General features: G+C 35.4%; 4 protein-coding genes across 8 annotated transcripts; 2 read left to right on the forward strand and 2 right to left on the reverse strand.

The window, feature by feature from the left end:
- Positions 1–24,033: 24,033 nt before the first annotated feature.
- Positions 24,034–60,854, reverse strand: CB4H12orf50 (chromosome B4 C12orf50 homolog). Of its 2 annotated transcripts, XM_030323342.1 has the most exons (12): positions 60,828–60,854; positions 60,143–60,263; positions 36,719–36,877; positions 36,192–36,269; positions 36,000–36,110; positions 33,987–34,097; positions 32,677–32,784; positions 31,203–31,319; positions 29,574–29,678; positions 29,116–29,319; positions 27,167–27,259; positions 24,034–24,059 (listed from the first exon to the last, which is right to left on the reverse strand). In XM_030323342.1, the coding sequence occupies exons 1-12, from the start codon at positions 60,837–60,839 to the stop codon at positions 24,034–24,036; spliced, it is 1,245 nt and encodes a 414-aa protein (XP_030179202.1). In that variant the 5' UTR covers positions 60,840–60,854. The 2 variants fall into 2 exon arrangements, with proteins under 2 accessions (XP_030179202.1, XP_030179203.1); XM_030323343.1 differs by lacking the exon at positions 31,203–31,319 and having other exon boundaries at positions 60,828–60,839.
- Positions 60,855–66,572: 5,718 nt separating this feature from the next.
- On the forward strand, positions 66,573–78,629 carry CB4H12orf29 (chromosome B4 C12orf29 homolog). Of its 2 annotated transcripts, none has more exons than XM_030323344.1 (7): positions 66,573–66,849; positions 69,481–69,598; positions 72,566–72,661; positions 73,395–73,511; positions 74,936–75,133; positions 76,457–76,626; positions 77,880–78,629. In XM_030323344.1, the coding sequence occupies exons 1-7, from the start codon at positions 66,691–66,693 to the stop codon at positions 78,066–78,068; spliced, it is 1,047 nt and encodes a 348-aa protein (XP_030179204.1). In that variant the 5' UTR covers positions 66,573–66,690; the 3' UTR covers positions 78,069–78,629. The 2 variants fall into 2 exon arrangements, with proteins under 2 accessions (XP_030179204.1, XP_030179205.1); XM_030323345.1 differs by having other exon boundaries at positions 66,573–66,780.
- On the reverse strand, positions 78,224–171,218 carry CEP290 (centrosomal protein 290). The gene is given in 57 exon segments (XM_030323337.1): positions 78,224–79,015; positions 79,018–79,099; positions 80,102–80,181; positions 83,498–83,592; positions 84,104–84,177; positions 85,345–85,400; positions 85,403–85,433; positions 85,435–85,486; positions 88,084–88,256; positions 89,715–89,837; positions 90,842–91,006; positions 92,677–92,763; positions 94,142–94,276; positions 98,506–98,629; positions 101,302–101,457; positions 101,823–101,968; positions 105,560–105,682; positions 106,009–106,088; positions 106,091–106,229; positions 108,198–108,335; positions 109,753–109,966; positions 112,138–112,337; positions 113,596–113,703; positions 114,344–114,610; positions 115,795–115,929; positions 116,140–116,247; positions 117,564–117,728; positions 118,502–118,957; positions 119,590–119,701; positions 122,666–122,817; positions 123,718–123,923; positions 126,007–126,118; positions 130,890–131,063; positions 135,539–135,769; positions 135,860–135,962; positions 137,220–137,335; positions 139,860–140,009; positions 140,375–140,539; positions 144,651–144,790; positions 145,346–145,430; positions 146,984–147,096; positions 148,339–148,426; positions 148,498–148,598; positions 150,059–150,221; positions 150,983–151,155; positions 155,228–155,351; positions 156,415–156,537; positions 159,258–159,347; positions 160,028–160,210; positions 160,628–160,780; positions 161,520–161,573; positions 166,070–166,213; positions 168,654–168,700; positions 168,965–169,034; positions 170,004–170,081; positions 170,238–170,367; positions 170,935–171,218. Coding segments are annotated over 56 exon segments (7,410 nt in total). The 5' UTR covers positions 170,340–170,367; positions 170,935–171,218; the 3' UTR covers positions 78,224–78,869.
- Positions 171,219–171,324: 106 nt separating this feature from the next.
- Positions 171,325–230,961, forward strand: TMTC3 (transmembrane O-mannosyltransferase targeting cadherins 3). 3 transcript variants are annotated; one of them, XR_004343892.1, is made up of 15 exons: positions 171,325–171,526; positions 180,650–180,866; positions 192,134–192,352; positions 194,261–194,360; positions 198,072–198,187; positions 198,635–198,807; positions 204,552–204,804; positions 209,840–209,988; positions 212,014–212,134; positions 214,596–214,707; positions 219,086–219,189; positions 221,140–221,309; positions 222,982–223,208; positions 224,913–225,895; positions 230,640–230,961. XR_004343892.1 is itself a non-coding variant. In XM_030323339.2 (14 exons), exons 2-14 carry the CDS (start codon positions 180,678–180,680, stop codon positions 225,725–225,727), a joined length of 2,748 nt encoding a protein of 915 aa, XP_030179199.1. In that variant the 5' UTR covers positions 171,325–171,526; positions 180,650–180,677; the 3' UTR covers positions 225,728–230,956. The 3 variants fall into 3 exon arrangements, 2 of the variants coding, with proteins under 2 accessions (XP_030179199.1, XP_030179201.1); XM_030323339.2 differs by having other exon boundaries at positions 224,913–230,956; XM_030323341.1 differs by lacking the exon at positions 171,325–171,526 and adding an exon at positions 171,548–171,776 and having other exon boundaries at positions 224,913–230,956.
- The last annotated feature ends 57,397 nt before the right edge of the window (positions 230,962–288,358 follow it).

A 288,358-nucleotide genomic window follows, 5' to 3' on the forward strand; every position in this document is an offset into this window, starting at 1 on the left:
AGGTCATGCTCTCCTGTTTTGTGAGTTCAAGCCCCACATGGGGCTCTGTGCTGAAAGCTCGGAGCCTGCTTGGGATTCTCCCTCTCTCTCTGCCCTTCCCCCAGTTGTACTCTCTCTCTGTCTCTCTCTCTGTCTCTCTCTCTCAAAAATAAACATTAAAAAAATGTTTTAAATACTTTACTTGGGTCATCTTATTGACTCCTCTCAACTCTGTAAGGTTGTATTATTAATGTCCTCATTTACATGCCAAGAGTCATATACCAGTAAGTGACAGGATCAGGACAATTACAAAAATCAGGTGAAGACAGTGGATAAATTATCATATAAAAATTGTATAGCTACTAGATAAGAGAATAAATAGTAATTAGTATACAAAATGCATAATTACCCTGTTTTCCACCAAAGGCCCTAAAATACCTATCTAAAGGGAAATGGATCATTAATATCCATTCACAGCTTGCCAGTGGATTCCCAAGACCCTTAAGAAGATTATTTATGACTCTCTTCTTTTGTAACCTATAATGAACTCATTCAAATCCTGTGGCCAATTTGAAACATTTTGCAGAGACCCTATTGCCAATGGTAGAGCATCTTTTATTTTAAAAAATAATCCTAACTGCTGGTCTGCAGCTGCAGATTGTAAAACATAAAAATTAAAATATGAATGCTCCAAGACCATTTTGAAACAACAAAGAGGGAAAGTTGCATTAACCTGAATAGAAGGTAAGAACATAGCATCTAGAATCAAAAAGTCTTAGGTTTAAAATGGAACCTGACACTTAGTGGATGTTGACTTGAGCAACTTACTGAACTATTTGGAACTGAGGTTTTCTCATAAAGTAAGAAGGTAAAATTGGTGCATATTTCAAAGAATATTATGAGAATTAAATTCAATAAGACATGTAATTCACTGAGCATATGCCTATCATGGAATGAGTACCCTGTAAGTTACTGTTATTCCTCGCATTATTGCTGCTATTTTTTGCACAATCAACATATAGCACTTCAATAAAATATAATTTTTATGAGAGATATAAATTATTATTATTTTTGTTAATGTTTATTTATCTTAGAGAGTGCAAGAGTGCAAGCAGGCTCCAGGCTCTGAGGTGTCAGCACAGAGCTGCATGGGGTACTTGAACTCACTGACCACGAGATCATGATCTGAGCCGAAGTAAGATGCTTAACCGACTGAGCCACCCAGGCGCCCCTATAAATTATTATTAACTATAGTATTATAGAATTTATTAGAAGTTAATTTTCAACTTTAGAAAAATATTAAAACTTATTATAATATGCTCTTATTTGGTTTTATTCTTTTTTTGTTTCCTTTTCTGATAGAATGTAATCTCATTGAAGACAGAGATTGAGTCTCCTTCATTTGATTCAAAAAATCTTTATTTATTGCCTGCTGTTTGTCAGCCATCATTCTAGGCTCAGAGAAATCAATAATTAACTAAAAAGAAAAATTTCTTACCTTCATGAAGCTTATCTTAGGGTAAAATCTGACAATAAACAAATAAGCATACTGTATGTAATATATAGTTAAAGGGATGTTCCCAATATCTAAATAGGAACTGGTTCATATAGACACTCAATCTGAATTAAATTCAATTTTATTATTTTAAATAATGTCTTCAGAACATGGAAAATATGTAGAGGGATACCGGAGTGAGCTCTTTCCAGCTAGGAGATCCCATTGTAAACATTTCTTCCGAATTCTGCGTTCAATGACTTAACTTTTGCAGCTTTAAATTAGTCTATTAGGTGTTTTTATGCTACAAATCCCACCAATGAAACAAATTGCAGATAATTTTCCTGAGAACAAGTTGTTAAACATTTATCAGCACACCACCTGATCAAGGGTGACCAAGTGTGGAATCTGAACTTTATGTACTTCTGAAAATAAGTAACCCTTAGTATATCACATTAATATATTAATGTATTTCAGATAATAAAATTTACAAATTAGGTAACAATGTTACTCTGAAGATGATTCAAAAAATATATGCTATATATAAATAGAATTATTTTTTCCCAAAAATAGGACCCATGGAAGAAGCAGGTCATGGATAACCCATAAAATCAACAAACTAACAAATGCTTCCTATTTAATTTTAAATATATCTTTCTGATAAACAATTTGTGTTTTGAATAAGAATTTACTTAGTGTGATGTTAAACATTTTATGTACTTAAAAATATAATAATCTGCTATTTATAAAGGGAATAGATAAGTTCTGGGTGTCAGAAATCAGCATATTTGAAATTATTTTCCTGTGTAAAAATCATTTAGTAAACTTTATGAAGATCTGTGATGTCCTAGCCCAGGGCTAGAAATTTCCCAGGACCACATGCCTGGGGAGCATAAATGATTAAATCACAATTTTAAAAAGAAAAATGAAAGCACTTTAAATTTTTCTACAATCTGTGACTTATTTTTTTTTAATTTTTTAAACATTTATTTATTTTTGAGAGGTAGAGAGAGACAGCATGAACCAGGGAGGGGCAGAGAGAGGGAGACACAGAATCCAAAGCAGGCTCTAGGCTCCGAGCTGTCACTACAGAGCCCAATGCAGGGCCCGAACTCACAGACCGCAAGATCATTACCTGAGCTGAAGTCAGACACTCAACCGACTGAGCCACCCAGGCACTCCAAATCTGTGATTTATTTTTTAAATTTTAGTGGTATAACTTATAAAATGTATCTTGTTATTATGTTTTGGATATATATTCCTATTAAATATTAGACATAGATTTGTTTCTGAATCAAACATTTAAAAAAGGAAAACATTTGTGTATCCTTAGCCACCAGGAGATCTCATAGAAGAGGAATAAGTGAATCTGAGAATTATCAATCTGTTCTCAAAAACAACTTCAAACTGTATTTCTAGCCTATGCCCCAGCTGAAACATCCAGACCTTATTATATTTAGCTCAATAGTAATAAACAGTTATCATTTATGAAAAAACACCCCTATCCCAGAAAAAACTCTTGGCACTTCATATATTATCTCTAATGTGCATAACAATCTGTCAGGAAACCCTAACATTACAAATGAGGAAATTTGTATGCAGAGATTAAGTATTTTCTCTTAGGTCAAACAACTAGCAAATGATAAACCCAGGAGCCTAAAAAATCCCCTTTTGGCTCCAAAGCTTATGTGAGTTTATTGAACTTATTGGTAATTACCTACTTTTCCTGCTTAATCAGTCTTAATTTGTTCTATGGCAGTCTTTTCTCCTGGGGGTGGGGGGGGGGAGAAAATAAACATCAATTTGGCAATGGGGCAATTATCTCCATAAACACTACCATCCAAAACCAACTCAAACAGATTGAATTGGAACCAAAAGTTCTCCCAGCTTTACTGTGGATGATCTGTTTTGATTAGCTTACAAATGGTACAAATTGTCCTTTTGAGTTTATGCCAGGAGCAAAGTAGAAGTTGTGGCTTTTTTTATTTTTTATTTTTATTTATTTATTTATTTATTTATTTATTTATTTATTTATTTTTCTGGCCAAGCAGTTTATACTCCAATTTGTGACAAAATAGTTGTAAGTAAAGAGAAACTCTAGCTAGGACTTTCACTTCCAGGTCAAATGACAGCCTCTAGTAAAAGCAGCCGAAAATCATTTTCAAAGGAAAGACTGTCTACGGTAAACGTTTCTTAAAGGTAGCATACACATACCCTAAGATTAGAGTTGAAAACAAGTTATTTGGGTCCCTCAAGTCAACCTAAGAAAAAAGAATTTAGGTAAAAATAGTCATACTGAGATAAGTTATATGCAATCCAGGAATAATGAATTAAATAAAAAGAGAGATACTATGAAACACACAGCCCCATAAATCATAAATATCAGAGGACTAGTGCCTAATTTCTTATAAATCCAAGCGAGTTAACATATAGTGTAATAATGGTCTCAGGGGTAGAATTTAATGATTCATCACTTACATATAACACCCAGTGCTCATCCCAATGTCTGCCCTCCTTAATGCCCATCACCCATTTAGCCCATCCCCCCACTTAATACCCTGCCAGCAACCCTGAGTTTGTTTTTTGTATTTAAGAGCTTATGGTTTGCCTCCCTTTGTGTTTTTATTTCATTTTTCTTCCCTTTCCCCTATGATCATCTGTTTGGCTTCTTAAATTCCATATGAATGAAGTCAATATGATACTTATCTTTCTCTGACTTACTTTGTTTTGCATAATACATTCTAGTTCCATTCATGTTATTGCAAATGGCAAGATAACATTCTTTTAGGTCGCCAAGTAATATTTCATTGTATGTGCATATACCACATCTTTATCTATTCATCTGTCAATGGACATTTGGGCTCTTTCAATAATTGGGCTATTGTTAATAGTGCATGTGCCCCATATAATCAGCATTATTTTATTCTATGAATAAATACCTAGTAGTGCAATTTCAGAGTCGTAGGGAGGCTCTATTTTTATTTTTGGGGGGATTTCCATGCTGTTTTCCAGAGTGGCTTTACCAGTTTGCATTCAAACCAGCAGTGCAAAAGTATTCTCCTTTCTTTGCATCCTCACCAGCATCTGTTATTTTCCTCAGTTGTTAATTTTAGCAGTTCTAACAGGTGTAAGTTGATATCCCATTGCAGTTTCAATTTGTAATTCCCTGATGATGAGTGATTTTGAGCATCTGTTCATGTCTATTAGCCATCTGAATGTCTTTTTTCAAAACTGTCCATGTCTTTTGCCCATTGCTTCATTGGATTATTTGGGTTTTGGGGGTATTGAGTTTGATAAGTTCCTTATAGATTTTGGACACTAACCATTTATCTGACATGTCATTTGAAAATATCTTCTCCCATTTCGTTGGCTGTCTTTTCATTTTGTGGATTTGTTTCCCTCATTGTGCAGCAGGTTTTTATCTTGATGAGGTCCCAATAGTTTGTTTTTGCTTTTGTTTCCCGTGACTGAGAGACAGTCTGGTAAGAAGTTGCTGCAGCTGAGGTCAAAGAGGTTGTTGCCTGTTTTCTCCTCTAGGATTTTGATGGCTTCCTGTCTCACATTTAGGTATTTCACCCAATTTGAGTTTACTTTTGTGTGTGGTGTAAGAAAGTGGTTCAGGGTCATTCTTGTGCATGTCACTATCCAGTTTTCCCAACAGCATTTGCTGAAGAGGCTGTCTTTTTTCCACTAAGTATTCTTTCCTGCTTTGTTGAAGATTAGTTGGCCATATGTTTGTGGGTATGTTTCTGGGTTCTGTATTCTGTTCCACTGATCTAAGTGTCTGTTTTTGTGCTAGTACCATACTGTCTTATGATTACAGCTTTATAGTATAGCTTGATGTCCAGAATTGTAATGTCTCCAGGTTTTTCTTTTTCAACATTACTTTGGCTATTCTGGATCTTTTCTGGTTCCATACAAATTTTAGAATTGTTTGTTCTAGCTCTGTGAAGAATGCTGGTGTCATTTAATGGGGATTGCACTGAATGTGTGGATTGCTTTGGGTAGTGTAGACGTTTTAACAGTTGTTCTTCCAATTCATGCGCATGGAAGGTTTTTTCATTTCTTTGTGACCTCTTCAGTTATTTCCATAAGTTTTCTATAGTTTTCAGCATACAAATCTTTCACTTCTTTGGTTAAGTTTATTTCTAGGTATTTTATGGTATTTGGTACAATTGTAAATGGTATCAATTCTTTTATTTCTCTTTCTCCTGCTTCATTATTGGTGTATAAAAATGTTACTGACTTCTGTATGTTGCTTTGGTATCCTGTGACTTTGCTGAATTCATGTATCAGTTCTAGAAGTTTTTTGGTGGGTCCTTCAGGTTTTCCATGTACAGTATCATGTTATCTGTGACGACTGAAAGTTTGACTGTTTCCTTGCCAATTTGGATTGCTTTTATTTCATTTTGTTGTCTGATTGCTGAGGCTAGGACTTCCGACACTATGTTGAACAACAGTGGGGAGAGTGGACATCCTTATCGTGTTCCTGACCTTAGGGGGAAAGCTCTCAGTTTTTCCCCATTGAAGATGATATTAGCTGAGGATCTTTTGTATATGGCCTTTATGATGTTGAGATATGTTCATTCTATCCCTACATTCTTAAGGGTTTGATGCTGTATTTTGTCAAATGCTTTTTCTATTGAGAGGATCATGTGATTCTTACCCTTTCTTTTATTAATGTGATGTATCACATTGATTGATTTGTGGATATTGAACCACCCCTACAGTCCAGTAGTAAATCCCTCTGATCATGGTGAATAATTCTTTTAATGTGTTGTTGGATTGGGTTTGCTAGTATCTTGTTGAGAATTTTTGAAACCATGTACATCAGGGAAATTGGTCTATAGTTCTCCTTTTTGGCGGGGTCTTTGTCCAGTTTTGGAATCCAGGTGATGCTGGCCTCATGGAATGAGTTTGAAAGTTTTCCTTCCATTTCTATTTTTTGGAACAGCTTCAAAAGAATCTTCTTGGTAGATAGACCCCTTAATTATGATATAATGCCCTTCTTCATCTCTTATTACAGTCTTTGTTTTAAAATATAGTTTGTCTGATATAAATATGGCTTCTCTGGCTTTTTTTTGACATTCATTAGCATGATAGATGGTTCTCCATGCTCTTACTTTGAATCTTCAGGTGTCTTTAAGTCTAAAATGAGTCTCTTGTAGGTAGCATATAGATGAGTATTATTTTTTTATCCATTCTGATACCCTGTGTCTTTTGATTAGAACATTTAGTCCATTTACATTTAGAGTGAAAGATATGAGTTTAGTGCCATTGTGTTGCCTATGGAGTTGGTGTTTCTGGTGATGTTCTTTGGTCCTTTCTAATCTTTGTTGCTCTTGGTCTTCTTTGTTTTGTTTTGTTTTGTTTCTCCATTCAAAGAGTCCCCCTTAAAATTACTTGCAGGGCTGGTTTAGCAGTCATGAACTCGTTAAATTTTATTTGTCTGGGAAACTCTTTATCTCTCCTATTTTGAATGACAGCTTTGGTGGATAAATAATTCTTGGCTGCATATTTTTCTTATTCATCACGTTAAATATATCCTGCCATTCCTTTCTGGCCTGCCAAGTTTCTGTGGTCATATCTACTGCAAATCTGATCTGTCTTCCCTTGTAAAAGTCCTTGTATGTTTCCTTCTTCCCTTGTAAAAGTCCTTGTTAAGGACTTTTTTCTCTTGCTGCTTTCATGATTCTTTCCTTCTCTGTATATTTTGTGAGTTTGACTATGATATTTCTTGGTGATGGTCGTTTTTTGTTGAATGTAATGGGTGTTCTCTGTGCTTCTTGGTATTTTGATGTCTGTTCTTTCCTCAGATTAGGAAATTTTTCATCTATAATTTGCTCACATAAACTGTCTGTCCTTTTTTTCTCTCTCTTCATCTTCTGGGATTCCTATGATTCAAATGCTATTCTTTTTTAATAAGTCACTGAGTTATTAAAGTCTTATATCATAATCTTTTGCCTTTGTTCCCCTTTTTTTTCTGCTTCATTATTTTCCATAATTTTATCTTCTATATCACTGATTCACTGCTCTGCTTCATCCATCCTTGCCATCATGGCATCCATTGGAGATTGCACCTCAGTTATACCATTTTTAATTTCACCCTGACTAGATTTAATTCTTTTGTCTCCCCCAGAAAGGGATTCTCTGTGGTCATCTGTGCTTTTTTCAACCCCAGCTAGTATTCTCATAGTTATGGTTTTAAATTCTAGGTCATACATATTACTTATATCTGTGTTGATTAAATCCCTGACCATCATTTTTTCCTGTTCTTTCTTTCCAGGTGTGAGAAAGCTTTTTATTTTGATGTAGTCCCAATACTTTATTTTTGCTTTTGTTTCCCTTGCCCCGGGAGATATGTCTAGAAAAACATCACCACAACTGATGTGTTCTCTTGTAGAATTTTTATGATTTCATGTCTCACATTTAGATCGTTAATCCATTTTGAGTTTATTTTTGTTTATGGTGTAATAAAGTGATCTAGTTTCATTCTTTTGCATGAAGATGTTCAATTTTCCCAACACCTTTTACTGAAGAGACTTTTCATCATGTTCTTGCATCATTTGCCAAAGATTCGTTGATTATATAAGTGTGCATTTATTTCTGGGGTGTCTATTCTGTTCCATTGATCTATGTATCTGTTTTTGTGCCAGTACCATGCTGTTTTGATTACTATAGCTTTGTAGTATATCATGAAATCTAGGATTGTGATACTTCCAGTTTTGTTCTTCTTTTACAAGATTGCTTTGGCTATTTATGGTCTTTTGTGGTTCCATACAAATTATTTTATTTTATTTTATTTTATTTTATTTTATTTTATTTTATTTTATTTTATGTTATTTTATGTTATTTTATGTTATTTTTTAATGTTTATTTCTTTTTGAGAGAGAGAGAGAGAGAGAGAGAGAGAGAAACAGAGCACAGGCAGAGTAGGGGTAGAGAGAGAAGGAGACACAGAATCCAAAGCAGGCTCCAGGCTCCTAGCTGTCAGTATGGAGACAACACGAGGCTAGAACTCACAAACTGCAAAATCTTGACCTGAGCTGAAGTTGATGCTCAACCGACTAAGCCATCCAGGAGCCTCATTCCCTAAAAAGTTTTAAATTATTTGTTCTAATTCTGTAAAAAATACTGTTGGCATTTTGATAGGGATTTCATTAGGTTTTTATATTTCTTTGGGTCTTATGGGCATTTTAACAATATTTGTTCTTCCAATCTATGAGCATGGAATATCTTTTCTATTTCTTTGTGTCATCTTCAATTTCTGTCATCAATATTTTATAGTTTTTCAGAGTACAGGCCTTTAACTTCTTTGGTTATTTCTAGGTATTATATTATTTTTGGTGTAATTATAAGTGGGATTGTCTTCTCAATTTCTCTTTCTGCTACATCATTATTATATATAGAAATGCAATGGATTTCTGTATATTGATTTTGTATCCTGTGACTTTACTGAATTCATTAATCAGTTTTAGTAGTTTTTTGGTAGTGTCTTTAGGGTTTTCTATATATAGCATATTGTCATCTGATAATAGTGAAAGTTTCACTTATTCCTTACCAATTTAGATGTCTTTTATTTACTTTTCTTGTCTGATTTCTCTAGCTAAGACTTCTAATACTATGTTGAATAAGAATGGTGAGAATGGACATTCTTGTCTTGCTTCTGATCTTTGGGGGAAATCTCTCAATTTTTCACATTGATATAATGTTAGTTGGAAGTTTTTCACATATTCCCTTTATTATGTTGATGTATGTATCCTGTAAACGTACTTTGTTAAGGGTTTTTATCATGAGTGGATATTGTATTTTATCAAATGTTTTTTCTGCATCTATTGAAATGATCATATGGTTTTTCTTTATCTTGTATATGTAATCTATCACATTGATTGATTTGTGAATATTGAACCACAGTTGTATTCCGAGAATAAATCCTATTTGATTGTGGTGAATGACTTTTTTAGTGTATTGTTGGATTCAATCTGTTAATATTTTGTTGAAGATTTTTGCATCTATATTTGTTAGAGATATTGTCCTGTAGTTGTCCTTTTTTTTTTTTTGTAGTGTCTTTATCAGAGTAATGCTGGCCTTATAGAATGAATTTGGAACTGTCCCTTCCTCTTTTATTTTTTTAAAATAGTTTGAGAATAGGTATTAACTCTTCTTTAAATGGTAGAATTTAACTGTGAAGTCATCTGATCTTGGAGTTTTGTTTCTTGGCAGTTTTTTGATTACCAATTCAGTTTCATTGTTGGTAATTGGTTTGTTTAAAATTTTTATTTGTTTCTGATTCAGTTTGGGGAGGTTATATGTTTCTAGAAATTTACCCATTTCTTCTACGTTTTCCAATTTGTTGGCATATAATTTTTCATAATATTCTGTTATAATTCTTTGTAATTCTGTAGTGTTAATTGTTATTTCTCTTCTTTCATTTCTAACTTTGTTTATTTGAGTTCTCTCTCTCTCTCTCTCTCTTTCTCTCTCCTTTGGTGGGTCTGACTAAAGACTTTTTTTTCTTTTCAAAGAACCAGCTCCTGGTTTTATTGATCTGTTGTTATTATTATTATTATTATTAATAATAGTTTCTATTTCATTTATTTCAATTCTAATCTTTATTATGTTCTTCCTTGTACTAGTTTAGGGTTTTGTTTGTTCTTTTTTTCTAGTTCCTTTACTATAAGTTTAGGTTGTTTGTTTGATATTTTTCTTACTTCTTGAGGTAGGTCTATATTGCTATAAAACTTATTTTTAGAACAGCTTTTACTGCATCCCAAAGATTTTGGACTGTTGTGTTTTCATTTTCATTTGTCTCCATTAACTTTTTAATTTTATCTTTAATTTTTTATTATTTTTGTTCTTAGTGTTTATTTATTATTGAGAGACAAAGACAGATTTTGAGCATGGGAGGGGAAGAGAGAAAGGGAGACACAGACTCTGAAGCAGGCTCCAGGCTCCAAGCTGCCAGCACAGAGCCTGACATGGGGCTCGAACCCACTGACTGAAATCATGACCTGAGCTGAAGTCCGATACCTATCTGACTGAGCCACCCAGGCGGCCCTATTTTCTCTTTGATTTTTTTGGTTGATTCATTCATTGTTTAGTAACATGTTATTTAGTCTCCATGTATTTGTGTTTTTTCCAGATTTCTTCTTATAGTAAATTTCTAGTTTCATAGCTTTGTGGTCAGAAAAGATGCATGGGATGACTTCAATCTTTTTGAATTTGTTGAGAATTGTTTTGTGGCCTAATATGTGATCTATTCTGAAGAATGTTCCATGTGCGCTTGAAAAGAAAGTGTATTCTGCTGGTTTAGGATGAAATGTTCCAAACTTATGTGAGATCCATCTGCTACAATGTGTCATTCAAAGCTTCTGTTTCCTTGTTGATCTTCTGTTTGGATGATTTATCCATTGAAGTAAGTGGGGTGCTAAAATCTCCTGTTATTATTGCATTCCCATTGGTTACTTCCTTTGTGCTCATTACTAACTGCTTTGTGTATTTGGGTGCCTCCATGTTGAATGCATAAATATTTATGAATTTTATATGTTCTTTTCAGATTGTCCCCCTTATTATTAGTGTCCTTCTTTGCCTCTTGTTACAGTCTTTGTTTTAAAGTCTATTTGCTTATATAAGTATTGCTACCCTGACTTTCTTTTCACTTCCATTTGCATGAAAAATGCTTCTCCATCCCTTTCCTTTCAAGCTGCATGTGTCTTTAGGTCTGACATGAGTCCCTTGTAGGCAGCAGATAGATTGGTCTTGCTATTTTATCCATTCTGTCACCCTGTGTCTTTTGATTGGAGCATTTAGTCCATTTGCATTCAAAGTAATTATTGATAGTTATGTACTTGTTAACCTTTTTTACTTATTTTATTATTGTTTTGTACTCGGTTCCTTCTTTCACAGTTTGCTGGCTTACTTTGGTGATACATTTTGATTACTTTCTGTTTATTTTTTGCGTATCTATTACTCATTTTTGATTTGTGGTTACCATTTGATTTGTATACAGTATATTATGCATATAGCAATCTATATTAAGTTGATGGTCACTTAAGTTTGAAACCGTCCTTTTTTAAAAATTATTTTTAATGTTTTATTTATTTTTGAGAGAGCGAGAGCAAGCGAGCAAGTGAGAGAGAGAGAGAAAGAGAGAATGGGAGCAGGGAAGGGGCAAAAAGATGAGGAGACACAGAATCTGAAGAAACTCCAGGCTCCAAGCTTTCAGTACAGAGCCCAACACAGGGTTCGAACCCATGAATTATGAGATCATGACCTGAGCCAAAGTTGGACGCTCAACCGACTGAGCTACCCAGGTGCCCCAGTTTGGACCCATTCTTTACTCCTCCCTGCATCATGTTTTAGGTTTATTATGTCATACTTTACATCCTTTTATTTTGTGAATTTCTTGGCTGATTTTTACAGATATACTTATTTTTGTACCTTTTGTGCTTTCTACTTTTTCTTTCTGCTACTTATATTCTTTCCTTTCCACTCTAAGAGTCATATTTAATATTTTCTGTAGGGATGGCTTAGTGGTCATGAATTCCTTTAACTTTTGTTTGTCTGGGAAACTCTTTGTCTCTCCTTCTTTTCTGAATGATAATGTTGATGGATAGGGTATTCTTGGCTGCAGGATTTTTTCTTTACCATTTTGGATATATTATGCCATACCCTCTGGCCTGAAGTTTCTTCTGAAAAATCTGCTCATAGTTTTATTGTGGTTTCCTTATATGTAACTGTTACTTTTTCTCTTTCTGCTTTTAAAGTTCTCTGTTACTACTTTTTGCCATTTTAGTTACCATATGTCTTGGTATTTACCTCTTTGTCTTGATTTTGTTGGGGTCTCACTGTGCCTCTTGGATCTGGATGTCTGTTTCCTTGTCCAGATTTGTAAGTCTTCAGTTGTTATTTCTTCAAGTAAACTCTCTGCCCCCTTTTCTCTCTCTTATCTTCTGGAATCCCTATAATGTGAATGTTATTATGCTTCATGGTGTAACTGAATTCCCTAAGTCTATTTTTATTTTTTTTCCTCTCTCCTGTTCAGCTTGATTCTGTTCCATTACTCCATCCTCCAGGTCTTTGATCCATTCTTTTGCTTCCTCTAGTCTATTATTTATTCTATTTAGTGTATTTTTAGTTTCATTTATTGAGTTCTTCATCTCTAATTATTTCTTATTTATGTCTTCTGTCCTTTTGTCAATGATCTCACTGAGGTTCTCCACTCTTTCATCAAGTCCAATGAGTATCTTTATGATCCTTACTTCAAATTCTCTATCAGTCATATTACTTACCTCCGTTTCATTTAGCTCTCTTGTGATTTTGTCCTGTAATTTCACCTGGGACATATTCTTCTGTTTTCTCATTTAGTCTAACTCTCTGTGTCTGTTTCTGTCTGTTAGGAAATTCAGCTATGTATCCTGCTTTTGAAAGTAGTGACCTTATGAAGAAGAGGTCCTGTAGTGCCATGCAGTGCAATGTCCCATGTTCATCAGAAAGTGGCTGAGCCACTTTTGCCTTCAGTCTAACCATCTGCAATGGTTCTCTTTGCCTATTGCAGCCAGGATTTGGTCCCTGTGTTTTTACTGGTCCAGTCTGGGGATGCCTTGGGCTTGAATTGAGTCAGACCATCTGTTTGCCAGAAATGTAACAGCACTGAACAGTAGGGCACTTTCCCTGTGTTGTGCCCTGAGAAGCTTTCATTGTTGGTTAGGGCCTGCAGTCAGACCAGATGTCTGCCCTCAGACCACTGCAAGGGCCACAGTGAGACTGGTGTGTGTAATTATCTTTCTCTCACTCCTGGGCAGGAGTCAGTTTAGAGTGGTGGTTTCCCTGTTGGGGCTGCTTGCACATCGCCATGCTTCTGGCTCCACTTTGGATGGGCTCTGGCCAAGGGCATATTGGAGGGGGCAGGTCCACAACATAATAAGAGGTAAGGGCACACTGTGTTAGCAAGGTATATGTGGGTCTGCTGTGGGAGAGGACCTGAAGCCACTTTAGGAAACTCCTGCCTTGAATGGTTGGAGGGGGTGGATCTTCAGTAGAATACAGAAGTGGGGCTCACTTTTAGCAACTTAGGTGGAGAATGTTTGCCCCATGCTTGTTCCACAGGTGTCAGTGTACCTAGGCTGGGAGTAGGGGAGGGGGAGGGAAATAGCACCAGTTCTTTGTTCCTGAAAAACTCTCCCAAAAGATTCCTGCCCCTCCAGCACTTTCTGAGATTAGTAAATAAATTTTCCCATATACGACTGGCATTTTTCAAGCTGCTGCTTCCATGCTGTATCTTCACTGAGCTGTTTGTTGTGCTATTTCTCTGAGGGTGGAGATTCAGTTTCCTGTCATCCTCCTGGTTCTCTCAAAGTTGAGGCCACTGATTTTTAAAGTTCCAGGTGTTAAGCCCTGCTGATTGTAAAAACTCATGAAATTATGCCCCTGTGGTTTTCAAAGCCAAATGTTATGAGAATTTATCTTCTCTCTGTAGGTTCCTCGTGCCTGGGATACCTGGTGTGGTGTCAGTTTCTTTCTGTTCTTCATGACTGTGGTTTCCCTCCCTTCCATGGATAGTCCTGGAGATCTGATTAGCTCTGGACTATGTTTCCACCCTTTCTACCTTCTTCCAATGTGGTCTCTTCTCTACATTTAGCTGAGGAGAGTCTGTTCTGCCAGTCTTCAGGTCATTTTCAGGGTTATTTACACTGATGTGGGTGTTTTCTAGTTGTATCTATGGAATGAGGTCAGCTTAGGATCCTCCTACCCTGTCATCTCACCCTTTGTGTTCTGAAGTTTTAAGTGGATATGTTTGAAATATTATACAGCTGGATAATATTTACAGCTTATAAAAATACTAATCAATTAGAATTCTCTGCACTTACATTGTGATTGCTGATATGTTTGAATTTATTTTTGCTGATTTATTTTGTGCTTTTTGTAGAACTTCTCTCTCACGTGCATGCTTTTCACTTTAAAAAATTTTTCTTATTCCCTTTAATTCTCTCCACCAATTAGTCAATAATATGGTTTCTCTTTTCTTGCAGTTATTCTACAAATTTTTAGCATGCATAGTGTCTAAGATTATACCATTTCTTACTCTTTTATACAAGTACAGTATATTTGTACTTGGATTATGATTTGCATGGTGCCCCCTTCAACGTATAAAGTATATTCCACACAATCTTATATGTTAAACTCAGTTGAACATATAAGATTATGTTCTTATATATAAGTTATATGTTCTTATATGTTCAACTCAGTTTCCCTTAAATCTGGTTATAATCTATTCTTATAACCCATTCTTATAACCTATGTATACTTATTGTCTAAGATTTTAGTTCTATCATGATTTTTTTGAACTTACAAATTAGAAAACATTGTTATTGCCTATACAGTCATCGTTTTATTAAATTAAGCCATAAATTAATGTTCTTTGTTAGCAATTCTTTTTGGTCGTCAAGATTATTTTGTAAATCACTTTCCTTCATGAAGAATTTCCTTCAGATGTACATTTAGTAACTTGGCAAAGATTTCAGTTTTGATTTGTCTAAAAGAGTTTTATTTCTTTCATATTCTTTTTTTTTTTTTTTTAACATTTATTTATTTTTGAGACAGAGAGAGACAGAGCATGAACGGGGGAGGGGCAGAGAGAGAGGGAGACACAGAATCCGAAGCAGGCTCCAGGCTCTGAGCCGTCAGCCCAGAGCCCGACGCGGGGCTCGAACTCACGGACCGCGAGATTGTGACCTGAGCTGAAGTCGGACGCTCAACCGACTGAGCCACCCAGGCGCCCCTATTTCTTTCATATTCTTGAAAAGTGGCAGCACATTCTTGTCTAGATTATTATCTTTCAATGCATTGATTTTTTCATTATTGTATGGATCTGCTGATATGTAGAATTCTAATATGGACATAATATTTCTTTTTTTGTTGGCAAATTGTCTTTTCTTTCAATTTGAATTAAGATGTTATTTTTGATATACTACAGTCCCAGGCAGAGGGTACAGATATGAGATTCTTTTTGTCATTCTCTTTTGACCCAGTGGGCTTGCTTTATCTAAGGGTGGTGTTTTTTAGCCATTCTGAAAAATCCAATCATTATCTTGTCTTTCTATAATTTTCTGTATTGTCTTCTCTGAACTCCAATTATGCTTTATCTCTTTACCTTTCGTTTTTCTCTATTTACCTTTCTTTTACATTTTACATTTTTTAGTCTCTCTGTGATCTATTATGAATAACTTACCTCAAATATATCCTTCAGTTTATACTTTCTTCAGCAATTTCTAATCTCTATCCTTTATTTTTTCCACCTTCTTTTCAATATTTCTGGTCAATATTGATAGTTTTTTGTCATTCTTCATATTTTCAATGCATTATTTTATTTTTTAATTATTAAAAACACTTTTCATATTTTTTGCAGGTCTGATTTAATATATTGTTGCTACAGTTGACCAATGGTTGTTTCTATGTGTTTAATTTTTTAATTACAAATTTGCATTACTTGGAACTTTTTCTTTGGCAATTCATCAGTATCTGAATTTAGAGACCAGAAACCAGAAATGATTTACTTTTACTTCATCCAAGTGCCTGGGGCACTTACCAATTTGACAACACTTTGTACTATATTTTGCATTTGAAGTGTATTGGGACATTTTGATAATGTTGATTCAAATCCAATATTCACCTGAAAAAAAAGTTAGGTCTTTAGAAATTTTAAGAGAAGAGGTTATATATTCACACTGTCTCTGTCTGCAAGGTAATTGTTCTTTTTCTAGTTTCCTCTCTGAACATTATCATCTTTAATGGGTCCTGGATTTTTGTGAAGTTTTTCATCCTGTCCCCAACTCTGTTTATGCCTTAGACATTGTTTCTCATTCTCCAGTTGTGGACCATTAAAGTTCAAACTCTGTGGCACCAAGATTCTGCAGATACCCCAAGGCAAACATCAGTTCTCATGCTTCCTTATTCTTCTGGACTCCCCTCTTGTCATTCTGGTTTCTGAGGACATTTTTTTCTTTCCTTACTGCAGACATGCACTGAAAGAGATGTTTTTGTTTTACAGTGTGTTATTTCTAAATGTGGCATATTTTGGTATGTTCTTCCAAAAAGGGATGTTATTCTTTGAATAAATATTTTACCATACTGCTAGAAACTGAGTATTCATGTTTCATTGTTTACAATTAATTATGTTTTCATAGAAGTTACAATTTACTGGGTAGTTACTATGTTGCAGGCACTATACTAAGTTCAATCTATTACCTTATTATTACAACAATTAATAATGTAATACTAGAGCAAAGTAGCATGGAAATGCTTGAGAAAATATGACCACTTAAGACATTCTAGTACTGTCTTTAATTATGAAGCTATTCTAAATCTTGGGCTTACTTTGCTTTAGAGTCTTAATATTAAAGATTAGAAGAAGGACTAAACAAGATCAAATGACTTTCCCTAATCACTCTTTGGTTAATAGCAAAGAACAATGATATGCATTACTTTTCACAGAATAGTTTATAGAACTTCTGGTTTTGCCTAAGGCTTTCTTAATATCCACAACAGCTCCACACAACAACAAGCCTCTGAATTACCTAGGCAGTATAGAATCAAGGAATTAGAAATTATTTAGGAATCACATACTTGTCCAATACATTCCCCACCTGAAATATATTTTAAAAATGTAATTAACACTGACCCTTCTGCTCAGCCTAACTCCTTCACTGTGATGACAAATCTCTGGAAAAATCTAGATTCCTGTTACAGTTAATACAGACTTTCTTGTTCTGTCCACAGTTTGCACAAAAGAAACAATTAGTGTTCAGATCCCACCTGCTACAGAATTAATAGGAAAAGATGGAAAATAGATAGAAACTGTTTCTCTTTGGCATGTGGGTGCTAAGACTATCCCTAATATTTGCTGAGCCTAGAGGAAGAGTAGATATGAAGATTCACATACCATATATTTAAATATTTAAAAATTATAAATCAAGCTGACAAATAACCCTGCACAGTAGCTAGAAGACTTGGGTTTGTATTTAGAATTCTGGGAAAATTCAGAGTTCTGCACTAGCAACTAGAAGCATGAAGAACCTCAATCTCCTGGAACAAGGTACACCTTCTTTTCTTCCTATTCCCTGCTGTGTTCCATATACACCTTGTATATGTGTATCTGTATGTGTATATATATATGCGTGTGTGTGTGTGTGTATACAAATATACATATGTATATGTATAGACACGACAACCCACACTTTCCTCCTCCGTTAACACCTTGAAAATAGGTTTGCTTCTCCAACTCTTTAATAGGTTCATCCTTTGGAGGAATGTCTTAGGGGAGAGACTCATACAGTCCAAGAAATGGGCTCAAGATGATTTGAACAGTGAAATCTGACTTCTGTGATACTAGAGCATACTCTAGAGGGAGGAGCATGTCTCCATATAGATATGTTTCCATGGCCTGTGGAGTTCTTGCCTAGGATAAGTCTCTCAAAACACAAAAATCTTGGCAATGGTGCTACATTCCTTTGTTAAAATTTGTACTGGTTGAGGCAGGAAAAAGGATTCTCAGAGGTAGGCATTAGAGCATTCATCAAATATTAAGTGACTATTATATTCCAGATGGAAGGGATATAAAGAAGGAAAGAGACTGTTCTTTCCTTATAAACACTCATTACCTAATAGAAGAAATAAGCTAATCACTATACATAATATAACTGCATAACAGAAAGTAGGTGTGTCCAAGAAAAAAAGTTCTCTGTAAAACCCGTATTCTCACCAACACCTCTCTGGAGAGCACAAAGAATGTCTCTCCAACCTAAAGTAGAAGGTAACTGCTCCTGCAAAGTTAACAGTTCATCATTTATCCCATAGTGGTGTCAGAATGGGGTGCAGGCCAATACCTCATGCCATGCTATAAATTGGCACTCCTGCTCATAAAAAGGAATGCTAGCAGCAAGGAAATTTTTGAGAGATCCTGTGACCAGTCAATGCCAAGCTAGATTTTCACTTAAAATATCTGTGAAGCATGCCTTTTCCATATTCCCATAGTACCTATTCTATACCTCTACTTTGGCACACATATTATATAAATCACTCTTTGCATGACACATTAGAAACGTTTAGAGGGAAAGACTTGGCTTATTTTTGTATCCATAGCATCTAGCAGGTGGCTTAACCTCAGAGGGTGTTCTTTCAACATTTATTGAATGAATTGCTGCTATAGACAGAATATTTGTGTCCCCCCACTTCTTATGTGGAGATCCTAACCACCCCCCCATGTAGTGCCTTTGGGAGCCAAAAAGGTCATGAGGGTGGAGCCTTCGTAAATGGAATTAGTATCCTTGAAACAGAGACCTCAGAATGTTCCCTCTTCCCTTCCACCATAAGAGGCCATAGCAAGAAGTCATTTATGACTCAGGAAGTGGACCCGCACCAGACACCAAATCTGCAGTACCTGGATCTTGGACTTCCCAGCCTACAAAATTATGATAAATATTTGTTGTTTAATACCACCTAGTCTATGGTATTTTGTTATAGCAGCCCAAACGAACTAATACAGTTACAGTATGCTCACATAAAATGAATTGCATTTAGAATATAGTACTGTGAAAAAATAATTTGAGGGGGGCACTAGTATTGTTTTCTGATATAGCTGTGTTTTCTTCTTGCCTTGATTGTCAGAAAACTCAAATGTAATACAATACACATGTTCTGATATTTGCTTTTTCCTTATTTTATGAGGAAAAGACATAGCTATGAACAACATATCGACACCACTATTTTTTTTTTAATTTTTTTTTCAACGTTTATTTATTTTTGGGACAGAGAGAGACAGAGCATGAACGGGGGAGGGGCAGAGAGAGAGGGAGACACAGAATCGGAAACAGGCTCCAGGCTCTGAGCCATCAGCCCAGAGCCTGACGCGGGGCTCAAACTCACGGACCGCGAGATCGCGACCTGGCTGAAGTCGGACGCTTAACCGACTGCGCCACCCAGGCGCCCCTTTTTTTCTTTTTTTTTTTTTTTTTTAAATTTTTTTTTTCGACACCACTATTAAGGGAGGACAAAAGGGAGGTAATAGGGAAGAAACCTTGACTATGAGTTTTACTGTCATGACTCCAAAGTTTTTATCACTGTCCCAGAGTGGTCCAGTATGGCTTTAGAGTAAATTGGGCCCTGAGGAAAGGAAGTATAATCAGATATGCAACAGGTCTAGTGGAGTGTAGAGAATAGGCTAGAGTCACAGGCACACATGGTACCATCCTGCTTCTGCCAATTACAAATGAGCTAACTACTCAGTGTCTAATTTTCTCATTAACGGGGGCAATAATAATCCCTAGCTCATAGTTTATTTTTATGGGATGGAGTACTAATGTTTAAATGAGTTATTTCATGTAGTATAGTGCCTGTGATGTAGTAACAACTATTAGTTTTATTGTGCATAAGAAAGGTAGTTGTGGTAGGCAGAAAAGCTCCCCAAAGATGCCCACACCTGGATCCCTAGAACCTGTGAATATGTTAGAGTATATAGCAAAGGGGAATTAAGGTTGTTAATCATCTGACCTTAAAATAGTGGGACCATCTGGGTTATCCTGGTAGATTGATTTTATGTGTCACTTTGGTTAGGCCACATTACCCAGATATTTAGTCATACATTATTCTAGAAGTTTCTGCAAGGATATTTTTAGATGAGATTTACATTTAAATTGGTGGACTTTGAGTATAACAGATTGCTCTCCATAATATGGATGGGCCTCATCCTGAATAGCACAAAAGGCTGACCTTCTCAAGTAAGAAGGAATTCTCTATCAGACTGTCTTTAAACTCCAGTAAGTCTCCAGTCTGCTGGCCTCCCCCATCAGATTTTAGACTTGCAAAGTCTCAAAAATTGTGTAATTCAAGTCTTTAAAATTATTCTCTCTATATAAATTATAAATTATAAATTATAAATTATATATAGATCTCCTCTCTTGATTCTGTTTCTCTGGAGAACCCTAATGCAGATTTTGGTGCTGAGAGTGGTCTACAGGAACATAATATTAGAGGTGAGTTTTCTGAGTTGGTTCTGGGAATTCTGAAATTGACTCTCTAATATGATTAGATTTAAAGACACTAATGACTCTAATTTTAGTAGTAAAGAGAGCACTGATCATGCACGGTGTGATATAGCAACAGAAATACAGAAAATATCACCATTGTATACTCACAGCCAAACACGTATGAGAAGCAAGGATCTTGAATTCCTAGCTCACACATCACATAAACAATCTGAAAGCTGCCCTGATAAAAAGACCCCTTTCTCTCATAGACACAGGGCTGGGATTTCTGAAAAACAAATCTATAATCTCATCCTGTGAGTGACTGAATTGAAATGCAAATTAAACTCCCAAACTCACAGGTTATTTACTGTTACAGTGAGGGTATTGATTGGGAAAGAGCATTGTCCTGAAAGTTGGAATGGAGACATGTTGGAAGACCCTCATGAAGCTGAGGACACGTTAGCCTCTAAACTCTGATGAGTCTTTGCCAGTAGAATTAGCCTCTCCGTTCCCAACAGAAGCAGCCACACCACCCACATCTGAGATTAACTGAGGCAGTTGCCATGTAAACTAATGCTGATTCCCCTCAGGACTGGCCCTGACCACTACTCTTTGCTAGTAGACCTATAATTAGACTAAAGTTCCACCAGGCCTCACCAACTATGAGGTAAAAAGTGTGACCCATGGAGACGTATAATACATTCTAAAAAAACTATTTGAGTTTGCTAATTTATACAAAGAAAAATCCTGGGACTATGTGTGGGAATGGATATTACAGATGTGGAATAATAGTGAAAGTAGCATGAAGTTGAATTCCAATGAATTTGTTGGTATGGCACACTAAGCAGTGGTTCTACTTTTAATGTCACAACTCGGGGAATTATAAAGGGTTCCAACAGTTTGGTTGGTTGGTTGGCTTAAGTATGGGCTAAAAAGGGCCCAGAGTGAGTGAGCTAGAAATGCCATATCTGCCTTGGTTTACTTGTAAAGGAAGGAATTCAAAGGCTTAGAGAGATGGAAATGTTAGAGTTGATTTGTCATTTAAGACCTACCTCCCCATGCTGGGAAGATCCAGGAGACATCGTTATGTGCCCCCCACAAATTAATATGCTGAAGTGCTTACCACCAGTACCTCAGAAGTTGACCTTCTATGGAAATTGGATCTTTACAGAGGTAATCAAGTTAATGTGAGGTCATTAGAGTGGTTTCTAATATGATTCATGTCTTTATAAAAGAGAAAATTTGAATAAACACACACACACACACACACATACACACACACATACACACACACACAAGGGAGAGTGGTATGAAGAGACACAGGAGAAGATAGAATCTAAAATGCCAATGAGATGGGCCAGGAACAGATTCTCCCTTACACCCGTCAGAAGGAATCAATGCTGCCAACACCTTGATTTATAGCCCCAGAACTATGAGACAATAAATTTCTATTGTTTGAGCCACCACCCGGTTTATGGTGCTGTGTTGTGACAGCCCTAGAAAACGAATATACTAAACATTGAATAAATGTTATTTTATTATTTTTATTACTGATGCATTTTGAAAAGAATAGAATCATAGTACATCCATCAAATTCATTGAAAGCTTTTGTATGTGCCAGAAGAGCAACTGCCTTCTGCTGGCTCCATAAACTTAGGCTTAAATGCAGTGCTTTTGTGTGTAGGAGTCAGCAGGCATAACTTCTCACTGGCTTAGTACATTTCTGGATGGTCCACTTATCTTTGGTATCCTCTATCCTTATTTGGGGGGCTTGCTGTCTTCTTTCTTGGCTAATAGTTTACTGCATTAAAGTCATGCCTTTTCCCTAAATCACAAATATAAAAACAGGGTTGGTTTATGTATCCACTTGGTCCTCTTAGACAAAGTTTATCGTAACAAAAATGTCCACTTGTTTGGGAATAATGCACATACACATTCAAGAGAATGACATTCAAGTCTTCTTTCAGATTTTTCTCTTTCCTCATCCAGTCTTCAGCATTTTGCATGTAATAAAGGTACACACTGAGAATCTGTATGTTGAGAAAGAACACTTGAACTTCCTTCTTAGAATGCTTCCTTCTTTAGCACTAGATGAAGTTTTAGAAGGACATGAGGATCTGTTAAGTGGAATTATGGATGTTTCCTATCAGCCTCCGTCTAGACAGGCTTTCAACTCTGCTCTCTTGCATCCTGTCTCTCTCACCAAGATATTTTACTGGCACAGTTTTCATTTCTGTCCACACTATTTGTGAAAACAAAATGACTATACCCCCATGTTTTTGAAAGTGGGTAGACAGAGCACCATTAGAAGCTAGAAACGAGGACTTATTACTCCACATGCTGGAATTGTATCTTATAGAATGTTTTAAAATATTTCTAAGCTTAAACTCTGATGAACTCCACAATAGATATTGAACAAGAGTCTACTAATATCCACAAGATGCATGCAAATATAAATACAGGGTGTCCCAAAGTCTTAGAGAAGTTCTGAGCTTTAATAAACTCAGAAGTATAAATGCTACAAACTTACAAAAACACCCTTTGAAAGGTTAATTACGTATATTGCTCTCATCCTGATCTTTAAATTTGAAGAATAAATTCTTAATTTTAAGTTCTGGTTTTAGTTACTCTGCAGTTGAATTTTTTAAGTTAATTAATAACTTATTCTTGTGAACAAGTGCAGAAGAAATGGAAATAAGTTTTCAAGTGATGTCTTTCATTTGTAAGCATTTATATTTCTAGAGTTATTTAAATCCTTAAAATCTCACTAATACTTTTGAGACATCGCTTCAGTAATTCACTTTTTTTTCCTTTAACAAGTCCTTTTCTTTAATATTATTGTATGATTTTTGTTTTCTCAGTAGAAAAATGTTTATTTTTCATTTCTGAATCTAGCCCATCTCGGCAGATAGATTTTGTAGTTGCCAATTAAAAGACATTGTACAGCACTGCCCTGCCTAAAAAAACAATCTTCTTTTTCCCTTTCTACAACACATCAAAGTGCATTTCTATTGGAATTCCTCTAACATACTCATCACCAAACTGTAACCCTGGGACTTCACTGAATTTGTTTACATTTTATCTGTTACTGTCACTGAGGGCCCAGCTTAAAATCTAAGTAAAGAAAGAAAATGTGAGGTTTCTTCTGTAAAGAATATTGCAAAACAGAGATCAAAGGCACAATTTCACTTCTCAATGTGTGCAATCTAACTTAGTTTATTTACAATTAAAGAATGATTTTAATTGTCAAACTTTTAAATTTTATTAAATGTTTGTGGCAATACATAGAATGAATTCCAGACCTATATAAATACAAAGGCAGCTGTTTGTAATTTGCATTTTTATCAGTTTTGAAAGAGCACAATGTACTTCCTGCATCTTATTTTCAGAATTTGCATTTTATCATCTTTGGCTACCCAGTATATAGTATGGAGTACTTGAATATCTCATTCTTTGAATTTTCACTTTTGATTGTAAATCAGATGATATCTGGCACTTTTCTCTTTTCTCATTTTTCTCTTCTCTCAACCTCCAGATTTACTTGCTCCCATTTCTTCTTGGCTCTAATAATAAAACACAGAAAATTCTTCAATTATTTTTTTTTGTTCAGCATTCTTCAGGGCACCATCATTCTGCATTTCTTTGGCTAATTACTTACCATAAATCTTAAGGCAAAACAAAAACTAACCTCATTGTCTTAATTCATAAATTTTCAAAACACCATACAAACTAATTCCATTTCTTTCCAAAGCTTTTGCATTTGGATGGAGGGATGAAAAGGAATGGAAACAATACTACATATAAGGTTGTACCTTGGTACAGCCAGAATGAACAGAATGGATGTTCTATCCTACAGAGACAGGCACCTCCAGTCACACCAGCTCTATCCTGATCAGAAAGGACATGCAGCCTCAAGGGAGGGCTGACATCTCTAATCGCCTTTTGCTCCTCTCCTTAGTTCCCACACATTTTTCTCTCCTACTGCATTATCTTCATAGCATCAGACAGCATTTTCCCAAAAGGCTCCTCTCGCCCATTTACACTTCTGTAGCCTTGGCTCTGAGATATTCCTTAGTGGAATAGACTAGTGGCAGCTTGTGCTTTCTGCCTCCTCTCTCCAGCAGCCCATCTGTCCACTGGGAAATGCTGAAATCGCTCCTCTGTGCCCTAGCAGGAAGTGCAGGGGAAGAAACACAAGCTAGTCTTTCTCTAGTCTGAGAATCACAACAACAATTGGAAAGGATAGGAGTTTAGGGGTTACAAATTTCCCAGTCAAAAGCTCAGGTAAATAAGAAAACTTTATTTTTATAATTCTATTTAATTTCTTGCCTCTATGTCCCCATTCTGCCCAATGTAGAAAACTTATCTAGTCCTTTTCACATAAACTTAGTCAATTTCAGTGATTTCTTAGTCATTTCACATTTATATTTCAACCACATTCGATTTGAAATTCTTTCTCAGGATTTTTTTCCCTCCCTCCCTCACCTCTCTGCTGCTTATCCTCATTTTTAGGGTTGGAACAGGGGAGAATGTTTGCTTCATTATGACAGCTTGGAAGAGAATATTATTTCAGCAATCTTGGGTCTCCACAAGGCCTGGGTCCTGTGCTGGTGAATGGTGGTCCAGACAACATAGCCTATGGTTTCTCAAACTTTAATGTGCCTCTTAATCACCTGGGGAACTTGTTAATGTGCAGATTCTAATCCAGGATGTCTGATATGGAGATACTACATTTCTAACGAATTCCCAGGTGGTATCATTGCTGGTTGCCCTCAGACAATATTTCAATCACAAGTTACAAGTGGATAATTTGGTTTATAATCCACTCCCTGGCAGAACAATCTTTTGAGATTCTCGTAATAATTTGAGATTGGAGTCCACTCCTCTAATAGGGCCTGACCACAAAGTCATCTTTGATGCTATGCTTCCAGTGCTAGCCAGGAGACTTTGTGTAGCCCTCTGGCCCTCTCCTGGGGAACTCACTTTCACTTGAAACTCACAAGAATACATGATGCCCTCCCAAGCAAACTTGGAGCTTGGGAATCTCCAGAGGCTGTCTCCAGCCCTGTCTCATGTTAGACACTCCCACCACCAGATGGCATTGATAAATTCTCTCCAAAGCTTTTCTCCCTGGGTTGCATCTGGGACGTACAATGCAGATCCTGTTTATGTTCAGATTCTTATAAACTTCAAAGGGAAATCCATCACTGACTTTCTGTCCCTGAGCCCTGGCATAGCTGGAGGTGACGGGAGAAGAGCAGAAGGGGACTTGTATGTAATAAGTGGCCCCCCACTGTACCTGGTTCCTTGCTGCCTCTCCATACCCTCCTCCTTGCTCTACAGATTGAATGGGAAAAAGTTTCATAAGCTTACATCCCCTGCACTTCCCTTTTCCTGTGCCATACACGGATGGTACATGTTTCTTGCTCTGATGTGATCCCTCCACCCCCCAAATCCTTCTGTAATTCATGTTTAACTACCTAGGATGGGAGAGGAGAAGGCTGCCGGGAAACAAAACAGTCACTGGGATAGGGACAGGGGATGAGGAGCATGCCCTTTAATACTCCAAATAATATCGCACCCACAAGGAAACCACAGGAGAAAAAGATGTGGCTCAACAATGTGTAGTTTTATCCAGGATTTTTACCAGCTTTTCACGTCCTTTCCCCCAAAAGTAAATGCAATTACATGTGAAAACCCACAGAAATCTAAGAGAAAATATAGCCGATTAAATAGCACTACAGCAGAGTTCTCTTGGAGTATAATATGATTTGAAAGATCTGGGCCAAAAAAGAAAAACAATTGACTGCACAGTTGAAGTCAAGAGTTTTGAGAGATACTACTTAAGATCTCAGCTGTTTTTTGTTTTTGTTTTTGTTTTTGTTTTTGTTTTTGTTTTGTTTTTTTTGTTTGTTTTTTTTGGGAAAGTGGACAGTTTCTAACCTGGATATGTTCAGTTTTCATTCTGGGAAGCTCTTGTAAAAGAGTTTATGGATTTCAGATGATTCTGAAAGTTCTAGGCTAATGATTTAGGTAGGAACTCTCTATTTTTTTCTGAAAGATTCACATTTCTGAAAAGTAACTGCAACTGTTTTATCCTGTGTGGTTTTCCAAAGCTGCTGTGCCAGTCCCAGATCAGCTCGGAGAAGCCACTAAGCTTTTTAGAAAAACAATCACCTGAGGTTGGGTCTGCCTCAAACTTCATCCTGGGGAGGTTCCTAGGATCCCCACACTCTTCCAGAGAGCAGAGCACAAGGGGGACACCACAGTCACTCAGAGCATCCTGGCCTGGAAACTTCATCTTAGGTGCCCTGTCAGACTGCATCAGCTAATATTTGTGTATGGTGGATAATAGTAGGGCTTTGATATTTTGTGTTAAGATATGGTTTTATATATTCACTTTGTAGTTCAACAAAGAATACATTTTAACACATAATTGCTACAACTGCTAAGCTTGTATCTAAGGAGAGAGGTTTTTCAGAAGATTTCTGATAACACAAAGGAGAACACAATAAAAAAAGGAAATTAAATTGCTACTACATGATCTCTACTAAACTCCAATATCATGGAAATTTTCTAAATTTTTCTAAAATATGTTTCCTGACCTTAGAAACTTGTCATTCATTTTTTAGAATTGTATGATACATTAAAATCACTAGTAAATATTTACCTGTATATATCTTTTCAGTTTTTGAATATGTTTTTGAAAAAGGAATCCTTTTTCGCCAGGCTGAACCATTATATGATGTTGACATATATTTATCTGAGAAAAAAAGAAGACCAGAATTAAATATTTTCTTACTTTAAAATCATATTCCAAAAGTGTCTCAAAGTTATAAACATCTCAGAGGTGAAGCTATTCTCTGAGTAATTTATTTTAGTATTTCAAAGCTAAGGCATTAGGAACCCAAGTGAGTTTATTAAGACCATATATGTTATCAATGAACATGGTTATGTCCCTATTATTTGGCTGCCCAATTCTTCAAATAAGGCTCTCCCCATGAGGCTAAGCTAAAGGGGACTGTGATATCTGGATGTGATCAAAATATTTCATTGCCTTGCTTTACCATGATTTTACATACAATTCTGCTAATACTTGTAGAAGAAAGAAAAGATCTAGAAGGCACCGCCAATTCCCTTTACCTTCCATAAAGTGACTCCCATGATGGCAGTGATTGCTCTACCGTACTACCAACTCACTGTCCCAAGGAAACCAAAGCCTTTATATACTGACTCGGTCTATAAATAACTCATTTCCTCTGGCAACTTTATATCTGAATGATTATCTAACAATGTTCTATTTGTGTTTTTAAGTATTACTATGCAGCTATGATTCTAAAAGCATGGTTCATAATAATACCAGGAATTTCTTTGCTTTTTTTCCTGTGTTGACATTTGCACCAATGGCCCAAAAGCAATAGTGAACATAACTGTGACCACCTTAACACAGATCTAGACAGCCATCCACTCACAGTAAAATAATAAATTTAACAATAAAACAATAGTAATAAATAAAATTAAGACTGTTTCACCTAAGAATATTCTTATTTTACATATAAACCCATATATCATTTACTTCTAAGACAAATAGAAGAAAAACAATTTAATAAAGCTAACTTCTATTTAAATTATAAAAGTAAGGACCTAAGAGAGACACTGAATTTTTATATATGTTTCAGAAAGTACACAACATCCAGAACTCCAGTAACTAGACTGTGAACACAGGAAAATACAAACACAAAATTAGAGGGAATTAAGTGGCCTTTTGTTAAGTTGAGAAAACTGAAACCCGACTTCAAAAGAGCAAAATTCATCTGAGACAGGAAGAAAAGATATGGTTCCTTCCTCCCTTGTGGCCTTGTACTTACTGATATATACTATGACTTTGCCTATTACATGATAAAATGATTTAGAAGCAATCTGCGCATGGTGGGAGAGATGAGAGGTTGTCAAAAATATTGCAGTTAACCCCCAAACTAACCCTTTCAGAAAGCAATCATGAAGGCTTAAAGAAAAGCCAAGGCACTACCTGAAAGTGGTGACTGAACAATGCGGTTAGTGGAACAAGAAAATGTCAACCATTTGAAAACAATCCTCAAGAGTGAAATAAAGCTTATCCAGGGGGAACAAAGTGTGATGGTGTGAGACAAAACACTAGAGAGGTTCAATGTCTAGTCATCTGCACCCAACACATTTTTTAACATATCCTTCTTTTAAATTTTTTTTTAATGTTATTTTTGAGAGAGAGGGGGAGAGAGAAACTCTGGGGAGGGGCAGAAAGAGATGGAGACAGAATCTGAAGCAGGCTCCAGACTCCAAGCTCTCAGCAGAGTCTGACATGGGGCTCAAACCCACGAGACATGGGATCATGACCTGAGCTGAAGTCGGAAGCTTAACTGACTGAGACACCCAGGTGCCCCCTAACATATCCTTTAAACCGTGTGCACTCCTGCTTGTGGAAGAAATCTTCCCACTAGTTCTCTAAGACATCATGGTGGTAGTGATGGGCTGGAAACAGAACACCGGTTGGATAGAGATGAAGATTACTTGGACCATCAGGTGATTCCATGGGATTGCAAACCACGTGCATGAGTAAATCATGTAAGGAAAGAGCCTCACCTGGACAAAGGTTGAGTTTGGGTTCCTTGTTAACATCGACTTTATTGTAGGACCTATTTGTGGGCCTGCTGCGGGGAGGTGCACTCAGTGAGACAGTCCTGATAGCATCTCTCTGAACGTGGATATAGGATGCATTCTCAGCACTTCTGTTTTTATTATTGCGATGGTAACTCATTTTATTTTTGGGATTTGGGGCCTGTACTGCTGTAAAAGAAAGCAGGAGGGGAGTGAGGGATAAAACAAGCTGGTTTCATACCCATAAATAACATACTGCATGGTAAATGTTTGCACTATGGAAGACAATGTGTGCTAAGAGAATTACATCTATAGGATTTGGGTTGACATGTAAAATAACATGTTGCACAACAGTAATTTGTTTTTCAGGTAGAAAATATTATTTTATATTTAATTTTGTTTCAAATTATAATTTAGAAATATCAAATACATAGATCCTTTACCTCTCTGCATTCCTGGGCCAGGAAAATTCTTTGGTTCATCGTAAATCCATTTTCTTTTCTTCACACCTTTAAAGTGAGGCTTCCTCACTGGCTGGACATCATTCACTTGAAGAAGATACAAATTTTTACAGGTTTTTAAGAGATGCTTTCATCTGAAAATTACTATAGGTGATAATTACATATCTGTGCATACACATGTCAAGCAAGAGAAAAAAATAAATGCACTACACTAATATTTCACTTTCTAGAACAAAGTGTGACTTATTTTTTAAAGCACCCCGCCCTCAAGAGAAAGGATATCCTGAAAATTGATTGATGAGAAAACTTTTGATACGTAGCATTCCTCAGAGGAAATGTTTCCCCCAAAAAAGAATTTGTGGATTGTTTAAAAGAATACAAAATTATATTCCAAATATAATTATATATCTCATTATAATGTTATTTTTAAGTAGTTTTAGAATTGTTATTTTGAACACAAATCTACTTCTTAAGAAGGTGGATTAATGTAAAATACTTTTAGTGAATATTACTTTATTCTTTTAAGCTTTGAGAATTTGAGTATAAGGTTAGTTTGGTGAAACAAGACTAAGTAGTCAGAATTGTAAGTGCTAATAGTACTAAATTATTCACTTTTTGCTGGCATATTTTTACACTGAAAAATTTATATACAAGCTCAATCTTCTAGGAATTTCTAAGGTACATTTCTCCAGAGACTCTTAAAACAATTTAGTATACAGGCCATTCTTTGTTATTTCTCTGTGTGGAGGTCCTGAACATTCACTATTGAACAGAGAAAATGAACATCAAGTTCACTATGTAGATTACATTAGCTCTCTGTAGTGGGCTACTAAATCTGTCTTTGCCCTAGCTCTCAAATTCAGCTTAAGCATTAAGTTTGAATTCTGATTCACCACCTCCTCTCCAAATATCATGCTCCACCCTTACCCTCAAGCTCCCATTCCTAAGATTTGAAAACCATATTTTTAACAAATGTCACTAAACTGAGCTTCTTAGGAGTAAGCCATCATGTTTCTCAAGCTCCCACTCCTAGGATTTGGAAACCATATTTTTAACAAATGTTACTAAGCTTCTTAGGAGTAAAACCATCTTGGTTCCCTTCAATGCCTGGCTGGGATCCAAGAACATTATAGTTTCAGTAAATGAAATAAATGAAAGAAGGAAGGAAGGAAGGAAGGAAGGAAGGAAGGAAGGAAACAGGAAGGAAGATTCATGAGTCTTAATTGTATCAAGAGAAGTAGCTCAGAATACAGAATGGCATGGTAAAGCCAAATCATGAAAAATAATCCAACACATAATAAAAATTTGTCAATGTATCCCACTATGGGTTAAATTTAAAAGGGTGTACTAATGAATCTTCCAAGAAGGTAGTATATCATTAATTTTAATACCTAAATTAAACTAGTGGGTATGTATATAATTTACTAGGACCTACATCACAATTCATTGTCCGAGTTAGTAGAAGAATATTGTTTTTAATTCTTAATCCTGAATAATTTTCAAAACATCCTTTTTTCTTTCATTTTAAAAATTCTATTTCAAATAAGCAAAACAAATCCATGATAAGACAAATATATCTAAGGCCAAAAAGTGATAGAGCTAATGTCTCACTTGAAGAGGGGTCCTCTCTGCACTTCATACTGATATTCTCAGTAGAATTTAATACATGCGTTGTAGGTACTAGTCGGGTAGTTAGGGAACGCTTTGGATGAGGGCTGTCCTTGTTATCTTTTAAAGCAAATTAAAAAAATAAAATATGAATATTAGTAAAAGAAGGTTTCAGTTGGCATTTTACTTTTCAAACATTATATGATGGGTATACCTCTTTAAAATATATATATTAATTTTTACAACACTGAAATTCCCTAACCACTACATTGAGTCCCCAAAATTTGTCACTAACAAAACATTAAATATCTGATATACAGACATTATCTTCAATATATAAATAATATATTTGTGGCAATATTTTTAATAATTTCATAAGAAACAATCAGAAGGTTATCAATTTTAAATCAAATGTGCTGATTTAAAAATAGTTTCCAGAAATAATTTAAGTGGAACAACTTTCGTGTGTTCTATGCTTTGGAGCAGGACTGTCTAACAGAGCCTTATACAATGATGGAAATTTTCTCAGTCTGTACTGTACAAAATGATAGCCACTAGTCATATGTAGATACTGAGCACTTGGAATATGGCTAATGCAACTGAAGAGCTGAATTTTTAAAAATTTCATTTTAGTTTAAATTTAAACAGCCACATGTGAAGAGTGGCAACGGTTATTACTGTAGTTAGAATTTTTTTGTTTTTTTGATCGATTCAGCAAAAGGTTTCCATCTTTGAGTGAGAAGAAAAGATTTATATATCATTTCCCATAAGAATTATTTAATCACAAGTGCCTTAACCTATTCTTGAAAATGTTTATTTAAGGGTGGGCAAAACAGTAGATGAAATTGTTTAACATTTGGATGCAGAATATGTAAAGCCCTCTAATTACAGGACAGCTAAACTTTTAGTCTGTGACTAAGAGAGCTGCCCAGCAGAGAGGTACTAGCTGGGGCTGCTAACCATGGTAAGGGGAGTACAAAACTATGAAGTACAAACTATGATTTTATTATATCTCTTGATTATTCACAGACTATAGTTGGTAATAATTACAAAATGAGGAAGTCATAGAAGTCATAATGAAATTAATACTCTTCACAGTGTTCACAAACAAAGCTTTTTAAGAAAATTCAATCACACGGAGTATTTGAAGTTGGAAAAAGAAACTAAAAAGGACTTGGTTTTACCATTTAAAAGAACCAATAACTGTAGATCTAGCAAGACTCCTAGAAATTATGTAGTCCAACAGGCCAATATTTCAGATAAGGAGACTGAAGCTAAAAGAGATGAAGTCTCGTGGTCAAACACTTAGGGACAGACCAGGACTGAAACCTTAGGGCTCTTGACTCCGAATCACTGGATTTAGTGTATATTTTAATTTATGACCTTGCCTCTTATATTGGTTTCAAGTGTCAAACTTTATATTTACATTTCTCAATCCAAATTATGAACGGATTAAAAATATAGGATGGTTCATTACCTTTAGTATTTGAACATTTTGACACAGTAATTTCTTTCTCTTCAGTTACAGCTTCTTTTTCATCTACTCCAAGGAATATGATCCTCTGTGGAACATAACAGTCACCTCCTATGACAATACCTTACTGTCAGTGGCTATGATGGCAGAAAGTTGTAAAACACTATCTTCCAATACAGGATTATCCTCTACAATATACCTTTGCCAGTTTTGTTTAAACACTTCTTAGTGATACCACCCACATCTCTATATATATCATATATGTTTAAATTAATACATGTGCATATATATGTATATGAATATACAGTATATACACTTACATACAGATAATTGCAAAAAAATTCACATAGTCAACAAAATTAATTTTCCTTTAACATACGGAAATCTTTATTTCTACCCTGTACCACCCTTTAGAGGTACTCAGAATAAATATAATTTATCTTCAATATAACATCTTCAGATATACAAAAGCAATTTTTATGTTCCTTAAAGTTCCTCCATTTTCCAAGATAAACATCCATAATTGTTTTAAATGTTATACACTTAATTTCCAGATTCCTCACCATACAAGTTACACTTTTGTAACATAAAATATTTGTTTCAAGTAGCCTTTTTTAAAAATGACACACAAATGTGGACTACCCTGTACAGAAATCAGTGGAACTGGTATAATAATAATTGACATTTATGCAGCATTCTTCTATGTATCAGACACTCCACTGGGTACTTTAAATGATTTATCACATTTAATGATCTTCCTATACTACTCCTAATAATTCAATGTGAGTTTACCTGAGCTATTTGGTAGCAATCACCAATTACTGAATAATTTTTAAACCCTGTGGACAACATAAACACTTATTTTTTTCTTCACAATCTGTATCATGTCGAGTCTTTCCCGACTTGAAGAAAATCTACCATTAATGTCTTGAACTTAAATGCAAGACTATGTTTATCACAGCTTGACTTTACCTTGTTTAAATTTGGCTCATTGATCCAGCATATTAACTTCTAGACATCTGTCAATTTTATAAACATGTCTCATTCATCTAGCCATTCAATTGTTTAAACATAAAATTGTTTATTCTACAAATATTCACAGAGTGCATCTCATGTGTCAGACATTCTACTAATAAGGATTCATATATAGCAATTAATTATATACATTTCCAGGCCTCAAGTGTCTTACCCAAAGCCAACAATAGAAATGTCAAAAAGATTTTGAAAAAACAAAATTAGTTATGAGAGAGGAAATTTGACTCATTTATTATATGGTGATATATTCAGAATCAACCAGTTATAAATTAACTCACCTCCATTTTCAAAAGCAGCAATGTCAGTCCTTGGTTTCCTATCCAATGATGCTTTTATCTCACCTTGCCTTTCAAATAGGCTAAATTTTGTTGGAACTGTAAGACCATCCCCTAAAAAATTAAGTAAAAATAAGAAAAAAAAAAAAAAGAAAATCACCCCAGGAGCCATTAGGTACTTACATAAAATTCATGATGATAGTAAAAAGCCTAAAAGTTAGTGCAATTATTGTTTGCATAGTGATATGATGAACAATAAATTTATAAATGTATGAATTTTAAGCATATTTTATAATTATCAAGAAAATAGCAAGCAAGTTTGTTTTCCTATATGTATTATTTATTAAATGGCAATTTAAAAATTTAAACAATCTAACATTACTATGTATGTATAATATATTTAACTTATTTGCTATGTTCTTCATATAGTGAATTTTATATTTCTTTTGATTATACCTATTCATCATGAACAAATTGAGTAAAAAGCATTAGAGTCTACCACTGACAAATGGTAATTATACTGTGATAATTAAATAATACTTAGAATTTTTCTTATACATCTCTAGATAATTTTTTACTAAAATAAGCTATTAAAAGCAGAATAAAGAGAAACATGATAATCTAATGCACCATGTGATTCTGGATTGGATTCTAAACCAGAAAAAAAAAAAGTTCATTTTACCATAAAGGACATGGATGGCACAGCGGGTTGTTTAAAATTCTGTAAATAATATCAGATCAGTGGTAATTTCCTGCTTTTGATGGTTATAGTAAAGTTATGTAAGAGTTATGCAGGAGCATCATATCTTCAGCCTACTCTCACACTAACAGTTTAGAAAAAATAACAATGTATATATTTAGAGAAAGGAAGAGTGAAAAATCAAATGTGTAAAACGCTAATATTTGGGAAAATCTGGTGAAGGTTATCATGAATTAACTGAAATTATTTAAATATAAAAGGCTTTTAAAACCATAATTTAAGGCAAAAGTACATGTAATTATCCTTAATCCCTAATGGTAATCTACTGTTTTTATATTAATTGCTGACTTGTATTATTGGTTTTGCTTTCTTGTCCCAGTAATGCGGGCAATGTGCCCTTCTCTAGATGTGGTGCTCGCCTATCAGTTAAGTCTTTCCTATCATTTTAACATCTAACATCTAATGGTATGTTGCTGCCACCTACTGCCATATGTTTAAATAGTTTACCACATATGTACTTGACTGGCAGGCATTTTACTCTTTATCCTCTACTTTATCCTACCCTTGTCTTGATCCTGGGAGATTTTCCCAATTATCATTTTTTACTTTTAGTGAGAGGAGAGGATTCAAATCTCCTACTTCAGCAAAACTTGCCTTTCATCTCATCCTCATGGCAGGAAAACCATATAAACTCGTAACACCCATGGATTTTCTCTGAGCTTCTGGTTTTACATCCAGAAAATAATGTTCTTCTTATCTTGCCTTTAAGGGCAAATTGTTTACCAACACTGAAATCAGATTCACCAAAGCATAAGATCCATGAAAGGTCCAGCCTTGGAATAATCCAGCTGCATTGCCTCTGAAATTGCCTGGTACACATAAGGCACTCATTCAATGCACAAATGTATCCTTGTTCTGCCACTAACGTCATCCTGTGATCTCCCTTTTGTCCTTCTAGGGCTAGGTTGTCCTTTCTATTCACAGAGGAAAATCGCGCCTACTTCACAGGGAGAGTGATTTGCAAAGAAAAAAAAGATGGTAAAAGCAAGTTATTTATAGAATTACTGCATCGAGGGTGTAATGCCCCCATGTGTTTATGTAGTCTTTTCATTCTGCACCTCTTCTGGGAAAGCATAATTAATAGCAGCTTTTCATATTAAATTTAGGTCATCTGATAAAAGCATTTCCTTCTCTCTCTCAATTCTGATGTATTATTTATCATTAGCTCTAGTGTACATCTTACTAAATAATTCACAGCCTATCACACCAAGTATCTCTTATACATCACCTTGAAATGCTGCCTTTTCATGCCTTACCTTCTTGCAATTCACTGCCATTTTCCAAAGGCTTTTCTAACTCTTTGTCTGCTGTAGAGGCTATGCTTTTTGATGATGAAATATCTGGAGTATGAAATCTGTAGTATTCACCTAATCTCCCATGAGAAAGCTAGTGGTTAGTATATTTGTCACATCAAACATTAGAAAATCCACAAATGTTTGATTTCTTACCAGATTTATAACACATCTCCTTTATTGCTCTTTTTTCTTCAATTTCTTCAGGAGTCTTTGTCCATAAACTAGATGCATCTATAGGATATATGTACATGTTTTTTAATTAAATTGTCCCAAAGCCAAATGGTATGAAAATATACAAATCAGAATTAAGAATCCCAAATATTGCTCTCACAGGTGGGACTTTTTGAAATTTTTAAAATCAGTAATTTGCATACTAGTAAATGTCTCAAATTGCCATACTTCACATATTAGAAAAATCAGTGTAAGCAACTGTCCCTATTTAAATGAGGTCTATCTCCCAGCCATCATACAACAAAAACTCTCCAATCCAAATGATCATATATAGATATAGAACAAATTAGAACATAACGAATTAAATATACTTAATAAAATTGAAGCTATTTTCTTACCAAATTCTGCCCTATTTATTACATTATAAACCTCTAACAGTTAAAAAATAAATTAAAAAACATGATAGGGTTTTGAATGTTCATTGTAAATCTGAGAAAAGCCTTACTAACCATTTTGTTCATCTCCTTCCTCCTCTTCTTCCTCAAAGTTAGTTTTTAAAACTAAAGGATGATGAATGGGTCGTGATATATTCTCCTGAGGTTTCAGGGGTTCCTGACTCTGGGTCAGGGGTGGAATTCCTTCCTGAGTTTCTTTCTGTGGTGTGATATCTACAGAGAAAATACAAAATTTCTGTCCTTTTAAGATCTATATTATATACATGTCTAATGATCAACAGTTACCTCCTGATTTATTATGCATTTTGTTAAGAGGTATCTCGTCTTATTTCTGGAAAGGTTATCAAACTAAAAAAGATCAATATTTTGCCTGTAAAGTGCAGAAAATATGTCAATTCATAGATTTTAGATAGGAATTATAACCATGACTTGGTATATCACACTTTTGGTATAAATGCATAGTAATCATAAGTATCACTGTATTCTTACACTATCTATGTGAATAAGAATAACTTAACTAATTACAACAAATTAATGAAAGCAGATTCAAATATGGTATAGCTTATAATGGCAGAGTATATACAGCAAAACAGAAATAATCCAATTGTTCTAGTTTTCGGTGGCTGCATGATTACTTGGAAGTGAGAAAGAGTGAAACTTTCACATTCCTCTATTGGCTACACATTGGTCAGACTGTCCAAAGTTCTAGGTCATATTTAAATGTTCTATAACCTTCAAAACTAACAAGCAATTACTAGAAAAAGCTAGTGAACATATGAATCTTCTTTCATCATCAATTCAACCCCCTTTGTTTTCTAAATGAGTAGTTATCAAATTTGGCTAATTACCAGAATCAACTAAAGAAATTATTCAAAACATCTTTTAAGTCTCTGCTTTCTGAACTTCTGATTTAGCAGGTCTAGATCAAAGCCTGGAAATCTAATTTTATTTTTTAAAAGTCTCGGGTAATTATGAAATCAGCCAAATATGGAAACCACTGCCCCAAATGAATGATCATCTAACTAGGGTTCTAGATTATAGAAAGTCTTTAGGTGGGTATGCCATATCCCAATTATTTGAAAGCAAGGAATACAATTCCAGATCCTCAATTTCCATATTTATCTTTCCCCTAAAGTTGGTTTGCCTAAGAACAGGCTTAAGTTCACAATATCCTTTCCTCCACTGTACAAGATAAAGACCTACCCTTCACTCATGCCAGAATTTACATGCTCAAAAGAGAAATCCTCCGTTAGTGATAAACCAAACTACCATAAACCCATAGGACTTTCTCCATTACCTTAATTTATATACATTTCTACTAGGAGAAAATCATGATGTGGTAGGCAAAATAATACCCCCCCCAAGATGTCCATGTCCTAATCCCTAGACCTTGTGTATGTATTAAGTTATATGAGAAAGAGGTATTGAGGCTGCAGGTAGAATTAAGACATAATCAGGTGACCTTAAAATTGGCAGATTTTTTGCCCTGAATTATCCAGGTGGGCTCAAAGTAATCAAAAGGATCTTTACAAATGGAAGAGAGATGCAGAGAAAGAGAGCCAGGAAAAGAGATGTGACAATGGAAACTATGTCAAGTGATGCAGTGTCAGAAGGACTTGACTTTCATCGAAGATGGAAGAAGGAGGACATGAACCATGGAATACAGGAGGCCTATAGAAACTGGAAAAGGCAAGGAAAGAGGTTCTCTCCCAGAGTCTTTAGAAGAAAAATGCTTCCCTGGAGACAGCTTAATTTTAATCAGAAAGTCTTCGTGGAATTTCTAGAGTATAGATCTACAAGATATCAAATGGGTTGTTAAAGCCACTTGGTTGATGGTAATTTGTTACAGCAGTAACAGAAAATGAATACACAAAGTATTAGAAAAAGTGCTACTAGTGTCCATTTTGGAACATTATAAATTCAAATGCATGGTAGAGTATGGCAGCAGTTAAGAATTTTTGTTGAAAAATTCTGCCTCTCCCATTTCTGGACTAATGTTATATAATACATAACTCTTGAAGGGAAAGTCTCTTGACATCAATGGAAGGAAAGCACTGGTAAAAACTCTGAAGGAAAAACATGGCTTTAAATAAAGCTTTTTAGCTATTCTCAATATATATTCCCAAGACTTGTCATTAGCTGCAAAGAAAAGCTTCACTGAACATTCTAAACAGTAAATTTTAGAGCCACATTTTTAGAAGTTTCATTGAGATCTAATTCATATACCATACAAGTCACCAATATAAATATACAGTTCAATAGTTTTTAGTATATTTACAGAGTTGTGCAACCATTGCCCTAATTTTAGGACATCACTCCAAAGAAGAAACCTATTCCCATTAGCAGTTACTCTTCATGTCTTTCAAACACCCATACCTCTACACAAGCACTGACATACCTTGTTTCTATGAATTTGCCTATTCTACATATTTCATGTGAGTGGAATCATACAATATGTGGTCTTTTGTACATGACGTCTTCCACTTACCATAGTGTTTTCAAGGTTTAGTCATGCTGTCACCTGTAATAATACTGTATTCCTTTTTTATACAAATAATATTCCACTGTAGACATATACCACAATTTACCCATTCATCTGAAGGTGGATACATGGGTTATTTCCACTGCTTTGGCTGTTATAATGTAGGTATGAACATTTGTGTACAAGTTTTCATGTGGACATATGTTTTCACATCTCTTGGATATACACCTAGAAGTGGAATCACTGGGAAACATGCTGACTCTGTTTAATATTTTGAGTAGCTGCCAGAATGTTTTCCAAAACAATTGTACCATTTTACATGCCTTCCTGCAATGTATGAAGATTCCAAATTCTTCACATCCTTGTTAACACTCTATGTTTTTAAAATTTTTTTTTCAACGTTTATTTATTTTTGGGACAGAGAGAGACAGAGCATGAACGGGGGAGGGGCAGAGAGAGAGGGAGACACAGAATCAGAAACAGGCTCCAGGCTCCGAGCCATCAGCCCAGAGCCTGATGCGGGGCTCGAACTCACGGACCGCGAGATCGTGACCTGGCTGAAGTCGGACGCCTAACCGACTGCGCCACCCAGGCGCCCCAACACTATATGTTTTTGATTAAACCATCTTGATGGGTATGAAGTGGTAGCTCATTGTGGTTTCAATTTACGTTTATCTAATGGTTGATGATACATGATGAACATCTTTCATGAGTTTATTGGCCGTTTGTAAATCTCTGAGAAATGTCTTCAGATTCCTTGCCCATATTTTTCATAGGATTATGTTTATATTATTGGGTTACAAGAGTTCTTTATATACTCTGGATACAAGCCCCTTGTCAGATATAGGATTTGCAGATATTTCTCCCATGCTGTGGGTTGTCTTATCATTTTCTTCATGGTATTCTTTGAAACACAAAAGTTTCTAATTTTGATAAAATCTAATCCGTTTCTCATTTGGTTTCTTGCCCTTCTGGTGTCTCTCAGAAGGCTTTGCATAACCTAAGGTTCCTTATAAGAGTTTTATAACATTAGCTCTTTAGGTTTTTTTTTTATCTATTTTGAGTTAATTTGTTTGTGTAAGGTGTGAGGAAGAAGTACAAAATAACTTTATGTGGCTGTCCAGTTGCCCTAACACCCTTTGTTGAAAATACTCTTTCTCCCCATTGAATGATCTATGTATCCTTGTCAAAAACCAATTGACCCTAGGTTGATTGATATAAAGGTTTATTTCTGGTCTCTCAGTTCTATCCCATTGATCTATATCTATATACCTATTTTTATGCCAGTATCAGGTGGTTTTGGTTACTATAGCTTTGAAATAATGTCTAGATTTTGAAATTATTAACACTGAGCTCTATAGCTTTGTTCTTCATTTTCAAGATTTTTTTTTGCTATCTTGGTCCTTTGAATTTCCATATACATTTTAGAATCAGCTTGTCAATTCTTCAAAGTCATTCGGGATTTTGACAAGGGTGACATTGAAACTATAGATCAATTTGAGAAGAATTACTATGATAACAACATAGCCAATGTATGAACATGAGCTATTCTTTCTATTTTTTTAAAGTTTCTTTAATTTCTTGCAACAATATTTTATAGTTTTGAGTGTAATATTTGTACTTCTTGTGCTAAATTAATTCCTAAATATTTTATTCTTTTTGATGCTATTATGTGTAATTGCTTTTTTCCTTTAATTTTTTCCTTTAATTTTCCTTTAATTATGTGTTCTTTGCTAATAAATAGAAATCTAACCAATTATCATATATTAGTCTTTTACCCTGTAACCTTGGTGAATTTATTAGTTCTAATAGTTTTTTAATGATTTCTAGAATTTTTAAAATAAAAGATAATGCCATATGTATAGAGATGATTTCATTTCTTTTTTTCCCAAGCTAATTGCCTTTTATTTGTTACCATTGCCCAATTCCTCTGGCTTGAATACAAGTGACAAGGATGAACATCCTTGGCTTAAATGTAAGTGCCAAGAATGAACGTGATTGTTCTTGATCTTAGGGGAAATGCTTTCAGTCTTTCACCATTAAGTATGATGTTAGTTGGAGATTTTTCATATATCCTTTAGCAAGTTGAGTAAGTACCCGTCTATTCCTAGTTTGGCTAGTGTTTCATTTCTTTATTTTTTAGTCACAAAAGAGTTTTGGGTTTTTTTAAATGCACTTTCTTCATTATGATCATGTTTTTTCCTCTTTATTCTATCAATGTGGTGTATTACAGTAATTGATTTTTAAAAGTTAAACCAACCTTGAACTTCTGGGATGAATCTCATTTGGTCATGGAATATAATCCTTTTTTAAATGTTGGTGGATTTCATTTTCTATAATTTTATTAAATATTTTTGTGTCTCTATTCACCAGGAACATTGGTCTGTAATTTACCTGTGATGTCTTAGTCTGGTTTTAAAATCAGAGTAAATACCAGCCTCATAAAATGAGTTGGAAAATACTCCCCCATCTTCTATATTTTAGGAAGAGTGTGAAGAGTTGGTTATTAATTTTTCTTCAATTTTTTGGTATAATTCAATAGTAAAGCCATATGAACCTGAGTTTTTATTTGTAGGAAGATTTTTAAGTGCTTATTCCATCTCCTTATTATAGGTCTGTTCAGATTTCAAATTTTTATTTTCTGGAGTCAGTTTTGGTAGTTTGTATCTTCCTAGAAAGTTGTCCATTTCATTAGTTGTAAAATAATATTTGTTCATAGTATTCCCTTCTAATCTTTATTATTTCTGTAAGATTGGTAGTATGTCCCCTCTTTCATTTCAGTCTTTAGTCATTTCAGTCTTACTTTTTTTTTTTTTTCTTGGTTAGTCTAGCTAGAGTTTCAATTTCCTTGATCTTATCACTGCTTTCATTGATGTTCTCTGTCAGTTTTTACTCTCTATTTCATTATTTCTGCTTTACTCTGTATTATTTTCTTCCTTCTGTTTGCTTTAGGTTTACTTTGCTCCTTTTTCCAGAGTCTTAAAATGTAAAATCAAGTTATTAATTTGAGATCATATTTTCCTTTTTTTACTAAAATTTTTATATTTATTTTTGAGAAAGAGAGAGTGCACACACAAGTAGGGGAGTGGCAGAGAGAAAATAGAATGTGAAGCAGGCTCAGGCTCTGCATTATCAGTGCAGGGCCTCACGCAGGACTCAGACTCACTAACCATGAGATCATGACCTGAACCAATGTTGGACACTCAACCAACTGAGCCACCCAGGCACCCCTGAGATCATATTGTTAAATGTAGGCATTACAACTGTAACATTTCTTCTAAGTACTGCTTTAGGTGCATCTCGTGAATTTTAGTATGCTGTTTCTTCATTTTCATTCATTTCAAAGCATTGGCTAATTTTCCTTGTAATTCTCTTATAATTTTCCATGTAATTTCTTGGTTGTTTGCAGGTGTGTTAATTTCTACATATTTGTGAGTTTACCATTATTTTTTTTCTCCTATTAATTTCTAATTTCATTGTTTGGAGAACAGACATTGTATGATTTCTACAATTTCAAATTTATTGAGCTTTGTTTTATGGCCTAATATATACTTTATCCTGGAGATTGTTCCATTTGCATTTGAGAAATATATGTATTCTGCTATTGTTGCAAAGAATGTTCTAAAGATATATTCAGTTGTGTTGTTTTATAGTTGTTCAAGTCTTCTATTTCCTTGTTGTTTATAATTGTTTGCATAGTACATCTTTTTCATCCTCTCACTTTCAACTTGAGTTTTTGAACCTAAAATGTGTCTCCTGTAGATAACATATAGTTGAATATTTATTTTTAATCTGACAGTGTCTGCTGTTTTTCTGTATTTTTACCCAATCATATTCAATGCTATTAATGATATATTGGATATTTATCTGTCATTTTACTTCCTGTTTGCTTTTTTATTCCTCTCTTCCTCCACTGCTTTCTTTTGCAGTGAGTGAATATTTTTTAGTGAAATATTTTGATTATTTTTATGAGTTTTCCCTATTTTTAAAGGTATCTTCTTGGGAGTTGCTCTAGAGCTTACCATATACTTCCTAACTTACCATAATCACCTGTGTATAAATCACAGATTTATATTATTTAATTTCAGCTAAAACTAATAAGGTTATTCCTATATAGCTCTATTCCTTTTTCCCCCTTCCCAATTTGTGCTATTGTTGTTATATTACATCTATATGTGTTACAAACCCAAAAATACATTGTTATAATTATTTACTTTGCTTAAATTTGTATCTTTTAAAAGGTTTTTTATTTGTTATTTATTTTTGAGGAAGACAGAGAGTTCAATCAGGAGAGGGACAGAGGGAGAGGGAGAATCCCAGGCTAACAGCACAGAGCCTGATGTCGGGCTTGAACTCATGAAACTGGTGAGATCATGACCTGAGCCAAAATCAAGAATCAGATGCTCAACTGACTGAGCTACCCAGGGACCCCTAAGTTGGTATCTTTTAAAGGAGCTTCAAGGAAAAGGAAGAGAAAATATATATCTATAGGATTTGTCATATTAACTTTTTTATTTCTCATTTCTTTTTTATATAATTTTTTTAATGTTTATTTTTTTGAGGGAGAGTGTGTGCAAGCAGGGGAGGGTCAGAGAGAGGGGGAGAAATACAGAATCCCAAACAGGCTCCATGCTGTCAGCACGCAGCCTGATGCAGGGCTCAAACTCATGAATCATGAGCTTAAGAGTTGAACATTTAACCAATTCAGCCACCCAGGTGCCCCTTATTTATAATTTCTGATTCTCTTCATTTATTTCTATGTATTTGAGTTACCACCTGGTATCATTTCCATACTATTAAATAGATTTTCTCCCACCTGCCTCCGTTATGCTCTTATTGACAAATATATTACATTTCTAAATGTTATGGGCTCAAAAATACAATTATATACATATGCATATATATTTTTTCTTCTTTTAGTACTTTGTGTCCTTCTACTGCCTTATGGACTACAGTGTGTCTGAATCTTACTGAGGTTATTTTACATGTGACAAATTATGTTTACTTTGTTGTTTTCAAAAATTTTGTTTTTGTTTTTGACATTTAACATTTTAACTGCAGTGTGTCTGGATGCAGATATCCTTGGGTTTATTCTATTTAGAATTTGTTGAGCTTCTTGAATATGTAGATTAATATTTCTCATTAAATTTGAGGAGTTTTCAACCATTATTTCTGTTTTCTCTCTCTTTTTCAGACTGTATAATCTCTTTAAGTTTCCTTATTGTTCTGTCAGCTAAAATATGTTGAGCCCTTCTAATATTTTTTTTTCATTTCAATTGTTATACTATGCAACTCTAGAATTTCAATTTCATTTCTATTCATAGTTTGCATCTATTTATTGATATTCTCTATTGAGACATTATCATTATACCTACCTTAATATCTTTAAGCACAATATCTATTTTCCGTAGAATTTTGAAAATATTATAACTGCTTAAATTATACCTACTAACTCTAACATCTTAGCCCTCTCAAGGCATTTTGTTGCCTACATTTTTTTCCTATGTGTGAGTTACACTTTCCTGCATCTTTCCATGTCTTTTACATTTTTTATAGTTTTCTTAAAACTGGACAGTTTGGACAATATATTGTAGCAACTCTGGATCTTGATTTCTCAACCCTAGCCCAAGGGTTTGTTGTTGTTTGATTTTTAATATTTTAGTGATTCGGTCAAACTATTTTAGCAAAACCTATTTTCTCCCACTCTATATAGCCCCTGATGTCACTCCTCAGAGGATGCAGCCTTGACATATCCACAGTGATCCGGGAATGACAATGGTTTTATCAGGACTCTGTTTGTCTCTTTCCTTGGTTTCTCTGTTAAGCTATCTACCTCTGTTGGTATCTCTGACAGCTGTCAGACTCCATTCCTTGCTGGTTGATTGCTCTATTATTTTCACTAGTGCACTCAGGCATAATCTGCTTCACCATTCGATTCACTTAAGTTCTGATCCCTTTGCAGAGGTAGTCTTTGAATTCAGTCTTTCAAGTTTGTTCCAATCCCAGGAGAGCTCTTCTTAACTCTTTCCTTGGTTGTCTTTGGTCAAATCTGGTTTACAGTTTAGCTTGTTGCTCTCATAGAGCTACCAGTCTCTTCATCATTTCTTACCCCCAAACTCGCCATTGTTTTCCAGAGTGTCATAATTATAAACTTTCCCATGCTCTGTTCTGTTCCAGATAAATTCAGATCTCTTTTGGAGAGCCTCAGAGCTCTCTGCTCTTACAGCCTACCTCTCCTGCCTAAGCAAAACCTTAGTGCCACTATTGGGAACAGGGACAGGCACTCACTTCTCTTGGAATGACACCCCTACTTTATAAGCAGGCACTAGGTAGGGGGATAGCCTCTGATATTTTTGGTTTGTCCCTTCTTGCAATTGGGTAATTTGGGGCTTCTTATTCTAAGCCTGCTACCTCTGTAATAGAACTGCCCCATGAGTGGGGCTGGATAGGAGAAGACCCAGAACTCTCAGCCTGAAAAATAGAGCTCTTTCAACATGAAGCTGTGAGTGAGGGAGTATGAGAAATGGTAGCAGCCTGCGCCTCCTAGGAAGATACCATAGTCCTCAGCAGGGAGCTGGAGGCAGAGTACCCCCTGTGTTCTTGGTAGAACCACCTGGTGTAGAACTTTTGCCACAGTGAACTGAGGAATGGAAAGAGGAGTGGGTGGTGATTTGAATACCAGACTTGCTGTTCTTACTGATGTTTAACAGATTTCTTGAATAAATAAACTCGCTATATGTCCTTAGGACAATTTCCAGACACTTTACTTTTTGTTTAATATAATTTTCATCAACTATTGTTGCCTTACTAGGGAGTAGATCCATGGAACCCTTTACGATGCATTTTTGAAAGTTACCTTAGAATCACAATTTTTTTTTAATTCAGGTGTAATTATTTACAGGGTTGCCAAATTACTCATGATATCTTAGATAAAACCAATGGGTAAAAAATATTTTGAAATGACTTTCTTCTGAGTGTTGTTCCATGAGGTAGTTAAGACCCATTTTATCAAATAATATTATGAATTGTTCTTATTAAAATCAGTCCTCACTTTATTTCAGCTTATAAAATATTAACTATCTCCTAATTCTCTTGGTAGAATTAGAATAACATGCTAGTGCTGGATATTGGCTTTTAGCTATATGCCTTTTTATTTCATAAACAGATGAGAATAATTTTGATCATTATCTCATTAATAGATAATTTTCCAATAAAAGTCTATTTTTATGTGCAATAATAATTTATCAACGTGTGCAATGTAATTATGCTGTTTACAAATTATGTATTAATAATAATTGTAATAATAACAACCCTAAAGAAATTTATTTTAAAAATGTGTTAATGATTATGAGGATCCATAGTGTAGAGACTTGCTGTCATAGAAAATAAAACAAAAATTTAGATTTCAATTTATATATACATTTTTATTATACTTAAATTTCATAGGTGCTCAATAAAACTCAAGCATACAAATATTAGATTTGGATAAAAATGTGAAGGAAGAAAATGAAAATAATAGTTTTAGGAGAAGGAAAGATTTTTTTTTAATTTTTGAAGAAATTTTTGAAGTATTTATCACCTTTTGAAAACTGTCAAATATAACACATATCCAGAACAGTGCACAAATCATAAAATGTGTAATGTAATAAACATCACAAAGCCAATGCTTAAGTCAAGAAATAACAGCCCCCTCTGTGTCCTCTCCAGTTCATATCACTTTCCTTCTCCATTACCCACACTAGGTATGTTCATCGTGATTTATAATAATCACTTTGTGATTTTTCTTATAGTTTCACTACTAAGTATGTATTTCTAAAAATAAAGTTTAATTTTATAAATGTTCCATTTTATCAATGGAATTCAAGAGTATGCACTCTTTTTTCTGTCTTCCCACCACTCAACATTATAACTGTGAGATGTATCCTTGCTTGAATATTTCTTTTATTAATTTTCATAACTGTATGGTATCCATTGAATGAATGTACCACAATCTCTTTATATATCCCACTATTATTGAACATTTATGTTATTTCTAGCCTTCAGGCATTACAAAAAAATACTGCCGTGAACATTCTTTTACATATATCTGGATGCACATGGGAATTAATATTTTTAGGATATATGCTCCGAAAGTGGAGTTACTTGGACTAAGTTATGTATAACTTTTCCTCGAGATCATTCTAGACTGTTTCCAAAGTGCTTGTTTCAGTTTATACTAACTACAGTGCCCAAGAATTCCCAGTGCTCTTTGTTTTACCAACAGTTGGTAGATTTAAAATTTTTTGCCAATACAATGAGTGTAACCTGATATCTCAAAGTGATTTCCTTTTTCATTTCCTTGATTACTAATAAATTGATCACATTTTCATTTGTTGGTTGACATTCGGATTTCCTATTTTTTTCAAAATCTTGTTTATGCTTTCTGCTAATTCTTCTACCACAGTGGTTCTCGGCTGGGGATGATTTTATTCCTTCCCCTAGGGAACATCTGGCAATGGCTGAGTGTACTTTTTGTTGGCATCTCATGGGTATGAGCCAAAAATGCTGCTAATCCCATAATGCATAGCATAGTCCCTACCCCCACGCCCCCAACCTCACCTCACCCCCACCACACCAAAGAACCATCTAGGCCAGAATGTCAATAATGCCTACAGAGAAACCTGTTCCATCAGGTTCTCTGTCTTGATTTTTCTTCAAACAATTGAGTTAAAGTCTTTTATTGAAGTCATGTAACAACATATGCTGCACATATTTTCTCCCATTCTATGGCTTATCTTTTCATTCTTTTATGGTGTTTTTGGTGAATACAGATTTTAATTTTAATGCATCCAAATTTATTCATCATTTCTTTAATAGCTAATACTTTCTGTGTGTTTATTACTTTCTGAAACCTTTAAAGATTGGCCTTTTACATTTTGGTCTATAATTTACCTAGAGTTAATTTTTATGTATGGTGTCAGAGTAGTCCACCCTTAAGTCATTAACTGAAAAGATCATCCTTTACCCATTGATCAGCCATGCCACCTGTTACAAATCAAGTATCCATCTCTGCAGGGATCTCCAGCTTCTTATTCTATCCCATTTGTCAGTTTGGTTAGCCCTTGGCTAATACAACACTAATTCTAATCTGTATCACTTTATAGGCCTTGAAATATGGTTGAACAAGGGCTATCATTTTGTTGTTCTTCAAGCAGTCTTCACTGTTCTTGGTCTCTTTGCAGTTCTACATAAATTTTAGGACTCGTTTGAATTTTGATTGAGATTATTGTTCTTATATTTTTAAAGTATATGATGAGTATCAAATCATATGGCAATTCAAATGTCATCTGATGTATTTACAAGAGTATATCGATTTTCATTTTTTTTTTAATCGAATATGAAGTTTTTTATTTTTTTTTCAACGTTTATTTATTTTTGGGACAGAGAGAGACAGAGCATGAACGGGGGAGGGGCAGAGAGAGAGGGAGACACAGAATCAGAAACAGGCTCCAGGCTCCGAGCCATCAGCCCAGAGCCCGACGCGGGGCTCGAACTCACGGACCGCGAGATCGTGACCTGGCTGAAGTCGGACGCTTAACCGACTGCGCCACCCAGGCGCCCCTCGATTTTCATTTTTAAATGTCAGTATTGATAAAATGTTGGAACTTTTGCAACTATTTAAATTTATGATGAGTTTAATCAAAATGTTTTAAGGAATAGTTCATCAAAATAAAGACCAATGTTCATGATAACCTTGCCATTGAGTGTATTAAAACATACATCAGAAGGAGAAAGTTACAGTATAGGAAAAACAGCAATTTTGGTGACAAGAAACTACCCAGTTAAATTATGGAATAAAATAATTCAGGTGAATTAGTTGGTAATCAAGTAATGCAAAAACAAAAAAATTCCATTTAGACAGTTAAATTTTCCCTCTTTATAGTGGTTAAAACAATGGTGTACTAACAGTTTTGATACATATTAGTATATCTTTGTTGTTTTACAGTAACTTTCCCATGGGATTTGCATTTTAAAGAAGTACTGTAATGTACTTTCCATGAATTTACACAAATAGATCATTTTCATCACCTTGATTTTTCTACCTATAGCATGGTTTCATACTACTAAAATCAATTTTGGTGTGATCAGATCGATTTCATCTAACTCTTTGGAAAAAGACATACTTTTTTTATATCATGTAGTAACATCACTGTTTTTGTAGTCACTCCTTCCCTCATTTTAAATTTTTTTTTTCAACGTTTATTTATTTTTGGGACAGAGAGAGGCAGAGCATGAACGGGGGAGGGGCAGAGAGAGAGGGAGACACAGAATCGGAAACAGGCTCCAGGCTCCGAGCCATCAGCCCAGAGCCCGACGCGGGGCTCGAACTCACGGACCGCGAGATCGTGACCTGGCTGAAGTTGGACGCTTAACCGACTGCGCCACCCAGGCGCCCCACTCCTTCCCTCATTTTAGGCAAAAGACGTTAGTTTTCCTTCAGGGAATCACCTTTTCCCCATCTTCAATTCCTTTAATTTGAGTGACAATGACATCCTAGACCCAAGGATTAGCTATTCCCTTGGCCTGAACAATTACCAGGGATGAATATGTTTCCCACATCATTAGATGAGGCTCAATGTTAAAGCTTTAACTTGAAAAAGATTTCTTCCTTCAGAGTTTACTTTGGAATGACAATGGTAATGATGACAATAATGAGTGTTTACTCATTGCCAGAGATTCTTCTGAACTATTAGGTATTAATTCATTAAATATCTAAACCAACCCCATGATATAGGTATTATTACTATCTCTACTATACAGATGAAGAAACTAGGCCACAGAGATATTAAGCTGCCCAAGGTTATGGTGGGAAGTATGTGGCAAAATGAGATTTTAATCCAGTCTGACTCAGGGTTCTCCGTCTTTGGGCTTCTGGGGGCAACTCTAGTATGCGGAGAATGGCAACAAGCCCAGAGCCAAGGGTTGGCAAAGGAAGCCCTAGATACATCTGGGTCTAAGTTCAGCTCTGTCCTTAATCTCTTCAGGTACAGGAGCCAATAATTTCCAGTTTTCCCTCAAATCTGATGAAGGTGGGTTTGTCTTTTTAAAATCAGTGGTGTACTGGAGTAGACTCAGATCAGCAAATGAGAACTGATTGTTATTTTGCAAGCTGATAGATGTTACATTGGTAACTTGAAATCATCGATGGTAAGAATATTTGCTCTATGGAAATAAGCAAATTCTGCCTTTTGTTTTGCTTTTGTTTTTATTTTTGGCAGAGTGGGGACAGGGAGGAGAATAAGTTTTTAAACATTTAACAGGACATCAGTGCTTTTCAACCAACAGAATCTCGTTTAGTATATATGATAGACCACTGTGTCATGGCCAGACATTTCAAAAATGAACAACTACTTTCTGTGCTTAATCTATTTTCAAAACAAATTCAATTCCTTTCACTCAGATGTCATGCATGCTGTCATCATAATGCAATATTCCCTGCTATAAATTCCTTCCATAACTAGAACACAAATACAAAGGCAAAACAGGTAGATTATAAGAATCTTTTGCTTGGATAATTCAGTTATTTTTAGACAAATAAGTTGTTTTTATTCATATTCTTTGGGAATTGGGTACTATCCTTCCCTTTTCTTGAAAGAGTAAAAAAGATGATTATTTTTTTGCATAACTCCCCGAGTAGAGGCTTTTCAATTTTTTTCTTTACTTTTCATAATTCTTTAGGAAAAACCTCATGGAATGATTTGATTAGGGCATTAGAAACATCTGTATAGTTTTTAAAATACATTGATTCATCTTCTTTGCAGTATTCTTGCCAAAAATGTTTAATCTAAATCTAAGTAGGATAAAACAAACAAACAAATTCCCATTTAAAATATATTCTGGGGGTGTCTGGGTGTCTCAGTCGGTTAAACGTCCAACTTCAGCTCAGGTCATGATCTCATGGTTGGTTCGTGAGTTCAAGCCCCACATGGGACTCTCTGCTCTCAGCACAGAGTCTGCTTTGGATCCTCTGTCTCCCTCTCTCTCTGCCCCTCCTTTGCTCGCACTCTCTCTCTCTGTCTTTCAAAAATAAATAAACATTTAAAAATTTTTAAACAAAAATAAATAAATAAATAAATAGATAGATAGATATTCTGCAAAGCAACCAGCCTGAACTCTTTAAAATGTCAAATGAAAGAAAAAAAAATCATGTAGATATTAAAAAGACATGACAACTAATTGCAATAAATGGTGCCTAATTGGATCCTGGATTGAAAAAAACAAAAACAACTATAAGGCTATACTATTCAACACATAGTCCTGGGAACCTGACAGCTTGTTAGAAATGCTGACCCAGGTCCCAGCCTAGACACACTGAATCAAACTGCAGTTTCATTAGATCTCCAAGTAATTGAATGGTTCTTAAAAAGGGGGATAAATAAGTATAGGTACATTATATGCATATAGGTAAATATTATACTTACATATATGTAAGTACAATAGAGGGAAAAGAGTAATTTGACAAAATGTTTATTTGTGTATCTGTTGAAGAGTACATGGATGGCTGTTCATGAACTATTTTGCAGCTTTTCTGTTGAAAATGTTTCAAGTGAAATGTTGGAGGAAAAACATACAGTGAAGGCTGGACTCAACACTTACCAGTTAATGGTGGTCTAGGTGGTGACTAGGAAATATTTTATTGTCATTGTTGGTTATTAATTTTTAAGCTCCTCCAGTAATTCTAAATTTTTTAAGTGTTTTATTTATTTTGAGAGAGGAGGGAGACACAGAGTGTGAGTGGCGGAGGAGCAGAGAAAGAGGGAGACACAGAATCTGAAGCAGACTCCAGGCTCTGAGCTGTCAGCACAGAGCCCAATGCAGGGTTTGAACCCAGGAACTGTGAGATCATGACCTGAGCTGAAGTCGGACACTTAACCAACTGAGCCACCCAGACGCCCCTAAACTCCCCCGGTAATTCTAATTGGGAGCTAGAGTTGAGGACCTCTGGATTAGGTGAACACCAGATGGGGTACCTTCACTTCTGGGCTTCAGATGATTAAAGGGAAGAAATTTCACTGATGTGTTGCCATAAATAAATGGAAAAAATAAACTTAGAGAAAGAGGAAACCTTATTTAATGGAAATATACATAACTCAGAAATGCTAGATGTAGTTCACTGTTTACTGTAAATTAAAAGAAAAAAAGGGAGTTTTCTATTAAAGTAAATGATCTTATTAGTTTTAAAAGGAACGCTACGGGGTAGGGAAGTGTAGGGTAGAATTAGCCTCTCAAAAGGATGAAGCCGGGTTAGAAGTCTTGTGGGTGAGTCCACTCAAATGACCAAAAGAACTGGAGCATTCTTGAAATGCCATCTCTGGTTTTCTTGTTGTTTTGTTTTTGTAAGACAGTCTTAGAGTCTAACAGAACCAGGTATCCTGCCTAAGATGTTTAGCTTTCCTAGGCCTCAGTTTCCTCATCTATAATGGGGATGTTGATAGTATCTATTTAGCAGGTTTTTGTGAAGAGGCATGCAAGGTGCCCAACATAGTGCTGCCACCAGAAATACTTAATTTTAGAAATTATGTGAAAGCACTGAATATGAGATTTTTCTGGTTTCTCGTCACCTGACTTCATTTTTTTTTAAATCATAATTAAAGTTTCAGTTTACATAATCCTAAAGAACAAATCGGTGGAGGGTCTCAAATGCAAAGGTAACTAACAAATGTTAGGCCTAGAAAACTCCTATTTGAGTACATGCCTTTATTTTGTTGCACTTTTACAAACACTTTGGACCAAAGATGAGAACATAAACAGTGTCCAGTCAGGATGAAGAGTCCCCATCCAACCACAATTGTTCCAGGCATCACCACTGTGTGGGTTAGGGCATTTACACTACCCATCCCCTCTTCCCAAAAGAGGAAAGAATGGAGTTGAACATGTTTCTTTTCTTCTTATAACCATTAACAACTGTTCCTCCCCTCAACCCACACACAAAATTAGTCTGTTTTGCCAAGTCAAATATTCAAGTCAAAGTGTTTATTAAACTATTTAAGAACCATATAAATTACAATGGTTTGCCAATGCTTAGAATAAAAAGGTCATGTACACATATAGAATAGGCTAGACTTTCTAATTTTTTTTTACATTTATTCATTTTTGAGAGACAGAGAGAGACAGAGCACAAGTGGGGGAGAGGCAGAGAGAGAGGGAGACACAGAATCCGAAGCAGGCTCCAGGCTCTGAATTGTCACACAGAGCCTGACGCTGGGCTTGTACTCACAAATTGCGAGATCATGACCAAACCAAAGTCAGACGCTAACCGACTGAGCCACCAAGGTGCCCCTAAGCTAGATTTTCTGAAGTGAGCTGATCTAAAGTTCATTTCAACTGGTCAGATAGTCAGCTGTCTAAGGCACTCTAAGACACTGACTTAGAAAAATAAGAATCAAATTATTCTATTCAATTATCTATCATAGAATAATGTGCATTTAGCCAAGGAGGTGGCAGGTGCTTCAGTGTTTTGAGCCACTGTGTTTTTGAGCAAATTATCCCTTAACTAAGAGAATTTCTTAAGGGGAAGGGTTTGTCTGAATACGCTCACCTCTGATGTATACCATGGAAGAAAGAGCACATACATACCATGCTTGCAAAGAAAATATAATATGTACTCAGAAATGCCTAGAAAATTCTTATAATTATAGCAAATATCAACTGAATTATGTTTTCTTAGCATTATGATTTAGTTTATTAGCTATTTGCTTTTAAATTTGAGGATGGTAACCAGAGGGATTAGACCTCTTTTTTAAATGTCTGGTTTAGCAACATTTAAATGAAGTCTCTTTCAAAAGAGTCCAAAACGTTTTTTAATTTGCTAGCAGGTTAAATTTTAAATTGCAAAAGACTAACTGGCAGTTTTATATTCTCAGACAAAATATGTAGAACTTTTGATAATTGCACTTAGTGCTTAAAGATATACAGTGGCAAATCACATATTGAAAAATTGCTTTTGGCAAGCAGCTCATTCTGGAAGAGCACAGCTGGTGACTCAGATAGCATGGCTGTGGCTCCAGCCCATGATGGGTCTCAATTTCTCAAGCAGAAGCCCTAGAAAGTTTTACAGTTTGCACATTTAATATCTAAATTTGGGGGGCACCAGGGTGGCTCAGTCGGTTAAGTGCCCAACTCTTGATTTTGGCTCAGGTCATGACCTCACAGTTCCTTAGATCAAGTGCCATGTGTGCTGGGCAAGGAGCCTGCTTAAGATTCTTTCTCTCCCTCCTCTCCCTCTGCCCCTCCCCTGCTTGCGCTAGCTTTCTCTCTCTCTCTCGCTCCTAAAAATAAATATCTAAATTTTCCCTTATTTTAACCTAAGAGACAACATTATACATAAACTCCACAGTGCTATGTGTGAGCAGATACTTACATTTTACTATAAAAAGTTGTCATAATCCCACCCTGAATTTATAATCATATGCCCTTACTGAAACATAAAAAGGTGGATTGTAATAAAGGTATAACCTTGTAAATTTGTGTAATGTAAGAAGATTATTGTCCTAGTTTGGTTAATGTGAACCTTGGTAGATCAGTGTCCTGGAAATACTGTAGGAAAGATTAGGTTTACAGAAAATCAAATTATTCTTATTGAGGAGTTGAAATATTTTTTAAATGAACAGATGATATGGTAGTTCAATACATAACTCAAACAAGTATGTTAATTCCTTAAATTTGTTAATTCAGTTCTGGAAATTAAATCTTCTTTCCTATAGAACAGAAATGTGTCTGGGCAGAGGGAAAATAGTTGCCTACTTAACACAAATCCATACTGCTCAGGACATCCTAGGGTGGAATTGGCAACTGTGTGAAGGGTAATATTATGTTCCTTCTTTAAGTGCTTGGGATTCATCGTGAACAAAATAAAGAGTCCTGCTGTTATGGAACTTTCACTCTATAGGGCAGAGTCAGACAAGAAACAATAGATGTAGTAAACAAGGAACTTCTACTGTATCTGAAACGTGTGTGTGTGTGTGTGTGTGTGTGTGTATCTCAAAAAGAATGGAGAGCAAGGCCAGGAATATTGGAAATGTGTAGGGAGGAAGTGATAAGGCTGACTACATTCCAAGAAGAGTGTTTAGATTAGACCTCATTAATAGGTCATTTTTGTGGAAAGCCTTGAAGAGGTAAAGGAATTAGCCATAAAGATATTAACAGAAGAGAATTTCATGCAAAGCCCCTAAAGCAGGGAAAAGCAAGGGAACTAGTGTGGTTGGAGAGAGTGAGCAAGTAAAAGAGTTATGTAAGATAAACTCAGAATCAACAGGCATCAAATCAACTAGGGTCATGTAAGCCTCTGTAAGGACTCTGCTTGTACTCTGAATTAAATGAAAAGCCACTGGAAGTATGACATCTGAGCGTATCACTCTGGCAACTGTGCTTAGAACAGACATAGAAGGACAAGAGTTGAAGAGTTAAGAGGCTGTTGCGATAATTCAGGCATCAGATGATGGTAGTGGCATGGCCCAGGGTGGGAGTAGCAGGAATGATGAGAAAAGGCAGACTCTGGATATATTAAGAAAGTAAACAGGATTTTTGTATGGATTGGATGTGAGATATGAGATTACCAAGGGAATAGACAGAAAAGAGAACTAAGGACTATCTCCTAGAACATTCCACATGTAAGAAGTTGAGGAAAAATCAACAAGGGAGAGTGAAAATAGAGCACTAGGTACACAAGCATTAGAAAAAAAATTTTTTTAAGTATAGCATCGCATCAAATATTGCTAATGGTTCAAGTTATGTAAAGACTGAGAATTGACCACTGGATTTAACAATTTGTATAACACTGGTGAAAGGGCTGAAAAGCCTTTTTAGGATTAAGAGACAATGGGAGGGGAGGATCTGATAACAGCAGGAATAGATAACCGTTTTGAGGAGAACTGCTACAAAGGGAAAGAAAAATATGGGGTTGTAGCTTGTGAGAGAATGAATCAAGAGAATGGAGTATTTTTTCTAATAATTAGAGAAATAAATATATACTTGTATGCTGATAGGAATGATCCAATAAAAATGAAAAAAAAATGATATAGAAGACAGAGGAAAGACTTGTTGCATCAGTGTTCTTGAGTAGACCAGAGTAGATAAGATGTAGTTAATAAATGGAAAGATAGCCTTTGGCTAGGTGTTCATCTTTGGTAAGAGTAGGGAAAAGGCAAGTACACATTCTAATAGATGAGTATAGTGATGGAAATCTGTGGAGGCTATCCTCATTACTTAAAGTTTCTCAGTTCAGTCAGATGTAAGGTCATCACCTAAGGTGGGTGGGGGGATAGGAGGTTTAAGGAAGGAGGAAGGTATGAAACGAAGGTCTAGGAGAATGTAGAAGAACTGGGGAAGTATTGTGTAGTATGACTGGCAGTCAGCATTAAGGTCTCATTTGAGGTCTGTGGTCATGAATTTAATTCAATAAGCACACCTACATATTTTACCAAAGCTATGTTCAGCTGTGATAGATTCAGGAACTGAGTAGGTGGCAAGTTGTGTTTATGGTTGCTAAGCAAGTACAGTGAAGGCAGAAAGTAGCAAGAGAGTAGAAGTTGTATGCAAGGGACAGATTACTAGATTGAGGTTCGAGAAGATATCTGGGGGGTAAGGGATTGTGAAAAGATGGTACAAACAATGAATTGAAGGTCCCAGTGGACTTGAAGCATTGTTTACCTCAAGATTCTGGAGGGACTGAAATAGAAAATAAGTCATAGGGTGAAATGCATGTAATCGAGATCATGGGGTACGTGGTGGTAATTAGCATTTGGTTATGACTAAGAGAGAGTGACTTAGATGGGGAAGAAAAGATCAGTGGAGGAATTGAGTTCAAGGAACTGAGAGGCTAGGGTGATGTACATATCATATTTTTATATATTGAAATCACCAAGAATTGACACAGGAGTACAATGTGAGGACAATGAGCCAGGAGTTCAGACTTCTGAAAAACAAGGAGAGACCTGGATGGATGTAAACAGAGGCAAAAAAAAAAAAAAAAAAAAAAAAAAAAAAAAACAAACCAGCAACACTGTTGGCTGTTAATAATCTGTTGGCATGAAATACAAGCTGGATGGCTTTAGGGAGAAGGGACAGAGAGCAATTTGAAGTTGGCAGTAAGGACCAAGGAAACCTTCTACCTCACCTCCAGGTCAAATGCTACTTGAGAGCTGGGAGAAAAAAACAGCCACCATTTGGCAAAGTGCTGCAGGAGAAGTAGGGTCTGGAGAAGAAAATTATGCTTACGTTAGATATGAAGATGAAAGGAAAGTTCAGAGAGGAAGTTGAGGAAGAATCCTGCTGATAATGGAAAGTTGGGGAGGCATGGATGCAAGGGACCAAATAAGGATAGACATGAGTCAATTGAGAGATGGGCTTTCTGGTATTCACTGATATTAAATAATAGAAAACATATATATTGGTCTCTATCCCCAGTTCCTGGAACAGAGCTCCTAAACTCCTTGTAATTTCATAAATAACAACAGTATGGGGGGAGCATCTTTTGTTCTAATATTTGGCGTTTGACCTTGCTTCCTGACATAGAACTCAAATCTCAGAAATTTCCTGGGTGATAGGAGAGTCCTTTGCTCTAAAGAGATGACTCTGGGTGGTTTCCTAATACCTTCAGGAAAGGGAGTTGTCACCAGAAAGGTCAAGCCATAATTAGAGGCTTAGAACTTTCAGCCCTCTCCTCCCCATCCTCTAGGAAGGGGAGAGGGGCTGGATATTGAGTTAATAATCATGTCTGCACAATAAAAGCCTCCACAAAAATTCCAAAAATATGGGATTAGAAGAGCTTCCAAATTGGTGAACACATCTGCATATGGACAGCACACCCCAATTCCACAAAAGAAGTTCCTGTGCTCTGGATCCTTCCAGACCTCACTCTATGTACTTCTTCATCTGACTGTTCATCTGTATCCTTTATGATTTCCTATAGTATAAAATAAACTGGTCAACACAAGTAATTAGCTCCCTGAGTTCTGTGAACTATTCTAGCAGATGATGGAAGCTGAGGAGGGAGATCATGGAAACCTCCAATTTGTAGCCCAGTTAGGAGTTTGAGTAGCCTGGGGATCTACTACTTTTGATTGACATCTGAAGTAGTTTTTTGGGTGGGGGAGTCTTTTGGGAGCCCTCAACCCATGGGCTCTGTGTTAACTCCTAGTAGTGTTAGAACTGAATTGTAGGACACCAGATGGTGGTGTAGAGTGTTGCTTGGAAAAAAATCATTGATGTGGGAAACATCCACAACATCTAAAGTGTTGTATGGTAGTGGTATGAGAGCAAATAATAAACACAGGAGTGTTTTTATTGTTCAAAAATAAACTCAGATAAATGGAAATAAAGGGCAGAATGAAATTGGTCCTGGTGAATTCAAAACAGATAAGGGTTGTGTGTGAGGGTGTGTGGAGAGTGTTATGGGTGTATGGGGCTCCCTCTTGTGCCTATAGAGGAAGGAGGTATGAGAAAGCAGGGTATTAGCAGCCTATGAAACTCACTTATCCCTCTTACAATGAAGGTATAATGCCTAGGCTTTGGTCCCAGTGCATGGATCTGGTCTTGATTCTATTGAGAGAGAGGAAAGCTTACTCTAAGAGTCAGACTCAGTCTTGATACCTGTTGAAGAAATTAAGACTTCCAAAAAAGCCAGAAGTTACCTTTAGCCACCAGATTCTATGTCTAAAAATTAGAGTAAAAAACATGTAATCCCTACAGAATTTAGCTCAGGGCATTTCTAACAATGAGGAGCCCAATAATTGTCAGTTGTACCCTTCTTTTGTACAGAGACACAGTCTGTTTTCCTCTAGTCCTGAAAGAACTGGTTTGAAAAATAGTAATTTTATCATAGACCACTAAGAAGCAGAGTATTAACTATGTAGAAGGAATTTAGTACAACATTCCTAGTGAAATAAAATCATACTCTATGTAAACCAATGAAGCGAAGTTGATCACTTAGTAGGTACAATAACTTTCACTACAGTAGGTACCCAGTAGTTTCCAGTCATTTGTCCATCCCCCATCCATCTATCTATACATCCAATTTTACTGAATATCTGTGCTCCAGACACTGCAGAGAGCACTGGTGAGGAAACTAGTTATGATCTCCATCCTTATGATGTTTGCAGTCTAGTGAGGAAGAGAATTGTTGATCAAGGTATTGTATATATGATTAATGCCATGAGGTCAGAGTTTTCCAAAAGAAGGTAGAGGACCTAATTTTTACCATTTGCCAAGGATTATCTGAAGCCAATTTTTCAAATCCTAAAGGACTGATAACCTATAAGCTCATTTCTAAAATGATTCCATTGGCCATAGCAGGAGACTTGTGTAGAGCTATAGCACTAGGAAAACCTGACTATCCCAACTCCTTAAGCAAGCTTCTTGCCACTAACTGTTTTGGGGTATCATGTCCTCTGTATCCCCTTCCCAGAACTTAGGTTGACATTCACCACAAAGCAGTCTCAGTATCATCTATATAGATTGAATTGTGCCACAGCTTTTGCAGCAATGGGATTGCGTTTTCTCCACAACTGAAGCTTAAGAAGAACCACATGTACAGCTGTTCTTTTAGAAGCTGAAGTGTGCATCCCAGAGCATGCCCCCTTATAAGATAGGTTTCTGCACATTCACAGGGAGCAACAGTGAGGCATGATAGCCAAGCTTGGCTCCAGTTGAAAGATGCTTTGCTGAGACACAATTTCCTTCTGCCTAGTGAGGTCAGTAGTCATTTCACTTTCAGGTGAATCCAGTCCACTTTAGCCGTGCACCGAGAAAGTTTAACTTGCTCTTTGTTCACTTCATCTTGGCAGTTACTTGATGGTTCATTCTAAGCCTTATCTCGTGATTCTAGAGTCATCCCAAATTATCCATTGGCTATTAAATCACATTCATTTTGCCATACTTAATTTAATCTGTCATTCTACACTGCTAATCCAAAACCAGATTATAGGTATATGTCCATGTTATTAAAAAAATATACTCACTGCTACTTGGTGGCAAAAATAATCCATTGATATTTCGAGGTTTGCTGTGATAAAAGATACAACTGATCTTCACACAACCAAGAGGTTGAGTTTCCCAGAAGCATGAAATGCTGCAGTTTTGCTAGACAAAGGAGGTGGGGGAAATGTAATGATCAGGTGCCATACTCAAAATAAATACAACGTGCTACATGTGACAAAACTATCACGATTACTGATTTAGGATCATGTGTGTTTTCTGGCTTTCAGTGTTTCTAAACTCTGCTATTTAAAAGATGCAATGGAGGGGCGCCTGGGTGGCGCAGTCGGTTAAGCGTCCGACTTCAGCCAGGTCACGATCTCACGGTCCGTGAGTTCGAGCCCCGCGTCGGGCTCTGGGCTGATGATGGCCCAGAGCCTGGAGCCTGCTTCCGATTCTGTGTCTCCCTCTCTCTCTGACCCTCCCCCGTTCATGCTCTGCCTCCCTCTGTCCAAAATAAATAAACGTTAAAAAAAAAAAAGATGCAATGGATATTTCTAAAATATAGTCCTCCATTTTTATAAGAATTTAAATTGAGCAACATGCAAAGTGCCTAAAATTAAGTAGTGGAAGAAAGAATCATTTTTTCTCTATTGTGTTGTAAGAGTGTACATTTCAATATTATTGAAGGGAGATCCTTTTAATAAACATGATGGTGCGTAATTCTACCTGCATTTCCATGTGTCTAAATCTGCAAAGTGGATCTAAACATTTTCCCTCTCTCCATAATGAGCACACAGTGTCACTGCCAAGGGCCTCTTCACAGTGTCGGAATCGGCACTGGGAACCCTAAAAGAAACAAGCAAACAGTATAGCAAACTCAACATACTGGCGTTAGTGTTCAACAACAGTAGGTTGCTAATTAATTAAAGAAAATATGACTAGATCAAATTAGAATCACAAAAAATACTACAAAACAAAGTCATAGGTCTAAATTTTAGCAAATGTGTTTAATTTTAGTGAGAGACTGATAATATAACGATTAAATAGTACAACATGCCACAAGTCACTGATAAATTGCTACTTTTTGTTATCTGTTAGTCCATATTATTCACTAAGAGTAGATATATGAAAGCAGTGATAGTTTTAATCACAATCCAATGACAGAACAATTTAATTTCTCTTTCTGGAAAAAGCCAGTTCTTTGTTTGTCTTGTTTTTAAGAAACACCAGTCATATTCTAATTGTGAAGATGATCTCCATTAATCAATCCCTTTATTAGATAATGTTTTCTTAGTCTATGGAGATACTGTTAAGTGTGTTTCTACAGGGGAAGTGAATGGAGCTTAAACTTTATATTATTGTGGAATTTTAGGGAATTACCACATTATGCTACAATAAATCTCTGCGCTTTATGCCCTTGGTCTACAGAGATGAACAATTGCGCCAATACATATATAAACATCTTTATATACCAACAAAAGCAAATGTGGATCATTTTAATGGGATGCTACTGCTTTTTTTTTTTTTTTAGTCTGCATCTTTTACACATAGGTCCACAGTTGGAGAAACTGCAGGGCCATTATCTTTTTGACAGAGAGGTATGTCACATACAACAAAAATATTCCATTGAATTCTCTTTTGGCACATGTTCCATGTTTTTTTCTTATCTTTTATTACCCTCTTACTCCTGTCTTCACTATTTCCCCTTTTTAAAAGTGGACTTGTGGATCTCGTAGTATAGGATAGTGGACAGGGGCTAGATAAACCAGTATTTGAACTCTTGGTTCCATTACTTGTCCATAGTTACAAAGTTAATACATTACTCATTCTTTCTGTGCCTCAGTTTCCTTATCTGTATGAAAGGAATAAAATGCCCTCTTCACAGATTGTAAAAATTACGTGAGGAAGGTATTGTGGTTGCTATTATTATTGTTATTTAATAATTTAATTATTTAGTAAGAATTTACCACCCATAAATTACTGTGCTAAGTACTTGAGGATACAGCAGTAAAACAGACAAAATTCTGCACATATGGAATAGAAATTCTATTATTATTTATCATGTCTATGTTTAATTATAAGGGGACAGGCAATTGAAGTGGATTTAATTCTTAGGGTCAAAGAGGTTGAACCCATTCAGTTTTCCTAGCAGAGATGAAACACTTTAAATCACATTCATTGTGTCTTTCATTTTGGCATGAACATGAAGCTCCAAGTTTCTACATTTATTTGGTTTCAGTGAGATCCATTAATTCTAATCTCTTAAATATTTTTCCCCTTTAGCCTTAAAAACTTGAATTCATATTTAGCTAATTTGTTTATATTACTTCTTTTCCTTTTTCCACGTTATCATATGCTGTTAAATGTCAACAGGGAAAAATTCAGTAATTGGGTTAATAAATTTCAAATAGGAAATCAATTAGATTTATTAAACTAAGTTTGATAGTAAGGTGAATTTAACTTTTTGAATTTATATGATTGGAATCACACTAACCGTAACAATATGATGTATCATACAATGTTTCAATATGTTTCAGTATTAAAAATCTGATGTCTCAATGAGCCATTATATAGGCAAAACGAGACATGAAGACAAAAAATCCATAGGCATTTAACAATTGTAAACAAATAATAATTTTAATTTCCTTAGAGAAATTCAATATGTCAAAAATACATGATAAGCTTTTACTTCAGATTGAAAATATGTATAATATTTTGCAGGAAAATAATAAATTTGACTCAGCAATACAAATTATTGCCTTATCTTCCTTCATTCTACTAAAAAGCTTAAGCATGTGAAGTACCATAAATTGTACAATATTTACCTTTATGCATGTTGAATTAAAAAAGAAATAGCAGTCATTCCCAACTTCTGCCATTTTCAACTCTCTTGCTGCTAATCCAATGTTTTTTAATATAAGAATTGCAGGAATGCAAATATGAGAACTATCAGTGTGTAAGGGGGGAAAATTTCTTTTCCACAGTCTTTCAGGCTATCAGTAGTATTCCTTTAAAACTGACCTCCTGTTGACAGTATATTACACAATAGATAATTCTTAAAGAAATTTAAATTAGAAGATACCTTCTCTAGCTTTGCAGAAATGTTGAATGTGGTTGCTAGTAAGCACACAAACTGAAACTTCCAGAATTTTCCTCATTGTTACCTAATCCATTGTTTGCTCATCATAACTGACCTCACGCGTAACTGCAGGCCAGCCTATCTTAGTGAATTCTGTATGGTCTTTCTTTCTCAATTCTAGTATATTAACCAAATAGGCTAGTAAAAATAAAATATTTATCTTTTAATGTTCTGATTGAATATGGGACTTAAACTAGTTCCTAATTTCATAGTCAAAAATATTAAGTATTTCACAAGTAAATAGCTGTTTTCTAAATTCTCATTTCTATATATGGTTTAGAAAAAAAACACATTTTTAAAATATGTAAATATACTATCTATACTCCAAGATAATAAATAAAATTATTTAAATATATACTTACTGCTATCCAATGAATTGGGAAAAAATCATTCAGATTGTGTTATTTTAATAGGTACCTGGAAATAAGCTGGACTATTTATTCATCTTGTAGCTATATTCATTCATTTTTCATCCATCATAAAAGGAGGAATAACTTCTTCCTATAGCAGAAAGGTTCCAGAGTGTCTGTAAATTTTGAGAATTTGTTGAAGACAAGGTGAAGTACTCTGATTCCCAGAATGAGACATTTCAATCAGCAGTTAGAGATCTTTCTTCATCTTAGTTTTTTTACTAAAAGAACTAAAATGTAGCAAAATTTAATAAAATTATTCATAGTAGGTGATGTAGAAGATGCCATAGAGATGACAGTTTAGTAGATCAAAATGTATTTTTAAAATGTAAGGTACTTTGAATTGGAAATTAATAATATAAAGATACATGGATTCCCATTTTCGTTAAGTAAAACAGACTAATTGGTATGAACTCTCTGAATCTAATACTTTAAGGTAAAATCTAAGAAATAAAATAAAATTTAGAAAAGAGTTGTGTGCCTATAACTGTAAATAGAAAAAAGTAAAAATAATGGGTAGTATTTAAGTGAAGAAGTAGAGAATAAAGACTTGGCTAAACCCTTGAAAATATTAGCAAAGATATATATTTAAAAAAAACCTTAATATCTTGCTTTCTGTTTTGCTCTATTTTCTAACTCTAGAACAACAAAGTATTCATTTTAAGCACCTAAATTACTGAGAGCAGCATCTCTAAGAAATATCTTTCAGTGGTCTTTTCCTCCAGATAAATTCTCTCTCTGCCTATGGGCTTTTAGCTGCATGGATTATTTCCAAATACTGTTACCAAACACCATTATTGCATGATTACATGCAACATCATGGTTAACATAGGGGAAAGGATAAAAAAAAAAGGTTTTTACCTTTTAGAGTTTGTTGGGGACAATTACATTTCCATTAGACACAGCAAAAACAGGTCAAACCATGATGGGAATTTTTGTTTTGTTATTGCAAAGAACAGTAAATAGATCTGTATATTTTGGTAGTCTTTAGCATGGAGCTTTAATTTCTTCTTTTTTTTTTTTTAAACAAAACTCTCTTTTCTTTTCTTCTTTTTTTTTTTCCCCCCCTTATTCACTTCTTTCCTGATGTGAAATTCACTCTAGTCTTTCAGGAAAAGCTGTGACCATACTCAAGAGAATTTTTACTCCCTGTAATGAAGAGTGATGGGAAATTTGTCTCCACCACTGGGAGTAGGCCTGAAAATTCTGTAAGTATTTTGTGTTGGCCAAGGTAGACTCACATTGAGTGTCTTTCATCTTTGGTCACTAACACATCAGTCAGAGAAGAAAGTCTTTCAGTTTGTGATCCAATAATACCACTCTAAGTACAGGGGCTGGTAGTAACTCCTTGCTGGCTCTTCAGGTTTATGAGAATCAGGCAAAGCTATTGGCTGCTACCCATTAGAATAGGAGCCCCATTTGTAACTGTGAATTGGAACTGTGTCTCTCCCCTAACCTGGGCTCCTCTGTCTCAGCCAAAGGCTTTGCTCCAAGCACTGATAAAATCAAAGCAGTGGAAATAGAGTGTTTCCTGAGGAATGGTTAGCCTTGCTGCCACTATTCAAACAGCAAGTAGAATGTTTTAGAAGATGATCCCTCTCAGAAATGACGTAATGTTGGATCTAGAAGATTCTGTGGCAGTTTGGGAAATGGCAGTTGATAGTTGTGAGGGTTATTTAATTGTTGTTCCCTTGAGACCAATGAAACAAGCTGCTTGTTAGGATTCCTCTGGAAGAACAGAAAATCACTGATGCTTAACTATACAATACTAAGTGTCTGGTCCCAATAGCTCACGGCCAGCATCAGGTGTTCTATTCGCCCCTGTCCCTTATATATTTGGCCATTTTGTGTTTTCCTAGGAGAAAAAGATAGAAGAGGAAGTAAATACTTTGAAATGGCAAATCTCTTTTCTCTTCCTCTGTGAATCCAGTAATTAAAAAAAGCGCTTTTTTTGGGGGGGGGGTGGATATTTTATTCTTTGGAAACCCTCTTTTATATATAGATATTTTTTTCCAAGGGCTAAGTCAGGAAAATGCTGGACTCTACGGTTCTTGCCGATAACACAATTATAGAAATGAGACGTGGGTCTTGTCCAAGCAAATAAAAATGGCAGTAGTCAAAATTTCACTGGTAAGACTACTAGCCTCAACAAGACAGAAAGGCTACTATTACTAAATATTTAATATTTTATTCAATCATTAATTTATCACTTACCCTCCAATATTCTTTTAAGCACTAAGTCAAATAAAGCTGTTTTTAGCTCTGCAGCTGACTGACTCCCAACAACTCAAGCCATTTGGATTCTTTTGGAGCTCATACTGAAGATAAATGAGATTCCTATGAAAAAAATTGACAATGAAATCGGGTTTTGGATTAGTCTAATGCTAAACTTTGCATTCAGGAAAGAACATCAGAACCAATTTCGACCATACTATGCTGCACAATGAGGCGTAATCCAAACTGTATTACTATGAGGGGTGGTTTCCCAGGTGTTTTAATTGTAGCGTTTTCTAGCACTCCTCTTGGGAAATATGTTTCCATTAGGACTTGAAATGTCTCTGGATATTTCTAAACTTCTATAATGCTTCAATGAGGAACTTATTAAAGAAAACAAGCAATTAGCTTTCACCAGAATGGTGTTAAATCGCCATCTGAAATGATTCTTTACTTATAACTTGATATCATTTAATTTTCATAAATATCATCAGTTACATCAGTTATCATCAGTGTGGTTAAGTACACACAACACAGAAAACGGATCTCGTTCATGGTAACACCGGACCAACGCTCGCGGGAGTGCATACGGAGGTACTTTGGGTTTCGCACTACAAGTCCCAGAAGGCGCCGCGGTCAGGTGGCCGCTTCTACGCGTGCGTCTCCGCCACACGCTTGGCGTTGGGGGACGTGGGGGCGTTGCCGCCGTGCTTGGGCGCGCAGTGTGCGTGGCTTGAGCACGGCGGCTGTTTGCAGGGGACGCTCTCCTGGCCGGGGTGCTGTTTTGGAAACGAGCTCAGCATTCGCACTGTCTTTTGGGCCTACCATGAGGCGCCTAGGTTCGGTGCAGCGGAAAATGCCATGTGTGTTTGTGACGGAGGTGAAAGAGGAGCCCTCCACCAAAAGGGAGCATCAGGTACCGAGGTGTGCGGCCCCGTGGAGCGGCCGCGCAGGGGCTGCCGGGCGCTATAGAGCCGCCCTGCAGGTCGGGAGCTTTTTTGCAATTTTCGCTGGGGAGGTCTGGGATACGGGTCTCTACTCCCCGAGCTCCAGGTTCTCGTACCTTGTTAGCTGCAAGGGAGGGAATCTACGAGAGAAGTTTTCTGATGAGGCGATTCAAACTTGCCGTCTTATGGAAATTGAAAGCCCACATCTTAAATAGTGTTCCTTTTCTCAGGTTACCACCTTTTTGGGGAAGACCCTTTAAGATTCGCATAATCACCGCAGTCCAAACTTCTACTTTCAAGAATGTGGTGACAAAGTGGAGATTGTAGAAGACTTGCTTTGCCAGTTCTAACCTAGGAACCATGGTGGTGTTGACAACTAGCCTAATTAGGTCACTAAAGATCAGATCTCACGTATTGTTACCAGTAATTACCTGCTTGATTCTAACTAGTGTTCCCATCTCTGGGTGTTTCTCTCAGCACTGGGTTTTACACATCGAGGGACCTTAGTAAGTACTGGTGAATGATTAGTAGCCAGTATCAGGGTAATTCTTTAATATGTAGGAAAGTCCTTGATGGCAGAATCCCCAGATATTGAGTACTTTGAACTCATCATACAAAATTCATCATGTGCATTTGGCATAGGCTCCCACCCCCCTTTACATCGTTTGCACATGTGTTTTTGTTTTGAGACTGCCTTGTTTCTAGTCCCGATTTTTAGGACCTGACGTGTAGTAGGCACTGGGTGAATATTTGTTGAATTAAAGAATGAACCTTGGAACCTTTTTGTGCCAATTTTCCATTCACCTTGACACTTTTTACCTTATAACATTCTTTTTAGTGCCATTGCTGTTATAGTTCTTAATAGTTTATGCACAGTTTATGGCACTGCCTAATCGTTCTTTATTGCCATCCAGAATGATCATTGTTAGGGTCTTCCCTAGTCAAAACCCTGCAGTTAACTAGTAAATGTCTGTAGCAGTAGTTGCCAAACTTGTATTTTTTTAGTCATAACAAACCAAGTAGTGATTCACTCTAGCTGCGATTCTCAACTTTGTACGTTGGGGGTGGAGGCATGTAGTTTGTAAAAGGACCCTACACCCGGAAAAATAAGCCCCTGTTCATGTCCCTCTGTAGTTAAGATTAGCTTACACTATTATTTATAGCATAGTATCCAAATCCTTAACTGTAATTCAAGGCTTCCCATTAATCAGGTCCATTCTACTCTTGAAGTGCCTGTTGGACCTACCATGAGGTGCCTGGGCTCAGTGCAGCAGAAAATGCCATGTGTGTTTGTGACAGACTTGCTTCCTTAAAGGGAAGTCTCTATTTGAATAAAGTGTTTCATCCTGTGAACACTCCGGGCACAGTCTTGTCTATTTTTGCTCAGGCTGTGCACTTTGCCTGGATTACTTTCAGGATTTTCGAATCAGACCTTCTCTGAAATCTTTGATCATCTTAGTTATCCCAGTGAGTTCTTCCACCCAGAAGTTGTAGAGGATCACTCAGTTGACATTTACTATTACTTTTTAAACATACATGCCTTGTTTTTCCAGTCACAGTTTAAAGACTTCAATGAGACGGGGAACTTTGTGTACCCTTTGGTATCTTACATTGTCTTTTGGACATGTTGCTAGCAAAGAGTGGTTGAAAATTGATTCTTATGGAAGGAATATTTGGGGACTCAACAAGAGCTCCATCAGAGTAATCTCCTCCGTAGGATCGTTGGTAAATTTGAAAACACACAAACATTGCTGTTGGGCCAAACCTCCTCTCTTCTGTTACCACAGGTTAAATTGATATCGTCTGCTACTAATTGCAGAAGTTAGTGATAAATCCCCGATCATTGTTTTATCTTGAAAGTACTGAGTCAGGAACAGAATGGTGCTAATTTCCTAAGTCTACCTGACTCTGAAATAGTACTTCCACATACTAGTTTTAAACCTGTACACACCAGTATTGTGCAGTATTTATCACATGAAAGTTGAATGTTAATTTATACTGTAAAATGGCGGCTTAAGTCTTTCTCAGTAATAAAAATAAGTTACAGATAAAAAGTTGGTAGGAATCGCAGAAACTGTCTTTTCCTCCATTCTTGTTGGTCTTGGCGGCTCTTCCTGACAGTAGGAAAACCGTAAGTTTTGCAATTTACTGCTAAAGCTGAAAGAGTCCCATTTGTTTTTCTTCTTAGCATCAATTATAAATACCTGACATTGTATTACACATTCTGTTACTATTTTCCCACTCATTCAAATGAAAGTTCTACCAAAGGCAGGTATTCTTTTTTTATTAACCTCTATATATCCTAGTGTGGAGGACAATGCTTACTTGACCCATAGAAGGCATTTAGCAAATAATTGTCAAGTTGTCAAGTGGATGACAGTCTGTGCTAGGGATACAGTGCTGCATAGGACACGGTTCCTGGTCAGCTCATTATGGTGGATAAAGAAACATGAGTAATTGCAAATCTGTGTGAGAAAACAGGTATTGCTGTGATAGAAAGGAAGGTGATTCATGAGAATTTCACGGGACAAATGTTTTTAAATTGTCTTGAAAGGTAAGCAAGAGATTATACTTTAGAAATAGTGAAATTAGGAACATTTCAGGTGGGAGTATGTGTGAAGGTGTAGAGACTGTTGATCTTAAACCAGTTTTCTTTCTCTCTTTTTAAGCCATTTAAAGTTTTGGCAACTGAAACTATAAGTCACAAGGCATTAGATGCAGATATATACAGTGCAATTCCAACAGAAAAAGTGGATGGAACATGTTGTTATATTACTAACTATAAAGGTAAAATAAAACTACTACAAATATTATTGTTATTAATGTTTGTTTTTGAGAGAGACAGACAGTGCGAGTAGGGGAGGGGCAAAGAGAGAGGGAGACACAGAATCCGAAGCAGGTTCCAGGCTCTAAGCCCGATGAGGGGCTCAAACCCACGAAACGCGAGATCGTGACCTGAGCCAAAGTTGGACGCTTAACTGACCACGCCACCCACGCACCCCTACAAATATCTTTAATCACTTTGCAAACTATATATATCTGAAATGGGGCATTTACCCTTCATAAACCCTTCGCACTCTAACTATAATAGCACAATAATAAAGTCACAAATGTTACACTTATCTTTCTCTTGAGGGAGGAAAAGGTAATTAACATTTAATACTCATTAAAGGCAGACAATGTGATAAATGCTTTATACATGTTATCTCTAATTTGCACAGTAACCTCTCCATTTCACAGATACGGAAACCGATCTTCAGAGAACTTAAATAATTTGTCCAAGACCATATAATTAATGAATGACTGAATAGGTGATGGAACCTATGTTTAATCCTAAACCTTGTTCTTATGCCACTGATTCTGCTGCCAACTCCTTAGTTTTTATTACTATTGGCAATATCTAATTGATTTCAATTTAATGCCTTTTAAGAGCTAGAAACTAAAATAGAAATTGTCAGTTAAGGAAAAAAAATGCATTGAAAGGAGAAATGATCTTTGTGATTTCCTGAGGATAGTGAAATGGCCTCTTAATTCCAGCAAGAGAAACAGAACAGTTAAATGTAAACTAGACACATTCCTGTTATCAGGAAATCTTTTCTGAAGTGCATATTTTTCCATTTTTAATTGTGATTAAAATACACATAACACAATTTACTATCTTAACACATTTTAGTGTACAGTTCATCGTTATGCTACTCTCACCTCCATCTATCTGCAGAACTCTTCATCTTGCAAAATTGAAACTCAGTACCCATTAAATAATTCACCGTTCCTCCTCATCTAGTCCTTGACAACCACCATTCTACTTTGTCTCTATGGTTTTGACTGTTCTAGATACCTCATACATCTGGAATCATACAGTATTTGTCTTTTTTTGACAAGCTGATTTCAGTGTTCATCCGCGGTGTAATTCCTGTCAGAATTCCCTTCCTTGTTAAGGCTGAGTAACATTTCACTGTGTGTATATACTACATCATGTTTGTATTACCACATAATTTTATGTGTGTGCCACATAGTTTCATGTATGTGGCATTCATCCCTCATTGTACACTTGGGCTGCTTTCACATTTTGGCTGTTATAAACAATGCTGCTGTGAACATGGTGGGCAAATCTCCTTGAGACCTGCTTTCAATTCTTTTGGGTATATATTCAAAGAAATTGAATTGCTAGCTCATATAGTAATTCTGTTTTTAATTTTTTGAGGAACTGCCGTACTGTTTTCCATAGTAGCTGCATGATTTATGTTCCTATCCACAGTGCACAAAGGTTGCAGTTTCTCCACATCCTCACCAACACAAATGTTTGTTTGGTTAGTAGCCATTTTAATGGGTATGAGTGAAATGAGTTTTTTATATTTAGTAGTAAAAAGGACAAAAGGTCCGTTCAACCAGAAATGACAATAAATTTTAATCTGGTTCTTCATATTATTTACTGGGATAGTTAATAGGTAATACATAATGTCTGAAACAAACTATAATCAATAATTTCAAAGTATATTTGAAGAAACTAAAAGATTTTTCAGGCTTTCATATTTACATTAAAAAACTTAAATATGCATCATTATGTATGATGTATAATAGTGGCAGTTAAGCATGAATGGATTATTAAAGAAAACTTACAGGACAGGACCCCAAATGACAGTGATTGCAAATCCTCAGTTTATTGCAGGTAAAGGGTACACAGCATTATCAAGGGCATGAAAAGTAAGGATGTACATCACAGCAAAGGGTCTGGGAAGACCAGGTGAAAGCACCTGTTGGTACCCTCCCCACCGACCCTCCTCTCCATTGCTCCCAGCCCCCAAGGTCCTAATGGGACACACTTTCTCAAATCAGGAACCACTGATGTATGAAGAGAACACACTTCGGTAATGGAATCCAAATGGAGTCTCAGCTGGGGATTTTTATTGTTTTTAGTTTATTTATTATTTTGAGAGAGAAAGGCAGAGAGAAGGGAGAGAGAATCCTAAGCAGGCTCCACACTGTCAGTGCAGAGCCTGAAGTGGGGCTTAAACTGAGATCATGACCTGAGCTGAAATCAAGAGTTGTACGGTTGGTTAACTGACTGAGCCACTCAGGCACCCCTCAGCTGAGGAATTTTACATTCTGCTGGTCACAGAGGCATGCATCTTCCTGCTAAGTAACCAGCCTCAACCGCAGAGCCCTCCAGGAGTCTTACTAAAACCAGGTAGAAGACTCATTAATGTCTCACTGCTGTAAGTAAAGAATGCAGGCACACTGCCTGAAACTTCTAGGTCCATGATTACAAATCACTAATAATCACTGTTTCATGCCTTGACCAGGGATCAGAGCCATGCAAAACAGCTCAGCCTAATTACAGATTTTTGGGAACTAACCCTTAGAGCACACAGTTACGTTTCAGGAAAAGTGTGAATATGATAATCTGGATATGTTTCCATTTAGTATAGAAGTAGCTTGCTCACAAATTCTAGTTGCTAATAAAATATGGCAGTGGAATGTCCTTATGACAGCGTTACATATTTACTTTTATCTCAGGTTTACCATTCTTCAACCAAAGACTTCAGTCTTATTACATCAGGTACTGCTGGTAAGAATACATCACATACGGTGTCTGTTAGAATACATATTTACCTTTGTTATCTAGGATTGCTGCTTTTAGGGAAGGTCACCCTACTGTTTATTGAAAAACTTTATACTGAAATGTCTTCCAAGATAAGTCTTATTGTTTGCCTCTTATACTTTTCCCTTTTATTATTAATATCATTTTTTTAGGTCAGCCATACCTTTGGGCTCGACTAGATAGAAAACCTAACAAATTAGCTGAGAAAAGATTTAAAAATTTTCTACATTCAAAACAAAACTCAAAAGGTTAGTGAGCCTTTTTCTTTTCCTTTTTTTTTTTCATTTTTTCTGATTTAAATCTATAGTTTTTGGCTTATTTCTTGCTGTGGTATTCTACACATTATATCCTTCTTAAAATTTAAGCACTTAGGGAAAAGAAGAAAATTGTAATTGAGTATCTTTATATGTAAGGTTGTTATTGAAAAATATTTTAAATTGTTTTCCTAACATTTTTATGACTCATTAGAGTATGTTGATATTAAAACTACATATTTCTATATATATATGTTATAAAGAGTAACACATTTTGGTTTTGTTATCTAAGAGAGAAGTCCATAATTTTATGAATCAGGCACAAATCTCAAAGGATTATCAGTATTTTTAATTATTATGTTAAAGTGCCTCTAAGTATTTTATAAGTAGATACATACATTAATCATTATATATCCACTCTTTCATGTATATATTTATATATACACACTTATAGTGTATTAAAAATTTATCATAAATCTACACATACTGGAACATTGGCTACTTTAGAGTTTTATGCACTATTTACTTATGGTGGTGGGTTCAAAATTGAAAATTTAAAGCGCTAGTATACTCTAACCCTGAGAAGTGCAGTCACATGGTGTTGATGATGGAGCATAATTATGATACCTGAATGGGGTTTACTACCTGTTCCCACGTTGAATTTATTCAGTCTTTTTAATTTTTTTTTTAAAGCATCACCACATATAAAATTATTGAACTATTTTAGAATTTTTTTGGAATGTTGAGGAGGACTTCAAACCTGTTCCAGAGTGCTGGATACCAGCGAAGGAAATAGAACAATTAAATGGGAATCCGATGCCTGATGAAAATGGACACATTCCTGGTATCATGAAAACTTTTCTAAAATGTGCTTTTGTTTTTACTTGTAAAAAGAACAAAAGATCCAGAAATTGCATAATTTAATTTTAATCTGGTTCTTTATAGTATTTATCTGTATAACACAAAATTTCTGAATCTAATTTATATTAATAATATAAAGATGTTTTATATTAAAAATGTCCTCACAGGTTTAGAATCTTCTCTGAGTTAGTTTGCTACCTATAGTTTCTGGGGATGCGAAAATTTTTGCAAAAGTGTGCTGAATGGAAAGATACCCCAGATTAAGGTTTAGTTCAGCAGGCATGTCTTGAGTACCTATAATGTGCAGAATACTCAGGTTCTAGTAATACAAAAATGAAGATCAGAACCTTGATCTTTTAGACACGAGAGGAAATGCAATATTGGTCTGATTTAAGAACTAAAAGGAAAGCATCCACAGGGTATAGTCAGAGAAAACAGGAAGAACTCTAGATCAGCCTGTGGTGTTCAGAGGAGGCTTCTAAGGGGAGAGGACATCTGTACTGAAGCTTAGGAACCAGGAAGTTAGCTGGCAGGGAAGAGAGAAGGTCAGCTTAGGCAAACTCCCATGAAGAGCAGAGATTTGGAGTCTTGGAAGTTTTATGTAATGCTTCTCTGTGGCTGGAATGTTTAGGGTGTATGACCCTGGAGGACATTATAAAAGTTGAGGCTGGAGATGTGGAATGGGCTCAGATCTTAAAGGGGTTTATATTTCATTTAAAGGAGTTTGAAGTTCATCCTGAAGTTGATTGTTAAGCAGGGGTGCAGCAGAACTAAATTTAAATTTTTAAAGCAGGATTATGATAAAAGTAGGTTGGGTTTCCCTGGAGACTAATGGACCAGTAAATTATTATAGTCACCTGAATGATTACTGAAGGCCAAAGATAGGACGGTCACAATGGCATATGTAGCCTAGTGATTGTTTGATAAAGAATTGTCCACAATGAAGGATCCTATTCTGGTAACAGGAGTTGGGTGAGGAATAGCAATAACGTTCAATACATGTGGAATCAATACATTATCAGTAAATATTGGAACAGTGCAGTGAATTGTGGAACACTTAATACATGGTCTGTTGTCCTTGAAACTGGAGATAAAGTGGAGAGAAATCTTAAAAAATAAATAAGTTTCAGTTCTTGAAAAGGTAAATTTTCTGGTAAAGGAATGCTGAGTGCTCTGTACTGAATCACCAAACAGGTTAATTCCTCAACAGAATAAAAAATAACCTTATTATTAAAAAATGATTGTGATTGAGTAGCAAAACTGTTAACATTATCACTGATTAAAAAATGATAATCTGTGTGTGATAAACATTCAAAAAACATTGAGAATTTACAACAAAAGTAAAATTACCTCACGTCTAAATCCAAAGAACAGCAATGTAGTAATAGTGTTTTCTTTGCCTGATAGGTTGGGTACCAGTGGAGAAAAACAACAAACAGTATTGCTGGCATTCCTCTGTAGTTAATTATGAATTTGAAGTTGCCCTGGTACTGAAGCATCATCCTGATGATCCTGGTCTTTTGGAAATTAGTGCAGTGCCGCTATCAGATCTCCTAGAACAAACACTGGAGCTTATCGGAACAAATATTAATGGAAACCCATATGGTGAGTGAAGCCTTTTCCTATTTAGTTACAGTAACTGTCACTTGTAAAGAACTTCCTGGGTTCAACTTAAAACACACACACTAAAGAAATGACTAATAAGAGTTAAATAGCCTTGAGAATTATAGCCATTTCTATTTATGTCCATGGAGAAATTTATTCATGACTCTAACCATTAATTCAAAAGGTTGAATTAACTTCTCATTCTTTCCTATGATAACATTATAGAGCTATTTATGAAAGGTAATTATTCAAGTGTAACTTTTTGTTTTTTAAAATTTATGTGAACTGAGTTGAATGAAAACTATGTGTTTTCATGGCTAGGTAATTAGTTTAGTATTAATAGCTAAGAATAAATTAAAGAATTGACACTGAATAGTATAATGAGCATTAGAATCTGTACTATGACGAATGGAGTCGAAGTCCAGAGGGCACTGGGGAGTACACTGTTGATAGGCAGATGAAGCTGGATTCAAGGACATTAAAGCTGGAATAGGAAAATCCTGTATAGAGATCAGAAGCTGACTGATTGGCAGGTATAAAGAAGTTACGATAGTAATTATACAAGTTATCAGAGATCCAGTGTGTCTGTTTGGCAAACATTGAATGATAAGTGAACTTGGCTAATGGTATAGAGAAGGGGTTGGCAGACGTCTGTAAAAGTACAGATAATAAATACTTAGGTTCTGTAGGCTATACCTCTGAAACAAGGCCATAAACAGTACTTAAAAGAATGGGTATAGGGGCGCCTGGGTGGCTCAGTCGGTTAAGCGGCCGACTTCGGCTCAGGTCATGATCTCATGGTCCGTGAGTTCGAGCCCCGCGTCGGGCTCTGTGCTGACAGCTCAGAGCCTGGAGCCTGTTTCAAATTCTGTGTCCCTCTCTGACCCTCCCCCGTTGATGCTCTGTCTCTCTCTGTCTCAAAATAAATAAACGTTAAAAAAATTAAAAAAAAACCAAAACAACAAATGGAATTATGTTAATAAATATAATGCTTAAAAAAAAAAAAAAAAAAGAATGGGTATAACTGTGTTCCACTGAAACTATGAAAACAGGTGTTCGGTTGGATTTGGCCCACAGGTCATAGCTTGCTGACCCCTAGTGTAGAGTATATGAAGGTGAAATTTAGATTTAATGAGGTAAGGTGACACTTCTGAATGAGATCACTTGTGGTATATCTCTCTTCCAGGAAACCAACTAAACTTTTTGGTAAATTTATTCCTAAATGTTTTAAAAGGCTTTAAAGGGCTTTTTTATTTGGAGAAGTAAATGTTCTCATTTCTTTTTGAAACCTTTATGTGCCTAATGGAAATTTTTACCATTTAGGGTTAGGAAGCAAGAAGCATCCATTACATCTTCTTATACCACATGGGGCATTTCAAATAAGAAATCTACCAACCTTGAAGCACAATGATCTATTATCCTGGTTTGAAGGTTGCAGAGAGGGTAAAATTGAAGGAATAGTATGGCATTGCAATGATGGCTGTTTAATCAAGGTAATGGCAAAAATAGCTTGTGGGATTATTTCGTCTTGTTCCTAAAACAAAGTAGAAGTGGCACGAGAATACTCTGTACAAATTGCAGTTAATTCTAATGTGTTGTAAAGAAATTTAATTTCCTCATCTCACATGCCACCATTCTTTATATGATAAAATAATGTTTCCCAATGTGCATTCATTCTCTGGGGCTTTGGTTGTCCTACATGGCCTTCAGAATTAAGGTGATGAAAATGTCTGGAAAAACTGCACATTACATATTCCCTTCTTGTGGATGTTGCACATGAATGCTCTCTGAGATAATCAGCATAGTTTAACTCCACACTTCCCAAACTTGATTATAGAATTTGAGTTAAAAGTGCCAGGGTGACAGTTAATATTTACAGAATCAATTTGTTTATACTTTGTGCCCTTTCTGTCTCTTGGATTTGTCTACTCGATTTCGGACAGGTTCCTGAAATTAGTAATGTTCAAAATTGGACCTTTGTCATACCAACCCCAACTCCCAGCAATTCAAAACATTAGATAGCATTTTTAACCCCTCTCTCCATTACATACAATTATTTCTTAAAGATTCTGATCTATTGAATATATACTTCTCCCCAACCAGTTGGCATTTAATTTTAAGTTAAGCCAAAATTCATGCTTGATTTACTATATCACCCTCCTAAATGTTACCTTTCAGTCTTCTCCCTTTTCTGTCCATTCTTCACAGTAAGTGAAAATGTTACTTTGCTACATAAAACTGCTTAGTGGCATAAAGATTATTCATGACAGGACCCTTGCTTCACTTTCTGGAACTGCTGTACATCCCCAGCTGCTAAGCATACCCATACTGTATATGTCCTAACCATACTTAAGTAACTGCAGTCAGAGCAAAAAGCACCATTCTATCCCATGATATCTAGAATGCCTCTCCGCCCATATTTTTCAATTGGCTAGCTTCTGCACTCAGCAACAGACTCCATTATATTTTTATGGAGCCCCTGATTATGTTCCTGGCAGGTTTCCAGGTGCTGGAAATACAGAGTCAACAAAACAATGTCTGTGCCTTCATGAAGCTCACAGTCTAATGGGGAAGATAGACAGTAACACGTAAATAAATAATATGTCAGGAGAAGAACAGCTATGAAAAAAAAAGGGTAAGAAAGTGGAGCCTTAAATAGTGCCTGGCAGATGGTGGGCACTCAAATATTTGGAAGTGAATGAAGGTAATAAATTCTAAAATCTAAATACCCTTTTTCTCTTTTTAGGTTCATCGACATCATCTTGGTTTATGCTGGCCAATTCCAGATACTTACATGAATTCAAAACCCGTTATTATCAACATGAACCTGAACAAGTATGACCATGCCTTTGATACTAAGAGTTTGTTTAATCTTCTTTCAAAAATAGATAATCAGAAATTTGGCAGACTCAGAGATATCATACTTGATGTATAAACTAGAAATGCAATTAAAAAACAGCTTTATTATATTTAAACCTTGAATATTCTGCCATGTGGGGAAGGTAAAAAATCTCAAGGTTCAGTGTCTAATATAGCAATACATCTTCTAGCATTTCAGGAAATGAATTTCCCAGTTGCAAATGTCTATTCAAGATTTTATTTAGAAGCAGCAAATGAATTTCAACCACTAAACTTAAAAAAATGTAATAGTAATCTCCCACCTTGTACAAAGGTTGGATTCTACCATTACTGGGTAGTAATTTAAAAACAGCAGTTAAACAATTCTGGATCATTAATTTTGAGGATTAAAGAATTTAAAAAACAATTTAATCTTACTAGACACTTAACAAAACATATAGCTGTAACCTCATAACATGTTTATATACATGTACATATATAAAATTAGTCTTAACACACATAAGTATGTAAGTATATGTAAAAGTCCAATTTTAAATGTTAAAATTATTAAAGTTCACCCTCATACTCTTTAAAAAACTTAAATATTATGAATGTACAGAAATTCATCATAGCTCATTTGACAGACATAATTTAAAAATCTTCAAAATATACTTTTCTAATGTTTAAAATTTCATATTTTAAATTACTAAATTTAAAATTCACTAAATTTTAGTAAATTTCCAATTTAATTTTAAATTGGATATCTAGTACATTTTACTAAAACTTCCAAGGTACAGGATATGGAGATGGAAATCATGTAGGTCAGAGACTTGATTTCCTGATGGAGTTTTAACTTACAAAGTTAATAAATAAATAAAACTACAGTTATAGGTGGTCCTTAATAAATGGGGAAATTAGCAGGACTTTCCTCTTCATCTTCAGACTGTTCAGAAGCAGCAACGGGACTGCTTAATTCAACTCCAAATTGTTCAGAAAGTTTTTTTAACTTCTCTTCTAAGAGAATATTCTTTTTCACTTCTTCTTATAATTATACTTCAGATCTTCAATTTCTTCAAAAAATGAAGGATCAAAGTTTTCCAGTTCTTTTTTCAGCTTTTTTATTTCCTCCTAATAGAAACATGATAACTTTAAAAGGTATAGGTAGGAATAAAATACATTCTTTAGGTTTGAAATAAAGAGATGTAATTGCAAACATAAAATCCAAAGTAACTTGAATAATCAAATAGAAACTATATAGGCAGAAGTATTTTCTTAGGATTCTGTTAATAAGGTATCACTGTACAAGGTTTTAAGTAACAAACTTGTTAACTGGCAAATCAAACTGTTCTGTAAATTATGTCCTAGTCTTTGGAATTTATCAGTTCTTAAATTGTGTGTGTAGGGGGTGGATATTTAATCTTTATCCAGAAGCATATCAGATACTCTCACTGAGGTAATCAAAGACTTGGCTATTCACTACACAAGTTATGTTGGTTAAGATTCTTTGGTTTAGGCTTCATTTATATTTTTACAAATACCTATTTTTTTAATAGTCGACTTCATATATATGTGTATGTGTGTGTTTATATATATTTAGGATTAGGAAACTCTAGAACTTCTACCTGGATAATAGCCTCTGGTAAGGGACCATTTGAACTTTAGTGACCATTTTAGAATAGGCCAGTGATTACTAGTTAATTCTCCAATTCATGCTCTCTCGTTCTGTTTATAGATTCTTTAAGAGATAAAGCATAGCAAGTATCTTCTTTAAGGGAGCTATTCTTGAAAAGAATTTCAAAAGTGAAATAAAAGGCACTGTTCCCAGTGTGACCCAAAACTTAAGAAAATATATTAAAATAATGAGCTATATTTGTGAAAATTAAAAATAAATTTACTCTTAATCCTATTTGTTTTGTCTGTTTTTTTTTTTTTTTTTTTTTTGTAGCTCTTCAGTATTTTTAACATCGATAAATATAATGAACTCTGAAATGTTAAGGTCAAAATATTAAGTATATTATGTAACCCCAGGAGTTTTTAGGATGCATACTTAAAACTCATAGTGTTCATAAAAATTGTTTTTAACAGCTTTTTTCACAAAACATTTATAATATAATTGATAAAATTAATTACCTTCAAATACTGCTTTTCTATATCTGAGGTTTTGAGCTGTGTCTCTAACTCTTTACCTTTTTCTGTTAGTTGATCAAGATCTGCCAAAAAAATTATAAAAATTAGACTCACTTTCCCCAGTCTGACAACAGGATTTATTTTAGAGAACATAAGTAGAAAACTGATGAAACCAGAACCTGGAAAAATATGGCGTTTTATGACTGGAACACTTTTCAGGATGTGAATACTGTAATGATACCTCTCAGGTAATTCTGTAGCAGACCAAGAGAAAAGGAATATGCTAGGTATTAACTGTGTAGAATCAGTTAATTTTTACATGGGAGAAATTATTTTCCAGAGAAAAAATATAGAGCAGGAAAATGTTAGGTACTCAAAGTACAGCCAAAGAGTAAGTAGACTGTTGTTAGGGAAGGGGCTCTAACCCAAGTTGGGTATCGGCCAAGGCTCCCGATATCCAACAGTACTGGCTGTTCCGTATCGGTCAATACACATTTACTGTGTAATTACTACGTGAAAAACTTGGTAGGCAGTGTGGAATAATACACCCTAAATACCGTGGTTGGAAAACATTAAGTACACAAATAGAGCACAAAGGCTTTAATTTATTAGATTCTTACACCCCCCTCACCTGAGTTAACATATCTCTAATTTTATAGTGAGAATCAGTGGACATGTAGGATTTACTTAATTGCCCTCTTTGCTAGAACCATTTTCTTTAAACACTACATAGGTCATATTTTGCAGCCATTGAAGGGTTAAAATTTTAAAAGTAATGCTCAAGTTGAAATATAATGGGCAGTTGACATTTTCATGAATGAGATAGGAAGCATATTCTATTAAGGATCATTTGGAATGGTCCCCTAATCATAAGTTGAAGACAGGAAATATTTTCCTCATCCTTTCCTTTGGGAATAGAGTTAGCAGAACCATATTAATTGGAAAGCAGAGCAAAATATTTTTCAAAATTTCACTCACCTTTGTAGAAAGTGCTAATGATTTTTTTTAGAGTTGGTTCTTAATCACTGGGATGCTATATGTTACAAAGATTAGTAATAGTGCAGCAAAAGTGATTATATGTATAGCACTTCCTGAAAGTTAGCTTAATGATATTTGATAGCTTGATAGAAATGGTGAATTCTGTTCTAAAGGATATACCAATTAATAACAATACTTGACTATTTCATACAACTTTTTCACTATTCTCCCACATATTTCTGTTGCTACTTTGTATTTAAATAGTGCTTTAGGATTGCCAAGACAGTTTTGGTTTGATTTTGAACCTTAACAGTCTTTGAAATATAACAGGTATCCTTCTCTATCTTCTTTAAATAGATGAAGAATATAGGGTTCAGAAATTTCCTCTCAGGAAAGTGAGGTTTAGAGAGAACTAGCCTAATGTCAACAGTATTAACAAGTCTTTGGTACTGTGCTAGTCTAGTACACTAAGCTGGCTGCGATAAGAGATCCTGTTGTGGGGAACCTGGGTGGCTTGTCGGGTAAATGTCCAGCTTCGGCTCAGGTCACGATCCTACAGCTTGTGGGTTTGAGCCCCACACTGGGCTCTGTGCTGACCGCTCAGCCTACAGCCCTGCTTCAGATTCTGGTGTCTCCTCTCTCAGCCCTTCTTCCTGCTCATGCTCTTTCTCAAAAATAAACATTAAAAAAAAATTTAAGAGATCCTGTTGAGAGAGACTGACTTGACTATTTTTAGTTGCTTCTTGGCAGTAATACAGTTTCTGTCATCAATAGCAGAGAATAGTGAGGGGCTTTGGAGTTTCAGATTTAGGTTTCATCCTACTTCTCTCACTTTCTAGCTGTTGTGACCGTGTAGCCTCTTAAGGTAAAGATCACAGGTGAAATGAAGACAATGGTACCCACCACACAGGGTTATCAAAGTTATGAAATCCTTGTTAAAGCACTTAGCATAGTGTCTGGTACAACTCCTACATGATAGCTCATACACAGTAGTAACAAGAATATGTGGTGGAATACTGAAAAGCTGTATGAAATAACCCAAGATTGTTCAGATATAAATTGGTATAATCCTTTGGAACAGAATTTGCCATTTCCATCAGGCTATCAAATATACATAATGAACAAATGATTCTTGTTTACAGTGATGTTCTAAAAAGTCAACGTGAACAATGAATTAGTGAATATTAAACTGTTACTCCTAGGGAAAACGTACATACATATACATACTCCGATCTCACGTAGATTAAAATTTTAAATCCTGGAAACAACTCATCCTGGTCAATTTTTTTTTTTTTTTAATGTTTATTTTTGAGAGAGAGAGACAGAGTGCTAGTGGGGGAGGTGCAGAGAGAGAGGGAGACAAAGAATCCAAACAGACACCAGGCTCTTAGCTGTCAAGCCCAAAGCCCGATGCGGGGCTCAAATCACGGACCGCGAGATCATGACCTGAGCTGAAGTCAGATGCTCAACTGAGCCACCCAGTGGCTGACTGAGCGCCCCTGGTCAATTCTGTTGTGTTTTAAAAAAAATTGTTCAGAAAAAAATTCAGAAGTATCAAGTGATTCTTCTGAGGCTGCCCCATAGTGTCAGAATTGGGATTTAAACCCTGTCCAACTGGCTCCAGAACCAGTTTATCACCCTATGCTGTACTGTCTCATACTGTCTCCATAACCTCGTACTGTCTCTCATCTATATGAGAGCTGAAATAAGAATGCAGAGCTTTCATTTTGTTGCATCTCATCTGAAAAACACGGGTCAAAGTTAAATTTTTCAGTGCTGTGTATCTGCAAAAGCACCAGGAGTACTGGTTTTGGGGGTTACAAGTAAATTTTAGTGAGTGGCTGAATTCACAAATACAGAATCTGAAAATAATGAGGATCAACCATTAATTGTGTGTGTATGTATACATAATGCACATATGCATATATGTATACATATGCACACAGCAGTAAATGATTAATCACTTCTGAATAGAAGCATGTAGAAGGCTAGACTTTGTTTTACTTTGTAAAAGGATAAAAAAATATAGGCAATGTTTACTATATGTAGTTAATTTAAGTTAATAAGATGACAACATTTAGAAGATAACGTTCAGAGGGTTTAAAAGGGCCTATACTTAGAAAATGGAATCAAGGAGACCTAGTATTCATTGCTTAGCATTGTATCATGATTAAATGTTAACACCATATGGAACACAAAGAGGAAAAACACTTGAGCACCTGCTACTCAATATTATAAACAACTTAAAGGACTCAATAGGAAACATTATTGTTGCAAGAAGCAAAGAGCTCTAAAAACCTGTTCAGCGATTTGACTTTATACGAGACAGTCATCAAAAATCTGAATAAATAAAAAAGACAAACCCTAATTAAAACACTTGGGTTAGCACACATGCTATAAGTATGTTATAAAATACTTTACCAGATATGGTGCTTTCAGCTCCACTTTGGTCTTTGTTAACTTCTAACTGATGGATTAATTCTGCCTTTTCTTTTTCCAGCTGTCTATTAGCTAATCTAGAACACAATGATTATGTATTAAAACAATAACAAAAACCAGGACATTGCTTCATAAAATACAAGTATTTCTTATAAACTGTGTGATGTGCATTGCTTAAACTTGCTGATAGTTATAAAGGTAAACATTATTCATTTACTCTCACTACTGTATGAGGTCAGAAAATGAAAATTCTTTATGTTTTGTAAAGTCTGATCTGATATCATTTTTAAGAGTTTTCCTGTTGGAGGAACCTCATGGGAGTATTCCACACAGAATCGGAAAGTAAATCATTTTTTTTTCATTAATTAATATTTGCCTCTGGGCAAATTAGGATCTGGTTGACCCTGTTTTTTTTTTTTTTTCAGCATCTATTATGTAAAAGAGTAATTGGCATTAGAAGGATGAAATAAGACTGATAAGCCTGTTAGGCATCAAGTTTGAAAAATCCTAATCTCTAGATATAGCAAACCTGGTTATATCAAAAGATTTTTTTTTTTTTAATGGTAGTCATATGAACACATAATGTACCTTAGAACTTGAAGCGTCCGTTGAAGGCTCTGCTCTGTCTCAGCATCTTCAGGAACATGTTTGAGAATCTCAATCTTTGGGCACAATAAAAAGAGAGCAAAGTTTGATGTGGAACTAGAGTTTTAGAACGATACATATTTTCAGTAAAGCATCTTGAATGTGGGGCTTTCCAAAAGCACATATGAGCACTTATCTATGGGGTTCTATTCACTAATCATTCGATAATTACTGAGTACTGCTTGCCCAGGTACTGAGGATACAGTAATGTGCCAGAGGAAGGAAGGACTATCAAGAAGAATAACTCAGGGTAAGAGGATGGAGAGCCATGGAAGGTAGATGAAGGGCTAAGGAAGGTCTGAGGAGCCTCTGTTTTATCAGAGATCTAGGGGGCTATGAAATATTTCGGTACAGAGGCAAACAAGTGCAAGATCCCAAAGCTTGAGTTTGGCCAATTCAAAGGACTTGAAGGTCAGTGTGAATGAGGGAAAGCAAAGATGAGGCTAGAAAGGAAACCAGGTGCCGGACCACATAGGTCCTTATAGGCTATGCAGAGTACTTTAGAATTTTACTCTGGGGTAATGGGGAACCACCAGAAGACTCTGAGGACAGGGTGCTAGGATTTTCTTTATACTTAAACGGCTGACTCTTCAGCTATGTGGAGAAGAGATCAGGAATAGGGACAAAGTGAAACAAGGCAAGAGTGGAAGCAGGGAGGCCAGTTAGGAAATTGTAACAGTTCACATGTGAGAGAATAGCTTAGACTGACAGTGTTGGAGGTGTGGAGACGTCAAATTTGAGATCTATTTTGAAAATAAGAGCTGATGTTATTTAATGACAAAGATGGGGTGCGAAAGAAGGAATTGATAATGTAAGGCTTTTGGCTTAAACAAATGGTTTGAGTGATGGTGCCATTCACTTAAGAGGGGCCTTCTAGGGGAGGAATTAAGAGTTCCATTAAAAAAATTTTTTTTTAAATGCTTATTTTTGAGAGAGCTTGAGCAGGCGAGGGGCAGGGAGAAGGGGGAACAGAGGATCTGAAGCCGGGCTCTGCACCGACAGCAGAAGCTCCATGCAGGGCTTGAATTCACGAACTGCAAGACCATGACCTGAGATGAAGTCAGGCACTTAACCAACTGAGCCACCCAGTTGCCCCAAGAGTTCATTTTTTATATACATAAGATAATGCCAAGAAGTGGCTTGAGATGAAATGCATTATTTTCTCATAAAGAAAAATTACTTGCTTGTTGCTCAAGGTCTTCAGTGTATTTCTTAGCTTTTTGTTCCCTCTCTGTTGCTGTTTTACAAGCTGTTTAAGATCAGTAAGGTTTTGCGTTTTTTTTGGCAATGTCAGTTTCCAATTCTTTCAGCTTGGTTTCATACATTCTAAAAGTAAAGAAAAAATAGTGTAGACATGGAAATAATTCATTGATTTAAAAGCCAGTTCAAGTCATTGCACTAAAAATAACAGAGTATCTTACACTGCTTCTTCTATTCAAATCTTTTACTGCTGCATATTTACTTAGCATTAGGTGACAACAAGGGATAAGTACCCCTAATTAACAAGCCAATTAAATAGAGGATTTAGGTGTTTTCCCGAGGTTATAAACAAGGATGGAGCCTGTTTGATCACTAGCAAAGAGATTACAATTAGTTTTTTTTTTTTTCAGTCACAAACCAAAAAACTGCAATTCATCAGATTATCAAATTCTGTATTATTGGGTAGTCTCAGAAATATACTTAAAGATCACAAACTAAGCAGTTCATACATCTATATGTATACCTGCATAGAAGCATACAAAAAAAGGTACCCAGGTAGAGCAAAACCAAAAGGACACTATTGGGAGAGGAAAAATACGCAAAAGCATGGGTGAGAAAATGGCATATGACAAAATCTGAATAGATCTGTAACCTTTAAAGAAATGACCAATAATTTAAAAAAATCTAGACTCCAAAAGGAAATTTTAAAACATTGAGCCAAAATGATTTTAAAAACATATCATACCACCTTAAAGGGAGACAATGCTTATAATATTCAAAGTTTCCCACAGAAAGAAAAAGAATGCTTTGGCAACAAAATCAGGTAAGGACATTACAAGGAACAGAAATTATTATTTCAATACATTCAAATGGTTTTGTTTTTGTTTTTTACATTTATTTATTTTTGAGAGACAGAGCACAAGTTGGGAGGGGCAGAGAGAATAAGACACAGAATCTGAAGCAAGCTCCAGGCTCTGAGCTGTCAGCACAGAGCCCGACGCGAGGCTTGAACTCACTAACCGTGAGATCATGACCTGAGCCAAAGTCAGACGCTTAACCGACTGAGCCACCCAGGCGCCCCTCAAATAGTTTTTGGTAAATCTGAGAAACCATGATCAGAGAGGAGTGTTCTTAACCTGACAGACTCCACAGAAGGGATGAAATACCAGAAACTTACTCCTTCTCTTCATTCAATTCTCTGCTCAAGTGCCACCCAATCTCTGATCACCCCATATATAATAGCTGTGGCATCACCCGGCCTGTCTGAGCAGTCAGTATAAAGACTGATGACAACAGATGGCATTGGTCTGTTGAGTAAATAGAACATCTATGAAGACTGCAGCATGGAAGAGATCTAATGTGTCAAGGGTCCCAGAAGAGATCTCTAAACACTTTACTGAGGTGGGTGTATAATCCCAGCTGCAGATCTTTTTTTTTTTTTTTTTTAATTTTTTTTTTCAACGTTATTTATTTTTGGGACAGAGAGAGACAGAGCATGAACAGGGGAGGGGCAGAGAGAGAGAGGGAGACACAGAATGGGAAACAGGCTCCAGGCTCTGAGCCATCAGCCCAGAGCCTGACGCGGGGCTCGAACCCATGGACCGCGAGATCGTGACCTGGCTGAAGTCGGACGCTTAACCGACTGCGCCACCCAGGCGCCCCGCAGCTGCAGATCTTAAACAAGTTTTGTTTTTTTTTTTTTTTCTTTTGCATTAGGGAGGTTCTTGAGGTCAAGGATCAGACAGGATTAGCCTTCACTCTGTCAAGTGGATTCTACATAATTTACATAACTTTTTCAGGAGTTTACTGAAGGCCTCACCCAGTGCTCAGTTACCTGTACAGTGCACAGATTAAAAACACACGAATTATGTATAAGGCAAAGTCCTCTTCAATTATGGTTAAGTATCACCCCTCTCAAATGCTTATAAACCCTTTTCACATTAATAATCTTTTCTGTAGCTTCACAGAACCCTTTTCAGAAAAGGAAAGACAGACGACCATCTCTATAGATCAAAAAAAACAACAACAAAACTTGAACTCACAGAAGAGATGTAATTTATTTACGGTCACAGTGAGAATTAGGTATTCCAAAGTCATGGAAACCACCTGGTTCCACAGGAACCAGACAAAGTCGGCCTTTTAGAGATCCATCTAACGTAAAGCAGAGTGTGTGGCATGTAGTATGTACTGAGTATATTATCTGCTTAAAAAATCTCAAAGTAACTCAAAATCCCTTCTGAGTCTACGTGTGATTGTAGAAGGAAATAAAGGACCAACCAAGAACTCTACTGGATAGAGTCGGTGGTTGAGCACCTCAGCTGGGGTCCAAGCAGACAAAAGAGACCCCTTTATTATTTCCTTTTACCCCCTCACACTAGCCTACTCACAGAGTTAAGAGAGAACTGGGAAGTGGGGGAGTGGATTCTGAGCGCTCTCAGTACTGTGTTAGGAACCAAGGACCCAGCTCCAACACCCTCAGCCCAGCCCCAGCCCCAGTGTGTCCATATCCTGCCACCCACATTCATTAAATGTTTGAAGGAAGAAAAAACACTTTTTTTTTTTCTGTCCTAGCACTGCCAAAAGTATCCTATTAAAGCAAACAACCAAATAGTTCATCAGGAAAGAACTAAATTAATCAGAGTGGTGTCCTATTCTTTTGAAACAATAAAGGCAGCATTGGAACTGATTAAACTTTGTGCAAATGATAAATTATTTGTTCCTACCTTGTAACAACAATTGATTTCCAGCTCTTGCTGTCAGCACCTTCAAGCTGTGGACCTCTACTTTCTGCCAACTGTAATCTCTTGCCAGTCTCTTCTAGTTGAACTGTCATCTTCTCATTTAATATCTCTAAATTATTCTTAGCTATCCGCAATTTCTCTGCAGCTTCAGTCTCCTATCATTAAAGGCTAATTAGTACATGATGACAAAACAATACTGTTCTCATAGATGCAATATATTCAAAATTACCACCACAAATTAGAAAACAAAAGTAACCTGGAGCTCTAAACGCTGATTAAAATTCTAATAAAAATCCAATGTTTCCTTTACTCTAAAACAGCAGTATGATCATAATAATTAGAACAACAGATGATGTAAACCAGGTTAGAAAAATACATTTGTGGGCACATGGGGTAGCTCAGTCACTTAAGCGTCCAACTCTTGATTTTGGCTCAGGTCACGAGCTCACGATTTGTTAAGATCGAGCCCCACTTTCAGTGCAAAGCCTGCTTGTGATTCTCTCCCTCTCTCTCTCTGCCCCTCCCGCACTCATGCACCTGTACTCTTTCTCACAATAAATAAATAAACATTAAAAAAATATATTTGCAAGTGTTTTACTCTAGCGGTTGCTTTAAGTTTGTCATTTTTGGTGTGTCTGTGTGGCTCAGTCAGTTAAGCATCGACTTTGGCTCAGGTCATGATCTCATGTTTTGTGAGTTGAGCCCCAAATCAGGCTCTGGGCTGATGGCTCAGAGCCTGGACCTGCTTCAGATTCTGTGTCTCCCTCGCTCTTGGCTCCTCCCCACTCGTGCTTTTTCTCTCTCTCTCTCTCTCTCTCAAAATAAAAAAAAACATTAAAAAAAATAAAAACAATAAATTTGTCGTTTGGTTACTTTACATTTGTCATAGTATTTATAGAATAATGGGATAATGTCTTAACACACTTAAAAGAGGTTTTGTTTTGACCAATATTTGAGAGACCTAGCTATGAGCACAAACTATGTGTAAGTATCATAAATTATTTCCACTAGTAAACATCCATGCAAAGCACACTACCACTACGGCCTCACAATATATTCAGATACTATTGTAACCAGTTTAAAAATCTCAATTTCAGTTTATTCACTGAATCATCCATATAAATAACAACACCTAGTTGTCTGGGGCAAGGAATATATTTTACGACTTAAATAGAAAGGGATCTTACTATTTAACATAACCGTTTCATATATTCCTTACTCTATACCAATCATTATTCTAGGCCATGTGCACAAATATTAACTCACTTAAGTCCCACAGCAGCTCTGTGAAAGAGATATTTATGATTCCCAACTTCATAGACGAGGAAATTGAGCATTAGAGAGGGGGTGGTAGCTTGTCCTTGTTTCCACAGCCAGTTAGTAATAGAGCTAGGATTTGACTCCCAGACATGTGGCATCTACATTATACTGCTTCTTAATTTTTGTATTTTCAATGTTCCTCATAGTGAAAGGATGGCAGCCAAAAAGATACAATTCCTAAGTCTCTGAATATCTACTTTGAATAGACATTCTCATCAAATTTTTCATTCACTTTTTCAAAGATATATTACTTAAGATAAAAAAGTAATTATAATCAGTAAAGAAAGTCATACTTTTTTAAGTTCTTTACGAAGTCTTTCATTTTCAGCAACAATTTTCTCTGTGCCTTTGGTCTTGGATTCATAGTGCATGCTCAACTGACGTCCAAGATGAACTTTAAGTTTTTCTAATTCAGCCTAGTAAAAGATAAATTACACATTATCGGAACAAGGAAATAAAAGACGATCCTATAAACTCGTAAAATTTAATCCATAACAGTTTTAGAGATTATTTTTGATAGAATTAAAGTTTTCCCTTTCATACTGGTCATCTAGAGCAGAGGTTCCCAACCTTGGCTACACATTAGAATGAGCTGATGACTTAAAATCACAACACCTATGGTAGGACCCACCCCAAAAGAATCTAATCAATGTCAGGCTTGGGGGCTTAGGCACCTGCATATTTGAAAATAGACACTAGTGAGTGAGAATGCCAGAGTGAGAACCATTGGTCTTGAAATAATAAAATGCCCGAGTGGAGCTACTCTAATTCTCTTGGCCTTGTCTCCGACAGGTTTTTCTGTATATGTAAAACAGTTACTGCATCTCTTAAAACCGTTTTAAACAGCAGGAATATATTTAAAAATTTTCTTTAAAACATGGAAATTATGTTGGGGTGCCTGAGTGGCTCAGTCAGTTGGGCGTCTGACTTCGGCTCAGGTCATGATCTCGGGGTCTGTGAGTTCAAGCCCCGCGTCGGGCTCTGTGCTGACAGCTCAGAGCCTGGAGCCTGCTTTGGATTCTGTGTCTTCCTCCCTCTCAGCCCCTCCCCTGCTCCCCCCCCTACTCCCAAGAATGAATAAACATTTAAAAAATTTAAAAGAAAATGGAAATTATAATGGTGAAAACATTCCATGCAAATTATCACACTGAGAAACTTAACAGAAGACCATGGTGGAAGGGAAGTAAAAAAACAGTTACAGAGAGGGAGGGAGGCAACCATAAGAGACTCTTAAATACAGAGAACAAATGGTTGATGGGAGGGGGAAGAGGGGGAGAGGGGAAAATGGGTGATGAGCACTGAGGAAGGCACTTGTGGGGATAAGCACTGGGTGTTGTGTAAGCGATGAATCATGGGAATCTACCACAAAACAAGAGCACACTGTATACACTGTATTTTAGCCAACTTGACAATATATTACCTTCAACTTTTCATTTTCCAGCTCAATATTAGCCATTTTTTCACTGGTCAGTACTCCTGATGCTTTTTTCAAATGTTCATTTTCCCTTTGGACTTTTTCAACTACTTTTTTCATTAAACCAATGGTTTTTTCTAGTTCTGGAATTGTCTTTCCACTTCTACCAGACTACAAAAGAATATATTAACTTTTTATTCAATCAAATATCTGAAAGAGTATGATATCAAACACCAACAACATAACACACTCATTATTACATTCATTTCTGATTCCTAACATTTGAAGCCAAAACTTGTATTCAATTTATCATTACAATAACCCTATGCAATAGGAATTATAATTCTTACTTTACATACAAGCAAATCAAGACTCAGAGAATTTGATATTCCTAGTCATGTAGCTAATGAGTAACAGCTTAAATACTCTAAATTTGATGTCTGTTCCAAATGAATAAAGCTAAGAACCTAAATACTCGATTTAGCTAATGTTCTTTCCAGTATACCAGAATTCTTTTTACATGGGAAAAAAAAAAAAAAAACCCACAAAAGAAGAGTTGTGTCATTAAAGAGCTCATGAGTTACCAAATTTGAATTGCAGAATAGAGGTGATTTTCTAACAATGGCCACTGATTAAGAAATTCAGTTTCTGTCCAGTATAAATACAAGAGACATCTGCAATTAAAAAAACCTAGTGTAGAGTTATCAACAGAGATAGGTCACCAATTAGGAAGTTCAACTGCTTATGCTTTAAAATAAAATAAATAGTTGAGTAAAATAATCTGCTTTTTTTTTTTGCATTTTAGTCAGTATTCACACTATATAATGAATAACCTTATAATACATAATTTTAATACATACTATCATAATTAAAATCAAATTAACCCATTTAAAAAATTATTAATGTTTATTTACTTTTGGGAAGAGAGAAAGAGAGAGAGAGATAGAGAGAGAGCGTATGCTCAAGCAGGATAGGGGCAGAGAGAGAGGGAGACACAGAATCTGAAGCAGGCTCCAGGCTCTGAGCTGTCAGCACAGAGCCGGACAGGGGGCTCAAACTCATAAATTGTGAGATCATGGCCTGAGTGGAAGTCGGATTCTTAACCAACTGAGCCACCCAGGTACCCCAGGTTTTTATTTATGAAATGAATGTTCCTGTCAAGCTAGATATTTGTTCTGAATACTTTTTTCTAATAACAACTCAGTATTTTCACCAAATCTGTCACATATTTAATGTTATTACTTGAATAAGTTTTAAAATTGATTGCTTCTATCTGTGTCCCTTGCTAACATGAAAACAACAGGGGTTTTAAATCTTTGGCCTGGGCCTCAAAAACAGCATTTATTCATTGTAAAAAATGAATACAAAATAACATTAGAAGAAAACCATAAGAATAAAAAAACCTAGGAAACATTTACAGAGCATTATACTAAGAAGTTGCTATGGAAATCATAAAAAAAATAGTCACAAAATGTTAGAATTGGACCAAGGAGCAGTGAGTAGTTACCTTAATGAACAGAAGGAAGATTCCTAGAAGTTAAAGGTTTTCAAGGTGTGAAGGGAAATGCAATGAAAAAAGATGATGTGGTGTCCAGTTGAAATAAAATGCTTGTTATATGTGACATGTTACAGCTTGTTAATGTTAAAATACATTAATTTGAAACACAAAGAAAAGCTTAATGATGTTTTACATTGTAGATCTGCAGAATAAAAACCAAGACTACAGGTAAGTAAAGGTATATCACTACTGTTTTGATGTATCCAAACTTTTTTTGTTTTTCATTTCCAGCTTATCACTGCTGAAATCAACACAAATATATGTCATATTCTCACACACTCACCCCTCTAACATGGCCAAGTTTCCGCTCAACTTCTGCTTTTTCTTTCTTAAGAAATTCACACATTTCCTTCAAATCTCTTACTTGATTCTGAAAGATTAAAGCAAACACATTAACAGTTTAACATAGCTATAGCCACTGAAAAGGAAAACAATTCATTTGAACTATCAATTTCTTCAACTATATAGCCTAATTGAACAAGGTCTCTACAGCAATAAGGACTTTGAACTAAGACATATGTTGAAGTGCAGTGATACAAGAATATTTTATATGTAAATTTCAAGAAATATTTTCCACATTACTGCCTTTATATAAATGTAGTTTTTTTTGTAAATGTTTATTTATTTTGAGAGAGAGTGTATGTGCATGTGCATGCAAGTGGAGGAGAGGCAGAGAGAGAGGGAGAGAAAGAATCCCAAGCAGGCTCCCCGTGGTCAGTGCAGAACCCACGCGGGGCTCAAACTCACAAACCGTGAGATCATGACCTGAGCCAAAATCAAGAGTAGGACACTTAACTGACTGAGCCACCCAGGCACCCTTCCAGTTTTAGAACTCTGATTTTAACCACCCCATAAATGACATATATAGATCCTTATCCAGATGGTAGAGAGCAACAGCTGATCTAATAGTATGGGTTCTAATAATGTAAAAATAAGTGTTCTAAAAGCAGGACATAACTTAATTATATCATTACCAGTGGAATTAACAGACTGCTAATATTCCAGTTTAGAAAACAGAACTGAAACAATTAGCCAGCAAAAAGAAAAAGAGATTCCCATAAATAGGATGAGATTTGGAAAACCGAAGATAAACTTCTTATAAACATCAAAACAAAATTCCTAAAAGAGATAATTATCCTAATTTTTTAAGCTTAAAGACTTAATTTTTTTAAAGAAATATCCTAATTAAGAGTGATAATTGTTTTTTAAATATACCAACCATCCACTTGGCCTCAGGACTTTGAACTTGCTATTTCTGTTGTCTGGAACTCTCTTTCCAGTATTTGTATGACCCACTTCCTAACCTCCCGCCCTAGCTCTCTGATAAAATATTTTATTAAGAAAGCCTTCTTAATTACCCTATTTTAAATAGCAATTCCATACAGTCCCAACCAACCCTCCCCCCACCACACACACCTTTCACATCAACCATGCTTTTCTCCTTACCACTTAACATCAACTTAACATCAGCTGACATATTGCATATTACTTATTATCAGCCTTTCCCACTAGAATATAAATTCTATGTGTGCAAGAAATATTTTGATTGCTGTTTCCCAGCACCTAGAAGAGTACCTGACAACAAAGTAGGCTTTCAATAAATAATTGTTACATGAACAAATGTAGAAAATATACCACTACCATAATATTTTATGAATATGAGTTTCTGGCATCTTCATAAACTAATACAAAGAGGGAGAAAAGGTGTTCAGGTATTAGATTTCTTAACTAAAGAACATTAAATTTACCTTTAATCTTGGCAAATCTTTATTTGCTTGTTCAAGCTGAAATTTTAGTTCAATATTTTCAGATGACAGCTTTAAGTTTTCCCTCTGAAGCTCTTGTTCTCTTTGACAGTGTTCATCTGACTCTATTCCTGAAGTCTTCAGGAAAATAAAGTTAGGAATATTTTTAAATGTTAGTAATAAAGTTATATAGGACATATTGGATAAGAAAACCTAAAACGGTTATACTTTCCCTCAAAAAATATGAAAAATTAGAGAACTCTAAAAAAAAAAAATGACCCTAAAGAAGTCAGAATATAAAAATTGCAGGAGAGAAGGTAATACAGTTTAATATAGACAGCACAGTGAAGTATGTCTAAAAACATCCACACATATAATGTCTACATGTATGCTCTTCTAAGACTAATTTGTGCTAATTTTTCCTGTCCAAAAGTAAAATATGACTATTATTTGTTATGGTTTATATTATGCCCTAAATCCTACCCCACCCCAAAATTCATACGTTGAAGTCCTAATCCCAGTACCTCAGAATGTGACCTTGTTTGGATATAGGGCTTTTCCAGAGGTACTCAAGTTAGGGTCATTAGGGTTGGCCCTAACCCGGTATGAGTAGTGTTCTTATGAAAAAGGGAAATTTTGATACAGAGATAAGCATAGAAAGAAGATAATGTAAAGAGGGCACAACTGGCTATCTACAAGCCAAGGAGAATGGCCTGGAACAGATTCTTCCCTCACAGGTTAAAGGAGTCATCAACCCTGCCAATACCTTGATTTTGGACTCATGGCTTCCAGAACTGTGAGAATAAATTTTTCAGGTCACCAAATCTGTGGTGCTTTGTTACAATAGCCCTAGCAAACTAACAAACCTCCAAAAAGAAGTGCCTTAATTCTTTCCTCTTTCGGAAAGCTCTTCTTCGTTCCTTAAGTGCAAGTAATAACTTCCTCCTCTGAAATCCAGTAACACTATATTGCATTTCTCTTGGCACGAATCTACCTTGGGCTATTATTTATGTCCATTCTTACTTCTCATTCTAAACTACAGGTCATTTGAAAGAGAAATATGTGCTTGATTTCTTTTTTTCTATAAAGGGGGTAGAAAACCACCCACCTCCTATGATTGTTATGAGCATCATATGAAACATTTTGTGCAAGTACTCAGCATAGCTTTAGTTTTTCCTCCCCCATCCCATTCTCTCTCTGTGGTTTGATGGGCTATCAAGTCAATAACTCCAAAGACATTATAGTTTAAAAAATGCAATGTTATACAAATATATCCATGACTCTATAATAGCTTTTAAATTAGCAGTAGGTTAAATACTTCATATTCCGATATATTTACCCTTGGGTAATAAAAGCAAAAGAAATTAAAGACATTAAAACATAGAATATAGAAAAGTAAAGAAATTCTAGGCTATTTGATTCTGACCTGAGGGTGCAGAACCCTGGCAGAAACACTGCCTGTGTCCAACCTGACTTGTCTTTGTTCAAAGGAATGTGTGTGCATCTCTTTGTGTGCAAAAGACAGACATATTTGTTAATGTCTGTACCACAGGAATATGTCCATGCTTATGCTCATTCTCTGTCAAATAACCCAAGTATCCATTCTGATTCTGCTACTATTAAGCTAACACTAGGCAAAGCATGCCACCTGCAAGGTCCTCAGTTTCTGCATCTTACAATGAAGGCACAAGATGGGGTAATTTTTAAGGCCTCTTCAGACATGGAAATCTGTAATGAATGCCCTGTCCCTGAATTCTTCTGTCACCCTCACTTCATCTCTTCTGTCTGTGGTAGCGATTTAACAAGTGATAAACACTTATGGGTACCACTGATTGACAGACATAATATTTGCTAATTATCAACCACAGAAGAGAGTAATTCTATCAGATGATCTCACATGAGGATTTTTTTTTTTAACACATTCTCCTAAAACATGGATGCAATTATGTAAGTACATACAGATTGTTTTTTTCCCCACAATTCTCAAAAACAAAAAGTATTAGTTGAAATCGTCCAATTTCTGGAAAACAAATTCTAATGAAACTCTGTATTGTGTAAAAGTAATATAAGTAAAATTCTTGCATAATGAATTTTATGAGATTTCCAATTCTTTTATGGAAGAGGAATCCTGTTGAAAGGAATACAGTGCTAGAAACCAAATTCTTAGTGGATGGGAGTTAAGAAACACAGTGGGAGCCTCAATTTTACAGTTACTTATCAAGGGAAAAAAGAGAAGCATTATGAACTTGGATAAAGATATGAAATAAGAATTAAGTCACTTTCATCCATGTTTTCTTAACCTTTATTTTTATTTTTTTAAATGTTTATTTATTTTGAGAGAGTGGGGGAGGGGCAGAGAGAGAGGGAGAGAGAGAATCCCAAACAGGCTCCACACTGTTAGTGTGGAGCCTGATGCAGGGCTTGATCCCATGAAACATGAGATCATGACCTAAGCAGAAATCAAGAGTCGGATGCTTAACCAACTGAGCCACCCAGGCACCAGCCCCCCCCTCCCCCATTTTCTCTTAAGATTTAAATGTTTGTTTTTATTGATGTGTTTAGGACTTAGGTGACTGGCATATCTAGGTGGAAAGGATAAGGGGAAAAAAAAAGATATATTCTATTTGATTTCAAGTGGAGACAAACATGTCTTAGTCTGTACTGCATTGTAAACTGACCAAAAGTAGTGTGTACATGGAGAGATCATCAACTGTGAAGTTAGACCTGTGTTTAGATCCTGGTTCTGCATCACTAGAGATGATACTCATGCTCCAAGCTTCCCATGTAAAACTGAAACAATACTCTGCAAATATGTGAAAATTATACCTCAGCATCGAGCCTAATACAACATAGACAGCAACACATGCAAACTCCCTTTATTCATTATAAAAAGTATGTTATAAATATGTGGCAAAAAGATGACCAAATAATGTCACACAGTATCCTAACACATTTTACTGATATTATTCACTGTAATAAAAGTTTGTGATGAGATTTCAGAGCACCTTGAGTTAGAAATTTCTAAGGCAAAATGCACACCTCTAAAGAGCCTGGTTTTTGTTATCCTGTTACCTAACACTTTTTAAGTGAGTACCAGTGGTAAAACAGTGAGTACTAAAATCAATAAGAAATGCATAACCATTAATTTTTATAGGAACTCGTCAATTAGAGCTTAATACACACTTCATGAATAGTTAATATTTTTTTACAAATCCTACGCAACTGATTTCCATTTGCACCACATACTGTATACCACTTGCTATAAGAAACAAACACAGGACTGCCATGGACTCAAACCTGGGACACTTCATTTCTTGGCTGGACTGGTACATCGGTTTCAGAATTTGCCTGTGCTTCCTCCTCAGCACTCTCAGTCAGTGCAGCAGCAACTGTGGCACAATCACGGTCTTCTCCGGCAGATCCTTCTGGATCCATGTGGTGGTCGTGACTCACATCTTCAGCTGTGTGTCCCTTTCCTTTCACATTCTTGCCTAGCTCATTCTCTTCCTTGTTTTCATGTTCCTGTTTATTATTTTCATGATAGTCTTGATTAATTTTCTCAATTTCAGGATCTGGTTCATTTTCAAAATTGGACTTAACATCTGCCATGGTACCATTAGTTGACCTAAACGGACTTGATTTATTTTTTGGTCTTGCCTCAGATTTATTTAACTCCGCAGAATCTACAATATCTTCTGTTGTGTGTCTTTCTTCATTACTGTAATGCCGTAGAATACTTTTAGGTACCTGATGATGTAAGTTGTTACTGGCATCTATTCCCTTCCCATTTTTAATTCTGAACACCATTATGGGGTTTTTTTTGTTCTTGTGGAAAGTGCTCTTTTTGTGATAAATATTATGCCTATATTTATTAACACTGGTAGCAAGGGTAGAAAGCGTAGTTGTGTCACATAACAGATTCTGCTTGAAGCAGAAGAAAGAGAAGAAACATGAAAAGAAGAAAAAATAACAAAAATATACACACTATTGCTTTAAGGTAATATACAACAAACAATTCTACATTAATGTTTTTTTATAAAGGAAAACTAGAAATATATCACACGTTTGAATGGAAACAATGCTGTATTTTTCTAATTTACTTAATTGTATGTTCTTGCCACAGCAAAATTCAAAATAATAACTTCTTTAAAATCTCTGGAATACAGTTTTATGCAAAGTCTAAGAATCTTAGGTCTACTTATGTAAGAAGGATTAAAGAAGTTAATATACATCAGTACCTGGCAAAATAAAAGTTGGATTTAGTACATTAATATTAATAAGAAGAAGCTTAAGGTTTTGGGCCAGATAAAGGTAAAAGTTTATATCACTTTTATTAAAAACAGAAAAATAAAAAGATGTACACTTACTGAAGGTCTAGAATATGCATCCTTTGAAAACTGTTTTTCTAAAACATGTAGTTTTTCTTGGAGGTATCTATTTTGTAAATGTAAATCTTCTATGACAGAATCTCGAGGAAGAGCCTGATGGGTCCTATGATAAAAAACAAGAGACTCTTTACTATTCAAACGCCAACTTTCCACAGCTTTATTGTATTAAAATACAGAAAAGAAAATATATAATGTATTTGTTAACATTGTATTATTTTAATTTCTATAAAACTTGTAAATTTTATAGAAATTAGGACATGACTATTTAGATTATAAATAGCCTAATTATATATATATTACATATATATATTATATATATATAGTCTAATTATATAGTCTAATTATATATATATTACAGAGGATTCACTGTAGGGCTCTTTTGAATTATGAGTTAAAAAGTGTATTTAGATTTATAGAAATACATTAACATCTTTAAAGAACATGCATCTATTTATATGTGTAAGATGAATCAAAATACTGTTTTTAAAACACTATATAATAATTTCATGACATACTTCTCAAAAAGCTCAACAATATAAAAAAGGCTCTTAGTGGTGCCAGATAACAATCTATTACTCCAAGTCTCACATGTGTCGCCTAAGGCCCTTCATAATCTGGCCCCACAATACCTATTCAACCTAATTGTCCAGGAGTCCACCTTTAGTAAGGCAAAAAAATCTGCCCTTACCCAACATGAAAGTTTCACCCCTGCCACCATGTCTCTGCTAGGGTTCTGCTTTCTTGGAATGTCCTTCCTCCCTTTAATATCTAGATTTGATTCATAAAATTTAGAAATTCACAGTTGAACTGAGACAGAAGGCCAGTTCAATCTCTTCTATCAAATCTTCTCCAATTATTTCAGCCCATACAGGTTCACGTTATTTGAAAAAACAAATTTAACCTCTTAAAGTATTAGGTTTCAAAACGAAAATATTTGATCCTATGAAAACTGCAAAGGAGAAAAAAAGGGTTTAACATTGTTTTGAACACATGTTTAGATCAAGAAAAACAAAGAAGAGAAGGAGCCACTACTGGGATCAGACAGTAACTACAAAATAGATGTTGCAAGAAAGAATTCTTAATCACTTTTTTCTTCTCCATCAAGGAAAATTCTGACGGATTTAAGAAACAATGACTTAGAAAAAAAAGGGAATCGAATGTAGGCTAGAAAACTCATGGGTACTTCTTTAAAGAAGTTCAAAGTACATTAATACAGACATGATCACAGGCATTAATAAAGAAACACTAATGGTAATTTTTGAAGATCAATGGAGAGGAAAAACATGATAAATTTAAGAACATGGAAACCAATGTGACAAATTTCATATTAAAAAAAAATTAAGAACAGTAAGTATCCCCATGTCCAAATATAACAGGCAGGTACCACACTTAGAAAATAATCATTAATATGATTCTGGGCTGCTTGTAAGTACTTAGAAGGAGAAGTAAACAATTTTGTAAAACTAATCTAAGTTCATCTAAGAAGAAATGAGTTAAGCAGAAAATACAGTTTTGGGTGTTAAGACATGATTTTATCAGAAGACATAGCTTGGAAGAGATGATGAAACCAATTTCAAAGCTTTGCTAAAGAAATGACACTGGGGGCAGGGAGGGGGTCTGGTTCTAGATAGAGTGGAGTAAACACACCCAATCTTGTCTCTCCCAAATGCATGGAACAGCTATTTGAGAACTCTGAAAAGTAAATATTTACAGAGTGGGACACTATACCAGAATCTGAAGGCACAGCAAACGGCAGCAATTTACCTTTCCATTGCTTCTAGTGTGTCTTGGGCTGAACACAACACTGCTTGAAACCTGAAGGTGAGTGTTAGCACTGAGGGAGAAAGCTCTAGGAGGTGAGTGTTAGCACTGAGGGAGAAAGCTCCAGGGAAGCCTTAGAGTTCTAGCTCCAGCAAGGAGAGAGGGCACTTATGATACTCTCCAGAAAAAATCCCACCCCCCCAACATTTTTTGTTCTCTCCGTTCTCTCTCATACTCCAACCCTCAAGCAATCCCATGCTACTGGTGGCATAGGCTGCATGGGAACCCACAGGAGTCAAATATTTAGAAAATTGGTAGAGTTGTGATTACTAAAGGGGTAGACGGGAAGTAGCCCCCTCCCTCCCCATTCCCCTTTCTGCCCTCCAATTGCTTGGCTCCAGACATACACAAAATTGCTAAAGTAAACAGTAGAACAGGGTAACCAGAGCCCCAGATTTCATCTGAAATACAAAAAGGGGGAGCCCTGGGGAAACAGAGAATGTCAGGGACATGGCAGAAAGGGAGGAACTCAAGGAAGGGATCCTATAATGTCGTTCATGAACTTCTGGCCTCAACGTTGAGCTGTGTGTGCATGAATCTGATCTTACAGTAGCAAAGACTCACAGAACTGAACTAATGGATGGAAGGCAGCCCGTATACCAGACTTCCAACAGGGAGGTGCACAGGCAGGACGGATCCAAAGAGACGATAAAGGCTTTGAAAACAAAACTGGTATTAGAACCACAGCCCATAGAAAGCAGGTGGGAACTCGGGGCCTGAACCTATCCAAGACTGCCTGCCTGTGAAAACAAAAATACTACATTTTCCATATTCAGAAGTTCAAGAATACAATCCAAATTATGTGGCATACAAAGAACCTATCTTAATTCCCACGGGAAAAGAGAACAGAACCCAAGCCTAAATAAAATAATACACATTCATTACATCAGTTTTTATGGGTCAGCCAGTATTTCTTCATTGTAATAGGTCCCACATTTTCACATAACAGCTTACCTCATATATGATATGTCATTTTCTAAGTCAAGATTTCTCTTTTTCAATTCTTCCAACTCTTTTTCTGACTCCAAAGCTCGCACTCCCATAACCTGATCAACAGTAATGCCAGTTGTTTTTAGTTTCCTCTGCAAAGTAAGTTTCTCTTTGTCAGCCCTGTGGGATTCAATATAGCATCATGAAAATATAAAATTCACTGTTTTACTTGTTCAATTCATTAAACTGAAGCTTACTACTAATTAAACAACATCATAAAAAAAAACCCAAAAGCTAGATCTTGCTGTATTTGCTATGAGCTAACATTTCAAAATTGTAGGAAACTTCATTTACAAATTGTTAAAATAATTTTAAACACATTTTAAAGAAAATAAAGTGAATCACAGATAATAAATCATAATTAAAACTATGAAATTTCTCAAATATAACATCAAATATGTACTATCAAATACAATAAAACTATGTAACTTCCAGATCAATTAAAGACTTCACAAATAATTAACTAGGGTTAAATTTAAACTCACTTGGCAAAAAGATCCTTCAAAGTATTCAACTGCTTTGTTAGAATATACACTTCCCCCTCTTTCTCTTTTAACTTGTTTCTAATTCCTTCTATTTTGGTTTGCCATTTTTTACCTTCTTCCCACCTAATTAATTCTTCTTTGGTACTCTGTAAACAATAACGAGGGAGAAAATTACCAATATTTTAATTTCAAGATTTATTAATTACAATTTACTGGAACAATGGTAAACCAATACTTCCTAGGGAATATGTGAATACATTCATTTTGCTATATAATGTCTAGAATCTTTAGAGATGCCAAGCTACTAACAAAAATGCCCTTCAGTTTAAAGGTTCTGTATTCTATTATTGACGGGTAAAATTCTAGGGAACAGTTTGGACTAATGTCAACAGACTTAAAAGTCTTTAAGTAAAGATTCTAATAAAGATGATCATGACCAACGTAAGCTTCTAACAAAAATATGTACGTACAAATGACCAACCCATTTTTGACCAAAATAGCAATCTCCTAGCATCACAGCCTCTTCAAATCTTATCCAACAGATGGCTATATACTGCTAATCATCTGCCATACCACTCTCGGCATTAAGTGTAGAAGCACTCTCTGATCAGAGAAAAATCAGAGAAAAAGCATTATAGTCTAATTTATGTTGGTTGGGTAGATCAGGGAAGGGGAGCAAAATACAGAAAAAAAGCAAGAAAAAAAATATTTTGTAGTATGTTAGCTGCTGGTAAGTGCTGAGCACGGAAGAGAAATAGTTAATGGCATTAGTAATGCCACTGAATACATTTCCATCAGTCTGCACTTGTAGCTCTGAATTCACCTTAATGCTATAAGTCTATTTCATTATGTTTTCTAGTGTAGTATGCCAGAGCATCTTCATGTTGAAACATGACAGATGTACAAACATATTATTTTTGTGAATTATTTTGTTTCTCCTTTATATTCAATTAGGGCATTTATAATAATATTTAAAAAATTCTTTTGTGTGTTTATTCATTTTTGAAAGACAGAGAGAGACAGAGCACAAGCAGGGGTGGGGCAGAGAGAGAGGGGTACACAGACTCTGAAGCAGCTCCAAGCTCCGAGCTGTCAGCACAGAGCCCGACACCGGGCTCGAACTCACGAACCGTGAGATTATGACCTGAGCCGAAGTCAGACGCTTACCCGACTGAGCCACCCAGGAGCCCCTATAATGATATTTTTGAAATTACACATGTAGGTAATTTGTATTAACCATAAATTTCATGTGGATATTATAAAACACTGTTTATTACAAAAGGCAATGTCAGGGCTGAGTTAAGAGTTAAAAGCCATAGTTTAAAGTCAAATGCCATCTAAGATACGTTGCCCTATCAAAACTATCTTCTTTGATACTGGCCAATTTTTTACCTTATTTATTAATTCAGTTAGCAACTATCCTTTAAAAAAACATAAAAACTTTGGTAAATGTTTAATAATTATAACTTTTTTTCTGAAATATATACAAGAAATTTGTGTACTTCCAGGAATGTAAATATTAGCTTGGGCATAATGGTATATAAATAAATAATTCTGCAGCATGGAATTGGGCATTTACCCTCTGATACCAGCCTCTGAAGTAAGACTGAGGGAAACAAGGCTGGAATTATTTAAAAATGAACCACAAGAAAAAAATAACAAAGGCAAACATCACCATAGATCTGTTCTTGACTGGGGGAGAAGAGAAGATGCAGGGAGAAGTTCTTTTTTCATGGTTTGTGTACCAAGAGCCACGTAGGATGGATTTCAGAATAATGTGACTGCATTTAAAATTTTTCATTCATTTAACAAATACTGAGCATCTAATACATGCTAGGGACTAGGGACTGTTGTAGGTGGTGGTTATACAACAATAAACAGGTAGAATTCCTGCCATTAAAGCTTATAGTCCAAAAGATAAACACATAGATAAACTGGTAAATCTCTAGTATGTCAGATAATAATAAATGCTATGGAGAAAAGTGTAACAGCATAAAAAACACAGGAATGTAAGGCATGGGGGTGCGTTGACAGAGAAAAATGTACAGAAATTTCAGCATGAAATCATTGAGTATTAAAACATCCATAAATTAGAAACGCCCAATACTGTGGAATTTGAAATAATACTCTTGCTAGATTCCTGGATAGAAAATTTAATATTAGTGTTGCTCTATGTGTTGTCCTCTTTTTCTAACTAGTAATATCATACAGTGGTATGGACTTGATGGCTTACAAAAGACTTGCACATATTGTCTCATTTGACTGCCAAAATAATCTTGGGAAATTGGCAATGCAAATAGTATCATTTCTATTTTAAGGAGAAATAAACTGAAACAGAGATTAGGAGTCTAGGCAAAGTCACAAGGCTTTCTGACAGGAATCAGGTTAGGAACTGGTATCTGAGGATTAGACCTTCGTCCAAGTGGGGAGGCAGCAAAGAAAGCAAACTGTAAGAATAAGGACATTTTTATCTTGCAATTTTTACCAGAAAAGCTTCAGACAGCAAGTATTGTGGTTCAATGTATATAAATGAAAATATTTTAATAAAATTATACTAACACTGGTGAATTTTCATAGCACAAAAATTTTGGGAATATACTCTATTAAGACATTTTAATCCCATTACTATTTTCTATTCAGTGGCATTAAAATTCCTTAATTTTCTTTTTATGTCCATGTTATTGAAATTATTTTACAGATATTGAATATTTTCTGCACAAATTTTACAATAAAAATTTTTCCTAACCTTAGCTTCTCTGTTGTGATTTTTTGCAGGGGCAAACATTACTACTAACACCAATATTTCTCAGGTCTCTATTGATATTTTCAGTGCTACTAAGTCTTCATTTTATTATTTGTAACAAATTTAATTATATGCACTTTAGCCAATTGAAGGGATTTGGAGGATTGATAATTTCTATCAGTAATATTTATTATAAAATAGTTGACTAGTTAACCTGTTAGAAAATTTTAAGCAACTTTTCTCACATTACAGAATCAATTTATGAGTGGTTTCGTTATTGATTACTACCAATACTGAATTCCACATCACTTTGTTTACCCTGAACTAACAGTCCATTCTACTGGATGATAAAAAGGACACATTTGGGTCAAGGTAGTAGACTAAAAACGCCGAACTTTCTTTCCCAAAGGTCAAAAGCACCTACCTGCATAAACAACTATATTGGGGAAAAGCTGGATATGTAAGGTGTGAGGGGATTTTAGAGGTACTTTGTCAGGAAGAGGACATAATGATGTTGTAGTCACTTCTGAGCAGGAATTACATTATAGGGGCACCAGCGTGGCTCAGTTGGTTAGTGTCTGAATCTTGATTTTGGTTCAGGTCATGATCTAGGGTCACTAAATTTCTAAAAGACAGAAACTCATCTTAGACTTCTCTATATTATTTATATTACGTGTTAGGTCCTCAAATTAATACAGTATTTTTTTGAGAGAGAGAGAGAGAGAGAGAGAGAGAGCGCACGCACAAGCCGGGGGGAGGGGCAGGCAGAGGGAGGGAGAGACAGAATCTGAAGCAGGCTCCATGCGCATGGAGCCGAATTAGGGCTCAATCCCACGACCCTGGGATCATGACCTGAGCCAAAATCAAGAGTTAGACTCTCAACCAAATGAGCAGCCCAGGAGCCTCTAGCGTATATTACCTATTCATCAATTATATAATTTAAGTTAGGCTATCATTACGTTAAACATATTAATCAGTATGTTTCTTCACATACCTTTTCTTTCATAGGCTTTATTTCTGCCTCATCCACCTTTCTTTCCAGTTGGCTTTCTAGCTTTTTAATTTTCTTTTGGAGTTCTTCAATTAAACTTTGTTTATTATCTAACAGAGATTTTCCCTAAAATATAAGATGTATTTTTACATTTTAGAAGTAAAAAAGTATCAAACAAAATACACAATAAATAGTCCAATTATAGAAACTTTTGAGGCTATCACTAACCACATTTTCTAAATGCACTACTGACGCACTATGGATGCTTCTGCATTTTAAAGATAGGCTACTCTAAAACAACAAATACAACAGAGGTCACTGAAGGAATTAGCCACATTAATCAAAGTGATCTGAAAGTTCTTTCAGCAAATAGGTGAAATTAAAAAGTGAGAATAAACTACTACCTACATATTTTAAATAAAAGACATTATCACAATTAAACATAAAATTACCTGTAATCCACTGGTCAGTCTTTTAATTTGCCTTTTCAGTTCATCATTCTCTTGATCAATTCCATCTTTCTCTCTAAGCATTTATTATAAGCTTTTTGTTTTTTTTGCAGTTCATTGGTTAAGTCATTCAAATTATCAGTTAATGAGTTTTCTCTGTTTTTACTTGTTTTAAGAGCTTCTTTCAATTTTAAAAGATTTTCACTTAAGTCTTCAATTTGTGACTAAAACAAAGAGGCTTAATTCATGAATCTTCATCAAGTACCAACAATAAAATATAATACATCTATTACTTATTAAAAAGAAAGTGGATCTAAATTTTATTGAAACAAATTATTTTTAATAATACTTATTAAAAAAGGTTTAGTTAATGCTTATAAAATTAAAACTTACTAAAAGTAAAGTTTCAATCTGAATTTTTAAGGTCGCAGGGAAAAAAGCCCCACTAACTACATATATTTTTCTGTCTTCGTTTCAAATGAACCAAGTCTCTTTTGAGAAAAACAAAATATGAAGAAACAGTCTAAGGCAATTCAGCTTCAGCAAACACCCAGAAACAAAATTTTATCAAATAAGCAAAGGTTTTATTACAGTGGAACTGATTTAAAGGAACAAGGACATATGAATGTACATGGCATTTAAAATGCCAGTATAAAACAAAACTCTAACTTGTAGTACTAACCCACTTTGTAAAGACAGGACATGAAAGGGTAACTTGCAGTGCTTGACAGTATGTTGAAGCCACCCACTATACAGGAGTTCCCAGCTGTCCCATACAGTAACAGCGATAAAAATACTGGTACTTAGTAGGTTTTGTTGGATAAACTACTACAGGTCAAAATTATTACCAATAATACTAACAAGAAATTTAGCACTATTATAATACAGCTAGAAGAAACATACACTGTCCAGGAGAAGTCAGAAAAGGCTTCAAGAAAAAGGACTTTAAGACTGTTAAAGATTCAGAGAAGATGACATTTCAGGCAAAGAGGTATTGAGGAAGAAATCACAAAGAGGTATTCCTGTTTATATATTTATTTACTTAATGGGTTTTACTGTCAACTATACTGATAATCTTGATAGGTACAATGAGAGATTCAAAAAAGCTACAGAAGGACGCCTGGCTGGCTCAGTCAGAAGAGCATGTGACTCTTGATGGTGATCTTGGTCCTGAGGTTTTTTTAAAAAATTTTTACTGTTTACTTATTTTTGAGAGAGAGAGCGAATGCAAGCAGGGGAGGGCAGAGAGGGAGGGAGACACAGAATCTGAAGTAGGCTCCAGGCTCTGAGATGTTGCACCAAGCCTGACCTGGGGCCTGAACTCATGAACTGTGAGATCGTGACCTGAGCCGAAGTCAGACACTTAACTGACTGAGCCACCCAGGTGCCCCTCAGGGTTGTGAGTTTGAGCCCCATGATAGGTAGAGAGATTACTAAAGAAATAAACTTAAAAACAAAACAAAACAAAAACACCTAAGTAAAATCTAGTCCCTACACAATTTAATGGTGGTGAAGAGCACACACAAGTAAGTCGAGAGTAAATCAAAATTACAAACAAAACACAATTTTTATATTTTTCACGTTATGCAGAATATACTCTATGAAACTTTATGTAAAGAAATTTAAAAACCATTATGAAATACATGTGTTTTGTAAAAATAATCTTAAATCACCAAATCTAATGCTCTATCGTGTTTGAAAACAATAAAATACATAGCCAAAAAAATACATATTTAACTTCAAAAAAGCCTTCAGAGTTACACAGCTCTATGGATTAAATGTCAAGGACTATATAATCTCCATAAACTATTTCAGGGAGAAAAAAAGGAAAGCTAATTAACTCATATTATGAACTAGTAAAAATTAGAAAAATTTGATGAAGCAAAAGAAATAAAACAAGGAAATCTACATACATATCTCATCAACACAGAAACAAGAATTCTAAGTAAAATCTTCGTCAATTCTATTAGGAAGAAGTAGCTAATAATGGTCTATTTTTGCTAATTTCCAAGATGACCATCAGTGTGAGAACAATGAAGATTCTCATTACTCAAAAATGTGTGTTTATCTATCAGTAATTCATTAGAATAAATTCTCTATTCATTATCAAAATTGCTATATATCAAAGTGGATCCTCTTCTAATAGTAATTATAAGGAATTTTGTTATATTAATGAATGTGTTGACATTCACCTTTAGCTCTTTAGTATGTCGATCAACCATTTGTTGAACATTGAGGTTTGCCTCTTTCTGAGAAGTTGCAGAAATAATACGTTCTTCAGCTGCTGCTGTCATTTCTGTCCGGAGTTCCAAAAGCGCTCGACTAAGTGCCTGAATATTATAACATATACACTTTTTTAGAATTAATATTTTATATGAACAACGCATAATACAAAAAAATTAACATGCATCACTTTTAACTATTTTCCTAAAATGCCATGTCTTTACGCAAACATAATTCACAAAGAGTCCAACTTTTTCTTTTTTTTTTTTAATTTTTATTTATTTTTTTTTTTAATTTTTTTTTTTCAACGTTTATTTATTTTTGGGACAGAGAGAGACAGAGCATGAACGGGGGAGGGGCAGAGAGAGAGGGAGACACAGAATCGGAAACAGGCTCCAGGCTCCGAGCCATCAGCCCAGAGCCCGACGCGGGGCTCGAACTCACGGACCGCGAGATCGTGACCTGGCTGAAGTCGGATGCTTAACCGACTGCGCCACCCAGGCGCCCCAAGAGTCCAACTTTTTCAAATGAAATTTCTATAATAATTGCACTCAATTCTTTTCAAACTGCATGTGAGTTCAAAATCTTGACACTAATTTTGAGAACCAATATTAAATCAAGCCATTTGTGCTATAAAAGCCGTATGTTTTGTTTTCAATATCCAAGTTTGGTTGTTTATTTATTTATTTTTTAGTGTTTGTTTATTTTTGAGAGCGAGAGACAGAGCAGGAGTTGGGGAAAGGCAGAAAGAGAGGGAGACACAGAATTCTGAAGCAAGCTCCAGGCTCTGAGCTATTAGCACAAAGCCCAACATGGGGCCTGAACCCACGAACCATGAGATCATGACCTGAGCTGAAGTTGGATGTTTAACTGACTGAGCCACCCAGGTGCCCCCTTCAATATCCAAGTTTAGATATTTATCTGAATTACTTAGTACAAGTGAAATTAACGGAATTTATATAGACAAGTAAAATGATAGGATTAGAAGAGACTTGAAATTTGCCAATAAATTTCACAAGCTAGCACAGAAATACAGTGGCACCTTCTAAAACAATTGAGTATCTCAAACTTGAGATAAATTTTAAAAATACCTCAGACAATCCGCTGACCAACTGCTTCTCAAAAATCTATTTCTGTGACTTCCTTCTTTAAACTTTCCTCCTCACTGTCATTATCTCCCTCATACTCCCCAAAATTGTTCAATCATTCAAAATATTATTCAAAATAGCCTCAGTAGCATAAAATCCCAGTTAGAAAAGGAGAGAAAATAATGGGATTAAGATTTCCCCTTATTTCCTACAGATAACCCACAAATCAAACTGATGACAACATAAAAAGAAACTGGGCTATATCTGTACTTTAAAACCCCACCAAAAGGTGAATATCCTACTTAACAGCATAAGACAAAGCTCATATTTTTTAGTACAACAGATTTATATATATAATCTTTTACAAGTCTTCTCTAAAAGCAATCTATTACCACATATATTTCCTAAATATTGACAATACTCTGTTGTTACTTACTTTTTGTTGTTTCTCTTTCAAGGCTAACTGGCTCTTTAGCCGTTCTACTAGATTTCTCATTGTAGTTGTTGGAGCTCTTGAATTTGCTTCTTTTTGAGCCTGAAGTTCAGATTTTAAACTCTGTGACTCCTTTTGTGACTGGGCCAGAAGACACCTTAAATCCTCTACTTCTGCTTTCACTTTTTTCACTTCATATGCATGGTTTTCTTGGAGCCTAATATAAGCAAACATACGTATTTAATGGAGAGGTTGCTGCAATTAACACTTTGATTGATAGGAATTTTGTAAAGAGCAAATATTGGGTCCTAAGTATCCCTACAACCTAAGTCTTAATTCAAATCAAAACAAGAACAATTCTTTGTTCCACTTAACCCTTAAACTTAACATAAAATAGACTTTTCCTTGTAGTTATTTACTATTTTTGGCAACAACTGCATCAAGTAATTTTGTACCTCTAGACAATATAAGGAACAAAATAGCACTTTAAATACTATGTCTCCTGCAAGATGTAACAAAAACTGAAGTTACTACAAATAATCATCAAATTATGAAAATATGAGGTCTTACTAAAGTAAACACACAGGTCTATAATTTCTTAAGACACATTAAAATACACATATCCATGTGCACACAGAATAAAAGTATAGTTTTAGTCTAAAATGACAATGGTAAGGTACAAAACAACCACTCAAGGATTTCATGTGGCAAAAATTTATATATATACAAGGTATTTCAAAAGATGATTATTTTCTACACTCAGGAATTAGATTCAAAAGCACAAGCAATTTTATACTCCAAAACATGACAGAAACTTACCAAAAATAACATCTCATGTAGAAAATTTAATACAATGGGGGAAATGAGATTGAAAAGATACCAAATACTATTGCTGGTTCTCTTTTTCTTTCAGAGAGTAATTTCTTAAAAGTGGTAGCTTCTTAATAAAGCAAAAGTAGTGTTAATATTGTCAGAGACATCTTGGATAAGTAGGTTAAGAATATAAAATTGTAAGACTTTCAGAGCTGGAATGGAATTATAAAGTCAAGTAGTTCAACTTTCTCATTTTTTCAGATGAGAAATTGAGGTCCACAGAGACAGCTGTTAGGTAGAGGCTAGACAAGAGCAGTGGAAGGAACACCCTGAGGCAGAGTCCCAAGTCCTTGAAAGGGAATGACAGAGGCCTGAAGTGGAGGCAAGGACCACAATTAAAAGAAAAAAAAAAAAAAAAAGCACACATTATAAGCCAGAGTTCAACATGTGGGCTTTGTGGCTTCAAGACCCTGGGCCTGATAGATCAAGAGCCACAGGTGCAGAGAACATGCACTCTCCTCTTCCACCTCTGCCCCAGGGTAACCCTTAGACTCACTATCATGCATAGATACCCCTACCTGCCTCTACTCCTCCTCGACCCACCTGCCACATGAAGGTTCTGGTGCAAACGTTACAGGGTCAGACTCCCCCTCCCAAACTGTGGGAGGAGTTTCCCAAATGATGGGGCTTCTCCCAGCCCAGAGAAACCCAATACTATCTAATTCCAAAACAACCTAGGGGCTTATTCCACCTCAGGGAACCTACCCACTCTCCTTTCCCACCTTGGAGTGTACTTTTGCTTTAATAAACTGCTTTATGCTTGCTACTTTCCTTCTGGATGTTTTTATTCTGAGCACTGATCCCCATGTAAATCTTCTCACGCGCAATCCAAGGACCTAGGCTGCCATTCGCACAATGCAGACACTCTCTCATTCCTAACATTCTACAATGATTACAAAATACACTATAAACTTATTTTAGATCTAAAATCTATATTCTGATAAACTGGTTGAACAACGTTTAAAATCTCTAATAGAGCAAGTGAATGCTGTCACTATGATTAATTAAAAAAAATAATTTTTCATTCAACAAATATTGAACCTCTGTTATGTGCTAGAAACTGTTACAGGTGTGTAAACAAAAGTTTCATATTTATATGTTACTTTACAATTTTCAAATTACTTTCACACACAGTATCATTTGGCCTTCATATAGAAGGAGACAAGGTCATTTCTATTTTACAGATGATTAAATGGATGCTTTAATTAAAGAAGTTAAAAATGAGAGTATAGAACAAGAATCATGAGTTGGCTCTTGGGCCAGATTAACTAGATTCAAATCGTGGCTTTTCTGTCTCCTCCTAAGGCATGTTACTGAGCATTCCTGTGGCCTTGTTCCCTATATGAAAAATGGAGAGAATAATCTATGTCATAATAGTCCTGAGGATAAAATGAGATAATGAGATAATACACATAAAGGTTTTAGACCATGCATGACACAGCAAATGCTTACATTTATCCTCATTCTATCATTATTACCATTTGCCTGTTTTTATAATACATTCCTAAAACTTACCGCAATTTGGTATTTTCAAATTCTTTGATTTTTAATTCAGTGATTTCTTTTTGTCTCTCTAAATCTTGAGATACTTCTTTTAGTTTGGCTAAAAGTGAGGAGAGAGAATCATCTTGTTCTGCTACTGTCTGTTCCATCTCAGCCAGACGAATAAAATGCTTGTTGGTAGGAACTGGAGTAGGGGACTGTTTTATTAAATCCTAGGAAATATGAATAAATTAGCCATGAGCATGTACAACCCAATGCCATACCTATTCCATAATTTTAATTTGGTTCCTCAAATGATCAAAATATGATTTCTAATTTAAATTTAATGATTTACTAGCCTATGAAGACAAGAAATACAGATCTTATTCTTTGTGGTCCCAATATTGAGCAAAGCATCCACATGTAGTGGACGATCAATAAATGTTGATTGAATTCATTAGCTAAGGCTTAAGAAAGCTAAGATATGTTCAGCTCAGGTCGTAACTTCACACGTGTGAGTTTGAGCCCTGCATCAGACACACACTGACAGTGCAGAGCCTGCCTGGGATTTGCTGTCTCTCCCACTTCACCCCTCCCCTACTCATACTTGTTCTCTCTCTCTCTCTCAAAATAAGTAAACTTAAAAAAAAAAAAAAAAGAATAGTAAGATTTCCATGTTAGGAGATGAAAGTTAGGTCAGTTCACATATATAGAAGACAAAGATCAAAGGAGGCAAGTATTAATTGAATTCAGAACATGAAAAGCAGTTAGATATTGGTAAACTTATGGTGAACAGAACTTGAAAAGAAAGACTGAAGTCAGATCATGCAAGGCTTTGAGTACATGGCTAATAAATATAAACATGATTTTGTAGGCAGTGGTGAGCTACTAAAGATGTGGATGTAGGGGGAAAAATGATCAGAGCTGTGATTATTCCAACACAGGTAGGATGGCTTCTACTAAAAAAAAAAAAAAAAAAAAAAATCATGAGAGCTAAATTTTCAATTATATGGTCTCAAAAATCAACAAAGAAGGGGCACCTGGGTGGCGCAGTCGGTTAGGCGTCCGACTTCAGCCAGGTCACGATCTCGCGGTCCGTGAGTTCGGGCCCCGCATCGGGCTCTGGGCTGATGGCTCAGAGCCTGGAGCCTGTTTCCGATTCTGTGTCTCCCTCTCTCTCTGCCCCTCCCCCGTTCATGCTCTGTCTCTCTCTGTCCCAAAAATAAATAAACGTTGAAAAAATCAACAAAGAATAGAACAGGGGTGCCTGGGTGGCTCAGTCTGTTAAGCATCCGACTCTTGATTTCAGCTCCAGTCATGATCTCATGGTTTGTGGGATCAACCCTACATCAGGCTCTGTGCTGACAGTGTGAAGCCTACTTGGGATTCTCTCTCTCCCTCTCTGCCCCTCCGCCTCCAGCAAAATAAGTAAAAATTTAAAAAAAGGAAAAAAAAAAAAAAAAGGATAGAACAAAGTTCCCAGAATCTTACCCAAGCTGTTTGTTTGAATTTATTGAGTGAACTATCAGCCTGTAGTTCTAATTTACGATGAAGAATATGAAGGTCTTCTTCATGTTTCTTAACAATTTCTCTTTGCTCCTGTTTATAGCAAATCAAAATTGTGTCATAAACTATTAAATAAATACACATTCTAAAGATCTTAAATATCTTATTACCTTTAATCTTCCAAAATCCCTATGAGATAGGGAAGGAAGATTACCTGTATGGCGTACATATAAATATATTTACACCAGTATTTATTCCCCTGGTACATATTCATATTGGCAAATCCAGCCTTAAATCATAATTTATTCTTAATATTAGAATAATATGTATCCATCATCTTTTAACTTGTTTCTAGAAAATTTTTTAAATGTTATAGATTTTCCTATCAACATTCTAGCAAATCAGATTTCCACTGACTGCTAACTAGTGTGATAGATTTCATTCTAACTTATTGCCTCAATCTTTACCTATAAACTCCATTGATATTTTTCAAAATCGTAACGGTTTCACCATGACAGCTAGTCCTGGTTCAGTCAGTCATAAGAGAAAAATACACATTTACAAACTGCCAGGCTTACTGACAGAGCTTTAATCCAATCATGTGAAAGTAAAAATTCCTAAATAGAATCAGTTGAAAACAAGAAACAAACTACCACTTCAGGGAAGAATAGTATTTGGCATTTGACTAAAAAACATAATAAAGAAAAGAGCAAAGCATAATGTAATAACATACCTCTCTTGCTTTTTCCAGAAGATGTTGGTACTTCTTTAACACTTCTTCCTTTTGGTTTAACCTTGCCTGCATATTTGCAATGGTCTGCTGAGCAATTTTCAGTGTGTGATGTGATTTTGGTTCTACCTCTTTTCTGCCTAGTTCGGCTATAAGCTTTTCACGTTCTGCAGTGGCAGGCAATCGAAGCCTTAGTTCAGTGATGACTTTGTCCCTTGACAGAATATTTTGCTCTGCTAACCATAAAGCAGATTCTTTTTCTTTTAGCTTCTGCAATGACCAAATCATAATAAAATTATTAAAGTATATATTTTCACTTTAGAATGCTTCATCTGAATTTTGGTCAGATTAATTATAAGCAAAAAAAAAGGAGTTTCACTTTATTTTTCACATCATACTTATATTAGTGATATACTGATATTAATAAGGTTATATTTCTTATATTTCCATGTGGCAGCACACTTGTCTGCATGCACATTTATTTATAAGATTATAATGTGTTATAAACTTCACTGTTTATTTAGCTCTTGTAATTTTAGAACTAGAAATGTGTGTGGCGGTAGTAGATTTAGAAAGGAAATGTAATAAATCATTTCTTTTAGTTTGGCCCAATAACTATCAGAGCCCCAGAAAAGTAAGCCATAAAAGTCAGCTGAGTATAAAAAAATTGGAACTTTAGTGGCCTAGGTCAATGAATCACCATTATAAAATCTGTAGCTTATTAAAATAAAATAGGAAAAATGTTTACTCTTCTGTAGGATTAAGGCAGATATTTTAAATCAAATAACTCAGTGGCAATTCGCATAAGTGACAAATCCTACAATTACTGAAAAAAACTAAGTTTCAATTGATTAAAAATGTACTATTTACAATTTTTTTTTACTATTTACAAAATTTTTAAATGTATTTACCATTACTATGTTTAGATGCAAACCAAAATGAAAATCATCTTCAGTTTATATTTTCTGTATGATGTAATAAAGAGATTTGATCACATATTAATCAAATTTAAGACCCAGATTAAAGAAATAATTTCTAGCTCTCTTGCAAACCTTTTAACCACCCATAAAAGGAATGAACTGAAACTGATTCAGAGCATACAGCATGCACTTCAAAATAAAACATAAAAATAAACAAGTATGAAAACAATTCTTGATCATATAGAGAAAAGGTAATATATTGCTCATAAAACGACAAGATGCTTTTTGTTTCCTTTCATGTTTACTACTACTCATCAGTGAGTGAAAAGTAGTGATGAAATGATTCACATTAACCCTATCTGGTGTTCCTTATAATAATACTCTTTATTAAGAACATTATACTAGAGTAGAAAAGAAGATTAGAATTAGCAACAGATTCATGATTCTATGCTTCAGCCCTGTTAAAAAATATTTAGAAAATTCTAGAAACATACCCAATAATACACTAATAAAAATGCAAATTCTTCTTATTACCTCTTCTAGTGATTTACAAGTTGCCCGTGTTTCTAGGATTATTCGAACATTTTCCTTAATTTTTCTTAGAGCAATCTCAAGTTGATTTGGAAGGGGCAAACTAGGGTCTGGCAATGATCCTGTCGCCTCTTCAAACTATTAAGAAATAGCATTTTTGAGAAAAAGCAGTTACATCACTAAGAATAATACTGTTACAACTATAGGACAAAACATGGTTAAACCTCACTTATATTTGAAATAAAAGAAGGCAATATCAATAAAATTTGATTGGACTTTAAAACCACTTCTGTGGGTTAACACTATAGGCCATGCTATAGAGTAGCAAACAGAGTTAATCATTCATACCTTTTGTGCTGCTTTTAGTATTTCATTTTGCTGATGGTCAAAAATGTCTAGTTGACGTTCTAGCTCAACTTCTCTTTGATCCCAGGCCATCTGCCTTTCTTCATGAAACTATCAAACACACAGACATTCACCAAGCATATGACAAAAAAGTTTACATACATGTTCTTATTTAATCCTTACAACAACCCTTTGGGGTCACTGTATTCTCATTTTATGGAAAAAGGATGCAAACTCAGAGAGATTAAGTAACTTGCCTTAGATCACAGAGATAGAAAATGTGACGTCAGGATTTTAATCTCTCCATGCATGCATCCATCCATCACATTTAATGACATGAACTATGTGCTAAGCGCTATTCTAGGCAATAAATACGCATGTAATATGTTACAGGATGATGAGTGCTGGAGAAAAATGAATTTAGATAATCCCTAGTTAGGGAATCTTGATGGTAGAATTTACTGTTGTATACTGGGTGGCTAATGAAGGCCTCACTGATGAGGTAAGACATTGGAGCTAAGACCCAGAAGCAATGAAAGCATAAACAATACAAGCATCTGGGCTAAGAACACTTTAAGTGGAGGGAACAACAAATTTTGAGGCAAGGAAGCATGAGCTTAGGGAATTTTGTCTGCCTCTAAAGTATATGTGCTTTATTCTACACCAAGTTGCCTTCTCCTACTCCATCAATGAGAGCCAGTAGAGACTCGTAACTGTGAAGAGTCACATAACTAATGTCAAAATAAAAATTAATTATCAAATAAATTTATATATTATTTCTTTTAAGTTTAAAACTACTATTACAACATAAGTAAATAAACACAAATTTTTGAATGCCTTAGAAAACAAGAAACAGGGGCACCTGGCTGGCTAAGTGGGTTAAGTGTCCAACTCTTGATTTCCATTCAGGTCATGACCTCATGTGAGATCAAACTCTGCGCCAGGCTCTGTGCTGACAGCCCCCTGGAGTCTGCTTGGGATTCTCTCTCTCCCTCTCTCTGCCCCTCCCCCGCTCATGCTTGCGCACTTGCTCTCTCAAAATAAATAAATAAATAAGTATTAACAAAAATAAGACAACGAATATGTTATAACAATAATAATGAGAGCTACAATCAATTAAGAGTATAATGCACGGGTGCCTGGGTGGTTCTGTCGATTAAGCATCTGACCCTTGGTTTCGGCTCAGGTCATGATCTCAAGGTTCACAAAATGGAGCCCCATATCAGGCTCTGGGTTAATAGCCCGGAGTCTGCTTGGGATTCTCTCTCTCTCTCCCCTTCCCCAGCTCGCACATATGCATACCGCACACATTCTCTCTCATAATAAATAAACTTAAAAAAAAAAGAGAGAATAATGGAATCACTCATACAATATTCTTATGTTTAGTATCTTAGCAACAAGACCACAAAATAAATATAAAATGAAACCTTGTTTTGCTGCACAATTTCTTCCTCCAGACTGCTGATTGTATGCTCATATTCAGAAATTATATTATTCAAATATTTTATTTCTTCTTTATCCTTGACTAATTCTCTATTTAGTTTAAGCTCTTGAAGACGTAGTTCTTCTATTTTCATATGCCAACTGATTACCTAAACATTTATAAATTACATGTACAAATGTAAACACTGTCCATATAATTATTTCTCCATTGATCCTAATAATTTTCATTGAAATTAATACATATTCTTTGAGATAAAAATTATTCTTGGTTCAGCCACACAGCAAAGTTTATTTAGAATTTTCATAGACTTTTATAAAAATATGTGCCATCTTAACATAAAACATTCTTCAAATTATGTGGGAATGGATAATACTAACACTTTCATTTATTATTTTCATATATGTAATTGAAACATTGGTTTTACTTTCACAAATGGAAATCCTAAATACTTCTAACCTACAGATTAAAATTAAGTAGCAAGGTAATTACTTTTCATTTAATGCATACCAAATGAAGGTAAAAACAAAATTATATTAAAAAGTAAATGTGGGCCTACTACCTGTAAATAATTTTAAACAGATAATAATTATGAAGGGTAGAATTCAACTGATAACCACTACAATGTTTATGAATAACTAAAATTAGTATTTAGCTAATATATATAAACTTTTCTAGAATGATTAAAGTTCTTTGATAGTATACAATCTAAGCATTTCTACCAAAATCACAGTTTAGAAGAGTCTCATTTTATTTTTACAATTAGACATTCAAATAGCCAAGCCTTAACTTACAAAACCTAAATGAATAACGTAATTGGAATTTTTGTCTTATACAAAACATTTTTCAGATAGCTATTTATTAAAAACTTAAAATTACTTTGTAACTCTTTTGGAAATACTGAACCAAAAACCAATGTTTTACCTTTTGGGCTCCCCTGGCATCCTTTAAAGTGCTTATTAACTCTTCCAGCCCCTTTAACTTTAATTCCATTTCCATTGCTTTGTTCTCCATATTTCTATGCTCTTGTTGAGAAGTTTTCATTTCTTGCATTATCTTAAGTTTGTCGTTTTGTAATTGAATCATCGTTTTAGAGAATTTTTCTTGCTGTGCTAAGGGTAAAGCTCCACTAAACTGTCGTCGGAGAGACTGAATTGTTTGGCGCAGATGTTTTGCTCTGTTTCTCCCCTCCAGACGGGCATAATAGAGAGCCTGTTCCTTTTCATCAAGTTTCTGCTCTAAGCGCAAATTACAGGCCTCCATTTTCTGCAGTTTAGATGTAACTGATTCCAACTTGCCAAGCGCAGTAGCCTCACTGATTTGAAGAGAGACGACGTGTTGATGCAACTTGGCAATTAGTGCCTTTTCATCAGACTGTGCCTGATATAAAGAGTATATATTTATAAGTTTCAAGCTTTTCTAATGACACTTTTCATGGATTTAAAACCACGACCTACTACATAAAATTTAAAAAAGTACGCTATATGAGATCCTATAAAAATCTAGCCTGGCTTTAATACAGATTACCAAAAACTTGTCAAAGAAAAAACCCTAGAATCAAACATACTTAAAATCTAAATCTAGTATCCAACTAAATAACAGTTGGCATATTACTGTTTTGTTGTTTTTTTTTTTTTTAAACTTCCATATGTAAATAACAATGCTGGGACAACACTAATGTTGACAATTTTTTTAATCTTAAAAAATTTATAATGGGAGAATATGTAAAAAGCTACATATTAATACAAGAGAAAATACAGTTCTGAAAGACTTTCTCCTCAAACCTTAACTTTAATTAGCGACCAGCACAATGTACCTGTAGGTATGTAAATGTTTTTCTGTATCATGAAAGATATTTCAAATTAAAGAGTTTTCTAATCAGGTTACAATGAACAAGTACAGGAGCTTCCATTTGATACAGCCTCTGATTAAAACCATAAAATTATCCAATATCTAATGTGAATTTAGGAAAAAGAAAAAAATCCACTTACAAGAGCCAATACTGTACTTACCTGATAGTCTAACAGTTGCATTCTGACAGATTCTACTTCTTTTTCCCTGGACTGTTGTTGTGCATTCAAAATTTCAACTTGTCTTTTGGCAATATCAGAAATCTCTCTCAGTCTAGGAAATGAAAAAATACTTCAGGAACAATTAGGTCCATTTTCTAAGTAAATACTAGTATTTCAGATTTCTAGATTCTTGGAAAAGCCACTAATTTCCAGCATCTCTTCTTGGTGTGACATACTAAAGCAAAATTTCCTAAACCATTTAATGAAATAATTCCATGAGAGTTCTGTCAAAAAAACTTCATTCCCAACATCCCTCCCCGTTGAAAATTCGTAATACATAGTATGAAATGTTGAAAAGTTCCAAAGTAAAAAATTATCTATCTATACAGCATTTTCCAAATGTATATGGCCATAAGACTAGTCTCCCACACTTTTTTCATAAGATACTTATTACCCTAGTTTCAAAGAGCTAGAATAAGGTTTAAGGTAGGTTTATTTGACATAATTGTACAGTTAAGGATACAGAAATTTAAGATTCCTAGGTTCCCTAGGTGGATTAATATATGCTTTAAATTTACAAACTATCAGAAATGAAAAAAAGAAAGATTATATGCTTACTACAATTACAAAAAATGGGAGAAGCTTGATGGTAAATTATTAAATTTTCTCCAAGACTACTATTATACGATCACACAGGTAAAGCAAAAATTCATTTTACTTTGGGCTAGAATAATTTTAGTGCACTGTGACATATAAATAAGGTTCCCTTATATTGATTATAAGTGCTCATTACCAGTTACATAAGTTTTAAAAATTAAAATATAATAAAATGCATAATTATAAATTAGATTATCTCAAAAGGTGAGGTCTATGAGGTAAGAGGAAGAATACAAAATGGAGTCCTTCATAGTGAAATGGGCTGAAAATGATGGACATTCTCAAAGGACTATCAATACTCCAAAAAAATGGGTAGTACTTTACAATACGCTAATCATAAAACCCTTTTTACAAATTATTTTGTGGTTGACAGATCAACTTATGTTATGGCTCCTATTACGTTTCTACTGAAGTAACACAAAATCACCCATGAGATTGAGTACATAGCATCTATCTCACACACAATATTTACTCCTTAGATATATTTTGTGTTCCAAGTGAAAAAATTATTTCCACATATAAAATAAAAATCACAATGTTACTTTAAGGTTATTAAGTGTAATTATACGAGTTAATATATGTTTAATACCTAGCACAGTATATAGTACTCAAAAAATGTAAACTGAATCAGAATCTGAATTTTTCATTTTACAGCAATCTTATGAAACAAGTAGAAGAGATACTAGTGCTCCCTTAAAAAGGAGAAAAAAACAAGTTTATTTCATTATTTTTTTTAAGTTTATTTATTTTCAGAGAGTGAGAGAGAAATGGGGGGAAGGGGTGAGGGGCAGAGAGAGAGAATCCCAAGCAGGTTCCATGAGGTCAGCACCAAGCTGGATGCGGGGCTCGAACTCACGAACCATGAGATCATGACCTGAGCCGAAACCAAGAGCCAGATGCTTACTGGAATGAGCCACCCAGGCACCCCTTTATTTTTTTTTTTATTAAAAATTATCTTATTGCTAAAAAATGCTAACCATCATCTATCTGAGCTTTCAGCTATCCATGATCTTTTTGCTGGTGGAGGGTCTTCCCTAATGACGCTGACTGATCAGGGTAGTGGTTGCTTAAATTTGGGGTGGCTATAGCAATTTCTTAATATATTTATTTTATTTACATTTATGTTATGTTGTTTTATTTCAGTATAGTTAAAATACAGTGTTATACTAGTTTCAGGTGTACAATATAGTGATTCAACAATTCCATACATCACCCAGGGCTCTTCCTGACAAATTCGTTCCTTAATCCCCATCACCTAATTAACCCATCCCCCTACCCACCTCTCCTCTGATAACCATCAGTTTGTTCCCTATCGTTAAGAGTCTGTTTCTTGGTTTGTGTCTCTTCCTCTCTCTTTTTTTTCCCTTTGCTTTGTTTCTTAAATTTCACATATGAGTGAAGTCATATGGTATTTGTCTTTTTCTGACTGATTTATTTCACTTAGCATTGTATTCTCTAGCTCCATCCATGTCGTTGTAAACGGCAAAATTTCATTCTTTTTTATGGCAGAATAATATTCCTTTATATATATACATATACCTACATATACACACCACTTCTTTATCCATTCATCTATCATGGACACTTGGGCTGCTTCCATAATTCGGCTATTGTAAATAATGCTGCTACAAACATGGAGGTGCATGTATCCTTTGAATTAGTGTTTTTGTTTTGGGGGGTAAATACCTAGTAGTATTTAGGGTAGTTCTATTTTTAACTTTTTGAGGAACAACCATACTTTTTTCCAGTGGTTGCACCATTTGCATTCCCAACAACAGTGCAAGAGGGTTCTTTTTTCTCTACATCCTTGCCAATACTTGTTTTTTATGGTTTGATTTTAGTATTCTGACAGGTGTGAGGTGTTTTTTCATTGCAGTTTTGATTTGCATTTCCCTTGATGCTGAGAGGATCTTTTCATGTGTCCATTGGCCATCTAGATATCTTCTTTAGAGAAATGTCTGTTCATTTCTTCTACCCATTTTTAATCAGATTATTTGGTTTTTTTGGGTTGAGTTGTATAATTTCTTTATATATTCTGGATACTATCTTTTTATCAGATATAAGAAACTTAAGTTTAAATAAGTTGAATGACCACCCCACTTCCCTCCAAAAAAATATTAGTATGTGGAAGAACTCGACCGCATAGGGTCTTGATTCCAAATTCAGTGCTTTCTGCAATACTATTCCTGGACTCTGAAAAATATGAATCTTGAAAAGTTATTTCCTCTTCAGTATTATTATTCATGCCTGTTAAAAACTAATCTTGTTAGTATTTAACCTTATTCTTACAAAAAAACAAAAATAAAAATAACCAGTATCAATTCCACTAAGAATATTACTCCGAACCACTGTAATTAGGTTTCTTAAAAATCAACTAGAGTAGATGCACCTAATGACTAAAAAGTTTGCATGCACTTACTTTGACACTTCAACTTTTAGTTCCATTTCGTTCTTCTCTAATTCTAGAATCCGTTGCCTATCAGCATCACTTACTGTCTTGCTCACACTATCAGCTAGTTCATCTCTTAACATCTGTTCCACCTTCTGTGCTTCCAAATTGATTTTGGTAAGCTAAGAAAAGCAACAAAAATGTTCAGATATATTAGTTTTTGGTGAGATTTTCTTCTCAACTTAGATATTACCACAGTTCTCTTTACTTAGCATTAGTCTGGATAATGAATTGAGTGTGAAATATTAAGAATAGATTGAAGAGGGTAAAGAGAGTCAGGAACAGATTATAAGAACTCAGGTTATATGCCAACCCACCAAAAGTCATTTATATTAGACAACTCATAGTCTAATATTTGAATCTGATTTTTTAACATTTGTTTGAAACGTAGTTATTATACTTGACTTCCATTATATCATCTATAAATAAACATAAATGAGTTAATAAAATCTTAACATATACTTAGTGACTCAGTTAAAATAAACAAAATGACAAATATGTTTTGAAAAGTATACTAATTCTCAAGGTAAACATTATAAACGTGCCACTTCATCATTAATCGTTGAATGTTTGCAAACTGTTTTAATTGCCAACCAATTTACTATTTCTGAGCATATCAAAAAAGTCTAAAACTTACTATTAAAATGTAAAGTCCCAAGAGCAGAGATTACTGCCTATTTTATTTCCTGTGATAAAACTAGCCCCCATACAGTGTCTGGCATGTAACAGGCACTCAATAAATATTTGTTAAATGAATGGATGGTAGTGGAAGGCAATTATCATTACTAAGCAAATAATATCTTTTTACATTAAATCTAATAATGTAATGCTGATGAAAAATAAGAACTCATTCACAGAAATACCTGTCTTCTTTTTAAACATTTCAGATTTAAAATACATCTTTTATGAAACACAACACTATATTAACATTACTTCAGAAATACAAACAAATCTCTTACAATACAAAATGTCTAACATGACTAATCCTTTATACCAATTACATGATAAAAATTATATCAAACCTCAGCAAATTTGGTTTCCAATTCAAAATTACGTTCTTCCATTTCCTTTAATGAAGTCCTTGCGTGTTCATACATTTTTTGAGAATGTTCAGCCCTCTGCCTTTCATTTAATTCTTTCATCTCCAGCATAGTAATTTTTTTTGAAATAGAAACAATTTCACTGTTGGTTATTGATTTCTTTGCCTTATCCATGTTTGATTCATTTCCTATATGCAACAATACTAAGTCAATCACAAGCTGTTATCAAAATTAGATGCCAAATATTTTAGAAACTTTTTTTTTTAATTTTTTTTTTTTTTATTTAAAAAAAATTTTTTTTTCAACGTTTATTTATTTTTGGGACAGAGAGAGACAGAGCATGAACGGGGGAGGGGCAGAGAGAGAGGGAGACACAGAATCGGAAACAGGCTCCAGGCTCCGAGCCATCAGCCCAGAGCCTGACGCAGGGCTCGAACTCACGGACCGCGAGATCGTGACCTGGCTGAAGTCGGACGCTTAACCGACTGAGCCACCCAGGCGCCCCGTTAATTTTTTAATGTTTATTTATTTTTGACAGAGAGGGAGAGAGAGAAACGGAGTGCAAGCAGGGGAGGGGCAGAGAGAGAGGGAGACACAAAATACAAAGCAGGCTCCGGGTTCTGAGCTGTCAGCACAGAGACTAATGCAGGGCTCAAACTCACAAACTATGAGATTATAACCTGAGCTGAAGTCAGACGCTTAACTGACTGAGCTACCCAGGCACCCCTGGACACTGTATACAAGGATGCAATAATATGGTTCCACAGAAAACACACGAGCCTTATGAATTATGATAGACCTAGATTCCAGTCTTAGCTCTGTTACTTACTGTTTGGAAACTGCCTATCCCATTTAATCTCTCGGGGACTTATATTCTTCATCAGTCAAATGATAATAAAAGTTAGTCCTTATAGAAATTTAGGAATTTCTACAGGGAATCCAGTACTTATTTAAGAGAGACAGAGTAAAATGAACAGAGAACTTACTACAATTGTATGTAATACTCTTTTTTTTATATTTTAGTTTAAATGATACCTTCTTTCAGGTATCAGTTACATGGAAATCAATTCACCTTTAATTTCTTAAAGAATTAAAAATCACATTTCTAAAAATAGCTTATTTTAGATAATATTACGCCCAATGTTAGGCTGCACTAAACTACTACACGTCCCAGTTACCAATTTAATAAAACAGCTCTATTTTGTAACAGACACCTTGAATAACATTAGAACTCTAAGATCTAGAAAACAAACATACAAAAACACTTTATCCAAAGGAGCAAATTTATTTGAAAATTATAAAGCACAATGCTAGTAAGATAAAATTATTTAAACATCATAAACTAAGATAACCATTTAAAAATGAATATGGAAAACCATTTGAAAAATGAATAAGGAAAATCCTAGCAGGACCCACAAAGATTTTAATATCTGTCATAATATCTGTTAGATATACATGAAGATGTTCATTGAGAACCATAAACAACAGCAAAAATAAGAAGGCCTCGTGATTTAATCACTCAAACAGTAAGATATTACATGGATATTTGTATGTGTAAGAATGATGAATAAAGCAAATATATTAACATCTACTAAATGAATACAGTATATAATGTTCATTATAATTTAAAGTATATGTATGTTTACTATTAGAGTCATTTACATTTTATTTATTTTATTAAGTTTTTATTTAAATTCCAGTTAGTTAACATACAGTGTAATATTAGTTTTGGGTGTACAGTATAGTGATTCTACACTTTTATACAACACCCAGTGCTCATGTAAACATGTATAAGGGAATACAAAAAAATAATAATAGTAAAACTATAGGCAATATAAACTCTTTTCAAAATTATTTTGATGTTTTATGGTGACCTTTAATTTAAATGTATTAAATGGTACATTCCTAATATAACTTTACACATATTACATGCAGTGGAAAACTTCTAAATACTACCACTAAAATATAGGTATTTAAGATTATTACCAGTCTTTATGGTTAAATGGTTCAAAATAGTTAATGCTCTGTCATAATTTTTTAACATATATGATTCAACTAGGAACTAATCTCATCTACTAACTAAAAACCAAATTTTGGTAGAAATTAGCATAAGATACTATTCATCAACTGTCTGCTAAATTAAACTGTTAGGCAGAGTTCATTTTTATCAAAATACTTCCTTTTCATCTGATATAGAAAAGAACTATAAATGAGTAACGTATTCACTATTAGATCTTCATCATTTTACATTATCAGAGTCATCATACTTACCTAATTTAGTTTCTTGTTCCCAGGCTTGTTCAACAGTGTAAAGTTTTTCCTTGGTAATCTCCAGTTCTTTATTTATAGACTCCACTTGTTCTTTCAGGGATGCATTTTCACACTCAATAAAACAGAAACATCACTGAGAAACTACATTATAATTCAGACTAATATGATATGTGATATTGACTTAACCTTATATAATATCTCCTAAAACTCACAATCCAGTTTTTTTTAAACAAAATTAGGAGCTCCCCTACATGTAATATATACACACATACATATACAAACACACGTATATACACACACACATATATAAAGAAAGTATGTTAAAATAATCAAAATCTTATATATCCAATATGTGACTTCCGAATATTAGCTTCTGCTATGTTCACTTTGGCCAAGCTGGAATGCTTAGAGTTTCTCACACAGTTACTGAGCATCACTAGCACACCATCATGTCAGGTGCTGTACTTCATGTCCACGGTGAAAAGAAACAGACAAAATACTGGCCTTCACAGGCCTCACCATTTAGCATCTGTGGGTATCTGTGTGTAGCAGGAGTTGGGGAGGGTATGGAAGGCAGAAGACAGTGAACAGGTAAGCAAACCAAAAACTCTAAGAATGTAAAGATCTAGAAAGAAACAGAGTATGGATCCAGAGCAAAATAAAAGGAACCATATCAAGATAGAAAGGTTAAAGAAGGTATTAACTACTGAGGAAGTGGCATTTAAGTCAAAAGCTAAGGTATGAAAAGGAGCCAGTCTTTTTTTTTTGTTTTGTTTTGTTTTAAGTTTATGTATTTATTTTGAGAGACAGAGCAAAAGCATGAGAGGGGCAGAGAGAGGAGAGAGAGAATCTCAAGCAGGCTCCACACTGTCGGTGCAGAGTCCCATGTGGGGCTCAAACCCATGTACCGTGAGATCATGACCTGAGCCAAAATCAAGAGCTGGACACTTACCCACCTGAGCCACCCAAGGGCTCAAGGAGCCAGTGTTGACAAGAAGCCAGCCAGAGAGAAGAGCTATGTGTTGATAAACCCTGATGCTCTGATGGAGGACTGAGTTTGGGGCATTAGAGGACTTAAGCACAGACAGCAAAAATAACAGCGACGACTGGTATAAGATAAAGTTGGAGTGATAATAGGGGGTCATACCAGGCAAGGCATGGTATGTCACGATAAGGAACTAGAATTTAACTTAATATATAATAGGAAATCATTTAAACATCTTAAGGAGGAAGTTTTTTTTTTTTTAATTTTAATGTTTATTTATTTTTGAGAAAGAGACTGAGCATGAGCAAGGGAGGGGCAGAGAGAGGGAGAGACAGAATCCAAAGCAGGCTCCAGACTCTGAGCCCAAAGCAGAGCTTGAACTTATGAACTGCGAGATAATGACCTGAGCTGAAGTCGGATGCTTAGCTGACTGAGCCACCCAGGAGCTTCTTTAAGAAGGACGTTTTAAACAACCATTCTGAATGTAATGTGGAGAATAAATAAAGGGGTAAGCAGAGAAATCAAAATTAAGAAAATATAAAATCCTGATGAGTAGGGTCATAGCAGTGAAGATGGAGAAAAGAGGACACACATATGAATGAATTATATTTGGGAAATAAAAATGACAGGGGAAAGGAATGACAGAAAGTAACTCTAAGGTATCTGCCTTCATGGAGTAGGTAACAGCAGCACCTATTGAAACGGAAACAACTATGAGAGAAACAGACATTCTGGATATGTTAAATTTGAGATCCTCTTGAAACAGGAGTTGTAAAATAGATAATCCCATTACAGTACCGAAAAGGCAGACTGGACACAAAAATGTAGGAGTTGGCACATAAATTTAATATGCTCATTTACTCTTTGTTTTAACAAACAGAATACTAACTATATGCCAGGTATTCTAAGCCCTTGAATGATAAAGAAATTCTGTCCTAGAACTTGTGTTGGGCAGGGGGTAGTTGGAAAAGAAGCCAATACATAATACAATGTTACATAATACATATTATGAAGAATAACAGGATAATGAGTTTTTATTTATTTTTTTTTTTAAGGGGACGTTATGATAAAAAAGAAAGCAAGATAAGGGAATACAATGTGACTTTCTGGTAATGTGCACAATTACAACCCCGTTCTAGATACTATAAATACATAGGAGAAAAAAAAAAAAAAAAAGAGGGCTTAGGGGTTTTAACATCTTTCTACCTTTTTTTCCCTCTTCCTTCCAGACTTTCAAGAACTCTGGTCTTGCTCCAGATGCCATTCTTATTCCCCTGCCCTCGGTGGGGTACCCTGCACCCACACTTTTACCACCCACCTCTAGAATCTTCAATTGACCTCTCCCTATTTGCTCTAAATTTTCTTTCCCTCTACCCTCAAACTTCATTGGCCTGTTTAAAAAAAAAGAAAAAAAAACAGTTGATAAAATAAATCCTTCTCTTGATCCTACTTCAACCTGTATCTAATTTCTTTTTACTTCTATCATCAGATTTCTAGTTTTTCTGTTGCCTTATCACCCACCCATTCAGTATTTGCATTTTCTTATCATCCACTCTCTTTATATTCTGAAAATTGATTTTTACCACTTTTACTCTCAATAAAGTCTACCCTTGGGGCTCCTGGTTGGCTCAGTCAGTTAAGTGGCCAACTCTTGATTTCAGCTCAGGTCGTATCTCACAATTGTGAGACTGAACTCTGCATTGGGCTCTTCGCTGAGCATGAAGTCTGGTTGGGCTTCTCTCTCTCTTGCTCTCTCTCAGCCCCTCCCCTGCTCTCGCTCTCTCAAAATAAATAAATTTAAAAAAAAAGAAAAAAGGAACTTTACTCTTGAAAGGCATCAACACTTTCCTAATCACCACATCTGATGACCTTTGCACCATGGCTCTACACCATTAATAACTCTCTCGAGGTCAACATTTATTAGTTCTGTGTGCCAAAGAGGAAGTACTAAACACATAAAAGTGAATTAATAGAATTCCTGATATCAAGAAGAATATATTCCAGTAGGGGATGGAGACATACAAACACTCTTAGTATGATGTGATATAAATAGCAGAAACAGGTACAAGATAGAGAATATAGACAGAGAGACTTTGTTCTATAAAGAAAGATGCTTCAGAAAAAAAGATAGTGTCTCAACAAAGGTTTTTCTTTTTTTAATGTTTATTATTGAGTTTATTTATTATTTTAATGTTTATTATTTACTATTTATTTATTTAATGTTTATTTGTTATATATAACATTTTTAATGTTTATTTATATTATTTATTACGGGAGAGGCAGAGAGAGGAAGAGACACAGAATCCAAAGCAGGCTCCAGGCTCCGAGCTGTCAGCACAGAGCCCAATGTGGGGCTCGAACTCACGAACTGAGATATCATGACCTGAGCCGAAGTCAGATGCTTAACTGACTGAGCCACCCAGGTGCCCCTGAACAAAGTTTTAAACATGAATAGAAATTCACTGAGCACATAAGTGGAGAGCCCTGGGAGGGCTTTCGAGACAAGGAAACAGCAGATACATAAGAATATATATATGAGAAAAAACAATGTGTCCCAGCAAACTGGTAGTTCAATTTCAAAAACAAATTGTAAAAGTACTTAGAGCACCATAGGAGATGACATGAGGTAAGTGGGGGCTAATCACAAAAGGAATTTGGCTTTTATTCTTTAAGTGACTGATAGTGATTGATAGGTGTGAAGCAAAGGCGTTGTCCCATGGTCAGATTCATGTTTAGAATGACCATTGTGGTGGAAGTAAGAAGGGGGTTACACAGGAGATAGGGATAGAGTAAGGGCTACCACAATACACATAATAAAGAATAAAACTGACACATTGTCAATAGGGATAAAAATATACTCAGAATTATAATCGAGATGTGGGAAAGAATATAACACAAATGCATTTTTTTTTAATTTTAAGATGAAAAATATTCTTTGGAAAAATAGATAAATAAAAGTTAAAAATTACTCATTGCTGTTATCTACATAATATATTTCTTACATGGATTTTCTTGTTTTTTTTTTTCTTACATGGATTCTAAAATCATACAGAGGAAGAGTGCAAAGGACATGAAAAATGGGGAAAAATAAAATAAATTATTACCATACCTAAACATTCAAAATTTTCTACAAAAATTAACATAATCCTCTCCCTTTGGCAAAACAGTAAAAAGTAAACTGATCATGATTATTGCTTGTTAGTATTAATAAATCACTCAGATATTTTTATAGGAGTCATTCACAGCTATTCAAAATAACATTTGGGTGTTTTATTGAATGTGTCCCTCTAAGCAAGTAAAAGCTATGAAGCTAACAAAATCAGACCTCATTCCACTCCTAGGAGAAGATCACAAAAGAGAAGATGTCAAAAGACACAAGCCCCTATTTCTGAAGAGGAAGATGAACAAATCAGGAGCTGGTTTTGCTTGCATTAAAGGTATGGAGGTCAAGTGGCTAGAAGAGGACGACAAGGGTTCTGGGCCATATCCACAGACTGTTTGAATGAATATGTGATACTTCATCCTATTTTTCTTATCTGTACAGTTAGAAAGGATGGGGATTTCCAGAGCTCATCCAGGATCAGGAAGAGCCATTCTCGGCTATATCCATCCCAAGAAACATAAACCAAGGGGTACAAGAAAATAAGTTGCACTGGGATCAGGGGGAAGAGAGAAGGATGGGTACTTAATGATGCCTCCTCTTTCGGTTACAATCATCTGTAACCTGTCTGGTTCATGCTTCTGTTTCTTTTTTAAGTGCCTGGTGTTCAGCGGCTTGATTCAATAAAATTCTGCAAGTGGACTAAGGAGGATGAAAGGATGAAGTCATTCCGCACCTACAGATAGCACCCAAGAGGAATAGCTAATATTACAAGGTTCAAGGACTATATACACTTACCTCTAAGTGTTCCAAGTTATTTGTTCTTTGAACAAGCATATTATCTTTTTGCAAGATGTCCCTGTATTTCGTAGTCAGTTCATTGTACTGTTTATTGGCCAATTCTAGCTCAGACAAAGAAACGCTATTATCTATAACTTTTTGCAGAGCTGCAATCTTGAAAATGGCCATTTCCTATGTAAACAAACACACACTGAGTCAAGTTGGTGTATTTTTTCCTAGTGAAGTACTAGCCACTTTTCAGAAGGATAAGATAATATAGCTGAAAGCAAAACAGATTTTAGAATCACTAAAGAAAAGATTTCTTATGTATTAAAAATATTACAATAATTATTCATTTCTTTAGTAGAAGAAATAGTACTATTTAGAAATTTTAAATCATAATAAAAATGAAAAAAAAGGAAATCCTTTCATAACTATCATAGTAAAATGAAATTCAATTTCAGAAAAGCATAATACACAGCAGCAAGAAAATATGTATCACCCAGAATACTACTACTTGGCAATGAGAAAAAATGAAATCCTGCCAGTTGCAGCATCGTGGATGGAACCGGAGGGTATTATGCTAAGTAAAATAAGTCAGGCAGAGAAAGACAGATACCATATGTTTTCACTCATATGTGGAACTTGAAAAACTTAACAGAAGACCATGGGGGAAGGGAAGGGGGAAAATAGTTAGTTACAAACAGAGGGAGGGAGGCAAATTGTAAGAGACTCTTAAATACAGAGAACAAACTAAGGGTTGATGGGGGTGGGGGAGAGGGGAAAATGGGTGATGGGCATTGAGGAAGGCACTTGTTGGGATGAGCACTGGGTGTTGCATGTAAGCGATGAATCAGAGGAATCTACCCTCAAAACCAAGAGCACACTATATACGCTGTATGTTAGCCAGTTTGACAATAAATTGTATTAAAAAAAAAAAAGAATTTACCTCTGGATGGCTTTTCTAAATTTCATAAGCTTAAAAATAACTTGCCTTTAGTTAGCTGAATGGCAAAATTAGATTTACCACATTACAATTTACCTATTTCTGCTTATTATAGTTACACAGACTAGTTTTGTAATAAAAGAGAAAACCTTTTATTCACATGAAAGAAACAATACTTAGTGAGAAAAATTTTCTCTCAATTAGCTGTCTCTAATAATACCAATGACTTTAGTTACTTGTTTTACATTCTACTCATCAGCTATACAATTATAAAAATTCACTACTCGAAGACTCTGTATTAACACTAAGAAGAAACATCTGAACTTTTCTCTCTAAAGTTGACGAAGTAGTGCAAGGAATAACCAAATTTATAAAGTGAGGAAGATAAAGAACTACAGTTAAAATTTCTCGTGAAGGATAGCGATGAGGGAGGAATATTTGTGGTAGTGCTTCATATCTCATTTTGATAGCTTCTTTTCCATTTAAGTAAGTACACATAATTCTACCTTACTCTTAGAATCTGATTTCACACATTCTTTGTGTGGGGAGGGGTTTCCTATTTCCCATCTCCTAAAAATATCCAATTTTCAGCTTTCCAATTGTTGTGTACTATCTCCCCAAATCCAGGTCGAATAGTCAGGTTGAACAGAAGAACATTCTAGTTCTTTTTTCCCCTTCGATCTCACACACTCACTATATTTGCAATACTTCAGGAAAGCACAAAAGTAAAAAACAAGTACATTTCTTAAGACTCAAAATGTCCTGGAGCACCTGGGTGGCTCAGTTGGTTCAGCGTCCGACTTCGGCTCAGGTTATCATCTCCCAGTTCGTGAGTTCGAGCCCCGCGTTGGGCTCTGTGCTGACAGCTCAGAACCCGGAGCCTGCTTCAGATTCTGTGTCTCCCCCTCTCTTTGCCCCTCCCCCACTCGCTCACACACTCTCTCTTTCTCTCTCTCTCAAAATAAACACTAAAAAATTTTTTTAAAAAGACTCAAAATGTCCTTATCACATGTCCAAATAAAAACAGCTTTCATTATTCAACAAGTTCCTTTTTGCATCAGGATTCAGCTTTAAAATCATATTGAAAGTAAGTTTGTTAGCATGACAATTTCACTTATTACTATCCTTAAAAGGAACTCAATTTCATTTTAATTTTACTTTGAACGCTTATGTGTTTATATGATCCTATGTAAATTTGGACATGTAAACTGAACACGTATGTACATGCTTAAAATAAGCTATATAAGACAAGATGTAAAGCAAGGTGTAGAAGAGTACACACAGCATGCAACTTCTTGTGTCTGTTAATATCTTCGAAAAGAAACATTAAAAAGATGATCAGTTACCTGTAGCAGTTAGGGCAGAATGGAGTCAAAGGTACAGGGACAGAAGTAAGATTTCTCTGACTACATGTTTAAAACATGCAAATGTCTCATATATTCAAATCAATTTTAAAAAAGAAACTAAAAGTAACTATGAGTTTGAAGACAAGTGCAAAACAAATGAGCCTAATTATACATCAAATTTATAGTATAACCTCAAAAGGAGGAGAATTATTTCAAGTTACTGTAGAATATATTACCTTGACTATACATCCTATTGAAAGATATTCTAAGGAAAATAAGAACTATAAGGAAATTAAAAATTTTTTTTTAGATTTATTTATTTTGAGAGAGACAGAGACAGAGTGAGCAGGGGAGGGGCTGAGAGAGAGGGAGGGAGGGAATCCCAAGCAAGCTCCTCACTGTCAGCACAGAGCCTGATGTGGGGCCTGCACTCACAAAATCGTGAGATCATGCCCTGGGCCAAAACCAAGAGTTGGATGCTTAACAGACTGAGCCACCCAGGCGCCCCAAGAACTCTAAAGATATTTTAAACTAAATCTGGTAGCACTGCTGTTGTTATTGCTAATACCAATGCAAGATTATCTTCAAATTAATGTGTAAATATTACAGAATAATTATTTTAATATTAATAACAGATTTCTATGTAAGAAAAAAGTAATATGAGTATAAAATCAAATGTTAGTAAAAACTCCATACTATTTCCTAAACCCCACTAAATCTGAAATGTGGAGATAACAGTATGAACTCATGTTTTAAATATACACATATTTTCCTAACTTGCTCACTGAAAAGGACTAGTAGCAATGACATTTCAAGAGCAATAGCACCTAGTGACCAGTTTTGGCATCTAAATGCCTTTACCACTAAAAATAACCAGGGTTCTTTTTTTTTTTTTAATTTTTTCAACGTTTATTTATTTTTGGGACAGAGAGAGACAGAGCATGAACGGGGGAGGGGCAGAGAGAGAGGGAGACACAGAATCGGAAACAGGCTCCAGGCTCTGAGCCATCAGCCCAGAACCCGATGCGGGGCTCGAACTCACGGACCGCGAGATCGTGACCTGGCTGAAGTCGGACGCTTAACCGACTGCGCCACCCAGGCGCCCCCAGGGTTCTTTAGAGAAATGGTTTATTCCAAGTCTGGATTAAAGTACACAATGTAAATCTTGGATATTCTGTTGTGCCAGAAAAGAAACCAACATTTGAGGCTTGGTTCAAAGACTACTGGATTCTTGTCAAAAGGAAACAAGAACTAGCTTTAAAGGGCTCCCATTGGCCAAAATGAAGACAAATAATGACTAAGTGTGTTAGTCTGTAATGATACTGAAAGAAGAGAAAGATGGGGAGGTCGGGCAAACAGGTAGAAGAAGTGGAATATATCGACTCTGATTTCTGAAGACTAGTCATTAAAAGGAAAGGATGAAGCTTTTGTCCTGCCTTTCTAGTAGGAACTATACTTCAAAATAACCGAATAGGCTGGGCTAATGAAGAAAAGGTCTATATTTAATAAAAGAATATCTGCTATAAGTGTAGAAAGTATAATATAACTAGAAAAATAATGTTTGCAACTCTAATGAAATAAATGAGTCAGGTAACAACAATCATCAGTGGATGCTAAACCCATTTTGAGCACTGACAAAGAATTGGTTATTTGCATGGACCAAAATATCACCAGTTAACTAAATCACTTTATAATAGAGATATATGGCTGTCTCCCCCTTAAGATAATAATCACTCATTAAACACGGGACTACCAGACATTCCATCTCTTGAAGTGATGCAATATAAATAATTACTTCTAAAGTACAAAGCATTACTGATGGAGTATTCTTGTCAAAAAACGTTTAACCTGACATAAACAAGGCTTCAAAGCTTTTAGTAAATAACAAATACAGGAACAAACAAAATTACAAAAGAAAATAATCACGAATCTTCAACATTTTTCACAAAGAGAAGAAGAAAAACAGGGGAGATTCTATGAATATTGAAGACATGAAAAAAAATAAAGACTTATGACATGTAATACCCAAATACAACACAGGGTCCTTAACTGGATCCTGGGATAATGGAGGAAATGTGAATATGGTAGGGACATTAGATAATGTGAGGCAATTATTGCCAATTTTGTTAGATGTGATAAAGTTTGTGGTTATGTAAACAAAAAAAGGCTTTTTTAGAAATGCACACTAAAATATTTAGGGAAGAAATGTCTACAATTAATTCCTATAAAAAACAGATGAAACAATTATGGCAGAACGTTAATAGATGTTAACTATTAATCCAGGTGATGGCTGTTCATTGTATGATCCTCTCTTCCTCATAACTGAAAGTTTTCATAGAGTAAAAAAAAAAAAAAAAAAAACAAAACAGATGTACCTTAAATCGTTGCAAACGTCCAATTTTTTCACCAACTTCAGCTTCCATTGATATCAATTCATTCTTCTGTTTCCCGTTTTCTTTCCTAAGCTGTCGCTCCAATTCTACTAAAGTAGTATATTGTCTTATGAGTGACTTTTCATTCACTTGCAAGACTGTAATTTTTCTACTATATTCTGAAAGTGTTTTTTTCATTTCATCCGAATCCATCTGAAGAGCACTAAGCAAATTCTGCACAAAGACACGTTTACATTACTTAGTGAACGTAGCTATCTTAATTTGTACAATAGTATATATTGATTTTGAAGGGTTTTTACTCACATTATATTCTTTTACTTTTATAGCACCTTGTTGGATTTGATCCTCAAGTTTTTTCTTTTCCTCTTTCATTGTTTCAGATTCTGTTTTCCAGGTCTCCTTTTCACTTAAAATAAAAAATGACAATATAATAAACCTAATACTTACAGAAAAAGATAACTTTAAATTATGGAAATTTAAAGTTTTCATGAAATAACAGACATCATAGCCACTGGTATCCTATAACAGAATAACTCGAAATTCCATTCCAAAAAGATTTAGCCTGTAAGTTATATTTTTATTAAATAAATGCAGTGTAAAGAAATTATCAAGTTACTTTCATTATTCCATGAATCACAACTCTACAACTGTTACAATATAACAACTGACAATGGATCTTATAAACAATTTATTGAAAACAGAAAATAGGAAAATAATCAACACTCCAAAGTAATTCTGGAAATTAGGTCTCAATTTTCAGACCCTAGTCTTAAGCTTCAGTGTTAATTTAAATACTTGCGAAATATAGAATACAAACATTATTAGAAATCATTTGACTTAAAAGGTGTGTAAGATACTGCTGCCCACCCAAGAGACATTCCAGTCACCAGAAATCCAGTCAGCATAAACAAATTACAGTGACATCGTTCATTCTCTTTGCTACTGAATGGTTTGGACTTGAACATAGGACTCGGACAGCTCATTGGCCCAACTCTGGCTAAAGTGATCTGAGTCAAAATCTGCTCTGCTAGAAGACTTTGGAAAAAATGTTTTATCTAAAAATGAAAAGTCATGTGGAAAAAAAATTGCCTCTTCTTCAGCGGGCATGATTGCATCTTTCTTGAACTCCTGCATCTGTTTTATAAACTATAATAGGAGATAATAACAACCCCTAAACATGACCTACCCTATAATTAGCTTTGGGTTTCTTGTTAGATCACATAATAATTACCCTTCATGTTTAAATCACCTTTGCTCAGGTATTCTAATGACTAATAAGAAAATTTTTCTGTTGATACAGATGAAATAACAGAGATACGGAGAAATGTAATAGTCTCAATGGATATATATCAATAATGCTGACAGTGATGATGAAGAATGATGCTAACAGCTGACATTTACAAAATATTCATGTGCCAGGACATTTACCAAATGCTCATATCTGAGCATTTCCATATAACAATTTAATTAAATTTTATAACAACCCTATGAAAAAGGCATTACTATCTCAGAAATTTATAGATAAGGAAACTAAGACATAAAATAGGAGGAAAGAGGTATGAGGGAAGGGTAAAACAAAATACCTAAGTGTTCCCTTACATTAGTTTCATCATTAATAAGAACATACTGCAACCAAATTATAAAGTTTTGTTAACATTTATACCTTAGATATTCTTTATATAATAAACTCTGTTGATGACGAATTACTGCAAATTTTCTGTTATAGTCCTCAAGAGAATCTTCTAAATTTTTTAATTTATTTTCTTTATATTCTAGTTCCTAAAAATTGGTTTAGAAATAAGGATTAAAAAAGAATAATATATTTTATATTTGAAAGTATAAATTCATAATCTGACAAGATTACAGAAAAATATATAGAAGAGAATAGTTACCAAATCCATTAGCAGCTCAGATAATTTCTATACTATTTTGAACATCTTAGTTTAAGGCATATGGAATGAGGCAATATGTTTAAAAAGAAGTACTATAAAATTGGTAACATTATTTTTATCATATTTGTTAGTTTCCGTAACCATATAAATTATCAGATACAATGGCTACAAACTTACCTCCAGTCCACTCAGCCTCACAGACCCTTTTGTGAACTTAACTGTTCATGCCTCTATTCAAATGTCCTTTCCAATTATTTCATTTTATAAATGAAGAAAGAGACTTGGAAAGATTACCTTAACATTAAAAAACTCATCACCACTACACTTGGTAATCATTTCTAAGCATATATAATATGGCAAACTTGGTGTCAGATGCTACATTTACATGCAGATCGAACACCTGAAATCAGGTCATGACTCTAAAGGCTTTGGCTATGTCCATCACTCTTAGGTATGGGAGTCCAAGTACCTGTTTTGCCACTATGAACAGGTTTTCAGAGTCCCAATACGTGCTCCCTAATCTACCACAATACCTCTCGTGTTTTTTTTTTCTATAAAGATAAAAAAAAATGAATTTCATCTCAAGCAACATGACAATACTGTCATTACTTGTTGACAGTGTCCTATACTGCAGGAGAATAAGTTATAAAGAGCTAAGGGGTGCCTGGGTGGCTCAGTTGGTTAAGCATCTGACTCTTGATTTCAGCTCAGATCATGATCTCACAGTTCATGAGTTCGAGCCCCATGTCGGGCTCCTCACTGACAGCATGGAGCCTGCTTGGGATTCTCTCTCTCCTGCTCTCTCTGCCCGTCTCTCTCAAAATAAATAAACTTAAAAAAATTTGCTAAAGTTATAAACTTAAAAGTAGTAATATAACATGCACTATAAAGTAATGTTCTAATAAGTGGTAAGGTTGTCCCTCCCTGACTTAGATAACACACAAATTCTAATTTTCAAAAAAAGATTAATTTCCAAATACAGAAACAAGTATTTGATAATCAGAACTCAAGTACAGTTACAAATGGATCATCTAGGAGATGGAAACAGTAGTGCTTATAATCAAAAATGCATTTTCATTGATTTCAAACACATTTTTGTAATTATATTTCCTTAAAAATTTTTTAACATTTATTTATTTTTGAGAGACAGAGAGTGCAAGTGTGAGCAGGGGAGGGGCAGAGAGGGAGACAGAGGATCTGAAGCAGGCTCTGCGCTGTGTGCATACAGCCTGATGCCACGCTTGAACTCAAAAACCATGAGATCATGACCTGAGCTGAAACCAAGAGTTGGACATTCAATCCGGGCACCCCTATAATTATATTTTTAATGAACATAATGTTATGGGTATTTACACTTCAAATGAAATAATGAAAAGCACCTCTCATTAGGCCATTCACAATGACCACAATATAGACAGCAAAAATGACAAACAGGGCAAGCACTTCCCTTCCTAATTCACTAATGGATTAACTAACACTTTACAAGATAAAGGGAAGAGGGGCGCCTGGGTGGTGCAGTCGGTTAAGCCTCCGACTTCAGCCAGGTCACGATCTCGTGGTCCGTGAGTTCGAGCCCCGCGTCAGGCTCTGGGCTGATGGCTCGGAGCCTGGAGCCTGTTTCGGATTCTGTGTCTCCCTCTCTCTCTGCCCCTCCCCCGTTCATGCTCTGTCTCTCTCTGTCCCCCAAAAAATAAAATAAACGTTGAAAAAAAATATTAAAAAAAAAAAAAACAAGATAAAGGGAAGAAAAACATTAAAGACAATTGGGTTTAAAACCTTTTTCTTGGGGGCGCCTGGGTGGCGCAGTCGGTTAAGCGTCCGACTTCAGCCAGGTCACGATCTCGCGGTCCGGGAGTTCAAGCCCCGCGTCGGGCTCTGGGCTGATGGCTCAGAGCCTGGAGCCTGTTTCCGATTCTGTGTCTCCCTCTCTCTCTGCCCCTCCCCCGTTCATGCTCTGTCTCTCTCTGTCCCAAAAATAAATAGACGTTGAAAAAAAAAAAAAAAAAAAAAAAAAAAAAAAAAAAAAAACCTTTTTCTTGTAGTTAACACAAAAAAGGAACAATTCTAATCATTTCACCAAAAAGCTCTGTCAAGACTTTATTCACTTGAATTGCTTATCCAACCAACACTAAATAAAAGGTCTCCCCTTAATCATACACTACTACTTTGGCTGCTGCATGTTATTCTACTATCATATATTTCATATGACCTGTATGTGCATAAGATATGTCAACATGCTTCTCATGCAGATGAAGAATAAATTTCTTTTATTTACAAATTTCATTTAATATCAAAATCTATAAAAATATACCTCAATGCTAATATTCTAAGAACTCAAAAGAATGTATGAAGACTAAATTAAAAACACATTATCAATTACTTTTGTTATTCACATGCAAAATTTTTACTACCTGTAAGATACGTATTAAATACTCATTTTGAGAATTAATAATATTGGCACTAGATGGTGCTATCCCGTCAGGTAAGTCTACTCCTTTAAAAACAACATTTGATCCTTCTGATTGCCGTAAAAGAATGGCTTCTTTTTCAAGATGATCTATCTGGAAAGACAGAGTTCAGAAATGAGAAACACATCTCTTACACCCAAAGACAAATTTAAAAGCAGTAACTTATACTTCGTACAGAATATTTTTAAAAAGGAACTGTATGAATGCCCTACCAGGCATTAATTCAATTATACTTTCAAATTCTATTTAGAAACCTAGGCATAGACTTAGAATTTTTGTATTCTTTTTTATTATAAAAGTAGTTATTTCCCACTTAATTAAGAAAACTCCAAAAAGTTTTCTTATTGTTGAATTAATTTAAGAGGCATTTTCTCAGTGATTTTAAAAAAATTAAAAGTTTCATATTAAGCCTATGTTCATAATGCTTAGCATTTTCTATTATTTAATAAAATTTTTACCTTTAAATTTGCTTTTGCCAACTGCTGAGAATAATTTATAGCCTCCTTCCGAGATTCCCTGAGCTCCTGTCTTAATTCTTCATTCCTTCCAGTAAGTTGATCAACTTGGGCTTTCAAATGCATATTTGTATCAAAGATTCCTTCTGCATTCTTTGATTCTATAGCCTAACATATTTAGATTATATTGAAGAAATGTGAAGCAAAATACTGAAATCATCATTTAAAAAATTACCCTTAAATAAAATTCACTTTTAAGCATTTTACTGTTCCCACTGCCAGGTATAACAAAATATGCTAAATCCATTTATTTAGGAATCTAAATTTACAAAACTCTAGATTAACTTACATAAGCTTTACCAAGCATAGTAATTACCTCATTAAAACAATTAATAAACATTTACCTAATTTTAGTAGACTGGTAGACTGGAAAAACTGGAAGGGAATAAGAGGACTAGGGTTCAAATCCTAACCAATCTCTTACTAGCTCAGCAGTGAATTAAATTCTTTATACCTTACTTTCCTTATCTCTAAAGAGGTAATGTTAGATCTGTCTGCTTCACAAAGTTTTTATACAGTCAAGATGAGATAACTTATATGCAAATACTTTGAAACTATGCAACACCCATATTTAAAGCACGAGCAAAAGAATAAAATAGTTACTACATTTAATTAAATGACTTTTTATTGCTTCCTCTCCACACAGTTGAAGCACAGATGATAAAAATGCAAAGTATGGTAACAGAGTATTATCTAAGAGTGTTGGATAAACAAAAATAACATGTCAAATAGTAAAATATTTTCCAAGAGGCTTCAGTGGTCCTAATTCTCCAACAATGGCACACATAAATATACATATACCCCATACACATCTATACAGTACATACATATAAATATATTTGCATTTTAAAGAAACTGGGGGCGCCTGGGTGGCTCAGTTGGTTAAGCATCTGACTCTTGATTTCGGCTCAGGTCATGATCTCACGATTCAGGATAAATTTGAGATAAATAAAATTAAAAAAATAAAAATAAAAAAATAAACTATACATAACAAAACTGCTAATTGCAAAGTAAAGCTTCACAAAGGAAGGCAGAAGACAAGGAAGGTTAAGATGAGTAAAACCAAGTGCAATCTCCTGCTCAGGAGGGTGATTCAGAGTTTAACTTGCGGCAGTAGTTTTATAAAAGCAAGCCTTTATCCCAAGGAGATCAGAGAGGGCCTTATAGAAATAAGTTAATATTAATTCAAAAGGTATACCAGGAAGACAGAAGTAAGTGCAAGGAGGTATTGTGACAGATGACAAGGTAGTCTAGTTAACTGTCTTGCTGACAAATAGCACCATGTTGTCTACGTGGCCTTTTAGTAAAATGAGGTCAAAATAGATGGTAATTAGAGGCACTGAAGAATATCCTGTGGCTATAGAAAGTGACATAAAGTACATAATGCAGAGTTATCTAACATATCACTGATTCTGAAGATTTCTTACAGCAGGTAAGGTCATGTGAATTGCACAGAGGGCATACCAATCAGAAAAAAGAATGACAACCCAGGATAGAAGCAGATGAAATCTCTGGAAGTAGGGGTCCTGAGAAGACCAGAAGCTGCCATCTGAAATAGACGAAATTAGAATTTCCTGGGCTATTTGTTCTGTTTGTATTTTGTTACTAAGTAGAGCTTCCCTCAGAAAACAGTTTGATCTTAGGGGTGCCTGGGTGGCTCACTCAGTTGAGCGTCCAACTCTTGATTTCAGCTCAGGTCACGATCTTGGGGTTTGTGAATTCAAGGTCTGAAATGGACACTGCACTGGCAGAGGAATTCTGTCCTAATCCCTCTCTCTCTGCCCCTCCCCTGCTCGAACGCTTTCATTCTCTCTAAAAATAAGTAAATAAACATTCAAAAGATCATGACCTAAGCTGAAATTAACAGTTGGACACTTAATCAAGTGAAACACCCAGACGCCCCTTAAATATTAAGAATTTAAAATGTATATTTTATTCAAGTTTATGTAACACTCATTAATACCATAGAATTCTCCAATCTCTACATAGTAAATATAAACAGCTTATTATTTGATAGCTAACATTATTCCTGTAGCAATGTGTAAGCACTGGAATATTTAAAATATTCTTACTACATTCTATTATACTTCTAAGTTTGTGGTATAAGGTCCTAAAAGACCCATGCTTAACAACTTAATACAAAAAACAACTATTTAAAGGTTCTGGAGATAAACAAAGGCAAATAGATTTTGAAGAGGACTTAAAACTTGGAAGACAGAACCAATGAAAAGTGAACATTCCTTTTTTGGGGGGGAAGGGGATGGTGTGGGGTGGGCAGGCTTCGTTGTAGTGACCTGTGATCTTTCTGGCTGAGAAAACCAGAGATGGAGCCCAAAGTCATAGGAAAGTGAGATGGGAATTCCAGAAAGAAAATAACCAGCCAAAGGGAACTCCAAATTCTGTTTAAAAAGTCTCACAAGTCTCAGGCTGATGCTTGAAACAAAAATGGAGATGATAGAGGAAAATATCAGTGACCTTTGACCTTGGCCACAGCAACTTCTTACTCAATAGGTCTCTGGAGGCAAGGGAAGCAAAAGCAAAAATGAACTATTGGGACCTCATCAAGATAAAAAGCTTCTACACAGCGAAGGAAACAATCAGCAAAACTAAACAGCAACCAACGGAATGGGAGAAGATATTTGCAAATGACATATCATATAAAAGGTTAGTATCCAAAATCCAAAGAGTTAGTTACCAAACTCAACACCCAAAAACAAATTCTTCACCCCAGTAAAGAAATGGGCAAAAGACATAAAGAGACACTTTTCCAAAGAAGACATCCAGATGGCTAACAGACACATGAAAAAATGTTCAATATCATTCATTAGGGAAATACATATTAAAATCACAATGAGATACCACCTCACACCAGTCAGAATGGCTAAAATTAACAACTCAGGCAATAATAGATGCTGGTGAGGATGCGGAGAAAGAGGATCTCTTTCGCACTGCTGGTGGGAATGCAAACAGGTGCAGCCACTCTGCACAACAGTATGCAGGTTCCTCAAAAAATTAAAAATACAACTACCCTACAGCCCAGCACTACTAGATATATATCCAAGGGATACAGGTGTGCTGTTTTGAAGGGGCACATGCACCCCAATGTTTACAGCAGGACTCCTGACAATAGCCAAAGTATGGAAAGAGCCCAAATGTCCATTGATGGATGAATGGATAAAGAAGATATGGTGTGTGTATATATATGTGTATGTATGTATATATATACATACATACATATATACATATATATACATACACACATGCATATATACGTATACATACATACATACATATACACACAATGGAGTATTACTCGGCAATCAAAAAGAATGGAATCTTGCCATTTGCAAACAATGTAGATGGAACTAAAGGGTATTATGCTAAGTGAAATAAGTCAGAGAAAAACAAATACTGTATGACTTCACTTGTGGAATTAAAGATATAAAACAGATGAACATAAGAGAAGGAGGGCAAAAATAATATAAAAACAGGGAGAGGGACAAAATATATAAGAGACTCTTAAATACAAAGAACAAACTGAGGGTTCCTGAAGGGGTTGTGGGAGAGGGGGATGGGCTAAATGGGTAAGGGGCATTAAAGAAGACACCCGTTGGAATGAGTACTGGGTGTTATACATAGGGGATGAATCACTGGAATCTACTCCTGAAATCATTTTTGCACTATATGCTAACTAACAGGGATGTAAATTAAAAGTAAATAAGTAAATAAATTTTTTAAAAAAGATACATAGCAATCACCCAATCAGGAGAAGATACATAATTAGAAGAAAAAATGAACAAAGCCTCAAAAACCTATGAGACAATATCAAAAGGTCTAATGTGTCACTGGAGTCCCAGAGACAACGGGGCAGAAAAAATATTGTAGAAATAAAGTGGAAAACTTTCCAATTGTGACAAATGGCATAAGTAAACAGATTCAAGAAGCTCAGCAAACCCTAAACATACACATACATACATAGATATATGTGCACACTCACATACCTACCCACATACCAAGGCACATTATAGTAAAACTAGTGAAAACCAAATAAAAGAGGAAATTTTCAAAGCAACCTGAGAAAAACCACATGTAACAAACAGGAGAATAATGACTCTAATGACCATAAATATCTCATCATAAACTATGAAGACCAGAGAACGGTGGAACAACATCTTAAAAATACGAAACAACAAAACAAAACTAACATGAAAAAACTTACGTTAACTAGTCTTTCAAGACTAGGAATAATTAGAGATGTTTCCCCTTTAACATCAGGATCTTTCTGCATTTCTTTAATAGCTTGCAATATTTCTTTCATACCTTCTTCCAGGTGCTTATTTTCTTCAACTAATTCTTTTACTAAAAGGACATATTTTTCTCATTCAGTGACTACCTTCTTCACAATTTATGCTATTCTATACAAATAACAAATATTTCATATACAGAAAAAATACCCATTTGGAAATACAAATGTAAATAAATGTAAAAAATTTTTTAACTAAAATCCAATGTGTGAATAGTTGAGTTAAATGATATACCTTATTAAATTACATGCACATATATATAAATATATACATATTTATATTTCATAGTTGAAAGAAAGAAATCATGAACATACTTTGCCTTCACTTTATTAAAAATCTTTTAAATTTGTTTTTCTCACTTAACTTTTATTGGACAACAAAAAAACTGACTTATTTGTCATTACAAAAAATTCAGATTAATAACTTTCTCTGACAACGAATACAGCAAGGCAAACCAAACAGATGAATGAGACTGAAGTCTATGTATTATGGAGACAATAAAGGTTAAAAACAGACTAGAAAACAGAGAATGTATTAAAATCCTTTTAGATCCATGGTTTTCAGTATAGGATAAATAAGTATCGAAAAATAAGAGATAATAGTAACTCACATTTATTCTGAAATTTGGTTATTACTGTTCTACCTCTTTCTAAATCTCTTTCCTTTTCAATTAGTTCTCTTGAAAGAAATTCATTCTGTAAAGAACATAAAGAATAAAATTTATTTATTTTTTTTTTACAAACTATCCCAATAGTTTATAGTTTCCAAGTTAAGAAAATTTGATCAGCTGAGGTGTAACACACAAGAAACAAGCTATAGAAACCTAGCAGCAGTAATAAAAATAAAATCTGAAAGGTAAAACAGATGGTGATCCCCGCCCCTACAACAAAAGGGAGAAAAATATAATGGAAGTTTTTGTCTTTAGTACCACAATCTACTCTTTTAATGGTCTGTCTTTATACTACCTGTTCTGTCTGGCTTCTATGACGTTTAAGCTCTATTTCTGCATTTCTATTCTGTGCTTCCTTGATCAATAAATCCTGTGCTAGCACTTCATTCTAAAGAAATAATAAATTAGGCAAGTCAATGATTTCATATCAAATTTACTGCATTTTTACATTTTTTAAAAACAGAACGTGTGTGTATAAATTAGTGTTATATGCAAACAAAAAAATTCTTATTATAATTATTATTTTATAGAACTTTGTTAGAGAAGCCATTAAAAAGGCATTAATAAAAAAATGATCCCAGGAATGTAATTTGGAGGAAAGCTCACCTGAGATCTAAGAAATACTAGTTCTCTCCGTAGCTGTTTTATAAGATTTTCAAGTGGATCTATCTGAGGTGATTTTGATTGTGCAGTAATAGGCACAGGATCTGGAAAATTAACTTCAAGTTCACTTTTCAAAACCTCTGTCTGTAAAGGTACTTCACTCTTTCTTATACCTTCTTTCAAACTGGTATCAGCATATTTTATCTGGGTATGAACCTGTTCATCTTCTGCTGTTGCTACTTGTGATTTTTCCATGTCAGCCCTATTATCATGAATTTGTTCACAAAATATCACAGATTTTTGCCTATGTGATAACTTCTCCATCAAGTCAGAAGCTGTTGATAGGGCTTGTAAAGATGAACCGTTTTGTGTGAAACTAGTTTTCTCAAGTACCTGATGGCTTCTAGACACATTCTTCATGGAGTTGTCAGAAAGAGAGTATAAGTAGTCATCTATTTCTTCATGGCTCTTCCTACTAAAGGTAATGACTAATGATTCTAGATTTCTTAAAGATTGTAGACATGGTGCTTTAAAAATCTCCTTTATTATAATCATTTCTGGAGGTGAATTATTATCTTTTACTTGTAGGGATGAAGAATGTTTAGTTAAAGAGACCAAAGGATCCACTTCACTTTCTACACTATGTTGAATTTCAGATAACATTCTTGATAATGATCCTATGGTGACATTCTCTTCTGGCCCATTCTGATATAACTGTGGAATACTGAATGAAGGTCTCCTATGCAGCAGCTCTATTTCATCTGAACTCATAATCTATACTCAGAGTAAATAAGGTCTCAATCAATCTTTGGATTAACAGGTTATTTAAATTTTAAAAAGTTTCATTTTATTTTTTATTTAACAACTACAAAAAGATGCAATGTCCAAAATAAAATATGGGAGGCAGAAATGAAAGCACTGATAATAACATTTTTCTTCGTTCTCTTTGCCATAACAACACTTTATACTGTTTACCTTTAATTGTGTTTCACTTATATTTTTGAGGCTTGTAAAATCGAATTTCCTTTCTCCTACTCTATTTTCTTGAGAAAAGTTTTCAGTTAGGTTTAGGTCCTCAATGGTTAATCCTACACATAAAAGAATTAACAAATTAGAAACATAAAAGAGTTCTCTATTATTCCAATCCTTTAATTCTTAAAAAGTAAAATCAAGTTCTAACTCAAACAAAAGAATTATTTCCAAAATCCTTGATCCACATGTAGCCTATACAACTTTCTAATCTAGCTTATTTCTTTTAATTCTTCTTTTTAAGTTTATTTATTTTGTGAGAGAGTGTGTGCCAGTGGGGAAGGGGCAGAGAGACAGGCAGAGAGAATCCCAAGCAGTCCCTAAGCTGTCAGTGCAGAGCTCAAGAACAGTGGGACTCTATCTCAAGAACTGTGTGATCATGACCTGAGCCGAGATCAAGAGTCAGACCCTTAACCAACTCCGCCACCCAGGCACCCCATAGCTCACTTTTAATATTAATAATATGAGAAACTAATATGACTTTTAGCTTCTCTATCATTCTTTACCTATTCTATATTAAAGTGTTTGTTAATAACTGCTAAAATAGTTTAATGACATATAAAATAGCTAAGAACCATGAATGAGTAAGCTAGTTAATATGTTAATAAATTATGGAGTTTTTCCTTTTAGAAATTTTTTGATATAGAGACCATGATGCTAAAAAAATCGAAACAAACCAAAACCAAACCAAACCAACCAATGAAAAAACCCTCTGTTATTCAGATACTTGTGGACTTGGGTGAAGTTAAAAAAAAATTCCTTCTCTATGGTCTGAAAAAAAGGCAATGCGATGGTTATTAGAAAACTAAACCAATTATTCTCCTGATACCAAGTAAGATAAAAAAGTTAATTTTTATTCAATAAAACATTACTTAAAAAGAATAATCTGCAAAAAGTTTTCAATGCATTGCTCTTAAGAAAAGGAAAAAATATTAACAGCCACATATATTAATGTAGAAATTACTAAATTCTATCATTATTGATCACAATGTATTGGAATTGCCTAGAAATTAACAGACCAACTGTGAAGTTTTAAAAATTTGATGATTCTAAAGTTTTCTTTTCACTTATTTTCTGTTTATTTATTTATTTTTCTGTTTTTACCTGTTTCAGATTTAGGATAGAAACTAATGATACTCAAATACTTCTCATCAGGCCATTATTTCATTTCATTTACTAAACTTGTAGAAGACCCATGTTAATATTTCTAAAATACAGAAGATTTCAGCTCCAGACAATTCATTTTCCAATGATTCTTTTAAAGATTTGGAATATATCTGCAAATATAGATTTGGATATACCTGAAGTTGCAGCTCTTTTTCCTCTTTCTTGAGCCATTTGGCGAATTTTTTTTTTCAGATCAAGTCGTTCTTCCTCTAGACTTTCAATCTACAAAGTACAAATTATTAGTATTTCTTTTTAGTTCAACCAGAAAATAACTAACTGACCATCACACTTGCCTCTTTCAAAAGAATCTGGTTTTCAGCTCTGTACTGCTGTTGCTTTAAGCTTTTGCTATTTCTAAATTCAGTTAAATCAATCATTGTCTTCGGTTCAAGGCCTAAAATAGAAAGCAATACAATTAAAACCTTATCAACAATCAAATGAACTATAAAAACTTCATATAGCAATTGGTTATCATCAAGCAAATGATTATCACTTATTTAGCCAGTATCACTAGAGAATGGGGTACTTTTTGTGCAAGAATTTCCAGATATTTGAACTATAACCTTACAAGTCAATATTTTATCACAATTATTAATGGAAATCCTGACAATATATTTCAGGATCAGTCTTCTTCTCCACGTTAGGTTATCATGAAAGTCCTAGAATGTGTTAATTCAGAACAAAAGCTTTGGAATAAAACAGACTTGCACTCAATTCTCACTGTCAATTATTAACTAAGTTGTAGGAATAATACTATATTTATTTTTTTGGCTTGTTGTCAAGGGTATAAAAAATTAACCCATATAACATACTTAGTCCAATGCCTGGCACACAGTAGTCATTATTAATATCAATATAAATTACATTATCATTACTAGTCTGATGTCCCCAGCGTGCCTAACTTTCTATTACTGAGTAGACATGAAGATCGTCTCAAGCAGTATAAACCAAGATTTGGAGGCTTTCAAATACAGACAATCTGGTGTTTGTGACAGCTGTCCAATTGGCTCAGTCATCTTTAGCGACCTCTAGTTTAAAGTTGGCTGTGATCTGAAGCTGATCAGAAGGCTAACCTGGGTTACTGGCATGATTCTGGGTCATACTTACATACATTTTACAAATAAATCATCTTTATAAATATTTACTTTTCCTTCCTCTAGAGAATAGTTTTCGCAGATGATCATTTTAACTCTAAGAAAGCATTAACTGGGATTTACCAAGTATAATGAAATCAATATTTCGGTTTTTATTTTCATTTCAAAGTAGCAATTTAGATTGCACTGTCATAATTTAACATTCAAATGAAAAATACTCATTAATGAACTATTTACTGAAATCAATAAACTTTCAAGCCAAATTTACCAATTACTTCTTAGAATCAATAGTAACCTTAAAATACTAGACCAAAGTAAAAATTAAGCAGCATAAATATAAAAGTCAAGTACTTAACCAGTACTTCTAAATGTCCTCATGAATTTACCTGAACAAGAGCACTTTGCAAACTAACATGGGTCATACAGATGGGGGGTGGTTAACTTCTAACGTGTGGTATTAACTTAGTAGACTTTCAATTTTTAAACAAGCAATTATTAATGAAGAGATCCAGAATGAATAAAACCCTGCTCCAGGTCTGACCACCCACCATCCCAACCCCATTTAATCCTCAACCCCACTTCAATCAGAGCAGCTCCACTTTTGTTTTAAATATTTTTAGAGGATTGATTTGGGAAAAGAAAAAAAAAAAAAAACAACACTCACCTATTTTAAAGTAATACTGAATAAACAAGAAGGAAAACAAAAAAAATGACTTGACAATTAGGGTTGATCAAACTATGGACTTAAAAGATGACTCACCCATGCGCTCCCTAAGTGCCTCATTTTCATCGAGGAAATCATTAATCTTCAACTCAAGTTTATTGATTTCCTTCGTCAATACTTCAATCTCTCGATCTCTTATTTTAATCTGGTTTTTACAATTCTTTATTTCAATAACAGCATCTTCTAAACCATATATTCCCTGAAAAATATCCAATCTAATTTAAGTATAACATGGTTTATTTGAATAAATTATCAAATTCATGAATTTATTTTCTTACTAAGTCTAAGCAGAAGTACACATATATGTAAGATTTGTGTCATTAAATGCTTTTTATTATTCTTTCAAAAACCAAATCCAGCAATAATGATGGAAAATGGAACAGCTGAAACTTCCCAGTATAGCATCCTAATAACAAAGTGACTCAGAAAATGACATATAAAACACATAACAAAATGTAGGAAAGGAATAATAAATCAGTGACACTATTAGAATACGTAAGCCATTAGATGCCTGTTTTAGTGGTAATTAGATTTAAAAATACCAAAAGTACAGAGTAAGCACTGTGTCGGCACAGTAGGCAGCAAAACTGTCCCTGAAATAACTTTTATCAAATAAACCAATGGTGTCACATCTAGACAAGAAAACTAAACTTGCTGCCTCACCAAAGCTGCTTATCTGGGCAAAATGTTTTGATCAAATGATTAGAAAACAGTTCTCTTGCTGAAAAGTTTGAGTAAGAGAACCTTGAACACAAAGTACTTCTGAAGGCTTTTAAAGGAACACAGTATACAGCATAGAACAGTCTGAGTATACAGCATAGAAAAGTTTGAGTAAGAGAACCTTGAACACAAAGTACTTCTGAAGGCTTTTAAAGGAACACAGTATACAGCATAGAACAGTCTCACTGTAAGTGGCAAGAATATTGTAAGCTCCTTGATGGACAAGATAAAAATACGTACCGATTCATAATCTTTTAATCTCTTTAGAGTCTCAACTAGTTCTTTATCCTTTTCCCTAGCATCAGCCTCAGCCAGTTCAGCTGTTCTCTCAGCCTCTTTAGTTTTCTCTTCTAACATTTGAACCTTTGACTGAATTTTCATATAATGAGTCTGTTGGGAAAGAGTTGAAGCACCTACAGGGGGAAAAAAAAATTCATGAATTAATAGAATTGAATTGACTACTTCTTCCTTTAAATCCTTGATTCCAATATGGGAAGCAGGAAAAGAGGTGTGTCACTAAAGAAAATCCCTTTAATATTAATTTATAATTTTATATCTTTAAAATAAAATTTGTTTTTATTTTCATGATAAAACAAGTTAAAAAGTTCAATAAAATCTTAGCTGAAAGGTTATGGATTATAAAAGACTGTAAAACACTGTTTTCAAAGAATGATCACTGGCAAAAACCATTAGCTATCTGTTCCTACTGTTGAACCTTTGTCCACTGCCTTAGAGCTTTGCAATTTTAGTTAGACACACAGCCATTTGAAATACAGACTAAATTTCCTCTTATACCCCAACAGCTAGATGTGGTTGTGTGACTAACGGGATACAAGTAAACAAGCCATATGTGTATTTCAGGAACTGTTTTTAAAGGAGACGACTGAATGCCTCTTTCTTCCTTCCTGCTATCTGGAATATGGTATTAAGTCTGGAACTCAAACACTCAGAACATGAAATGGATACTACATGTTAGGATAGGCAGAACAACAAGTAACAGGGTGCCCAATACCCAATATTTGAACAGGTATCATACCAACCCCAAACTAGTTGCTTCAACTTTATTTACATCATGGAAGAATATATTTCTGTCCTGTTTAAAACACTATTACATTTGATTTTTTTCTGCCACTTGCAGCTAAACTTCATAGCTACAAAATCTCCACCTAGATTTCCCTACCAAACTGTTGCTTGAGGTAAATATCGTATTCCTATGATCAACACAAATCATTCTTATCCATGAGCACCCACTGATTTGGAGCACATACTTAAAAGTAGGTGGTACTGGATTCGTGTGGGAGATCACGTATGTTTATAAGAAACGAGCCCTGCTCTCTGGAGTAAAAAGCCTAGATGGAGAATGTAACAGAGGCTGACTCCTCCCCAGTATCTATTCTTCCTTCTTCCACATGGCTCTCCACAACATATTTACCTGACTAACCTTCAGTGTGTGTCATATGCCTCCTGCCCTGCCTCCTCTACCTTGCAGTTTGGGATATGGATAGGAGGGGAAAGGTCCACCTTGGATGAAACAGATGAGGGCAATACCCTGGACTGCCTAATTCTACATCATTACACAAGGAGAAAAATAAACTTCTGTCTTGATTTTGCCACCATTTACCAAATCTCTATTTCTTTTTTTTTTTTTTAATTTTTTTTTCAACGTTTTTTATTTATTTTGGGACAGAGAGAGACAGAGCATGAACGGGGAGGGGCAGAGAGAGAGGGAGACACAGAATCGGAAACAGGCTCCAGGCTCCGAGCCATCAGCCCAGAGCCTGATGCGGGGCTCGAACTCACGGACCGCGAGATCGTGACCTGGCTGAAGTCGGACGCTTAACCGACTGCGCCACCCAGGCGCCCCACCAAATCTCTATTTCTAATAGCTAAACCTAATGCTGGCCAATGAAAACCTCGGTCAATTTACAAATTCACTTCAGGTATACAGTATATATAGTAGACACACCTGTGACTTTAGGGGTCATATGACTGTGGCCTGACTGAAATGTCATTAGGTAAGACCTGTTTCTTATTTGATAGCAGAGATCAACTGCCTCTTTTTCTCCTGGTGGCTGGAATATGCAAAACCCATGGTATCAGTCACCCTTTTAAAGCAGTTTAAACTACTGTCAAAGTATAATTCTAATAAATACATAATACACACACACATAGAAATAAGTATAATAAATGGGCTTTGTTGTTGGCTCAACAATCATATTACATTTCCCTAGTGTGTTCACTCTTCCAGATAGCCATTATATACCTTCTCTTTTCTTCTCTCTCCTCAAACTGCTAACACATCTTCCCCAATCCTAACTTGCTTGAGAAAAGAGAAGCAATCAATACAGTTCCACCTGTTCCCACCATCAGGTCATCTACACAGTTACCTGCTTCTGTATCTACACACTCCACCTTCCTTCCTGTTATTATGGATGAGTTCTCTGTGCTCCTAAGGCCAACTACCACACTGGAACGCTAGCTCCCATCCCAATGCCTTCGCAAGGATATTGCTCCAGAAGTTCTCTCTCTCTCTCCTGTTTCATCAATGCCTCAATTTTTTTTCTTTAGTGGATCTTTCCTTTAACCTAGAAGCATGATTGTTTCTTCCATTTTAAGAAGAAAAAACACTTTTCCTCACGCAAGTTACTACTCCATTTTTCTCCTTCCCTTCATACAAAGTCTTCAAAAGAGTTTCCATACTGCTTTATTTCATCTCTACCTACTTTCTCTTAAACCAAAATGACCACTGCTAAATCCACTAGTAAATTTTCAGTGCTCCTCATGACTTATCTGCAGCATTGGATATAGCTCTGAACACGATTGCTTACTCTCTTCCTTGCTGACTTTCCTCATGTGGTTTTCAGGACTCCACACATTCCTGATTTTCCCCTATCTCTAAGCCTCCTTCGGTTGCTCCCTTTCATCTCCCTAGCCTCTAAGTAAAAGCATCCTCAGGCTCAATCTTTGTTATTTTTCTTAACATTTGTTCCTTTGATGATTTCAGCCAGCTTCATGACTCCAACTACCATTTTTACACATATGGTTCCCAAATTTAGATGTTGAGCCTGAGACTGTTGTCCTCCATCTCGACTTCTATAAATACAAGTGCCTATTTAATACTTTCAGTCAGATGTCTGATAAGCCATCTCAAACTTAACATGTCCTATTTAACTAAGTACCTGATCATTTCTGAACCTGCTGGAAACCCAGCCCTAAACAGGTTTGCCTACTTCTGTCCTTAACACCCCTATGGTCTATTGCAGATACAGCATGGATCAAATTATATCACTCCCATCTTCAGAAACTTTCTTTGGTGCTTCTTCTCACTTAAAATAAAAGCCAAAGTCCTTATAGTGAACTGTAAGTCCCCATATGACATGGTCCCTGGTTACCTCTCTGATTTCATCACCTATTACCCCACTTGCCCACTGGTCCAGCCACAAAGGCTTCTTTGTTGTTCTTCAACATGCTCGGTACACTCCTGCTTCAGTGCCTTTACACTCATTCCCACTGTTTAGGGATATCTGCCTGGATTACTATCTCACTTGCTGTGTTTGTTCAAGTATCTCCTCAATGAGGCTTTTGCCTCACTATCTAAATTACAACATACAGGGGCACCTGGGTGGATCAGTGTGTTGAGCCTCCAACTCCCAGGGTCATGAGATCGAGCCCCATGTAGTTCTTCACACTGAGACCTCTCCCTCTGTCCCTCTCCCCCACTCACACACTCTCTCTCCCAAAAAAAACAAAAAACAAAAAACAAAAAAAACATGTAAAAAAAATTACAACCACAACTCCAACCACCACCACCACCACCACCATTATTTCACTTACACACATACACACTCCCTAGCTATTTCCCTTTGTGTTTTATTTTTTTATCTTCAGCAACTATGTTAAATCCGTCATGAATTTATCATGAATAGTTTGCATTAATGTGCCCTGGTATAACTATGGCATGTAGTGCTGTGGAAACAGAAGACCATTGATGTTGCATGTGCTTCTACTTAGATGTATTATGCAAAGCAGTATGACCCAGGGTAGGGAGAATAAGATGAGACATTAAATTGGGTAAGGTTAATTCAAATGTTGATGAGTCAAAGAACTTCTGAAAACTATCTACAATGCTGCTACATGCATCACAATTTTATTCTCTTCTATTCTTTGTTAATTATAAAAAAAGGGGATAAATAAGTATAATTAATTATATCACCATTTTTCATTTCTTCATGTAACTAATCTGGTAATAAATGTTAATGTAATTTTCATCAGGGAAAAATTACTGAAAATATCTCTATCACTTAAAAATTTAAACACTAGCAATATATGTAAAGTAGTAATAACATACTGTATAATTTTTTGAAATTATGATAAAATTCAAAAAGAAAAATCAGTAATACATATAATGACAAGACATAATAAAAATACTTGTAAAATTGGATGGTACATAAAATAACTTTATATACTTATTCAACATTGAATTACCTTTGTTTCTTTGAAGCTCATTTTTCAAATCTTCAATAATGAAAGTATTTTTTTCCATTTCTTTTGTATATTGTTCCACTTGCTCAGTGAGCATCTTAATTTGACTATCTCGTTCTTGTATACCCTATAAAATATTTTTGAATAATGAATGTTATTTCTTCATGAATGTTAACCTACATTTTAAAACTAAGGAAAAAAGTAGGTCTTGTGTTTTTTTCAACAAGACTACAGAATATATTTTTTATGGATCAAAATTATGTCTTCTACTACTTTGTAGACCCTCAACTGCACTACACAATGTTAGGTACACTGCTGTCACTCTAACACAGATGGATATAATGGCTAACATCCCAGCAAAGGGAGTTCCAGAACTTTCTAATATTAATGGCTTCATAGGACTTTCAGGCTACCATTCCTCATGACCCATCCATTACCATCTTTTACCTTACAGTGCTTCATTCAAAATACTGTCTCTTGCAATTGTTCTTATCCTCCAAATACTACCCAAATTTCCCTCTTTTGGATTATGACCACAGAGCCCAGATGATGAAAGTATAACTGCTACATGAATATATTTGTACCAAAAGAAAAATCTTTTTATTTTTTATTTTATGTATTTTAAAATGTTTATTTATTTTGAGAGAGAAGAGACAGAGAGAGAAAGAGAGAGATAACATAAGTGGGGGAGGGGCAGAGAGAGAGGGAGACAGAGTGCCAAGCAGGATCTGCACAGTAAGTGCAGAGCCGGACATGGGGCTTGATCCCATGAACCATGAGATCATGACCTGAGCCGAAATCAAGAGTCAGATGCTCAACCAACCGAGCCACCTAGCTGTCCCAAAAGTAAATTATGTAGCACAAATTACAACCGCACTTTTAGTTTTTTTTACATTATACAGGACATTTCAGCACTAACATACGATATAATAAATGTTAATAGAGTACAAAGCTATTTTTAAGTTTCTAAAAGTTTTTAAGTTTCTTATTAAATAATTCTCAATCAAAACAATATGGATATTATCTGCATCAACACAGAAAAATACACAAAATAATTCTATTCCTAACTCTAAACTTAATTCTAATTGTTTCTTGGGACTGGACTTTAAAAGACTTTATTATATACCCAATAGTGCAAGCCACTAAGTTAGACATGTTGACTAATAAACCGAATTTTGAGAAGGTTTTACCTGTTGTAGAGCCATCACACTACTTTTATCACCATCAAGCTGGGCATTTTTCAATTTCTCTCTCAGGTTATGTAACATTTGCTGATATTCAATAATTTCATCATCTTTAGAAGACAAAATTAACTAGATATAAACAACATAGGATCTGTTACATAAGAGGAAAATTGACAAATCATTTTTCACTTATGATAAATACTCAATATATACCATTAGCATATTTCAAGAAAATACAGGAAATAAAATACACTTTGAAGTTACAAAGTATCAGCAACTATTTGCGTATCATTGTTCCTTTTGTGTGTATAATCTTAAGTTCAAGTAAGAAATGATTCAAAAGTATACATTTAGTTGCTGTCTTAACATTTTAAAAAATTTTTGTTGTTTTAGAAATTCAATCTTTCAACCATCACAAGGTTCCAAAACCTATCCATGTTATAAATACCTTCATACAACTACAAAAAAGTTTTGCACAATTAATCTTTATGGAGAAAACTTTAAAATGCCACCAAGAGGCACAAAATATTTTGAATTAAGGATGTCTTGTGTTCTTTGCTAGAAGAACCAAATACCAAAATCAACTTATAACTTAGCTTATAAATTTATCACATATCCAATAAAATAAGATTTCTTCTTTTTCTTTTCTTTCTTTCTTTTTTTTTTCTTTTAAAGAGAGAGAGAAAGAGATAGAGGGCAGGGAAGGGGGAGAGGGAGAGAGAGAATCCCAAGCAGGTCCCATGCCCAGCCCAGAACCCAACACAGGGCTTGATCTCAGGACTGTGAGATCATGACCTGGGCCAAAATCAAAAGTTGGACACTTAACCAACTGAACCAACCTGACGTCTCTAAAATGAGATTTTTAAGAACTATTTCTAAAATTTATATTAAAAAAAATAAGTTCACAGGAAAGCATGTAAAAGCTGAAAAATGAACAGCTTTTACAAATATTTATACATAACAATAACTAAAACAAAGATACATGGTTAGAAAACATATCAATCAATATAAAGGAGAGAGTCCAAAAATAAATTCAAATTCAACAGAAGTCTCGTATATATTAAAAATAAAACTATTTCAGTAGGGGAAAGATAAAATGTTCAATATATAATGTTTGGATGACTGAGTAGGTCTACTGCATCCATACCTCATTCTTCATGCCAAAATTAATTATACATGCTTCAAAGACTTAAATGTAAAAGATGAAATTAGGAGCCACTAGAAGAAAGTATGAGAAAACAATTTTATACTCAGAACCCTTTCTAATTATGATAAAAAGGCACAAAAAAATAAACTATATATTATAAAAAGAAATACTTCATGGCAAAAAATACCATAAAGCCTAAAGGCAAGTGTCAAACTGGAGGTATGTATTTGGATATGTATCACAATTTGTAGCAATTTAACCTGCATATTTGCAAAATAACAAATACATAAAGAATTAATTATAACACTGTTTCTTTTTTTTAAATTTATTTATCTTGAGGGAGGGAGAGAGAGACACACACACAACATGAATGGGGGAGGGGCAGAGAGAAGGAGAGAAAGAATCCCAAGCAGGCTCCTCACTGTCAGTGCAGAGTCTGATGTGGGGCTGGAACTCATGAAACCGTGAGATCATGACCTGAGCTGAAACCTAGAGTTGGATTTAACCAACAAAGCCACCCTTGCACCCCTGTAACATTGCTTCTAATATCAAAAACCAGAACCTTGCTAAGTGTCACACAATAGGGAATCAATTAAATAACTTATCTATAAAGAAAAATTACAAAGCAATTAAAAAGAATAAACCAGTACTCTATCATTCTTAAAAGGCATGAAGTGAAAACAAAGTAAACTGCAGTAGAATACTATATACTACCATCTCTCCCCCCCCAAATTAAAATAATGTAAAAACTTTTTACCCAGGGATGAAAAAACAGAATCAAAGGCCAAATTTGGCCTGCTGCCTGTTTTTATAAAGATTTATTAGGAAACAGCCTTGCTCATGCATCTATCTATTGTCTGTGGCTGGTTTCATGTTATAATAGCAGAGTTTAGTTATACCAGAGACCAGATGGTCTAAAATATTTATTCTCTGGACTTTTACAGAAAGTTTACTAATCTCCAATGGACTCTTTGGGCCTCATTTCCACTCCTACTGCTTGTGTTTAAAATATAGGTTATCTGAGCTTCCCAGATAACCAATTCCAAATAGCCAACAAGATTTATATGAACTGTTAAAAAACAATAACTATGGAAATGACAGCTTTTAAAATTAGAATTACTCATTCAGAATAGCTTCAGACTTTTTTCAAAATATATAGTCATCATAACCCTTAGCCTCTGATATGGTAAGGCCAAGGGATTTGGTTGGGGTTGGAGAGTGGGGAGGAGCCTGAAAGGTGTTTTTTGGAAAAAAACTCAGATGATTCTAAAAGATCCCTTTCCTTTCTCCCATTTCCGCTGAAAACCAATAGTTTGATTTGACGTGAGAATTAAAAAAACTAAAATTAAACCTGGAACTATAATACATGTGCAAAGTAACTATGAGTTATGTTGAAAAATTTTAATTTTACTTAGAATTATCTATTTTAGAGGACAAATATGTTATGATTTAGACTTAGACTTCTATCAAAAAGTTCAGCTTAAAGTTTAACTCACTGATGTGGAAGAACTCATTTACTAACAAATATGCTAGAGGATTCCACAAGAGAGAGCACTTAGTGCTCCTGTAACCAGGACATTTGATGTACTTTAAATATTGCCTAATAAAAATGTCACTAACTACCAAAGGCCTTTAAAGAAAACTAAGAAATTGAAATCAAAAATACAAATGCAAAACCCCTTATGTCAACTGAAAAAAACACCTTCCATTCTTCTACTTTTGCATTGACAGCAGCCATGACTGGATCATCTTCTTCATTTTTTGCTTTCAGAAGGTCTGTAAGCTCCTGCACCTAAAAGGCAACAATTATTTCAAGAACTGTTGCAAAATAGCACAATATATACGTATTTGTTATATATGCACATTTACACATACGTTACATATATACATTATACATCCTCATACGTGTATACACATATACATTACCAATGCACATTCATTATTGGAGCAGTTCTGTAGTTAGAGGCAATATTTAATGGTTTCTGTCTCATTACAAAGGTATAATTATTTGTCATTACTAGAGAACTATATGTTTCAGCATTATTCTATGTTTTACACTAGTTTAATCCATGTAAAAAATGAGCAATGTATTGTTTTTCTAGGATATTTATATTTATTTTAAGGTGTAAAATTTAACTTCATGGCCCACAGGGCTTCTAAGAATCTTTAGTAGAAAATCCCCACATTTATTAGCTTCCCGGATTGCTGTCTACACATTCATTCAGGTATCAAATATATATCCTAAATGGCAAGAATAATGAGGTATACATAAAGGATACCTTGTGTCCCATTAGAGAAACACATATGGACAAATAGATCAGCATGGCAACATATTACAGTATAAGAGAATACATTACAGCATAAGACAAGAATACACATCCTAGAAAGTTAAAGTACTTTTCAGCTTCACACAAATAGTAATGATACAATATGAAGTCTGTACAAATGAGTTAATCTAACAGCAATTCTTACTTGAAGCCGATAATGATCATTTTCCTTTTTTAATTGGTCCATTATATTATCTGTCTGATGTACAATAGCTTTCATCCTGTTATACTCATCAGTCATCTTTTCCATCTCCTGTACAGACTCTTCTAGATTTTTTCTCATTTCTTGATTCTGAACTTCAATTTTTTCATTAGCTTCTGTTAAAGTCTAATAAAGTTAAAAAGTAATAGTTAACTTAAGAAACTGAAATTTAAACTAAATTAAAGTTAAACAGAGTCTTAACTGTCTGCTGGAGAGCAGAGAATTCTTTCCACTTGATCTATTAGATCAAGAGAATTCTTTCTACTAGGTCTGTAACACCAATTGTTTTTGACCAATTAAATTAAATATAAAGCAAATTCCACCTAAAAAAGTTTAGTTCTTTTTAAGCAATGCCCAAAATAGGCATATAAAATGAATGAATTTGCAACATTTGTAACTTCAAAGATGTAATTTCTTTCACGTTTACAAATGCATAGTTGAAGATTTCTACTAAAGGATTTAAATGTAGGACCAAACACTAGATTTACATTATAACAAGATTATTTTACAAGAATCATTGCCTTGAAACGACTTCTATTTTACCTGAATTTCATCCAGATATTGGACAAGTTCATAGTTTTTTTTAGACAACTGTGATCGGTAGTCACTGTCTTCTCCTCTTCTTGACAAAAGTGTTTCTTTTTGAGAATCTATTTGTTTCTGATAGTCAACAATATCCTGACGAAGTTGCTCATTCTGGAAGAAGACCAAATACAGTATTTTCTATTAAGAAACTATCCAGAGAAACAAAAATTTCATCCTCTAAATAGGGATCTCAAAACAGATCTTGAAATTCCCAAGGTATCACCACCCTTAAAGTCTCACCTTTTTCTTTAGACGTTTGTTCTCCAGAAAAGAACAGGAAAAATGTAATTAGAAACGAGAAAGGAAATATATAATTAAAAAACAAGCATTAGAAATTAAAACCAAAATGAGAAATTATAGGAGAATGAGATATTATTTTGGATGATCAAAGAAAGCAAGAATACTCATAATCAACCAAAACAAAGAATATTTTGATTATGTTAAAAAGATAAGAACTCCTATAAGGGTAAACAATGCATAAATATTATTTGGCTCAAAAGAGCCAAATAATAAAGAACTTTTAAGATTTCATGAAAAAACAAAACATTTAAAAGAACAGTAGGTAAAAGAAGAGCAATAAGACAGAAATCCAGTTGTACAGTCAGTTAGCAAACAAAGAATGGCTTATAAAACAAAGCAAAATTTACCCACGTAAAGTAAGAGATGAATACAGTACTTGATGGCTTCAACTCTCATTTTCTATTTCCCTGAGACAAATTCCTATCATAATATCAGCCAGCTTGAAAACATTACTAGAAGAATACAGTTCTAGTTAGAGTATAAATTTACAAAAACTTTTTTAACAAGTATCTTTGTTGAACTGCCACAACTACTAAAATTTTTTACCAACCTCTCTTCTTAATTTGCTGTTTTCATTCTCTGCCTCCTCATTTCGAAGAGCCAACTAAAATAGCAAAAAAAAAAAAAAAAAGATTAATAATAATAAGATCCAGCAGTGATTCAATATAAAACCAGGCTTTCAGCCGATCAATTTAAATTTGAAATCCTCTCTAATGAAGTAGAGAATGATTAACTGTTAAGGATTTCACGTTGATCCAAGACATGAACAATAATCCAAAATTTGTGAAATCTAAGGATTGGGAAAAGTAAAACAGGTTAAGTTTAAAAGCTTCAATAATCAAACTAAAACCAAAACTCTAACCAAAGTTTTGTATACAGATTATCCACCCCCACCCCTGCCAAAATCTAATAAACAGTAATTTTCTGTCCAAAATCTTTAGCATTTTGCAGTTCTTCTATGTCAGGTCTAGAATATTCTGTGTTCTGTTGAGCATTAAATTACTTAGAAACATAAGGCAGTACAACATAATGGTTAAAAAGAAGCAATCTGAAATCAGACTGGCCCAAGTTTATATTCTTCATCCACCAATTTCTAGTACAATATGAACAAATCATTTACCATCTCTTAAATTCAATTTTTCCGTTTCATATGTTGATGTAAAAATTAAGTACATTGTATATAAAGTCATCAGCACAATGCTCAGTACATGAAATAACAAAAAAAATTATGGAGTGTTCCTTCTCCTCATATAGATGATTTCAGTTATGACTCTTTTTGTTTCCCAAAACAAATATTATAACCATTATCATAGATTTTTTTCATCCGTTGTCTAAACCCCAGCCCTCTTATGACCTTTCACTTTTCTGCTTTTGCCTCTTATTCAAGGAAAAAATAAAATATCAGTGGTTTGCAATTATAATACATTTAAAAGTCTTTAATAAATAACCAAATCAGTATGTGAACCTTGATGGAACCTTGGATATTGGGTGGAGGACTGTGAAGGGCATTATTAGGCCAATAGAAAAAAATATGTTTATAGACTAGATAGTAGAGTATTGAATAAATATTAAATTTCCTGCATATGGTAATTATATAGTGGTTATTTTGGGGAATACACTTTTTAGGAGAGACATGCAGAAATATTTCAGTGTGAAGTATCATCTTATCTGCAGTCAACTCTTAACTGACGCAGCAAAGAGAAAGAGAGGGAGATATGTGTTTACAAAGATACTGACAGAAGGGCACCTGGGTGGCTCAGTCCATTGGGAGTCTGACTTTGGCTCAGGTCATGATCTCACAGTTTGTGGGTTTGAGCCCCACATCAGGCTCTGTGTTGAGAGCTCAGAGCCTGGAGCCTGCTTTGGATTCTGTGTCTCCCTCTCTCTCTGCTCCTCCCCTGCTTGTGTTCTGTCTCTGTCTCTCAAAAATAAACATTCAAAAAAGATTTTTTCTTAAAACAAAGATACTGACAGGTAAAATAAATGTGGTAAAATTTTGATAATTGGGGAATCTATATGAAGAGTATATTCATGTTTATTTGATAGTTTTCAAAATAAAAAGGTTAGAGAAAGTTTGTAACAAAATGCAAAATGCTACACAAATTTGAGGAGTTTACCTACTACTACTACTATCATCATCACCATCATCATCCTCATCATCAGCTAGGAGGTAAGAAACAGTCCCATCGTTTATGAATTGGAAAATTTTAACAAGGACAGAGATGTAAAGAACACTGAAGCATTTAACACTACTCATGCTCTCTTCTCTTAGTTTGTCAAACATCACATTTTTTATTTTTGTCCTTTCTAAAGTGCTGTTCCTTGAAGCACCTCTTCCTATTCATTAGACATTTCTCAGAGATCTCCTTACAGTCATTTCTATGGCTTCAATATCTATGTTGATAACTCACAAATCATCATCCACACTTTCTTTCATGAATTCCAAATCCATAGATCTCTTTTGTGAATATGCCCACTGGGACCTTGGACTCAACATGTATAAAGGTGAAAACTAATTGCACACCTTCTAAACCCCTCCTGCATCCCTACTTAGTGGGGCCCCTCTCCTTTCCTCCCTCTTGTCTGACAATCAATCATTCACTACATCCAATTACACCTACCTCTCTAAACGTGTCTCCAGCCCTTAATCCCTTGAGTTATGACTTTAATTAGTCCATCATTGGCACCTGCCTGAATTACCACACCTGTCTCCTTACTATTCTTAGTCCCCTTCAATCCACTCTCTCTAAAGCTGAATAAATTTCAAAAATATAGATCTCATCATGATATTCTTGGATTCAAAATTCTTCATTGGTTCCTTTTAGGAAAAGGAGCAAACTCCTTAGAAACTGGCCTGTGCTTATCTCTCCAGAGGATCACAAATGTTTGAACTAGGAAGGCAGGATAGTATAGTGGTTTAGAACACAGACTCACTGAGTAAGTTTGGATTTAAATCCTGGTCTTACAACTTATTATTTCTGTAACCATGGACAATTACTTAATCTTTCTGTGCCTCAGTTTCCTCATCTATAGCATGGGGAAATGTTACCTATCTTATATGATAAGTATGAAATGAGGAATAACAAATGAGTGCATATAAAGTAACTGGCAATTAGTAAGGATTCTATACTAGCTATTTTACTTATATTTCAGCCAGAATGAGTAACTGTAGTTCCCTGAATTCACCATGCCATCTCTTCCCTCTAGATCTTAGCAAATGCTGTATCTTCAGCCCAGAATGCCATTTCTTTAACCACCAAGGCCATCCCATTCCCTTGCCAGACTAACTCCTACTTCAGTCTCAGTTTACAAATCACTTCCTGAACCTCAAGATTGATTTAGATATCCCACCCCAGAGTATCATCCATGTTACATTTGTTATTGACAGTGAATATCAAGAAGCAGAATATTATTGCCCTAACTGTCTCTGGCAAGCTGTGAATACTCAATAAAACTGAATGACTGGTTAAGGGCAAAGAAGAAATTGCCAACAACTCATACTCATATTCCATCTCAAAGAATCTAGCAACTAGAATGGTATATAGCCTATGTATTCAAGCTCTCTGTGTATGTACCTATGAATAAAGATAGTAGTCTAAGAATGGACAAGGTAGTTGTGATTCGCTAAGGGTATGTGGTATAAATGACAAAAAGTTGACTAATACATGGGCTAGACAGAAGAACAATGGTCTAGAAAACCACAAACATCCCAACAAGCAATTCCATTACTGTATATCATAGGTTAAATCCCTTATGATTATTTTTTTTAGCATTTATTTTTGAGACACAGAAAGAGACAAAGCATGAGTGGGGAGGGGCAGAGAGAGAATCTGAAGCAGGCTCCAGGTTCTGAGCTGTCAGCACAGAGCTGGTTGCGCGGCTCAAACCCACGAACTGTGAGATCATGACCTGAGCCAAAGTTGGATGCTTAACCGACTAAGTCACCCAGGCGCCCCCAAATCCTTTATGATTATTAAGAAAGCCATAGGTCTATTACGTTTTACTGAGTCAACTAAACAGACAATCCTCTAAGAACTTATTTCTAATCTTTAGGTGCCATTAATCCATACTTTTTCCACTACAACAAGGGTATAAATAGCTCACTCTTACATGAAATCTTCTAAATTATATAAGAAAATGGATATAGCAAGAATAGGGATGTTTTTCCTTACAAATAAATTTATAACAGATTCTTTTTTTTTTTTTTTTCTTCAACGTTTTTATTTATTTTTGGGACAGAGAGAGACAGAGCATGAACAGGGGAGGGGCAGAGAGAGAGGGAGACACAGAATCGGAAACAGGCTCTAGGCTCTGAGCCATCAGCCCAGAGCCTGACTCGGGGCTCTAACTCACGGACCACGAGATCGTGACCTGGCTGAAGTCGGACGCTTAACCGACTGCGCCACCCAGGCGCCCCTATAACAGATTCTTTTAAATAGCAACATCACCTTATAATCATTGTTGTTTATTTAAAATTTACCACCTTCTATTTCTAAGAGAACAATGGACAAAATAAGATTCTCAGGATGTAATACACCATTCACTTAAAGGACACAAAGGTAGAGAAAGCTTCTGAGGATCTGGGATGGGACAGTTACCACACTTGGGCAGCAGATTTTGTATAAGTTGACTGACAGGTGAGGCAAATTAGGAAACGTGTTGTTTTCTGACAGGAATTTACAAATTCATCCGCCAAAAATTTTGTTCTCAAACTAAATTTAAGTGTACACTGCATGAAGTATTTTATAAATAACAAGGAATAACCTAAAAGGTAATGACTATATTTGTATAAATGATGAAATATTATGATTTAAAATATGCATTGATTTACAAAATGTTGGCATTAACACAACTTAAGAACCTTTACTTTCTTATGCATAGCTATTTATTGCATAAAGTTGAGGTACTGTTGAAGACAAGGAATTTGATTTAAAGATGTGATGACAACATGAACAGTGATGTAAAACCTTAGAGATAAGTATACAGTAACATCAATTCTCACATAAAACATACTAACTGATACTTACCACTATAAAATGCATAATCAGGTGTTTTTACGTAACTTAAATGGTTAAGATTCATTGAAAAAATGTTCCTTACTTGTTCATTAACTTTCTTCTCTTTCTCCAACTCCTTTTCCATGTCCTCCAATTCTCTATCTTTTTGTTCCAATTGCTTTTCAAGTTGGCGAATTTCATCACGTAAAAACCGAGTGTCACGACCACCTGCAGATTGCTGAGCCATCTTAAATTAAACAAAAACTATAAATCAATCTCATTATAATTGGAGAATCAACAACAAACTGACTTTAAATTTGTATTATAATCAGCACCAGATGTTTAAAATCATGTTAGCTTAAGAACCTGTTTTTAAAACTGTTTATTTAAGCTTTAGTTTGCAGACTGGCAAGCCCTTAAGCTTTTTCTGAGCCACCCACAGCTACAAATGGACTGTCAATCATTCAGGCTCTATTATAACCACTGAGCCACAGACCCCAGACTAAACTACACAGGCAGAGAACACAGGCAATGAGCTATGAAGGCTTCTCCTGAGCATCAGGACTCTGAAACCAGGCTACAACTCACCAGGGCCTCCACCCAGTCGCTGACCTCTGGTGCTCTTAACCTGCCCTTTCTCTCAGACTCTCTTTAGACCATTGCTGTCTAACAGGACTTTCTAGGATAATGGAAATGTTCTCTGCACAGTAGAGTACTACAGCCACTACCTACATGTGGCTTTGAGCACTTGAAATGTGGCTACTGCAACTACAGAATTGAATTTTTAATTTTAATTGTAATGAATTTAAGTTTAAATAGCCACTTGCAAATAACCACAAGTGATTAGTGTTACTGTACTAGATTGGCCTAGACTAAGGTCATCTTTAAAATGTTGTGCCAGATTGGGCACCTGGCTGGCTTAGTAAGTAGGGCATTCAACTCTTGATCTCATGGTCATGAGTTCGAGCCTCACATTAGGGGTAGTTTACTTTAAAAAAAAAAATCTTATGGCAAATTAAATCCATTTCACTTCATGTTCCTGTTATTTGGACTCATAGTCCAAAACATCCTTTTGTCATCTACCTGTCTCACATTCATTTCTTTACAATACAGTTGTGTTAATCCTATATAATACTTTTCTCGTTCTTTTCCTCCTTCAGAAAACCTTCCATTGTGCTCTCAAAAATCAAGATATATTAGTATTTTATACCCCCAGCCCTTTTACTGAAATCATACTCTCCATCTCCCTGCCTTAGGTCCAATTTGGTTCCTTTAATATACTAATTCCTTTGGAAGTCTTTTAATTGGGAGATGCTCATTCTTTCACATCCCATAGACCTTAGGGTCAAGACATGGTGTTGATTTACCTCAACCTGCAACTTCCAGGCTATCCTTCCTCCACCATTTTGTGAAAACTCCAGCTGCTTTGAATTCCACATGATATCCAGTTATCTATTTCCTACCTACTCAGGGTAGTAGCAAACTACTAACTTCCCAACTGTTCCCTCTCAAAATTCATTGAGAATTTTTGGCACATTGCTCCTAGTCTTCCACAAAAAGCCCCACTAAGCAGTTTCCACATCCATATAACTCTCATTCTGGTCTCTCTCTCTCACTCTTTTTTTTTTTTTTTACATGCTTCTTGAATTCACTATAGCCTCCCACTTTCATGCCCACACCAGAACATTGTGCCAGCAGAAACATTCTCTCATGATTCCTAGTATACCTGCCCTCTGACCTCACAGGACCCTCTAATCCCTGGACTCCTCTCTAACCTCTCCCACCAATCAAATCTTGATTTCTTTACCCATCAGCTGAGATTTCATAATCACCACATCAACCACTTTCTTACTAGTATCTCCCACAGCCCTATCCTTCCATTCCACAGCAGGTACCTGGCTAAACACTAACAGAATGAATCCAACTTCAGAATTAATTTAGTAAGTATTAACTGAGAGTGGCTGATATTCTTCTAGGAGATAGATATACAGTTGGGGATAAAAAATAACTCCTCTCAGTTCACAGTTAATAAGTAAAAGAATCAGGATTTGAACTCAAATCATCTGACTCTATATCTCCTAATCTCCACTTCATTCTCCACTATTTTGGAAGCTTAATCTTCCTTAAAATTTGACCATATATCTTCCCCTCTTATTTTTAGCAATCCCTCCAATCTCTCCACTTCCAGGTACTAAACCTACAAACATAAAAGCTTCTATACACATCCATTCTTCCTATTAAAAAGAAGGTCTTTTCTCCCTTTTAAAGACTAATTTTTGTAGCACATTCCTTCCCACATTCTCAGGAATTTCAATGTATTGGTTCCTTAACACTACATTCATATTTTGGCTCTTAGCTTTCTCAAAAGCTACTTCTTCTGCCATATCCTTCTGTCACTATTCCTCAAATTCCCATATGCCTCCATGCCAGCTCAGTTACTAGTAATCTTCTGTATAACCCTCTAGTCTGTAAACTTCAGGCTATTTAATGTTTTTATTTTGTTCACAACTGAATGCTCAATTCTTAGAATTTAAGGTATGTAATAAATATATAAAATATATGTTGAACAATTAATTATGAACACAATACCACTCTTGTGATTTTCCAGACAATAGAAAATTGTAAAAGTATTAATTCAAAGTAATAAAATTAACAATTACACCCTAGGGAAATACAAAAGGACATACCTCCAGTTCATTTTCCAGTTTCATTACTTTAGTTTTTAATTGATTTTCTATTAAAAAAAAAGTTTCAATTGGTCAGATTTATCTCAAAACAAACTTTTACATAAATTTCAATAAAGTAATAAAATTATTTTTAAAGACTCCATCATGATTGTAATAAGGTAACATAAGAGAAAGTAACTTCTATACCTCATCCATAAAACAGGAGTTCTAGACATGTCTTTCAAAGTAAGTTGGGAATACACACATTTTATAGAATATGTTAAACGGAGTCCCCTATTGGACACTATGATAAACTTCTTCCAGGGCATTACCGAATTTTGCTTGTTCTTCTCCAGCTTTTTCAACTTCCTCCAAAGCTAGTTCTACTTCTTGAGCTTTCATCTAAACATTTAAAAAGAAAAGTTATTTCAATATGCCTTTACAAAAGCACTGAAAACAAGGACTTTGTTTCATTTGCTTTCCTAGTATTTAATGCCTTCAGTACCTGGGATATGGAGATTTTCAGTAAATGTTTGTTGAATAGATGACTTTCTTATTTAAGGATATGACAGCTTCAAAATATCTTTGATTCCTCTTTTTCTCCTCAATCTCATACGTGGTAATGTAACTTTTCTAATGTTCTAATTTTTCTGTAATGTTTTCTACTATCTTTTCCTATTCCAATTGTCATTATTCTAGTCCAGAATCTTATGCTTAACCTCCTTCACAACGTTCTGTCTAAACAGCTTCAATTCCCTTCATTCTGTCCTTTTAACATATCTAGTTTAGCCTTCCTAAGGAATACTTTTGAATCAATCAATCGTGGCTCAAAAATCCTAACAGCTCCTCATAGGCGATAGCATAAAATACACTTAGACTACTGTAAACTATACCCGACATTTATTTTCTCTACAATTTACTATTAACTTTCTGCACCTGTCTCCTCAAATGTAAAGAATAAGCACATTTTCTAGTCCCAGTTTTTATTTAGGGTGATTTCTACCTGCAGTATACTCATTGGCCTTTGCCCTTTATGAGGCCTCTCACACCAAAATCTCTCCCCCTCCTAACAAATCCCTACAGAAGTCATTCATATTTTTCATTCTGACTTCAGAATTATGTTAACATAATTAACAAAGGACCTCCGTATGTTATTTTTAAACACCCCCATCCTGTTTCCCTTATACATTCTTCTAGGAACTTTAGAGCAGAAACTAGCAATGTTTTGCACACTAAAATCCTCAATCCACATTTGAAGCAATCTCATTTTCAGTGATCTTGGTCCTTTCATAAAGATTAACTTATTTAAGAACAGTTCCTTAAACGTCCTCTAATAGTCAAAACCATTGTTAAAACCCACAGCATACAAACCTTCATTAGTGATTGAGTAATTCTGAAAAGGTGTATCACATTTTCTTGACTTGCATGTTTTAGCTCACTTATTTCCACCTAAGTAAAGAGAAAGCAACTATTTTATATTTTATAACCCTTAGGCAAAATATGAGAACTCTTCCATTTGTGACATTCATTGATTTCGTGGACAACTTAATCATAGTTGTGCGTGTATGTACACACACAACTATGTATTGTTTATCAGTTAAGCACCTTGGATAAGGAAACCAGTAAATTATCTGCCAATTCTTCTTGACGAGGCAGGTCATCTGGGTCAACTTTTATTATTTCTTTCCAGTTTATATTAGGTGGCATCGTGAAATCTTTCACTGCGCTTTACCTTCTGTAACAAAACAGGTGGGTATTAGCATTTTCAATGTAAACAACATTACTGTTTTTGTAGATTACATCATTATAACTCTAAGATGTTAGCAAAGAGCAATGGCTCCTTAATTGTATGACAGATATACATATATACAGATATATATAGCCTTGATCAAAATTACAGCTGGCACAAACCAGCAGATGCTGCACCAGCTGAATAAACTACAAGTTCCCTTCCTAAGACTCATCTGGATCAGAACTAAGGTTCTGCGTCTCCTCCTCTACGCCCCCCCACCCCTTACCACTAGAGGCGCTCGAATATCTAAGGGTGCCAAGCGCGGGGCTGCCTGGAAGGCTGAAAATGAATCTTGATTCGGAGAAGCAGGAACTGGTGGTAAAAAGCGTGCGGAAACGGCTGAAATGGGCGCAGGTAGGCCGAGGAAACCAGGGCCGAAGCTAGAAGACAAATGGGTTGCCGACCAAAGACTAGGGAGCAGGGAAGCTAGGCTGTTACATACGGGCCCTGAGGCTTAAAGAACCTGCTTGGAAAGAAACTGGCTGCTCCCTCTCACCAAAATCCACCCACCTAACCAAGGATGGCAACCAGCAGCGTCCCCTCATCTGCCGCACGGACCAAGCTTGGTCCTGCCGCTACGCCCGACCGCTCCACAGCGCGCTTCCACCGGGTCTCAGGATCCCGCCAACTGGTCCAGTGCAATCTAGAGCGGCAGCGGCTGCTAGGCGACACCATTCCCCACCCAGCTAAAGACGGAACAAGGCCCCGGATGCGAGGGGAGCCTACATTTCACGACCTTGGGTGATGCTTTGCGTTTAGATTCTCCTGCAAAGTCCCTTGTACTCTCTGTTAAAGACTGGGAGAAGGTGAGGGATGAGGACTCCAAATCCCAGAGTGCAGTTCTGCATGCAAAATTTGTGCATGCTGGGAAATGAAGTTTCTGAGATGTGGAGGTAGGCCGTTCCCGGCGTGCAATGCGGGAGGCTGCGACGGTGCTGGGGTGGTGGGGGAACGACCCGGAGGCGGGAGGCGCAGTGGCTGAGGCGCGTGTGCGCCGGTGACCATAGTTAGGTAGACCATGACTGTGCCTTCGGTGGCGTCACTCGCTGGGCCGCTTTTCCTGAGATTTCCCTAATCCATCTCCTGGTGGAACTGCTCCCAGGTGAGGTCGGGCTACGGGTCAGCGGCGGGGGAGGAGTTGAGGGGAGCGGTCCCGGCTTAACGAAGCTCGTGCTTTGGGGCGGAAGGACTCGGTCCAGGTCTGAAGAGGTGGGAAGCACCCTTCTTAGGGGTTTGCAAACGTTCCCCGGGTGGTACCCTCTGTAAGAAAAAAAAGTTTTAGTTTTCTTTGCTCTCAGAATCCATTCAGTACAGTGGAGTGGGGGCCGCGCCGCCAAGATCGTGATTTCGGGGTGAGTAAAGAATCGAGAAAAAGACACATTCTTTTCTGTCCGCCTTACCTGTAGCACCGTAGCCTTCGTGGATCGGAGGACCTGTAGGTTGAGGTACTGGCATAGAGTGAAGGCTCCAGAGAGGGGAGTTTACAATTTGTCCAGGCTACTGCTGGGGTGGAGAGAGAAGGGCCTCAGTGCTCACCAGCCCGGAAACTGTCACTTGCTCGGTTACCGAAGATGCCCTTATATGAAAGTGTTCTCAGGTGTTTACAGTTCTTTTGGACAAAGTTTCCCCATCCTGCTGCGCTCAGCCATTCTGAAATATAATATACTAGTAGGTAACTTTCTCAAAAAGCCTTAAACTTGAAATGACATTTTCAACTGTTTGGACCATTGCCTCTTACAATTATCTTCTTTTTAGGACTTTTTCTTAATTGTAATTGATATATTTTCCTCCTGAAAATATACAGATTTTTTTCCAAACCACGTGTTTGGGTAAAACAAATAGCTCAGTAAAAAATAAAAACATACCGATTTCGTAAGATACAAATCTGATGAAGGTCTTTAAAATGTAGGAATGATGATTTTGTTGTATCCTTTACTGAGATTATATGCCACATACTGTTCATTATCTTTTTCACATGCTTACGTTACATCCCCAGAACCTGCGTACCTTGTTAACTCTAAGTTTTACCTTTTGACTAGTATGTTCTTTGTTTCAATGAGTTCGTTTTAGTTTTTTGGTTGTTTTGGTTTGGTTTTGTTGTTGTTGTTGTTGTTGTTGTTTTAGATTGCACATGTTAGATCATACGGTATTTGTCATTTTCCGTCTGACTTATTTCACTTAGCATAATGCTCCCAGGGTCCATCCATGTTGTCCCAAATTGCAAGATTTCATTCTTTTCATGGCTGAATAATGTTCCATTGTATGTATATACCACATTTTCTTGATTCATCTGCCAGTGGTCACTTAAGGTATTTCCATGTCTTGGCTATTGTAAATAATTCTGCAATGGATATGGGGGGTATCTGCAATGGATATCTCATCTAGATAGTGGTTTCATTTGCTTCGGATGTATATCCAGAAGTGTAATTGCTTGATAATATGGTAGTTCTGTTTTAAATCTTGAGTGACCTCCTGGCTGTTTTCCGTAGAGGCTGCACTAGTTTACATTCCCACCAGCAGTGTGCAAGGGTTCTCTCTTCTCCACATCCTTGACCACAGTTGTTATCTTTTGTCTTTAGGATGACAGTAAACTGACAGGTGTGCGGTGGTGTCTCAGGGTTTTGATTTGCATTTCCCTGCTGTAGTGATACTGAGCACCTTTTCATGTACCTGTTGGCCATTTGTAAGTCTTTGGAAGAAGTTCTTTTGTTTTTTTGTTTGTTTAAATGTTTATTTTTGATAGAAAGAATGGGAGAGGGGCAAAGAGAAGAAGACAGAGAATCCCAAGCAGGCTCTGCCCTGACAAAAAAAAAAAAAAAAAAAAAAGAAACTCTGGGCTCAAACTCACGAACCTGTGAGGTCAAGACCTGAGCTGAAATCAAGAGTTGGACTCTTAACTGACTGAGCCACCCAGGTGCCTATGCCTGTTTTTAAATCAGATTCTTTTGTTTTTTTTGCTGTTGAGCTGTTTAAGTTCCTTACATATTTCAGATACTAATCCTTTATCAGATGTATGATTTGCAGATATTTTCTCCCATTCCATAAGTTGCCTTTTCATTTTGTTAATAGTTTGGTGTGCAGAAGCTTTTTAGTTTAATGTAGTCCCACTTGTTTATTTTTCCTTTTTGCTTTTGGTTTCAAATCCAAAAAAAAAAAAAATCATTGTCAAGGTCAGTGTCGAGGAGCTTACCTTTATGTTTACTTCTAGGAGTTTTATGGTTTCGGGTCTTACATTCAAGTCTTTAATCCATTTTGTATTGATTTTTGTGAGTACTGTAAGATTATGCACTTTCATTCTTTCACATGTGGCTCTCCAGTTTTCCCAACACCAGTTATTAGACTCTACTTTCTTCGTTATGTATTTTTGGTCCTTTGTTCATTTCTGGGCTGTCTTGTTCCATTAATCTGTATATTTTATGCAAATGCCATAACTATACAAATGCCAATACTATAACTTTGTCACACTATCTCACTTACTCTTCATCACAGTCCAGTGGAGTAGGTGCCTATATTGTCCTCATTTTCCAACTAAGTTAAAAAACTTAAGCTTGGAGAAGTTAAGTACTGTGCTTAACTAGTGTGATATTGGGCATGGATCTTTCTGGCTGGAGGACATTCTCTTGACTGCCATACTACCTCCTCAGGCATGCTGGAACCAGTATCTGTGGAGTGCTTCTAATTCAGTCTTGCTGTCTGTAGTAAATATCACATTCTAATGATGTAACTTTGTTTACTCAAGAATTTGAATTACGTTTTTCATGTTCAGTTTTTAATTCATAATTTAGCAAGGAAGGGAAGAGATGAGATCTAATCATGTGCTTAAAACTGCATATTTTCGTGGAATCTGATTTTTCTGTAGCACCTTGTTTTTTTTCTTGTTTTTCATTCATTATCACTATTCTGTATATTCATTTACTAGTTTCGTTTGTCTGTTTTCATCTTTACTACCCTTAGTTCCCCTCATCCTCTTGTTCACATTTATATTGCCAGCATCTCAAGGTACCTGGTCTAATGGTAAATTTTATTTTCACTTTTCAGAAGTGAAAATAAATTCAGAGAAGCTAAGTAATTTCCTAATAGTTATGAATCTAAGACTGTTACCCAGATCTCAATTACAGTCCTGACAAAATGCAAAATCTTACTTAAATTTTATTTTTTTTTTTTACTCTAACAATATTTTTGAGCTTGTACACTGTCCTAGCATTGACTTATACCCTCCTTAGGAGCTTTCCAGGTGTAATCCGAAACTGGCTTCTGAACATGGAGGGCAGAGAGACAAAGGGGAAGGCCATTCCAGGTTGGTAGGTGGCAGCTTCACTAAGTAAAGGGTACTTACCTACGAGGCTTGTCTTGCATAGTGGAAAGACTAATGAACCCCTGCACCCACCCAATCTGAAAAGCTTATATAAAGAGGCCTTAACTGGGTTCAGTCAAGTATATTGTGCAGGTGTTCTCAACACCATATCATTATCTCAAGGCTATGTCCTTGCAGTAGCCTTTGGGATAGCAAAGCTTGCATGAAAAGCAAACAACCCACATTCCAACTGGAGGGGACAGATCACTTGGGCCCAATTTATAGATCAGCTGGCAGTCACATTTGTTTTTTGTTTTTTTTTAAGTTTATTTTGGCGTGCAGGTGAGGAAAAGGCAGAGGGGGAGAAAAAGAGAATCCTGAGCTGACTCTGTGCTGTCAGCACAGAGCCCTATGCGGGGCTCAATCCCACAAACATGACCTGAGCCAGAATCAAAAATCGGAGGTTTAACCAACTGGCCCACTCAGGCCCCCCTGTCAGTCACATCTTTTCAATGACCTTCCCCAACAGCTAGACAAGGGCGATACAACAGGAAACAAGTTTGCTATGGTCTAGGTCCTTATGCATTATAGTATGTACGTAGCTGTGAATCAAATTTAACTCAAGTTCTACTTCAGTCACTCTAATTTTGAGGAAAATCACTAAAACTGCTATTTTTTTTTTTATCATATTTTCTGCATCAGTCAGTTTTTACCAAGAGAAGAGTGATACCAAGAGATGTGATAATTTTATAAATGTCCTTGCTACAGGAACACTTGCCTGGACCTGCCTTCTGTCTTCTCTCTGGTTTTATGAGCAGTTTTATTTAATCAAAATCATTTCACAAAAAAGACTTTCCCTTTTGTAATTGCTACCTCTGTTCCCTGTATCAGTCAACTTATTTTGTTCAGATGTTACTTCCATTCCCTTTTTTGCTGCTTTATCAAGAAAATGAATGGTAGGTTATTTTCCAGCATCTATAATAAAGCATAACCATGAGAACTTTAGTATCCACTGTGTATAACATACTTCATTTTGTCTGTTCTAGTAGAGAAGACTCAGTGTGCAGCAAGCTGACACTTGTCTCTTGACATGAGACTGGAAAGATTAGGAAGAGTCAGAGTAAATACTTCATAAACTTTGCAGGCCAAAGTTTTATACACTTTAAAATAGTCATAAAATATAGATTATTCTTATTGAAGAAGATCATGAAATTATTGAACTGAGAGAACTCTACTTTCCAGGCTAGTCACAAATTCATATAAAATTTTCCTATAGGTTTATTTTTTCCACAGTTGTACTACTGGATTTTTAGAAAAAGGGGTACATGGTAACAAACACCTATGAGAATCTCATCTTTGATATAATGGTCAAGTAAGCATTTTTGCTTTCCTTTCTTTATGTTTAACAAGCATGTAAGGTACTATCATCTCTAGGTAAAGAAAGAGAAGCATTGAACCCCCTCTCCATGTCACAAGGCTTCTCATTTGCAGTGAGCTTGAGCTTGGAGCAGAAGACAATCCCTAAAGTTAAATCAAGTTGAGGGTTTTGATTATTATGTTGGCATTGAACACGTCAATTACTGAATGGAACTGTTTGCAACTTAATGTGATTGTATAACTCTTAATTACCTAACTATATTTAGAAATCCTGGGAACTGTCCAAGTTTTTTAAAGTAACATTTTATAACCTTATGTTTTGTAAACCTTTAAATTCAACCTAAAAGTCTTATTATGTTTGTAAACTTACACGCGCCCCCTCCCCCTTTTTTATATAACTCAAATTGAAAGGACTAAATGCATAAGCTACATTTAAAACTTGGTTAAATTGCCTTAATTTAAAATTGCATTTATAATTTTAATATATTTTTATTATTTTTTTAATGTTTATTTTTGAGAGAGAGCATGAGCATGGGAGGGGCAGAGAGAGAGGGGGAGACAGAATTTGAAGCAGGCTCTGTGCTGAGAGCAGAGAGCCGGACAGGAGGCTCAAACTCAGGAACCCGTGAGATCATGACCTGAGCCGAAGTCGGATGCTTAACCAACTGAGCCTAATTTTTATTCAAGGACTCAAGACACCTGACTTAAAAAGCAAAATTTTCTCAATACTTAAAACAATTTGTATACATCTAATAAATTAAACTTAAAACTATAGCAACTCCCAAGTCTTTACAAAAATTCCAATATATTTGCAAACTTGGCTAAATTAGTATACTTTTCAGCTAAAAAGCCTAAATCCACAAACTGCATGGCCAATAATTTAATATTATGTATATTTTACATATCATTGTGTCATATAAAATTGCATTTTAAATTATTTTTGAAGCTAATATATCAAGAGTCTACAGTGTATAAGATTATTCTGAACATTATAAGTACTCTAATAATCAAATACATGTTAATTCCCAAATATAACTGTGAAGTAGTAAAACCACGGGTTTAATTTACTCCTGTTTCCTCTATTTATTTTAATTTTTCCTGTGGTGAGAATGTTTAACCAAATAGTTTAACAGCAGTTTGGGGTAAGAACTCCAAGTGTCACCAGGTCAGGGACCTGACATTATTTATGGGAGAGAGGTTTCTGACCGATACACAAGACCTGATTTTCATCTATCCCATGGTGGATGTTCTGAGTTGTTTTGTTTTCCTAAATTTCAATTACACACACACACACACTGTAAGAGTAACATGGTTCTCACCCATTAGGTGCTCTGTTTATATCTTCTTCGGAGTGTTGTTCAAGAACTTTCTGACCTATTCTAGTATGAAGTAGTTAGTTGACTTGCTTGCATGGTTGTCATTCTGGGTATTTCTTTTTTTGCTTTGTTTTGTTTAGTTTTTGTTTTCTTCTGGGTATTTCTTTTGTTGCTATCTTGCATTGGATCCCCTGTCTCCTGATTTCCCTCTCTTTGTTTCTTAGTATACTCCCTAATTTTACTGGTATACATCTTCTATTAGTTTCCTGAAAAGAGGAGACAGAGGTAATGTTTTTAAGACCTTGAATGTCTTAAAATATTTTTATTCTAGTTTCTTAGTTGGGTAATTTGTGTTTATTAACATAGAATTTTAGGTTGGAAATTATTATCCCTCAGAAACTTGAAGCATTACTCCCTTTTTCTTCTGCATCTAGCTTCCAGTATTAGTGAAAGAAAAAAAAAAAAAAGATTTGTTTGGATTCATAATCTTTGGTATGGAACCTGTTTTCTTTGTGGAAGCTTTTAGAGTCCTTTTTGTTTGTTTCCAGAGTTGTAATATTTTATAAGATTCTATACCAGTTTGTGAAAAAGAGCTGGAGTGTCTCAAAATGTATATAGACAGACTTCTGGTTAACCCTCATTTTCAGTTTGCTACCTTCTGACTTGTGTCTTCTGTGTCAGACACCTTGTATTTCACCTATTTCAGAGAGGAAGTCTCTGATCTTCTCCCCTGCTATAGAAGAGGTCACTTGCCTGTACCCAATGGGAAAGGGGTCTAAATTCTAACAAATCCATATGTTCCAACCTATTTCTTGAGATCTTGTCACCAGTTTTGAGATTGATGCTGGCAGGGATGCAAAAAACTTTTTAAGTTTTCCACCTTAAGCTTAGATTCACTTTCCTGAGCTCTGTTAGGTCACTTGATAAATTTTGTTTTTCCAGCTTCCAAAACTTGCTATGATTGCCTCTCCAGTGGTGTTTATCCTTGGGAATTTATACCCCCTTTCTTTTCTCTTTTAATACTTTGTCATTTTAGTGTGTACTTGAGAATGAGTGAGGCAAATAATGCCTGGTCAGTCTCCAATCTTTAAACAAGTGCTATCAGCTTTTTCTATGATAATAAGGTATAAGGTCTTACTCTTTAGAGATGATAAATCACTTGTGGACTCAAGATAAACCCTTAGATAATTTTTCTTTTAGTTAAAACTATCCTTCAAAAGGTACAGCTAATTTCCTTTGGTGATTGGTAGCATTGGATTTTGCATTTCTTTAAGTGTAATATATTCTAAGGTTTTCCTATCCAATTCTAAAGGCACTTTAATAGGCTTGTGTGTGTATCTTTATATAAACTTACGTCTGATTTTAAATCTCTCTCTGCCCTCCCTACTGTATTCTTCCTCTCTACATCTAGGCCAGATGTATATCAGGCCTTAGATCTTTTGGCTCTGTGAGTGATGTATTGTTTCTTCTTGCTGCTATAACAAATTATCACAAACATGCTGGCTTAAAGTAACAAAAATTCTATATATTTATTTTTTTACTGTTTATTTATTCTTGAGAAGAGAGAGCATGAGCAGGGGAGGGTCAGAAAGTGGGAGACACTGAATCCCAAGCAGGCTCCAAGCTGTCAGCACAGAGTATGATGCAGGGCTCAAACTCATAAACCGGGAGATTATGACCTAAGCTGAAGTCAGACGCATAATGGACTGAGCCACACAGGCGCCCCAACAAATTTATTTTATAACTATGGACATGCAAAATGGGTTTCACTAGACTAAAATTGAAATGTCAATAGGGCTGTGGTCTCTTTAGAATCTAATGAAGAAAGTGGTTTTTTTGCTTTTCCACCTTCTAGAGGCTGCCATCATTCCTTGCCTTATGGCCCTAGCCTGCTGTCACATCACTCTCATCTCTGCTTTTCTGACTCTTCTGCCTGCCTTTTGTAAGGTTTCGTGTCATTGAATTGGCCCACCAGATAATTAAGGATATAATCTCTTCATCTCAAAACCCTCCATGTAATCACAACTTGTAAAGTCTCTTTTGCCATGTAAGGTAACATATTCACAGGATCAGGGGATTTGGATGTGGACAGTTTGGGAGGGGGGCATAGTTCTATCTTCCAGAAGTGATGAGCCTAAAATGATACTAATGATACTACTCAAGCTAAAAAAGTATATCATCAGCTTGTTTTTCAAGAGTACCCTTATTTTAATTATAGGGCTGATTCTTCAGTATCATCCAGTTATTATAGTGCCTTTTACTCTAAACCATTTTTTCACTGAATCCTTTATTTAAAAAAAAAAAAATTATTTTGAGAGAGCACCAATGAGAAGGGGCAGAGGGGTGGGAGGGGGTGGGAGAGAATTGCAAGCAAGCTCTGCGCTGTCAAGAGATGGATGCTTAACCGACTGAGCCACCCAGGTACCCCTCACTGAATCCTCTCTAAAACAATGACTTAATTATGAATTTTCATGTGTGAAGCCCATTCCCTATATTAAAACCATTTGTGGTAAAAAGAAAAAGAAACACTATTTAGAACTGGGTTTTAAGCTTATATGGGCCAGATAACATAAATCAACCAAACAAGTCAGGGTTAAAGACGAGACGATACTTAAATGGCTAGTATACAGCTAGCTTAGGCTTAGAATTCCTATAGAGACATTTAAGACAGATATGTTTAAAAGGTTTTAACCAAACCAAGGCTGTGGGCTGCAAGTTTGGACACCTGATTTAGGTAATAGTTGATCTTCTAGTATATTAAGTACTAAAATAGAAGTTTTAAGATACATTTCAGAAAATCCGTGTTCAATGTTTTTTTAAATATTTGTTTTCCCACAAAAATTTACTGTCCTTCCCACTAAGATTTATTTACTACGCCTTGAGTACACCATACTAGTTTTTTTTAAAGTTTTTTGTGTGTATATCGGTTTCCCTGAGTAATCTGACCTGTGATGACTTATAAGGAATTCACTATCTATTAGCTAGAGGTATAAATCCAGAGATTAAGTGGTGTGATTGTAGTAGAGGTATGAAATTCATGAAGCAGCCATTAATTTTAAGTTAGAAATTTGAAGAGAGTGGGCAGCTAATGCTTTTTAGAGGTGGATGATATTTGAGCTGAGCTTTGAAATACTCTCAAGGAGAATTAGCATTCGCTATTTTACTTATCCTTCTACTAAAATTTTACTTATTTGAAAAAAATGATGCTTATTTTATTTTCATGATTTTTCCCTCCTAGATTTTATCCACAAGTGCTTGTGAAAAAGATGGCTGATATTAACCTCAAAGAAGTAACCTTAATAGTAGGTGTGGTTACTGCCTGCTATTGGAACAGCCTCTTTTGTGGTTTTGTTTTTGATGATGTTTCAGCAATACTGGATAATAAAGACCTGCATCCATCTACACCTTTAAAAACTTTATTTCAGAATGACTTCTGGGGAACCCCTATGTCTGAGGTAAGTAGTTATTTATTACTTATATTTATCTCAGATTTTAAATAATTCTAGTAGTTTATTACTCATAATTCTTTATCAACATTGGCATCATAGCATTTATGAATTTGTTTCCCAAAAATTTGTATGTTAGATAGGAAGTTGAAGATGTGGTTATCATCTTTAAAGCAGTACATGGTTCTTTCCTTAGTTGTATACCTTGGTTTAATCTTTTTAAAAATAATATATGTGTGTGAAAACCAAACATTAGGATATGAGTAAGTGTAAACAAATCTATTTCTTGCTAATTTTCTCTTTTTCCATGATTCAGGCCAAAGAGATGACCACTTTGGATATATTTAACCATCTGAAAATATGTGACTTCAGTATAAATAGATTAGACTTTTTTTTTGAGAGTGATAGTGCATGTGAGCACTCACGTGATCATGAGTTTAGGAAGGGCAGAGAGAAAGAATCCCAAGCAGGCTTTAAATATGGAAGTTTCTCAAGGGTGGGGGTGAAGTCTGTCATTCCTTTAGTCACAGCACATAAGTATTTTTTCTCGTTAAAAAGCAGACTTTATTTTCTTAAACCTTCCTGTTCTCACCTAATTCTAGCCTTTAAAAAAAATACATATTTGATAATGAGGAAAAAATATGGTTCTATAATAAGATACATTATTTTCTAGTCAGTTTATTTCCTTCTACCCCTACCTTTTATCCCCAGAGACCCTTAGAACCCATTCCTACAACTTAAGCTAGTATCTGTTGTGATTTTAATCATGGCATTAAGATTTTAAACTGAAAGGTTAGCTGGCTAGATTAAAGGTTTCATGAAAGTTATACCTTCGTGTCAATATGATTTCCTCAGCTTTACAAATACAGTATTTGATTTTGTTCAAAGCACCTATAAGTGGGCACACTAAGAAAATACTCATAATAATAGACTCAGACAAAATGAATGAACAAATTAGAATAACAATATATGGTTGCTTCCTCCTGTTTTCAGATGGGCATCTTCTTTTCCTGTTGGGAAACATGCCACTAGGGAAAAATTGTTCTGAATAGTATTTAGGTATTATATGTTTTCTTGACAAGCCTGGAATTAGCACAAAGATCTAATGGTTGATGTCCATAAGTACTGATAGGCTAGAAGCCTGTGTGCAGATCACCAAACCTTTATAAGGGTTTTTGTGCCAGTATAGAGCTTAAAGACACATTTTGGGCTTAGAACATTCTCCTGAACTGTATGAATACTGGCACATTAGGGATCTTTAGACTCCTTTTGGCTTCTCAGTGTTTAGATCATCTCTTTTATAAACCCATTCTTTAGATAGTAATACTCTGTTTTTGAATGGTTCGGTGTATTATAAATCTGGCTGCGTATTACAGTTGCCTGGGGCACTTAAAATGTTACCAAGGCTCTACTCAAACTTTTTAGTTACAGTTAGCTCAGAATGGGATGTAACCATCAATATTTTTGTCTTGTTCTTTTTGTGTGTGTTCGCTTTTTTATTGTAGGATTTTGGGGGGGTAGAGGATTGGGTGTTTCTTAAGTTATCCAAGTGATTCTCTGGTGCAGCCATGGTTGAGAACCACTGAGCTATAATGAGCCACTCTCTTCTGGCATTTGGCCTACAATATATCTATCTTAAGGTAACGTTTGCAAATAATCCCATTGCACTAGATATTGCCTCCGCTATATGGAGATTCACATTAGCAGGGAACTGTCAGCTAATTCACTCATTATATTCATGCCTATGTTTCTATTGCCACCTAATAATATGAGTAATTAAATTTTCTTTTAATACACCTGAATTTAATAATGATCTATATTATTTTGTTTGTAATATAACTGTTTTACTGTACTTTCACAGAGTAAACCTGTTATCTGCTATGCTAATGATTATTTGTCATAGCAGAGTCTCAGATTACTAATGAATTGTGTAAATACAGTAAAATACTGGTTTGTGAGCATAATTTGTTCCAGAAACATGCTTGTAATCCAAAGCACTTATATGTCAAAGCAAATTTCCCCATAAGAAATAATGGAAACTCAGATGATTTGTTCCAGAACCCAAAAATATTCATATAAAAATGATCACAATACTGTAATGTCATAGACTCTGGGCCTAGAGTTCTTTCTTGTCTAGCAAGAAAGCGGGATGCAGGATTAAAATGTGAAAGATGGCTAATGTCCAGGAGAAGACAAGAGCCCCTGATTAAGGGTCCTTGCTCCTTTCTTATTAGGATCAGAAGGCTTACAAACATGGTGATGAACGTGCAGAAAGAGACAATGAAACTGTAAACATTAACTCATGGACTCATGGGAAAGGGGATCTTGAAGATATGCGGGGTTAGGGGTTTGGGTTAATACAAAACAAAAAATCCTGGTGCCCAGAGGAAAGTTGTTTACAGCAGACCGCAGGCACCACCTGTTTACCTAAACTTGTCTGGGGACAAGAAAGGTGGAACATGTAACCTCAGAGTCAACTAGGAACCTTTCTTTTGTTAATTAGCTCTGCTCTGGGCAGCTTTGCCCTGTAGTGGTCTATAGCCCTATTTACCTGTTTACCTAATTTGGTCCTTCTGCAAAAGCAGCTTTCTGCTATAATACTAAGCTGGGGAGTTGGGGGGGTGGGGGGGGGGGCGGGTGGTATCTTCCCTGAATACCTAATCTTATTTACCTCATATACTTTTGTATTGGGGCATTGGCCCACCCTCTCTATACTTATTTACCTAATCTTGTTTACCCAAATTTGGGTGTGAGTATCCTATGGCTTTTTAATTCTTTATGCCTTATTAACCCATCAGTGCAGGCTCAGGGAATTCCTAAGCTTATTCCATTACCACACTGCAATATAATATAAAATTAAGAAAATACAAAATGTAAAGAAAAATTAATCTGCACTTACCTTTGAAAACTTTAGTGGCTGCTGGTGTGAGGGAGACAAGAGAGAAGAGGGTTATTGTGTAGGACAACTTTCACCATCACTAACGGAATCACTGCTATCTATAGACTCCATGGAATCTTTCTCTTTTTATGCAACTTAAACAAAGAACCTATCCACTGGCACTTGCTTTTGCCTCCTTTTGAGGATTTCGTGGAAATGTGACATTGCATTGCCATTAAATAGATTCATCACTCACACTGCCACAGCCTTATTTGGGTGGTGCATTTCTATAAAATTTTGCACCGTTTCCACATTTTACACATCTCCCTAATCTCATTTGAAGTGAGGGATTCTTCTACCTTTTTCTCGTCCTCTCCAGATGAGATGCAGATGTAGACTTCCCATAAAATCTTGCAATTTCGGCCACTTGCATGCCTTGTTTGTACTGCTCAATGATTTCCTTCTTAACATCTACCATGATCATCTCCTTCTCACTGCCTTTCTTTTCAACCTTTTTCTGCATGGGGGCCGTCATATACGCTTTCAGAGATACTACAATACAGTATTAATAAATTCTTGTCATATTTAATGAAACTGACAGTAAGACAGCAGAGGAAAGAGTCTATATTTGAAGGCAGTCTGACCTAAAATGAAACAAAGCATTCCTTAGCTTACTCTTGTGTGGAAAAGTGAAGTACGTACATAGGTGGTTTGAAGTGACAAGACACTAGTGCCAGTTGTGGGCACCCTCCAGAGTTCTGAAACCACCGATTTCTGCCACAGCCTGAGATCAAGCATGTGACCATGGGAGATGGTCACCCACAATTCCACAGACAGAGAGAGAGAGGGAGAGAGTGAGCCATTGGCTCAGTTGTGATCATGTGACTTTGTTTCACATACTACTATTGTAAGACATTATTCATTTATCAAGTTAAAATTTATTAGAAATATTTCCTTGTTTTGTGGAACACTTACAGAACGAGTTACTTTTGCAATCCAAGATTTACTATAATTAGTTATGTTAATAATTAATTTTTTAATTGGCCATTACTTATGGCTCTCTAATAGACCTAACAAAAAAAATCATGTATATTGCAATTAAAAATAACCTATTCCCCCTGCATTTTCAGACTTCATCCATTCAGCTGACAAATATGTCCCATTGGAACTATGGTAACATTTTAGGCTCTCAAAAGGTTTCTAGAACCTTTTTTTTGCTTTTGGATACAAATCATGTCAGTTCAGTATAGTGCCTTAAAAATAATTTTGTCTGCCTGAGCTAAAGCCAATGATGTACAGAAATTAAGCAGCAAAGAACATTCTAAGTAGACAACACTCATGGTGTGTGTAGTCAGTATAGAGATACTAAAATGTTCCTATTTTCAAAGGAGAAATATTTGTTCCTTGTGGTTCCTAACATTCCCTGGTAGGGATGAAAAGCTTACAAGTATAATACCAGGGTCCCAGCAAGAGATGGTAAGAGGTAAGAGAGCAAAGAAGCTGAATTTGAATACCCTTACATAAAATTTTTATTTTATTTTTTTTCAATATATGAAATTTATTGTCAAATTGGTTTGCGTACAACACCCAGTGCTCATCCCAAAAGGTGCCCTCCTCAATACCCATTACCCACCCTCCCCTTCCTCCCACCCCCCATCAACCCTCAGTTTGTTCTCAGATTTTAGGAGTCTCTTATGCTTTGGCTCTCTCCCACTCTAACCTCTTATTTTTTTTTCCTTCCCCTCCCCCATGGGTTTCTGTTAAGTTTCTCAGGATCCACATAAGAGTGAAAACATGTGGTATCTGTCTTTCTCTGTATGGCTTATTTCACTTAGCATCACACTCTCCAGTTCCATCCACGTTGCTACAAAGGGCCATATTTCATTCTTTCTCATTGCCACATAGTACTCCATTGTGTCTATAAACCACAATTTCTTTATCCATTCATCAGTTGATGGACATTGAGGCTCTTCCATAATTTGGCTATTGTTGAGAGTGCTGCTATAAACATTGGGGTACAAGTGCCCCTATGCATCAGTACTCCTGTATCCCTTGGGTAAATTTCTAGCAGTGCTACTGCTGGGCCATAGGGTAGGTCTATTTTTAATTTTTTGAGGAACCTCCACACTGTTTTCCAGAGTGGCTGCACCAATTTGCATTCCCACCAACAGTGCAAGAGGGTTCCCGTTTCTCCACATCCTCGCCAGCATCTGTAGTCTCCTGATTTGTTCATTTTGGCCACTCTGACTGGCGTGAGGTGATATCTGAGTGTGGTTTTGATTTGTATTTCCCTGATGAAGAGTGACGTTGAGCATCTTTTCATGTGCCTGTTGGCCATCCGGATGTCTTCTTTAGAGAAGTGTCTATTCATGTTTTCTGCCCATTTCTTCACTGGGTTATTTGTTTTTCGGGTGTGGAGTTTGGTGAGCTCTTTATAGATTTTGGATACTAGCCCTTTGTCCGATATGTCATTTGCAAATATCTTTTCCCATTCCGTTGGTTGCCTTTTAGTTTTGTTGGTTGTTTCCTTTGCTGTGCAGAAGCTTTTTATCTTCATGAGGTCCCAGTAGTTCATTTTTGCTTTTATTTCCCTTGCCTTTGGGGACGTGTCAAGTAAGAAATTGCTACGACTGAGGTCGGAGAGGTCTTTTCCTCCTTTCTCCTCTAGGGTTTTGATGGTTTCCTGTCTCACATTCAGGTCCTTTATCCATTTTGAGTTTATTTTTGTGAATGGTGTGAGAAAATGGTCTAGTTTCATCCTTCTGTATGTTGCTGTCCAATTCTCCCAGCACCATTTGTTAAAGAGACTCTCTTTTTTCCATTGGATGTTCTTTCCTGCTTTGTCAAAGATGAGTTGGCCATACGTTTGTGGGTCTAGTTCTGGGGTTTCTATTCTATTCCATTGGTCTTTGTGTCTGTTTTTGTGCCAATACCATGCTGTCTTGATGATTACAGCTTTGTAGTAGAGGCTAAAGTCTGGGATTGTGATGCCTCCTGCTTTGGTCTTCTTCAAAATTACTTTGGCTATTTGGGGTCTTTTGTGGTTCCATACAAATTTTAGGATTGCTTGTTCTAGCTTTGAGAAGAATGCTGGTGCCATTTTGATTGAGATTGCGTTGAATGTGTAGATAGCTTTGGGTAGTATTGACATTTTGACAATATTTATTCTTCCAATCCATGAGCACAGAATGTTTTTCCATTTCTTTATATCTTCTTCAGTTTCCTTCATAAGCTTTCTATAGTTTTAAGCATACAGATTATGTACATCTTTGGTTAGATTAATTCCTAGGTATTTTATGCTTCTTGGTGCAATTGTGAATGGGATCAGTTTCTTTATTTGTCTTTCTGTTGCTTCATTGTTAGTGTATAAGAATGCAACTGATTTCTGTACATTGATTTTGTATCCTGCAACTTTTCTGAATTCATGTATCAGTTCTAGCAGACTTTTGGTGGAGTCTATCAGATTTTCCATGTATAATACCCTGTCATCTGCAAAAAGCGAAAGCTTGACTTCATCTTTGCCAATTTTTATGTCTTTGATTTCCTTTTGTTGTCTGATTGTTGACGCTAGAACTTCCTGCACTATGTTAAACAACAGCGGTGAGAGTGGACATCCCTGTCGTGTTCCTGATCTCAGGGAAAAAGCTCTCAGTTTTTCCCCATTGAGGATGATGTTAACTGTGGGCTTTTCATAAATAGCTTTTATGATCTTTAAGTATGTTCCTTCTATCCCGACTTTCTCGAGGGTTTTTATTAAGAAAGTTTGCTGAATTTTGCCAAATGCCTTTTCTGCATCGATTGACAGGATCATATGGTTCTTATCTTTTCTTTTATTAATGTGATGTATCACATTGGTTTGTGAATGTTGAACCAGCCCTGCATCCCAGGAATGAATCCCACTTGATCATGGTGAATAATTCTTTTTATATGTTGTTGAATTCGATTTGCTAGTATCTTATAGAGAATTTTTGCATCCATATTCATCAGGGATATTGGCCTGTAGTCTCTTTTTTTACTGGGTCTCTGTCTGGTTTAGGAATCAAAGTAATACTAGCTTCATAGAATGAGTCTGGAAGTTTTCCTTCCCTTTCTATTTCTTGGAACAGCTTGAGGATAGGTATTATCTCTGCTTTAAATGTCTGGTAGAACTCCCCCGGGAAGCCGTCTGGTCCTGGCCTCTTATTTGTTGGGAGATTTTTGATAACTGATTCAATTTCTTCGCTGCTTTCTATTTCCTCCTGATTGATTTTTGGAAGAGTGTGGGTGTTTAGGAATTTGTCCGTTTCTTCCAGGTTGTCCAGTTTGTTGGCATATAATTTTTCATAGTATTCCCTGATAATTGCTTGTATCTCTGAGGGATTGGTCTTAATAATTCCATTTTCATTCATGATTTTATTTGGGTCATCTCCCTTTTCTTTTTGAGAAGCCTGGCTAGAGGTTTATCAATTTTGTTTATTTTTTCAAAAAACCAACTCTTGGTTTCATTGATCTGCTCTACAGCTTTTTTAGGTTCTATATTGTGTATTTCTACTCTGATATTTATTATTTCTCTTCTTCTGCTGGGTTTGGGGTGTCTTTGCTGTTCTGCTTCTATTTCCTTGGTGTGCTGTTAGATTTTGTATCTGGGATTTTTCTTGTTTCTTGAGATAGGCCTGGATTGCAATGTATTTTCCTCTCAGGACTGCCTTCGCTGCATCCCAAAGCATTTGGATTGTTGTATTTTCATTTTCGTTTCCATATATTTTTTAATATCTTCTCTAATTGCGTGGTTGACCCACTCATTCGTTAGTAGGGTGTTCTTTAACCTCCATGCTTTTGGAGGTTTTCCAGACTCTTTCCTGTGGTTGATTTCAAGCTTCATAGCATTGTGGTCTGAAAGTATGAATGGTATGATCTCAATTCTTGTATACTTATGAAGGGCTGTTTTGTGACTCAGTATGTGATCTATCTTGGGGAACGTTCCATGTGCACTCGAGAAGAAAGTATATTCTGTTGCTTTGGGATGCAGAGTTCTAAATATATCTGTCAAGTCCATCTGATCCAGTGTATCATTCAGGGCCCTTGTTTGTTTATTGATCGTGTGTCTAGATGATCTATTCATTTCTGTAAGTGGAGTGTTAAAGTCCCCTGCAATTACCACATTCTATCAATAAGGTTGTTTATGTTTGTGAGTAATTGTTTTATATATTTGGGGGCTCCTGTATTTGGTGCATAGACATTTATAATTGTTAGCTCTCCCTGAGGGATAGATCCTGTAATTATTATATAATGCCCTCCTTCATCTCTTGTTACAGCCTTTAATTTAAAGTCTAGTTTGTCTGATATAAGTATGGCTACTCCAGCTTTCTTTTGACTTCCAGTAGCATGATTAATAGTTCTCCATCCCCTCACTTTCAATCTGAAGGTGTCCTCAGGTCTAAAATGAGTCTCTTTTAGACAGCAAATAGATGCATCTTGTTTTTTTATCCATTCTGATACCCTATGTCTTTTGGTTGGCACATTTAGTCCATTTACGTTCAGTGTTATTATAGAAAGATACGGGTTTAGAGTCATTGTGATGTCTGTATGTTTTATGCTTGTAGTGATGTCTCTGGTACTTTGTCTCACAGGATCCCCCTTAGGATCTCTTGTAGGGCTGGTTTAGTGGTGGCGAATTCCTTCAGTTTTTGTTTGTTTGGGAAGACCTTTATCTCTCCTCCTATTCTTAATGACAGATTTGCTGGATAAAGGATTCTCAGGTGCATATTTTTTCAGTTCATCACATTGAAGATTTCCTGCCATTCCTTTCTGGCCTGCCAAGTTTTACTAGAGAGATCTGTCACGAGTCTTATTGGTCTCCCTTTATATGTTAGAGCACGTTTATCCCTAGCTGCTTTCAGAATTTTCTCTTTATCCTTGTATTTTGCCAGTTTCACTATGATGTGTTGTGCAGAAGATCGATTCAAGTTACGTCTGAAGGGAGTTCTCTGTGCCTCTTGGATTTCAGTGCCTTTTCCTTCCCCAGATCAGGGAAGTTCTCAGCTATGATTTCTTCAAGTACACCTTCAGCACCTTTCCCTCTCTCTTCCTCCTCTGGAATACCAATTATGCGTAGATTATTTCTCTTTAGTGCATCACTTAGTTCTCTATTTTCTCCCCTCATACTCCTGGATTTTTTAAATCTTTTTCTCAGCTTCTTTTTCCATAATTTTATCTTCTAGTTCACCTGTTCTCTCCTCTGCCTCTTGAATCCGAGCCGTGGTCATCTCCATTTTATTTTGCAGTTCATTAATAGCATTTTAGCTCCTCCTGACTATTCCTTAGTCCCTTGATCTCTGTAGCAATAGATTCTCTGCTGTCCTGTATACTGTTTTCAAGCCCAGCGATTAATTTTATGACTGTTATTCTAAATTCACTTTCTGCTATATTGTTTAAATCCTTTTTGATCAGTTCATTAGCAGTCGTTATTTCCTGGAGGTTCTTTTGAGGGGAATTCTTCCGTTTCATCATTTTGGGTAGTCCCTGGAGTGGTGCAGGACTTCGGGGCACTTCCCCTGTGCTGTCTTGAATAACTTGTGTTGGTGGGCGGGGCCGCAGTCAGACCTGATGTCTGCCCCCAGCCCACTGCTGGGGCCACAGTCAGACTGGTGTGTACCTTTTCTTCCCCTTTCCTAGGGGTGGGATTCACTGTGGGGTGGCGTGGTCCGTCTGGGCTACTTGCATACTGCCAGGCTTGTGGTGCTGAGGATCTGGCATATTAGCTGGGGTAGGTAGGCAAGGTGCACAGGGGCAGGAGGGGCAGTCTCAGCTCGCTTATCCTTTGATGATCTGCTATGGGAGGGGCCCTGCGCCACCGGGAGGGAGTCAGACCCGCTGCCGCTGCCGGAGGGATGGATCCGCAGAAGGACAGCGTTGGGTGTTTCACAGTGCAAGCAAGTTACCTGGCGGGAACTGGTTCCCTTTGGGATTTCGGCTGGGGGGTGGGCGAGGGAAATGGTGCTGGTGAGCGCCTCAGGGGCTCAACAACTCTCCTTCCTGTTTTCCTCCAGCCTTCCAGCTTTCCAAGCAGAGCTGTTAACTTATAACCTTCCAGATGTCAAGTCCCTCTTGCTGTCAGAACACACTCCGTCTGGTTCCTCTGCTTTTGCCAGCCAGACTTGGGGCCTCTGTTTGGCCGGCGGGCTGCCCCTCCGCCCCAGCTGCCTCCCGCCAGTCCATGTAGCACGCACCGCCTTGCCGCCCTTCCTACCCTCTTCCGTGGGCCTCTCGTCTGCGCTTTGGCTCCGGCGACTCCGTTCTGCTAATCCTCTGGCGGTTTTCTGGGTTATTTAGACAGGTGTAGGTGGAATCTATCTAAGTGATCAGCAGGACACAGTGAGCCCAGCGTCCTCCTACACCGCCATCTTCCCGAGCTAAAATTTTTAAAAATAGCTAGGATAATATTTTATGTGGTTTTGACCTATGTTTTATTCTTAAATCGGCTTTAATTTTGTCTTACAGGAAAACTTTTCTGGTTAAGTGAACCTTACAGTTTGTAAAGAAATTCAGCAACTTCACATAAAATTTGATTTCTTGCCAGTAGAGACTATCATAACAAAGTTTTCTGTTCTCTAAGAAAGTTTTTGCTTTTGTATTATCCTCTGTGTAGTATTTAGTGAGTTTTTGGCTTAATATATTCAGGTGTATACATTACAAAGGTATTTTTCATAAAACAACTAGACAGTATCATTTTGAGAGTTCACCGTTTAAACTGTGCTGGTAAGCATTTAATTCTTATATTTCCTTTTGAAGAGCTAGCCAGCAGTTATATAAATGCTGTTGGTATAGAATGTGGATATAGGCTTTGGTATTGGTAATGGTATTGGTATAGATGGGGATATAGGCTTTGGAAGGAATCTTTTGGTCTAATTTGATCAGTGCTATTATATTTTTTTTTTATTTTATATTTTATATTTTTATTTTTAGAGAGCACACAAGAGTGGGGGGAGGGCCAGAGTGGGGCAGAGAAAGAGAACCTTAGGTAGGCTCCACCCCTCAGTGCAGAACCTGATGCAGGACTTGATCCCACAACTCTGGTATCATGACCTGAGCTGAAATCAGGAGTCGGACACTCAACCAATAGAGCCACCCAGGTGCCCCTATTTTTTTCTTTTTTTAATTTGTGTGTTAAAGAGGAATTAAAAGTCAAATGTTATTCCTCTGCTGTTGATTCTTCATTATATTTAGGAGAGGAAATTGCCTTGTTGTGGGACTAAGGAAATAGGAAAACACAGCTTATAAAGCTATATTTTATGTTTGTGTTATCCTTGGAGTATTCATTTCATTATTTTATTGCTAGTTTCAACAGTAAATACAGCAATTAGTTTGTGTGCCCTGAAGGACCATGGTACTTTAATGATGATTGTTTTTTTCCTTTCAGGAGAGAAGCCACAAGTCTTACCGTCCCTTAACAGTATTGACATTTCGCTTAAATTATCTGTTTAGTGAGCTGAAACCAATGTCATATCATCTCCTAAATATGATTTTTCATGCTGTGGTTAGTGTGATATTTCTTAAAGTCTGCAAACTTTTTCTGGACAACAGGAGTAGTGTCATTGCTTCTTTACTTTTTGCAGTGCACCCAATACACACAGAAGCAGTAAGTAAAACTGTGAATCAATTTTTTTCTTTTTTTTTTTTTTTTTAGCAGAGCCTACATAATGATTATAATGGTATATGTTTTTAAGAAAAAATTTAACTGTGGCTTTAAATCAAATATTTGAAGATTTTTTAATTAGTGTAAGTCTTAACTTTCTAGGCTACATAAAATTTTTAAATTTAAAAGAAGTTTTGAAACAAGCATTTATTATTTAAGGGTATAAGATATAATTGCTCAAGATTAGTAATGTAAAATATAAATGAATAGAGGTCTTTTTTGCTAATTTTTTTATGAATATAGATTTAAAATATTTGTCAACTTGGCATTGTGTTTCAAAGGATAGGAAATATTTAGTAAGGCAAATTTAAGTAAAGGATGAAAATATATCAAAATATATGTAAACATAAACACATCCTAACAAATGATGATACCCAGTACTTTCATGTTGTCTCTTGCCATGTGTTTCAAAATTGTTAGCTGTCTCTGCTGTTGCCAATATGTCTGTCAGCCAGTACCTCCTAAAACATACTTAAACTATAACTTTATTTTTCTTGAAAACCGTGAAACCCCAAAACTGCGCACAACAGAGCAAAGAGGACTCTGTTCGATTGCTTTGTTATGAGCTTTTGGTTGTAAGCAAAAATGTGTATGTTTAAACTCCAAGTGTTTGAATGTCTGTGTGTATTAGAAGGGGTGTGTGTGTCTCTCACTGTCTTGAACCTTTTTATGTCTAATTGAACAGATATTTTTCCATATGTTTATAAAAATGATAGGTTGTTTTAAATTCTACAGTGAATTCAGAGTACTTTTTTTTCTTTTTTTAATTTTTTATTTATTTAAAAAAATTTTTTTAAGTGTTTGTTTATTTTTGAGACAGAGCATGAGCCAGGGAGGGGCAGAGAGAGAGGGAGACACAGCATCCGAAGCAGGCTCCAGGCTTGGAGCTGTCAGCACAGAGCCCGATGCGGGGCTTGAACTCATAGACCATGAGATCATGACCCGAGCCAAAGTTGACGTTTAACCAACTGAACCACCCAGGTGTCACAAGAGTACTTTGTTTTTAAGTTTATTTATTTTGAGAGAGAGTATGAGTAGGACAAAGGCAGAGAGAGAATCCTAAGCAGGCTGCACACTGTCAACAGAGATCATGACCTGAGCCGAAATCAGGGGTCAATGCTTAACTGACTGAGCCCCCTAGGCGCCAAACTTTTTATATACTGGCCTCTTTTTTTTCTTTTTTTTAAGTTTATTTGTTTTGAGAGGGAGAGAGAGAATCCCACGCACGCTCTATGCTGACAGCAGAGATCATGACGTGAGCTGAAATCAGGAGTTAACGCTTAACTGATTCAGGCACTCAGGCATACTTTAAAGGAAGAGGTTTGAGGGTTTTATATTTAATTTTTTAGAATTTAAAAGGGCTTTTTAAAGTTCATTGTCTTTAGTTTATAAGTTTATTTTGAGATAGACCTTACTGAATTTATGATGTTTTTATATTTTAAGAACACTTGTATTTTAAGAAAATATGTAAGGTCTTAGGTTTTTTGTTTTTTTTAATTAAGACCTACTCTAGATATTGTACTAATATTATATAAGATGTTACTGTTGATGAAAGCTGGGTAAACTGTACACAGGACTTCTCTGTATCTATTTTTGCAACTCCCTGTGGGTCTGTAATTATTTCAAAATAGTGATGATAATAGAACTATTGTAGAGTCACTGGAAAATATATTTTTATGGAAGATACACAGATTTACCACACGAGGGCACTCAAAGAATGTCTAAGAAACTGAAATATGCTTGAAAAATTATGGCAATTTAATTTCTAAAGTGCTGTTCCTATTATATATGGTAGTTAAGTTTTCAAGAGGCTCTTCATTAATATGAACTCCTCTCCCTTTCCCTTTTTAGGTAACCGGTGTTGTAGGAAGAGCAGAACTTTTGTCATCTATCTTTTTTCTAGCTGCATTTTTGTCATATACCAAATCAAAAGGACCAGATAATTCCATAGGTAAGTGTCTAACATTTAATTTTTTTTCTATAGATATAAACCTTGCTAAGTAATTTTTATTTACTCTATTTGTTATAAAATATATGCCACACTTGGGTTTATCTTTATATATTATACTATTTCAGCACGTATGGACATACGAACATGATATGCAACATTGTCAATAGTAAAAATTATTTTTGTATGCAGTTTATATTTTATCCTGACTAACAGATTCTGTATTTAATTTAACTTAAAAAATTTACCCTAGAGTATAGGAGTTTTAGAGTCATTCCTAGTTCCATCTGTTGTTACCTATCAAAGATACAAGTACTAATACTTCAGTTGTCTTTCTGTAATAACACCTGTGAAGGCCATGAATTGTATTGTTTAGATAAAGTTGAAAACCTATTAGAATATAACTTTTATTAGGTGTTGATCATAGTTCAGCTATTTATGGAGTCCCTACCATGTGGCCCACCCTGGAAAATGCTTTGTACACATTAGCTCATTAATCCTAGTTATGCCAGGTATTATCAGAAAACAAGTTCCAGGCAATAAAAATGATTTGTGTGAACAGTAGACCTGAAAGAGGTTTTACATAATAATAACCTGTATTTGGTTGATCTAAACTTTAACTCTGATTTTTTTTTCCCTACATCATTGGAGAATTTTCTCACTATAAACCCAAAGTACTGATGATAAGGGGCCTAATTTTACATTAACGGAAACTAAGTTTCAACAAATAAATGATTTAGCCAAACACCTTTAGTGTTGTCTTAGATTTGTAATAGGTAGGTTTCTATCTCCATTTCCTGGAATGGAGTTCCTGGTATACAGTAGGTGTTCAGTATATACTTGTTGAGCAGATGACCAAGTCAGCAATTAAATTATAATTAAAAAAAGTGCTGAACCTGCTTTGGACCTCTCTCTGTCCTCTTAACTCCCATAGTCCTATTCCACATTACATAATTTTATACTTGAGACCATAAACAGATTTGTCATTATCTTTTGTATTCACTATTTAACGTATGTGTCCTTGCAAAGGTTTCCAATTTGTAATTATTTGATCACTTTAAATTCTAGGTTATTCATGACCCACACCCATTTTGAAAGCATGATCCACCTCAGGGCCTTTGCTTCTTTCTGTTACTTTGGGTTTCTGCTCAGATGCCATTAGCAGCACCACTCATCTTCCCATTCCTTTCTATTTCCCTTCACCTTCTGTTTTTCTTTATTAACACTTAGATCATCAGTTAACAAATAAATCTTGTTTATATGACTATTATCTTTCTCCTCCACAAAATGTAGTAGATACTTAAAATAACTATTTGAATATATGTGATTGCTAAAGGTTTGTATCTTTATACATGTAAAATTCAGTTTAGAAACCTATATTTTGAAATTGGAATGAATTTTAATGATTGAAATGGATTCTGTATTTATACGTGTATATTTTTAAGTGTTGTTAGTGTATCTAGCAGGGGGACTTGTTTTGGACAAAATTACACATGGTTAACTTTAACCCCAGAGATCTATTTATAAAATCAAAGTATGTGTTCATACAGTAATGTAATCACCAAAAGTTGAAGAACTGAAGTGACTGGTTTCAATAAAGCTTTTGCCTTCATTAGAGCTGTTAGTTGCTGAGATTGAATCCAGCATTACAGAATGCAGCTGTTTGCTTTCTGTCTTGGAGTGGAATTACAAACTAGGAGAAGCTCTGAATTTAATGTCAGAAGAACCAAGTTAAAGTCCTGATTTCTTTATTGTGCATGACTGTTTTTTGGACCTCTAAAATTCTTTCTTCATCTTAAAAATGCACATGATTACATCTTCCCTTATATCACAGTAGAGTGATTTTGAGACTCAAATAATATATGCTAAACTGGTTATACAAGCCATTTGATATATTGTTTTAAATATCTTTTCAAGGCCGTTATTTCCCACTAATTTTTATTATATTCATACCCTTCCATTCATACTATTCTCTGTATCATTCATTTGCTAAGCTTATTCCCTCCTCCTCTCTATGCATGCATACCTCTTCCCCCGTTTTTCTATGTATATATCTTCAAGGTTCAACTTTAGGTTCAGCTTGTTTTGTAAATAATCATCTACTGATTTCTTTCCTGTATGGATTTCTTACGGAATTTAGCATTATGTTTCATTCCTTGGTATAATGTACTTTTGTATTGATGGTTTTGATCTGACTAGAATATGAGATTTTTTTTTTTTTTTTTTTTTTTTTTTTGAGGAAAGGAATACTGTTTTACTGGGTATCTCCAATAGTGTTTGAAGGTTTTTTGAGTTGTTTTTCTTTCAGTAATTTTAATCAGTAGAGTATTGTAAAGTTGAAAACAATTTCAAAAATAAATGAATTTCTGTAGTAAGCCCAACAACAAAAGAAGATATATCAAACTCATGAATTATTTTTCTATTTATACTTGGATTTAAGTCAATTATTTGAGATTTTGCTCTGATTAATGTTCTTAATAAATAAACCTGAGATCACACAATTATACTGCAATATGCTTTTTTAACTTGAAAAGAATTGGAGGTCATATTTTACAGTAGGAAAACTTAAGCTCAGAAAACTTGTTCAAAGTCATAAAGCAAGTTAGTAGATATGGAATTATTCTCAAAATTCATTCTTCTTGAATCAAATTATTACTACTAACTAGTTGATATTGCTTAAAGTTGATGAAGTAGGTTTTCTATATAAGTAGGACTTATGAATATTCTATTGATAGTATTTTTAAGTATATATATATATATATATATATATACATATATATGTGTGTGTATATATATCCTGAGAGAGAGTGCAAGAAGGGGAGGGGCAGAGAGAGAGAGGAACACTACCAGCACAGCCCAATGCAGGGCTCAAACCCACAAAGCCGTGAGATCATGACCTGAGCTGAAACCAAGAGTTTGACACTTAACTGACTGAGCCACCCAGGTGCCCTCTAATGCAGATTTTTTAAAAGAATAGTATTAATTTAAATTCTATTTATCTGTTTCAGTTTTTATACTCTTTAAAATAAGAATGTTATTCTACTTTGCTTAGTAGTTTTCAGTTTGAAGTTTTTAATAAATGACAGATATAATAAAACATATAGATGTCTGTGTAATAATTTAAAGAATTTGCCTTCATTTCACATACATGGTTCATTAATCACAACACTCCAGCCTTTAAGCTTCCCTTCTCCAATTTGGCCACCCTACCTTTGTTTTAAAAATTAGTATTTCAGGGCGCCTGGGTGGCTAAGTCGGTTAAGTATTTGACTCTTGATTTCAGCTCAGGTCATGATCTCAGGGTTCCTGAGATTGAGCCCAGCTTTGGGCTCTGGGCTGACAGCAGGGAGCCTGCTTAGGATTCTCTCCCCCGCCCCGCCCCTCCCTGTGTGCGTGCATGCATGCATGCGTGCATGCTGTCTCTCTCTCTCAAACTAAATAAACTTTTTAAAAAATTTCATTAGATAATTTTCCTCTCTACAAAAATTTTTTAGTTAAGTTATACATTTCGATGTTTTGTTTTGGGTATATAAAATCACAACATTTAAATACATTTTGAAATATGAAGTATAGGTTAATGGGAAATAACGCAAATGTGAATATAGAATCATGAGTTTTTTAGTAATGTCCAGCAGTTGTATAACTTAAAATATTCATTTATGATACTATAAAATTGTTTTGTGTAGTTTATATTTTTCTGTTCTTAAATTGCAGTATGGACTCCAATTGCTTTGACAGTGGTTTTAGTTGCTGTTGCAACATTGTGTAAAGAACAAGGAATAACAGTTGTGGGAATTTGCTGTGTGTATGAAGTATTTATTGCCCAGGGGGTAAGGAGAAATACAATTTTTATTATTATCTTTTATCCTATTTGAATTTGATGATAATAAACTTGGTTTCTAAATGTGTCATTATAAATTATTCTCTTTACCAATAATGTTACCAAAAATTTGCAAGAAACTGGCATATTTTGTCCTCGTAGCCACTGAAAATTACTTAACATTTTATAACTCCTTCAGTTTTTTAAGACTGTTGTTTCAGTTTCAATAATGGAATCATTAGGTAATTTGGAAATGTACACAGTAATACCGTCCAATATGATTCATTATTGGGTAAGATTATTGGACTCAGTTTTATTCCTTATCAGTTCCACACATTGCTCCATACTGATTTTATAATTACAGTCAATTTATATCTAATCTTGCATTTTGAATGTATTGCATTGTTGAAAACGTTGTAGTATGTTGTTATTTAAAACTTTTTTTTTCCTTTTGCAGTATACTTTGCCATTATTATGTACTACTGCCGGACAGTTTTTCCGTGGGAAGAGTAATATTCCATTTTCTATGCTGCAGACACTAATAAAACTCATTGTTTTGATGTTCAGTACACTATTACTTGTTGTGATTAGAGTCCAGGTCATTCAGTCCCAACTTCCAGTATTCACCAGGTATGGAAATTCTGGTTCTTTTTTTTGTTTTTGTTTTTGTTTGTTTTGTTTTGTTTTGTTTTCATTCTTTCTTTAACTCTTGATGTTCAGTGATTATAATAGAAGTGTTTGATTTACATTGAGTTTTTTTTTCTTTTTTCATGTTTATTTATTTATTTATTTTGAGAGAGAGTAAAAACAGAGCACAAGCAAGGGAGGAGCAGAGAGAGAGGGTGAGAGAATTCCAAGTAGGCTCCACGCTGTCAGCACAGAGCCCAATGTGGGGCTCGATCTCATGAATCATGAGATCACGACCTGAGCTGAAAATAAGAGTTGGCTGCTAAATGACTAAGCCACCCAGGCGCCCCTACATTGAAGTTTTTTTTAACAGCTTTTTGTATACTTAATATTTTTTTAAAACCTGCATATATTTATAATGTACAAATTAGTAAATTTTGACATATTGAGTACACTCATGAAACCAACGAATGAAAATAATGATTTTAACCTAATGAAACTTTAACCTATTTTAACTTAATTGGTTATTAAGTGATGTCTTATATAGTTTAAGTGATTTTTATCTACTTGTTCTATTATTAAGTAGAGGATGTTGAAATCTTTGACTATAATTGTAGATTGGTCTATTTCTTCTTGTAGTTTTTACTTCATGTGTTTTAAAGCTCTATTTTCAAGTGGTTAACATCTAGGATTATAATGTCTTGATGAATTAATCCCTTTACCTTTATTAATGAGTTTCTTTATCCTTAGTAATAATCTTTACTCAGAAATTCACTTTATATATCTTTTGTTAGAGTTACATGGTTTATCTTTTTCCATCTTTTTACTTTTTATCTATCAATATCTTTTTTTTTATTTTGAGAGAGCAGGGAGAGACAGAGAGAGGGAGAAAGAAAATTCCAAGCAAGCTTTGAACTGTCAGCACAGAGCCCAGGGCAGGTCTCAATCCCACAAACCATGAGATCATGACCTGAGCTGAAATCAAGAGTCGAACACTTAACCAACTGAGCCATCCAGGCACTACTATCAGTATCTTTGAAGTTGATATCTTACAGGCTGCATATAATTGAGTCTTCCTTTTTTGTTTGATCAGATAATCTGTTTTTTAAATGAGGTGTTTCAGCCATTTACATTTAATGTGATTTTCATATTGTACCATTTTTGTTTGTGACTAAAGGACTTTATCATTTCTTGACCTGTAGGTCTGTTGATGCCAAATTGTTTTAGCTTTTGTATATAAAAATATCTTTATTTTACCTTTGTTTTTGAAAAATATTTTCCCTGAGTTTAGAATTCTACACTGACTGTTTTGCATTCAGCACTCTAAAAATGTTGCTCTACTATTTTCTAGCTTGCATTGTTTTTACTGGGAAAACCTCTGTCATCTTTATTTTTGTGCTTCTGCATATAGTGTGTCTTTTTCTCTATGCCTGCTTTTATTATTTTCTCCTCACCATTGTTTCTCTTTTTATTTTATTTTTTAAATTGAGACATAACTGATATATAACACTATATGAATTTTAGGTATACAGTGTCATGATTTAATATATGTGTATTGAGAAATTATCACAATAAATTTACTTAACATCCATCACCACACATAATTACAGAAAATTTTTTTCTTGTGATGAAAACTTTTACGATCTACTTTCTTTGCAGCTTTCAAATATGTAATATGGTATTATTAACTGTAGTCCCCATGCTGCATATTACTACTGTAGGACATACTTATCATATAACAAAATTTGGGTGAAGGTGGTCAAATGATACAAACTTCTGGTTACCCTTACTTTTATTTTCATGTGTACTGTGCTTAGGTTAACTGAGTTTAGAATCTATATGTTTTAGTATGTAAATTTTGGAAATGTTTTAGCCATTACTCATTGAAATTTGTTTGTATTCTTCTAGGACCCCAATTACATGTAAATTAAGCCTTTTGAAGTTGTCACACTAATGCTCTGTTTATTCCCCTCCCAAAACTATTTTCTCCGTTTTCATTTTGGTAGTTTCTTCTGCTTTGCATTCAAGTTCACTGGTCTTTTTTATGCAATGTCGAGTCTCCCTTTAATTTTTTCTAGTTTTTTTCATTTCAGACATTGTTTTCATCTCTAGAAATTCTGTTTAAGCCTTTTTTCTATGTTTCATGTCTTTACCTGTTCTAATACTTTAATGTCTTCATCTACTAATTTTCTTGTGTGTGTCATTTCTTAGTTTAGATTGAATAATTTTTCTCCTCATAGATTATATGTTTCTACTTTTTCACATGCCCAGTAATTTTTTAGTAGATGCCATATGTGAGTTTTACTTTAATATATTCCTATAAATATTTTAGAGCTTTATTTTGGGATGCATTTAAGTTATTTGAGAGATGTTTCATCTTCTAGTCTTGCTCTTAAGCTTTGTTATATGAGACCACAGCAGCATTTATGATAGAGGTAATTTTCTTCCACTACTGATTCTGTCTGATAGACTGTGACTTATGAGAGCTTTTATTCTGGCTGCTGAGGAACTATTCCTAGCTCTGTATGGCATTTGAGAATTTTTATCTAATTCGTTTGAGAGGTAGTTTCCTATTTCTATTATTTTTCCTGCTGCTGTAACAAATTAGCAGAAACTGGGTAGCTTAAAGCAGCAGAAATTTATTCTCTTACAGTGATGGAGGCCACAGTCCAAACTGTGTCAGGCATAGTTGGTTCCTTCTGAAGACTCTCAGGAAGAAGTCTGTTCCATGCCTCTTTCCTAGTAGCTTCTAGTGGTTGCTAGCAGTCTTTGGCATTCCTTGGTGTGTTGCTGTATCACTGCAGTGATTATACATTTGGTTTAAGGCTCACCCTAATCCAGTGTGACCTCATCCTAACTTGACTAATTACATTGGCAAAGAACCTATTTCCAAATAAGGAAAAAATCTGAGGTTCTGGATAGACATGAATGTTTGAGAGACATGGTTCAACCCACTACACTGACCTTGAGTATTTCCATATATATATGCTGATCGGTTCTGATCAGTACTACAAACTGGAAGGAGACCCTCTACAGATCTGAGTTCTCTTTCCCAGCAGCTTTCTTCTCTCTGGTATTCTCCCCCACTGAGTCTATCGACCTGGGCTCCTAGGGATCCCAGTTCCATCTTCACAACTCAGGGATACTCCTAGGCTCCACTGGGTTCTCCCTCAATGCTCCACAGACTAAGAACTGTATCCAAGTATTGAACTTTCCAGGTAGGGTTTCCCTCATTTTTTTTCCTTCTCTTGGGTATCATTGTCTTTCTTTGCCTGATACCCAACTGTGTTATGTCTTGTCCAGTTCTTCTCTCCTTTAAGACTAGAAGCAAAAAGGGGCGCCTGGGCGGCTCAGTCAGTTGGGTGTCCGACTTCAGCTCAGGTCATGATCTCACCGTCCGTGAGTTCGAGCCCCACATCAGGCTTTCTGCTGATAGCTCAGAGCCTGGAGCCTGCTTTGGATTCTGTGTCTCGTTCTCTCCCTGCCCCTCCCCCCACTAGCACTCTGTGTCTCTCTCTCAAAAATAAAATAAAAACATTAAAAAAAATTAAAAAAAAAGACTAGAAGCAAAAGTTATACTGAATTTAACAGTCTACATATCTTGTTTTCCTGCTCTAACATTTAGCATTTTCCCATTTCACCTTTTTCAGGGTAAAATTTATAATGAAATTTATAGGGGCACCTGGGTGACTCTGTCGGTTAAGCATCTAATTCTCAATTTCGACTCAGGTCATGATCTCATGGTTTGTGAGATTGAATCCTGCATTGGGGCTCTGCCCTAACATTGCAGAACCTGCTTGGGATTCTCTCTCTCTCTCTCCCTCTCTCTCTGCCCCTCCCCAACTCACACTCTCTCTCAAAAAAAGAAAAAAGTTAAAAAAAAATAAAATGAAATTTATACTAGTTTCTTACCCAATTTTATTTAAGTGACTAACGTTATATGCAAGATCTTTTAACATTTCCACGCAATATTCCTTTCAGTAGCATTTTTTTCTTTGAAGAATAATTACTTTCTAATTTCATGATTTTTTACTTCTGAGTCTAGCTGTGCTAAACTGAACCAACTTATTTAAATAGTAAAATATGGAAAAGAGATTAAACTGTAAATATTTTATATTTCCTTCTTTACCCTCATATTCAGTGTTACTGTTTTTATTCCTTTTAGAGAATTTGCATCAACTGTTTTTATCTCCATTTCTGTAATATGATAATGTGGTTTATATGTATTAATGTATTTTGTGTATGTGTGGATTGCTATATGGATTATATTACACATAAATATATATTTTCCAAATATAAGCATTTAAAAGTATGCGTATATATAAATTTCTTGTATTAAATTATCAGTGAAGTTGACTATAATATGGTTTCACATGCTTTGCCACATGTTCTTTTTCTATAGTACAGTTATTAAATCAGCTATTCTAAATAAACTATTAATTATAAAACTGAACTTCGAATAGTGGATTATAGGAAAAAAGACAGCCTTGTGTTCAGTTCTGTTCGTTATTTGATAATTCAAGCCTTGACTTAAGATTTGTTATTTTTCATATGTAGACATTCAAATATGAAAGTTTTAAAAATGATGTTATTTGTTTAAATAGTATTTACTGTTTCCCAGCCATTTGAATTTTTAAGAAGACCAAGTCAAATAAATGGTAGAGGTTGATTTTTTTTATTAACTCATTCATTATAAAATGAGAAATTGGGCTTTTAAAGACTAATATTAACAAAACCAATAAAATTTTGAATGTAGCCTAAAGAAATGAGTATCTGAAGCCATTCATTTGAAATATACTTAAAAAATGATTTGACTCTGGTTTGACTTAGTTTGCAAGAAGCAGACTGAATTAATGAAATGTACATGTAATATATCATGGCCTGGACAAATATAAAATAGGATATAAGCAAACTGTAAGAGACTCTTAACTATAGAGAACAAACTGAAGGTTGATGGAGGGAGGTGGGTGGGGGATGGGCTAAATGGGTGATGGGCATTAAGGAGGACACTTGGGATAGCACTTACATATATGTTATACATGTTATATATAAGTTATATATAAGTGATGGATCACTAAATTCTACACAGAAACCACATATGTTTTACCATGTATATTAACTAGAATTTAAATAAAAACTTGGAAAAAAAAGTATAAGCTTATGTTAGTATATAGTAGGAGAAAAAGTAGAACACAAATAAAATGTTACATAGGGAAATACAGCTACTATTCTATACTGGAAATTTGGTTTCAGCTTCCTAAAAGTCTAAGCAAAGAGGAAAAGCTCATAGGTGATACAGTTTTTTCTGTCCATGACAAAAGAAAACCTTTCTTTCTAGGAAGCATAATTTTTATTAGCATTTAGTGCTGAAAGAAGCATCTCATGCAGAAGAAAATGTTGGTTATGTTTTCAGAAGCACTCGTACAGCACCTACAACGAGTCTATTAAAATGTTCTTTTTACTTTTAATCAGGTTATAATTTAATGAAAGCACTTCTGCAGGGTACACATGTCTGATCTAGTTGCCCTTCCAACCATTCCTCATAGATTCTCAACTAGATATTTCATAAGGGTTGGACATTTTGAACTCCAGTGAGGACTGAGGTATTCATAAAAAATACTTTGTCATTTTAAGTGAGATTACATATGAAATACTGCTTTTTTGGTATTTTATTTATATGTTACATATTAATTTTGTGTTTGAAACGTGTTTTAGATTAAATAACTTTTTTTTTAATCTTTTTACAGATTTGATAACCCAGCTGCTGTAAGCCCAACTCCTACAAGGCAGCTAACTTTTAACTACCTCCTTCCCTTGAATGCTTGGCTTCTATTAAATCCTTCGGAACTATGCTGTGATTGGACCATGGGAACAATACCACTTATAGAATCATTTCTAGATATTCGAAATCTTGCCACATTTATTTTCTTTTGCTTTTTGGGGGCTTTGGGGGTATTCAGTCTCAGATACCCTGGTGATTCCTCCAAGACTGTTTTAATGGTAAGAAAACTTTCTTAATTTTTCAATTGATACAACATTCAGTTGATTTAAAGACCACCTTTAATTTGTCAAAGCATCTTCTTAGAAACAGTATTTTTGTTTATTCAACATCACCCTAGTTTATTAATTTATTTTAGGTTTTTTATATATATATATCAGAATTTCATATGCAGGCATATATATTCAGCATGTAAAATAAAAACTGGTTATAAATTTCCCTATTTGGTAGGAACTCTGAAATCATGAAGCATCCCTTTTGGCATCATTATCTTCTACTTCTTTATCCAAGTAGATTATACATTTTTTTTGAGGAAATGGATCATATTATATACTTTGTTTTCTTGACACAGAGAAGAATGTCATGTAAGGTAGACAGCTAGAAACATATTAGCTCTTTAGTTCTCATTAGTAAGACTTCATTATTCTATGAGTTATTTTTTACTATGTTCAGAGGACTCTGATTATGTACAAAGTCTTCTTATTCAGGATGTATTTCTTTGTAATTTTCTTACTTTGCTGTCACTTCTAACAGTTTTGTTTTCCTTTAAATTATTGAAGACAATAATAATCTTTAACATTTTCTTGAGCATTTGCTACATGCCAGAAAGTGTTTCTAATACTTTACAAATACATCATACCTGGCTGCAGTCACTAGACTAATTTAGTCATTCACTAATAGTTTTTTGTTGTGATCTGTGTACCAGGCAGCATTTTAGGCACTGAGGATATGATAAATACAAGGCCCCGATTACCAGGGAATTGGCATTTTGGAAAAATTTGAAGCTAATCTCTGATATATAGAGACAATTGAAAGAATATAGGGTTTGGGAGAAAGATCATATTTACTATTATTTTTTGATCTGTTGAGTTTGATCCTAGTGGGGAATTTGAATAGCACCTGGTGCCTGGAGTTCAGAGGAGACGCCTAAGCTACACATAAAAAATTGATTGCAGTATTGGCATAGAGATAGTAATTGAAACCAGGGTATGATTAAGAAAGTCTATGGCGATTTTAGAGGTTTCTCACCTGGGGTTTTGTCACTGTTCTCAAAGATAGTAATCAGCTATTACCATTGTAGATGCATGGAATAGAAGATAATTCATACACATAATTAATGCCTTGGAGTATTTGGTCTTAATTCTTCCTCAGATAGTTGAAGGGGCTAGATAAGAGTGAAAAGAAAAGAAACCTACAAGTAGGTCTTTAAAAAACTTCTATATTTGGGGGTGCCTAGGTGCCTTAGTTGGTTAAGCATCTGACTCTGGATCTCAATACAGATTTTGTTCTCAGGATCCTGAGTTCAAGCCCCACGCTGTGCTCCACACTGAGTGCAGAGCCTGCTTAAAATAAGTCAGTCAGAGAAAGATCTCCTATGATTTCACTTATATGTAGAATTTGAGGACCTTAACAGATGAACATAGGAGAAGGGAAGGAAAAATAAGATAAAAACAGAGAGGGTGGCAAACCATAAGAGACTCTTAAATACAGAGAACAAACTGAAGGTTGGTGAGGAGTGTGTTAAATGGGCGACAGGCATTAAGGAGGGCACTTTTCGAGATGAACACAGGGTGTCAGATGTAAGAGATGAATCACCAGGTTCTACTCCTGAAGCCATGACCACACTGTATATTAACTTGAGAAAATAATAAAAATAAAATAAAATAAATTAAAAAAAAAAAAGACCTTCTGTATTTAGATACTGTGTAGAAGAGAATGAACCTAAGTAGGAGCTAGACCAAGTGGACAGAAAGGTAAGTAAATGTTTTAAGGAAGATGGAATGGTTATCACTAACAGATGCTGTGAAGCAGAAAGTGAGATCAGTCATATTTTACCTCTTTTGGTGTATTAGTTACTTAAATGAAATTTATTTCTGTGGAAAAATTTGATTAGGAGATGAGGACGTGAAGATTGCTAGTGTAGATAACCAACCCATAGGGTAACTCAACTTTGAATATTTCAAAGGATGAGCAAACTTGAATTTATTACTACCTAAGTGAGAGAATACTATGCCGACTTCAAGTATCACAGACTGATCTCATGTAGAGCTTGGAGGAAGCATGAAGATCTAGATTTGGTGTACCTTCAGAAGTAGGAGAATCACTTTCATTGGAGTACTCAGTTGGCTGACTTTTAGAAGCAGGGGATGTCAATAATGGGTTGATTTGCAAAAACATACTCATTGATTTGAATTGTTGATTAAGTGGGGTTAAAACGAGCTACTTCATACCCTCACTATAAAAGTGCTTTAGTAAGAGTGTGGGAACTTGATTTACACCTGAAGTACATAATGAATGGTAACGTTACATAATGGTAACGTAAATATATGTTGTCAAAGGACATGTTTAAGATTGGGGAGACAAGAGCATATTTAAATATGGATAGGAACGATACAGTTGATTAGAAAGTGGCTGAGTAAATGAAGGGATGGCTAATTGTGAGATTTGTGCGGAGCAAGGGCCATGTAGATACAGCTCAGGTTTGGCCTGAGACAGATGGAGATGCCCCTTATATCTCAGAATGGATGGAAATACATGTGAATGTGGATGTTGGTTGGTATAGGAGCAGGGAATTGAAGGAATTCTTGTTTTATGAGTGTAGTTTTCTCTGTATGTTTGGAAGTATAGTCACCTGCTGAAAATGTCATGGATCAGAAGTTTGAGTAAAGTAATCAAGATTTAAAATCTAGGAGAGTGGGAATGAGCCTACCAAAGAAACCTAGAAATTCTGAGCAGTCTTAAGAATCATTTTGAAGTTGACCATGAATTTTTGATGATACTGATCTGTTCTGCTTCGGGACTGTCTCTGGTAGTGCTTTGTTGCTCAGGTAAATACAAAGCAGATATATGGTAGAACACATCCAAAGCCGAGGTTCTGCTAAAAGAAAGGAAAAATAAGGAAGGTTGGGTGAATTTAAAATTTGGGCAAATAAAGTAATGATTTATGTAATGTAAGCTGAATAAAAAATAAAGAGAGGATCGTGCCAGTGAAGTAAGCATAGATTTACATAAATTTAATTTTATGTGTATAAAAGAACAATTGTGACCTTAAGAACTGCCTTAAGAGAGTACTAAACAGGTTATTTTTTATGGTGATATTTTCTGAAGATCTATGGAAGGGACTGAGTAGATCAAAGGAGTACCTGCCAAGTACCAGATACCATGATAAGCACTTACTAAATAAAATGCCATATGTATCAACAATATAAGCAGTTATTAATCCCTTTTTATGAAGAAACACTGATTGGCAAGATGATTGAGTGGTTTACCTTATTATGTTACATAAGAAATAAGAAGTCAAAGAGATTTGTCCAAACTCTGTGAGCTTTCCACTACCACCTTTTCTTTTCTGTTGTTGTTGTTTTTTTAATGTTATTTTTGACAGAGTGCAAGTGGGGGAGGGGCAAAGGGAGAGACACAGAATCAAAAGCAGACTCTAGGCTCTGGGCTGTCAGCACAGAGCCTGACATGGGGCTTGAACCAGCAAACCATGAAATCATCACCTGAGCTGAAGTCAGATACTTAACCATCTGAGCCAGCAAGGCACTCCTAACACCTGTTGTTTTAAAGAGAATTTTATGTTACTGAAGAAGGAACTTATGGTAGCCATAGTTACCTAGGTTAGCATATACCAGTAGAGAACATATTAGAACTTTTCATTAAGTTAATTAGAGGCATTCCTTATCTAGGAACCGGTAGGTTTTTTGTGAGATTGTTTTTTGTGTATGCAGCTTATGCATCACAACCAATGCATCTTTGAATGAATTTAACACTTTTAATTCTTTTAAATAAAATTGCTATAAGGAAGCCATGAATTATTTAAAAAAAAATGTTTGCTTGTTTGTTTTTAGAAAAGGACTACATATTTTGGAATGTCTCTTTCGCAGCTAGCTGGTTATTTTTATCAAGCACTCTTGGGAAATGGAAAGTGAATTATGTACTCTGAATGTTTTACCTTTTTGATCAAAAAAGAAAACACTAAAATTTTAGATCTATAAATTAGCATGATACTAAGCAGTTTGGTAGTGCTTTAGAGTTATTTCCTCATTACAAGTCATTAATTTGTGATGGAGAAATACACATCTCTGTATCTATATTTTGCTAATAAAATATAATAAAGGAAAAACAATCTTTCCTCTCAAACTGTTAGAAGACTCAAACTTCTGAAGCTGAAGGAACAATTTGCAGTTATTCAGTTAGATACTATAAAACAAATTAGGGTAACAAATTGTGGAAGCAGATATCCATAGAAACAGGTGTCTTAATAACAACCAACTTCTTTTCACAAGTTATTTGTGTGCTAGCTGTTTGTATCCTATCTTTTTAATGGCTTTATAATCTAGCAACCTTATGTTAACTCGTTTTCAAAATGGCAAAAACAATCTAAGCATTTTTATGATGTTTTATTTCAATGTACAGTGTTAGAATTTTAGAAATTCTTGTAGAATAAAAGACTACTATTTAATGGGGCAGTTTTATTTTTGTGTATATACTAAGCCACTGTTAAATGTATAGGATCCATCAGAATGTTATGCAAGTAATGCTGGGGTACAGAAGTAGTAGTCTACTGTCTTGTCCGAAGTGTACCTTATGTCATTTCCTCAGTTTCCAATATTTGAATAGTTACAGTAGTAAAATTATAAAAACTTGTATGGTTGGTTTTCTTTTGTTAAAACCTGTTAACATCTTAAACAGTTTATTTTTACCACACGTACTTTAGTTGGATGTTTAAAAATTGTCTTATTTATATATATTCCCCCCAAATTTTTTTTATTTAATTGGATGATCTCTGGTTATAAGTTCTAGCTTGATCTCACTTTGGTGACATAATCCTGATGTCTGTTATTACTATCCCTAAGTTGCCTTCCTTATGTTTAAACTAGTATTGCTTAGAGTATTATTAAAAATGGTCCACCAGTACAGTGAACCATTCAAATTAATGGTCATTTATCATTCAAGTTAAATGATACAATATTTGGATTTTGCTATTGAATGTCCACATATTTTTTAAATAAAATATCTTATTTTTCTTTGTAGGCACTTTGTCTAATGGCATTACCATTTATTCCTGCATCAAACCTTTTCTTCCCAGTGGGATTTGTTGTTGCTGAGCGAGTATTATATGTTCCTAGCATGGGGTTCTGTATTTTGGTAGCCCATGGATGGCAGAAAATATCAAACAAAAGGTGAATTAAAATGTTAGTTCATTTAATGCTTACAAACTATAGAATTAAGTGTGATACATTTAAGTATTTAAAGTGTTTAGTTTTATAAGTCATATTTTTATACCTTTTTATTTTCCATCTTGATCGTTTCCTCATATTTCTGTAATTGAAGTTAAGAAAGCTCCATGGCACCCACCTCACCCTATGTTCTTTCTCTTATTTATATAATTTGTTGTAAGCCTGAAACCTAACACACTTTGAGTTAGACTCAAATGAAAACAAGTATATTATTGAGACTACAGTTACAAATTACCATTGCCACTTCCACATGCAGTGAACTAAGATATAGGCTTCTTGGGGCGCCTGGGTGGCTCAGTCGGTTAAGTGTCCGACTTTGGCTCAGGTCATGATCTCGCGGTTCGTGAGTTCAAGCCCCGCGTCGGGCTCTGTGCTGACAGCTCGGAGCCTGGAGCCTGTTTCGGATTCTGTGTCTCCCTCTCTCTCTCTCTGACCCTCCCCTGTTCATGCTCTATCTCTGTCTCAAAAATAAATAAACGTTAAAAAAAAATTAAAAAAAAAAAAAGATATAGGCTTCTTATTTAAGTGAGTCATGTTGATTTAATATATGTAAAATGCATATAGTAAGCAGTCTGTAATTTGATATCACTATCTTCATCATAACTACCATGTCCTAGAGGCCTCAAACTAACAATTAAGGAACAGAATATTCACATTGTATATATGCAAGAAATGGTCACCGACTCTGCTTTCTCACTTTCTAGTCATCCTTCAACACACAGGATTCTGACTTCTCTCTATATCATTGCATTCTAGTAACTAAATCCAGTCAGTGCTTGTATTTAAAATTTATTTCCTGGGCATCTGTAAAAAGTGCCTCTCCTAATTCTCTTCCATGTCTCTTCATCTCTGTTCAGACTCTTCTCAGGTTCTTATTGCTATAACTGCTCTTTATTTATTTCTCAGAGTTTTATTCACAGCCATTTTTGTCACATTGCATATTCTCTCTGGATGATCTCATCCATGTCTACAATTTTTGCTAACATCTACCAAGCCTTTTCTCTTAACTTCTACCCATTTATCCAGTTATAATTACTACCAGTTTTTGAGTGCTTCCCAGGTGCCAAGAGCCATGATAGACCTTTTAGATTTGTTTTCTCATTTAATCTAACTTTCCTTAACTCTGGTGTGCACATTTGAAAATTGAAGCTCATACAGGTTACTGAACCAGATTACCTCAAGATCACACAGCTAGTAAATAGTAGACTCTTGATTCACATTTACATCTTACTGCCTCCAGTGTCCATTTTCTTTCTGATCCATGCACTCTTATCCTGATTAAGTGGATCTGTCAAAATGAAAGAAGTTGAACTGTTACTGAGACAAAAAAATAGACTCAGAGAACATTAGTAATGAATGTGATCATAGGGATTATTGAAGTGTAACCTTTTTATACATGAGGAATTGTTTCCCAAATAATTAGCCTAAAGCTATATAAGCTATATTGTATCTATTATATAAAGAGTTAGTTTTACTATGACTTATCATAAATAACTCTAGCTTTAGAATGTAAAAATATTCAAAGAATGTCATGATAATCTGTGGTATAGATGCAGTCTGGGTAAGCCAAAATTTTTTAAAATACAGCCAATGATAAAATTGACCCTTGATAAACACAATTAAGAATGGTCAAGTTGTAAGTAAAAGCCCCCCAAAAAAAGTCATACTTAAAAATTGGTTTATCGGGTTTCTTGTCATTAAACTTAAGCAGACTTTTTGAAATAGAGACCAATAGTGGAATATTTAATATAATTTAAGACTGAAGTAGAAGGCAGTGTGCATAATATTTAATTTTTTGGTGTTGCCTTTGAAGTTGGATGATTGTTAGAAGGATCCTCATTCCTTAAAATAAACTCAAACATGATATTTGGGGATATTTAACATATTTCTTACCTCTATTGTAAAAGGTAAAATGCTTCTGGTGATATAGATAATGTTGTTTTTGTTCTGCTTTTTTCTCCTAAACAGTGTATTAAAAAAGTTATCCTGGGTTTGTCTGTCTATGGTGATATTCACTCATGCCTTAAAAACACTCCACAGAAATTGGGATTGGGAGTCTGAATATACATTGTTTATGTCAGCCTTGAAGGTAAAGTATTACCCAGAATGACAGGAAAGTATGTCATTAATTATTTCTTATAGTCATGTTTAAGATGTTTTTACATTTAATTAGACATTTAACTGTCAATTTTAAGTACTTCACCAAAAGATTAATAAAAATTTGTTCTTTATATAATATATACCATAACCAGGGCTCTGAATAGTACTTAGTTGTATGTCTACAGCATATATGAATAATTTTCTAAATACTATATAGTTGTTAGAAGCTCAAATGATAATAGAATGTTTAAGAATACTGTAGGGGAGCCTGGGTGGCTCAGTTGGTTAAGCATTGGACTTCGGCTCTGGTCATGATCTCACAGCTTATGAGTTCGAGCCCTGCATCAGGCTCTGTGCTGATAGCTCAGAGCCTGGAGCCTGCTTCGGGTTCTGTGTCTCCCTCTTTACCTCTCCCCTGCTCAGGCTCTATCTCTCTTTCTCAAATATAAATAAACATTAAAAAAAAAAAATTTAAGAATACTATAGTTCACTAGTTCTAAAGGTGCACTTTTTCTTTTTTCTTTTTTTTTTATTTTTACCTTTTAACATCTCTAAAATCAGAATAAATCTTAGAGTGAGAGGCATCTTAACAATTTGTGGCTTATTTTTTTCTTTTTTTTTTTTAATTTTTTTTTAAAATGTTTATTTTTGAGAGAGAGAGACAGAGCAAGAGCAGGGGAGGGGCAGGGAGAGAGGGAGACACAGAATCCAAAGCAGCCTCCAGGCTCTGAGCTGTCAGCACAGAGCCTGAAGCAGGGCTTGAACTCACCAGCCGTGAGATCATTACCTGAGCCAAAGTTGGATGCTTAACCCACCGACCCACCCAGGCGCCCCTAGTGGCTTATTTTTTTCTTAATGGTGAGTCTTAGAAATGATGGCATCTTAGATTCAATGAAATAAAATACATAACAAAAGTAGCACTTTACTACATGGAAGATAACCGGTGGTTACAGTATGGTAGTTAAGATACGCACTGGCAGGAAGGAGCGATAAAGCATTTCTGTAGAATGGACAACATCTAGGAATAAGGTCTTTTTAAAAATCATAAAATTTGGTTTCTGTAAAAGTTAAAACCAATGATTTTGTTTTTCAGGTGCTTCTCTTCAAATCTGTAAATTCTTAAATTCTTTTTGACTATTTCTGTACTCCCATTGCCTGGCTTTACTAGAATACTGCTTCATTCCAGTAGTCAATGTCATTTCTTGATTTGACATCAGTTTAAGATCACATGACTATCATTTAGTCTCAGTAGTTCCACTCTTTCCTCTAGCTCAGAAGTTTATAAATAGAAGAGACCTCATTACCATTCCTCTTAATCTGCACTCCTAAAATACCAGTGGAGCCCCATAATTTTCAAGATTTTTGCTTATCCTTACTCCTAGGACAATCTCAAAACCACAGTCCTAGTCACTGAAGCTAGTTCCTTGGCCAGCTACCATCCTCTTCCTGCAGGAACACCATGCCCATCAGTGAACTCTGAAAGCACAGATCAACTTAGAACTTTAATCCCAGGGCTCCCATTACCATAATAGACCACATAAACAGCTTTATAATAAGCCTAAAAAATAAATAGTGAAGTGTTAAATATATTCTCATGTTCAAATACCTTCTCTTCCAAAAGAATATAAATAGAGCAGCTTTCAAACAACATTATAGCTTGTTTTTTGGTTTTCTTTTTAGTAGGGTCTGTGTCCAATGTGGGACTTGAATTCACGGCCCTGAGATTAAGAGTCACATTCTCTACTGACTGAGCCAGCCAGCAGTCCAAGCTGCTTTGATCAAATAAAAGTTTTAGTAAAATTCTAATATATAAAACAGATGAAATCAGACTGCTATGGTTTTAGTATGTTGATGTTAAAAGGAAGGAGAGTAAATTTGGTGAAGCTGTGTTCATTTTGCTCATTTCTCCTCTCCAGGGACACCTCTGTCAAACACTCCATTTCTAATAATATACCAAACAAATATCTGTGTTGATTGGAGATATATATATATTTATATATAGATATAGATATAGATCCACAAGTTTTTCTTTTTTGGGAGAAAGTCTCAATTACTTTTTCAAGTTTTATTGAGGTATAATTGACATATAACTTTGTATTAGTTTAAGGTGTACGATGTAATTTATGGATATATTACAAAATAATTACTGCAACAAGTTAAAATCTGTCACGTATTTATAATTTTTCTCTTTTGATGAGAATTTTGAAGGTCTACTCTCAGAAACTTTCAAATATACAACATTGTTAACTATAATCACCATGCTATACCTTGCATCCATAGAACTTATTTATCTTGTAACTGAAAGCTTGTATCTTTGACCACCTTCACCCATTCGTGGATATCTCTGTAGAATACTCCATTCCTAATGGTATACCAGATAAATATCTGTGTTAATTGGAGTTGTATTTTCTTAATTGTAACTAATTTCTATCTATGCTTATGTATTTAAGGTAAATAAAAATAATGCCAAATTATGGAATAATGTGGGTCATGCTCTGGAAAATGAAAAGAACTTTGAGAGAGCTTTGAAATACTTCTTACAGGCTACTCATGTTCAGCCAGGTAAGCATTATTAATTAATAAAACTATTTGGATAGCTTGTTTTTAAAACTTGAATTATATTTGGGAAAATAAAAGTAAGAGGTTTGTTCATTCCAGGTGACTTGAAAACTATAGTGCTCGATGATGGCTTATTTTGAGTTGGATTATATGTTAGAGCTACTTAGACATTTAAGGAATTTATTTTGATATAGCAGAGTTGTTGGGTGGTACTGATAATCAATTTGGTGAAGTGTAGCTTTGCCAGGTACAAGTACTTGGTGTTAAAATAATTTTTCCCCTCATTGTCAGTTGTCCCTGTTTGCCTTTCTTGAGATAATTGCTGATACTTCCATTAGTATGACTTCTCTACAATATTCTCAAGATTGCTGTTTCTAATTAGCCATGGGCTAAGAAAATAGGTAAACCAGTTTATTTGGGATTCTTTCTCTTCCTCTCTTTGTCCCTCCCCTCTGTGTACGTAAAGTACTTGAAAAAGTACATAAAGTTAGAAACATTGAATTTGGTATTTAGAGGCATCCTAGCTTTTTCTTTGTTTTTTAGTTGTGTTCTTCATAGATTTGATAGATGAAATGGCATATATGGAGGGACATCAAGAGTCCTTTTTTGTCAGTGTTACACATACACAGATAGATTCATAAGACTGGAGATAAGGGATATTGAGACTAGAGGTAAAAATTTGGGGTAACAAGTATCTGGATATTTAAAACCTTGGAACAGTTGAGCACATAAATAGGGATTCATAACATTTTAAAATTACTTTAAAAAAATAAATGAAACATTGAGTCTGAAGGCTTTTCTTGCTTAACCAGAGTAAGATTATAAATTATGCAGTGGTCTGAGAAGGTGACACACATGTTGTGTTAAACGAAGAATTGTGTTTTTTTTGTTTTGATGGTTACCAGTGTTTAAAAAAAAAAATTCCAATTCACAAAGATAAAATTTTTACAAATGGAATTGCAGTTTCCATAAACATCTTTACAAGACAAGGATAGATTTTTGTCAAGGAACACCAGAATTCTATAAGGTTTGTTTTGATTTCATTTTTATCTAAGTCCAAATCTTTGAAATTATTCATGCGAGAAAAAAATCATGGACCTGTAGTTCAACTTTGATGTTGTCAATATGGAAATGTTTAAAGAGTATTTATGAGTTTTCAGGTGTTTTTAAGTTTATCTCTTTAGATGAATTGACAGATAATTTTGTAGATAGGAAATACTGGAAAGCAACATAGATGCCAGGGCCACCAGTGTGAGATTGCTTAGCTTCATTGTTGGTGGAAAAGGAATTATTAGGTACAAAGTTGCCTAGTACTTGTCAGTTCTCATTTACATTGAATTAAAGATAGACTGCTAGATTCATGCTATTGTTGGTTTGGATAGCACACTCATAATAGCAGGACTGTCTGTTGAAATCCTATAGCTTTTTAAAAGTCATTTAAATGTCATTGCTTTTTATATCTTGTCTTCTTTTCCAACCCCTTTTGTTTGTTTTCAAATTTAAATTTACTTTACTCTAGTAATGGTTATTTCCTTCTCTGAAATCTTAAAACTCTGTTAACTTATAAGAAACTGCTTAGAAATTTTGTCTTTCATTTTATTAGCTTTCTTGTAGGATATCTAATTGCTACCATAGTTCTTTGAGAAAGTAGGGCTGCCTTACTCTAGTGTCTGAAGTCTGCGTTGATGACAATATCTCCTTGCCATAATTTTAAGAACCTGATTTCCGTGGGTATTAATTCGCCTTGTCTTGGGGCGCCTGGGTGGCGCAGTCGGTTAAGCGTCCGACTTCAGCCAGGTCATGATCTCGCGGTCCGTGAGTTCGAGCCCGCGTCGGGCTCTGGGCTGATGGCTCAGAGCCTGGAGCCTGTTTCCGATTCTGTGTCTCCCTCTCTCTCTGTCCCTCCCCCGTTCATGCTCTGTCTCTCTCTGTCCCAAAAATAAATAAACGTTGAAAAAAAAAAAAATTTAAAAAAAAATTTGCCTTGTCTTTCATCCAAGTAGGTAACCTCTTTCTTTTCTTTTATTAAAAAAAAATGTTTTTAATGTTTATTTTTGATACAGAAGGTAGAGTGTGAAAGGGGTAAGTGCAGAGAGAGAGAGGGAGACCACAGAATCTGAAGCAGACTCCAGGCTCTGAGCTGTCAGTACAGAACCCAATGTGGGGTTTGAATCCATGAGCCATGAGATTATGACTTGAGCCAAAGTCAGACGCTTAACCGACTGAGCCACCCAGGCGCCCCAACATATTTCCTTTCTACGATTGGAGCTGATGTCAATAACATTGTAAATACTTCACTGAATTTTGTTTATCTAAACTACCAGTTTCTTTGTTCTTTCCTTAAATTCTCACTTTATAATTAATTTTTTTCAGGTTCTTAGTAACTTAGTTTTTCTAAGTAACTTTCTGATCTCTATAATAAATGGTATAGATTTGAGGAGCCTGAGTGGCCCAGTCAGTTAAGCATCTGACTTCGGCTCAGGTCATGATCTCATGGTCCATTAGTTCCAGCCCTGCTTCGGGCTCTGTGCTGATAGCTCAGAGCCTGGGGCCTGCTTTGGATTCTGGGTCTCCCTCTTTCTCTGCCCCTCCCCTGCTCAGGCTCTTTCTCTCTCTCTCTCAAAAATAAATATTAAAAAAAAAAAAAAGATTTAAAAAAATAAAAACTTTAAAAAATTAAAAATACGTAAAAATAAATGATATAGATTTATTTGAAATTAAAAAAAAAACGAGCTATATAAGAGCAAATACTACCTACTCTATTTTTATATGCTCTTGGTAATGCAGTGAATTTCAACCTTGGTTCTACATCAGAACCTCCTTTGAAACCTTGTAAAAACATTTTCCCAGATCATGTTTCTATAGATTCTATTTTGATAGAGTGAGGTGGTGCTGAGGTTATCTGACTTTTTGAAAGTACATAGGTATCCTAATTTGCAGCCAGGACTGGGAATGGTTTGCCTAAGCAATTTTTTTCTTTTTTTTTTTTATTTCCCTCTTGACCTCTCCTGAAACCCTTTAAGACTCATTGGGGCGCCTGGGTGGCTCAGTCGGTTGAGCGCCCGACTTCAGCTCAGGTCATGATCTCACTGTTAGTGAGTTCAAGCCCTGCGTCGAGCTCTGTGCTGACAGCTCAGAGCCCGGAGCCTGCTTGGGATTCTGTGTCTCCCTCTCTCTCTGACCCTCCCCTGTTCATGCTCTGTCTCTCTCTGTCTCAAAAATAAATAAACGTTAAATTTTTTTTTTTTTTAAAGACTCAGCAGTACATCAAAAAACAAAAAATCAGCCCTTTCCTCCCAAACTTGTCCCTTACTTCTTTAACCAAACCTGTGCTGCATATGACATTTTCTGTGCAGTGTGCACAATTACCAGCCTGAAACATAATGTACCAAGATTTTAGGACTGTTTACTGTCGTCCTAAGAGAATGACTAAGATATATATGCTTGGCCCCTATGTGTCCTAGAAGGTGCAGGCAGAAAACTATTCAGCAGGCAAAATCATTGGTGTCATAGGCAAGTAGAAATTATAATGTGAAACCTTGTCATGTCTGCGAGAGATTCATTCAATAACATTTGTCTGATTTAAGATCTTCTCTCTTCTATCTTTATTCCAAACCTTTGAAATATTTACTGGGAAATGTGTCCTAAAAGTAGTATGCAGTGGGCCCTAATATCTTTCTTATTTAAATAACATATTTTTTGTTTCCCTGAATAAATTTGCTGTGGGTTTGATTCTCCATACCAGAAAATCAGAGAAAAGTTTCTGACATACTGATAGCAACACAGCCTTTTAAAAAGTTATAAATATGTTATGTAGGATGGGCTGCTGCATCTTAAGTGGTACTGGAGAATCCTAATATTTTATTATACTTGCATTCTGACCACATTCAGAAAAATTTTAAAAAACAAAATTGCAGAGTTTTTTCACAGTCTCATTGCCCCATCCCACCATGCATGTATATTTGTTAGTTATAACACTGGAAATAATTCTAGGAATCATGATCTTTTTCACTTGTAGATCTTTTTACTTTTAGAGTTGAGCCATACATTTTGAGTGAATTCCAGAGCTATGCATCAAGGAAATGGAAACAAGCCTTAGTATAGTATAGTAAAATCTGAAGAGAAATGATACAGATTTCTTTATTACCTCTATATCTCCCCTTTCATGTCATATATGCAGTTTCTGTCCTTAGAGTACTTTATGACATAATTTTCTAGTATAGCATCGATCATTCTGTGCTAGAAGAACTTTAAGGAGGATGCAGGACCTGTTGCTTGCTTTTGTATTTTTTTGCCTAGTGTTTTGTTGCTAGAAACTTTGGGTTTACATTGAATACTATTTAGTATATTTGCCAACAAATGATTTTTTTTTAAATTTTAGATGATATTGGTGCTCACATGAATGTAGGAAGAACTTACAAAAATTTAAATAGAACCAAAGAAGCTGAAGAATCTTACATGATGGCTAAGTCCCTGATGCCCCAAGTAAGTTGTCATAATTTATTTCTATTGTGTCATATCTACTAGATGTCCATATTGAATAGAATTACCTAGATTATCTTTTCTTCAATTTGTTGATACAAATGTAAAGTGTCCAATAAACCATTTATTACTACAAGTTTTTATTTAAATTCTAATTAACATATAGTGTGATAATAGTTTCAGGTGTACAATATAGTGATTCAACACTTTCATACAAGTGCACTCTTTAATCCCCATTCCCTGTTTCACCCATCTCCCCGCCAGTCTTCCCTCTGGTAACCATCAGTTTGTTCTCTATATTTAGGAGTTTGTTTCTTGTTTTACCTCTCTTTCTCCTTTGCTTGCTTGTTTCTTAAATTCCACATGAGTGAAATCATATAGTATTTGTCTTTCTCTGACTTATTTTGCTGAGCACAGTACTACAAGTTTTATAAAGGATTATATTTACTTTTCTAGCTCACTTAATTAAAAAAAAATTTCTAGGAGAGCTTGGGTGGCTCAGTTGGTTAAGCATCCAACTCTTGAGTTCGGCTCAGGTCGTGATCTCACAGGTGGTGAGTTCGAGCCCCGCATTGGACTCTGTGCCTGACAGTGTAGAACCTACTTGCAATTCTCTCTTTCCGCCCCTTCCACATGCTCGTGTGCATACACTCGCTCTCTCAAAAATAAATAAATAAATTTTAAAAAGGCAAAGATTAAACTTATGTTTGTAAAAAATGTTATAAAGTTATGAATTTTAGATATTCTTGATTATAAGTTATCAATGAGTTAAGTAACTTTAAGTGAAGAGATTTTTATATAGTACATTAAGCATTAAATGCAACATTATTCCTATCAAAAGATAAATGAATAAAAAACTTATAAAATGAGGGGATACACCTCTGTTGCTGTATTGTGTTCAGTTGTAACAATGACACATGCAGAAAATTCATTGGATATTATAATATAGCATGAAAGTTGGAAAGTCAGATCCTGTCTTTCATCAGAAAACATAGTTTGCAGGGCACCTGGGTGGCTCAGTTGGTTAAGTGTCGGACTTTGGCTCAGGTCATGATCTTGTGGTTTATGAGTGTCAGGCTCTATGCTGACAGTTCAGAGCCTAGAGCCTGCTATGGATGGTGTGTCTCCCTCCGTCACTGCCCTTCCCCCACTGGTGCACGCTCTCTCTCTCAAAAATAAACATTAAAAAAAAACTGCACTACAGTCTTCTCAATGGTAGTATATATTAATATTATATTAATTATAATATTAAAATAATTATATATAGTCTGATAAATGTTTTAAAAACAGTTGGACCACATGATCTTAAGCATTGTTTCAGTCCTAAGATTCTAAAGTTATATTGTGTTCAATATAGACTTTTTTCAGATATAATTTATTACTTTCATTGAAAATTTGGGTCTATATATCTTTTATAATCTTTACTTAACCTGAATAATCAGTTAACAAGGGAATTTTATTTCCTAATTCTACCAAATGAGGCTTTAGTATAACTCTTAACAAATTAACCACCCTGTCACAACCAGGAAGTACTTTGCTGACAACATGGAAGCTGACATGCTGTAACAAATACACTAGACTGAGAGGAAAGAGACCCGAGTTCTTTCTATTCCTTGTCTGATACAAATATGCTAACAGACCTTAGTCTCAAAAGTTTAGATTTAGTTAGGATTTTATAAAATGATGCATGTAAATAAAAAGCTAACAATATTCCATTGAGCTGGCGTGAGTGAAAAAATATTATCTCCTTTAATACCACAAAATATTAATTATTTTATTAACATTTTATAAATACTGTAGGTACTTTCACGTTTTTATGACTTATTTCAGTATAGCAATACAAACTGGTACCATAACCTTTTTATGTCATATATATTTGAAGTAAGCTACTAAGAATACTTATTTTTTATTTTTATGTGGTACTGAAACATCCAATTATGTTTTTCTGAACAGATTATTCCTGGTAAAAAATATGCAGCCAGAATTGCCCCTAACCACCTAAATGTTTATATTAATCTGGCCAATCTGATCAGAGCAAATGAGTCCCGGCTGGAAGAAGCAGATCAGCTGTACCGGCAAGCAATAAGCATGAGACCCGACTTCAAGCAGGCTTATATTAGCAGGTATTTGTAGTTCACTTTTAAGTTGTGTTACAGAGAATTGAAGCTGTATCTGCATGTACATTTTGACTGTCTGAACTAAATTGCCTTTTTTTTTCTTTTAGTAATCTTATTTGGCGACCAAGAACATAGAAACATACCCTAGTTTAGACTTACAATCAAATTTAATTGATTTGATTTGAAATTGACTGTCACTTGTAGTAGCAAACTAAGGTTTTATACGGAAGAAAGAGTAGAAGCTTCTTGTTAGTTTCATTTACTTCTTATTGTCACATTCTTTTTTACTTAAAGCACTTGAAACTTGTATTTTCTAATAATTACTTCTAATATCCAACTCTCAAGAGCTTTCTTAAATACTGACAACTGATTGGTTATTATGCCTTTTATTTATCACAAAGAAACTTTTTAGTTGTCAGTACAAAAACTTTTGGCCGCACATGTTAGAGAGAACTTAATATATTTTACCATGTAAGGATTATCATTTGTATTATACTTGAGTAAAATTGTATATTAAACTCTGCTTCATCCGCTGGCCCAGAAACCTAATCATAATTTTTAACATTGTTCTTATGGGGAAAATGCATTCAGAATTTCATTAGTTTTTGAGATAAAATCTGTTCATAAGTTGGGAGGCTGTCTTTGTTCAGTTTTATCCAGTAGTTGTTGAAATTAGCTAAGTTTAGTGGGGTTGCATATATAAATAAAATCTGTCATGTGTTAATCTATGAAGAATTATTCAACAATCTGCATTAAAAAATAACATCTTGGACAGATGCTCTTTCCAGAAGTTGCTTTAATTGAGAATATTAGTCATTCATTTGATTTCATTCCTATGCTTATACTTAAAGGAAATAATGGTATCATAATAAAAGTATTCTCATATTACTGCCTAAATTTATTTGCACATATGTGCTTAAACAAAATGACTTTTTAAAGCTCTAACAGATAATAGATCCGTATTAGAAGGATTTGTAAAATGGTTTTCAAACTGTGATCTTCCGTTCCACATGTGTTCCTCAAAGATACCTGCAGGTGGCACTAGTGCCCTCCTACCCTGCCTACTAGTCAGCTTTTTTAAAAACTCTTTTTTTGTTGTTTTGGGGAGTTTTTTCTTTCGTTTTAATGAATGACCATTTTATAAGAATACATTGTAGAATACTAAATTAATATAAGAAGGGGCAAAATTTTCATTCTGCTCTTTATAAACAAGACTTCTAACATAGATTTGAATACTGGAATTTCCCCATCACTACCATATTTATTTTCCTTCTTCAAATGCTATTACTTGGTCCCCTGAAAACTTAATCTCCAGTTCTTGTCACTGCCAATTTCATGATGTAGTCTGGTCTGCCTTCTTTCAAGATACAATTAAAGAATATATTTTCTCTGTTCCCCTTTCTTGGATACCTCTCCGCATCTTACCCTTTAAAGTCAGGTATGCTGTTTCTTTCTTTAATTATACTTGAGAACCTAACAAACCAAATTTGCTAAACTAATGAGTTCAGGTTTGAGGACATTTTCAGATATTTTTGGTAGAAAACTTTAAAAGCCTGGGTTAAAAGGAAAAAGAAGGAAAGCTGTGAATATGTGGAAAAAGTTGAAACTTACAAAAAATAGTATCTACACATTGACATGGTAATGTTGTAAGTAAAGCTTGTGTTTGATTTTTCCACAGAGGAGAATTGCTTTTAAAAATGAATAAACCTCTTAAGGCAAAAGAAGCATATCTTAAAGCACTAGAGCTGGACAGAAATAATGCAGATCTTTGGTACAACTTGGCGATTGTTCATATTGAACTTAAAGAACCAAATGAAGCCCTAAAAAATTTTAATCGTGCTTTAGAATTAAATCCAAAGCATAAGCTAGCATTATTCAATTCTGCTATATTAATGCAAGAATCAGGTATGTTTTCTTAAAATAGTTCTATATTTAAACACATTGTAGTTTGAAGTATAATGAAATCTGAACTTAAATTACATTATGAGTAGCAAACGTTTTATGAATAGTTTATATCAAAACTGCAGATAAATATAAGAATATTTAAAATACTTGAGGTAAAGTTTTCAAGTAATATGCCTTAACACAATTATTAGTTCTTTGGGTATACGTTAAGACTTAATATTCAAGCAGTCTATTAAGCAGTGCCTTTTTAATCTATTTTGTCAATTTTATGCACAGAAATATATAATTTCTTACCCCTAAATATACCATCCAAATAATCAGAACTTGCAAAAATTCTTATATAATTATTTCTAGGGAGACAAGCATTGTATTTCTATTTATTTTAGAAAAAAAACAGAACAATGTATTTTACCTTGATTTGTAAGAGCAAGTACTTTTGGTATCATTTTATATCTAGTTTTATTTTCTGACGTATTATTGTAATTTACTATTTTTTGTAATTTAACAAAACTAAATCATTCATGACAGTAAATTAGGATCTTTGATACATGGGTATTTTAGTAGTACAACAAAAGGCAGTATTTATAATTTATAATCTTAATTTTTAATTTGGAAAAAATTTGTACATTTAGATTTTTATAGTTAAATCTTAGATACTTTTTAAAAACTTTTACAAAAAATGAAAGAATCATAAAATCATAGTATTTGAGTTACAGAGGGTATTTGAATTTACTTTTGCCATTGTTCTATTTAGTATATTAGAGTAAGGACCAAATAGATCTCATAACTACCCCAAATGTCATATGGCTAGTTTAGTAAAACTAGTTCAAGATAAGAACTTAAGCTGACTGATTTATTTTACAATGTTTTTTATTCATCTTACTGTCAAATAAAAGTATAGAGGGAGGTATTTATGCCTGGTATTCAAAACATAAATTTAGAGAAAAGCTAATGTTTTTGTAAAGTTAGCTAACCTTGGCAATCATGAAAAATGCCCAGTATTCAACACAAGATTGCACCCTAAGATTTGTAGTTGTGGAACTTGAAGTTTTTGTATTTATTTGCAATAGAAATTATCTCAAATATTTGCATCCTAATTTATATTTAAATTTATAAGCTTTATATTTAATGGTATATTTTTACCTTTGAAAATCTTGAAAAAATTGAAGTAATTAAAAATCTGATTTTGTAAGACTGAAACATTCTGTTTATCCAGTAGTAGTTACTATTTGCTGAGCTGTTTTACATATATCCCATTTAATGCCTAGAAAATTCAGCAGGCTAACCCAGAGAAGTTATTTGTTTAATGTATAAAGTCATAGTGTTAATAGAGTCAAGATTAGAATACATGTCATTTTTGGCAAATCCCAGGCCTCTTCGCCCTAATTGTGTTTTCTTCCTCTGCTACTACCAGTTAGATTCTTAACTAAGGAGGTATGTCATCCCTTCTGATTTTTGAAGCACTCTTTCTGCTTTAAAGGAAAAGAAATAGGCTATCATTTCAGTGTTTCAAACACAACTGTCTTTCCTGTGAAAACTTTGGGTTTTTTTCATTCCACTTTTTGATGTAGGTACAGAAATTAGTTGTTTTGATGCTGTCTTTTTGTAATCTTAACTAGATAAATACTGAAAGTGGCTTTTATTCCTCAGGCTTATTAATTCATTTGTTAACAATATGTATTTTTTTTTTTTAATTATTCTTAGGTGAGGTTAAACTTAGACCTGAAGCTAGAAAACGCCTTCTTAGCTACATAAATGAAGAGCCACAAGATGCTAATGGTTATTTCAATTTGGGAATGCTTGCCATGGATGACAAAAAGGACAGTGAAGCAGAGATGTGGATGAAGAAAGCCATAAAATTACAAGCCGATTTTAGAAGTGCTTTGTTTAATCTGGCTCTCCTGTATTCTCAGACTGCAAAGGAATTAATGGCTTTGCCAATTTTGGAAGAGTTACTCAGATACTATCCTGACCATATCAAGGGTCTCATTTTAAAGGGAGACATTCTGATGAATCAAAAGAAAGATATACTTGGAGCAAAAAAATGTTTTGAAAAAATTTTGGAGATGGATCCAAACAATGTGCAAGGAAAACACAATCTTTGTGTTGTTTATTTTGAAGAGAAGGACTTACTAAAAGCTGAAAGATGCCTGGTTGAAACATTGGCATTAGCACCACATGAAGAATATATTCAACGCCATTTGAATATAGTCAGGGATAAAATATCCTCATCTAGTTTTGCAGAACAGCCAGTATCCCCAGCTGGTAAGACTTCAGGATTAGAAGGAGACAAAATTCCAACTGAAAATGTAAAAGAAGTAAGAAGTGAACCCAGACCTACACAGATCATAAAACCAAGTGATAATAAAAGTCAGTCTAAGTCCAACAAACTATTAGGAAAAAGTACAGACAAAGAGACACCCCATAAAACAACAAAAGAAATCAAAGAAATTGAGAAAAAAAGAGTTGCTGCTTTAAAAAGACTAGAAGAGATTGAACGTATTTTAAATGGTGAATAGCATTATTTATCATGTGACAATGTCTTCAAAGAACTTCAGTCTATCTTATGTGATTGTTTATACTGGGAGCTTTGAAAAAACAACAAGTGTACATGTGACAGTCTATCATGAGCTGCCTCTACATAGGATCAAAATACGATTTTCATTAAATACCTGTGTTACCCCAGGGTATGTATTGTATAAGATATGACAGTAGTTCTGAGTTTTGGCAAATATAGCAGAAATACTAAATTACAGTTGGCAAATTTGTATCTTTTATGTGGAAGAATCTACCTGCAGAGTAATCTTGACTACTCTCAAAAATAATCTAAAGCCTGAATGATAAACCCTTGGGGGCAGATTCAACATATGCTAGTTTATTCTATGAATTTGCATTTATTAGTTGACTTCATTACCTTCTGTTACCTTTGGAATCTGACTATGGATTGAAAACACTTAATGAACACATTCTTTTTTCTTTGGTAACTTCTGTTTAACAAAGGAACTTGGCACCACAAAAGAATACTGGCTTCTTTTAGGTTATGTTCTTTGGTTGATTTTTAGAAGGACTGCCAGGTAAAACTTTTTAAAATAAGTCCTATGACATGTTAGTTTAAGAATGTATTTTTCATAATTGTGTGCTTGTCCTTAACTTTACTCTGAAATTCAATTTTTAATCAGGTAAAGTTTTAAATACACACATTTCTAATGGTGCTCATATATACTGTATTTTTATTTTTTTACATACTGAGAGTTTCACAGCATGAACCCCACATAAATCATAGCTATCTTTGATTTTTTACTCCCCAAACTGTTCAGGTTTATTAGAGTCTAGTCAGATTGAAAAAGTTCCAATAATTATAACTTCATTTAAACTTTTGAGTTAAAACATAGTAAGATTCTCTTTCATCTTAGTGTTCTCTCTCTAGTGTTATTTGAATTTTAATTGTTCCAAAAACATACTTAATCATTCTTAGATACTTTAAGCAACTAAATTGAGTTCTGTATTTAACTGAAGGCAAAACAATGTGACAAAGTTTTATTTTTAAACACTAAGTTCTTGATATCTTCCTATGGTGTATATTTTTATTAAATATTTATTTTGACTACTGAGCTTTCATAAAAAATTTAAAGCTGTTTTAATTCCATCAACTATGGAAAACAAATTGCTGTTGCATTTTCCTATAAATGCATATATTACAGTTTAACCAAAATTTCATCGTCTTTGGCATATTTTCCAGCTATAAAAGGTAGTTAGCCTCATGTAGGATTAATAGTTAATTTTAGCAAATTTAAACCTGAAAACTGTTAGGTTGAAGAGTAGATATAAATCAAATTTATTAATTTATATCTGATTTTTTGAGTTAAAATACATTTCAAATGAGTTTTACAGTATCGAATAAAGTTGGTTTTAATTTAAAATGTTAAAGCTCAAGCTATCATCCTGAGATAGTAACTGATTTCTAATTATGTAGAATTTAAAAAACTGTATTTCTGTTCCTCTGAGATAACTAAATTGTTTCAAAAATCATTACTGTAAGTTTTTATAAAGAAATATTTTCTAAATAGGTCACAAGAAACATAGTCTACATTAAAGACCCACTCTTACTAGCTTCCCTGAGGTTGTGTCATAGATTATTTTTTAGGCAATTTAAATCAAGCACTGACACCAATCATAGTTCATTTTTGATTTAGGAGATTCTATTCAGGATTTAAAGCAATACCCAGTTTCAGTTTTTAAATTATGGATTTGTGACTCCAGGTATAAGATGGAGAATACCTCATATACTATGACTTGAAAAACAAAATCTATGTTAATCTTATGTTCTCTCCACGTATCTTGAGAAAAAGTTTCTGAGTTTGATCTCTTCTGTTATAGTATCAAACAAAGATAATTCAGAAAAGTAAAGAGAATCTTTCATGACAGCAGATTATAATAAGAGCTTTGAGTAATATTTTAATAAAATTGTATAACTATTGAAAAGTTAAAAAATATATTGTTATCCAATGATTTTTGTAGAAAAAAAGAATTTCCTCCTTATTTGCACTTAGAACAATGCCTATCATGTAGGAAGTGCTCATGTATTTGAGTTTTAAATAATTTATTTAAGTCAAATCCACTCTGAATAATTAATGATTTTTCCAAATTAATGTTTCAACCCTCACTTCATGTTAGAATCATCTGGAGGGCTCTTAAATATGAATCCCACCCCACAACAATTTAATCTGAATTTCTTAGGTAGGGGGCCATGCTTCTATCTTTCTTAAAGTTCTCAGGTTCTAATTTGTAGTCAGGGTTAATGACCACTGCTCAAAATTAGTTCAGGAAATTCTAAATTAGTTCAAGAAAATCCTCTTTATCTCTTCTGTGTTAACTTTTTAATTTAGTAACATAACCCGGTTAAGTTTTGATGTTTTAATAATTATGCTCTTCTGATAACTAGTATTTATTTCATCTTAAGTACCGTCAAGCTTGCTTATGTGTAAGGTGATTATTCTCTTTAAACTCATAGTAGAAATTTTATTGAAGCTGTTCAAGTGAAAAAAGGTAATAGATTTTTTCCCACCTCTTTGGAACTGCCTTTATGGGGATATGGATGGTTAGGGGCATTTTAGTCCAGTTCACTAACCTATGGTTCATAGTTGTAGGCATCTGTATGTTTGGAAAAGAAAGCTTATCATAGGTCTGTGTGCTGGTAAAGCGATGTAGTTTTAGTTCTCACTGTTTTACAAAAGAATATATTCCCCCAGGAGTTCTAGGAAAGCTTTGACAATCCCAAAGGGGCAGTTATGTTACTTTTTCACTGCTTCTCAGAAGAAAGAATTACATTTTTCTCCTATTGCTCCTATGGTATTTCCTTGTTAACATTCAGAATTGGGAGGTTTATCTTGTAACTATACCAGTAAGTGATTTCATGAAGCTCATGACTTGGAGGATAAAACAAATATGTTTGCAATTTTGTGTTTACGTTTATGTAAATATTTAGTATGTGAATTACACAATTCTAATAAAACCTCATGCGTTTTCATTATATCTAATTTGAGCTCTCAACTTCATGTTGCAGAATACTTCTTTGAAGATGCTTTAATGAGAACTATTATGAAAATATATAGATTTGTATGTCAGTTTCTACTTCAGAAATCCATATATTTGTCATATTTATTTTTTTAAAAACTTCCTAATTGTTTGCATGACTAAATGATATTTAAAATGAACCCCCCAAAATATCTGGTACCTTTGTCCAAAATTTTGTCTCTTGGAAGCTATCAGCCATCCATGTTAAGGGTTTATAAGAAAATAGTTTAATATTATATGCATTTTATATTATGGTGGTGTCTGTGTGTACCATATTTCTAAATATTCAGTATAAAATGCTTTTTAAAACCTTCACCTGAATTGCCTTTTAGTGTTCAAATGAGAAGTACAGTAGTGTATCAACAGATTTCTGCCCCACAAAGACAGAAGAGCTGGTGGGTAGTTTTTATTAGCAGTGATATGAAAAAGATGTGTTAAATTGCTCCAAGAACAGTGATACATTTTCAACCCTTAGTGACAGAGACTAAAGAAAATGAGACAAATTCAAATATGGAATTTTATACACATAAGTAGAAGTCAGTGTGGTGAAATAATTAGGAGTCTGAGTTATGGATCTGCCTGGATTCAAATCTTGTTACCACCCTTACTAATATAACTTAAAGGAATGTTTAACCTATATGTCCTTGGTTTACATTTATATAGGTTTAATATGTATATATCCTATTGTATAAACTGGCAGGTATTTTTGTAACTATAAATAATGCATGCTTAGCCATGTACATTGTAAATAGTCTTTACCAAACACGTTTGATAAGGACCATAATTAACATCACGTAGTAAATTGTGTAAAGAAAAGCCATGATTTATTTGATGTAATTGGCTTAATTTTTTTTTCACGTAGTATCAACATGAATCTGTTTACAGCTGTAACCAACCAGTAGTACTGATCTATCCATCCAGTGTTGTCTTTATTTTATTTGATTGTGGCTTGATAATATTTTATTAGATTGGGAAAACTAAGGAAACAGAATGGTTTTAGTTTTGCTAAAGACTGGCCTTATTAATGAACAGCTTTCCTAACAAGTGATTATTGACTTTTAGCGGGTGTTAACGTCTGTTTCATAACATGGCAGTATGTTTATATGTCAGAAGTTTTATGACATTTCTAAGTTGATTTGTTGAAATAAATTCAGCAAGTGGAAAAATCTATATATTTATATTAAAAATATTAATATATTTAAATTGTTTAGGATAGTTCTTGGTATAGTAAATGATAGATGTTAATCATTAATGTAATCATAAGGCTTAGGTATGTAGTAAATAATAGATGTTAATCATTAATGTAATCACAAGGCTTAGGCTTGCATTTGATACATATGATTTGCTTTATGTGTTAGCAGAGATAATGTTAATGATGGTCGTATAGCAAACAGATTATTAGATATTTAATGCTGGTTCCTTAGCCAGCTAAGGAACTTGTTCTTTTGCTGTTCACTGCTTTTAGGAAGGTAGCATAAGATAAAATCTTTTGTAAAAGTCTCTGAAGACTTAATCTCAGGCAAATTCATGTTCTTTGGAACCCACTTTATTCAAAGTAACATTTCTGTGACTCTGCCAATGGATAGCATAATTCCCATCAAGTCGTGTTTTTATTGTATAGGAACCTGATGCCTTCAGTTTTTACCTTAAGCAAAATACTTCTCACCAAACCATTCTAGTTTTCCCTTTCTTAAAGACTTTAGTGGTTAAACTCCATTGTCCTTATTCCTTCCTTCCCCCATGGATTTAGTTTCTGATATTAGGAAAGTCATCTGATTAATCCATGTTAAACTACAAATGATAGGTCTTGTTAGTCATCTTAACAGTTAAATCAAGTGAACTTCTTTCTTTATAAAGTTGCAGGCAATACAGTGGGAGTTATTTGAGGGATATGGAGTTTCTCCACCATTCTGCCTATCTAAGCAAGGAATTGCGAAAGACCACAGAAAATCTTTGTAACTGCAAGAAGACCACTTGTGACCAGAATCCTGTTTTTGATGGGCACTGGCAGGCCAGGTAACTGCCTTTTGGGAGTGGAATCAGAGTAATCAAACTGTCAGCAGAATTGGACTTAAGCTCAGTAGTGACATCTGTAAAACTAATTCCTGAGTAGTGAATATACAGATCTTACTTGATTTACGATGGGGTTACTTACCAATAAACCCATTGAAGTTGAAAATATTGTAAGTTGAAAATGTTCTTAATGCATCTAACTTCGTGAACATCATAGCTTAGCCTATGTTAAATGTTCTCAGAACAATTACATTAGCCACAATTGGGCAAAATCGTCAGACACAAAGCCTGTTTTATAATAAAGTGTTGAATGTCTCATGTAATTATTGAATACTGTACTGAAAGTGAAAAACAATGGTTGTATGGGTATAGAACAGTTGTCAGTGTATTGATTATCTCATGGCTGGCTGATCCTGCCCACCACTGACTAGAGAGTATCATACTGCATATCACTAGCCCAGGACAGGATCAAAATTCAAACTGAAATAGTTTCTACTGAATGTATATCTCTTACACCATCATAAAGGCAAAAAATCATAAGTCAAACCATTGTAAATTGGGAACCTTTTGTAGTGTGTACATTTTTAATACATGATCTCTTTATATGACACCGCAATTTCCCTTGGTGATGGATCTGCAGTGTCATTGGCAAGCTTTTTAATTTATACCTGTACCTTAAATACCAATGTTCTCTCTTCTACCCTTTTTATTTCCCTGTTTCCTTTGAGCAGTGGTTTCAGCTTTATAGGATTCCAAACCTCCAGCCTAGAGTTTCTCTAAACTTGAGGACCATGAACCCAGTGATCTATTAAACATCACATCCAGAGGTGTTCATTCCTCCCATCCTTTCTTCCAAACCCCATGCCTATTGGATAAGTTTAAGAAAGAGAAACTAAAAGAAAAAGAAAGTATATCCAGTTTAAAGCAGGGAAGGAGGAGGTAGGGGAGAAACCAAAAGAACATGAGAGCTTACTAATGGTTTATTTACTCAAAAACGGTGGCAAAGTTTAAGACATCATTAAACATGATTATGGGGCTTAGGTTAAAAACAAATATTACAAATATACGAAAAATGTGTAACTTTTAATCCATCAGAAGAAAACTCACCGTAGCCCAATGGAATTTAGTAATGGGGCCAGGGCAAATGAAAGTGCAGTACAAAAAAAGATGCTAAGATATAAAGGACTAATGTAGCAGTAATTCAAATGAATGTAAAATAAGTTAAACCTAACAAAAAATAAGCTGTTAGAGTTCTCTTTTGTTTTCATTATATTCAACTAAGTTTTATATAATTACATTGAATTATAAATACAAGGTCCAACAACATGTTGTCCCTGAAACGCTTTTATATAGAAGCAAAAGTATGAGAAAAGGCCTACCAGTAAATATGAACCAAAGCAAGCCAGGGTAACAATTTTAATACATGACAAAACAAAATTCAAGGCCAAAAGAGAAGAGAAAATGAATGATGCATACTAGTAAAAGGAACAATGTAACAAGACATGTCCATCATAAACACATACATCAACAATATAATCTAAAAATAAGCAACAGCGAGTAATAGTACAGGGAAATAAATCAGAAATTGTAACTAGAGATTTTAAGGAGTAATAGTTCAGGGAAATCAGAAATTGTAACTAGAGATTCTAACAAAATCCTCTGAGAAACTAAGGGGTCAAGCAGAGAAAAAAATAAGTGGATAAAGATTTAAATAACCTTGACCTATTAAATTTATATAGAATTTCACTTGACACAATATGCATTATTTCCTAGCACATAAGGAATCTTTACAAAACCACACTATGTATCAGACCATAAAGGAAACCTCAGTAAATTCCAAGACTGTGCTCTTTGATCGTAATGCAAATGTTCATAGTAGCTTTATTCATGGTAACAAAACTGGAAACAGCCCAAATGCTCATCAGATAAATGGATAAACAAAGTGCAATCTATTCAAATGAAACACTCTTCAGCAATTAAAAAAAAAAAAAATTGTATCTCTGAGCAAAAAGAAGCCATATACAAGAGTACATCATATATGATTTCATTTATATGCAATTCCAGAGCGGACTATTTGTAAATTTCTAGTACTAAAGTATGGGTCAGGAGCGAAGGAAGCCAAAGGAATTTTTTAGGGTGATACAAATATTCATGACCCAGCAATTCTACTCTGAGGTGTACTGACAAAAATATACCTACACATGCTCTACAAGATACAAGAATAATCTTGGGATTAACTGTGCAAGCTCCAACCTTGAAATAACCAAAATACTCATGAAAAACAGACAAGATATTTATGATCTAGTCATAAAAATGAAATGCTATGAATATATAATGAATATGCATGAATCACTGCTACATGAAGCAGCATGGATGGGTCTCGCAAATATAATACTGGATAAAGCCAAACACAAAAGATACTACTATTACAATTCTATTAATATGAAACTCAAAACTGGCACGATGAATTTGTGTTGTTACAATTCAGAATAGTGGTTCTCTTAGGAAGGGAAATAGAATGTTTATTGGAAAGGAATATGAGGTGGGCATTGATGTTCTGGTGTTCTGCTTCTTGGTCTGAGGGATATTTGCACAGATATGTTTAATTTTTGGCAATTCATGATACATGCTTTTTTCCAGATGTATAATAAACCTCAAAAAGAAGTGTAATATTAAAAGATGTGTTAAGGGGCGCCTGGGTGGCGCAGTCGGTTAAGCGTCCGACTTCAGCCAGGTCACGATCTCGCGGTCCGTGAGTTCGAGCCCCGCGTCGGGCTCTGGGCTGATGGCTCAGAGCCTGGAGCCTGTTTCCGATTCTGTGTCTCCCTCTCTCTCTGCCCCTCCCCCGTTCATGCTCTGTCTCTCTCTGTCCCAAAAATAAATAAATGTTGAAAAAAAAAAAATTAAAAGATGTGTTAAGAATATGGAAAAATACAATAAAAATTTAGGTGAACCATTTATAAAAGAATTCTACAATCAGTTTAGTAATATCAAATACAGAGAATGACTGGAAGAATGTACCATAGAATATTTTTAAAACAGTTTTATTGAGATAATTGACATACAGTGAACTGTTCATATCTAAAGTGTACAATTGGTTACATTTGACACTTATATACACCTGTGAAACCATCACCATAATCATGATAGTGAACATATACACTTCTCAAAGTTTCTCACGCCCTGAGTAGTCCCTCCAGTCCCTCTATTCCTTTCCAGCCCTGTCCCTAAAACAATTGATCTGCTTTATGCCTCTGTAGATTAGTTTACCTTTTCTACAGTTATATATAAGGGCATCATACATTATTTGTCTGGCTTTCCACTCTTGCAATGGACTGAATGTTTGTGCCCCACCTACAAATTCATATGTTGAAGTCTGAACCCCTAATATAATCAGAGATGGAGCACTTGGGAGGTAATTAGGTTTAGATAAGTTCATAACAGTGGGGATGGGATGGGATTAGTGTTTTTATAAGAAGAGGAAGAGAGATCAGAGTTCTGTCTTCCCACTTGATAAGAACACAGCAAGACGGCAGCCATCTGCATGGCAAGGAGAGAGTTTTCACTGGGCATGAGTACCTGCTGGCTCTTTGTTGTCAGCCTCCAGAACTATCAGCAATAAATATCTGTTGTTTAAGCCACCCAGTCTGTGGCATTTTGTTATAGCAACCCAAGCTAAGACACACTCAAAAAAAATTTTAGACGCATTCATCAATAGTTTATTACCAAGTAATATTCCATTATATGGATATGCTATAGTCTTTATCCATTCATCAGTCGACTGGTCCAGTGGTTTTTATTTTCTCCTGTAGGCATTATATATTTTTCAAATACAAATTAAAAAAAAAAGTTTTAATTCTGTTATTTACACATTTTCTGACTGTCGATATTCAGTGTCCTCCACTTCTGCAAATGGCCATTTGGGGATTTAGTCCTTCCTCATAATAAGCCCATGTGTTTTTGGAGGTGTGGAGGCCAGAGCATATGACTCAGACTTGTCATTAAGCACTTGGTATTAATCCATCTACTATGATTCATTTAGGAATGAGAATGTAACCAGATCACAGCCAATGAAATGACCCTTGATTTTGCTAACACTTCAATGACTTTAGAGAAAATGTGAGTTTAAAATTGTGACAACCATCTCACCATATGGAGAGATCTTATGTGAGAATACAGCCAGGACAAAGTAGTTGATTATAGAGACAAAAAGGTCACAGTGGATATTGTTAGAAACCTGGTCTAACTACATTTGGAAAGGCAATAAAGTAAACCAAAGTGGAAGAATCTTGAGCCATATTTGGTTGTGCCAGCTTTTGAGCAGGAACTATACTGTGTATGTTGTCTGGCCAAACTCATGAGGTCCCATGGTGGGCAGTGCAGGTCTCTCAATCCCAGACTTGAAAAGAATTTTAATTAAGCATAAGCAAAATAACTGGTTAAATTGTCCACTCTGTGTCTTGTGCTGAACAAGACTACAGGACAAGGGAACTTGTTTTGAAAAATTCAGCAAAATAGAGTCATTAGTAATGTCAAACCAGAACGAGGAAGTTTTAAGCTGGATCTGTTCCATCTGAAAACAAATCAGAGAATATTGTTTTGTATGATGGTCCTTTACCTGCAGTCTGAAATCTGATATAGCTGCAAGTATATTGACAGGGTTGGAAAAGCCAAGTTCTCTGCCCCAGGCTACTGTTGACTCAAGCAAAATCAGAGGTGGGACAACTTAGCAAGAATGGTAGTTGAGAAGAGATTCTAGTATCTCCGACTTCTCACACATATTTCCACTTAAGCAGTCATGGCCCAACAAGGGGATAAATTACTCCCATTGGAAATATGCAGTCCAGGGGCACAGATACAAAACAAAACACATTCAGCCCAGGCCTAATGTCATTAGCAGTGCATTGTGGCTGTATTAGTTTCTTAGGGCTGCTATAACAGAGTACCAACTTGCACCAAAATACAAACTTGGATGGCTTAAAACAGAAATTTATTGTTTCACACTTCTGGAGGCTAAAGTCTAAAATCAAGGTGTTAGCAGTGTTGGTTCCTTCTGGAGGCATTGAAGGAGAATCTGTTCCATGACTTCTTCATAGCTTCTGACTATTGTCAACAATTCTTACATTCTTTGGTTTGTATATGTATCACTTGAATCTGCCTCCATTCACATGGTATTCTCTCTGTGTCTATGTGTCTTCCTTTAAGGGCACCAGTAATACTGGATTTAGGGCCCACTCTAGTATGATCCCATCTTAACTAATTATATCTGCAATGACCCTGGTTGCAGATAAGGTCACATTCTGAGGTACCAAGAGTTAGGACTTCAACATATTTTTTAGGAGCACATAATTAAAGCCAAATAGTGGTCATAGTCAATTTCTAGAAGACAGGAAATTGAAGGGTGATTTTCAGATTTAAACACTGATTCTTCATATCTCTCTTTGTTTACTACCCCATGCTATAGAGTGAATGAAAATAGATTAAAATTATATCAAGAGTTTAAATAAATTTTACTATTAGAGAAATCTCATTCTTTACAAACAAGAGGCTAGGGTTGTCTCAAACCTAAAAATCATCCTCAGGCTCCAGAACTTGAGGTTAAACAAAGAACACTGATAAAGAATTACGTTACTCATCTCAGTTATGGTCATGGAAAACAATTGTGTTAACTCACTAGATTGAATTATCAAAACACACCCACTAAAATCATAGATCTCACTTTACATCAAACTTTATTAATATTTCAAAGGTTACAGACACCAGATACAGGCAAAATCTGTAAATGTCAGGTTTTTCTACAGTAAGAAAAATAGATGGATCAGAAATATCCTATATTGTAGTTAGGGAATCCCTATGTGCAAGAAGATCTGGTGGACATCATTCTTTCCCCCCATTATCCCCACTAGTAAGTGGTTTATTAACCTGTCATTAATCATTTCCTTCTCAACAATGCAATAAAGATCCTTCTAGAGAGCACAGGACAACTAGATTTGTTGACCAAGGAACCACATTTCACTACTGAGTTGAAGGGTCTTTGCCTTCTCTATGTGCAAGATATGATGAGTTATGTAGCAGCAACTGCTGTATGTTGTATCTCTTCCCCAATGTCAGATTAGCAAGGAAAGGTGTATTGGATGTTTTGGTATTCATTAAACGTATTATATAGCATTAGTTCTGTGGGCTGAGAGGAGTTAGAGATGGGTCTGAAAAGACTGTGCACTGAGAAGATATTTTGTACTTAACAGATATATGCAGTAAGTGAATGGGACTTGTTACTGCTTTGGGAAAGGTGAGGATATTGTGTTTTCTGTGGGACATAGCATAAGTTTTTTTATGTAGATAGAGATATTTTAAAAGATGATTGGATGAAAAGATGGGGTAGACAAATAAGTGAACATTTATTTCCTCGGTTGTCTATTTGCTGTCAAACATCAAGTCACCCTATTTCTGGTACCACCATTTGGAGATTCATTCAGGGATGTTCTACTGGATAGGAACTGAGAGAAATAAACATATTCCATCCCCTTGGATATGGCCATATGTAGCCAAGTTCAGGAGTTTGTGTGTGACATAATAAAAATTAGTAACATGCTGGAACTTCCCAAAATCTCTCATTCTTTTTCCATTAGATTTGTTTGAGGAACAATCCAAGTCTAGAGTTAGAACAGCTAGCTCAAACATAGATGACACATAGTGTTACATTATTTTCAGGTGTACAACATAGTGATTCAACAACTCTCTACATTATCCTATGTCCACCACAAGTGTAGTTACCATGTGTCACACTATACAATATCAGTACAGTACCATTGACTACATTTCCTATGCTGTACCTGTACATTTATCCCTGTGACTTATTCTTTCCATAATTGGAAGCCTAAATTTCCCATTCCGCTTTACCCATCAAATAATTGATTTTTCAGATACATGAAGCAATTACTTTCCCTTTGTTCTTAAACCCTTCTTAATCCCTTTTAGATTGGGTTTCCTGTCACATGAAATTATTAAAAAATCTGATACATAATTTTTAAGCATTTAAATTTTCAATGCTTCATAATCCAAGAAAAAATTTTTTCAAAGCAACGTTTTTCTCTGGAGTCAGTCTGACATTAATGAAAGACAGATTGGAACTGATGAAATTGCACAATAGTGGTGACAATGAGGAATTTTTTTTCACATTTTCTGGATTTTGTATCCTTTTGAAAATTTTGCAAGAAGTAAGTCTGACTAATGTGCTTTTAAAACTCCTACATTATCCTTCTGGCTTAGCTCCTACCTCTCTGGTTCTCAACTGTTTCACTTCCTGTCAGCCAGTCTTCTTACTGAGCTCCCACTTCAAGGCCCTTGTACTTCTCATTCTTTGTCTAGAACACTTTTTTCTTCTTTCTCCTTCTTTCTCCTTCTTTCTTCCTTCTTCTTTCTCCTCCTTCTCCTCCTCCTCCTCCTTCTTCTTCTTCCTAGTTTATTTTTTAAAGTTTATTTAATTTAAATTCTAGTTAGTTGATGTACAGTGTAGTCTTGGCTTTAGGAGTAGAACCCAGTGATTCATTTCTTACATATGATACCCAGTTCTCATCCTGAAAAAGTGCCCTCCTTAATGCCCATCACCCATTTAACCCTAACTACCTCTCCTCCAACAACCTTCAGTTTGTCCTCTGTATTTAAGAGTCTCTTATGGTTTGCCTCCTTCTCTGTTTTTATCTTATTTTTCCATCCCTTCCCCTATCTATGTTTATCTGTTGAGTTTTTCAAATTTCCACATATGAATGAAATTGTATGATATCTTTCTCTGACTGACTTATATCGCTTAGCATAATACCCTCCAGTTCCATCCACATTGTTGCAAATGGCAAGCTTTCATTCTGTTTGATCACCAATATTCCATTGTATGTATGTATGTATGTATGTACATACGTGTGTGTGTGTGTGTGTGTGTGTGTATATATATATATATATATATATATATATATATATATATATCTCACATCTTCTTTGTTCATCAGTCAATGGACATTTGGGCTCTTTTCATAATTGGGCTATTGTTGATAGTGCTGCTATAAACATCGGGTGCATGTGCCCCTTTGAATCAGCATTTTTGTAGCTTTTGAATAAATTCCTAGTGCAATTGCTGGGTCATAGAACACTCCTCTTTCAGGTAGCCATATGGGTTCCTAAATCCTTTAGATTTCTTCTCAAAATTGAACACTAAATGCAATGAGAAAGAAAGCATAAGGGTAAAGAGCTCAGAAAAAGGTAACAATTGATTATAGCTCAGAACATTGATAATAGAAAAACCAATCCTTGAAAGAGAATTATTAAAAATTTTAAAGAGCAACTGAAGTAATTACCATGGAGGTCTTGTCTTCAAGTTCACTGTTTAGGGCACAGCTTTCCTAGAATGGATGTACCTAATGTCAGCATATACAAGGGTAATTGAGGCAGGTTGTGCAGGTCTCAGGGAGTGGAGTAAAGGGTATGATTCTGTAAAATATGTTTTTTTAAATAGTTGCCTGTGTTGTGTTTTCTTCTTTTTGATGTGTTTTCTTTTGATATTTATTTTTCCTTAGTTATCTCTCTTCATAGATGGCTCATATATGGGATCATATCTAGGAGCAACTTCTCAGAAGGTCTTTGAAAATCTTGAATAGTCAAGTATGGCCCAGGTGTAGCTCAGAGGATGGAGTCTGTGAGGTAGACATTTTACTCATGACCTTAATGAATGGTTGAAATTATGAGAAATTGAAATGTAGCCTGAATTTCCATGGAGGGGCAAGTGGGAAGGGAGCAGGTAGTCTCTATTCATGTCTTCAAACAGAAAAAGGCAAAGAAGTCCTTGATATTCACACAAAGTTCAGGAGTAAGACATGGGATGGGCAACTGAGAACACTGAACCTTACCAAGGAAGAGCAGATTCAAGTAACCCATTACATACTCACTCTTTCATATGTCTATTGGGTAGAATGACAGGTAGCATGGTATATATTTTTACATTATTTCTTTCTCTCATCAAGCATGCAATTTAATTCAAGTTGTTTCAGTGTGACTAGTATGAAATTCCAGTGTACTGCAAACATGCAACAGTAAGTTGAATGTGTCCCCTCTGCACCGAAGACTCACTTTTTAGCACAATGCCACAGCACTCTTGTATGATGCAGTGGGGATTACTCTTTATCCACTATGTCATTTAATCCTTAGAACATCCCTATTATGGAAGTAGGCCTTAATTCCATTTTATAGGTGAAAGACACAAAGTTTAGAAAACTGGCACTTTCCCAAATGTGCATCTATACAGTGAAAAATTTTTGTAAAAGTAGCAGGTTAGATATAATTAAAGAAGTTCATGAATCAGCTGAGAGTCTTTTCCAGTTAGTTATGAGTTCCCTGGTATAGTGATTGTGGTAAGCTGAATAATGGCCTTCAAAAGATGTCCATATCCTAATCTTGGGACTCTGTAAATATGTTACCTCAAATGGCAAAGTGCTCTTACAAATGTGATTAAATTAAGGATGTTTAGATAAAAATTTATTCTTAGATTATCTGGGTGGATCCAATGTAATCAGAAGGGTCCTTGGAGCACCTGGATGGCTCAGTCAGTTGGGCATCAGACTCCTGGTTTTGGCTTAGGTCATGATCTCACAGTCTGTGGGTTTGAGCCCCACATCAGTCTCTGCAAGGGCAGTGTGGAGCTTGCTTGGGATTCTCACTCTCTGCCCCTCCCTCACTCTCTCTCTCAAAAATAAATAAACTTTAATTTTTTTTTTAAAAAAGCAGCAGAAGGGAAATTAACAATGGAAGCAGAGGTTGTGATGTGCTTTGGAATTGGGGCGGGGGGGGGGGGCGCTGGGGAGGGAAGAGCCATGGCCATCTCTGGGCAGATCAACCTCTGAAACACTTCAATAATGGGAATTTAAAAGTTGCAGGACTGTATAAACTTTCCCCTTTTGCCTTTTTATTTCTTGATTCTTGTCTCTTCTTGTAGGGTCTATGTTCTTGGATAACATCCTAAAATGATGTTTTTCCTCATAGGCAAGTTATGTATAAACTCTTGTTGATAAATTAAAACACCTTTAGCCATTAGCTACTTCAGCATAAATAAAAAGATTGGATTATGATGGTTCATTTTAATGAGTCAGTAGGTAAAATCACTTAAAGCAGCTCAGTTTGTTCTAGTGGCTGAATAAGCAATGTTTCTTGGCTATTGCTGTAGTTAGATTACCAGCTTGTACTAATGAGCAGTTTTAAGAATAAGAAATTTGAGAAGTTATTTGGCTGGGGTATGCAAAAACAAGATGTCATGCAAGGGCTTGTTAAAAGTCCCTCCGTGACAAATTCAAAGATACACAATATTATTAACTGTATCTTGGCAGCTCATTTTCTTCTTTTATAAACAGTCAAAAAAGCAGCTCTGGTTTATTTAATTTCAAGAAAAGAAGAATTGGAACCATTTAGCCTGCTTAATATCAAAACCCTCCTGACCCAGAGAAGAATCAGGAGTAATTTCACAGAATACTTTATTTTACTTAACATCGTCCCATATACAAACTCTGACTGCAAATGAAATAGAATTTTTTTTTTACAACACTAATACAAATTTTATAAGATTCATTTCTTCTATTATTTCTCTCAATGCTCTTTCTCTGATATCCTTTTTTTCTACCACCCTATAGAGATTTCCAGGAATTAATCCCTTGTTCTTTGCTCTTTTCCCTTAAAATTCATCTTCTTCAGAAGGTACCCCATCCTCATGTTATGACTTGCCAATTTTGTATGGATTGATTGCTAAATGTGTAAGTTCCAAACTCCTGGTGATTGTATGTAGACCAATCATGCTCATAGCAAATGCTAACCTGTTATCTTTCTTTCCAGAAAATGATACCTTTCAAAAATACATTCATGCACCCATGCTCCATTATATCATTACCTATATATCTCTCATGTGGGTGTTTTACCAGGACCTCTAGACTTCATAAAAGTGGTCAAGCTCAGGTCATTTCTTGAACTACTCACCGTGTGTGTCTAAACTTTTCATCATTTCACTTCAGCTATTCTTTTACGGCCCTGGAGAATCGAGCCACTGGACAGGTAAATTTTGAATAGCAATCAATACCATGAGAAAATAATGAGAATTACAATTTTAGAAGATTGCTCTAACAGTAGTGTAGACAATGGGTGTTTGGAACATGAACTAAAAGGTTACTGTAATTCTTCAGTGAAGTGAGAAAGAGGGAGGAGAGGAAAATGTGGGTCATAATCACATTTAGGATCTAATAATGATTATCTATGTTATCTCTTCCACAGAACAATCATATTTAAAATGACCCAAAAATGAAGAAAAAAGGAGAAAGAAAGGAAAATACTTACATTGACATGCATGCAACTTGGTGTGTAGAATTCAATAAATATTTTCTGGATAGATGAATAGCTGACAGGTCAGATAAATGGCAAAAATTTAAGTCATCTTGAAGGACTGGTAGGGGACATATTTTTTCTCTGAAAGTGGCTTTCTCAGCACATCTCCATTTGCACTGTGCACCTGGCAACTCTATTTATTTCTGGATATGGATTCCTATCTATTCTCTTCCCTGACTAATCACATTTTATTCCTGTCATTCTTCTATGTCATTTTAATATTGTGTGCTCCTTGATAATTGTCATGTAGTAATTCTACATGGTTTCACTTGTACTTATGTTGACTCACAGGGAGTAAACTCTTTAATGTCAGGGACCAGATTTTCTGAAATATCTCACAGTACCTAACAGAATGTTCTGCACAGCAGAGTTCTAAACATGCTTGGTGCCTTATTCTGAGTACTGATTACATACGTTAACAAATAGCATATTATTATAGAAAATATCCAGATTATTCTCTGCTATAGGAATTTGATTTTGAGTATGTTAGGTTGTTTTGTCTTATCTATTCTGTTTTTATGTTAAATTCACCACATTTCTCACTTTAGAGGAAAATCGCCTTTACTTTCGAGGAAGCAAACATTCCCAAAAGATGAATCATTTATTCCTTTGTTTTCCGTGACACCATCTCTTTTTATGATGTAAATTTCCAGATGTTAGTGTATTTTCTTCAACTTGTGCTTGTGAATCTTGATATTTGGTTTTATTCATACACAAAAGACCTGGAATTGAAATATATTTAGAACATGTCACAAACAGCTTTATAAGTCACTTCTTCAAGCCTTGATAAGAATATTTGATCACTTGGGACATAGCTATGACTAGTATAGACTTTGAGACATAGTAAGAAATTAATTTGATAGCTCCTTTGTGACAAGAGATATTGTATATTATTTTTAAAATTTACATAAGATTTCTTCTTTGGTATTATGAAAGCACTTTCTTTTGCACTTTTAATATTTTCCAGTTTTATTTTTTTAATTTTTTAAAAATTTATTTATTTTTGAGAGAGACGAGAGACAGTGTGAGCAGGGGAAGGGCAGAGAGAGAGGGAAAGAGAAAATCCCAAGCAGGCTCTGCACTGTCAGCACAGAGCCTGATAACAGGGCTTGATCTCACAAGCTGTGAGATCATGATCTGAGCTGAAACCAAGAGTCATAAGTTTAACTGACTGAGCCACCCAGATGCCACTTAATATTTTCCAGTTTTATTGAGATTTAATTGAGATGTAGCATTGTATTAGTTTAAGGTGCACAATGTAACAATTTGGTATAAATATATATTGTGAGAGATTACCACAATAAGTTTAGTTAACATCCATCATTTCATATCATTACAAAGCTTTTTTTTCTTCTGATAAGAACTTTTACGACCTACTCTTTTAGCAAGTTTCAAATGTGTAATACAGTATTAACTACAGTCCATATCCTGTACATTACATCCCGAAAACTTGTCTTATAACTGGAAGTTTCTTTTGAATTTTAAAATTTACTTGTGATTAAGATAGCTGTTTGAATTCTTGTGAGTAAAAACTTCATGTACAAAGTTTATTAACTCCTAGACTTGTCATATGAAATATTGAAAAATTTTAATTACTGATTCTATTGTAGAAAATATTTTATTAAGGTAATTTCTATTTTAACACAGTTGAAACACTAAGGAAATGCTTAGATTATAAAATTTACTGAAATTTGTGTGTTAGTTTTCTATGGCTGCCGTAGCAAGTCACTACCAACTTCGTGATATAAAACAACAGAAATTTATTATCTTATAGTTCTGTGGGTCAGAAGTCAGATGCATAAACAAGGTATTGGCCACCTCTGAGTTCCTTCCTGGAAGTTCTAGGAAAGAATTCATTTCTCTGCCTTTTTCAGGTTTTAGAGTCCACCTGCATTCTTTGTCTTGTGCTCCCTGTCCTCTGTCTCCATATCCAGAAATAGACCAAGTCCTTCTCATGCTGATTCTCACTGATCGTTTTGTCTGTTGCATCTCTCTCTCTCTGATCACAGCCAGGAAGGGTTTTCCATTGTGATGGACTAGTGTGATTAGATTGGGCCCCAAACTCTATCAGACACCAGCATAATTTCCACATGTGAAAAATTTTAAATTATAACTTAGCGTACTAAAAAGTTCCTGCCTTCAGTCTGAATCAGGCATCAAGAAGATAGTAAATTCAGCCTGAAACCAGATCCCTTTCCTTGAAGTCCTTAAAGGCTCTCTTATCTGTAACTGCCTTTTAATCATTTTCTCCTTGAAAATAACTGGGAAGACAATGTATGTTATTGAAAATAATGAGGTAGAAAATTTGGAATAAATAAAAGAGTGTTTCTCTATGCCCAGAGGAAATGTTCAGGCTATAAATGTGGTTATTAGTTGAAGGTGTTAAAAGAATAAGAATGGGTAAATTAAACTTAAAATGCGTTTATATGTGCATGTAGTATTATTTATTTAGGTAGAGTTTTATGCATATGTGGAGCTTCTATCTTTTCCTCCCACTGAAATTTTCAATATAAATTATTTGACAAATTATTCCAAAATTGATTCTGTCTGTAGCCATGCTCAACTTAGAACAGAAAAAAAAAAAAATAAGGCTTTAAACAAGAGAATTACTTTAGTAACTCCATAATGGTATCAATGGAGAGACAGACAGAGAAGGAGGTAGATAGATACATATATAGATATGTTAGAGGCTGGGTTAAGGGAAATTTGCCTGGCTTGGAAAATGATTGAAAAGTGGTTTTAATATTTATAATTTTCCTTAAGCAGTTCAAGTTTCAGATTTAGACCTTAATCTGAAGTTTCATTTAATGAAGGACCAACACATGCATTTTTCCAGGTTTTCTTTGCAAGATTTGATATCCTTGGGCACTTCAAACAAATACCAAAACATGATACTGCACATTTGATCCCTGGTCAACAACTCTGGTGGAAGTTTGCCTGTGATTCTGAAGATAGACTTATGCTAAAATCCCAAAGAAGACCACAGGGAAGCAGAGAATAGAGTCAGTGGAAGAAGCCAGGTGAAGTGTCTGTTCATAACCTTCAACCCTTTGTGACACTCAGAGGTTTAGCTCAGCTGTAAATTTTACTCCTTTTTCCTGGAATAGATCAAATCCTTTCAACATCCACAGGAGAGCTCAGTGGATAACTTTGAGCAACCACCACTTGTAGAAATGTCTTTACAATGTGGAAGGCAGGTAGAGTAGAATGGGAATAGGTAGTTTCAAAGATGAAACTTTAGATTCCGGTTCTTCTTTATGTTTCTTTCTGCATCCCTCTTCTGCCGGTGCTTCTTCAACTTGTTCATTCATACTTTATACAATATAATATGCTCATACTCTATATGATGTATTTACTATATATACCATATAAATCCTATATAAAAACAGTAAAAAAATAATAGTGTTGTGAAATTAGAACTCTTCAGGAGTACAAAATATGATGGGTAGCCAAATTTATGTAATAACTATCAAAGAGCACCATGTTTGTGTGAGGTATTAGATTAAGCACTTAATATTACCTACTTTAAGCCTCACGAAAACCTTATCATAGACATTAGTTGTCTTCACTTTACAAAGGAGGAAGCCAAAGCAACTTTTTCTAGGTGACAGCTAATAAATGGCAGGTCCCAAATTGAATCCAGGTTTACTTAACACTGAAGTCTTTTCTTTTACACATTAATGACTGTGGTACCATTTAATAATTAAACTCCCCATACCACACTATCCCAAGTTTCACTTCCAGGTCAATTAGAACACTTCCTAAGTTCTCATTTTTTTGTCATTATAGTCCTTCAATTTTACTCTTTGGTCTGAAAATTTTAGTTCAAAATCATTTGAATGAGCAAACTTTTGTCTTTTCCTGAGAAAAAGAGAGAGAAGAAAATTTTTAGTTAAATATTATAGAGGAACTCATGTTTGCCCTTTTTCTTTCAAAACTGTTGTAAATGAATAACAATGTATAAACTAGAAGGGGCAAAAGGGTGGGAGATGATGTTATATAACGGATGTCAACAAATTTTTGAAGTGGGAAAGCCAATGAACAAATTAGTAACTGATGTAAGCAAAGAAGAAAAAATGGAAATCTAAGTTTTTATAGACAAAGATGTCAAATGACACAAGAGGATAAGCATCAGAGAACCATAAACATTCATGAATCAGAAGCATTAGGTACCAAAGAGGGCAGAAAGATTGTTTGAAAGTCTGTTAGGCATCTTAATTCCATCCTTTTGCCAGTATCTACCTTCCTGCATGCTGGTAGTATAAAAGAAATTTGTTCTCTGGAGAAATTGAGTCAGCCTGGCACTAGCCTTAGAGACATATACTGAAGACTTGATTAATTGAAAGTATATGGAGGGAACTAGGAGACCCTAGCCGTCCTCTCATATTCAGCTTTGAGAATACTGATAGCTAAGCCTATGCCATCCATCAAATGCATTCCTTAGTTAAAGATTGGAGCAGTGCTTTCTGGAGAAACAAACCAGTCTAAAAGGAAAATCCTACAGCTTCTATAATTTGAGGGTTCTAAAGCAAGCATCTGTGTCCCCTTTCAGTCACCACACAGTCTCAACCCCCCAATCCACACATCTAACCTCTGAACATACACTGTCCAGTCAGCATTTTAGTGCCCCATTCTTAAATATGAATAAATAACCAAGGAGGAAAACACATGGTTTTCTATGACCCTTAGTACATAAATATTATGTGTATATATTTAAAAATGTGGTCATGCATGGCATTTATTTTATCACAGTCTCAAAGAAAACAAAATTATAAAGCATGCCTGCTTCAGATACCGAATGCCTGCCTAAAAGTTCATTATCTATCACATTTTCCACTCTTTCAAAGAATTGCTTCCTATACTTTCCTCCACTAACCACAACCCACTGTCAAGTTGACTCTTCTCTTGATGAATACAATAAAGATTTATTATTAAATTTCACCTACAAACCATGTATATTTATTTTCAGATTATTATAGTTTAGTTATATAAGTAATTATTTGCTCAATTGATATATTTTTCTGTGAAAATCATTTGGGTATTATTTTGCATTGGGAAAGAAATACAATATATTTTTCCCCCTTAAAACTGATGGAATTCTTCTTTTTTTTTTTTAACAACTTTTGAGTTAGCAATGGGTTCTCAGAAATAAACTAAAACTGTTAATTGAGGGATATGTGTAATATAATACTTATAATATTATAAAGACATTTTCAGGTACCTAAGGTCATTCCTCTCCCCAAAAAACTCTTTCAGGAAACTGGTATGTTCCAGAAAATAATGAGGATGAAAACAAAGAAGTATGTGCTTCAAGAAACAAGTGTTCCAACCTAGGAAGGGTGAAAGGGATTCCCAGATGAGGTTGGAAAGAAAGTCCTAGAATTACTGTGGAGGAGCCCTGGTTAGCATCTGATTTCAATTAGATGCAGCCTCTATTGCTGGTCTCTAGGGAGTGTTACTCAGAAAATGATGCCTCTTGTCCTAACCAGATTTTGATGGCATTCCCTAGCTGACTTGATTCCTGGCTAGCTGCAGACCCACAAGGTTCTTCCATGTCCTCCAACTCTCAAACCTTAATCTCTGCCAGAGATCATTGTGCTGCTCCCAGTAAGCCCCATAGCTGATCTCTCTATTCTCAACATTCATTCATATCATTTAAGTCTAGAAAGCAGCTTGGCAAAGTTAAGCCCTAAGGCCCCTCTCTCCTATCTCATAGAACATCAAGGAAGTATGGCCAAGCCACAAGAGCATCACATAAGGTGAGCTCTTTCTACATCTTAAATAGGAAATTGGGGAACAGTCACTCTCCTCCCACGTTACCTTCACTTTTCTAAACCACATTTTCCTCTCTCTGAAAGTAAATTGGGATGGGGGGGTGGAGGTTGTCATACACTCACCTCATGCTTCTTTTTCTTGCTGTCCCTTCCCATTCTCTCCTGGGACCAGAAAATGGGCTTTTTGTTTGTTTTCCTTTCCCTTCATAGCATCTCCTTTCTGCCACAGAGGAGAAGCAAGCTTGGCTGCTTTTCTGTCATGGGTTAAGAAGTATCTCTGTGGGACAGGAGAGCTCTGTGAGATAGGTCCTTCAAGCCCTTGATATTTTAATGGAGAAAATGAAGTAATCTGGAAAGTTTTCTCTCTTGCTCTCTTAACTGTAATCTTGTTTCTTGGTTACACAGAGCGCTAGTTTGCATATTAGTGGCTGAATCCAACCTCTTCACTTCTTGTATTTCTCTAGTAAGAAGTTCTTATCTCCTTCCTGTTAAACACATATTTCAAGATAACTTGGACAAAGAAAGGAAAAGAGAAAAACACATCAATAATTAAAAAGTTATTAGATTTGTATAAAATCTTTTTCTTCAAGATTCTATTGTAACACACACACATACACAGAGAAAACACATATTCTGAGAAACGGTTTAACTTTCCCTGCTTATATGGCATGGATTTTTTTAAGTCTTTAGGTTGTTTTTGCCAGCCAGCAACATAAACATTTTAAAGAATAAAATAAGGATAAGCTAAGGTTATATGAAAAAAGAATAAACGTAAGAGATTTTGAAGTACTATTTTATTTTGTAGTTTGTTTATGTAACATATAAGGAGAAAAATATAATAGCTTGAGTAAAACAAATCCAGTGTATATGTGAGAGGGTACTTGCCTGACTTAATCAGTTAGGAATGAAGCACTTTGGGACATCAGTTATGTAGTTTGCCTGTCCAAGTTATCCTGTGTTATACTGTGAGGTTAATAAATGTTTAGATGACCAGATTTGATTATATATATACTATTATTATAATAATAACAACAACAGCTACTATTAACTGAGTATTCTGTGCCAGACATTTTATATGCATATATAATTAACTTCTTTAACATTTCTTTTTTTTTAAACATCTCTAGGTAAGTAGGTATTCTTATCTCCATTTTTAAATGAGGAACTTATGACTCAAAGACATTATATCATAGCACAAATTTCCATTGTTAGTGCAGGTCCTGGTATTGAATTTAAGCCCTCTTTTCTTGGATAAACTCCAGAGACTGTGCTATTCCTTTTATATGCTAGAAAACCCCCTGTGGTATCCTGGGAATACTGCCTTTTCTTCCTCTACTAACACTCACACTCTCACCATCATTAATATGCCCATGTTTCTGAAAATACATCAAAATTCTGAAGGTAACTTAATCAAATACACTAACTATAGTTTACCAGTATTGACTCAAGGATTGTAACTGAGAAAAAAATAAACAGAGTTACCCAAAAAAGGTGAAATCCAGGTTAGGCAGCATAGTGTTGGGTCAAGGTTCCAGGGCAAGGCTGGAAGAGGAGTTTTAGAAATAAATTGATAAGCCTCAGTGTTACATGATGCTCATGATTCCACAGCTAGGAAGCAGATAATGCAATTGCTGCCATGGCAATGACGTGAATGTGGCCTCTCCTCTTTATTTCCTCCTCCCAGTCACCATATATTCAAGGCTGTGGCAGATGGAAAAACTTTTGTTGGCGATTTGGGAATCATGGGAGAAAGGTCATCAACTAACACTTAAATTATGTAACATTAAGTAAAAGAAGCCCCTGTTTTAAAAAATCTTTGCTATTAAACTACCCTATAAGACTTCTTTAAAAAAAAATTTTTTTTTTTTTTACATTTATTTTTGAGAGACAGAGACAGAGCACAAGTGGGGGAGGAGCAGAGATAGAAAGAGACACAGAATCCTAAGCAAGCTCCAGGCTCCAGGCTCTGAGCTGTCAGCACAGAGCCCAATGCAGGGCTCTAACTCACAAACCGTGAGATCATGACCTGAGCCAAAGTCGGACGCTTAACCGACTGAGCCACCCAGGCACCCCAAAACTACCCTATAACACTTCTAAATGTGGTCCTTTTACAGGCAATAACCTGGACTCTCCATTTTTTCCTTCTTTCTTTTTCCTCACCTTTTTTTCCTCATCCCTCCCACTAGGAGTGTAGAAATGTGCCATTCACTCCATCCTATTCCAATATCTTCTCATTCTATCATGTAGAGAAATTCGCTCTTTTCAGACTCTTCTAAATCAAGCACTCTGCAGCCATATCCAGAGTTCACATGGATGCAGCTGGAAAAAGGGCACCAATGCTAGCAAATCTTCACACTCCTTTGATCACATATCACTCAGAGAAAAATAATTTTGTATACAGTCCCAATATATAGCAATTCATTTGTAAATTATATACACATACTACTGTCAATTCGTATTTTAAATCTGAATGTGTTTTATTTCTTTCTGTATAAATGCTACATAATAAATAGAGGTAAGTGAATATTTTCTTCCCATTCCCCAATGGATTGCTTTGCACAACTACTGGAATGGGATCATCTCATTTTGCAGACTATTGTTCTACCATAATTTTAGCAACAGAGAGGACCAGGAGGGACCTACGATTACCTTTCTTTAAAAAAAAAAAAAAAAAAAAAAAAAAAAAAGCCTTTTCACAAAAGGAATGTATTCCTTTTATCTAGAAAAAAAATACTTGTAGCAAATGGTAAATAATTGGTAGAAAAGAATATAAGAAAAGCTAGTTTTCTTTTGATACTTACTAGAATGATACTCTTAGCAAGAGGATTTATTTATTCTCTTAAAAATATTTAGGGGATTAATGCACTATGTTATTAAGGGGAAATATGATAGTTTTTTCATGAATGAGAGAACACTGATTTTTGCCTGTTTTGCTTAGCTTGATACTCAAATATATGTTCTGTTTCTCATTATTTATCCTTATATAAAAATAGTTGGCTGTGAAGGATATTTGCTCCAGCTATTCCCAAAAATAACTTGATATGGATACACAGTTTTATTTTGTTCTTCACAAAGATATCTAAACATGAGTCTGGGTCAGAGTCTATTTGAACCCAAATAAAGGCTTAATTCACTAAAAGTTATCTTTAAAATACTGATTCCAAAATTAAAATAACAGTAACACAAACCCCTGCAATTTGGAATATGGTATACATCTCTTTTCTATACATTACCAATAATTTAATTTTTAAATCTATAGATGATACTTAGAAATGTAGATAAATTCAAATAACCTGTCAATTCATTCAGTTAGTTTGCTTCAAAATTATCTTACCCTCATCAATTGGTTGTTTTGAGTTCATTAAATCATCTTGTTAATTTTATGGACACACAATCAGAATCTTCAACAGATAATCTGAGACAAATGCTTATTCGGAAGCCACAGGACAAAATTCATAGAGATTGTTTTTAGCAAGAACATACCCTCAGACATATTGGAAATAATTTCTGAGCTATGTTAAAATACTGACATTCAGGGCACCTGGGTGGCGCAGTCGGTTAAGCGTCCGACTTCAGCCAGGTCACGATCTCGTGGTCCGGGAGTTCGAGCCCCGCGTCAGGCTCTGGGCTGATGGCTCAGAGCCTGGAGCCTGTTTCCGATTCTGTGTCTCCCTCTCTCTCTGCCCCTCCCCTGTTCATGTTCTGTCTCTCTCTGTCCCAAAAATAAATAAACGTTGAAAAAAAAATTAAAAAAAAATACTGACATTAAATATTAAATGATAATTTTTTAACAAGTCACTATTTCCCACTATATTCAAAAACTATATGAAAATGTTGAAAACCTCTTATGGATGCTCAATAGAGAAATAAATTTTTTTCAAGTAAAATCATTATTTGTCAAAAAGATAAAACTATAATATTTTTTAGAGCCTAAACACATTAGAGAAAAAAGAGTCTTTTGCAATCAATGTACATCTGTTCACCACATGTGTGCTTCAGTCAAATTATATTTGTAAAATATGTATTTTTTAATATTTATTTATTTTTGAGAGAGAGAGAGTAAGCACAAACAGGGGAGGGACAGAGAAAGAGAGAGAGGGAGAGAGGTGGGGGATGGGGGGGAAGCGGGAATCCCAAGCAGGCTCCTCACTGTTAGCATAGAGCCCCAAAGTGATGCGGAGCATGATCCCATGAACTGTGAGATGATGACCAGTGCTGAAATCAAGAGCTGGATGCTTAACTGACTGAGTCACCCAGGCACCCCCTTGCAAAATATGTTTTTAAATAATGACTTTAAAAGAAAGAGTTTTTTAAATGTGCCACAATACAAGAAAAGATTTGGTTAATATCCTAGCCAACTTCATGTAAGTCAGTGTTTTCTCAACCTTGATCGTCAGCTAGAATTATCTGGGGGGCTTTTTAAAAAAATACTGATGTCCAGAAGCCATCATAGAGCAATTAAATCATAATCTCTGAGGGTGGTTCCTGGACTTTGTTGTTTTGTTAATGATTCTCATGGACACTTAGAGTTAAGAATGTCTAATCTAAATGAGTAATTGTAGCTGTTATAAATAACCACCCCCATCTGTGAAGTGTTCCTCTCTGTGTCACATATCAACCTAGGTGTTTAACCTACATCATGCAGTTTAATCTCTAGAGTAAAAGCGCTTTTACTTTACATATAAGAAAACATGCCAAACCCACCATAGTCAGTAGCAATGCCAAGACTCAGATCCCACACTCTCTCTCTGAAACACCATCTCTCTCCACTTTGCTCCAAGACACCAAACCAAGGGTTAAACAGACAACAATTGGATCAGTCAGAAGTCAGCCAAAGGAAAAGTATTTACTTTGATTTTTATACAAATTCTGGGCAAGAACCACAAAAGAAAGAAAAAATGGATTGGAATTCTTCTGAAATGTTTTCAAGGCAGCCCTCAGTTTAGGATGTGGCAGGCAGAATAATGGCACCCAAATATGTCCACATCCCAATCCCCAGAACCTGTGAAAATGCTACTTTACACGGTAAAAAGGATTTGCAGATGTGATAAAGTTAATGATTTTGAGATAAAGGATTAATCCTGTATTATCCAAGTGGGCCCAAAATAATCACAAGGGTCCTTATAAGAGAAAGGCAGGAGGGTCAGAGTCAGAGGTGATGAGACCATGGACAAAGTCAGAGTGATACAGGGACATGAGACAAGGAATTCAGATAGTCTTTAGAAACTAGAAAAGGGAAAGTAATCAATTCTCCCTGAGGGCCCCCAGAAGGAATGCAGACCTGCCAACACATTTTGAACTTCTTATGTCCAGAATTGTAAGACAATAAGTATATGTTATTTAAAGCCTCTAACGTGTGGCAATTGTTACAGCAGCAATGGGAAACTAATACAGAAGATATTGTATATGCTATGTAAAGTCACAGGATTATGTAAAACTCCATCCAGTGTGACAGTTTAGAATAGTTCACAGATATCTTAGTGTTGTTGAAAAAGAGAAACCACGAGAGGACTGAGAAGATGGCGGCATAGGAGGACGCTGGGCTCACCGCGCGTCCTGCTGATCACTTAGATTCCACCTACACCTGCCTAAATAACCCAGAAAACCACCAGAGGATTAGCAGAACGGAGTCTCCGGAGCCAAGCGCAGACGAGAGGCCCACGGAAGAGGGTAGGAAGGGCAGCGAGGCGGTGCGTGCTCCACGGACTGGCGGGAGGGAGCCAGGGTGGAGGGGCAGCCTGCCGGCCAAGCAGGGCCCCCGAGTCTGGCTGGCAAAAGCGGAGGGGCCTGACGGACTGTGTTCCGACAGCAAGCACGACTTAGCGTCTGGGAGGTCATAAGGTAACAGCTCTGCTCATAAAGCGGGAAGGCTGGAGGACAAAGGGAGGGAGAGCTGCTGAGCCCCCAGATGACAGAGCTCAAGTTGGTGGGGAACAAAGGCGCTCGCCAGCGCCATCTCCCTCGCCCATCCCCCAGCCAAAATCCCAAAGGGAACCAGTTCCTGGCGCAAACACCCAACTCTGTGCTTCTGCGGAACCAAACCTCCAGCAGCAGATCTGACTCCCTCCCGCTGTCACAGGGCCCCTCCTGAAGTGGATCACCTAAGGAGAAGCGAGCTAAGCCTACCCCTCCTGCCCCCGTGCACCTTGCCTACCCACCCCAGCTAATACGCCAGATCCCCAGCACCACAAGCCTGGCAGTGTGCAAGTAGCCCAGACGGGCCACGCCACCCCACAGTGAATCCCACCCCTAGGAGAGGGGAAAAGAAGGCACACACCAGTCTGACTGTGGTCCCAGTGGTGGGCTGGGGGCAGACATCAGGTCTGACTGCGGCCCCACCCACCAACTCCAGTTATACACCACAGCACAGGGGAAGTGCCTTGCAGGTCCTCACCACACCAGGGACTATCCAAAATGACCAAACGGAAGATTTCCCCTCAGAAGAATCTCCAGGAAATAACAGCTAATGAACTGATCAAAAGGATTTAAATAATATAACAGAAAGTGAATTTAGAATAATAGTCATAAAATTAATCGCTGGGCTTGAAAACAGTATAGAGGATAGCAGAGAATCTCTTGCTACAGAGATCAAGGGACTAAGGAACAGTCACGAGGAGCTGAAAAACGCTTTAAACGAAATGCAAAACAAAATGGAAACCACAACGGCTCAGATTGAAGAGGCAGAGGAGAGAATAGGTGAACTGGAAGATAAAGTTATGGAAAAAGAGGAAGCTGAGAAAAAGAGAGATAGAAAATTCCAGGAGTATGAGGGGAAAATTAGAGAACTAAGTGATACACTAAAAAGAAATAATATACGCATAATTGGTATCCCAGAGGAGGAAGAGAGAGGGAAAGGTGCTGAAGGGGTACTTGAAGAAATAATAGCTGAGAACCCCCCTGAACTGGGGAAGGAAAAGGCATTGAAATCCAAGAGGCACAGAGAACTCCCTTTAGATGTAACTTGAATCTATCTTCTGCACGACATATCATGGTAAAACTGGCAAAATACAAGGATAAAGGGAAAATTCTGAAAGCAACAAGGGATAAACGTGCCCTCACATATAAAGGGAGACCTATAAGACTCGTGACTGATCTCTCTTTTGAAACTTGGCAGGCCAGAAAGGATTGGCAGGAGATCTTCAATGTGTTGAAAAGAAAAAATACGTAGCCGAGAATCCTTTATCCAGCAAGTCTGTCATTTAAAATAGAAGGAGAGATAAAGGTCCTCCCAAACAAACAAAAACTGAAGGAATTCGTCACCACTAAACCAGCCCTACAAGAGATCCTAAGGGGGACCCTGTGAGACAAAGTACCAGAGACATCACTACAAGCATAAAACATACAGACATCACAATGACTCTAAACCCGTATCTTTCTATAATAACACTGAATGTAAATGGATTAAATGCACCAACCAAAAGACATAGGGTATCAGAATGGATAAAAAAACAAGACCCATCTATTTGCTGTCTACAAGAGACTCATTTTAGATATGAGGACACCTTTAGATTGAGAGTGAGGGGATGGAGAACTATTAATCATGCTACTGGAAGCCAAAAGAAAGCTGGAGTAGCCATACTTATATCAGACAAACTAGACTTTCAATTAAAGGCTGTAACAAGAGATGAAGAAGGGCATTATATAATAGTTACAGGGTCTATCCATCAGGAAGAGTTAACAATTATAAATGTCTATGCGCCGAATACCGGAGCCCCCAAATATATAAAACAATTACTCATAAACATAAGCAACCTTATTGATAAGAATGTGGTAATTGCAGGGGACTTTAACACTCCACTTACAGAAATGGATAGATCATCTAGACACACGGTCAATAAAGAAACAAGGGCCCTGAATGAGACATTGGATCAGATGGACTTGACAGATATATTTAGAACTCTGCATCCCAAAGCAACAGAATATACTTTCTTCTCGAGTGCACATGGAACATTCTCCACGACAGATCATATACTGGGTCACAAAACAGCCCTTCATAAGTTTACAAGAATTGAAATTAATACCATGCATACTTTCAGACCACAATGCTATGAAGCTTGAAATCAACCACAGGAACAAGTCTGGAAAACCTCCAAAAGCATGGAGGTTAAAGAACACCCTACTAAAGAATGAGTGGGTCAACCAGGCAATTAGAGAAGAAATTAAAAAATATATGGAAATAAACGAAAATGAAAATACAACAATCCAAACGCTTTGGGACGCAGCGAAGGCAGTCCTGAGAGGAAAATACATTGCAATCCAGGCCTATCTCAAGAAACAAGAAAAATCCCAAATACAAAATCTAACAGCACACCTAAAGGAAATAGAAGCAGAACAGCAAAGGCAGCCTAAACCCAGCAGAAGAAGAGAAATAATAAAGATCAGAGCAGAAATAAACAATATAGAATCTAAAAAAACTGTAGAGCAGATCAACGAAACCAAGAGTTGGTTTTTTGAAAAAATAAACAAAATTGACAAACCTCTAGCCAGGCTTCTCAAAAAGAAAAGGGAGATGACCCAAATAGATAAAATCATGAATGAAAATGGAATTATTACAACCAATCCCTCAGAGATACAAACAATTATCAGGGAATACTATGAAAAATTATATGCCAACAAATTGGACAACCTGGAAGAAATGGACACATTCCTAAACACCCACACTCTTCCAAACTCAATCAGGAGGAAAGAGAAAGCTTGAACAGACCCATAACCAGCGAAGAAATTGAATCGGTTATCAAAAATCTCCCAACAAATAAGAGTCCAGGACCAGATGGCTTCCCAGGGGAGTTCTACCAGACGTTTAAAGCAGAGATAATACCTATCCTTCTCAAGCTATTCCAAGAAATAGAAAGGGAAGGAAAACTTCCAGACTCCTTCTATGAAGCCAGTATTACTTTGATTCCTAAACCAGACAGACACCCAGTAAAAAAAGAGAACTACAGGCCAATATCCCTGATGAATATGGGTGCAAAAATTCTCAAAAGATACTAGCAAATCGAATTCAACAGCATATAAAAAGAATTATTCACCATGATCAAGTGGGATTCATTCCTGGGATGCAGGGCTGGTTCAACATCTGCAAATCAATCAACGTGATACATCACATTAATAAAAAAAAAGAGAAGAACCATATGATCCTGTCAATCGATGAAGAAAAGGCCTTTGACAAAAACCAGCACCCTTTCTTAATAAAAACCCTTGAGAAAGTCGGGATAGAAGGAACATACTTAAAGATCATAAAAGCCATTTATGAAAAGCCCACAGCTAACATCATCCTCAATGGGGAAAAACTGAGAGCTTTTTCCCTGAGATCAGGAACACGACAGGGATGCCCACTCTCACCACTGTTGTTTAACATAGTGCTGGAAGTTCTAGCATCAGCAATCAGACAACAAAAGGAAATCAAAGGCATCAAAATTGGCAAAGATGAAGTCAAGCTTTTGCTTTTTGCAAATGACATGATATTATACATGGAAAATCAGATAGACTCCACCAAAAGTCTGCTAGAACTGATACATGAATTCAGCAAAGTTGCAGGATACAAAATCAATGTACAGAAATCAGTTGCATTCTTATACACTATCAATGAAGCAACAGGAAGACAAATAAAGAAACTGATCCCATTCACAATTGCACCAAGAAGCATAAAATACCTAGGAATAAATCTAACCAAAGATGTAAAAGATCTGTATGCTGAAAACTATAGAAAACTTATGAAGGTAGTTGAAGAAAATATAAAGAAATGGAAAGACATTCCCTGCTCATGGATTGGAAGAATAAATATTGTCAAAATGTCAATACTACCCAAAGCTATCTACACATTCAATGCAATCCCAATCAAAATGCACCAGCATTCTTCCTGAAACTAGAACAAGCAATCCTAAAATTCATATGGAACCACAAAAGGCCCCGAATAGCCAAAGGAATTTTGAAGAAGAAGACCAAAGCAGGAGGCATCACAATCCCAGACTTTAGCCTCTACTACAAAGCTGTCATCATCAAGACAGCATGGTATTGGCACAAAAACAGACATATAGACCAATGGAATAGAATAGAAACCCCAGAACTAGAACCACAAACGTATGGCCAACTCATCTTTGACAAAGCAGGAAAGAACATCCAATGGAAAAAAGAGAGTCTCTGTACCAAATGGTGCTGGGAGAACAGGACAGCAACATGCAGAAGGTTGAAACTAGACCACTTTCTCACACCATTCACAAAAATAAATTCAAAATGGATAAAGGACCTGAATGTGAGACAGGAAACCATCAAAACCCTAGAGGAGAAAGCAGGAAAGGACCTCTCTGACCTCAGCCGTAGCAATCTCTTACTCGACACATCCCCAAAGGCAAGGGAATTAAAAGCAAAAATGAATTACTGGGACCTTATGAAGATAAAAAGATTCTGCACAGCAAAGGAAACAACCAACAAAACTAAAAGGCAACCAACGGAATGGGAAAAGATATTTGCAAATGACATATCGGACAAAAGGCTAGTATCCAAAATCTATAAAGAGCTCACCAAACTCCACACCTGAAAAGCAAATAACCCAGTGAAGAAATGGGCAGAAAACATGAATAGACACTTCTCTAAAGAAGACATCTGGATGGCCAACAGCCACATGAAAAGATGTTCAACGTCGCTCCTTACCAGGGAAATACAAATCAAAACCACACTCAGATATCACCTCACGCCAGTCAGAGTGGCCAAAATGAACAAATCAGGAGACTATAGATGCTGGCGAGGATGTGGAGAAACGGGAACCCTCTTGCACTGTTGGTGGGAATGCAAATTGGTGCAGCCACTCTGGAAAGCAGTGTGGAGTTTCCTCAGAAAATTAAAAATAGACCTACCCTATGACCCAGCAATAGCACTGCTAGGAATTTATCCAAGGGATACAGGAGTACTGATGCATAGGGGCACTTGTACCCCAATGTTTATAGCAGCACTCTCAACAATAGCCAAATTGTGGAAAGAGCCTCAATGTCCATCAACTGATGAGTGGATAAAGACATTGTGGTTTATATACACAATGGAATACTACGTGGCAATGAGAAAGAATGAAATAAGGCCTTTTGTACCAACGTGGATGGAACTGGAGAGTGTGATGCTAAGTGAAATAAGCCATACAGAGAAAGACAGATACCATATGGTTTCACTCTTATGTGGATCTTGAGAAACTTAACAGAAACCCATGGGGGAGGGGAAGGAAAAAAAAATAAGAGGTTAGAGTGGGAGAGAGCCAAAGCATAAGAGACTGTTAAAAACTGAGAACAAACTGAGGGTTGATGGGGGGTGGGAGGGAGGGGAGGGTGGGTGATGTGTATTGAGGAGGGCACCTTTTGGGATGAGCACTGGGTGTTGTATGGAAACCAATTTGAAAATAAACTTCATATTAAAATAATAAATAAATAAATAAATAAATAAATAAATAAATAAATAAATAAAATAAAAATAAAAGCTACCAATTGCAAAAAAAAATAAAATAAAATAAAATAAAATAAAATAAAATAAAATCAATTGCCCGGTACTGTCAATGTTCCCATGCAGAATTGTTCAGCAATTCATCATTTGTTGCTCAACATTATTTATCTCAGAGATAGGAATGAATATAGAATTTAAGGCTGTCTCCTTTTTGTAATATCTTTCTGTAAAATCAGCTTTTTATTGCCCAAGAATTTCTTTTGATTAGGTTATCTGTCTTTTTTTCCCTCTAGTTGGCTCAACATTGCCGTGACTAAAATTTTCTCAAATGCTACATTTCCCGTAATCTTATTCTTTTCAGTAAAAATTATTTCCCACACTGTCATTACTCTAGCTTCAGAGTGGCTAATGATATGAAGTGGATGCTAATCTATACACAGTGATATTTCCGTACTGGATTGGGGCTTTTTATGGGAAGAAAGAGGAATCAGAATTCTCTTTATCCTTGTTATTTACCTTCCTAGCAGAATGTTATGATTGGATTGGCAATTTTTTCTTGTGAAAGATTTCTGTGACAGGGGACTAACATTTCTTATAGGATTACAAAACAATCTGGGGGCCCACATAGAATCAAGGGAAAAAGGATCAAGGGAGGGTAGATTAGCTGTGTATTAAACTTTAAGGAATAGATATAAAAGTGAGAAAGATTTTTGATGTTTATAACTTTTCCAGCCAAACTCATTATAGCAGAGATTTTTGGAAATAATGCTAGCAAGGAATAATGTACACACTTTTTGCTGAAGTGTAGCTAGTGTCATATAGCTCAGCCATCTTTAGTGGCAAGCCACCCAGTAGGGTATAGATGCAGTGCGGGAAGGGAGCTTTAATATCTTGGAAACTTCACTAACAAAGGCAATTACTTCAATAGAGAAAGTGAAATGTAACACAGGATCTGAAAGAAATGATCCCTTGTCAGCATGTCTGTACAAATTCTCTCTTCTTCCACCTCCACCCTCCCCCAATCACTTTTATAGACGATAAATACTTGTCTATATTCATTGAGAATACTCTCAATATAGGAAATACTTTTTAGGACAAGCTAAATGGCTCCTATCTCTATCTCTATTTTGCTGGCACCCTTTTTTAAGGGCTTTGTAAATCTATTAGCACATTTCAGAGCTATCATCGTTAAGAAACAGACCAAGTTACTAACATCTTCTGAAGACACACTCCAGTATAAATGAAATTTTAAGATTCACAAACATAATGAGTATGTCTTCCATATTTTAGTAGTTAATACAATTTTTATTACTTAATTCAATGCCTGTTGAATATATGAGTGAATGAATGAAAAGAGCTTAGCGACTTGGACTTCATCCACATGAACAAAATGGCACAGCAGTGCTTTAAAAAAAATGACATTTAAGCTTATATTTCCTAATCATTTTACTAAAAGACAGTTCTCTTGACTCCAGAGGTTCCTACCAGTTTGATTCTAATTTAGAAATGGAGTATTCTTAGTACATCTGGTTGGCTCAGGTTAAGCGTCCAACTTTGGCTCAGATCATGATGTCATGGCTTGTGAGTTAGAGCCTTTCATTGGGCTGTCTGCTGTCAGTGTGCTGCCTGCTTCAGATCCTCTGTCTCCCTCTCTCTCTGACCTTCCCCTGCATGCTTTCTCTTTCTCTCTAAAAATAAATAACCATTAAAAAAAGAAATAAATGGAGAAATCTCTCTTTTTGATGCCACTAGCTGCCTTACCTGCATGTTTGGAGGTAGTCTGACAAAAATCAGAAGAATGGAATCCAGTCTTCCACTGGAGATTTAAAATTACTGGATACTGTTATTAAAATAATATTTTCTTTTCAATCAAGTGCTTAGTGAACTAGTTTATCACTTAGGTAAAAACTCCATTTAGCTTACTAACAGTCAACAAAGGATGTTGGGTTACATTGTGTGGAAGGTGTTGTGAGGGGGGTGTGCAGAGCTAAGAGCAAGGACTCAGACCTCCCAGGAAAGCACAGTCACTGACACTCTCATCTATGGAGTAAAAATCATTTCAAAGTTGGAAAACATTTGAGGATGTAATTCCTTATTTTACAGATGAGGAAGCTGAAAGATAAAGCAGTTTAAGAGGTCCTATTTTGTCTAGCACAGAGGAAAAGAGAACACAGCCTTGTGGACCTTGTGAATTTTCAATGGCTAGACGAGGTAGAGATTGAAGTATTCCTGATTTAGGCTTTAGGTTAAATAATCAAAGTGAAATAAATAAGGGAAGTATACTTTTAACTAATTCTGTTGGTGTTATTTTACCTTAGTTTTCAGTTCTGAGGAAGGGAAGCATAAAAACCTTGACTTTTATTCATCTTGCTCAGTGGCAATTTTCAGAGAAATGTGGCATTTTTTTTTTTTTTTTGCCATGATTCTGGTAAACTTGGTTATTTTTGTACGACCATCTGCCCCTTAGTTAGATTATTAAGGATATTCTTAACTTTTACCTTTTCAATGGAAAAACAGAGAATAAAAAAAAAAAGAAGCACTGAAATGTTTTTCTGTGTGATAACTAAGTGGGTGGAAGGAGAAAGAGGAGGGGAGGGAACACAAAGGGACATGCCTTAAATATTACTGACTTATAAGATAGAAATTGGGGAGTTAACTTTTACAAAGTTTAGTGCTACTTAAAGAACATAGCACTCCTAAACTTTTTCTGTCAAATCTTCTAAACTATGGATAGAATTCCTGTGATTTGCCTCTAATAATATTGTACCATTTATTTTTATTGATATATGTAATGCTAGTCTGATTTAGAAAAAAAATACTTGTTTACTACTAATAATTACCTAGTGATATCCTACCACAAAAGCAATATATGTTCAAAAGAGAATGTAGGAGCGCCTGGGTGGCGCAGTCGGTTAAGCGTCCGACTTCAGCCAGGTCACGATCTCGCGGTCCGTGAGTTCGAGCCCCGCGTCAGGCTCTGGGCTGATGGCTCAGAGCCTGGAGCCTGTTTCCGATTCTGTGTCTCCCTCTCTCTCTGCCCTTCCCCCGTTCATGCTCTGTCTCTCTCTGTCCCAAAAAATAAATAAATGTTGAAAAAAAAAAAAAAAGAGAATGTAGACACTACAGACAAGAAGAGACAGAGAAAATAAAAATTACATGCAATTCCACCATCTAAAGATATTTCTGTCATAAGTTAGTGTAGATGATTGCTGTTAAAAATGATGTTCGAGAGGTCTGTGTAACAATTTCTCGATGAGTTTAAAAACATTTGAAAATGTTCATGAAATGTGAAGTGAAAATAATCAGAATTTAAAAACACAGTTCTGGATCAAGTAGGCAAGTAGGCATCCCAGTCAGCAAAAGCCCCAAGGGGAGCCTAGACCTCCACCCTTACCTGGGAGTATAACAAAGACTCTCAACTTCTTCACCAGAGTGTTATCAGAGAAGGTTGAGTAGGGAGCTAGGACTTTCACTCTTGCCTGGTGATAAGCAGGCCTTTTACCATATGGTTTCAGTAGAGGCCACATGAAGATTCTGGATTTCTATTGCCACCCACCCATATTAAACACCCTCCTTCTTTCCACTACTGTGAGAGGAGACAAAGCAGAAAGCCAGAACATTCATCATGATCTAGTGGTAAGAAGCCCTCCAACTGCAATGTCAGTGGAGGTCATGCAGGAAGCATAGGATTTTTTTTTATCATATCCTGCACATTTTATGTATTATGTTCTGAGACTATGAACCTCATTGAAATACCTGTTTTAGCAGACCGCCTCTGACATATAGGGATGAAAGTCTTGGTGGTTTGTTCAACCTTCTTTGACATCCTAACAGGGAGGAAAACCTTGTTATAGCCAAAAGCAGAAGTGGTATTTCATGTTCTCCATGAAGTATCTGATGACACCACACTGCCTGGAAGAGGAAAAAGCACCCCCCCAAAGCAAAAACCAGGAAATCTCAACTTGTATGAGAAAAGATAATTAATAGATGATAACACTGAGATGACACCAATGTTGAGATTAACTGATAAAGATTTCAGAGCAGCCATCATAAAAATACTTCAGCACCATTTATGATCAAGTTTGAAACATGAAAAATTAGAAAATCTCAAAAAATAGAAGATATCAATTAGAAAATTTAAAACTGAAATGTGGGGCGCCTGGGTGGCGCAGTCGATTAAGCGTCCGACTTCAGCCAGGTCACGATCTCGCGGTCCGTGAGTTTGAGCCCCGCGTCAGGCTCTGGGCTGATGGCTCAGAGCCTGGAGCCTGCTTCCGATTCTGTGTCTCCCTCTCTCTCTGCCCCTCCCCCGTTCATGCTCTGTCTCTCTCTGTCCCAAAAATAAATAAACGTTGAAAAAAAAAAAAAATTTAAAACTGAAATGTAGTAACCCCCCCCCAAAAAAAAAAACACCCAAAAACTCAATGAATTGGCTCAATAGCAGAAAGAAGTGGACAGAGGACTGAATAAGTGGACTAGAAGATACTACGGTAAAAATTACCCAGTCTGAGCAACAGAGAGAAAATAGACTGAAAAATAAAAACAAAAACCTAGAGACCTGAAGGACTATAATAAAAGATCTAGAATTGGAGTCCAAAAAAAAAATAAATAAATAAAATTGGAGTCCAGAAGGAGAGTAGAAATAGTATGGGGCTGAAAAGTATTTAAAGAAGTAATGGCTGAAAATGTCTCAAATTCAGAAAAAAACATAACCTTCAAATTCAAGAAACTAAGTGAATCCTAAGCAGGCTAAACCCAAAGAAAGTTGCACAGATGTGTCTTAGCCTTAATTATAATAAACATTCTCCTTTTGTTGGTTGTTTTTAGCAGATTATTTTTAACTTTGACTAAGTTATGGTCCCTACACAAGTAGAAATTATGCAGCTATTCTTGTGGATTAAATATGGACCCAAATTTCTCATTCTCTCCATTGAGGGGTGGAGTTTATTTTACTTCCCCTTAATTAAAGTCCTGTGACTGCTTATCACATGAAATGCAATGGAGGCAACATTGTGCTAATTCCATGTCTAGCTGTTAAAAGGAATAGCAGTTTCTGTTTCCTGTCTCTTGGAATGCTCATTGTAGGGACATTCTCTCTCAGAACAAAGCCACCATGCTGTGAGAAACCCAAGCCCCTTGGAGAGGCCAGAGCACCTGACAATCTGCATCAATTGTCAGCCATATGAGTGAGCTCCCTTGGACAAATTCCAACCCAAATGAGCCCCCAGATCACTGCAGCCCCAGTCAACATGATATAGTAAATTAGAACTGCCCAGCTGAGCCTGGTCAACCACAGAATAATGAAATATAATAAAGTAGTTTTTTTAAGCCATGAGCTTTGAGTTCCTTTGTTATGCAGTAGCAGATAACTGACAAAACTAATAAAAACTGCTAGAAATAAAAATAAATAAAAATAAAAACTGTTAGAAAGTAAAGACTATTACAAAATAGACTGATGATGTGGGAAAATGTTGATTTTAACATTAAAACAGATGCAAAAGAGACAAAGTGTGATCTATGTTGTTTAAAAACTTGTGGTAAAAACAATTTCAGTTAGTACTTCATTTATATGATGATATATGATATGTGACCATGATTATGATATAATCATCTTGATCTTTTATAATTGTATGACTATAAGGAAATAGGTATATGTACACATGTATATATAAACATAAAAATATATATTAATATATACAAATATATATTTATGTTATATATTACATATATATTTGTACATATACATTCATATATAAATATATATTTATTATATAATCATCTTGGCCTTTCATAATTTTATGACTAGAAGGAAATACAATGTTACCAGTAGTTGAATAACTAATTTTCCTAAATCTCTATACTTTTTACAATTAGCGGGCAATCCTAGTGGTAAAAGAAAACACTCAGTATTTACTCTATCATTAAAAACAGACAGAATAAATCTGGTGCATGGAAAACAAGGCAGTATATATACAATAATAATTACATCTCAGTTTGGAAGAGAAATTCAGAGTAGTAGATCATACTCTGTTATAATATAACTTAGACAAATAAAAATTATTATAAGAGTTAACCCATTTGTAAGAAACATCAGTTCTAATTTAGCTTTGCTCTGATAACCAAGTAATTATTTAGAGTGTCAGTAGGTCAATAAGTATTACCTCTTCGTAGCAGGTCATATTTGTGATTTTAATTTATGATCAAATGACTTCTGTTTTAAAGTTATTTTTAGAAGCAGTTGTTTTAAATAAAAGTATTTTGTAATGTTTTATCGCTCTGATATACCAATTAGAATTTCTAACAGATAGGGGCGCCTGGGTGGCACAGTCGGTTAAGCGTCCGACTTCAGCCAGGTCACGATCTCGCGGTCCGTGAGTTCGAGCCCCGCGTCGGGCTCTGGGCTGATGGCTCAGAGCCTGGAGCCTGTTTCCGATTCTGTGTCCCCCTCTCTCTCTGCCCCTCGCCCGTTCATGCTCTGTCTCTCTCTGTCCCAAAAATAAATAAACGTTGAAAAAAAAATTAAAAAAAAAAAAAAAGAATTTCTAACAGATATATACATCATAGAAAGATATGAAAGAGAACTTTGTTAACCTCTATCTAGTTAACCTCTTAATTTAGAGAGAGACAAATGTAAGCTAAGGAACTGATCAGATCTATAATGCAAAACTGTAAAAAGAGTAGCAGAGAGAGTAAATTTGGTAATCCAAGTTGGATCATGAGACATTATCCAGCCTTCCTGAGGTTTTGAAGTGGTGGTGGGGTGGGGGTGAGTAGGGACCAGATGCAGATAATCCCACCAAGGAGGAGTTTCAGTTACAGGCAAAGTTAAGCTCTGAGAAGTTGCAATCTATGTAGTTTTGCTTATAGTAAATCATCATTTGGAAAACCAATTTGTATAAATTTGGAGGAGAATTTTGAATGTTATGTTATTTATACAACATGCCCAAATTAAGTGGGTGACATTTTAGAAAGTGAGTACTCTAATTTTTTTTCACAAATCCTACATTAACTTCCTGAACTCTCCAAGGATGTTTATAGGATTAAAATAAAATTTGTTAGTTCTCTGCTATAAGGCAACCATATTAAAGCACATTATTCTGCTGGAGAGTGATATTCTGGCCCTCAAGAGCAATCTCTATTAGGGAAGACAAACAATAATTCATTCATTTGTTCAAATAATTTTTATTGAGCACATTTTTACTCCAGTCACTTAAATATGTTCTAAGATACACCAGTAAATAAAATAAAGTACCTGCTCTCATGGAAATTATTAAAGAGAGGAAAAATAATAAGCATATAAATAAATGCATAATAAAATGCATAATATTAGGTAGTGGAAGTGCTATAAACAAAAATAAGATAATGAGGCTATTTTATTTTTAATTTTTTAAGTTTATTTTTTTTTATTTTGAGAGAGACAGGGGAGGGCCATAGAGAAAGAGAGAGAGAATCCCAAGCAGAGAGAGAGAGAGAGACGGGGCTCAATCCCACAAACCATGAGATTATAACCTGAGTGGAAATCAAGAGTTGGATGCTTAACTGATTGAACCAGTTAATGAGAAATGAGACTATTTTAAATAGAATGATCTGGGAAAACCTTTCTGAGAAGATTATATCTGAGCAAAAACCCAAATGAAGTGAGAAACATAAATACATAAATACAAATTTATTTTATAATATTGGAATACAAGGAAAGTGAAGGATATGCAAGTCACATCACCATTTATTTCACACATCAATATTTCCAAAAATTTATATTCTCTAGCCAACCTCAGTAACTTACTCTAGTGCCAATCCTTTCTCAAATAGAGAAAATCTTCCTTTAAGTAAGTTTTTCATGTAAGATGAACTTCTTTATATTTACTAATGAATGTATACCTTGCTTAATGAGATATTTATGTTATTCACTATTTAATTATAAATCAATATATTCTTAGTGATATAAAAATTAGGCAATAGAAATGCTGCCACTGGGGTGCCTGGGTAGCTCAGTCCGGTTAAGCATCTGACTCGATTTTGGCTCAGGTCATGATCTCATGGTTGTGAGATGGAGCCCTGCATCAGGCTCTGCACTGGGCATGGGGCCTGCTTAAGATTCTCTCTCTTTGGGATTCCTCAGTGACTCAGGAATGTCCAGCTCTTGGTTTAGGCCCAGGTCATGATATCATGGTTCATGGGATCAAGGCCCCCATCAGGCACCATGCTGACAGCACAGAGCCTGCTTGGGATTCTCTCTCTCCGTCTCTCTCTGCCCCTCCCCTACTTGTGCTCTGTCTGTTAAAAAAAAAAAAAAAAAAAAGACAACAAAAAAATGCTATTACTGATATTCAACTAATTCTATAAAATAAAGGCATAGCATAATTTATAAATGATACAAATAGAAACTGTTTATGATAAAAATTATTACTTTTTACTTTTTCATGTTTCTTTTTAATTTTTGACTTTAAAAATAAAAATAGTAGTACTAGAATAATTAAAAATTTTCTAAGTAAAATTAACATTCCTAAACTGCTTTCCTAGAGGGTACTTCAAACATATAAGAAGAGGAAACATACAAGATTTTCATGTTTCTTTGAATATTTTCTAAGAAATTAGATACTCTTGTCCATACATCTTATTCTATATCCCAGTTAAGGGTATATTTAAAATCCTCAAGACAAAAACTGTGGTGTGTCATCCATTTTTTGTCTGTCACCTTTCAATCAGTGTTTAGTTTGCATTAAAAACATTTTTTTCTCTAAGTTTGTTTGAGACAACTCTCCACATTTTGTTGGTTTTCCTGGGCCATTTTTCCAATTGAATTCTTTTTCTTAATACATAATTAAAGTAAGTATTTTTAAGTGTTTTTGAAAGCAAATATACTTGCTGATATAATTTATTGAAACTTTGTGAATTAAAATTAAAATGTTCTCCAAAACAATTGTTTCCTGTCAGAGTTTTAAACAAATTACTCCAAAAATCCCAGACAGTAGGCCAGCAAAATGTCAAAACAAATTTTAACTTTGATCATATGGGTAAACTATTCAAATTCATGTGACTCAACCTAAGTGTGCCAAATAAAATAAAAATCATTGAAAAATGAAATTTTCTGATTTTCCTTTTTAAAAATAGTTTACAGAAGATGTTTCCAACTATACTTTTTCTATTACTTATGGAAGAAAATGAGATTCTTGCCACATCATTTTTTTCTTTTCTTTTTTATTGCTTTCTGGAAATAATTGACCATTAATTTTTTATTTCATAAAAGAGGTATGGTATACTTTAGCATTTGAGGGCTAATGATATATCAAAAGTGTGAGAAAATTCAGTGTAAGTGACTTCATCATGAAACTTTTTTAGTTAGAAAATGATATAAACTTGGAAAGAAGCTCTAGAAATCCTGTTTGATTTTTCCTACTGTCTTATACCAGGTGAACTTATATTGGACTGAGAAAATGAAGTAATCCATCGTCATCATCAACCTTTTGTTGAGGACTTACTTTGTTCCAGAACTTGATATCACAGCATCATTTTATTTCATCATTTAATCCCCTCAAGCAACCTTAAGGTAGGATGCTGTTATTATTCCAGTCCCCTGGAGGCTCCAAGAGATTAAATTTCCAGTTCTTAAGGGGAAGAGCTAACTGCATCTATTGACTACATAGGTTTGAAGTCAAGAGCTCTAATTAGAATAATTTATAACCAATATGTTTTTTTTTGTCCCTGTTATCCCACTGCTTCTTGTCATTGAATTATATGTATTTTTTCTCCTTAAATCCAACATGATTGAATTTATCATGTCAACCAGACTTAGTTTTAGCTTTGGATTGTCGTGTTTTGTTTCCTTTCTGACTCCAAAATTTTCAGGATTCAGCATTTAATTTTTTTGTGTGTTTGTTTAAGATAATTTTTATTTTTAGTTGAAAATGGACTCATCCATCAAACTCTTATCCAACACATTTATAATTTGGTCTTTAATATTCAGGCTGCTGAGGAAGACTAGTGAACCACTTCTAATTTTTTAATCTTTCTTTCTTTTTCTCCTTTTCTTTCTTTCTCTTTCTTTCTTTCTTTCTTTCTTTCTTTCTTTCTTTCTTAGTCTCTGAAGTAGAACTCAGTGATTCATCACTTACATATAACACCCAGTGCTCATCACAACAAGTGCCCTTCTTAATGCCCATCACCCATTTAGCCCATCCCCCTCTCCCCTCCAGCAACCCTTGGTTAGTTCTATATAGTTAAAAATTTATGATTTGCCTCCCTCTCTGTTTTTATCTTATTTCCCCAGTATTCATCTATTTTGTTTCTTAAATTCCACATATGAGTGAAATCATGTGGTATTTGTCTTTCTCTGACAGATGTATTTCACTTAGCATAACATACTCTAGTTCCACCCATGTAGTTGCAAATGGCAAGAGCTCGTTCTTTTTTGCTGGCTGAGTAATATTCCACCGTATGTATGTATGTATGTATGTATGTATGTATATATGTATGTATATCACATCTTCTTTAACCATTCATCTATTGATGGACATTTGGGCTCTTTCCATACTTTGGGTGTTGTTGATAGTGCTGCTATCAACATTGGGGTGCATGTCCCTTTGAAACAGCACACCTGTATCCCTAGGATAAATACCTGGTAGTGCAATTGCTGGACTGTACGGTAGTTCTATTTTTATCTTTTTGAGGAATCTCCATACTGTTTTCCGGAGTGGTTGCATCAGTTTGCATTACCACCAACAGTGCAAGAGGATTCCTCTTTTTCCACGTCCTCGCCAAAATCTGTTGTTTACTGAGTTGTTGATTTTAGCAATTCTGGCAGGTGAGAGGTGTCTCCTCATGGTTTTGATTTGTTATTTCCATGATGATGAGTGATGTTGAGCATCTTATCATGTGTCTTGTATATCTTTGTATATCTTCTTTAGAGAAATGTTTGTCCCTGTCTTCTGCCCATTTCTTAACTGGATTATTTATTCTTTGGGTTTTGAATTTGATAAGTTCTTTAGTGATTTTGGATACTAGCCCTTTATCTGATATGTCATTTATAAATATCTTCTCCCATTCTGTTGGTTGCCTTTTAGTTTTGTTGATTGTTTCCTTCACTGTGCAGAAGCTTTTTATCTTGATGAGTCCCAATAGTTCATTTTTGCTTTTGCTTGCCTTGTTTCTGGTGACGTGTCTAGTCAGAAGTTGCTACAGCTGAGGTCAAAGAGGTTGCTGTGTTCTCCTCTAGGATTTTGATGTTGTCTCATATATGTCTTTCATCCATTTTGAATTTATTTTTGTATATGGTGTAAGAAAGTGGTCCAGTTTCATTTTTATGAATGTTGCTGTCCAGTTTTCCCAACACCATTTTTTGAAGAGACCATCTTTTTCCATTGGATATTCTTTCCTGCTTTGTCAAAGATGAGGTGAGCGTACACTTGTGGGTTCATTTCCGGGTTTTCTATTCTGTTCTATTGATCTATGTGTGTGTTCTTGTGCCTGTAGAATACTGTGTTGATCACTATAGCTTTGGAATATAGCTTGAAGTTTGGAATGGTGATACCTCCCTCTTTGCTTTGCTTTTTCAAGATTTCTTTGGCTATTCAGGGTCTTTTGTGGTTCCATACAAATTTTAGGATTGTTTGTTCCAGCTCTGTAAAAAATGCTGGTATTATTTTGATGGGGATTGCATTGAATGTGTAGCTTGCTTTGGATAGTATAGATATTTTAACAATATTTCCTCTTCCAATCCATGAGCATGGAATGTTTTTCCATTTCCTTGTGTTATCTTCAACTTATTTCATAAGTATTCTATAGTTTTCAGAATGCATATCTTTTACCTCTTTGGTTAGGTTTATTCCTAGGTGTCTTATTATTTTTGGTGCAGTTGTAAATGGAATTGATTCCTTGATTCTCTTTCTGCTACATCATTATAGGTATATAGAAATGCAACAGATTTCGATACATTGATTTTGTACCCTGCATCTGTGTTGAATTCATGTATCAACATGAGTTCTAGCATTCATGAGTTCTATCAGTTTTTTGGTGGAGTCTTTCCGGTATTCTACATAGAGTATCTTGTCTTCTGCAAAGAGTGAAAATTTGATTTCTTCCTTGCCGATTTGGATGCCTTTTATTTCTTTTTGGTCTGATTGCTGAGGTTAGGACTTCTAGTACTATGTTCAACAATAGTGATAAGAGTAGATATCCCTGTTGTGTTCCTGACCTTAGGGGAAGAGCTGAGTTTTTCCCCATTGAGGTTTATGTTAGCTGTAGTTCTTTGTATGTGACCTTTATGATGTTAGCTGAGGGTCTTTCATATATGATCTTTATTATATTGAGGTATGTTCCTTCTATCCCTACTTTCTTGAGGGTTTTTTTTTTTTTTTTTTTTTTTTTTTTTTTTGGGACAGAGACAGAGCATGAACGGGGGAGGAGCAGAGAGAGAGGGAGACACAGAATCGGAAACAGGCTCCAGGCTCCGAGCCATCAGCCCAGAGCCTGACGCGGGGCTCGAACTCACGGACCGCGAGATCGTGACCTGGCTGAAGTCGGATGCTTAACCGACTGCGCCACCCAGGCGCCCCTTGAGGGTTTTTATCAAGAGAGGATGCTGTATTCTTTCAAACACATTTTTTTTGCATTTATTGAGAGAATAATATGGTTCTTATCCTTTATTTTATTAATGTGGTATATCATGTTAATTGATTTGCAGATATTGAACCACACCTACAGACCAGGAATAAATCCCACTTATGAATGATTATTTTAATGTACTGTTGGATTAAATTTGCTAGAATCTTTTTGAGAATTTTTGCATTGCTGTTCATCAGGGATATTGGTCAGTAATTCTTTTTAATAGGGTCTTTATCTGGTTTTGAAATCGAGGTAATGTTGGCCTTGTAGAATGAATTTGGAAATTTTCCTTCCATCTCTCTTTTTTTGGAATAGTTGAGAATAACAAGTATTACTCTATAGTTGGTAGAATTCCCCTGGGAAGCATCGAGACTTGCATTCATGTTTGTTGGGAGATTTTTGATTACTGATTCAATTTCTTTGCTGGTTATGGGTCTGTTCAAGTTTTCTGTATCTTCCCGCTTCAGTTTTGATAGTTTATATGTTTCTAGGAATTTATACATTTCTTCCAGATTGTGCAATTTTTTGGCATATAATTGCTAATGATAGTCTCTTATAATTATTTGTATTTCTATGGTGTTGGTTGTGATCTCTCCTCTTTCATTTGCGATTTTATTTATCTTGTTATTTTCTCTTTTCATTTTGATAAGTCTGGCTAGAGGTTTATCAATATATATTTTTTAATTCTTTCAATGAACCATCTCCTAGTTTTGTTGATATGTTCTACTGTTTTTTTTTTTCTATATCATATATTTCTGCTCTAATCTTTATTATTTTCCTTCTGCTTCTGGTTATAGGCTTTATTTCATTCTCTTTTCCAACTCCTTTGGATGTAAGGTTAGGTGGTGCATTTGAGACTTTTCTTGCTTCTTGAATTGCTATATACTCCCCTTTTATGACCACCTTTGCTGTGTCCCAAAGGTTTTGGACTGTCATGTTTTCATTTTAATCAACTTTCATGTATTTTTTATTTTTTATTTTTTATTTAATTTCCTGGTTATCCCATTCATTTCTTAGTAGCATGTTATTTAGCCTCCATGTATTTGTGGTCTTTCCAGATTTTTTCTTGTGGTTGACTTTAGATTTCATAGTGTTGTGGTCTGAAAATATGCTTGCTATGATCTCAATCCTTTTGTACTGGTTGAAGCCTGATTTGTGACCCAGTGTGTGATATATTTTGGAGAATGTTCCATGTGCACACAAAAAGAATGTGTATTTGCTGCTTTAGGATGAAATGCTCTGAATACATCTGTTAAGTCCATCCGGTCCAATGTGTCATTCAAAACCATTTTTTTCCTTATTGATCTTCTGCTCAGATGATGTATCCATTGTTGTAAGTGGGGTGTTAAAGTCCCCTACCATTGTTGTTTTATTATCAATGAGTATCTTTAAGCTTATTAAATGATTTATATACTTGGCTGCTCTCAATTTGGAGGCATAAATATTTATAATTATTAGATCTTCTTGTTGGATAGGCCCCTTTTTGTTTTATTGCCCTCCTTCATCTCTTATTATAGTCCTTCACATAAAATCTAGTTAGTCTGATATAAGTATGGTTACTATAGCTTTCTTTAATGTCCTTAGCCTGATAAATGGTTCTTCATCCCATCACTTTCTATCTGGAGGTGTCTTTGGGTCTAAAATAAGTTATGTAAGCAGCATATCAATGGTCTTGTGTGTGTGTGTGTGTGTGTGTGTGTGTGTGTTTATCCATTCTGATACCCTGTGTATTTTTATTGGAGCATTTAGTCCATTTACATTCAGAATAATTATTGACAGATATGAATTTAGTGCCATTGTATTACCTGTGAGGTCACTGTTCCTGTAGATAATCTCTGTTCCTTTCTTGTCTTTGTTGCTTTTGGTCTCTCTTTCCCACTCAAAGGGCCCCTTTAATAAATGTCTTGTAGAGTTGGTTTAGTGTTCATGAGCTTCTTTAATTTTTGCTTGTCTTGGAAACTATCTCTCCTTCTATTCTGAACAGCAGCCTTGCTGGATAAAGTATTCTTGGCTGCATATTTTTTCCATTTTTCTTGTTGAATATATCATGCCATTCTCTTCTGACTTGCAAAGTTTCTGTGGAAAGGTCTACTGCTAACCTCATGTGTATAGCCTTGTAGGTTAAGAACTTTTTGTCCCTAGCCGCTTTCAGAATTCTCTCTTTGTTTTGTATTTTGCAAGTTTCACTATGATATGTTTTGGGGTTGACCTGTTTTTATTGATTTTGAGGGGAGTTCTCTGTGCCTCTTGGACTTGAATGTTTGCTTCCTCCCTCAGATTAGGGAAGTTCTCAGATATAATTTGTTCAAATAAACCTACTGCCCCTTCTTCCTGCTTTTCTTTTGGGACTCCTATGATATGGATATTATTGTGCTCTTAAGTCCACATTTGTAATCTAATAGTTTTCTTTCCCTCTCCTCTTAAGCTGCATTATTTTTCATAATTTTATCTTCTGTGTCATCTATTCATTCCTCTGCATCTTTCATCATCGTTGTGATTACATACAGTCAGTTTTGCATCTCATTTAGAGCACTTTTTATTTCTGCCTGACTAATTTTTAAAAAAAACTTTTTTTTCAACGTTTATTTATTTTTTTGGGGGGGGACAGAGAGAGACAGAGCATGAACGGAGGAGGGGCAGAGAGAGAGGGAGACACAGAATCGGAAACAGGCTCCAGGCTCTGAGCCATCAGCCCAGAGCCTGACGCGGGGCTCGAACTCACGGACCACGAGATCGTGACCTGGCTGAAGTCCGACACTTAACCGACTGCGCCACCCAGGTGTCCCTCTGCCTGACTAATTTTTAGGTTTGTTGTCTCTGTAGCAAAAGTTTCTCTGGTGTCTTCTATGCTTCTTTCGTGCCCAGGTAGTATTCTTATGACTGTTTTTCTAAATTCTTGTTCATATATATTGCTTATATCTGTTTTGAATAAATCCCTGATTGTGATTTCTTCTTGACCATTCTTTTGGGGCACATTCCTCCATCTTGTCATTTTGTCTAGGTTTCTGTCTTTTGTGTGTTATCAAAGCTTATTATGTTTTTCCTGCTCCTGAGAGTAATGCTATATCAAAATGGGTCATACACTCTCCAGGACATGGCACTTTAAGAAGTGTTTCTGGTGTATGCTGTGAACACGCTGCTGTTGTGTTTTGGCTGCTCTTTCCCACAGGTCAGTCATCTGCAGAGCCTCTCTGGCTTGAAATAGTAAGTTTTTGGACCTTTAACTTGGTGTGTTTTGATCTGTTTGTTAAAATAAACCTGATTAAAATAAAAAAACACCCTGATCCAAAAACAAGAAAAGAATAAGGAACAAAAACAAACAAAGGAGGGGTGCCTGGGTGGCTCAGTCGGTTGAGCGACCCACTTCGGCTCAGGTCATGATCTCACAGTTTGTGAGTTTGAGGCCTGTGCCGGGCTCTGCGCTGACAGCTCTGAGCCTGGAGCCTGCTTTGGATTCTGTGTCTCCCTCTCTCTCTTCCCCTCCCCCACTCATGCTCTGTCTCTCTCTGTCTCAGAAATAAACATTAAAAAAAATTAAAAAAAAAAAAAAAAGGAAAACAATAAGCCTGATTCCAATGAAAAAGAAAGAAAATAAAGAAGAAGAAGCCTAGTCCTATTTCAGCCATAACTGAAGCTGACATTTTGAAGCACTCTGTGATCAGTAGACTTGGTACATGCAGTGGGGCCTATGCTGGTCTTCTGGGTGAGAGGCCCACTGGGCTGATTCACAGCCAGTCCTGCCATAGTAAAGATGCACCTGTAGGGCACAGGGGTGTGGGGTTTGGTATAAGTGGCCCCAGGCTCCACTGGGGGCTCTGTGTTGCTCACTGAAATCTGACCATGCTGGTGAGTTGGAGGTGGGGGAGTTAGAGGTGGTAAATGGCATCACCCCACTCTCTCCTCCCTGGACAAGGGAGTTCAGCCTGCAGCTGTTCAGGAAGTCCTCAAAGAAAAGCAAACAATCTCCCTTCCTGTATCCCAGGCTTATGTCAGATTCCTGCCCTCATTCTGTCTGTGCCTGGGCAGTTGGCATTCCTAGAACCACAGTTCTCCTGTATTTTATCTCTGGTGCGCGGCAGGGATTCAAAACTCCAACAAATCATAAAAGACCTGGCATGGTGTAGACCCCATCCCCTCTCCTCTGGAGGAGAGCCTCATAGCACTGTGCCTAATACTGTTCTATCCCAGAAAATCAGCTGCATAGCTGGAGCTTAAGGTGACACACAGCAAAAAACCATGACCACTTTATCAGCCTTCAGTACATGCCTCTGTCCCCTGCTGTTACAGCCGCTCAAAGGTGCCCAACAGGTGTTTTGCCCTTTGACAGGCAATATACCTTCTTCCAAATGTACTCCAAGAAGGGGAACATTCTCTCCCAATGCAACCCTTGCTGTCTGCTCCTAGTCCTCTGCTCCTTCTCCCCTGGAGCAGCATTGTCCCTGATTCCAGCGAATGCCACGCATTTCTAAAACCTCAGAATTTGAGCTCCACTGTAGGTGAAAACTTGCAATAGTCGGTTCCTCTCGATTTCCCAGTCAGTGGTTTTGAGGAAGTGTTTTTCTTGCATGAACTTGACTCACAGTTTTCTCTCCCCCTCTCTCTTTCTCTCTCTTCTCTCCATAGAAATGGCTCCCTTCCGTCTGTGGCACTTTGGTTTTTCTCTCCCCCAGTTTTTGTCTCTGCACCTGGTACCTGCCATGTTCTCTCTCTCTCATTAGGCATGCAGATTATTCTCTTAATCCTCAGATTGATTTCCTAGGTGTTCATAATGATGTGATGTTAATTTAGCTGTGTTTGAGAGATGAGGTAAGTCCAGGTTCCTGCTTCTACTTCTCCATCTTAACTCCAAAAAGTAAATTTTTACATTTCTTAAACACTTTTTCTTTTATATGACTTCAGAAATTCTAGAGATTTTCTACTAATTGAATGTAATTTTATTTATCTTATATAACATTTAACTAAAATTTAGCTTAAGCACATTTAGGAATATTTACCAAAAAGAGTAATTTTGAGAATAAATGATAGCAATTATTTTTAAAACACGTGAAAAACCAAGTTTTTCTAAACCTAAAGAGGAGCTTTAATTTAGACTACCAACCCTGTACATCCCACAGGTCACATTTTTTTCTCTCCTAATTCTTTTCTAACTCAAACTTTTATAGAAAATACGCTGTACCTACTCTTTTTACTATGCCTTTATTTTCTTTTGCTACTAACCAATTGCTATATACTTCAGTTTTGACACATTGTAACTTGTCATCACCAACAAACTTTAACAGCCAAATCTAGGGGGAACATTTTTGTTTTTCTGTTAATGTCTTTTACTTCTTCTTTTTTGATCTTTAACATTGTTAAGCACCTAAATCCTTGAAAGACCCCATTTTCTTGAAGCCTGTGATATCATTCTTTCCTGGACTTTCTTTTATGTAGATTGTTTGTCTCCTCATGGTCTTTTCATATTTTACTTCTTAAATATGAGTGTTTCACATACCAGCATCCTGAGCTTTTATTATTTTCCCTTTTTTTATACTCTCCTTCAGATAACTCACTCATATCCATGTATTTTATTAATGTGTATGAGGCAATAACTTCCAACTCTGTATCTTTAACTCAGATTTAATTACTGAGCTTCAAAGTATTAGTATAGACCTCTCACTTAGAAAAATTTCAAAACGGAATTTAGCTTTTCTTCCAGATCTTCTCTTCTTCTGAATCTGTTTTGGTGAGATGTCTACATATATCTCCTCTTCAACACAAATACCTGGGATTTTTCATAGTGCACTTATTCAACATATTCAAACAAGTTTCCATGTTTTGTTATTCATCTTTAATATCTTTCCCAATTGTTCCAAAGTCCTCCGTTATTACTACTACTGCATAAACACTTTCTTAAACCAGTAGAAAAAGAATTGAAAGCCAAATGGCATATGGAAGCCTATATATAACAGATAAAAGCACATTTGTTCTGTTCAAGCAGAAGTGGAAGACTCAAAGTGCTGTTCGTTTTATATCCATATTTCCTCCTATTGGGACTTTTGCAATACTTCCTTTGAGGTTTAGTAGAAGTGCGTTTAAAATACTGCCTTCATTTTGCTAAGTGAAGGAAGCTAGACCCCAAAAAGGTGTCAACTGTATGATTCCTTTATATGGCATTCTGGAAGAAGACAACTGTAGGAATGGGTAACAGATCATTAGTTGCTGAAGATTAGGAAAGAAAGGAGGAAATGGCTATATAGGAGCCATACAGTGGCATTTTTAGGGTGATGGAACTGTTCTGTATGGTATTGCTGTAGTGGATATGTTTTCTCACTGTCAAAAAAGGAATTTACAAATAAGCCAGTAGGGGGAAGACTAGAACGAACCTTGTGGTACTGGGTCGGAGTTGGAGATAATAGCATAAACTCGTATTTACTATATTATACATACAGATAGATACAGAGGTAAACATTTTTATGTGTGCATAGTCATTAGTATACACACACATATTTCCTAGTTCTGTCTGCTGAAAAGGCCTGTAAGCAATGATGTCTTTTTTGCAGTGAGTATACCTAGTGCCCAGATCTTGGTTTGTCAATATAGTTATCCAATAAAAGGAATCTGGGCTCCTTAGAGAAATGGTTGATCCCAGGGCTGGTCATGGAAAATGTAAAATTAGTGTAAAGCATTGTGTGATACTAGAAAGTAAGGGAATGTTCAGAGAGAGAGAGAGATGCATAGACGGAGTTATATCAAAAGAACAAATGAGCCTACTTAAAAAAGTTCCCAACAAACAGTGCTATAACAATTTGAACAAAGTAATAATACTATTGAATTATACACTCCCCCAATATATAAATCTATACTGATATAAGTGAATGATTGAATGAATGAATGAATGAATGAATTGAGGAGAGGGAAGAGATGTGTCTTCCTTTTTGAAGATTTTCAGCTAACGGACATAGAAGAAATGAGGGAAATAGAAAATCACTATTAGAACATCACAGTAATACTTGCTGTAGACACGGTCTACTGATGAATGTTATACTTGGTGGGCAGACTTTAAGGAGAAACAGGATATTTGCATAGACTCAAATGATTAAGGGATATTACAAAAATTTTCAGTTGTCTGTGAATGGGTTTCTTAAGAATGTTTTCCATGAGCAAGTATAGAATTAGTGTTATTTGTACTTACATCTAGCTTTATACCTATAGTTCCTTGATTGTGACTTGTACTATATAGACCACAGGATATTAGGGTTTCTTATACAATAGTGAAAAATTAAAAAACAACATAAATTAATAATACAATTTCATCGTGTTTTATTTATATATAAATGTACAAGCCATTAAAAAACACATTTTTTGCCAAAACTAATGATACTGGGAATTATTATTATAAAATAAGTATGTAAAATCAAAACACAAAATGTATATGTACTATTAACACAATTTTATTTTTTTAAATATGTATATAAACAAATAGAAAAAAGATGAGGAAGAAATATATCAACAGGTTAATAGTGTTTATCTTGAGGAGTGGAGTTGCAGGTAATTTTTTTCTTCTTTTTTATACTTTCCTCCAACAAACATTTGTATTTCCAGAAAAAAAATAAATAGCAATAAAACAAAAGTAACTTCCATGGTTGATGTCCAAATCCTTCCTCATGTGGATCCATATTAGCTGTCCTGGGTGCCAACCATTCCTGGCACTGGGAGTGGGTACCAAAGGGCCAAAACAAAGGAGAGCCATCGTATCAGAAATAGCCTAGCATGGGAAGTGTCACAGCACAGGGTTGAGTACAAGTCAAAGAATTAGTAAGGATAATTAATAGCCAAAAGTGAGGGAAATTGAATGTAGACACCCAAATCCAAAAAGTAAAATATATAGTTTCAGTTTAGAGCCAGATAGAAAAAAAAGGATGAGAATACAAGTCAGTTAAGAAGGAATTGAAGAATTCCCAAAAAGGACCTGGGGCTCATTTTCATTTTCATTTCTGGCCTTCAAGAGGTCCGGCTGACTTGATTGCATAGTGTTAAAGTAGCAAGGAGAGAGAAAAATATTATTTCAAAATATCCCATTTCAAAATTTTAGGATGTTTAATGTGCTTTGAGAAACACCGTGTTTCTAGTCTTTTTCTTTCTGCCACATTATCATCTGTGCAACTCATGATGGTCTCGTTCAAGTTTGACTTTCTCTCTGAAATCTTTTTCAGTCCTCCAATCAGATGTGATTTATTTTTTCCTTTAAAGTCCTGCAGGTTTTATTTATATTGTTTGTAAAGAATACAAATTTGTAAGCACAGTGAAATAGCAAACGGGTCTTTCAGGTTTGAAAATTCACAGAAGCCTAGGTTGACATATATTATGACCCTTATGTGACACATTGTATGTAACTTTTAGTGAACTAAATGATGAAGTGCTACAACCATACACATATTTATTAAGAGAAAAATGATAAGGAAATTTGTCACCCACTACAAATATACTCCTCTTGGAAGCTATATTTTATCTTAGTAGCTAATACTTACACATACCTGCTAGGTACTTTCCTGCTTGCTTTTGAGTCATAAATTATTCTTTAAAAGCTGGCATAGTTCCCAATGTCAGCGTTTACACATTAAATGATAATCTATAACATTTCCTTTACCTAGCCTGGTAAGATTTAAGTTAGGCCTCCAAGACACTGACATTTTCCAGTTAATCATGTTACATTAATGCTGTTAAGATTAAGACGGAAGAGGAAAAGAAAGAAATGGGAAAGCCTGTCATACTTTCATTTTAAAGAAATATAGACACCAACAATTTGTTATCATTGCAAATACTTTTCACTTCCTACAAAATTTCAAATTAATGAAATTATTTCAATATTTCTGATTCCTAAACTTTTTTCTTCTGCAATATGATCGTCTTCTTATGAAGCTATTGTTATTTATGATTATGTTGTACTGCCTCTAATAATCTGCAAATTGACTTTCTTTTCTTATTGATTTATGATCAACTCATGACATACTCTGAAGTAAACTTTTGACATCTCACATAACAAGGCTGTAACTCTTCTTATAACTTCTTACTTGACTTCTCCATAAGGGACCCCCACAGATGCCTTAAGCCCAAAAACCAAAATCATTGTGTTCACCCATTCTCTCCCTTCTTTGGTAGAGATCTTCTTTTAGCATCTGGGGTCATCTGGTTCTCTATCCCTAACCTCCCACATCCAACCAAACACCAGTTCTTCTCAGAGCAAACAGACATAGAAATTACAAATAGGATACAAATTACTGGGATTTTAGGTGGTAAATACATAGTACCCCCTATTCTTTGGTCAGTGCAGAACCAATTGAGAAACAGTGTCAGAAAGCAGAAATGATAATATTGCCTAAAATTACTGCTAAATGCTTGAAGTCAGTCGTAGAGGAGTTAAATGACTAGAAAGTCATGGTAGCCCCTCTTTCCTCTCATACTTCCATCTGTGTCTTAAGAAAGTTCTGTACGTAAATTTAGTGTTCAAAAATGAACTTAAGCTTTCTGTTCCCACCGGTCCAGTAGAAAGAGGAGAAAAGATATTGAAATCCTCAGAGATAGCAGATGATTGACATAAAATGTAAACCAATGACTTTCAGCCACAGCAGAACCTACTGTCTTCTGCATGTAGAGGAGTGTTTGAGGAGTGTAGCAAGAGGCGAGGAGTTTATGTTAGGGAGTCCCAACTGCTGGAAACTGGAGAAAAGGCAAATATGTGTATTCCTCCACCAACATGAGGAAGAGAAGAGGAAGAGGGTTTGGAATCATGGAAATTAAGAGAGTGTTTCAAAAAGAAAACAGTTAAGGGGTTCCTGGGTGGCTCAGTTGGTTAAGCGACCAACTTTGGCTCAGGTCTTGATCTCACGGTTAGCGAGTTCAGGCCCCTCATCAGGTTCTGTGCTGACAGCTCAGAGCCTGGAGCCTGCTTCAGAGTCTGTTTTCCCTCTTTTGCTGCCAGCCCCCCACTCACACTCTGTCTCTCTCTGTCTCTCTCTCAAAAATAAGTAAACATTTAAAAAATTAAAAGAAAACATTTTTAAAAAGAAGAAGAAAACACTTAAATACAGTTCAAATGCCACCCTTGCACGTGATCCTCCCTGCCTGGAAACTTTTAAATTCATAGTCTGACAAGCTCATATTTCTCTTTCAAGGCTCAGGCAAGTGTGAGCTCTGTGAGATCTTAGCTGGGTCCGTGGACAGAAAGCAGGTAGTTCTGTATTGCCTGTACTTGCCCTGCAATTGATATTTGTCTTTTAGAATTTACTATATGCCAATAATTGTTTGTACCTCTTTTAATGAAAATGTAATTATTTATACCTCTTTTTCCCCATGAGAGTAGGAACTCTGAAAGCACAGACTGTTTGCTGCATGATAAATGACCAGTACATTTTTGCTTCAGGATGTTTATCACTACATGAATACAAAAAATAAACAAAACAAATATTTAGGTTGGAAACAATCTAATATCCGTTATACAAGCAGATCTGATGAATTGTATTACAACCACGATGGAATGCTACACACATTCTAAAAGTCATGTTTTTAAAAGTATATTCAATAATAATAATTTTAAAAAACACTGACATTGTAGGTGGGAAAAATTAAATTTGCATAATAGTTTCTAAAAATTATATGTCAATATTTAAAATTTATCTACACATATATGTAAAAACACATATTTTTTAATAGGAAACATACCAAAATGTTTATGATGTTTATTGTGGGTGATTTTATATTTTTTTATGCCTTTGGACTTTTTACAAATGATAAATATTAGAAAAAATATTATTGTAAAACAAAATAATGATGTGAACTATGGTTCACTGGCTTCCTACCTCTGGTGTAGAGTGTTCTTCATATTGTTGACATTCAATAAATCTTGGTGAACTGCTAGGAATATTAGGGCCACTGTTTTTTTTTTTTTTTCATATCTTTTTAAAGCTTTCAATCACTGTGTTCCTAAATTGTCTGGTGAGTTAATCTGAAAATGTGTATTTAAAATTATTTCCCCAGCTTTTTAAATAGAGCACCAATGTATCATTATTGGCTTCACCTATCCATTCTTCATCTTGGAAAAAAAAAAACATAAAAGAGAGCTTCCTGTTATCTGAGAAATAAAACCTTAGGGTGATTAGTAAGGTAGACCATCAGCCATTTCCTAAGTAAAACATGCCATGTTGATTTTAACATAGCCAAATTGTGTGTTTTAAGTTGTTCTTCCAATGTCTGTTAAATTTCTTTTTCTATTTTTCTGTCTCAGCTATTCTACCCATCCCATATGGCATTAATTCTGTGTATCTGTATCTGTATTCATAGTTCGTTAAGAAGATTAAAATATCTAAATTTATTGATTTTTATTTTTTGGTTAGGGAATTTGGTTATCCTCCTTATTTTTCATATGAGGAGGTAAAATTAGCCTGTTTCCTATAGAGCCAAAGGAAGCCCACAGCTCTTGAATTGTTTTGCCTCAAAGTATTTTGCTTTTGTATTAACATAAGCAATTTAAATTATTGCATTTTTTCTTTCTATGTGTCTTTCTTATGCTTTAACAAAGCACACTTTGTTAAAATTATTTAATTTTTTTTCATTTTTCTTGCATTGACAAGGGTTTCCTTTATAAGCTGTCTAGAGCTTGCCAGTATCTTTGCCTAACTCTGTACTGATAACCACAAGTCATGATGGACAGATACCTATTGTAGAGGGTAACTAGGCATACACTTAAAATTTGTACAGAAATATGTGGCCTAGTAAATGTTTGAGGTAAATGTTTGGTATAAAAGTCTTCATGTTCGTCAGTGAATATCTGTCTTAGCAACTGAGCCATTTTTCCTCTTGGTTTATAGAACCATAATCATAAATGCCCTTCATTTTTAACCAGAGTCTCTTCTTAGTCTTAATGTTTCTTTATTGTGCTTTGCTGTGTGACTTTCTTCTACTTCCTAAATATCAAAATATACCTGTGGTTCCAATACTAAAATATCATAGATCTGGGTTTCCTTGGTGTTAAATGCAGACTCTAAGAGAGCTCCCAGTGATTCTTGCTTTCTGGGAGTTGAACCCTGAATAATTCTTTTGTCTTAAGTGTGGATTAGACCTAGCGATTCCTCTCTAGGGAGCAGAATGTAGCAAAGTTGATGGGATGTCCCCTATAAGATTAGGGTACAAAAAAGACTGTGGCTTCTGTCTTGGAAGTCTCTCTAGCCATCAGCTAGTAAAGAACTTGGGTCATCAGTTCAATAGCCCATGAGGAACTAAATCCTATCAACAACCGTATTGAGGGAGCTTGGATGTAGATCCTCTCCCAGCTGAGCCTTCAAGTGAGATCACAGTCTTAGCCAACACCCCAAATGGGTGTTGTATCCCATGAAAGACCTTGAGCCAGAGACACCCAGGTAAGCCGCACTTAAATTCCTGACACACAGAGACAGTGAGATAAATGTTCCATTTTTTACGCTGCTAAATTTTGAAAGAATATGTTATAAGGCAATAGATAATTAAAATACTCAGCCATATGGTTTTCTGATATTCTTATATAAGGGAAGCTTTACAAGTATATTTTTATAATTATTTTACCTTAAAAAGGGTGGAAATCTGAGAATTGCAAGATACTGGACTATGTTTAAGTTCTGAATATATAATTTTGGTTAAAAAAGCTAGATACAATCTTGCATTTTCTAGCATATTATTACTGTGATATTGTCTACTTAGCATGATCAATGAGCCAACAAGATGCACTCCTCCCATGTCTAATGAGCTAAACACAGAGCTACATAAGTGCATGAGAAATCAGCTCTCACTTATTATGGAGGAATCTTGAGAAAGATGAAGCAAAGAAAATAACGGCTACTTTCTATCAACAGAAGCTGGAGGAAAGGGAAGCAGAGAGAAACTTTGACATTAAATTCTAGTAGTAGGCCAGGGATATAGGATTTGGCATACTACATTCTGCTTATTTAAATCAATTTAAGATATATAACTCTACTTCTTGCTTTAGTCCTAGAGCAAACTCAATTGTGGTCAAGCCACATTCTGAGAGGACTCTTCATGCATCACCATCTATTTTTACCTCAAGAGAACATTGCTCTGATCATAAAGATAACCCATTACAGTGATACAAATTGGGACAATGTCTTTGTTTTCACTTTTTACCCTGTACCTTGTTGATGTCAACATCCTCTGCCCCCCAAACACTTACCTGGCTGATTTATCAAGGACCTAGATACCTTAATCTAAGTTAGGCTGCCGGAGTCCAGCCCCAGCAGGTCCAGGGGTTCCCGAAGGATGAATGGCATCGGCAAAAATAACAAATGGACACAGAAAACAGCAGTGTGTTAGACTGGCCGCTTTATTGTGGCAAGCGTGGCATTATATTTGTTAGCAATTTCCTTGTAGCGTGTGTCATCTATGTTCCTCAGCTTTACCTAATTCTAAAAATGTTCCTTTGTGTAATCACCCATTAAGGAACCTCATGGTTATTTCTTTGTAATGTTCCCTCCTGCCTTTTGCTTATTGATTAATTTCTTCATACTACTTTCATTATGTATCTATGTTTATTTATAGTTTATAAAGCGTTTGCTTCGCTATTTTCATGAAAGGTCATCTAGCTCTCAACACCTCAAGTGGAACATTTATAGGGACCTGACTTCTTAATTGTTTCTTTGAACCATTTGCGGTATAAAGAACAAAAGTATTCGCTTTGGTCTGGGGTTCCCAGAGGGAGCCAAGAGGGCCCTGGGAACCCACGCCTTATGTGCTCCCGGAGAGACAATGTATACCTAGGAACTAATGAACCATTCTGTACCTTAACCCACCAGGTCCAGTTATCATCAGGAATGCCTCCTGGGGGCCAAGTGGGCCTAGGGGTTGGAGTAACTTGTATCCATAGATACATTCCTTTGTTGCCAGAGTGGGGATTTTGAACTCATTTGTCCCTCTCTTGGCTGGGAAATATATGGGGCTATCCTTCCTTTAGGTAGAGAAGTCTTTATAGGGTGTCTCAAGGGCTGGATGTAGGGCCGCATAATTTCCCTGTGGAATCTTATTTCTTTCCCCAATGGTTCTTTTCCTGGGGGGCCTGTTGTGGGCAATTCCCCAACCGACAAATCCCCAGGTACTTTCATTGGTAGGGGGGCTGCCCTGACCAACGTTAAGGCCAAATTACATAAAAGCAGGAGTACAAGAAGCTTCACTTTCGGTGGGCCGCCATGCAGTCCCGATCTGTCCACCGCCCGGGCCCTGCCATCAGGCTGGTTGGATAGCTTCACATCTGGCATTAGGCAAATCCAATTCTCTTTCTTGGAAACATGAAACTTGATCAGAGCCCCAGAGAGAATGAAGGTTATTAGCACAAAGATAGCTAATATGAACACACAAGAGAAGGTTCAATAGTTTCTGATGTTAAAGACCCACAAACGGTCTTTGTCCTGAGACTGTCAAGGCAGGATGGTGGTTCAATGTTTTTCACTTCTGTGTGTTATCTTAATATTCTAATAAATTTAACTCTTTTGCTTGAGTTATCCAGAGTAATTTTCAGTTATTTAACAGTTATGTATTGACCTATCTATTTTTTTTTTATTCTTTTTTTTTCTTTTAATTTTTTTCAACGTTTATTTATTTTTGGGACAGAGAGAGACAGAGCATGAACGGGGGAGGGGCAGAGAGAGAGGGAGACACAGAATCGGAAGCAGGCTCCAGGCTCTGAGCCATCAGCCCAGAGCCCGACGCGGGGCTCGAACTCACGGACCGCGAGATCGTGACCTGGCTGAAGTCGGACGCTTAACCGACTGCGCCACCCAGGCGCCCCTTGACCTATCTATTTTATATACTACATCCCTATTAAATAAACTTCTGCTTTAAGATTTATAGCTAAATTGGTTATGATTTTTTGAGTAAATAAGTATAAATTTATTATAGTTGTAGATTGATGAAAGCCAGAATATGTGGGATATACAGAAAAATAATTAAGGCATTTCTACTTAGTGTCTATTTGGTAAGTTTTTCTACAATTCCAGTTAACACTTCCCATTTATTTTTCTTATTTATTTTTATTTGACTTCTATAATTTTACATACATGTAATTACAGATATGGAGTGATATATACACATGGCTTGTGATTTTACTTACATGAGGTATCTAAAGTAGTCAAACTCATGGAAGCAGAAAATAGAATGGTGGTTGCCAGGGCCTCAGGGAAAGGAAAATGAAGAGTTGCTGTTTGGTGTGTGTAAAGTTTCAGTCATGCAAGATGAAGAAGTCCTAGAGATCTGTTATGCACCATGGTGCCTATAGTTAATGTTACTGTATTGTACACTTAAACATTTTGAAGGCAAAACCATAAAACCTCAAGTTTTTTCTAAAACCCAGCAGAACCCTGTGAACCCTTGATGAATAGGACACAGCTTGAGACCAGATCTTGGTAGGGTAGCACACGGACTTTCTGAGTCATGTTGCTTTTGTGCATTCTCTCAGGAAGTGTTCTGAATTACTAAATCTTTGCTTAAAGGTGCATCAGAGAAGTTCTATTATTACTCTAATTAGTTTAGAGCCATCTGGAAGGACAAGATAGTATTTTAGTCTAATGTTATGTTACAACTCTATCATTACAATTTAATCATTGGGAAGATTACTTGCATCTTTCTTGGAAAAAGACACAGTGCAATACAGTGATTAAAAGCAAAAAATAATAAGATTATTTCAAATCTTAAGTTTTTTGGATTTCAGCTGTTCCTCCATTTTAGAGAGTCTGATTCAGATTATCCTGGCAGATTTCCATATCAGTGTAATGGTCAAAGGCTCGCAGGATTTTTACTTGATGGATGAATATTTATGTCTGTTTGGTTAACTTTCCTCTGTGGCTGAGCAGCTGTTTCCTCCTGGTTATGAAACTTGGTTAGGTTAAATTAAAATGACATTACCACTTTGTTTCTCCTTCCATTGCTGCCATTATGTGGGAAGGGAAACAACTCCAGGCATTTATTCAACAAATATTTATTCAGCCCTTATTAGATGCCAGAAACTGAGGTTAAGATTGTTAACAACAACAACAACAACAACAACAAAATTATAGTTCCAGACTTCACAAAGCTTGTGGTCTTGTGGTCTAGGGTATCCAAAATGGTGACCCATACTTCTCCTGCAACCCATCCAAACTACAAGGGGCCCAATCTCCAAGTAAAGGATTTTTAGGGATACTGCTTACTTTCTTTCCCCAAATAGCATCCCACTCTTGATTATGGGAGATATGTGTCAAAGGTGAGTATCTTTCCCTTTTTTAGATCAAATATTTTTAAAATGGCAAATATATAGTAGATTCTACAGTAAGAGATTTTAGTAATTTACTAATGTCTTTATAAATG

This window comes from Lynx canadensis, chromosome B4, assembly GCF_007474595.2.
Source record: "Lynx canadensis isolate LIC74 chromosome B4, mLynCan4.pri.v2, whole genome shotgun sequence".
Classification (NCBI taxonomy): Eukaryota; Metazoa; Chordata; class Mammalia; order Carnivora; family Felidae; genus Lynx; species Lynx canadensis.

Bases quoted from the DNA above. Each gene is read 5' to 3' on its own strand.
- CB4H12orf50 (XM_030323342.1), bottom strand. The intron at 36,111-36,191 runs GTAAGAAATCAA...ATGGGAGATTAG, and splicing joins GGAGATGTGTTATAAATCTG to GTGAATACTACAGATTTCAT. The intron at 29,679-31,202 runs GTGAGACATTAG...ATCTTCTTCAAG, and splicing joins CAGAGAGGACCCCTCTTCAA to TGAATGATGTCCAGCCAGTG.
- CB4H12orf29 (XM_030323344.1), top strand. From the start codon at position 66,691: ATGAGGCGCCTAGGTTCGGTGCAGCGGAAAATGCCATGTGTGTTTGTG. The intron at 66,850-69,480 runs GTCGGGAGCTTT...TCTCTTTTTAAG, and splicing joins GCTATAGAGCCGCCCTGCAG to CCATTTAAAGTTTTGGCAAC. The intron at 73,512-74,935 runs GTATCATGAAAA...TTTGCCTGATAG, and splicing joins TGAAAATGGACACATTCCTG to GTTGGGTACCAGTGGAGAAA.
- TMTC3 (XM_030323339.2), top strand. From the start codon at position 180,678: ATGGCTGATATTAACCTCAAAGAAGTAACCTTAATAGTAGGTGTGGTT. The intron at 180,867-192,133 runs GTAAGTAGTTAT...TTTTCCTTTCAG, and splicing joins GGGGAACCCCTATGTCTGAG to GAGAGAAGCCACAAGTCTTA. The intron at 221,310-222,981 runs GTATTTGTAGTT...ATTTTTCCACAG, and splicing joins AAGCAGGCTTATATTAGCAG to AGGAGAATTGCTTTTAAAAA.